The 288,358-nt window shown below is 40.4% G+C and overlaps 2 protein-coding genes across 2 annotated transcripts in view; one reads left to right on the plus strand and one right to left on the minus strand.

Annotated features, from left to right (window-relative positions):
• Positions 1 to 17,037, minus strand: part of EXPH5 (exophilin 5) — a 62,722-nt gene extending 45,685 nt beyond the window's left edge. Inside the window, exon 1 of the mRNA XM_032219388.1 lies at positions 16,746 to 17,037. Within this exon, the coding sequence (XP_032075279.1) occupies positions 16,746 to 16,864 (119 nt within the window). The 5' untranslated portion in view covers positions 16,865 to 17,037. The remainder of the gene's footprint in view (positions 1 to 16,745) is intronic.
• Positions 17,038 to 32,023: 14,986 nt separating this feature from the next.
• DDX10 (DEAD-box helicase 10) lies at positions 32,024 to 209,116 on the plus strand. The gene is made up of 18 exons (XM_032220167.1): positions 32,024 to 32,252; positions 42,350 to 42,410; positions 42,510 to 42,640; positions 44,257 to 44,415; positions 45,926 to 46,046; positions 46,945 to 47,134; positions 50,727 to 50,853; positions 53,284 to 53,446; positions 55,300 to 55,384; positions 65,638 to 65,739; positions 71,737 to 71,824; positions 83,458 to 83,546; positions 88,140 to 88,548; positions 145,057 to 145,170; positions 151,068 to 151,229; positions 158,694 to 158,750; positions 191,681 to 191,805; positions 208,432 to 209,116. Exons 1-18 carry the CDS (start codon positions 32,073 to 32,075, stop codon positions 208,598 to 208,600), a joined length of 2,532 nt encoding a protein of 843 aa, XP_032076058.1. The 5' UTR covers positions 32,024 to 32,072; the 3' UTR covers positions 208,601 to 209,116.
• Positions 209,117 to 288,358: the final 79,242 nt, after the last annotated feature.

Consider the following 288,358-nt stretch of genomic DNA (forward strand, 5'->3'; position numbering starts at 1 on the left):
TAACAACTGTGGCAAGAAGGGTTATAAAATGGGGAACAACTCACTTAACAACTCTCTTGCTTAGCAATAGAAATGTTGGTTCAATTGTGGGTTATAAGTCAAGGATTATCTATACAGGGCTTGAATCTGCTGTACCATGACATCAAAGTCACAGTTTGTTTAACAGCAATCCCACTTTTGTCTCCAGTGTACATTTTTTCAAAAAATTATTGCATTAAATACTTCTGCCATTAGGAAACTATGAAAAAATACATTTCAAATTTGTCAGACCATTTTTCTCATATACTGGGATAATGGGAATTGTATCCTTGTATCTGATGGATAAGGACGGTTCCAATAAGAAGAACAAATCTCTGAGCAAAATGCAAGAATTAACACAGTTATTAATTGTTAAAAACTAAATATAAAATGTGACTGCCATAGAAAGAAGAAGGGAATGAGCCTTTGTTACAGATTATATCTGACTGGTGATTCACCAGGAGTATATATGTTTTTTCTCACTTCATTAACTTTCCAGACAGCATATTATTACTATAATCAATATAATGAGTCTACATTCTTGGCGTGCCTATGAGAAATACATAGACAATATAAACACAGCATATGTTGTAAAAAAATGTTCCTCTTTTTGAAAAAAAAGAACTAAATTTTTCAAACCTTCTTATAAACTTTCTGCCAGGCATGAAATTTTAAGAATAAAATTAGACTCTTTGTTTCATCACCTCTTAACAGAGTCTCCTTCAGCATCACCTCTCCATGATAAATCCCTCAATCAAGAAAAAAAAAAAACTCAAGAAAATATGAGCAAACTGACAAACACTATCTATCACATTTAATTAAAATAAAAGCTAAAAGAGTTTGCTAACCTGGTCACAGCAGGTGGCAGTCCTGAGTTGACTTTGACAGATCTGGGCAAAAACCCGTTGGGGGTCAGATCTTCTCAGCGCTTTAAAGAGCTGAGGAAATTCTAACTTTGGGGGCTAGACCAAGAAGGGGAAAAATGTATTCAGTCCGAAGAATTCTTAGCAATGGGCATTCTGACTGAGCTGTGTAAGATTTGAAACCCAGATCTCTAGGAATTGTCCAAATTAGGGAAGTGTATGGAAACATGAAAATGTGAGTAGATAAATAGGTACCATTTCGGTGGGACGGTAACAGTGTTCTGTGCGCCACCCTGGAGTTGGACACAACTGGGCAGAGAAACCTTTACCTTTATGTTAGCCTCAGATATATGCAAGGTTAAGTACCAAGATCACAAAATGGAAATAATTAATAATCTGCCTCTCCTCCTATACTCTGCTTCTCCTACTGAATCTCCTATGGCAGCTTTCCTCAAATCTATTGCCCACCAAATATATTGGGCTGTCACTGACATGCAAGATAATGGATGAGGCCCCTTGAAGTCCAACATAACTGGTGGAAAAGGTGGCAGAGCCTTTGATTAAAGTGCCAACTGGACCTTTCCAGGGTCGACTTTCATTTGAACTGCTGCGCGCGAGAGAAAGACAAATGCTCCCCCTGTATCTAACAATATAGGTGCTGGTCGCTACCTATAAAGCCCTACATGGCATCGGACCTGGGTACCTGAGAGACCGCCTCCTGACGATTACCTCTCTCAGACCAATTAGATCGCACAGATTGGGTCTCCTCCAGATTCCATCTGCCAGCCAATGTCGGCTGGCGACTCCCCGGGGGAGGGCCTTCTCTGTTGCAGCTCCGGCCCTCTGGAACGAGCTCCCTGTTGAGATCCGGACCCTTACTACCCTCCCAGCCTTCCGCAAAGCCACCAAGTCCTGGCTGCTCCAGCAGGCTGGGCGGAGCTGAGAAGCATCTACCTCCACGGAAATTGTGAATGTTGGTTTTGTTTTTAATATGTTGTCTTTGTCTCATTCCCCCCCTTTCCCTTGTCTTTTGTGAGCCGCCCGGAGTCCTCCGGGAGTGGGCGGCATACAAGACAAATAAATAATAATAATAATAATAATAATAATAATATTCACTTTGATCGCTTTCTACCCACTCAGCTTCCCTCACTCTCCACTATTAGATTGAGTTATTTATTGAATTTATATTGTCACCTATTCGCCCATGGCTTACAGAATATAAAACCACATTTAAAACAATAAAACTAATAAAAAGGAACAAATAAATTAATATAATATAATAAAATCACTCCCCCCACCCCCACCCCAGGGACAGCAGATCAGATGAGTCATTTAATGGGCTCCATCCCTCTCTGGGTTCCCCAGGACTGCTGGCAAAACCAGGTCTTCAGCGCCTTCCGGAAGAGTATTAGAGGGGGGGGCTGTTCTAATCTCGGGGGGAATGATGTTCCAGAGGGAGGGAGCCACCGCGGAGAAGGCCCTTCTTCTGGGTCCCACCAGGTGTATCTCCCTCGGGGATGGGATCTGCAGCATTCACTGCCTCCCTGCTCTGACGGGTCAGGAAGATGCGACCGGCAAAAGACGGTCCTTCAGATAATCTGGTCAGATTTTGACAGAATTTTGGAAGAACGTTTAGTTTCTTCATAAAGGAAACACCATGAATGCTTCCAGCAGGATTCAGCAACATCTTTTAAAAACAGATTTTGACTAATTCAGAATCAGATGAACTAATTTTGGAGCTACAGTACTAGATTTTACTTGGGCTAAATAAAGCTTATATAATAGTTCCTTGTTCCTTGGTTGTTGTTTTTTAAAGAGATCCAGCCAACTGCTTTTTTTTTTTTCCTATATGGAGTTTTTCTTCTTTCAAAACAAGCAAGGAAATCAACTATCAAAAAATAGTTAATTCTTGATGTTTTATTTTTTTAAAAATCTGCTCCTTTGCCTAATCACATTCCTTTTTACGCAGCCCTTCTGTAGAGGAATAAATATAATTCTCTATAAATTTCTCTACTCCCCACCCTGAGGGTGCAGAGCTACAGAAATGCAACTGGAGTTTATGAGAACAAACAATCTCTTAGGTGTGGTTCGTTTTTCAACATACCATCTTTGTTTTAAAAATGCTCACTGGACAAATCACAGTCCATGCACTGAGACTATCCTCATTTGTAAACAGTGATCCTGACCCATGTCTAACCCAAGGAAATTAGTAGCACATTAGTAATTTGTGGATGGAAAGAATGTCGTCCTTTCCTATGTGCAATTAGGATCCATCCACCTATTTAATTGAAACACAGTTGAGTCATAAGTGGCAAAGGACATGTGTGGCCAAAGCTTTCATGCACGCAGACTGGGGAATTCTGGGAACTGAAGTCCACACATCTTCAAATCGCCAAGGATGAGAAACACCGCCTTGGGGCAACTTCACATTTGGTTTTTCTTGATCCTCTCCTCAGTTTTATTTATTTTATTTCATTTATTTATAAGCTGCTGCAATCAAGGTGATTTTGAGTGGTGTAGAATTTTCTACATCCATATGTGGGAAGAAATATCCATCTGGTTCAGTTCCAAGCTGGGAGAAAAACACTGGAAACATGGCGGCTGATTGGAAAGATGGTTTATTGAGGAAACAGAACCACATGTGATTCTGGACAGCTGACAAAATGGAGCTGAGAGCGGGTGGTTTTTATACCTTCTTTGGGCTTTGTAGTTGAGCTTCCTGTTCCTGTGCAAGAACATGTCCTTTAATATTCTATTGGCTGTTTTCAGATCCCTATGGGGGTCATGTAGGGGTTATGTAGGGGTCATAGCTGGCTCTATAGGCAAAAGAGAAAATGCAAATCCTAGGTGTTTGAGCTAATTTTATCAAGCTTGTTTGTTGCTTATCTGAGTTTCTTTCTTGACCCAGTCTTTCTAAATGGATTACCAAATCTGCATTTCTAAAAGCTGGCCCCCTCGGTTTCTGCTTGGGGCAGGGAAACTGGGCCTGGTTTCTGAATAGGCTGAGCCAATCTTTCTTAATGGGCACAAAATATCTGCTGGGGATGAAGAAAAACTCAGTCTGCTTTCTGTCTTTAAGACCGTGTTTTTTTCCCATTTCTCCTTTAGAAAAATATAATATTCTGCCTTTTTAAATATTTCCCCAAATATTTCCTTCTTTTGGGGGTAGGTGCTGACTTTCTACACATAACCTGGGTTAAGAAAATGGAGGAAAGAATATCAAATCCTAAAATCCGTAAAACACAATAGAGCTACCAGAAATCTAATCTTTCAGAATGACCAACAGATCATGCTCCAAGATTCATGGATCTCTATTCCAAGAATCCAAATATGTTTGCTGCTTTTGCTGCTATTATGTTGCTTATGTATGGTAAACTACAATTAAGCAAAAGTTGTCTAGAACTACTTTAGCAAATAAAACTTTAATAAGATGACACTAGAGGATCATATATTTATATTTCATGCATTCCAGCTATAAAAGGGGGGAGGAATTGAACTCATGAATTTGTATTATATGAGTACTTCTTAACTCCCTTTCTAGCTGAAAGTTATTAACAAGGTCATTTTCCAACCCAATGACTGCCTTTGGTGCTTTTAAGCTATTGTCCCTTGTGATTTTTTTAATAGTTGTTTATTGTGTTCATTTACCCTAAAGCTATGGCTCAATTCACTGTCAGATCACTTACGTTTCCCCTTCTCTTTTGGGGAAGGACTGTTATTATCCCCTAACCTGCGATTTTGGATGCATTAAACTCAAAATATTTTATCTTCCCAGTTAACTTTTGCAGATCCACCCCTGGGCAGGAGCAAAGGCTGATTAAATTCTTCTGCCAAGCAGAGTCTGTGAAATGTTTTAACAAGTTGCTAAAGGGTAAGTGTTAGATTTGAGAATGCAGAATTATCCATCAAGTTTCATCGTCCAAATTGCTCCCGCAGTTATGGGATATCAAGAGTTTCCAGACAAAAAGGCAAGAATTCCTAGCGTGAGATTTTTGTCAACTTTTTAATTGATCTACCACTGTTTAGAAACGATCACTGCAGTTGCTCAGAAATCTTTTATTTGTTCACACCTGATCTGCTGATCTTTCTCCTACATAAAGAGGATCTTTACCCCAAAGAAGAAGTGTTTTCATCTGCTTTTCTGAACAAGCAAGATCACATCCTCTACATGTTCAAGTAGTAGCACAAAAATTAAATGGAATGTGATCGTTGATCACTTGCCATTTTTTTGTTCTCATAAGGGCATTGATTTTTTTTTGAAGTTTTTCATTTATTGGAAGGACATTGGATTTTGTCTTTTTTCCCCCCAACAAGGCTCCTGGTGTGTAAGACCCACCAATGCCCAGAAATGGACATCTAAATTTCACATTCCACAAAAAGAGAAAAACCATCAGGGTAAAACAGGGGTGTCAAACTCAAGTACACTTCAAACCCAATGCTTTGCTCAAAATTTTAAAGTAGCTCATTTGATGACGAGTCTGACCTAAAAGGAATCTTGCTGATTTCAGAGGGGCTTTTAACTGAATGGTTGCAATTCCTGGCTAGGGATAAAGCATTATTTGGTTCATCAAAGCTTTTTGAGAAGCCACCACTGGATGGATTCATATCATATGTAAGCATGGCTTACATGCATGGCTTACAAACCCATGGCTAGATTTTATAATAGGCTATGTCAAAATCAAGCAAACCTTATTTATGTGTGAATATGATGTGCGAATCCAGTAACCATCTATCTATTTTAGTAACTTTTTAAAATCCCTAAATTTCATTCCACTAATTACTAATGTGATCAATACTCCCAAGGCAAGGGAGTATTTTACTCAGCAACAATTAATGACTCAATATATACATTATGTTCACTGTAATTAGAATACAATAATAAGGTGCTAAGTATTCACAGATGTTTCTAATTGACCTTCCTTCTCTCTTTAGCTACAGACAAAAAAATAACAATCCCTGTCCAACATAATTATTACACATTTTACCAGCACCTTATTTCTTGACTGTGCTAATGTGCCGTAATGACTGTAGATAGATAATTACTTTGATGGAAAATGGTACCTCTTATCTTCTCCTCTCAAAAATGAGATCCACAGAAAATGGGTTTCAGGAAGTAGAGAACTCTTGTCACTACATATTCAAATTAGATTGTGTGATGCAATTGATTGTCCAATTCATCTGTCTAGGACCAGAGAAATAAGAAAGACTTTATCTAATAAAGGAGAATATTTGTAACTCAGGGTTGAAATGTGGGGTCCTTGGTGCTCTCTGAGCTTGGTTGTTTTCTTGCAAACATTTCATTACCTAAACTAGGTAACATCATCAGTGCTAGTAGACGTTACCCAGTAATGAATGTCTATAAGAAAACAACTAAGCTCAGAGAGCATGAAGGGTTTTCTGTAGCTTAGGAACCATGGCACCAGTCTTAGAACTTCTGGCTCCAATGTCATCATATTTCTTGTTAGTTCTTCTTCAATCTTTTGCAAGTGAAGAAGCAGAAAGAGCAACCAGAAAGAAACAGATAGATCTCAGCTCTCCTTCCTGAGAGAGAGAGAGATATTGGTCAACTAGGGCCAGAAAAATCAACTATTGAATTAACTGCAGAAGTAAGCAGAGAATGGGCACCTTATCACTTTCATTTCATCGGCTTTCCAAAAACTTGAACCATCATTAAAATGGTTGTCAGGGTTCCTAGGCATGCCCTAATTAAATCATGAGCCTCAAGCCAAGCTTCAAAAGAAACCCATTATTTTTAAGAGCTTCATGTTGGCACATTCCCAAGTGAAGCCAGCTATGACCCCACATAATTTATGGCCCCAATCATAACCCTGTTGCCCCCTTCCCCCAGGGTGTGTCAATCACATTCACCAACGGGGCAATTTCACGGTTTGTAGAGATCACTCCTATCTGGCCGGTGTAAGTAACCCTGGGATACAGCCTTGAGAGAGATAAGTCTGGAATGTGCATCTGTCTTTTGCTGCCATGCTGTTTCATCGGTTTCCCATCCCCCCTTTCCTATGGCAACTCGAGAGCAGGCCAAGGATGCTTTGCAAGTTGACACTGGTGGCTACCGCTTGGGGATGCCCAACACATTGCCATGTACCATCTTTAAAGAGGAGATTGATATGTACATCCTATCTGAACTGACCTTATGATGCACATAGAGGGAAAATAAAACATTTGATGTAATGGTTACATTCATGTTACAATCTTAACTATGACTAACTTCTCTGCATATGATTTTTAACCAGGATTTACTCAATTTTTGAGTAAATAGTTAATACTTCCAATTTTTTGGGTTCACAGAAAACTGCGCACTATAAATGAAACACTCTGACAAATAATCTATCTATGCCTCTTCTCTCTCTTTTTTTTTTGAAACTGCAGAAAGAAGATTTGTAGACTTGGAAAATTATTCTTCTTTTCTGAAAAAGGAAAGAAAACTCAAAAGTCAGTTTATGAGAGTAGGGACAGTAGTGCTAATGTGAGGAGCTGCAAATGATTATATATATGGTCAGTTGTTGAGCACTAAAATTATGGTCACGTGACTGCTGGGGACACCAGTCAGAACCTCAAAATTGGACCATAAGTACCTTTTGGGGGGGGGTTCCGTTGTAACTCTGAATGATTACTACGCGATAAGTGGTTAAATCGAGGACTGCTACTGTAAGGTAGAGTAGCCTGTTTTCCCAAAAATAAGACCTCCCCAGATAATAAATCCAATTGGGCTTTTGAGCGCATGCACTAAAACAAGTCCTCCCCCCCAAAATAAGCTCTCCCCCCCAAATATTGCAACACAGCAGCAGCCATGAGGTGATCACACTTGCTGCTTCCTGCACCTCAAAAATCATAAGACCTTCCCGAAAATAAGGCCAAGCGCTCATTTCGGGGGTCAAAAGAAAATAAGACCTGTCTTATTTTCAGGGAACACAAGGAACATATGATTAGGTACAACTTTTATGCCATAATGAGATAATGAAGTGTTAAAGCACCAAAGGAAAGTGATAAAGTTACTGTAAGAAATGAGACCTAGGAAGATAAGAAGATCCTGTTAAGTCTTATAACAAAAGGTAGAGGGCGGGGAATTAGTATGTATTATAAAACCACGGATAAACAAGAAGCATCAGTTGCCTAACTTGTGGGTTCAAATCAAGTTGGACTAATAATACTCTCAAATCCCTGGAGATAATTGCTTCCTAATGCTTGTTTATTGAAACGGTGTAAGTGAGGGAAAGAAAGATAGTTATTATTGTAATACATTTTTTGTTGTCTGCTACTCAGCTTTCTAATGAAATAAAAGTTTATTACAAGGGATGAAAACATTCTCATGTTTTGCCTTCATAGTTGACATTTAATAAATCTTCATTTATGCTTAGGGTTTGTTTCCCCCACACTTATTACATCTGGAGCCCACCCTACTCTTAAGACAACTGTGGGCAGCTTGCAATTAAAAACCAATATATAAAATAACACAATTGACTGGATATTTATAGAACATTTATAGAACATTTCAGTCCTTTTCATGAAACCATTCAATAACTTTAACATAACCAATTTAAGAGAGAGAATAATTGCATCCCATTAGGTTTTTCCTCTATTAAATACTCTATGAAAGCAAAAGTTGGACTTTGAAGAAGCATGATTGGAAAAGTGTTGATGCTTTTGATCTTCGGTGTTCGAGGACAACCTGGGAATATTATGTATAGCCAAGAAACAAACAAATGCAATAACAAAAAAATGAACCCAGATTCCTCAAACGACCATATTTTGGAGAGAAAAACTTTCTGGAAAGAAGTATCTACAGGTAGTCCTTGACTTATGATGACAATTAGTCCCCAAATTTCGGTTGTTAAGGGATACATTTGTTAAGTGAATTTTGCTCCATTTTACGACCTTTCCTGCTACAGTTGTTAAGTGAATCATTACAGTTGATAATTTAGTAATGTGGTTGATAAGTGAATCTGTCTTCCCCATTGATTTTGCTTGTCCAAGGGTTGCAAAGGGTGATCACATGACCCTGGGCCCCAGCAACGGTAATAAGAATGAACCAATTGCCAAGCATCTGAATTTTGATCACATGATCGTAGGAATGTTACAAAGGTTGTAAGTGTGAAAAATGGCCATAAATCACTTTTTTCAGAACCGTTGTAACTTTGAACGGTCACTTTATGAACTGTTGTAAGTCGAGGACTACCTGTAATGCTGGTAGTTTTGTAATATAGGGCAGGAGGGTAATCCCCCCCCCCCGCAAAGTTATACAATTTGTATTGGGCTCAGTGTAAGCCTGGCTTTCTTCCATTAGGAACTCTTGTTTCACTGTTCTGTGCATCCCTAGAGTAGATGAAAAGAAACAATGCAGAGATGATCCAAATGGAGGGAGGCTCTTAATTCTTGTGTTGGAGGCCAGAAGAAAAGATGAACCTTAAATTATATTCTGTTCCAGTTCAGAAGGCACGCTGGCTAAGCTGACCAGACAAGGAATAATGGATGGAAACTGACCAAGGAGAGATTCCACCTAGAAATAAGGAGAAATTTTCTGACAGTGAGAACAATCAACCAATGGAACAGAAGTTGCCTTTGGAAGTTGTGGGGGCTTCATCACTTGAGACTTTCAAGAAGAGACTGGACTGCCATTTGTCAGAAATGGGGTAGGGTCCCCTGCTTGAGTGGGGGTTGGACTAGATGACCTATAAGGCAGGGGTGAAATCCAGCAGGTTCTGACAGGTTCTGGAGAACCAGTAGCAGAAATTTTGAGTAGTTCAGAGAACTGGCAAATGCTACTTCTGGCTAGCCCCCGAGTGGGGTGGGAATGGAGATTTTGCAGTATCCTTGCCCTGGAATGGGGTGGGAATGGAGATTTTGCAGTATCCTTCCCCTGGAATGGGGTGGGAATGGAGATTTTGCAGTATCCTTCCCATGGAATGGGGTGGGAATGGAGATTTTGCAGTATCCTTCCCCTGAAATGGGGTGGGAATAGAGATTTTGCAGTATCCTTCCCCTGGAATGGGGTGGGAATGGAGATTTTGCAGTATCCTTCCCCTGGAATGGGGTAGGAATGGAGATTTTGCAGTATCCTTCCCCTGGAATGGGGTGGGAATGGAGATTTTGCAGTATCCTTCCCCTGGAATGGGGTGGGAATGGAGATTTTGCAGTATCCTTCCCCTGCCATGCCCACCAAGCCACCCCCACCAAGCCACCCCCACCAAGCCATACCACGCCTACCAAGCCACACCCACAGAACCGGTAGTAAAAAAATTGTATTTCACCACTGCTATAAGATCCCTTCCAACTCTGTGAATCTGTTAATCTGATCTGCTCAGAGACTAACTTTAGGTAATTGCAGTTAGTCCTTGCTTAGCAACCGTTTTGACGTTATGATGGACCCAAAAAAGGTACTTACAACCCAAATTTAAAGTTCTCATGGCTACCCCTCCCCTCATGATCACATGGTTGTGTCTTGGGTGGCTGGCTACTGGCCTGCATTTATGGATGTTTATAAGCGTCTTACAGTTACGTGACCACGATTTACTCCCTCCCCCAGAAACTAGCATTTAATTCTGCTTTCTAGAAAAAAACACTCATTGCAACAAGCTCACTTAATGACCACGGCATTTGCTTAATGACTGTGTTTGCTTAACAACTTAAGCAAATTTGCTTAATGTTCATAACGATTTGCTTTAGTTTGTTCACCACAAAAAAATATATCATAAAATCGGATGGGTCACGCGATGACCTGATTAACAGCAACACAATTTACAATTGTAATTCCTATCTTGATTAGGGTCATAAATCAAGGACTCCCTATAAAGTTTAATTTGGGCATGATCCTAATCCAGAAATTCGGTTACAATGGACTAGCTCTTTAACCTGGTTTAAATGAATGTGGTTTAGGCACACTTAAAACTGATTCATCAGGGAGGGAAATTAATAGTACTCTAGAAATGTTCATTGCAAAATGAACTGCGATGTGAAACAATAGTCTACTAATGTACAGTTACATCATCTGTTTCCACCATTGGCTCAGAGAAGTTATAATCAGCCTGAATATCAGGGAGAGGAACTCCACCTTTACACGTAAGTTTAAATAAAAACAAATAGCCTGAAAACACCCTTCTAATACTTCCGTAGACTAGTTGGTACAAAGCAGTATCTGTTCAACTGAAGACTGAATTAATTTCATTACTGTGGTTAACAACTAGTCTCATTAAGCCTAGAGGTTCTTTAAAAAAGGTGGCATAATTGGAATATTTACATGCTTGTGATTAGAGATAAAAGACAATGATCTTCATATGATTATCTGCACACACCACAACACTGCTTAATTTATACCTTACATGTAGTCTAGTTAGGCAACTTATTGTCTCTATTGTAATCTTCCAATCTGGTATCCGCCAGATGAATTTGGCCTACAAATTTATGCAAGGCAGCTTGTAAGTTAGAATTTTAAATGGGCTTTAGGATGTATATCCTTGTTGTACTTGCTTACTAGGGGGGGATAAATGCCATTGAGATACTTTTGAGTAAACACATATTGTTGGGCTGAGAGAGAGTGATTGACCCAAGGCCATTCAGCTGGCTTTTATGGCTAAGGCAGAATTAGAACTCACAGTCTCCTGGTTTCTAGCCCAGTGCCTTAACCACTAGACTGATGTCCCAAAGGTGCTTTTTCAGGAGGCAACTGGATTTTCTTGTTTTTTTTCTTGAAGATGTTTTGCTTCTCATCCAAGAAGCTTCATTGACTCTGGCAGAATGATGGGATGGTAGGGAGGAAGGATTGATTCTGACATGATAGGGGTGGTGGAAGGATCATATTTCTTTGCAGTCATCTGGTCCTTAACACTTATGATCCTTCCATCCCCCCCCACCCCCCAATCCTGGACATGGAAGAGGAGTGGCATAACAGCATTTTTGTGTGTGCAATTTATTTTTTTATGCTAATGGGAAGAAATCAAGGTATAGTCGTACACAAAAAGGCCAATTTCCATTTGCCTTGGGATATTGCTGCTAATTAAATTCCAAGCTAAGCCATTAATTTCCATAAGGATAAGGAGAAAAGTTGAGGTTTGTGAATTAAATGCTTTCAAAAAACTCCCTTTGTTTCAATGATAGATATTAGCAAATTAAATAAGGGCACATTCAAATTAAATGTGTTCAAACATGTGAACTTAATCAGCACTAGCAAATACTTGCTAAATCAAAGCTAGTTTTAATCTGTTATTTTGCTGCCACGCTGACCATTCAAAACTTTGGGCTGCCATGTTGCCTGAGAATTGGGGGACTTAAAATCCAGCATATCTGGAGGCAGTAGATTTGAGAATCTATTTGTTCTCACCTAGGCTTCTCAAGAGCATGAAAGAAACTCCTGGTCCAGGCAAAAACTCCTTTTATTAATTTACGGTGAATTCTTCTCATTCACAGCCGGCAAAGTCTTTCGAAGGAGGATTTATGGTCATAGACCTTATCTGGTTTGAAGAGCTGACAGGAGTCTAATTAGTGAACTAATCGTCTCCTGCAAACTCCACTCCCCTTTTTCTCCTCTTTTATTTCCTCTGGGAGGGGCCATTCATCGTCTGGCCTTACTCCCATGTCAACCCGTTCTTTAGTTGTTCCCTTTGTCTGGTAACACTGTGTATGCACACACTGGGAACAGGCTCCAGCTGTTCGTCTGCCTCACTGATGTCTGACTCTGAAGGTAGCTGATACCTGGCATACCGCTCTGGACCCCTCTCTGCCTCTGCCACAGAGTCCTCATCAGAGCCTTCCCCAGACTCCAGGACTGGTCCATGTTCCTCCCCAACTTCCTCACTGTCCAAATCTGCTGCCAGCTCTGCTGGCCACTGGCGGGCCTTCACACTATTCTATGGGCCAAGCTTATTATAATATATGAGGCAGATGGATTATGGTCTTTAGGCTGTTGAACAGAGATAGAAGGTAGTAGAAGATATACAAGTTGATCTTTTCCAGGATATTGCAGCTACCCAACTGTTCAAAAAATAATATTTTACTGCCACCTAGACTAGACTGTGGAAATGAAAAAAAGCTCAGAAAAACTTAATTTTTTATGGGCTAAGAATTTTTAAGTAGCAGCCTATTCTTTTTTTCTCAATTCTACAATGTATTTTTGTTTTTTGCTCTGGTTCTAGTTAGTGGATTTTGGATTTCTAGCAACCAAAAACAATGATTTGAGAACCAGGAAATTCTGTTCAACTTTAATATATGTTGAGAATGTATATATATATATATATGTGTGTGTGTGTGTGTGTGTGTGTGTGTGTGTGTGTGTGCGTGCGTGTATTCATTTCTCATCAAATCTGTAAGCAGCATTTTTAAAATTAAAAAAAAAAATTACTTTTTAATAAAGAAAGGTAAAATTGTCAAGATTGGCTGATCGGTCTAAATCCCATTTACCTAAATTTCCATGTAGATATCTTGGAGTGCAGAAAAAGGAAGAGGGAATTAATAGCAATATTAATACCTGCAAAGTGAATTTATAAAATCATGCCTGCCCCTCCTTCACAAAAAGCTTGGAACACTTTTCTCCTCCTAAGAAGCCCTCAGGGGGTCAATGCTATGTAAGACCCTTTAGTGAACTCCCTAGGGTAGATATTGACAAGGAGTATTATCAAAAATGAATATGTAAAATCAATATTATCCATGATGAGTTCCATTAGTATTTATGTTCTCTAGTGGATGTCCAATGTTGGCTCCAAGAACACTCCTGTGACCTATGGACTTCAATTCCCAGAATATCCCAGCCAGCCAAATATATTGGGATGACAATTCCCTAAATTACAAGCAGCATAGTTGAATTCTCAGAGATGCAGCTTTAACATATTTGCAAGATGCTACATTGGAAAGGGAAGAACAATACTTCCACAGCACTCAGAAAAACTATGTGGACATAGCACATTCTATGAGAAAGACTATGAAGAGTCAACATAGTATAAAAACAAAATATCTAATGTAAATATCTTAATGTTTAAGTTGGGATAACTCATAATATTCTGTACATGAGATTTAGGATACGAGGGCATGTAACTAAATAATCCCATTCCATTAGCTAATAACCCAACTGAATTCTTTGGAATTTAAATAGGCAAGCTATAGAGCAAAGTCCCCTAAAGAAAGAATTAGAGCGCTTCGGAGGAATTTTAAAAACAAAACGAAGTCCAGAAACAAAGCAGTCTATGTTCAGTCAACAGCTTCACTTTGTCTTGTTAGGAGCCAATACTAAGTTTATTTATATATTTATTCATAACATTTATAAATTGTTTCATCCAGACTCTACATGGTATAGAAAATTAACCTTATGCACCCTTCAAGTGATGATATGATGTCTTTAACATACAAACAGGTACCAGAGACAAAGGAAACATTTTGAAAATTAGCGTCACAAAACTCAGCCTCAAATCTTTCAACTTGCAAGTATATATGTAGTCCTCGACTTACGACCACAATTGACCCCAAACTTTCTGTTGCTAAGGGAGACATTTGTTAAGAGAGTTTTGCCCAATTTTACAACATTTCTTGCTGCAGTTGTTAAGTGAATCACGGCGGTAGTTAAGTTAGTGACATGATTGTAAAGCGAATCTGGCTTTCCCATTGACTTTGCTTTCAGGTCGCAAATAGTGATCACATGACCCTGGGACATGGCAATTGTAATAAATATGAATCAGTTGCCAAGCATCTGAATTTTGTTCACATGAGAGATGTTGCAGTGATCGTAAGTGTGCAAAAAGGTCATAAGTCACTTTTTTTCAGTGTCATTGTAACTTTGAACAGTCATTAAATGAACCGTTGTAAGCCGAGGACTATCTGTACTCAATTTCTCTGTATAGTGTGTATTACAAATGCTAATAGCTAAAAACAAATGAGCGTATTGTAGCGGAAGAAGCTCAAACATGTGTTGGGAGTTTCCTTAGAGGAGGGGTGTCAGACTCGTGTCGTCATGGCGTCGTCACATGACATATTGGGACTTTCCCCCCCTTCGCTAAACCGAGCATGGGCGTGGCCAGCGCGTGATGCATCTGGTCCGCAGGCTGGAAGTTTGACAGCCCTGCCTTATAGATTTAGTTTGAAAAGAAATTCAAACAATGAAACTAGGAGTTGGACACAGGAAGCCTGTGATTTTAATCAAGATACTTGAACTTTTAATCAGATACTTATTTCATATCCTGAAATAAACTGAAATTGACAAGACTCGTTTTCATACGGCGCTATCACAGCTGAGTCTCCTGATCGAAGTGAGAATTATATGGAAAACCTTATTTATGAGGATTTCTATGATACAATTTCAGTAAAACAGTTTTATGATTCCATTCAGCTGACCCAAATTTGACTTTTGATGCTAATAGGTAGGATGTTTTGTAATGCTTATATATGCATGCAGCTGGCTCATGAGATGAATTGCTGGGAGGCAGTGATGTTTTCAATTTCTCCAGTGAAGGGAGCATCAGAATAGACCTTTCCTTGGGAACAAAGCTTAAGGCGCTGTCACAAAGGAAAATGGAAATACTTATTTTCAATGTTTGAAGGCTAGTCGTCTATTATAAACTAGTAGTAAAAGGCCATTTAATACACCATCCTATTATTTTTAATCCAAATATATTCAGCTGGGTTTACTTCAGATAAATTTATCGAAGTGCTCTGTTGAAATATCCAAGATGTACCAAAAAAAAAAAAAAACCCTTTACAGATGAACCAGGATGTAGTCAGTGCCTTCCCTTCCCTTTATCCTGTGTGCTGAAGAGAAAGAAAAAAACCAGTCCAAACATTTTAAAAAGTCTAAGAAAAACAGATATAACTTCATACGAATCAACCAGGAATCTACAAGAGTTGTGGACTGGAAATAATTTGAATTCAACTTTTGGGACTACTGTAGAAAAACGAGCATCTCAGAATACGTCCATCAGAGTACCTGTTCCTGTCCTCACTTCTCTGCTGCTCTGTTTTTTACTCCCAGCAATACTACCAATTTGCCCAGCAGCTGAAATCTGCCTGTATTGCCTCAAGACCAACCGGTTTCTTTTCTAAGTCTTTTCTAATTTTGTCTTTCTTGTAAAGGAAATGTGTGCCACCTGAGAAATCCGGGAACTAAATCTACGCCCAAGTCAGAATGAAGCAACCTACAGCTGTGAAAAAGCACCTGGGGCTCAGGAATATATATATTAAAAAAAACAGATGAACTAATGTTCCAATGCTCAGGAAGGATCAAGGTGAGATCCAAACAGCCGTTACCCCATATCCTAAAAGGAGCATGAAGATTTAGACAGCATCTCTTGCCCAATGCCTCTCGGGAAGGACGTCTCCTTCCAAATGAAATTGACAACAAATTCCAAACTGACAACAGAGTGGTCAATGCTTGGAATGCACTACCCGACTCTGTTGTTACATCCTCAAACCCCCATAACTTTAACCTTAAACTGTCTAGCTTGGACCTCACCCCTTTACTAAGAGGTCTGTAAGGGGGTGTGCATAAGCGCACCAGTGTGCCTACCGTTCCTGTCCTATTGCCCCCATTTACTGGTACCTATTTCCAGTGTTCATGTCCATGTTTATGCTTATACCTGTTATCCCGTACAAGGTTGACAAACTAACTAACTAACTAACTAACTAACTAACTAACTAACTAACTAACTAACTGAGTAAGTGAGTGAGTGAGTGAGTGAGTGAGTGAGTGAGTGAGTGAGTGAGTGAGTGAGTAAGTAAGTAAGTAAGTAAGTAAGTAAGTAAGTAAGTAAGTAAGTAAGTAAGTAAATGTGTTGCCCTCCAGATGGGTAGGATGAAGCTTTCCACATTTCGGGAAACGCAACAGGTTTGCAAAGAATTTAGTTTGGTGCAGAATTGCAAGAGCGGATCTCCTACCTCAGCCTTTCTTTTTCGGCTTTTTTGAGTTGCGAGTCCCGCTCCAACACCTTGAGGATCTGTCGGGCTTCCTCGCCATTTAAGAAACTCAGATCTATGCCGCGGGATGACCGACTCATTCTGGATTTGGCGCTCTGGAGGTCGGCCGGGCTGTTCACCTTTGCCTCTCGCTCTGCGTTACCAGCATCGCCCGCCGCGCCCTGCCTGGAAAGCGCAGCCTCGGATCCGATAAGCGAATAAGGAACTCGACGGGACGACCGGAGTTCGCTCGCTCTTTCACGCGAACCGGGATAGGGCGAACTAAAACCGGTAGTCAGTGCGCCCAGCCGCGACCTGCCCGAGAGAGACACCTGTGCGATTGACAGCTGGCTTGACTTATCCCAGCCATTGGCGCTTGAATCCGAAAGTCGGAACGCGCCAATCGCTGACTCGGAGAGGGGCGGGATCTCCCTTTCTTGAGGTGTCCCTGGGTCGCTGCGTTTCTCCTTCTCAAATATTTGCTTTTTTAAAGGTTTCGGGACAGAATGTTTGCTTTGGCTCCGGCCGACGCATTTGTAAAGCTGTGAGAGATAATATACTGGGAAGATAAGCCAAAGGAGTGAATGTAGCTTCAGATCAGTGGCACAAGTTTTAGAGGCGCTGTTATTTTTTAACATTCAAAGAGACTTATGCAAAAGTCAAATTGATATGGTTGAAACTGAGCCATAATACCCTGAAGTTCTATTTGGCATATCATAGGTGAACTCAATCACCGGCTTGTAAAATATTGTGTCATGGCTTTGTTGAAAGAAATGTCCTTCTGGGTTCAGCTCCAAGTGGGGAAGAAGATACTGGAGACATGGAGGCTGCTTGGAAAGATGGTTTATTGTTGGACAGGGCCACATGGCTTGATCCTTGAACAGAAAAGGTTCATATTTCAATGTTGGGGAGAAGAGAGAAGGGCTGAAGGAGGGGCTTGCTAGGCTTTTTATACCCTGTTTAGTCCCACCTCTTTGTTTCCTGTTCCTGTGTAAGAAATGTATTCTGATTGGTTGTCAGACTCCCATGGTGCCATGCAGGGGGCTACTCTCTAGGCTGTTTTGAATCCAGGTATAGATGAGTTCTCAGATGCCATGTGGAGAGTTGAGTAATATCCCTTCCCCCTACAGCTGCAGTGGGGAAGTCTTTATTATGTAAAGTGGGCTAGTCTGGCCTTCTCAATGGCCTATTGACGAAGTGTGGATGGACAGGAAGCTACAGGCAACTATTCTGTCTTTTAAAGCATGTTTCTTTCTTTTCACATCCAGAGAAATATTCTGCCTTTTCAATATTTCCTAGGATATTTCATTTTTCTGGGAGAGGGCTGGATGATAACTTCCCACAGCTTAACACAATCATCCCAACCTGGGTGCATCAACTCTCAGAACTCTTGAATACAGGTAGTCCTTGACGGCCATTTAGTGACCGTCCAAAGTTAGTGACTTATTTGTTTCTGGTCATGCGATCAACATTCAGACCCTTGACAACCGACTCATATTTATGACAGTGACTGTGCCCTGGGGTCAGGTATCAACTTTTGCAACCTTCTGACAAGCAAAGTCATTATGGAAATGAGATTCATTTAACAATTGTGTTACTAACTTAACATCTGCAGTGATTCACGTAATGACTGTGGCAAGAAAAGTTGTAAAATGGAGTAAAACTCACTTAACAAATGTCTCATTTAGCAACAAAAATTTGGGGCTCAATTGTGATCATAGGTTGAGGACAACCTGTAATAACCATATCGGGGAGGGGGATTGTGGGAGTTGAGAACTACACATGCAATCTATACAGATTAGGAAGAGCTACCTTAACCTGTGTGAATTGAGGCAGTCCTGATTTATTAAAATAAATAAATAAAGCAAACTATCATCTGGGTTTCACCCACTATTGAAGAAGATGGATAAGGAGAAACGTGGGGACCAGTTCAAATTGTGATTGGTGAAGCAGAGATACATATGCAGTGGTGCATCTGGAGTTGAATCTTGAAGGCAAAGTCTGGTCAAAAATGCATCTAAAGATTAACAAGTAATGAAGGCAAAGGTAAACAGATGGATAGCAATAGTTAGAGAGTAAGGTCTAGAAAGTTACACCTGTTCATTTTGATATTGTTACTTTAAAAATATTCTAGGTTTTCATATAAAATGGTTCTAGAAGCAGTATTTTTCAAACTTGGTTACTTTAAAATGCGTGGACTTCAACTCTCAACTTTCAATTCTTCAGCTAGCTTGCAAGTTAGCATTTATTTTGCCCCAAAAAAGATGCAGGATTTTTTTGTCTGTTTATTCCAAGCTGTGGCTGATTAGGAAAAAAATACCTTGTATTAATGTTTTAAGCCATTATTCTACACTGGGACCTCTTTTTTAAAATATTTTTTCAACTTTAATGATCAATATGGCTAGATACATTTTTTCCCAGACATAAAATTACTGCAGACTTTTACAGAATTCATACACTTCAAATTTTTATGTCTAAATTCGAAGTCTATGGGATGGTTTCTGTCAAATGTCTGTAATACTTTTTAAAAATCACATTAAATTACCCTCAACATCTGGATAAAAAACTTAAGAGGATAATTAGCACCACACATATTTAATGTTACTAAAGCAGGTGCCAAGATATATAATATTAATGAATGAACCATATAGTTTTATTCTTAGGCTGTAAATAGAGGGTTTTATAGTCTATAGTGAAAGTTGCAAAAATGGCAATGTTGCAAAAAGAAAAAAAAGCTAGTTGAAATACTAAAAAAAAAAAAAAGCAGAGTATGGAAAAATTGTAAGAAAAGCAAAAAATTGTGATAACCTCATATCAATTAGCCCAGAGGTGTTGAAGAACTGTAGAATCCAGTCTGCTCCTGATTGAATTAATTGCTCTGGGAGATAACTGTGATAATTACAAGATAACGTGCAAGACAAGTTTAATTAAATCAATTAATTAAATTACAGGAAAAGTTACACTATGGAACAAATGCAAATATGTAGTACTCCTTGGTTCTATACTAAAAATAGAAAAGATAAGAAAGCCCTTGATGGAATGTCCAGATCCCTCTCTAACAACCACTGCCCTGTTTTAGCTCTGTAAAGTTTTTTTTCAGTGTCAATAAATTGAAAGTTAAAGTTTAACAATAAACTTTTTGTGCCCCCCAACTTCCAGACTCTGGGCAGTTTAAATCCCTTGGTTTAGTGTTTGTATTATTTAACCACAATAACACATCACTTATTCACAGATTCCTCTATAGCAGAGGTGTCAAACTCAATGCCCAGGTGTCGGATCTGGCATGTGGGGTGCTTAGATCTGGCCTGCGGGGCCACCCTGGAAACAGCGGACTGGCCCACGGTGCCTCTGCCAGTGAAAAGGGAGCTCCGTTTTCGCTGGAAGAGGGTTGCAGGAGGCAGTCACAGTGGAAAATGGAGCTCGGGAGCCCCTTTCACTGGTAGAGTGCTGGGGCCACCACAGGCGCCCCTGACACAAGTGGCGTTGAGCTGGTCACGCCTACCTGGCCACACCTACCTTGGCCACCAAGATCAAACACAACCCTGGTGCGGCCCTCAATAAAATCGAGTTTGACACCCCTGCTCTATAGATATAAGCTTACAAATATTTTATTATATGGCATTCAGTGTGTTTTTCTTGTTTGCGGTGTTAAGAGAAAATTGTCCTTATGTATGGGGGCATTTGCTGCCATTCATGAGAATAAATCTCTAAGGTCTCAAATAAAATTGTGTGGAATTTTAATAGTAAGTGTAATTGACTTCCTTGATCCGTGTGATCTTTGCGTTGTGTGAGAAAGTTCCCATGATAAAACTAATATGATGAACAATGTAGGAAAATAGAATCCACACTGAAAGGCTAAGATGATAATACGGGAAAAAATGAGGACAGTTGTGAAAGTTGTTGACCACTATTTCCAGCAACCAAAAATCTTGAAGCATTTTTGATCCACAAAATGCTGTTCACCTCACTGTTATTCTTATATCAAGAATACTGTATACCCAATTACCCATAGTCCCATATGCTAATCTTAAATGGCATAGGGGTATATCTTGATACGTTTCTGTAGTGAGCAGTTGCTCATGGCCCAATCTTATAATTTACACGTGCCTTCGAGGTGCTGTAGTACTTAGCAGATGGAATCAAGACTACAATTGTAGAGATTAATTATGCTTTTCTGGCTTTCTCACCATAATCCAACTTGTTTTCAACTTTCTAAACTAGTCTGTTGACTGGGAAGTTGTTTTTCCATTCCCTCTTTTAAAGTAAGCTTTAACATGTAAATAAAATAAACTGCCAGCCCCTCCAGCTGCTTTACATGAACTGAGAAGGAAGCGCTACAGTACTTTGGTTTTTACCTCGGGCCAATTTTCTGTTTCATGGGCACCATAACATGCACTATTGTAAGACATTGCAATGAGGAATATTCTAACTAAGAAATTGCTGAGTTGTTGGCTCGATATAGGCAGCACTCAAAAAAGCAACAACTTTCTCATTATTTAAACTTAAATGTATTTTCCTCAGAGATCCATGGCTCTTTAAAAAGTTCTACAACCTCAGGATGACATTGGCAATTGTCAAACTAAGCAAACTAGAAGCAGTTCCATTGTTTCAGTGTAAAATTGCCTTGACTAGATAGAGCAAGAGGGAAACAGTTTTTAAAGAAGGTGATTTGTTGTTGGAAGGAGGGTTACAGGGGTGGGTTCCTGCCAGTTCTAACCACTTCTATAGAAGAGGTTCCACAAATCTACACTGCCGTTTAGAACCGGTTCCAGCTCCCTCCCCTCTGCCCCTCCGCACATCATCAAGATGAAGAGCGAGAGGAGGAATTCTGGGAGTTGAAGCCCACTAGTCTTAAAGCTGTCAAGATAGAACACGCCTGGTTTTTTTTTTAAAGGGTTAGGGGTGCAAGGGTCTTGTAACTTGACAGCTTTAAGACTTGTGTGCTTCAAATGCCAGAGTTTCTGAGTCAACATTTTGGTTGCTAAGCAAGAGTGTTGTTAAGTGAGTTTCACTACATTTTACAAGTAGGCCACGCCCACCCAGTCACATGGCTGGCAAGTCACTCCCACAAAGGAGGCCACACCTACAGAAGAGGTTCTAAAAATTTTTGAAACCCACCACTGGAGGGTTAGGATAATTTTCTTCATCATTTCTGAATTAAAAATGGCAGCTAACTGGGCCAGTTAGAGCAGGGCTGTCATGAGAAGAAATGTGGGATAGGTATGGGAAGAACCATGCATATTATTTTGTGTTCTGTCAGTGGAAAATAAAGATATGCACAAAACAAACAATGTTCTCTGAATCATTTGCCTTTTGGGTAGATCAAAGGTGTTTAATTATTGTTTGATCTTTGCAATGCCACGATCATCTAATATTATATGTATATGTATAGAACTAGATTACTTTTCCCCTCACTTTATTTAAATTGCTGTATATATAAAAATGTATACAAAACTGATCTATAATACTGCAGGACTAAATTAGAATAAATTGTTTGAAGCTGGCAAGCAACGTCCCATCTAAACAAAATAATCCTCATTTTACAGAAAGTCAGAGGATTATCTTTCTGACTATGGGGCCACAATGGAGAAGGACTCCATTTGGGTTTATGTCTTTCTCATGTCAAGAAGCTTGGACTATAAACGTTTCTATCAGGGATGAGGGCACAGAATTGTCAGAATCCATTTGGCGGAGATGTTTCTTACAGGTAATCCAAAACTATGTCATATAAATTCACACTTTCAATTGGTCTCAAATGTATTGATACCCAGGGGAATAATGGCAGTAACAGCATTATGCATCAATAGTGGTCTTCTCTTGCTAGCAATCTAGTCATTATGTTTTTGGATCAATTGTAGTTTCTGAATGGTTTATAATGAAGCAGAAAAAAAGGGTTCACACAGATTTTCTTCAGTGTATGTGTTTTTCATGTAAAAATGTGTGGCTTACAGAATCTTTTATTTTTGAATTTATTAATGCAGTCTTTTTGAGGCGTTTGTATGTCTCTTTGCATGACAGACTGTTGGAAGAAATGTCCTTCTGGGTTCAGTTCCAAGTGGGGAAAAAGACACTGGAAACATGGAGGCTGCTTGGAAAGATGGTTTAATGGTGGACAGGACCACATGGTTTGAGGTCCTGAAAAGAAAAGGTGAATCACATGCTTCCAGATGTTGGGTGAAGAAGAAAAAGAGGGAAAGGGGGCTTGCTGGGTTTTTTATACTCTGTTCGGCCCCACCTCTCTATTTCCTGTTCCTGTGTAGGAAATGTATTCTGATTGGTTACCAGACTCCCATAGAGCCATGCAGAGGCAACTCTCTAGAGTCTAGACTGTGTTTTGAGTCCAACTTTGGTTGAATTCCCAGATGCCATGTGGTGAGTTGGGTAAGGGGCTAAGACTATCATGCCTTAATCCCATCACCCTGGAGCTGAAGGGGAACTCTTTGTTATGTAGAATAGACTGGTTCAGGCATTTTAATGGCCCATTAAGAAAAATGGGGGCTATTAAGAGTGAGTCTGTTTCCTGCCTAAAAACATGTTTCTCCATTTCTGATCCAGGGAAATATAATATTCTGCCTTTTCAATATTTCTTGGGATATTTCGTTTTTCTAGGGGAGGGGGGTGGTTGCTAACTTCCTACAGGACTAAGTCTGTTTATTAGATTAGCTAGTTTCTTTCTAAAGATATAGCTCTTTATCCTTAGTTTCAGCACCATCTCCTATATCTGAAGATTTGGCACAAATTGATAAACACAGCTGGATTGAAAAAGAGCTTCTTCAAGAGAGATTATAGTACTGCCTCCTTCAGGGTTGATGGCACCTCACCCTGTCTCAAATAGGCGTTAATCTCTGCTCAAATCCAGTCGAACATGTCCTTCCCATTGCCTGAAGGAGTCAAGAATCCAGGCATAAATGACAATGCTCTTGCTACATACTTTAGTTTCCATCCATTTCCTCAAATTCTACACAAAGAATCCCAAATAACACTGCAAGACACCACCTTGTTTAACTGTCCCAACTGGTACTTGGCACTAAATGAGAAGTATCAGCAACTTTATTTGTAAAAGGTCTCACAACCATGTCCCAGCAATCTTCCCATCCTTCAGTCAGTGCAACTAAATGAGATTCCACCAATTTGCTAAGAATATAGAAGGATACACATCTCACTGCTGCTACCACTACAGGGGACGCAATGGCTCAGTGGCTAAGACACTAAGCTTGTCGATTGGAAGGTTGGCAGTTCAGCAGTTTGAATCCCCAGTGCCGCGTTAACGGAGTGAGCCCCCGTTACTTGTCCCAGCTTCTGCCAACCTAGCAGTTCGAAAGCATGTAAAAAATGCAAATAGAAAAATAGGGACCACCTTTGGTGGGAAGGTAACAGCATTCCATGTGCTTTCGGCGTTGAGTTATGCTGGCCACATAACCACGGAGACTTCTTCCAACAGTGCTAGTTCTTTGGCTTAGAAACAGATGAGCACCACCCCTAGAACCAGAAACAACTAGCACTTACCACTACAGGACAGGTGCAAATATGAGCATATGCCAGTGGTGGGATTCAATGTTTTTTACTACTGGTTCTGTAAAATCCCCACTCCCTCCCGATCAGCAGAGAATAGATGGGGACGGGGCCAGTCAGAGGTGGTATTTACTGGTTCTCCAAACTACTCAAAATTTCTGCTACCGGTTCTCCAGAACTGGTCGGAACCTGATGAATACCACCTCTGGCATATTCCCATGTTTTATTATATTCTTATTCATAAAATTAAAAGAATGCAAGATTAAGAATGATACTCAGATTGGAATCACTATCCCTAAAAGGATACAGGTGAAAATGTTAAGCAGGTTAGCCGATGTTTCATTTGGAATTTTATATTTTTAGATTAAATTGGGTATTGATTTTAAATGTAAATGGATTATTGTGGATCTTACTTGAAGACTGCTGTGGTTTGTAATGCCTGAAAAAAATGTTAGCAGTGCATCCTGCACTACACAGAAAAACTCCTAATGAAGAGGTTACCACATGTTAGCTGGGACCACATTCCTTTCTTTACACTCATTGGGGATGAGTCAAGGAGAGAATGAGCCAACAAAGCTGCTTTTTTTGTTATTTAAGTGGAGACCAATCTTACTCCAGGGAAAAGATGATGATCTCTCTGCTTATTCAAAGCAGGCAATGTCACAGGAAAAATAAGTCAAAAGCACATATATCATCATGTGGCAATATTGTATGTCGGAAAATTAGCATGTACAAATGTGGAACACCTTAAGGTGCTGTGATAAAGCATTGCATTATTGTACATAATTTATAAGCTGCCAAATCCCAAACAACTATTGTCATGTTCCACAGCTTTGCTTTTGGTCTTCCTATCCTCAATCTGGAACAAAATAAATAAAACACAGTTCTGAAAAAAATATGGTTTGTGAAGGAACACCCCTTCCTATTAAAATCAACAGGAGTGAGTTAACTGCTGAGTTGTTTATTTTTAGTTAGCACTATTTCCATCCAAGTCCCAATGGTCATCAGCTAGAGTAGAGCAATCAGTATAATTTCTATCTGACAAGGTTGATGGAAAGGGCTCAACATAATTTGCTTTATCTAGGAATCTATGACTTACTATGCTGTCTAAAATCTCCACTGAAAAAAACACTGTATATTTGAATACAGGTTTTGTCAGATCAATAGAAAGCTTTTTCAGGAGTGGTTGCACTACCTCTTTCTTTAAGGTAACTACCGGTAGTATAACCCCCTCACTGATCACCCCTTGAAACTATCAAGCTGCATACTGGCTGCCCTAAGGGGATAGAGATAATATTAATCTGGACCACATTCGTGATATTTGAAATCAAATCAAAAAGGGTGTATATGTAATTTCTCCGCTCAATAAGTGGTATCAAGAGTTAGCTGTTTATTTTAGAATTTCTCCTCCTTCCTATCCATAAAATCTTGACACATCTTGCTTGAAGAAGAGAGCTGAAGTTTTAAGAAGCTTTGTGATTGCATGAAATGGATTTCTCTCTCTCTCTAAAAGACTATGCCTCCTTTCTTTTTCCTATACCCCACTCCCAATACTACAGGTTATTTATCTTCCATTGTACATCCTAATTTTTCTAAGTGTCTCAGTATGGCACAATTAGGGAGACACAGCTGCTCAATGCATCATAATTGCATCATATGCCTAAAATGAAACAGAGAGAAAATCAAAAAAGCATAATACGCTGGGTGGGATTCATGCAAAGAATACTGTTAGTCCATATGTTTACCTGGAAATTACAGTGTAATTTTGCTTGTGTCTACCCAAACTTGTCCTTTTGGATAAAGTCAAGTGGAATAGAATATTGGAGCATATTCATTCCAGGGGTGCATGTATCAAGATGTTTGATGTACATAAAAAGGAAGAGCTTTGATTGTGTGATTGCAGGAGCTATCCTGACTATTGATCATAGACACACGGACACAAATATGTCTGAAATCTGGCAGCATGGTTTTCTGATATTTTTTTTAAATAACAAACATATGACCACAATTGAACCCAAAATTTCTGTTGGTAAGTTAAACATTTGTTAAGTGAATTCTGCCCCATTCTACAATCTTTCTTGCCATAGTTATTAAGTGAATCACTGCAGCTGTTAAATTAGTAACACGGTTGTTAAGTGAACCTGGCTTCCCCATTGACTTTGCTTGTAAGGAGGTCACAAAAGGCATCACACAATTCTGGAACACTGCAATCATCATAAATATGAACCAGGTGCCAGCCTTCTGAATTTTGATCAAGTATCTATAGGGATACTGCAATGGTCGTAAGTGTGAAAAACACTCATGCCACTTTTTTCAGTGCCGTTGGAACTTTGAATGGTCACTAAACAAAACTGTTGTAAGCTGAGGACTGCCTGTACCTTCATGCCGTTGCTATATTCCCTGCAGCCATTGAAGAAAGAAAATGCATTTTTTAAAAATGTGGCGAGAAAAAAAATGGCCAAGCTGTGTTTTAAGACTTTGCAGTTGAATAAGCCAGGATAAAACAGCAACCTTGCTCTAGTCTCATTATAGGTCCATTTCTCTATTTTCCACTCAATCGTGTTGGAAAGTATTCCATTACTTGTTGGATGACTAACTCTGCCCTAGGTTTGGCATAACCACACCTATCACTGCATGCCCAGGCTTCCAGGAACTCAGGCTTCAAAAGCTCTTCCTTTTTATTCACCATTCCCTAATTTGAGATAGGCACAAATGGTTCCTCGGAACAACATTTACTGCTCTCTTGCCTTTAGCTTGGGAATTAAATGTTCCTTACTTTCCGATGTTTTCTTTTTCTTTTAGTCACAGCTGAACCATATGCCAGATGGACTATGGCAAAATGTAAGCTACCCTGTTACATATGTAAAAACAAATGCTTCCATATTTATCTAGCACTTACATTCTTTTCATTACTAGCTTTAGAAAAGTCTCCCTCAAATTCAGCTTGACTCATGATGACTACCGTACATTGACAGGTCCAAGTAATTTTCCGGCAGCGTCACCATCTCCATGTTCACCACCATGTCATGTGATGTTTTTATACTGTTTTATTATGTTGTTGTAAACCGCCCAGAGTCAGGTGAGATAGACGGTGTAGAAATTTAATAAACAAGTAAAATAACCTTTTGGGGAGATTTTTTTTTTTTTACTTTGCAATCTCTAGTGTCTAGTCTATTGGTCTAGGACAGGGGTGTCAAACTCAAGGCCCAGGGATCAGATCTGGCCCATGGGGTGCTTAGATCTGCCCTGCGGGGCCACTCTGAAAACAGTGAAGGACTGTCCCCCAGTGCCTCTGCCAGCAAAAATGGAGCTTGAGAGGGCTGTGTGCGGCTCTCCCAAGCTCTTTTTTTGCTGGCAGAGGGATGCAGGAGGCCATCGCAGCAGAAAATGGAGCTCATGAGGGTTGCAGGTGGCACTCCCAACTCAATTTTTGCTGGCAGAGGGTTGTAGGAAGCCGTCACATCCAAAAACAGAGCTCGTGACATGAGGGCTGCGGGCAGTACTCCCAAGCTCCATTTTTACTGGCAGAGTATTGCAGGAGACCGTCGTAGCCGAAACGGAGCTTGGAAGCCAATTTTCACTGGCAGAGCGCTCAGGTCACTATAGGCATCCCGGACATGAGTGACATCGAGCTGTCATGTCCACCCCGGTCCCCCAAGGTCAAACACAATCCTGATGCAGCCCTCAATGAAATCACACCTCTGGTCTAGGATTTCTCCTTGTGTTCTCCCTAGGAATGAAGGCAAATATATATGTTCAAGGACAATGTTGCATATAACTGGGACCAGAGGTTTAGTTTTCTGAGCTTTCAGACTCATGCTGGAGCCCATCCTCAGGGAATTTCTCTCCACCAGAATGGACATTGCGCTCCAGCACAAGTCCAAAAGCTTGGAAAACTAAACCTCTGGTCCTGGTGTAGGAAGTTATCACCCAGCCCTCTCCCAGAAAAATGAAATATCCTAGGAAATATTGAAAAGGCAGAATATTTCTCTGCATGTGAAAAGAAAGAAACATGTTTTAAAAGACAGAATAGCTGCCTGTAGCTTCCTTCCCATCCCCACTTTGTCAATGGGCCATTAAGAAGGCCAAACTAGTCCACTTTACATAATAAAGACTTCTCCACTTCAGCTCCAGGGGGATGGGATTAAAGCATGATAATATTGGCCCTAACTCACCACATGGCATCTAAGAACTCAACCAAACCTGGATTCAAAACGCAGCCTAGAGAGTTGCCCCTGCATGGCCCTATGGGAGTCTGATAACCAATCAGAATACATTTCCTACACAGGAACAGGAAACAGAGAGGTGGGACTGAACAGGTTATAAAAAGCCTAGCAAGCCCCTCCCTCAGCCCTTCTCTTCTTCTCCACCAACATTGAAGCATGTGATCACCTTTTCTGTTCAGAACTCAAGCCATGTGATCCTGTCCACCAATAAACCATCTTTCCAAGCAGCCTCCATGTCTCCAGTGTCTTTTTCCCCACTTGGAGCCGAATCCAGAAGGACATTTATTTCATCGCTGGTGACCGACACAGATTGAATCCTGTTTTCCTTAGCTTTTTCAGGATCAGCCAAAATTGACAAGTTGCTGCCATCTGGGAATTATTAATATTTCTGGATATAGACTGAGGGCCCCTTAAATTATCCCCACCGTAAAAAAAAGAGTCTTATTTTTCTCTGTCTGGCTTTATTAAAGATATTAACATGATCCTTTTTTGTATGAAACCTCAACATTTTGTAACTGCCCTCCTCAAAACAAGCTCCTTTTCCAAAATTACCACTAACCTAAAACCATGAGAGTCAGTTATACCTTAAATTACCTTGTGTTTATATGTTTTCATCCTGGAGTTTTTCCAAAACATCCCAAAATTAAAGTTTGGTGATAAGCCCTGAAATCTCTAGTTGAACTCTCTAGCTCTGCTATCGGAGAATTGTAGTTCTTGTGGGAATTAACAGTTTAAAAGTCTCTAATCCAGATTATCACCATAGAAATTAGCATGACCACTCTAAAAATAAGCATGACAAGGTCTTCCAAACAAGATTTCTAAAGATCGTGAGAGGTTTTTTTTTTTTTTACATAATGAAATACACAATCTAAAAATGTTCACCTAGTTGTCTAATTTAATATCTACCTTAATCTCATTGATCCTCACTGTAGATTGACCAGAACTGAAATTAAAAAGTGAAGGTTAACAGCTGACACTGATACATGTAAATTGCTGTTACAACCAGGCTTGCCACTTCTAGAAATGGGCCACAGTTCCACAGGACAATACATATTTTCTTTCTAGACGGGATCTTAGCAACTTGGAGCTCTCAAACTCTTTTGCAACTTGGAGTCCTTTTCAATTACATTTTTAGTGGTGCAGCAACACGACTGCCATGATTAATATTGATGTTTGCAAGTTACTTTGAACGAGAAAATCCATTGAAAATTTAAAAAGGAGTGCACAACCTTTGCCCCCACAATGCCTAACCTTGATGAAATGCAACCCCAAACAGCTGGCATCATTGACCATTCAGTGTACCTTGGCTAGGGAATTCTGGGAATTGAAGGGCACAAATCATAAGACTAAGGAAGAAAGCCTTGATTGAGATATGTAAGCTCCATTGCCTAGATCTCAACCTCAGCCACATTATGATATGTGGATTTCAGCTCTTAGAATCTTAAAATTGCTGAGGTTGAAAAACTCAAAAAGGATTAAAGCATTTGTTAAGTACATAATAGCTAGGTAACATATGGCAGTGGCTCAGATATTTTCCGAATTCATTGAACTATAAGGAAGAGGTACAGCACAATTAGATTTGCAAGATTCTGTAGGAAGTTACCCCCCACCAAAATGAAATACCCTGGGAAATATTGAAAAAGCAGAATATTATATTTCACTGAATAAGAAATGGAGAAACATGTTTTTAGGCAGGAAGCAGACTCACTCTTAATAGCCCTCACCTTTGTCAATGGGACACTAAAAGGCCTGACCAATCTATTCTATATAACAAAGATCTCCCCCTTCAACTCCCGTCGGATGGGATTAAGGCATGATAGTATTAGCCCTTTGCCCATCTCACCACAGGGCACCTGGGAAGAAGCAATGCTAAACCAAACTTGGACTCAAAGCACAGCCTACAGAGTTGCCCCTACATAGCCCCATGGGAGTCTGACAACCAATCAGAATACAAGATCAAGATCAAAGGCCAGAGAGGGCATAAAACCAGGGACTTTCAGCATCTCTCTATCTCTCTCTTTTCTTCTTCAATCAACATCTGGAAGCACGTGAGCTCCCTTTTCTGTTCAGGAACTCAAGCCATGTGATCCTGTCCACCATTAAACCATCTTTCCAAGCGCTTCCATGTTTTCAATGCCTTTTTCCCCACTTAGAACTGAACCCAGAAGGACATTTCTTCCAACAATTCTTATATTACAGCCTATTGAAATATGATTATAGAATATAGATACCACATGAAATTGATTTCATGGTGTGGTCTACATCGTGGGGCTGATTTTTTTAATTTCTCAGTTCTATTTCTGGCAGCCTGCCATTCAAATGTTATCCAGGTCCAGCCCTTAACTTTTCTGCCCCCCCCCAGCTTATAGGCGGTAACCCTGCTTCAAATTATATACAGGTAGTCTTCAATTTAGAACCACAATTGGGACCAGAATATCCATTGCTAAGCAAGGCACTTGTTAAATGAGTCGTGTCATGTCTTTACTGCTATTGTTAAGCCAATCAATCCAGTTGCTAAGTGAATCACATAGTTGGTAAGTGAATCCAGCTTCCTGCATAGACTTGGCTCATGTTTTTGGTTTAAGCTCCAAGCTTGGCAATTTGGTAAAGGCCAATGGTTGAAAGTACCATTGACTTTGCTTGTTGGAAGTTGTCTCGAAAGGTTTTTATTTATTTAGTCAAACATGTACAAGTTAACAGGTATAAATATAAACATCAACATGAACAAAGGAAATGAGTACAAATAAATGGGGACAGTATGCATGCTATTGCGCTTATGCACGCCCCCTTTACGGCCTGGAACACCACAATCATCATAAATACATGCCGATTACTAAGCCTCCGTGTGGATGCTACAATGGTCGTGTACAGTAAGTGTGAGGTTCAGTGCTGGTATAATTTCAAATGGTTGCTAAATAAATAATGTCAAGGACTATCTGTATTTTGCATTCAGTCTACACCGAAGCATAAAATAGTGCACAAATGCAGTGCTGCCCAAACCTAGATAAATTATCCATATTTGGGTAAAAAAGTAGTTCTTTGGATCATCACACACAAACTCAGTGGGTTTGTGTGTGATGATCCAAAGAACTACTTTGGATAATTTATTCTTGATAATATAAAAGCAGGAACGTTTAAAATGCTTAAAAGTGTTTTATCTACGTTCATAGAGAGGATTTTTTGATTTAAAAAAGTTTCAGTTGGGGAATGAAGCAAACAATGTGTACAATAGTTAGATGCAACACAACAACGAGCACAATAATCAGATCGTACATGGCTGTGGTGCACCATATCAGATGCAACACCATGCAATAGCAAGGACCTGAAACAAACTTTACTCTTGATAATATAAAAAGGCAAGGCGCTCAACCAATGGGGCACGATCCGGCACGGAGCTCGTCGGCTGAACTTTCATCTTGCAGCTCAGAGCAGGAACCGAGACGGATTCCCCGCTCCTCCTCCAGGAGGGAGGAGCTTTGCCCGTGATGTCATATCTATGCGCCCGGCTTTTTTTGCGTCGCGTCCTTTCCCTTGGCAGCGTGTTTCTGATCCTCGATTCCACCGAGAAGGGATGGAAGAGAGCCGGAGCGTCCCGTCGGGATCGGGCGCCGACCCGGTGCGCAGCTTCGAGCGCTGGAAGAACAGATACGCCAAGCGCAAAGATAAGCTGCGGCAGCGGCGTAAGCAAAAGAAACCGGAGTGGGAAGTGGAGAGGGAGACGATCGCCGCCTTGGAAAAGCGCTTCTCGGAGGTGAGAATAAATGCTTATTCTGGTTGGCAGAGATTGCCTTGTTCTTGGATTGCTTTTGTCTCCCAGAATGATTTTAGAAATAAAGAAGACATCAATTAAAAAAAGGATGTCCTAGAGCAGGGGTCTTCCAACCTTGGCAACTTTAAGCCTGGTGGACTTCAACCCCCAGAATTCCCCAGCTAGCGAAGCTTCCCAGAGCTGACTGGGGAATTCTGGGAGTTGAAGTCCGCCAGACTTAAAGTGCCAAGGTTGGAAGACCCCTGTCCTAGAGTATACACCAAGTGCCTCTCTTCAACATATTACTACGGTAAAGGTTCCCCTGCATACATGTGCTAGTCGTTCCGACTCTAAGGGGTGGTGCTCATCTCCGTTTCAAAGCCGAAGTGCCAGTGCTGTCCGAAGTTGTTCTTCGTGGTCATGACTAAATGCCGAAGGCGCACGGAATGCTGTTACCTTCCCAACAAAGGTAGTTCCTATTTTTCTACTTGCATTTTTTACGTGCTTTCGAACTGCTAGGTTGGCAGAAGCTGGGACAAATAATGGGAGCTCACTTTGTTACGCAGCGCTAGGGATTTGAACCGCCGAACTGCCGACCTTTTTGATCAACAAGCTCAGCATCTTAGCCACTGAGCCACCACGTCTCTATTACATATTACTATGTATCACTAATTTGGATATTCCCGGTTGGGGAAAAGCTTAACGATTGTGGCGAGAGAATCACATCATTACTGGTTGCGTAGGGAATAAGGAGGGAATTCCTAACTATCCACCCAAGTAAGTGACCAATTTGCAGTGGTCCCCAACCCCCGGTCCGCGGACCGGTGCCGGGCCGTGGAGTACCTGGCACCGGGCCGCGCAGCGGCCGGGGGCCATGATCGCTGCAGCGGCCGGGGGACATGATCGCTGCAGCGGCCGGGGGACATGATCGCTGCAGCGCAAAGGCTCCTGGGCCGTGCGCAAAAGCTCCTGGGCCGTGCGCAAAGGCTCCAGGGAAGAGAGCCCCGCGCTGGTATGCACGTGATATATAAACAATCAATGTGTCGTCGCGAACAATGCCCCCCCACCCCTGCATGCGCTCAGCGGGCCACGGTAAAATTATCAAAGGCTGATTGGTCCGCGGCGATAAAAAGGTTGGGGACCACTGAATTAAGGGATTCAGCGCTAATAAACTTTGCAGGTTGTCAGTTGTGTGTGTGTGAGAATAGGAACAAAGATTATTATACAAGAAGTCCTCAACTTACGACCGCAATTGACGCCAATTTATGTTGGTAAGTGAGAAATTTGTGAAGTGAGTTTTGCTCCATTTTACCATGTTTCTTTCTAATTTGTTAAGTGAATCACAGCAGTTATTAAATTGATAATACGATTGTTAAATGACTCTGGCTTCTCCATTGACTTTACCCATCAGAAGGTGATCCCATGACCCCAGGACACTGCAACTGTCATAAATATGAACCATTTGCCATGCATCCAAATCTTGGCCATGTACCATGGGGATGCTGCAACAGTGATAAGTGGGGGAAAAGTCATTTTTTTCGGTGATGTAACTTTGAACAGTCATTGAACGAACTGTTGTAAGTCAAGGAATACCTGTATATGCTATTTTAAGCTATATAGATGTCAGATTAGAATTTTAATAAATTGGACTGAAAGTTCATGCCATGTGACACACAGTAAGGTGGCATAGGGTTGCTTTCAGGCAAGGGTATCAAACTCAAGGCCCATGAGCTGGATCTGGCCTGCGGAATGCTTAGATCTGGCCCGCGGGGCCACCCTGGAAACAGCAAAGGATCAGTCTGGGGTACCTCTGCCAGCAAAAATGGAGCTTGGGAGGGCCTCCTGTAGCCTCCCCCCCCCCAGCTCCATTTATTAGGCCTTAATATTAAATGGAAATGATTTGCAATGATGTAGCTTCCTACCTGGAGAGGTGTGGTCGTCCCCCCACCCCCCATGGTTGATTTGAAATGACCTAATGAAAACAGTGGTTCCTCATCCAGGTTTTGGATATGTAGCACATCCTTGGGATTGTTGAGGAGAGAGGGGGATTGCATTGTTTTTTGCTTGTAGATTTGTCAATTATTCCTTAAATAGGCATTTAAACAGGCTTGCCTGTCATAGTCAGATATGACCATTTATGGAATGTGACACGTGGCCTCTTGTTCTAGAAGACGCAGGTTAATAATTAGAACCTTAAAGAATACCTCTACTTTATTCGGAGAGATGAAGGTCGGGGGGGGGGGGATTCAGATGTAATGCTAGACAAGCAGTAATCAAGGTTCTAAGTTTAATTCCTCCTGGTGAAAGGGCACCAAACAAGAGCAATTGGGCAACAGTATATTCGTATGTTGATAAGTCAACTTTGCTGCTTCTTTCTGGTTTGTGTAGATCTCACATATATTGTCAGCACTATACATTTCAGTTTAATTGTAGACTAAAATTGCTGCTTAGGAAAGACTAGTACATCAGAACCAAAGATAGGTTTTGTAGATTTCGTGACCCGTCAAAACCGCGGTCGACAAAAGCGCGCTCGGCAAAAGCGCGTACGTGACATCATCACAGCGCAACGGAAAAAATTAAAAATTGAAATAAAAATAAAATTAAAGCAAGCCGATTCACATAAAGGTAAGGGTTAGGTTTAGGGTTAGGTTAAGGGTTAGGGTTAGGTTTAGGGTAACGTTAAGCGTTAGGGTTACGTTTAGCGTTCGGTTAAGGGTTAGCGTTAGGTTTAGCATTAGGTTAAGGGTTAGGTTTAGGGTTAGGTTAAGGGTTAGGTTTAGGGTTAGGTTTAGGGTTAGGTTTGGGGGGGTTAGGGTAAGGTTTTCGCTTTAATTTTACATTTACTGATCACAGCACGATGTTTTCGTCACGCTGTGATGACGTCACGTACGCGCTTTCGTCGAGCGCGCTTTTGTCGACCGCAGTTTTGTGGTGGAACCGTAGATTTTAGGGGGAAAGGGAATACTATGGTTGGCCGAAGTATTGACATAATAGTGAGATATCAATTTATGACAGCTGTTCTGTACGAGAACTAGGTGGTCGTACTAGTCAGTAGGTCCTAACAGTGGGATTGGCTAAACTGTCAAATTCTCTGCATCAATAGTTGGTGATGACACAATTTTAAAAAGTTAGGCTGATATATGCTCTAGGCCAGGGATCACTAACCACTAATATTATCTGCCTAATGACTGGCTGATAGGCGTGGCTAGGTGGTTACGTGAGTGGTGGGCGTGACCAACTCGATGTCACTCATGTTGAGGGGTGCCTCGCCAGAGGAAATTTTAGTGGTCTGCAGAAAAATTATTTGCATTTTTTATGTTGCACTAAATCAGGAGTCCTCAAACAATGGCCCTGGGTCGGATATGTGCAATGAATGTTTGTGTTGCTGCAGAGTCTCCCCTTCTGGGTCTTTTTGTGTGGGTCAGAGGGGGTCAGAAATTCCGACTTGGGGCTTGCTTCAGCTTCCTGGTGGGGGGCTTTGGGCGAAGGCTGGAGGGAAACGCTGCTGGTGATGAAGAACTGGAGGGCCTTGTTCCAGTGGGACTGCATCATAGCCTGGAACTGGCTGACCATCTCAGCCTGCTGAGCCTCCAGGCGCCAGTACCTGGCCTTGCACTCCCGCAGGTCTTCCCTCTGCTTGGAAAGCCTATGCTCGTAGTCCTCAGTGTGGTGCTTCTGCTGAGCCTCCGTCTCGGTCAGATCCAATTTGAACTGAGCTGTTTTACCAACTCTTTAGGGGTGGCACTTAGCTCCAACAACTGCTTCCTGTTGGCGCCTTAAAGAGGCTGGGCGGGCAGGAGAAGAGTGGCTGGGAGGGGAGGGGTGAGTCGAGGTCGGCGAGCTGCCCCTCGACATGAGTGACATTGAGTTGGCCACGCCCACCCAGTCACATGACCACCTAGCCAAGCCCATCCAGCAAGTCATTAGGCAGATCATATTAGTGGTCCTTGGGATTTGAAATTATGAATTTAGTGGTCCCTGAGGTCCGAAAGGTTGGTGACCTCTGATCAAGTCAACCACATAGATTTTCCTTCATGACGATCTGTCCTGTACCTGGTCTTCCAATAATGCACTCATCACCATAGTAACTGAGTCCATCCTCTTTGCTTTTGGTTGTCCTCTTCTTCTCTTTCCTTCCAGCATTAGAGTTTTCTCCAGAGAATTGGGCCTTCAAATAATGCTTCTGAAATAGGATAATTTGAGCCTTGAGTGAGAAGTGTGAATTGATTTGTTTAATGATCCACTTGTTTATTTTCTTGGCTCTTCATGGTATTTTCAGGAGTGTTTTTTCTTGTTTTCTTTAAAACTCAAGCACCCAGATTGGCATAGAACTGAAAAGGAACCTTCTGGTGTCGGAATTTGGGAAAAGTACACTAACTTTGCAACAATATGAACCACAAGTACTTCAGGAAAAGTGGAAAAAACTATTTGTGTATGTGTATGTGTGTGTGTGTGTGGGTGTTCAAATCTTTATGTAGGATACAGAAACAAGCAATGTATTCAGTATATGTAATATGTCAGAAAGCAACAATAAAACATTGATGAGACATGAGAAAAGACTTATTACACCTTCTCCTTTCCCATCTGGCTTGTTTCTTTATCACTTGCAACTCCCAAGGCCTTCCATGGCCTTGTTATTTAGTTTATAAAAAGGTCAATTTTTTTAAAAAAACAAAGAAATGGCTTTTCCAAAAGGAAAACATTGTTTCCTGAACTTCGAAAGTGGATGCCATGCTAAAATATTGATGTCGCCTTTACTTAAAAGGTAATAATAAAGCTTAAAATTCCAGGTAACTTTTAACACCCGCCAAAAGCATCAATACTTCACTCCTATGGACAAGAGGAACATAATTTCATATTTGTTTAATGTTAATAGATCTTTTTTTTTCTTCAGAGCTTCTCTTTGAAGGCAAAAATTATTTTAAGTGCTTTCAAAATTAAATCTAACTGGCTGTGTGATGAAAGTTAGAGTCAGCAGGAAAATATTTTAAGTTGATAAGCTTATAACAGTGATGGCTAACCTTTTTCTCCTCGTGTACCGACAACGCATGTGTGCGCAACAGCATTCGTGTGCATGCCCACACACATGATGCAATGTGCCCTGTGCTCCCACAGCCCCCCCCCCACGTGCCCGCGGCCTCCCCTTGCTCCCCACGCATGCACGTCATACCCTGCACCCCATTTTGGACCTAGCAGGTCTCCCTTAAGCCTCCTGAAACCAAAAATGGGGCACGCTTCACACCTCTGCTCCCCCCGTGCATGCACATATGTCTCCTGCATGTGCGGCAGAGATCCCAAAACCAGCTGGCCAGTGGGAGGCGGGTGTGCATGTGTGGTGGAGATAAGCTGGGAAACGGCTCATGTGCCCACAGAGGGGGCTCTGCGTGCCAACTCTGGCACACATGCCATTGGTTCGCCATCACAGACCTATAACATGGAATCTTAATTTATATGTATGTTATACAGTATCTGAAGTGGAAATATTTAGATAAATATTTGGTTATATTACAGATACTGTGAAGCCCACCTGTAATCAGTTTGTGTTTCTGCATTTAGGCAAACAAATATTGGACACTAGATACTTATTTGGGAAAAATAGATTGAAATATGTGGAGATGGCATTACTTTCCTTGTTCATAAGTACAGTTATGTTTTTGCATCTCATTTTGGAAAGCTGCACGTTGATTAAAGTGAGTGGGTTGCACCTAATGGGGAAAAGGAGGGCTTTAGAAATGGGAGAAAAATTACAGCTATCAGAAATTCAACTTAGATTTTCTAGCACATACAGCAACAGCGACCAACTCTTTTTCTGTTCCGAATCTATTTCTCAGAGCTTCTCTGTTGGCGCTGATGCTACGGGGAGGAGTAAGAGTAAGGTTCTACATTTAGGCAAGAAAAATGAAATGCACAGGTACAGTATAGGTGGTACCTTCCTCAACAGTAGTAACTGTGAGAGGGATCTTGGAGTCCTAGTGGACAACCATTTAAATATGAGCCAGCAGTGTGCAGCAGCTGCCACAAAAGCCAACACAGTTCTAGGCTGCATAAACAGAGGGATAGAATCAAGATCACATGGTGCTAATACCACTTTATAAGGCCTTGGTAAGGCCACACTTGGAATACTGCATTTAGTTTTGGTCGCCACGATTTAGAAAAGATGTGGAGACTCTAGAAAGAGTTCAGAGAAGAGCAACAAAGATGATTAGGAGACTGGAGGTTAAAACATATGAAGAACGGTTGCAGGAACTGGGTATGTCTAGTTTAATGAAAAGAAGGACTAGGGGAGACATGATAGCAGTGTTCCAATATCTCAGGGTTTGCCACAAAGAAGAGGGAGTCAAACTATTCTCTAAGGCACCTGAAGGTAGAACAAGAAGCAATGGGTGGAAACTAATCAAGGAGAGAAGCACTGAGGAGAAATTTCCTGACAGTTAGGCCAATTAATCAGTGGAACAGCTTGTCTCCAGAAGTTGTAAATGCCCCAACACTGGAAGTCTTTAAGAAGATGTTAGATAGCCATTTGTCTGAAACAGTATAGGGTTTTCTGTCTAGGCAGGGGGTTGGACTAGAAGACCTCCAAGGTCTCTTCCAACTCTGCTATTGTATTAGTCCATTCTCTTCTTTCTTACTTACCTTGTTCCCCTTTCTGTAAATAATTGTAAATCAACATGCTGCTGAGTGCTCTTGTCAGAGGAACCAGCTGGTCCTTGGCATGGAGACTGTGAAATGAGTCCAAGAGTCGCATATGGCCTGAGGATAAGTTGCCCACCTCTTCTCAATAGAATTGGGCAAGCCTGTTTCTCATTCTGTCTTTCTTATCCAGCCAAGCAAGCAAAATCTATCCAAAAATAAGGATCAGTAGGTGTGATGGCCAGTTCAGCACTGCTTTTTGAATAGGCTCCAGTTGTCTTTGGCCATCAATTTTTATCTCTCTGCCCAAGCCATGTGGAAGGTCAGTGATTTTCTACCCTTCCTTGTTGCTATTTCTCTCTTTCTTTTTCTTTCTGCTGGTCTGACCAGATCAATAAGGGAGAATAGTTATAGCTCAGGGTTGAAGTGAGGGGTCCTTTGTGTTTTCTATGCTTTATTGTTTTCCTGCAGTACCCAAACTAGGTAACATCATTAGTGTATCACTTTCATGTCTTCTTTTCATTAAGATGCTGGTGAAGCGTGGATTAGCCCAATATCTCCTGGGATGCTCACTGCCTTTTTAAAAATAACATCAGCCTCTACTTTGCATGCTGGTTATTGGCTGCCATAGTAATGGGGAGGGTGGGGGGGGGGACTCATGGTTTGGGAGGGGAAAAGTGCAAGTGGAGATATCTCAAGAAGGGAGTTTTGTTGTCACCACCTTCTGCACATGCTGATGGCTCATGTTTGGTAAATGTTTGATATGTGCAAGTTCACGCTTTTTTGCTTCCGATCTTGCTTGACTTTTGCTGCTGTTTTCATTTCATGTCCAGTAAAAATATCTTTTCTCTAATTAAATGGAGTTGGGGGTTTTCTTTCTTGGATATTGAGTGAGGCACACCTGACAGCCTGGTTATTTGTTTGTTAGATTTGTGTCCTGCTTTTAATTCAGGAATCCAGTGCAGCTCACATAGACCTTCCTTCTAATTTCCCCTGCTGGAGCTCCAGCGTGGTTTTCTGATGTTTGCTTGCTCTCGACTACCATAGAAACAGGGAGGGCATTTGGGCATTTGGGTTGGGGAAGCAAGCTGGTGTGTAGTAGTTCCATGAGAATTGGAAGGGAGGTTTGCATTCATGAATTACGATGCTGCTGAGTGGAGTTGTTTATACTCCATCAAGGCCAATTGTCTTGAGACTCCAGATGTGAGAAATACCTATAGAGGAGCTTTCCCATAACATCATTCTGGACATAGACTGGCTCTTAGTGCTGAACCCTGGGGGGGGGGGGATTTGGGGTGACTTTCAATGTGTAACTTTTGCGCTGTTTATTCAGATCTTGCCTTGCTTTCACTTCTATCATTTCAAACTTAGTAATGATAGAATCAAGTGGCGTTGGGGTTTTTCTTTCTTGAGTTTTGAACGGAGGCTGGACTGAAAAGAGATGGAATGATCCAGAGTCATCCAGTGAGCTCTTACGACTGAGGGTAGACTAGAATCTGAGCTTTTGCAGTGACAGCCAGTATCTTAACTGCAGCACCATGGTTTTTTTTGTTATAAAGTTTATTATTTTTTCATTTTCATAACATATAATCACACATATACTATTATATAGCCAACATCGTTGTATTATTAAATGTTTACATCAATTCATCTTACCATCAACTCCCAAAAACAATTATTGGCTCTTCTGCTTTCCATACACCATATTTGTATCTTAGAGCCGAGGTGGCGCAGTGGTTAGAGTGCAATACTGCAGGCTACTTCAGCTGACTGCTAGTTCGGCAGTTCGGCTGTTCAAATCTCACCGGCTCAGGGTTGACTCAGCCTTCCATCCTTCAGAGGTGGGTAAAATGAGGACCCGGATTGTTGGGGGCAATAGGCTGACTTTGTAAACCACTTAGAGAGGGCTGAAAGCCCTATGAAGTGGTATATAAGTCTAACTGCTATTGCTATTGCTATTGCTATTATCCATCACTTTCTTCTCCCTCTCTCCTCCCTGTCCCTTCCTCCTTTCTTCCTTCTGTCATCCTTCCCTTCTTGATGTTCCCTTTCCCTCTCCTTCTCCTCTCCCCTTTCTACTCCTCATTTTTCTCCTCCTCTCCCCCCTGCCCTTTCTCCTATCCCTTCTTTTTCCCTTACCTCTCTCCTCTAGTTCCCACTCTTCATCTCATTTACTTGGTGTATTTCAGCTTCTGAGCAAGCTCCCTTTTATGTTGATGGTATTTATAATTCCTTTTCAATATACATATTTAATTGCATCACCATGTTGAGGGAAATGTATGGCAAATAGAAATAATAGGAACTTGCTGTTTGAACTAAAAATGTGATTTAAAAAAACATTAAATATGGTGCTCCTGGTTTTTCTAGTTGACTTCGAGTCCTAGTGGAAATATAAGAATCCACTAATTTCTCTTTTTTTTTACAGGTAGCCTTTGATTTATGACCACAGTTGAGTCCCAGTTTACGACCTTTCTTGCCACAGTTGTTAAGTGAATCACTGCAGTTGTTAAGTTAGTAACACAATTGTTAAGTGAATCTGGCTTCCCCATCAGTTTTGCTTGACAGAAGGTCACAAAAGGTTCGCACGACCCTGGGACACTGAAACCCCCACAAATATGAACCAGTTACCAAGTGTCCAAATTTTGCTGCAATGGTTGTTAGTATGAAAAACGGTCATAAGTCACTTTTTTACAGTGCCATTGTAATTTTGAACAGTCACTAAACGATATGGTTGTATGTCAAGGACTTTCTGTGTAGAAAACGCCAGACTGCAAGTATGTGGAGATGGCTGTAATCTTTTAGAGATTTATTTGGAAGAAAGTCCTATGGGACTCCTATTGGACATTTGCTTTTGAATAAAACACAAGTGTGTTATAAATCTAATGAAATTATACCAGTATTGAACATTGATCATAGTGGCACAGGAGAGGCACACAAATTATAGCTGAAATTTCATCAAAAGCCGTGAAAAATTGTGCTACAGAACAAAACTGAGAGGAAAGTGAATAAAATATTCACTTTTGCAATGGGATACTTATTAGGCTCAGTGGCTAAGACGCTGAGCTTGTCGATGAGAAAGGTCGGCAGTTCGGCGGTTTGAATCCCTAGCGCCGCATAACAGTGTGAGCTCCCATTATTTGTCCCACCTTCTACCAACCTAGCAGTTTGAAAGCATATAAAAGCAAGTAGAAAAATAGGGACCAGCTTTGGTGGGAAGGTAACAGCATTCCGTGCGCCTTTGGTGTTTAGACATGCCGGCCACATGAGCACGGAGACGTCTTTGGACAGTGCTGGCTCTTTGACTTTGAAATGGAGATGAGCACCGCCCACTAGAGTCAGGAACGACTAGCACCTATGTGTGAGGGGACCCTTTACCTTTACCTTACTTATAAATAATGCTAGTTTGCAGAAATGGTCAGGTTCTTTAATATTTTAGAATTTAATGATCTGTTATATTTTTTCCAATGCAGATAAATACAAATGAAGTTACAAGATTTTCTGATTTCCCAATATCCAGGAAAACTTTGAAAGGTAGGAATGGACTCCTTAAGGATAAAAATGTCCTCAAATTGAATACTGTTCTATTTGTTGCATTCTGAAACTGAGGTTTTGCCTTCTGTGTATCATCAGGCTTACAGGAAGCTCAGTATCGCATGGTGACTGAAATCCAGAAGCAGACCATAGGTTTGGCCTTGCAGGGTAAAGATGTTCTGGGAGCTGCCAAGACAGGATCAGGCAAAACTTTGGCTTTCGTTGTACCTGTAAGTAGGGAAATACTTGTTGCATATCATCATATAAGCTACACTGTATTGCCAAAAGTATTTGCTTACCCATCCAAATAATCAGAATCAGGTGTTCCAATCAGTTCCATGGCCACAGGTGTATAAAATCAAATACCTAGGCATGCAGACTGTTTTTACAAACATTTGTGAAAGAATGGGTTGCACTCAGGAGCTCAGTAAATCCCAGCCTGGAACTGTGATAGGATGCCACCTGTGCAACAAATCTATTTGTGAAATTTCCTCGCTCCTAAATATCCCACAGTCAACTGTCAGCTGTATTATAAGAACGCGGAAGTGTTTGGGAACGACAGCAACTCAGTCACAAAGTGGTAGGCCACGTAAACTCATCCAACATCAGCGTGTGACCTCACAAATGCGCTTCTGGAAGAATGGTCAAAAATTCCCATAAACACACTCCTGAACCTTTTGGACAGCCTTCCCAGAAGAGTTGAAGCTGTTATAGCTGCAAAGGGTGGACCAACATCATATTGAACCCTATGGCTTAGGAATGGGATGTCACTTATAGTAAGTTCATATGCGAGTAAAGGCAGGTGAGCGAATACTTTTGGCAATATAGTGTAAGTTACAGTGAGCTTGAACAAAATTATTTAGCACCCGTCCTCGAAGTAATGACTGCTGTCCCACCACCTCGGTCATGTGATGACATTATATCTGCTTGGCAGCCATCTTATGGAAGGGTTGACTCAGCCTTCCATCCTTCCGAGGTGGGTAAAATGAGGACCCAGATTGTTGGGGGCAATATGCTGACTCTCTGTAAACCGCTTAGAGAGGCCTGAAAGGCCTATGAAGCGGTATATAAGTCTACTGCTATTGCTATTGCTATTACATTTATGACCAGTTGCAGCCTCTACCAGGCGCATGACTTTTGCTGTTTTCCAGTAAAAAAAGATGCGCATTGGATAAGATGGATTTTGACTTATGATCATGTGATTTGTTTAAGAAGTTGCATCATTTGCTTAACTGCAGTGACTTGCTTTAATGAGTGTCATAAAAACAGTCATAAAACAAGGTCCGGTCACATGGTGACTCGAACCGCAATGACTTCTGATGAAAATTGTGACCATAAGTCAATTAAAAAAAAATAATAATAATTATTTAATGTTGCCCAGAGTAGCTATTTGTGAGATTTTTGTGAGCCCCTTTGATAAGCAAGCAAATGAAATAAATTGGCAGGCAGGTGCATTTTCCTTCAACAAGAGATTGAACTGGGCAGATGATACCTTCTGCCTTGTCAAGCTGCAGGAGCGATGCCATTTTATTTGATGAGCGTTTTAGTGCACAAGAAGCATGTCTTGAACAACTCTTGGTTAGAAACCGATATCGATGGATGCATAGTACATGTGCTGAAGCTCGTTTTCTCCAGCAAAGTGTTGTGGCTGCAGGACTGTTTAGAAATCACGGGAGTCCTGTTGCTTGCGAAGGGGAGTTTCACCATGGAGATATTTTAAGTGAGTTATTGCGTCAAAGGTTTGCTTTAGAAAGGCATGTTGTAACTGGTTATAGGTTAATATTGAAAAAGTGTATTCCAGAAGAGCATGTGATAGACTTTCTAACTATACATTTTAACTCTTCAGGCTCTAGAAATTTTATACCGACAGCAGTGGACTGCCATGGATGAATTGGGTGTTTTGATAATATCTCCTACCAGAGAATTGGCTTACCAGACATTTGAAGTCCTGCGTAAAGTCGGGAAGAATCATGAATTTTCCGCAGGTCTAATCATTGGTGGGAAGGTAGGCTCTTCTTTTCAACAATAATTGTTTGGGGGCAGTTAGAATATTCAAAGGATATTTGTTGGCACAGTGGATTTAGATGCCTGTTAAGGGTATGTAGGAACCTCCCCTACCCAATTCTAGAACAAACTGTTGAACAAAAGTTCTGCAGAATGATTTCAGGTCAGCCACTAGCTAGTCTGACCTTTAATCTCTCTCTATCTGTTTCTTTTCCTCCCTCAATCATTACTGGCAGGACGTGATCATAGACTCATAGAAATATAGGGCTAGAAAGGACCTTGGAGGTCTTCTAGTCCAACCCTCTGCCTGAGACAGGAATTACTCTTCCTATTAGCTGTCTTTCTTTACTTAGTTACTGGCAATGTACTGCATCTGGCACATTCCTCCAGTCTTCCTGCCCATCCAATTTTTCAGTGCTTTTCCTTCTTTTTGAATAAGTTAAGGAAAGTATTGGCTATGTTCCAGGATTCATTTCAGAATGCAATAAAAAGCAAGATTGGTACGGTGATCACTTCTCTGTTAGTCTACCAGCCGCCTCTAACATAAAAATATCCCCCCCTCAAAAGCTCAACCCAGCTGGCAGAGCTAGGTTTTGTTGCCCTTCTAGAAGGTCAAAAGGATGCAAAGGCTAGAAGCACCAGGTTAGAAACAAGGAGACTATGAATTCTAGTCCTGCTTTAGCTATGAAAACCACTGGGTAACTTTGGGCCAGTCACTCAGCCCAAGTGTTGTTGTGGGGAAAATAGAAGGTGGAAGGTGTTTTGGACATGTTCTCACCTTGAATTATTTGTAAAAATAATAAAGGTATGATACAAACAAGCAAATAAATAAAAATATTCCAAAGAGCAGGGCCACTGCAGAAAAAGCCCACTTCCCCACAGCATAAGAGAACACTGCAAAATCTATTTATTATTAAAATCAGGAATTTGTCCAACCAGCAATGTGCTACTTATCTGTAGATTGAGATCTCAATAAAAGCAGGAACCTTGTACAATATATCTAAACTTCTCCCATTAGCCACGGCCAGCATGGCGAGTTATTAAGTTTGACGTAATTATAATTCACTGATCTGGGATCATTTCAGATTTCTTAAATCACTATACAACCACTTTCTTCTTTAAAATTTTTCTTCCGACAAATAAATAAATAAATAAATAAATAAATAAATAAATAAATAAATAAATAAATAAATAAATACACACACACACACACACACACACAAATACATACATACACATACATATACCGCATTTGTTTGTGCTCTGCCAGTGGTATGTGGACAAATTGAGATGATGTGCCCACAGAAATTACCACAGACTGGAGGTTATTTCATAATTTTGTGTCTATGTGTATAATTTGTGTGTAGATGTTGAGCTCTGTGCTATTGAAGATGTTTGGAGAAAAATATGATCTTTTTTGTGAGTTGATGTGCCATGTTCAAAGTGGCTTTGTGTGAATGCATTTTGCAAAACTACACATCCTAAATTCTCAATCAACCTGCTTTTTTCAGGACTTGAAACAAGAATCAAGCAAAATCCATAATATGAACATCCTCATTTGTACTCCTGGTCGTCTTTTACAACACATGGATGAAACCTCATATTTCCATGCCTCTAATCTTCAAATGCTGAGTAAGTATAAAATATTTGTTGGGAGCCTCTGATCCTGGATCTGTTCAGTGTGAATCAGAGCTTTGCTTGAAGTCATAATAGGGACGCTGCTGCCTTCTAACCTTAAACCTCTTATGGAACTGATGCATATATGTTGCTCTGGGCAATTCACAGCATGCACAGAATATTACTTAAAATGGAAGAAAAGGGAAGTATATACTTGTTTAAACTTCCTATACAAGACTTTTAAATGTCTTAATGTTTTTAAATTAAAAGAATTGTGCAAGTGGTTGCATGGACTTAAGAACAGCAAGAGATATGCATAAGACTGGTGTTATATCCATGTGGGACATATTAGATATCTACAGCCACATCAGCACATTTGGGTTAAATGTAATGGACCCCCGACTTAACTACTGTCAACTCTGAAGTGAACCTGGCTGGGGCCATTTTGGAGTCTTCAGGGTTGCCACAATGCAAAGAAGAGATAGCGGGGTGGGGTGGGGGTGGGTGGGATATAGTTATATGGGGTTTTTGTAGCCAAAGCAAAATAGTTTATTGTGGGAACCAAGGACATTACAACAGGTGTCTAAAGAAAGGAGGAGCACAGTAACCAGGCAACCAGCCAGCACCCTGATTGGACAATGTGACTGATTGTTTGGGGAAAGGGGGAACTTTTCACTTTTTAATCAGGTGAAAACCGTGGGAACTTTCAGAGTAGGTTTTCACCAGTTTGTGCCAATATGATATCTCCAACAAAATTATGCTTTGAGGAATCTGCCTGCCTTGGAGTTCTGCTTTCTATGGAGCTATTACATGGAACTTTGACAACTACATTATGTAAAACATCCAACAGTTTTCATTTAAGTACTAAAACTTTTGAAATCTGATTTTCCCCAATTTGCTTTTCTCATTCCAGTCCTTGATGAAGCTGATAGAATTCTAGACATGGGCTTTGCTGATTCCATGAATGCAATTATAGAGAACCTTCCAAAAAAACGGCAGACCCTGCTTTTCTCCGCTACGCAGACCAAATCTGTGAAGGACCTTGCTCGGCTGAGCTTGAAGGATCCAGAATACATCTGGGTGCATGAAAAAGCAAAGTTCAGGTTGGAATTCAGCTTATGTAGTCTGCAAAGAAATATGTGTGTTTTGGATAATCTCTTGTTTTTCCTCTATTCTGAACCTTCTTGTGGCATGGTATGGTATGAGAGTTTCCAGTCTTGGGCTTAGAATAAAACAGGCCAATAAATTGGAATAGGCACATCCAGGAAAAGAAGAACTAATCTGGATTAATCACAGGGTGTTTGTAGAATTCCTTGTTTCAATACTTGCTTATCATTTCAACAACCGTGTGTACAAGAAATCACTGCAATGTATAACTTTTGGACCTTGAAGCAGAGAGTTGCATGCTAAAGTACGGTATTTTTTTGGAGTATAAGATGCAACAAGGTTTTGAAAAGGCAAATTAAAAATAAAGTAGGGGTAGATAGATAGAGGGATAGAGAAGGAGAGAGAGAGAGAAATATGGTAGGTAGGGAGAGAGAGTAGGTAGGTAGGTAGGGAGGGAGAGAGAGAGTAGGTAGGTAGGTAAAGGGATAGAGAGAAATACAGTAGATAGGTAGGGAGAGAGAAAGAGTAGGTAGGCAGGTAGATGTTTCCAGGTGTATTTATCCATGTGCTGGAGAAGGAAATCACTGACAACCTGCAGCACCTAAGACTTTGTTTCTGTTGGCACAGCACTTGATCAATGTAATTCTCATCAATCACTCTAATTAAAGAGCTTTCCGAAAGGGGAAATTTTTGCACTCTGCAAACCTCCCCCAAGCGACCCATTTTTTGTGAAAACAGGTTAGTTTTTTTTCAAATAAAAGGCATGAATAGCCTTGGGGGGGGGGCTTGCAGAGCGCTCCTGGGGGTGGGGGAAAGAGCAAAAAACCAGGCCGTTTTTTGCGAAAACGGGCTGTTTTTTGTAAAAAAAAATTGCATGCGTAGCCTTATGGAGGCTGCTGGGGGCTGGGGGGCAGGAAAGGCCCATTTTTTTCTCATTTCTGCCCTCCCCAGCCCCCAGGAGTTGTCTGAAAGCCTCCATAAGGCTAGGCATGGCCATTTTGGTGAAGGGGCGGGGCTTTGGGAGGCAAAAAAATGCTGTATTCAATGTATAAGACGCACCCAGATTTTCAGCCTCTTTTGAGGAAAAAAGGTGCATCTTATACTCCAAAAAATACGGTAAGTGTATAAAATAGTGGATTTAAGAGAGACACATCTGGCTAACAGTGTGACTATTGGGATCAGCTCAAGTAATTTTTGATTTGATCTCTTAAATCTCTATTTCTCAAAGGTCTGGGGGTGACCAGACAACTGGTCTGTGACTGATGTTTAGTTACTAGATAGCTTCCAGTAGTTGAATTAAAAATTATTACAACATAATGCAGAATTCCATGCATGTGTTTTTACGATTACAACTTGAGCAAATTTTCTTGCAAGCTTTTTCAAGTTCCACAGGTCTTGTGAATGCTGTCCTTATGGCTTGTCCTGGGAGAGGGACTGATTTCTGGGATGAACTAGTTATCTTTTCATTTTCCTGCTCTGCACTTCTCCTGGATTAGGGAACAGTAATTGCCACTTATTCCTCTTTTTTTGGCTTCAGGTTCTTTGCCGTTTTGAAGCAGAAACCTAGTGAAAACTGTAAAGTATCATTGCTCATGTGATTTATTTATTTATTTTTGCTTAGCAACTGTGGTGCTAAGCAACCCAGTTGCTGGTCCCAGTTGTGGTTGTTAAGCAAGGGTTACCTGGAGTTCAAATAAACAACTCAGAACTTGAGGTGGAAGTTCTCCTTGAGGTGGAAAATAAATTCCCTGATTTTTCAGTTTACATGATTTTCCTTCCGCTCTCAGGCATCATCCTGGCCTGGATTCTCAGTTGCACAACAGTTGTTGACCTACACAATTTATTCAGAAGATAGGGCCAATTCAATGCTTTTGGATGAAATTGGATCTGCTAGTTATGGAGAAGAAGAAGAAGCAAAATGAAATGAATGAAATGAACTTCAGGATAATACAGTGTTTTGGATTGTTTTTGATCTACTATAACAATCATTTTGAGAATTTGCAGCCCCCGTTTTACCCATGATCTCCTTAGAATTAATTTGGAGTAGTTCTGCAAAATAATTTTTAAGGTTCCAGATATGCCTCCAAAAGTCCAAGAACATGATCTAGGATTAGTATGGCAACTGTATATCTTGTACACATAACTGGAGAAAAGTGGTTGAGAGTTTGAATGTCTATATTGTATTTATTTATTTAGCAAATTTACATAGCTGCCCATCAGGGTGGCATACAAATGTAATAACCATTAAAAAACATAAATGCTCAAACATAAATATAAAAGAAACAAGATAGTGGGTGAAGAACATTCGATATCATATACCCACCTTGCAAATTCCACTTGGGATCCTGAAGGTTGATGAACGAACCATGTTTTAAGGCTAACGTTGATGGGGCTAACTTTATCTAAGGGGAAATGATTTTTCAGAGTGGAAATCACAGCAGAAAAGGTACAACATCTGGCTTCTGCTGGATGGAGCTGCGTACTGGACAGGACTTGCATCATGACCCTCCTCGACTTGATGTAATAGGTCGATGTAAGTAGGAAGAGACGGTTCCTAAAATAACCTGGCATCAATGATTTGAAGAACTATATTTAATTTCAGTTACACTTAAATGGTAAATGTAACTAAACAAAGTGACGTTTATATTTTACCTTGGCCCTAGTCCAGTGATGGAGAACCTTTTTGGCACTGAGTGCCAAAAAGGAAGCGAGCGAGCGCGCTTGTTCATCAGGGACGCAATCCAGAAGAGGAGCTAACCTGCTGCGCATGCGCACCAGGCAGTTCCTCTTCCAGGTTCTGGTGTGCATGCTCGTGCAAAGATCAGTTGGCCGCTCTTCCAGTTTCTAACATTGCCACATGTGTGAAGCCGAGCTCATCATTCATGCCAGAAACCCGGAAGATCAATGGGCGTAGCCGCACATGCTGAGCGACATGGCTCTGCATGCCACTTCAGGCATGTATGCCATAGGTCCTGGCCCTAGTCATTAATTTTGATAATATGGTCACTTGCAAATGCCCTGCAAAAATGAAGGATGCCTCCTCGCTTGGACGAAGTTGCGAATCTGGTTTTACTTAAATAATACTTTGAGACACAGTTACTTGAACATAATGTCAGGGTTCCATATAGCATCCAAAAGTGAATCAGAGTCCGAAGCAAAGGATTCCTCAAAGTTCCAATTTATTAAGAGAGCCATGTTGGCACATCTGGGAAAACCTGAATCTTAAAGCTTCCAGGTTTTCCCACCCAGTTGAAAGTTCAAGATCCTGCCTCACACACACAAGTCCATCACATGGTCCAATCGTCCACTGCCATGCTGGCAATTTCCACCCATCGAATTCTGGAGAGAGAAAGGATGGCCTTGGCTTTCTAGAAAGAATGTTATTATGGCTACATATCATCCAACTCCGTATAATCCCCCCTCCCATTTTCCCACAATAGAAAATGAATAGTAGAAAGTGTGGCAGGCCTGAAGTCCAATATAAAAGATGGCTTGCAGACCTGACACATATATTGTTTGTTTTTCAGTTGTTTCTCCCCCAATGATGTTTTTACCTGTTGTCTATTTCTCCTTTTCTGGTACTTTTAGTACTCCAGCAACCTTGGAACAGAACTACATTGTTTGTGAACTGTACCAGAAAGTCAATATGTTATACTCTTTTCTGAGGAGTCACCTGAATAAGAAGAGTATTGTATTTTTTGCAAGCTGTAAAGAGGTATTGTATAATCTCATATCCTACAATTTATAAGTGTTAATTATCTATCTATATAAAAATGACTGTGTGTATGTGTGTGTGTGTGTGTGTGTGTGTGTGTGTTCCAGCATAACTCTGGAATGCCTTGAGCAATTTCAACCAAACTTGGTACACAGATGACTTATTCTCTGGAAAAAAAATACCGTGTTGGTAACACACTCCTAAAACCCCTCGGGGGGTGTGTTCTGTTAAGGTACAGCCTGTTGTGCCTCAAAATGGCTTCTACTGTACTGCCTTAAAATGGCTTCTATTGTACAGCGCAGTAGAGTTGCCATGGTGACGGCTTCACAGTACTCCACAAGTGGGTTCCCTCTGGTAAGGGGGAAAATCCAACATTAGAAAGTACGCTTCTGGGGGCACAGGAATTTTTTTTAAAAAACTAATTTAATTGTTGCCAAAGTCAGGGCTCAGGGAGAAGTTGCTTTTGCCATCGCCTCTTCAGGAATTGGGGCGATGTTTATAGAAGGAGGGAAGACAGCCCATTCTGCACTTATGTTTCCACTTGACCTCGTCATTCCTGTCTAATACAGGATTGGGATAAATAAATACCCATGCAATGTCGGGTTAACAGCTAGTAATTTATAAAAATCAGATGGATAACAGTCATGTAGGGTGTTGCATCATAAATTGTCTACCAATATATTCTACAGTGAAAGTAGTCCTTGACTTACAACATTTCGTTTAGTGACTGTTCAAAGTTAACAATGGCACTGAAAAAAATGATTTACAATTGTTTTCCACGCTTAGGATCATTATCCCCATGGTCATGTTATCAAAATTCAGACGCTTGGCAACTGACTCATATTTATGACTGTTGCCAGTGTCTGGGGTTATGAGATCACCTTCTGATGAGCAAAGTCAATGGGAAAGCCAGATTCACTTAACTACTATGTTATGTTACTAACTTAACAAATGCAGTGATTCACTTAACGACTGTAGCAAGGAAGATCAACAAATGGGGCAAAACTCACTTAACAACTGTCTCTCTTAGCAATGGAAATTTTGGGCTCCATTGTGGTCATAAGTCCAGGACTACCTGTAAGCAGAAAGTTAGAATACTAAAACGAGCAAAGCAGATGAAAGCATGTACATTGTTTTGCTGATGAATCCTGAGGCTGGAGAGCATTCTCAGGATTATATAACACAATCACATTATTTATCAATAACAGTTATTTATCAAGTTAATTAGCCAACAAAGAGAGATTTGGGGTATAGATAGAGGCAAATACTCCAACTGGACTTCTTCAGATATCTTTGTGTTGCAGTCAATGAAATGCATGCTTTGTTTATAAATCGACCAAACAGATAATAGTAAATATTGCCATCCAAACATTTTATTCTTCTGAGAGGAAAGGAAGATTTTTTTCCTGGTTAGATGCCTTGTAAGTATAGCTTTAAATAAGCACTTGGCTTAAGAATGAGATGCCTTTAGATCAAAGGGTGGGGTTCATTTATAAAAAAAGGGCTACTATTTTGGGAATAACTCCCATCTAAATTGTTTAAAACAGCATCAACTCTGTTGGATGTAGCTATAAATCTGTCACTCACTGAAAAGATTATGGTGACAAGAGGCCTGGCAATTGATTACCATGCAAATTGCTGTGAAATTGACGAAAGAAGGTATGTTCGGGGGCAGAAACAGGTAAATTAATTGAATTAAATGAGCACGAGACTTCAGAATGGTAAATTCTAATCATGCTCCTGGGTTTGCCATAGCATTCACTTTTAGAAAAGATAGTGGTTTGGTTTTAACTCCCATGGCAAATTTGCGAAAATTGCTGCAGGATAAAAATGATGTGAAACTTCCAGGAGGAAAGGATATATTTCTGTTTTTTTTCCCCTCGTGGGAGACATGAAACCTTAGCATGCCTTTTCCTCTGATTTTTTCCCCCTCCATTTTGCAAATCTCTTAAGTTTTCCATTTGCAACATTTGTATCCTTGCCTCTAGCTAGCTGAGATAACAAAGGTAGCTCTTCCACCTGTTTTAAACTAGTACTAAAGAGTACTAGAGAAAGCTGCTTCTTCCTAAGCATTCAATTATATGTCGTCTTTTGGGATATCTTTTAATATCCCAATCTAGCCCACCGCCCTGGGTTTTTTCATCCATGGTATTGTCAACCAGGTCTGATCCTGTTTAGCTTTTCTACCTCAGCCAAGACTGGTTAGGCCAGGGCTGTCAAACTCGCGGCCCTGATACGTCACTTGCTGGCCACGCCCACGCCCGGTTTAGCGAAGGGGAAAAAATGTCTTGATATATCACGTGATGCTGCCGTGACGCAGTGTGTTTGACACCCCTGGGTTAGGCAGTGCTAGCCTACAATGTAATACATATGTGCGGTCAACTAGTCTTGCTCATAGAATTTAGTGTTAAAATTATGATTGATTTCTAGGTTCAGTATTTGTTTAGAGTATTTTGTCGCCTGCGTCCGGGTCTCCCTATACTGGCTCTTCATGGGAAACAGCAGCAGATGAAAAGAATGGAAGTTTACCACGATTTTTTGCGCAAGAAATCGGCAGTTCTTTTCGCTACGGATCTTGCAGCTCGTGGGCTAGGTAAACAGTTTTGCATTCCTTCACATCCAGGGGAGTTACCTAATCGGTTTGGCCCAGTTCTTGAAAATCATTTGTTAAATTATGTAATCATTTAAGGAAGAGACTAAGATTGAGTGGGGAATTCATGTTCTCCAGCAGCAGACCTGGGATGCTAGTCTTTATCTTTTCATTGCCTGTTTTCCCCCCCTGCTACTTCCTCCAGAGTCATATCACCATTGCTTCAACTCCTGCTGTAGCTCAGGAATGAGACTAGTCTAATTTCCCTGTTAAGTTAAGATCCAGGTCAGAATCCAGGAAGCCAGCCAAGCGAGAGGAGGGATATGAGGGACTAGGAAAGAACAGAACCACATGTTCCCTAATTCAGATAGCACCTTGTCCACATTTCTATAGGTTTAGGATTTGTATTTATTGGTTTTTTCCAATCATGCATCCCCCAAGTGACAATGGACTTCAGTTTCTATAATCTTTCTATAATCTCTGGTCAGGATGATCAGATTTGTTTAGTGATCTATGAACTATTACTTTGGAACAAGCTCCCCGTGGAGATTCGGACCCTCGCCACCCTTCAGGCCTTCCGGACAGCCGTTAAGACCTGGCTGTCCCAGCAAGCCTGGGGCTGAGTTCCCCCCCCCCCTACTCGAATTTTCTGTGCTTGCTGTGTTTTTTAAATCGTTTGTATCGTTGTTTTGTTTTTGTCTTACTTTTTTGTATTTGTTCCCCTTCCCTTGGCTTTTGTTCAGCCGCCCTGAGTCCCTTCGGGGAATAGGGCGGCTTACAAATCGAATAAATTCCAATTCCAATTCCAAGTATAGTTAATTAGTTTATTGGCCATATCAAGAGACAACAAAGTGTAAACTAACAGAAGGATAAAGGTAGGCATAAAATATAAAATATGGAACAAAGAAAATTCAGATAAGTGCATCACCTTTATTGTATATATGACCTCAATCTATTCTATATAATGAGCTCTCAGCTGAATAGCTTTAATTATAAACTTGGTAATTCTGCTGGCTGGCTATATATTTATTGACATCCTGTTGTTGAGATTCTAATAGGTACTTTAGTCAAGTAAATATTCTAAATACTGGGTCCTTGTTGGGGCAAATAATTGGCATTCAAATAAGATATGTACAATGCCTTTGATATCTGGGGCTAGAGATCAAGTATCGATAAGGGAATCTTCAATTAAATTTTCATTCTCTGGTTCAGCACTTCCTTGAAGCTGTATCTGTTCCAATGTATACTTGTGCCTTTCTTGCATTTTGAATGTAAAAGATCTGATTGATATAAAGTGGGGTTTTATAAAATTGCTGGTCTTCCGTTTAATGGGCTATTATATTAGTTCAGCAGCTTCCAGCATAACTATCATATAGAGAGAGATGGGGGCAGGGGAGGAGAGCATAATAGGAAAGGAAATAAGTGGAAGGAGAAGAATAGAGACTAGACAAAACCTTAAAAGAGAAATACTGCAATAGAAATTTATTTGTATTAAAAAGTTAGCCGAAATACAAAATGGATTATTTCTGAGCTATACATGCATTGCAAACTGCTGGTTTAAAATCATAAATGGCCAGTTCTACTTTTCAATTTGTAAAATGCAAATGATTTCCCTCTCCATATCCAGTTTAAAATTATGCTCCCTTTCATTATTTAGGAAATGAAGCTTCTATTAATTTTAGTTCCATCTGACAGATACATGTAGCTAGAAAATGTGATTAATTGTACTTTGTGAGCAGCCTCTTTCAACACAGTGCCCAGTAAAATAGAGCTGGAGTGCAAATTTCATATGGAATTATACTGCTAACATAGAAAATGTTTGTATGTGACTGGATTTCAAATGGTTTTTTTTACAGACTTCCCTGCTGTGAACTGGGTCATTCAGGTTGACTGTCCAGAAGATGCAAATACATATATTCACAGAGTTGGGAGAACAGCCAGGTATATAGAGTTTTTATGTTCTATGGAGTGTCTTGCCCTAACTTGATGTCCTCTGATTCTGTTGCTCCATCTTCCAGAATTAGCCAGCCAAGTTAGCTAATAGTTGTGGACATTGTATTCCCAATATCTAGAATATATTGAAGAAAGCTTTTCAATGTTAAAATAAAACTATTAAGGTTAGCCCTGTTATTACATTAAAGGTAAAGGTTCCCCTTGTACATATGTGCTAGTCGTTCCCGGCTCTAGGGGGCAGGGCTCATCTCTGTTTCAAAGCCGAAGAGCCAGCGCTGTCCGAAGATGTCTCCGTGGTCATGTGACCGAAATGACTAAAGGCCAAAAGTGCACAGAATGCTGTTACCTTCCCACCAAAAGTGGTTCCTATTTTTCTACTTGCATTTTTACATGCTTTTGAACTGCTAGATTGGCAGAAGCTGGGACAAGTAACGGGAGCTCACTCTGTTACGCGGCAGTAGGGATTTGAACCGCCAAACTGCCGACCTTTCTGATCGACAAGTTCAGTGTTTTAGCCACTGAGCCACCACGTTCCTATTGTTGTTACATTAGATCAGTGTTTCTCAACCTTGGCGACTTTAAGCCCTGTGGACTTCAACTCCCAGAATCCCCCAGCCAGCTATGCTGGCTGGGGGATTCTGGGAGTTGAAGTCCACAGGGCTTAAAGTCACCAAGGTTGAGAAACACTGCATTAGATACAGAGTTTTCCAGGACAATGTGGTGAATAATGTCCGCAAGCAACAGTCACCAGGCTTCAAGAATAGGAAGCAAAAGGCAAAAAGAACATCACACTGTGGGAAGAAGAGGGAAAAATAAGTGGTGGAATTAAATTAAACTGTGTTTCAATGTTTACAGCAAGCAATCAACTGTTTTAGGGGCTCCAACCTAGTGTGAGATAAAAACATTTATCTTGCCTTCAGGAATATGAGTTTTCAGCTGAATTCAGGCTTTAAGCACCTCATCAAACCACGCCAACTTGACAATTTGGGAACTACTGCTGAGTTTTTGTTAGAAAGACGGAGAGAAACCTCCATTATATTATCAAATTGGCCAAATTCTCCTCAAGGCAGTTTAATCTTTTTTTATTATTATTATTTATTATAGTGCATAATACATTATATAATGCCTTATAAATATGTATAGTGAAGCACAGTGGTACCCGAGAGAAAACATGGTTTTAAAATAATGGGTAGTAAGGGAGGCGATATAAATCTATAACCTGCCCAGGCAGAATGTTTGAGTAGGTGAGAAAACAAAACCAAATGTAATGCATCAGAAGATAGACAAGATTTCCCAAGTGAACTTTAATAATCTCTTCTTGGAAAATACAAAAAAATAAAAAAAAAAATAAAAAAAATGTCAGGGCATATCTGTACCATGCACTGTCCAGAGCCAAAATAATAAAATCTTAATTGCTGCGGACAGAGACCTAAACATAAATATATATAAAACAATCAGTCAAACCCATATCTGAATATGGGTTGAATCATGCACAATATTTGACATATCTAGCCTATTTTTCCAGGTCTCTGGAGAATCCATGTTGTCACTCTACACTGTGAGAAACACTGGAAGCTTAATAAATAAATTACAAGATTCCCCAATGTATGCTGCTTATAAATCCACTCTAGCCAACCTGATCTCAGCAACAGGAACCAAAAATAAGGCTTATGTTATGCTTCCACATTTGCAAAAAACAGTGTGAAATGATGAACTAAATTAATAAACGGAACAGATAACCAAGAAAATACACAGCTCAGTGTCCAAACATTATTCCAACCTTCCTGAAGTTAAGCAAGTATAAACTTGCTTAAAGATCTGAACGGGAAATTCAGAGCCTTGTATAGGAACAATATATGCATCAAATAAATATTTTACAATTCACTGCAAATATATTCCTACCTGCTCTTCAGACACTGTACTCAAACTGTGTCCCAGTCCTATGGACATATCTATTTTTCTGTCATGATTGAGGCAGGCTATGAGAGTCCCAAGATTAGGAAATCGAATTGTGTTGGGTTTTCATAAATCGTATTTTTTGGAGTATAAGACGCACCTTCCCCCCCAAAAAGGGTGAAAATCTGGGTGCGTCTTATACAATGAAGACAACATTTTTGGCCTCCTGAAACCCCGCCCCTTGGCAAAAATGGACATGCAGAGGATTTGGGAGTCCTGCAAAGTGTTTCTGGGGGCTGGGGAGGCAATTTTGTGCTCATTTTTGCCCCCCCCAGCCCCCAGGAGCATTTTGCAGGCCTCTCAAACTCTTCATGCCCCATTTTTCACAAAAAAACGAGGCGTGCAGGGGGTTTGGGAGGCCTGCAGAGTGCAAAAACTTTTTTTTAATTTACCTCTTTAAAATCTTGGTGCGTCTTATACTCCGGTGCTTCTTATACTCTGAAAAATACGGTAATTAAACATTTCTCTGTTTCCCTCCTAAATTTAACCAAGGAGGTAAAAGAATCCAAACTTCACACTGAAGTTTGATGGAAACTTCATTAGACTAATATTAAAGGTATTAGTTTACAAGGAATCCCAGTCACCTGACATAAATACCAGGGGAAAGTGGGGGGGGGGAGAGAAACGTGACATTTAAACTACATCTTCTTTTTCTTTCTTTTTTCTTTTTCTTTCTTATTGTTTACTTAATTAATCTATCAAATTTATTTGCTGCCCATTTAGGGTTGACTCTTTCTTAAACTTAAAAGTACCACTCATACTTTTCCTTAATTTTTTTCCAGTATTGGTCATCTTGGCTGTTAAACAAAGTACATGAATCTAGTCACAAATTAACCTAACAACATAATCTAATGCAGTGTTTTCCGAACTTGGCCATTTTTAAGATGTGTGGACTTCAACTCCCAGAATTCCCCAGCTGGCATTTTGAAAAACACAATTCTCAGCTTGATTCCTGTAACATACTTCTCCCCATTTTATTCCCCTTCTCATCGGTGGCAAGATGAATTGCCTTGATTTTGTCAAGGTTAAATTTTGTCTTCTACATACCACAATTGGACAGAATTACATTGAAGACTGAGTAGATTAGCTCCTGATTTAAACATCTGGACATTCCTGAAGCTGTTTTTGTATGACACAAAAGGTACAGGTGGAGGAGAAATCTCCAGTTGAAGACCCAGAAGGATCAAGGCAGAAATTTGTTGAGTAAAATGGCTGGGGGAAAAGATTGAAGCTCTCAGAGAATGTTTAGTTTAGTTTAGTTTACTTTATTGCACATTGTCCAATGAAATTAAATGCCATCTTTAGTATACATTAAAACTATAAAAATAAAAAACACAAAGTCACATCCTTCACATGCTGTATAATTGAAATTGAAAACCTGATATTGCATTAATATTGCACTATACCTTAGAATTCAATATAGTTACTGCCCTGGGATAGAAGCTGTTTTTCAGCCTATTTGTCCTTGGTTTTTTATTATCCTGTACTGTCTGCCCGATGGCAATAGTTGAAAAAAGGGTGCCCAGGATGAGATGTGTTTTTAAGAATATTTTGAACTTTCTTAAGGCAGCGGGAGCTATAAAGCTCTTCCAAAGAGGGGAGAGGGAAACCAATGATCCTCTGGGCAATGACATTAGCCCCTATCTGCCACTGTGCAATTGGCAAACCATACACAGATGCAGTAAGATAAAGTACTCTCTATGGTGCAGCGGTAGAAGGTCATCAGCAGTTTTTCATTCAGTTGTTGTTTCCTGAGAAGTCTCAGGTAGTATAATCTCTGCTGGGCCCTTTTGACCAGTGCTGCAATGTGAGTGTCCTAGGTCAGATCCTCTTTTATGATAACACCCAGAAACTTAAAACTGGCCACTTGCTCCACTTGGTCTCTATTGATAAGCAAGGGCTGGGTGCCTGATCTATTCCTTCTATAGTCCACTATAAGCTTCTTGGTCTTATTGGTGTTAAGGACCAAGTTATTGTCTCCACACCACGAAAGTAACTGGTCCACCTCGTCTTGATAGGCAGACTCACCCCCCTCCGGAGATCAGTCTCACCACTGTTGTATCATCTGCAAATTTAGTTATAGTATTACTAGTGTGAGTGGGGATGCAGTTATGCACATAAAGTGTACAGAGTAATGTTAGTGAAGAACGGAGTAATGTTAGTGAAGAATGGTTGCAGGAAGTGGGTATGTCTAGTTTAATGAAAAGGACTAGGGGAGACATGATAGCAGTGTTCCAATATCTCAGGGGTTGCCACAAAGAAGAGGGAGTCAAACTATTCTCCAAAGCACCTGAGTGTAGAACAAGAAGCAATGGGTGGAAACTAATCAAGAAGAGAAGCAACTTAAGAACTGAAGATAAATTTCCTGACATTTAGAACAATTAATCAATGGAACAGCTTGCCTCCAGAAGTTGTGAATGCCCCAACACTGGAAGTCTTTAAGAAGACTTAGGTATTGGATCTGGGTACTTGAGAGACCGCCTGCTGCCAATTACCTCCACTAGACCGATTAGATCCCACAGATTAGGCCTCCTCCGAATTCCATCCGCCGGCCAGTGTCGACTGGCGACTACCCGGAGGAGAGCCTTCTCTGGGGCTGCTCCGACCCTCTGGAACGAACTCCCCGTGGAGATTCGAACCCTCACCACCCTCCAGGCCTTCCGCAAAGCCCTTAAAACCTGGCTGTTCCGACAGGCCTGGGGCTAAAGAGCTGTTGCCCCCGTCTCGAATGGTATGACTGTTGTGTGTTTTAAATTATGCATTGTTATGTGTTGTTTTTTAATTTTTTGTCTGTATCCCCCTTCCCTGGTTTGAGTTGTGAGCCGCCCTGAGTCCCCTTTGGGGGAAAAGGGCGGCATATAAATATAATAAACAAACAAACAAACAAGATGTTAGATAGCCATTTGTCTGAAATGGTGTAGGGTTTCCTGCCTGGGCAGGGGGTTGGACTAGAAGACCTCCAAGGTCCCTTCCAAGTCTGCTATTGTATTGCATTGCATTGTACAAAGAAGTCAGAATTCAAGAAGCTCAGTAAAGAGTTGTTTTTCCCCCTTTCCATTCTCCCTCCTAGGCTAGAAGTAATCCAGGAAGTGGAAATAGCGAGAAGCATTGCCTGAGTCAGGGAGGGAAACAAGATAGACTCTAAAAAGCTTCATTTGGAATTGTCAGGGTATAGAATTGTATGTATCATTTTGTTAAGCTAAAGGCCACGCTGTCTATTGGAAGCGTACAAATTATCTACCTAAAAGCACTACAAAAATAAACGCTATAATTTTAGAGAAAAACAGTACGTTCATCTGGAAAGTTTATGTCCTTCCTCCTATCCTCTGACAATACCTCATTTGATCTAATTCAGAGTGAAAGGAAAGGAGGACATTTCTCACTGTTACTTGGTTTCGGTGGCAATTAAGAGCTGCTTTCTCTGGGAACACAATGACAGAATGAGGAGCAGTTCCGGCCTCCTCCCTTCAGCCCTCATGTCTAAATGTTGCTTATTGGCTAGAGCTAGCCATTTTCAGGGACGAGGTGGCTCAGTGGCTAAGACGCTGAGCTTGTTCATCAGAAAGGTCGATGCTCCCGTTACTTGACCCAGCTTCTGCCAACCTAGCAGTTCGAAAGCATGTAAAAATGCAAGTAGAAAAATAGGAACCACCTTTGGTGGGAAGGTAACAGCGTTCTATGCGCCTTTGGCGTTTAGTCATGTCAGTCACATGACCACGGAGACATCTTCGGACAGCGCTGGCTCTTCGGCTTTGAAACGGAGATAAGCACCGGCCCCTAGAGTTGGGAACGACTAGCACATATGCACGAGGGGAACTTTTATCTTTAGCCAATTATAGGAATGTCTTCTACAGCATTTTCTGGTGTAGGATCTGAGAGGCAAGAGAGAAGTTTTTTTTTTTCTTTGCACCTCTTTCTTCAGTCATCAAATCCTCCATCTCTTCACCCTGTACCAAGTGTCAGAATCTCTGGCAGCTGCAGAACCTTTATTGGGCAACTGATCAGATTATTTGAGTACTTCAGATGGAAACAGTGAACGAGGCAAGAAATAAGTACATTATTTAACATTTTCAGAAATGTTCCAAGTCTAAGGAAATATACACATGCTTCTCCTCCAGTCTTCTCTAAACTGTAGAGTTTAGATATGGTACACTTCCAGATCCTACATTAAACTGGTTCACCCTCTCCCCCCCGGGGTGAATATTTTCCATAATGGCTGCCAGGTTTCTTGTTCTATCTGATATACTGTATATATTTAATTAACATTCTGAGGGACTAGAGAGGTCGGCGGTGGTTACCAATTTGTCTTCCTCCAGCTAATTAAATAATTAATGAAATTAATGTAATTAAATTTAACAACTAAATTTAATAAAAAAATACTGAGCTAATCAATTTAATTAATTAAATATTGAGCTAATTAATTAAATTAATTAATTAAATACTGAGCCAATACCCTGTTTTCCCCAAAATAAGACTTCCTGGACAATAAGCCCAATCGGGCTTTTGAGCGCATGCGCTAAAATAAGCCCTCCCCAAAAATATTGCAACACCGCAGCAGCCATGAGGTGACCACGCTCGCCACCTCCTGCACCTCAAAAATAATAAGACCTCCCCAAAAATAAGGCCAAGTGCTTATTTTTTGGGGGCGGGGTGTCAAAAGAAAATAAGACCCGGTCTTATTTTCAGGGAAACACAGTAGTAAATCCATTGGATTTCTAACAGTGTTTAGCATGTTTTGGCTCACGAGCAAAGTTTTGGCTCAACGAAATCAATATTTTTGGACCAGTGGGCATATTGGGAAATTTGCAAGCAGGCCATAAGTCTCGCACAATGAAGGGATCTGTCTGTTTCCAAAATGGCACTTAAAATAGAGATTATGGGTACAAAATGGGTAATGATACAACCATTTATTAGAATTCAAGTAATGAGGGTACTCTGTCCATCCCTTAGATTGCTCTTTATCACTCCAACTGATTGATACATTTTCAACTGAAACACCCAGGCTCCACTATTCTAATAAACTCTATGGGCTCTAGAAGTATTCCCCACTCTGCCCATTTTCCATAATTATTTTAACTAGGAGAAATCAGGAAAAAGTTAACACCAAGTGGAGTATGCAACCTTGCAGGTGCTATTGCAAGATTAATAGATACACTGGAGCCCCTGGGCCTACTTTCAGCTTAAGTGCTGAGGTGGTGCAGTGGTTAAATGCAGCACTGCAGGCTACTTCAGCTGACTGCAGTTCTGCAGTTCGGCTGTTCAAATCTCACCAGCTCAGGGTTGACTCAGCCTTCCATCCTTCCGAGGTGGGTAAAATGAGGACCCGGATTGTTGTTGGGGGCAATATGCTGACTCTGTAAAACCACTTAGAGAGGGCTGAAAGCCCTATGAAGCGGTATATAAGTCTAACTGCTATTGCTACTTTTGCTTAAGAAGAACTGTATTAGAAAAACCAGTCCAAACAAAATAGAAAATTAATTTTTTGACAAGTTTAACTTTCATGTGACCTAAATTACACACTGACATGAGAAAAAACTTATTTCCTAGCTTCATTTGTTGTGGAATAATTTTGTTTCTCAAATAGGAGTAAAATATACAGTTAAATTTTGTCCAAGAACATAAGAGGATTGGGGTTCCCAGACAGATAGCAATAGCACTTAGACTTATATACCACTTCATAGTGCTCTTACAGCCCTCTCTAAGCAGTTTACAGAGTCAGCCTATTGCCCCCAACAATCTGGGTCCTCATTATACCCACCTCGGAAGGATGAAAGGCCGAGTCAACCTTGAGCCTGGTGAGATTTGAACTGCCCAACTAGCAGTCAGCTGAAGTAGCCTGCAATGCTTTAAGATCACAAGCTTTATCTCATGGAAGGTTCATTTGATAACATAGATTACAACACCAGCACAGTAGAATTATAGTGTCTGCATGCAGAAATATTTTAGACATCTGTTTAACAATTTTCTTCCACAAGGATTGTTTTGATCAGATTTGATATAAAACAAAATACAGGGCCACTAGAGGACAGCAGTTAGTTTTAATTTTTGGAAAGTCACTTTCATGTATTTTTTTTTGGCCAACAAATGACAACATACTTTAAATGCTTTACACATATAAATAACTAAGTCTCAGTGCCAAGTTTGTACATCTCACTCAACCAGGCTGGCTTGCAACTGATGCAAGCTTTGTTTGCTGAAGTATAACTAGAAAATTTAGCTTAGCATAGCTAAACCTGGTTTTGAACCCAGGAGCAATTAGAGAATGAAGCCATAATTTGTTTCAGTTTTAGTCTCTAGTTTCTTCCAATTAGATTAAACTGGGATGCTGCCTTCAGCCATTATGCCTGGTTTGGTAAACATGAAGGGGCTGTTTGTTTGCCTAAACAACAACAGTAACAAATATGTTTGTTGGTATAGAAGCGAATAGCCTGATAATTTTTTTTAAAATGGCAGGTTCTGAATTTTAAAAGAATCAGAGAGTGATCAGGAATGTAAAATTCTTTCTTACAGTGATAAAAAGGACTACTGGCTACTAAAACAATGAGTAGATAACAGAACAGAATAACAGAGTTGGAAGGGACTTTGGAGGTCTTCTAGTCCAATCCCCTGCTTAGGGAGGAAACCCTATACATTTCAGACAAATGGCTATCCAACATCTTCTTAAAAACTTCCAGTGTTGGAGCATTTACAACTTCTGGAGGCAAGCTTTTCCACTTATTAATTATTCTGTCAGGAAATTTCTCCTCAGTTCTAAGTTGCTTCTCTCCTTGTTTAGTTTCCACCTGTTTCTTCTTGTCCTGCCCTCAGGTGCTTTGGAGAATAGCCAATAGAATAGAATAGAATAGATGCAGATCATCTTTTCACTCCAAGAAAAAAAAATCTGTTTATTTTTTATAATGGAAATGTGGGAGGTAACCAATGAGCTTTGCAGTAATCAACTACCTATATAATGGTGTCTCATTTGAAGTAAAAGTCTGTAAAAAAACCCATTTGGAATTCTCTTATACTTTCTTTAAATAAGGCTATTAATCAAAGCACTTAGATTTATTTTTATTCCTTGGACTTTTGCCAGACATCACTACAAGGAAAGAAATCTGACAGTCAGCAAGATTCCATGACCATTGGTTAGATGTATTCAAGGGTAGTACTCAGACTGATTAAGCCTTTTAGAACATTAATGGATAAACTTTCTATAATGAATATAATGGTGGCCTGAGAGTAACAAATATTAAAGCTGTGTCTCAATCTTGGCAGCTTTAAGATTTGTGGTGTTCAACTTCTAGAATTCCCCAGCCTGCATGCTGGAAGTTGAGGTTCACACAGCTTAAAGTTGTGAAGCTTGAGAAATATTGGATAGGGTTAGATGCATAGTTAATAAGAATTAACTTCCTTAATTCTTAGGATGGGGACCTCTACAGAATAACCTCTACATTGGGTTAGATAGCTAAAAGCAACCTAGTTTAACTTGTCATGTAATAATGTTTGTAAAGTTATTGGAAGCACATGGTTGCCGTTTATTGGATTGAACAATTATCCAGTGATATTTATGTAATATGTTTTATATATTACAAAATAATAAGCACAACTTTTGAGAGATTTTGAACATGAAGCAGAGGATCTTCATTCCTTAAATTCCAAACTTACTGTTCTTTGCTTGTGACCTTCTGATAGGCAAAATCAACCAGGAAGTCAGATTCACTAACAACCATGTTATTAACTTAGCAACTGCAGTGATCAGTGGTGGGATTCAAAAAAATCTAACAACCGGTTCTCTGCAGTAATGACCATCTGGGTAAGCGGGGCTTGCTGGTCATGTGACTGCATGGGCGTGGCCAACTCAATGTCACTCAGGTCAATGGGCCTTCACCTTAGTTGTTAGAATGTAATAAGGGTTAACCGGAGAGACAGTTTCTGTAAGCAGGGCAATAAAATTAGGCTAGAGACAACACCAGAGTATTTCCTTCCTGCCTTCCTTACAGGATTAGCCCTGCAAAGTGGAAAAAAAACAAAAGGAGATTTCCTCCCACAACCAGTTCTCTGAACTGCTTAGAAAGTTAACAACCGGTTCTCCCGAATAGGTGCGAACCAGCTGAATCCCACCACTGGCAGTGATTCACTTAACAACTGTGGCAAGAAAGTTCCTAAAATGAGGTAAAACTCACATAATGACTGTCTCACTTAGCAGGGGAACCTTTGGACTCAGTTGTGGTCACAGGTTGAGGACTGCTTGTAATTACTTTCTGAAAGCTCGGATTTGAAGAAAAAAAATGCTCTCCTTTACCTAGGTACAAAGAAGGTGGTGAAGCTCTCCTCGTTTTGCTTCCTTCAGAGGAAAATGGCATGATTCAGCAGCTGTCACAGAAGAAAGTTCCTGTCAGCAATATCAAGTAAACTCTTTTCCAATTTGTACATAACTTAGTTATGCATTTGAAACCGAAAGCAATTTCTTTTCTATGAGACTGTTTTTCTTCTTCTTCATAAAATAGATTTTTAAAACTTTCATTTAAACCTAAAAATGATGCGGAACATAATGAGAATATCCATTGGCAACACATCCCGTCATTTATTTTTTTTACAAAAAAAAGTAAACATTCCCTATATTTCAAATCATCTTATTTCCTAGGAAAGCAAATAGCCAAAATGCTCTTCCATTATTTCAAATGTTTGGAGAAATGGAAGTCTGTAAATACAATCTGACCTTTCTGTGTTTTTGCACCTCCTGCTAGCAATTTTACCTCTCCTCCCTCCCTCCCGGCTAAATTATGTGATCTGCCAACACTTAATATGTTTAGCAAAGACAGAGCTGAGACAGTGAATTCTTGCCAGTAGCAAAATTACACAAAATGTGGGATGATTTGGATGCTGTATGGAAGGTGTATGTGGTCTGTGTAATAGTAACAACAGTGTTTTTCTTTTAAAAAATTTGTACCATTAGCCAAAGGAATAAAATTGGAGAGGAAAAAAATGGCTACTGCCACTATTAACTCCTGCCAAACACCCACATATGCTTTTAAAATCTATTATTAAAATACAATACTGTTCAAAACAAATATACTCCAGTCTTTGAAGCATTGAACATTTGGCAAAAGTGTCTGTAGTACAGAGTTCCTATACTGCTAAATTAAAATGCTGATCTGAAATAGGGCAGTGTTAAATTTGTAGCATTAATGCTATTTTAGCCTTTTTCCTCCAAGCAAAGCTTAGTTGATACCACCAATAGGCTCCTGCTTTGCTTCCAATGATATCAGTTTTCTACCTTCATGCATACAAAACTAATTGCCATTTGCTACCTAATATCCAGTAGCTCAATATGCAGAAAAAATTAGTTCATATGCTGCACTGAAGTAGCTCTTCGCTTCCGATAATGCTGTTTACAGTGCTTTAAATCATGGATGATAAAGTGCGAGTGCAGTGAAGCTTGCAGATTCGTGTAAATGGCTCCTTTTTGTCTTCTTAAAGGAATTTAATTATTTTCAAAAGCCATTTAAATAACAGAGCTGTAGCTTGCTATGTTCATTTTTGCGGCAGAAATAATAATCCAGGATTTTTGAATACAAAAGAATATTGTACCCTAAGTCAAGGTGAAGCCATTTTCTTTTCAAAGGTTGTAAATGGCTACTGAGAGGAATGGAATGGAAGCGTGTGCATGCCCACACCTATAATGCAATGCTCCCTGCACATGCCTGCACGCCCCCATGGTCCCTTTACCCCTGTGCATGCATGCGATCTGCCTGTGCTCCCCATGCTCCCCACGCATGTGCACAACTCCTCTGCACCCCATTTTGGACGTAGCAGGCCTCCGTGAAGCCTCCTGGGACCAAAAACGGGCCATGTGGGGGGAAGCACTGCACCCCCTTGCGGTCCCCCCACTTTCTGTGCATGTGTGCACGACCCCCCCTGCCCCCACACATGCACATGCGTCTCCTGCATGAGCGGCAGTGACCCCAAAATCAGCTGGCCAGTGGGAGACGTGCGCGCATGTACGGTGGAGCTGAGCTGGGTGACGACTCTCATGTCCTCAGAGAGGGATCCGCGTGCCACTTGTGGCACATGTGCAATAGGTTCGCCATCATGGCCATTTCAGACGAATGGTTGTCCAGTCTCTTCTTAAAAATGTCCACTGTTGGAGCCTTCACAACTTCTGGAGGCAAGTTGTTCCACTGATTAATTGTTTTAACTGTCGGGAAATTTCTTCTTAGTTTTAGGTTGAATGTTCTTGTAAACATTCAGAAGGTATCAGGTCCATTTTTAAAGAAGGTACACTGAGGTTGGGCTGTAGAATTCGGCATATGAAGAATACCTGTTTTCTGATTTTTTTTATAAAGAAGGTTTTTTTTTGAATGTCCAATAAAATGTACTGTCCTTTGCAAAGAGCTATGACTTCCGTGCTTTGTTGTTGGTGTCCTGCGCCAGCAGTTAGTGTGTAACACCAATATTGTTTTCTTTATTTTAATATGATGTAGGGATCGTTATAGGCTAATCATAAGGAGATCTATACTTTGCACAGGTAATCCTCGACTTACACAGTTAATTTAATGACCATTTAAAGTTACAACGGCACAAAATAGTGACTTGTAGCTATTTTTCACACTTAAAACCATTGCACTATCCCCATAGTCACGTGATCAAAATTTAGACACTTTGCAACTGGCATGTATTTATGACGGTTGCAGAGTCCCGGAGTCACGTGATCACCGTTTGCCACCTTTTCACAAGTCAAGTCAGTGAGGAAGCCAGATTCACTTAGCAACCGTGTTACTAGTTTAACAACTGCAGTGATTCACTTAAGAACTGTGGCAAGAAAGATTGTAAAATGGTGCAAAATTCACTTAATAACTGTCTCATTTAGCAACAGAAATTCTGGTTCAATAAGATGAGAACTACCTGTGATCAGTTCATTCTGTTGTCCAATACCTAGATACCAATCTCTTTCTGTGTGATTTTAAAGGAAGGCTCCTTATCCTGTCTGTAAGATGAGTAATTTCCGTCACTGCTTTATTTTCAGTGGTTTTCCAAATACTAAAACAGATATTGAAATCTTCTCTGCTGCTGCATCTATCAGTCAATAATGTTTCCTTGTCTAGGCTAAACAGACCAAATTTTTAAAAACAGCTTTGCCCTTTGCTGTCCCTACATTGCAGTCTTTCCTTTAAATATTTTCCACTTGCCAATATTTTCTGAGACATCGTGTGCCCCAAATTTCTAGCAAATTTTAATCAGGTTACGCTAATGTTGAGTAAAATGGCATTATTATTTCCCATGGCTTGACAACCACTACTCAGCCATATGACCTAAAAATGGTTTTGGCTTCTTTAATTAGTACATCACTTGGGTGACTCATTTTTCAATATTTTTGTGCACCATAGCTTCTGACTTCAGCTTTGATTAGCTAGTTCTTGGGATTCAATTGTCATTTCCTATATTTAATTTAGTAACTTTTAGTCATGTTGGATTCATCGTGGCCCCAGTTTCTCTCCGGATCTACCATGTTTCCCCAAAAAGAAGACAGGGTCTTATTTTCTTTTGACCCCCGAAATAAGCACTTGGCCTTATTTTCAGGGAGGTCTTATTATTTTTGAGGTGCAGGAGGCGGCGAGCAAGGTTACCTCATGGCTGCTGCTGTGTTGCAATATTTTTGGGGAGGGCTTATTTTAGCCCATGCGCTCAAAAGCCCGATTAGGCTTATTATCCGGGGAGGGCTTATTTTCAGGGAAAGGGGTACACCTTAACGTATGAGAATAAAGAAGAGTGGCCTGAAATGTTGTCTTTACATAATGTATCCTGAGGGAGAACTTATTGTTATATTTTATTTGTTGATCTTGATTTGTAAAATAAATCATTTATTATTATTGTAACCCTATATAACCCTACAGGGCACTGCACACCAGAACAACTAGACGCAAGGATAGTTTCCCCCCCGAATGCAAGCATATGCACCAAATTCTATTCTATTCTATTCCATTCCATTCCATTCCATTCCATCCCATTAATATTCATATTCTAAAAGTGGCAGAAGAGAAAGACAAGGGAATTGCATGGCTTCTTTCTGAGGTGAATTGTTAAGGTTGGGGAGCTGGCTGATGCTGATGCTAGTTGGTTAGATCCTGTTTTATTTTATTTTTTATTTTTTTTATTACATAGACAACATCACATGACAATAGAAAAAAAACAATGGGAAAAGGAGAAGAAAAAAAAAAGGGGGGGAACCCCATCATCACATACAATATGTCATTTGATCACAGGTGCATCCCTATTAAGTTTATACATCCCATATCTCTCTGTTGTATATTTAATAAACACCACAATAAGCTAGGGGTTTTAAAAAATAAAAAAGGGGGGGGAAGGAGGGGGAAGCCAAAAAAGACAAAAAAGACCAAAAAAACCCCCCCAAAAAACCCAAAAAAACCATCATCACATGCAGCATGTCGTTTGGTTACAGTTGTTTTAACCTCTGCATCTTCAAATGATATTTACCATCTCAAATATTTCATCTAATATAACTAAAGGCCTTATTTTCATTCTACAATATATATTTGGTTAACATTAGCATTATTTTTCCCCAGAAAGTATACTTATATTCATTGTTATCCTTACATTTCATACTAGTTGGTTAGATCCTTATGTTAAGACTTTTTACATTAAGGTTGGGGAGCTGGCTTTTATAAAACTTGATGTGTCCATCTTGGCCTTGGTGATCAGTTGTTGGTTGCATTGGATTTGGGTTTTAGACCTTTGATTATGGAGGTGAGATAGAAAAATGTTTAGGGAATTACATAGTGGAGTATATGGGGAGAATATTTACAATGCAAGAATGTGGGGACCGAGGGAGGAATTGCGGGTGAGACAAGAGGCTTACATTCTCCAGCTACTTACGGTAGATACATTTCTGAGGTTAAAAAGTAAGGAATCAGATACTTCTATTTGTGGTCTAAGTTGCTTGCTTGTCTTGGATTTTTAAAATACAATAAACCAAACAAATCAAACCTTTTTGGTGTATCTGCTTAAAACTTTACTTTTTAAAAGGTGAATAATCCCAAATGCTGATGCTAGTTGGTTAGATCCTTATGTTAAGATTTTTTACATTGTTCCTGAAGGATTTCTGTCTGACCTCTTAGAAACTAGAAAGAGGCTGGTTACTCAAAATAATTGCAAGTAGGTCTCATGTTATAACAGTTTGTTTAGCAACCATTCGAAATTACAATGGCACTGGAAAAAGTGGCCGATGGCCATTTCTCACACTTATGACCACTGCAGCATCCCTGTGGTCATGTGATTTACATTCAAATGCTTGACAACTGACTCATATTTATGACGGTGGCAGTGTCCTGGGGTCATGATCACCTTTTGCGACCTTCTGAAAGGCAAAGTCAATGGGAAAGCCAGATTCACTTAACAAAATGGCAAGAAAAGTTGTAAAATGGGGCAAAACTCACTGAACAACTTTCTCACTTAGCAACATAAATTTTGGTCTCAATGGTGGTCGTAAGTCAAGGATTACCTGTAATATTAAAAAAACAAGGTGGCTGGTTCCTCTTTTTAGAAATCTTCATTCCTTATTCTTTGGTGCTCTATACACAGATAAAGAGTTCGCATTCCACTGATTTATTACGTTTATTTTTAAGTCTTTTGACCAGTATAGTGTGAGAAGATACCTTTTGGCACTGACTCTATAAAGTCTTTTAGAACCAGTTTTTTGTTTGCAAGTGAATGTTTGCTTTGGGTCACTGACATGGTAAAAGCCGGTTTAACCTGGAATAGCCTGCCAGCCAGAGCATCTGTTGAAGCAAATATTATTTATAAGGCTATAGTAGAGCATCCCCTGATTCTTTGATGGAGAACCCCTTCGCATTTGTGTGTGCACAGTTGTGTTTGTGAATTTGGCGTTCTGTTGAGATTTCTCAGGTTTGGAAACTTTCTAGTGAAAATATTTTTAACCACTTAAAAGACAATTTATCTTATGAAAAAGCTCCGTATGAAAAATTGCTGCTAAATATTCAGCTCTTTCCTTCAGAGGAGCTCAGTTTTCTATCTTTTTATAAGTCGAAGGAGATGGATAATGCTAATTCTGTAATTTTATCTTGGAAGAATGATTTTCTCTTCCAGTTCAAATTGTTTTCTGGGTAAAAGGCTGGAGCTGCAGCTTTTGTTGCTTCCATTATTAATTTTAAGAGAACACTCTGCATACCTGATATGATTTCAGCTGTATATTCACAGTAGTTTTTCCTCCATTTTAAAATAATGGGTAGGAGAGATGATGAAGGATTCCTCAGATGAAGAAGCAGTTTTTCTATGAACAGGAGACAGACCTTTGCAGGCCTTTAAGAGAAAATATGAGAATGTTTCTGTGGTTTACCTGTGTTCTCTATGACTCTCTGCTCTTCCAGAATCAATCCTGAGAAACTTTTAGATGTCCAGAAGAAACTGCAGTCCTTATTGGCTCAGGATCAAGATTTGAAAGAACGTGCACAACGGGTAAGGGCACAATGGCTAGTCCACTGATGTGTAAATGCCATGATTGTAGAATCTCATTTTTTAGGTATATAAGAAATATTAATCTTGAAGAAGGTTTTTGGTTTTATGGGTTATAGGAGATCTGAAAATATATGCTTATGTTCTTTGACTAAAGTAAAGACATGTTAGAAATTAATTAATTGAAATTAATCAGCAGTTCATTTATCAAATTTATTTATTAAGGAAATTTATATACTGGCCCAAGCTCCCACATTGGAGATTCCAGACAGCTTATAACAGGGATGTCAAACTCAAGGCCCATGGGCCGGATCCAACCCATCAGATGCTTAGATCTGACCTGCAGAGCTGCCCTGGAAACAGTGAAGGACCAGCCTGTGGTGCCTCTGCCAGCGAAAACGGAGTGTGGGTGGGTTGCGTGCGCCCTCCCACACACTTCTTTTCGCTGGCAGAGGGTTGCAGGAGGCTGTCCCAGCTGAAAACGGAGCTTGGGAACCAGTTTTCGCTGGCAGAGTGCTCGGGCAACAGGTGCCCCCAACACAAGAGACATCAAATTGGCCAACCTACCCTGGCCATGCCCACCCCAGCGCCTTGAGGTCAAACACAATCCTGGTGCATCCCTCAATGAAATTGAATTTGACACTCCTGGCTTATAACATTGAAAATCATTGTCAAACCTTGTTTGGAACTCTGGCAATCACATCATAAACATAAATCCTTTAAAAAACCAACTCCCACTATTCTTAGACAGTTATTATCCTCAGTACTCTGAAAGGCACTATGTAGGGAAAGGATCTGAAGAGGGAAGCTAGTAGGAAACAAGATGATGGTAGTTAGTTCAACTGGATGAAAATGTACACACCTTTCAGTTTGTTACTGTATGCAATCTTTGTTTGAGATGTCTCTTTCTTCTCTCCCTTCTGGTCTCCTGCTGTGTTCTTCAGGGTTTGAAGAACAGAAGGAGCATGGATGTTCAGGAGTAACAGCTCAACAAGTTATTTAGGTTTTTTTCCTCCTTTCCCTCTGGGCAAGATGTTTTCTTAGGAGGCCTTCATGTACCGTATTTTTTGGACTATAAGATGCACTGGAGTATAAGACACAACAAGGTTTCGAAAAGGAAAACAAGAAAAAATAGTTTTTGCCCTCTCCGGCCCCCAGGAGTACTCTGCAGGCCTCCCAAACCCCCCATGCATCCTGTTTTTGCCTTCCCCAGCCCCCAGGAGCACTCTGTAGGCCTCCCAAGCCCTCTGCATGCCCTGTTTTTGTGAAAAACGGGGTCGTTTTTGCAAAAAAAAAAAAAAAAAAGGTCTATTTTTTGTCTTCCAAACCCCCAAGACATCCCATTGTTGCTTTCCCCAGCCCCCAGGAGCACTCTGCTGGCCTCCCAAACCCTCTGCGCACCCCATTTTTGTGAAAAATGGGCCCATTTTTGGCAAAAACGGGACGCATGGGGCGGAGTTTCGAGAGGCCAAAAATAGCAGTATTCGGTGTATAAGAAGCGCCAACATTTCCACCCTTTTGGGAGGAAAGTGCGTCTTATACTCCGAAAAGTATGGTGATTCGAGCATATACAGCTTCTTATGAAAGTAACAGAAACGTGGTACTGTAGACTTACGGTAGCATCATGCTTGAGAGTTCTGAGCATTGAGCCTGGCAACAGTGAGACAGTTGCTTCTTTCCATACTGGCCAGGGAGGCAGATGGCTGTCTGCCAGACAATAATTGTCTGCTGACCATAGTGCTCTTTTATTTAAATTTTTATAAATTTGTTTTCAAACTGATCTCTCAAGCTGTTACATTATTATGGCAGGCATTTAAAACAAAAACAGGGTGATATTTAATCTCAGCAATGGGCCATTAGTGAAACAACAATGCAACTGCTAATGTGTGTTGCTTAAATAATATGCATGGCACGGGACGGTCTCTCTCCAGTTATATCTACCCATTGTATGAGATCCAACAGGAGAGGTATGCTCTGGGTCCCATCTGCTAGGTTAGAGAATGTCACCTGGCAGGTAGTCAGGGGACAACATTTTCTTGTAGGGGCATCGTCTGGGACCGTGATGGTGATCTTATGGCAAACGTGCCAGAGGTAGCATGCAGCTCCCTCTCTGATGGCATGTGAGCCATCGCCCCAGTTCAGCTCATGCAGGGAGGGGCGGGTGTGTGTGCACATGTGTGTGGGGGTCATGCATGCATGCATGGGGGTGCGTGGGGTAGGGTCGCACACACATGTGTGGGGCAGGGCACATGCATAGGGGAGACATTGTACTTTGAGGGTTCGGGTGCGCGCATGTGCACTTTGGGCACTTGGTCCGGAAAAGGTTAGCCATCATTGGTCTGGGGCATCATTTCCCTGAAGAATAGGTCAGACTCTACTAGCTTTCAAAATGTGGCTTGTTGTTGGGATCATGGGATTAGATCATGCTATTGAACCTGAATCTTGGTTTTATTGATGATGTTGGTTAGTTTTTTCCCTTAGCTTCTACATTTATTATTTATAATGGTTTGTGATTATTTTATTTTTTATTACCTCCCACAGTCAAATGTTTGAGATGACTGGCCAAATAAATTGAATATATAAAACAAATAAATCATTTGTTTAAAATAAACATAATTTTCATTGAGGAGGTATAATGGCAATTGGAAATGGTAAAGAGATGTAGCCAATGATGAAACACAACTTAGCCCACAGCAGGATTGTGGATGAGGTGAGCAGTTCAGAAGAGACCTTCCCTAGTTTCTTGAGCTGCAAGAAGGGACAGGAGGAGATACTTTCGGACTTGTTTGATTCTCTTAATGTAACCTTACAATAAAGTAGAATTAGTTCATCAGGGACTCAGTGGCTAAGACACTGAGCTTGTCGATCAGAAAGTCGGCAGTTCGACGGTTCGAATCCCTTACGTCTCGTAATGGAGTGAGCTCCCGTTACTTGTCCCAGCTTCTGCCAACCTAGCAATTTTAAAGCATGTAAAAAATGCAAGCAGAAAAATAGGAACCACCTATGGTTGGAAGATAACAGCATTCCGCGCGCCTTCGGCATTTAGTCATGCCGGTCACAGGACCACGGATACTTCTTCGGACAGTACTGGCTCTTTGGCTTTGAAATGGAGATGAGCACCGCCCCCTAGAGTCAGGAACGACTAGCACATATGTGTGAGGGGAACCTTTATCTCTACCTTTAGTCCATCAGGCTATGTTTTCTGTTGGGTCTTTCTTACAAGGCTGACAGGAAGTGAACTGTGCCTTCCTTGGGATCACTAAGAAGCAGACTTTGTTTCTGCTTGCTGCAATACCAGATGTTCTGTTGCTCTCAACTTGAATTTGAACATAAATGTGAGGATGAAGGATTGATCAGATTCATGATGAAGGGAAGGACTGCATTGCATTCACTGGCTATGCCACCCCCCACCCCTCTGAAAAAAGCCTTTATGCATGAAGAGAGGAGGAAGTAGCATAGAACTCTTATATTTTTGCACAATATAGCAACAGCAGCAATCATTTTCGTGACCTTGCTCTCCCTATTGTGCTTTTCTCATTGAGTTGCTGAGTTGGCTTATTCAAATCTTTTAACTCAGGTTGTTAGTTGCCATAAAAACTTTATAGAGCAGCTGGTAGTGCTGAAATAATTGTTACCCCTGTAAATAGTCTGGCGTCCACCTGAATTTCCTGTTGATTTGGCTATCTCATATAAAGAGAACATTTTTTTTTTACATATCTAGGGACATTTTCATATACAACATTTTTAAAATTAAAAGCAAAAAATATTTTTGTCCCTTGAAAAGAATGTATGAACTGATTGAAAAGAAAGTGCAGTAGGTGTCCAGAGGTGATTACATAGAGGAAAAATTGGTCTTCTTGAGCTCGGGAGCTTAGAAAAAAATTATTAAGTTTTGGAAAATGTATGTTACAAGATTTAAAAAAAAAACACTTCCTGAGATACGTAGAATTATTTAAGAATTAAAAGGACAACATTTTTTTTCTTTTTCTTTTCACTCATTCTACCTTTTACCAATAAATATTCACATTTAGGCATAGCATGTGACAACTTAAGACCTTATGCATACAGAGATAAAGGAAGCTACTTTATTGGACCCATTTCCCACAGAAAACAAAACACAGGGAGTCACAAAACCTGGCTGGGCGTGGCCAACTCAATGTTACTTCCATCCAGTCACATGACACCCCCCCCAGCCACACCTACCTAGGTTTTGTGGCTCCAGGTGTTTTCTGTGGAAAATGGGTCTCCCTCCCTCTCTCTCTTGTTTTTCTCTTTCCTCTTGCTCCTTCCCTCTTTTTTTCTTTCCTTTCTGTCTCGTTTCCCTCTCCCTCCAGCTCTTTCATTTCTGTGTCCCTCTCTCCCCATTCTCTCTCTCTCATTAGTTTCTCTTTTTCCTCTCTCTCTCATTCTATCCCTCCATCTCTCTCTCTTTTTCTCCCCCCATCTCTCTCTCTCTCTCTCTCTCTCTCTCTCTCTCTCTCTCTCTCTCTCTCTCTCTCTCTCTCTCTCTCTCTCTCTCTCTCTCTCTCTCTCTCTCTCTCTCGTGTCTTCCCTCTTGAACCATTTCCACAAACAAGTGAGGGTTGGTTTTTATTTTTATTTTGCTGATGTTCTTCTTCTTTGGGTGCTTTTTACCATATGATTTAAATCAAGAGCCATTTCACGTTCCCAGATAAATTAAGCTCTTTCGGCCCCTTGCTGTGGCCCTCTGTTGGTTGGCTGACCACGCCCTTCGTCCTTCCCTCCCAGTCACTCCTCGGTTGGCCTGAGAAGGTAATGGCGACAGCAGGAATGGAGACTCGTTGCTGACACCCAGTCTAGGGAAAGGAGTAGAAGACCTTTAATTTCTTCCTCCTGAAACTCATGCTGTGGTAAGAACAGGTTTCCTTGAGTCAGTCTAGGCTCCTGATGATTGCATGGACATGTTCTAGTTGCTTTCATGGAAGAGGTTTCCCACTCTCTTTTTCCCGGTTTGTTGTTTGTTTGTTTTGACTTTCTAGTTTACTTTACCATCCCAGAATTTCCTGCTGATCTCCATCTAACTAGGACAAATTGCATTTAACTGCCATTTAACAGGATCAAAGAAAGCTAGCCTAGGACTGCCATCTGCTGTGACCTTTGTGTGGTTCAATTTTGAGCTACAAGTGAGGATCATATAGCTTGCACGGCACAGTTCCTAACAGACCATGGACTGGTACAGGTACATAGTCCGGTAGTTGGGAACCCCGATCTATGGTTTCTGAAAACCTCTTTTTTCCCCTCTCAATTTTAGATAGAAACAAATTTTCCTCTCCTTCAGCAATCTGGCACTTCATACCTTGAAGATTTCTCACAGATAATATATAAATCTTTGGTCAATCGATCTGCTAGTTTCTGCAATATCCTAGGCTGCAATTTATCTTGTCTGAAGATTTAAACTCACTCAGGCTAAGCAGATATTCCTGTGTCATATTTCTGTCAGTCTCAAACATCAAGCTCTTCATTCTGCCCCTCACATTTTTTTTCTGATTTTGTTTTGTTTTGTTGGAAGAGACTAAATCAAAATAAGTGAATAGCTTTGCCTTTCTTTGTCACTACTTAGGATTATTCAGTGTTCATTGATCAACAAATATACTGATTCTTTTTTGTTGTTGAACATACCTGAAGATTCTGCATTTGTTTTTAAAATCCTTAATCACTGTTACCTAATTCTGAATTTTGTTTTGTTTTCCCCACATTAAGTTCCTTTGCATTTCTTGGTAATTTACTACACCTTATTTTCAGATTTTCATGTGACTTTTTGTCTAGTTGTGTTACTTTGTATCTACCATATTTTTCGGAGTAAAAGCCACACAAGAAACACCAAGATTTTGAAGAGGCAATTTAAAAAAAAAAGTTTTTGCACTCTGCAGACCTCGCAAAAACAGCCTGTTTTGTTTTTTTTTGCAAAAATTGGCCTTTTTTTTAAATAAAAAAGGGGGGGTACATAGCCTTTAGGAGGCTTATAGAGTGCTCCTGGGGGCTGGGAGGGGGGCAAAAAAGGTCCTTTTTTTGCTCATTTCTGCTCTTTCCAGCTCCCAAGAGCACTCTGGAAGCCTCCTAAAGGCTATGCACATCCACTTTGCAAAGTGGGTGAGGTTTCAGGAGGCCAAAAATGCTGTATTCAGTATATAAGACACACCCAGATTTTCACCTTTTTTTGAGGGGAAAAATGGTGCATCTTATAAGATGAAAAATACGGTGTTTTTTTTTAACTTGGACCCTTATTGGAGTTGTTTGCAGTAATTCCTACTTATTCTAGTTTATAATCTTTTTATATTTTCCATCATTAACTCTGTGACAAAAGGGAAGCATCTATGTGATCAATTATTCCGCAAAACTTAATCACACAGGACTTGCATTTTTACAGGAAGCAATCAAAACTAAAAACAGACCCCTTTGTAGATGATTTTTAGTGCCTCTGGAAGGAATTTAGGGATTTTTAATTTGGCACAGTTTATTGAAAGGCCTTACAATTACTGCCCTTGGTTTGCAAGACGTGTCAAATTTTATGACAACTCTGAAAGCTGGGGGGGGGGGGGGAAACCCCATATTTACAGCCATGCTTGTAAAATCTATTTATTACTCCATTTTTAATCACACCTTTCTTCCATTTGCTCAAGGCAAAACATGTGCTTCTTTCCTTCCTTCATTTTACTTTCCAAATTACAATGTAAAGAATGAAAAGTGAAATATGATGCTCACACCAATGAATTATTCAATAATTTTCTTGGCCGAATGGAATTGGCTTGTCCAGTCTTAGCCCGCATACTTTCCTAATGTGCCTGGGCAACAATAGCAACACTCCTTGGAAGAAATGCTGCAAGTCACTTCCTCTTGCAAGTTTCTTTTGCAAGATCAAGGCTGCAGGACCCAAAAGCTTTCAAGTGGAGCCTATCTGGAAGGAGATTATCTGATCATTAGGTGTGAAAACATTGCTCTCTTGAGGTTGTAAGGCTGTCTCTTAGGGAGCATCTCCTGTTTGTGAACAACAACAAGAAGGGAGATGCTGCCATAGATTTCTGATCTGATTAAATTATAGCTTAGTATTGATGAAATGAGTCATGGAAATGGAGTGATGAAAAAGAATGGTCTGCAAACAAATACTGGATTAATAACTAACCAGAACAGGTATAATGGTAGGTTATAACCTGGCTGCTACAGGGGGGAAAAATTAATCAATAGTTGTAAACAAAACCAGTTGGATTCATCTCAATCTGGACCCCAACATTGGGACAGTCAACAAGGAAGTATATTTATATGGATTATTTTCAACTTGTAGATCTCCATGATAAGCAGATGTTGTGCAGAGATGAGGGCCACAATCTGTTTGCTTGACCTAAATCTTTCCTGGCAGGATTAAATTGACTAGGTCAGACGGGTCCTGTGATTATAAGAGGTGATTAATGCCTTCTTGGCTGATGGATGTTTCTCGATTGCTTAAAGGAAGCAGTCATATGAGTCTTGTTGGGGAAAAAAAAATCTCCCTGAACATGAAAGAACCTTGTAATTAAAGGGAGTCTTTAATCTTCCAAGTCTAGGAAAGTGATCGAAGAAGCAGCTTTGTACCTGCAGATTTGGACCCACTTTAATTGGGGATTCACTCAGGATGTAGGACTGAGATTACGTTAGTTTTCTTGGTAGAGATCCTGCTAGTTTCGCTGGACGTCTTGGCACGTACAAATGATACATTTTATAATTTAAATTTTAATTGCTGTAAGCTGTTTCATGAACAGGAAAAAAAAGGAACATAAACAAAGTCTAGACTATCGATCCCACTTTCAGACTTTCCAAGTAGTCCAGCCAAGAAGCACACTCGGAAGTACTGTCTCTAATTTTATTGTCAGGTTGCATGAACAATATCTTGCAAGTGTGGAAAACGCATTCATCCCCCATTACCTGTACAGCCCAAGGGACTAGGGAACATCCATTCTGAAGCGTTTGTACATCCCCATTTCTTCTACAGCAGGGGTGTCAAACTCGATTTCATTGAGGAATGCATCAGGGTTGTGTTTGACCTTGGGGCTGGGAGACGACAGGGGGCGTGGCCAGCTTGACGTCACTCGTGCTGGCCCGAGTGCTCTGTCAGCGAAAACAGGCTCCCAAGCTCCATTTTTGGCTGAGATGGCCTCCTGCAACCCTCTGCCAGTGAAAACGGCGCTTGGGAGGGTCACATGTGGCCCTCCTGATCTCTGTTTTTGCTGGCAGAAGCACTGCGGGCTGGTCCTTCACTGTTTCCAGGGCGGCCCCATGGGCCACGTCTAAGCACCCGATGGGTCGGATGCGGCCAGCAGGCCTTGAATTTGACACCCCTGCTCTACAGGCTAAGCTGCCACTTAATTAACCAGTGTACTATCTGCAGCTATTCCCGCATCTCCCATTTCTACATACCATAACATTAAGCACAGCCAAAGGTGAGACAGTACCAGTGGACTTGATTTCACCATATTTGAAAGGCTTCATGTTGGAGAAGGTGGCAAACAGCACTGTTCTCCAATGATGCGATAATCTGCCTTCAGGTATAATGATAGCGAACTGGGAAAACGAATTGATAATGGTAGTTTAGATACAGAAACATTAAACAGTGTTTTGGACATGTAAAATACTAATATCATTGGAAACAGTTTTGCCTTTTGGAATAGTCAGAATGCTCCCTGGATTAGAAGCCCTATTTTTATGGCTTTATTGTAATTGAATAAGAGAAGCAGGTGCTTTCTTTGTAAGAGTCTTTCTGAGCCCAATTTTCAAGCTTGTATAGTTTGTATTACTTGGCAATAAAATATTGTTGATTTAGTACCTGACTTAGAATTACCTTGCCAGAAAGAGATAGACAAGACTTACTGGGTGAAACAAAATGGAATAAACTTCTTCCTTCTCTGTCATTGCTTTCTAAAGCAGCCTTTTAAAAGAAGAATAAAAGTGGAGCGGAGTGGAATAATTTTGAAACTTCAGGATATTGAGGAAACAAGTGGAAACAAGGGGTTTTGTTGTAGCTGACAGATGTAGTGATAGGCCTGCCCGGTAAATCCAGTTTTATTGCTATATTTAAAGCCATTCTTTTATTGCTCTGTGATACTGAAGTTACAGTCTGTTCTTCCTTTTTGTTGAATAAGACGGCAGCATCTTTTTGAAAATGTGAATAGAAGCTAAATAACTTTTGACAGTCTTCACCTACCTAGAATTTCCATGGGTTTCCAGGATCTTTTAGGATAATAACTGCTTGACTGTAACTTTGTTGCTTGTATACTTATGATTTATATTGATGTTGATTGTTTCCTGATTGCTTATTTGTACCCTATGACTATCATTAAGTGCTGTACCTTATGATTCTTGACGAATGTATCTTGTTGTTTTATGTACAGTGAGAGCATATGCACCAAAGACGAATTCCTCCTTCCCTTCCCTTCCCTTCCCTTCCATTCCATTCTATTCTATTCTATTTTTTACTTTGCCCCATCTGAATGGAACTTCAAATCCCATAATAGCCCTAGTTTGCACGTCAGTTTCCTATATGCTTTTAGACTGACATCATCTGCACGTTAACTAGTCAACTAGATCTTTTTGGTTAATTAGAGTTTAGAATTGGGTAAAAAGATTCTCTAATTTAAATATTGGTGTGAAAATTCTCATAACTAATAGGTTAAAAGATTGTAAGAGGAAGAGAACTCAATCCATAATTTTCTCTCCATTTTTTTAACTGATTAAAAGAGAGTTGATCCATTACATCTGCAGCACTCTACGGAGTATTATTTTCACTTCATATAGTTCTGTATTTGAATAGTTTGTTATATTTAGTGCCTCTTCCAAACAATTGTGCCTTTGACATTAAAGTATACTCATATATCCATCCTTTTGGCATCAAACCCTGCAGCTCTGTAAGAGATATTGCAGTGGAATAGATAAAATGGATGTTGAATTCAATCAAGCTTTATCGCTGCAACTTTTAATTTTAGCAAGCACATTAAACAACTGTATTATTGGGTAACTGTACTTCTGTTTCAAAAAGTGTTAAATTACCCATACTAGCAACTATAAAGTTTACTTTTTTAAAAATGGTTATGTAGAATGTAGTTTACATTTTTTACTCAACAGAATTAAAGTTTAAAAACAGCAATAGTGATAGTATATTACTATACAGATAGTCCTCAACTTACGACCACAATTGAGACCAGAATTTCCAAAGCCAGAGAAGGTGGTTTTTCAGTGAGTTATGCCTGATTTAGGGCTGAAGATTTCTAATAGCCCTTTTAACTGAAATATATAACTTTTCAGTGTCTGAATTTTATTCTGTCAGAGATTGAATAGGAGGCCATCTGCCCAACCATGTTCCTAAGATCTCATGATAATGACTAGAGGGAATCATCAAACTATTTTATTGTAGTCATCTGGTGTAAGGTGTGTATGACGGACCAAAAAAATGCAAAAGACAGTGAGGTACAGCAGATGGGTCTGTTCAGTCTTTTGGGTGATAATGAAAAATGTAATGACTGATAATAAGTCTTCATTTAAGGTTTGCAGCTAGCAGAAGAATGAATGGGAATTTTCTATGCGGGCCAGTAAATATATCTACAAAAATATTTTTCCTTTGTTTTCCCAATAAAAATTACTGAATAGTGTTGCGGAAACATAAAACAGAATGGTTAGAATTATACACTTGAGTTACCAGCCAAATGAAAGGGAATGCTGATAGCAGCAGGTAATTCAGTTTTATAGAAGTGATTTTCCAGTGTTTTATTGCAACCTGGATATTGTGAAACCACAAGCAAAACCTTTACTATTTTGTTGTTGTCGTTGATGATGCTTCTTTTGAGGGCAAAAATATTGTGTATTGTAGCTTCTCTTAGTAGCTCAAGATGAGCTCAAGGACAGACAAATTTCAATTTTAAGAAATAATAAAAAAGAATGAATGTTATTTTGAAAGTCAAGTGAAAAACACTAAAAAAAATATCCATTGGATGGAATTGGGCAGAGATGCCACCAAAAATGTGAATATACACTTAATATAAGCACTACCAAAATATTAAAAATGCATATACAATGGTAACCTATTCGTGCATAAAATTTAATCATAAGAACTTAGTGATACTGAAGAAGGAAGACACTGCTATTTTTTTCAGGCTGTGAATTATACTTGGTTTTTGAACAATGTGCTGGGAGTTATACTTCAATTATTATCTACAACAAATACGAAACAAGATAATTCTCACTAAAGGATGCTAATTTGGACCAGAATTTCCATCACTAAGCAATACAGTGGTAAAGCACAACATCATATGGCCACATTGCTTATTGATGGCAGTTCCAGCAATTCCTGGTTACTGTCATTAAGGAAAACACAGGTTGTTAATTGAGGATCTCCTGTGAGGGCGACTCTGACTTTCTGCTGCCTTCCCTCTTTGACTTTGCTTGTGGGAAACTAGCAGGGACGGTAGCAAATTACGATGAATGAAAAATGAAATGAAAAAGGATATCTTGATTTTCAGTGTCATAATATCAAAGAGGACTTTATAAGCTACTGTACTTTAAAAAGTAATTATCTTAAACTCTGTATCTGTTTCTGTTGAGTCTCCTTTTATTCTGTGACTTGAGCAAGTTTTTTAAATCTTTTTTTCCCTTAGTGTTTTGTTTCTTACCTGCGATCCGTCTACCTAATGAAGAACAAAGAAGTATTTGATGTATTAAAGTTACCCATTGCTGAATATGCCCTGTAAGTGCCATTGATCTTTAGTAATTGTAGATGCCGTACAAAAACTATACATCCTTTTTTTTATAGGTTTCTTTTGAACTTGGAAATTTTAATCAGTGAGCCAAGCCAACATTGGCTCACTGATTAAAATTAGCAATGAAAATCAGTTTGTTAAAAATGGAGATTAGTCAAACAGAGCTAATGGAAATGAGGAGAAAAAGCAATAAATGAATTCTTAATCATTTTGTGCTGCCTGTTGAAACTCAATAACATGGGTGCCAATTTTTAATTTTTTTAAAGGTGTCTTAGAAGTCCTCATTAGTTAGTCGTCACCATGGGAGAGTTCCTTCTGTTCGTGTCTTAAGATTTTAGATTTGGTCCTTTAGTTCTTGGAAAACCCTTCCCTAAAGTTTTAAGAGCTATTGCCATTCAGTGATGATAATCCTGAACTATTTTATTTATTTATTTGCTTTTTATCTTGACATCATTTGCAATCACCTCAAGATAGCACAGATACACACTGCACCATTCATTTATAGCTTTTGTCTTTCCTAATTTGTTCTTATTTTCTAAGAGATCCCTCTCTGATACCCTGACTTCTTTTGCACCATCTCCCCCAAAAGCCTTCTTCCAAAAAATCATAAATTGACACTAGGATCAATAGCAAATTTGCCATGTCTGTCTGTTGTGTGTGTCTACCAGATGTCTCCTTACAAATCGTCCTCCATATTTTATGATCAGTCATTTTACAATGACATTGGAAGTTAAGACGGCCATGGAATGATGCTTTAAAGAATATTCTCCCTTCCATCTCACTAGGGGCTCACAACCATGGGGCTGGTTAATGATGTGAAAGTCCTTCCTCCATTTTTAATTGACACTTGATGTTTGTCTGTATTTTAAATTTTAGATTTGGTTTTTATGTTTTTAACATTTTATTTGTGCACTGCCCAGAATCCCTCTGTGAGGGAGATCTTTAAAGAATGATATGGAAACCTTTCTAAGAAAGAAGTCATCCTTCAAAGCCAGACATGCATTCAGTGTATAAAGGTACCTACTGTATACCGGAAGTAGAGACTAATAAATTTTGCCCTACAAACCAGTATCGCATGGGGCATTTTATTAAAACGTCACAATCATACACTGACTGCATGTGTGTGTTCAGGTTTTTTCATATTGTGCTTTAGAATATAGCTGAACCTGCTTTTAAGAAGAAAAAAAAGACAAAGCTAAATCTTTTTTTCATTCTACCCTTACTGAATATTAGATTCAATAGCCATTAAAAAACCCTTCCTTCCTCTAGACAAAGGATTACATAAATAGCCACAAATTGTACCACCTTTTAGAACGGCATTTAGTTATTTTGTTTGGTATGAATGGGATGGAAATCAGTAAGAATATCACAAGTCAAACGAAAAGCAAAATTGGGACCTTACAGTTCACTTCTCAAACGAATTATTGTAGATCTGTACTTTAATACATTGTCCACAATTTATTTTGGGGAGAGGAAAAATAAAGAGAAGACATGGATGACCAAAGTCAATACTTTTTAGCAAATTGAGCCAAGGGGAGATGAGCTTGGAATCGTTTTCATATCTTTTTATTCCTCTGGAGCGGAGATCTAGGGATGCCCTGGTCTTTAACCCATCCCTAATTAAGATGTATGTAAATCAAAGGATTTGTACTCTCAGCATCCCTGAGAAACCAATCCTAGAAAATAATGGTGAAAAGAATTAAAACATCTTATGGGCAATGCAAGCATCATACACCTGACAACGATGGAACAATAAAAAGCAGAGGAACATTTCATTCATAATTAAATAGCCAAGCTTATTAATCTTTGGCATAAGAAATGCACAGGGCTGGCAGAATTCCACAGCAGTTTTCTTTGAAGTGAACATAATATAATGTGACCTTGCCTGACATCCATTATGTTGAAAATTCTTAACAGAGGGATGGCATAGTGATCAAAGGAACATGCAGAAAGCCCAGTGTTCAATTATCTGATATCTCTAAATAGCATAGGGACAGGTGTCTTCCTCAATGAGCCACTGAAAATCAGTGCAGATTCAAACCTTCAATCTCTCAGGCCTTAATCAAGTGGGCAACAAATCACTCTGCCATTAGCAATATGGCTCAAACTAATTATTATTCCCACAGAAGTATAATCTGGTTTTTTTTGGAGAAAATATAATATTACTGCTGTACCAGTGGTGAGATTCAGCCAGTTCGCACCTGTTCGGGAGAACCAGTTGTTAACTTTCTAAATAGTTCGGAGAACCGATTGTTTGAAGAAATCTCATTTTGTTTTTTCCCCTTTACAGGGCTAATCTGTAAGGAAGGCAGGAAGGAAACATTCTGGTGTTGTTTATAGCCTAATCTTTGTTGCCCTGCTTACAGAAACTGCCTCTCCGGTTAACCCTTATTACATTGTACCAGCTAAGGCGAAGCGCCCATCAACATGACTGACGTTGAGTTGGTCACGCCCACCCAGTCACATGACCACTGAGCCCCACCTACCCAGCTGGTCATTAGGGCAGAGAACCAGTTGTTAAATTATTTGAATTCCACCACTGTGCTGTACTATTACATTATCAAGGTTTTAGTTCTTTCCAATTCTTCTACACAAGCCTATATATTGCAACAACTTCTATATAAGCCAATACCCTGAAAAACACTGGCGGTTGTTAGTTTTTGGACTAGAAGGATAATTGATCTGACTCAGCACCGAGGAACTTTTTAATGTTCTCAAATGTCAAACCCATCTGAACAGCAAAAGCCACCTAAGGTTTGACATTCCCAGAGGGGGAATCTGAAATACTTCCAGAAAAACCTAATGTTGAGGTCTAATGATATTTCTTTTCTTAGGCAAGACACATTAGTTATTGGTGTAGTGATTATGTGTGATTGGTGAAACCCAGATTCAAGACTTCATTCATTATTATGAATATACACCTGTCTGGGCCAGTCTCTCTCTTTCTGTTTCACCTATTTACAAGGCTGTGGGTAGAATCAAAGGAGGAGATCACCTCATATGTTATACTTGATTATCCCAGAGAAAGGATAGGAAACACAGATCGATTGATCTGTCTGTCTGTCTACCAGTGGTGAATTCTGGATCCCGTTGCAACCGGTACAGTGCAATGGGGCTGGATGTCTGCCCGCAATGCTCCGTGATGCCTCTGTGATGCTCCAGCTGCTCAGCAGAGCATTGCGCAGGCTCTGTACACTCCATGTGTGTGCGCGGAAGCCCCGAAAACAAATACCGGTAAGGAGGGCGGGCCCTGATGCTCCAGGCAGGCACTGGTATGCCCGTACCGGGGCGTACCGGTTGTAACCACCACTGCTGTCTACTATGTTTCCCTGAAAATAAGACAAGGTCTTATATTAATTTTTGCTCCAAAAGACACATTTTATTTTCCAGTTAGGTCTTATTTTCGGGGAAGTACAGTACTAAATTCATCCGTCTGCCTGGCGATCTTAACTGGGGCTTATTTTTGGGTACAGCTTATATTTGGGCATCCTGAAAAATCATGCTAGGGCTTATTTTCCAGTTAGCCTTTATTTTTGGGGAAACACGGTATCTATCTATTACATTTAGGAACCACCCTTTTCTTTTTTATACTCCTTTCTTCAGAAATCAGGTGGTAGGAGAGAGAGAGACAGAGATACACAGAGAGAGAGAGACACACACATGCACACACCAAGACAAACCGAAGTTTAGAAGACTTCCCCAGAAAGAATGATCTCATGTCAGTTCTTTTGTCTCTTTAACAAGCTGGGAAGACTTTTTTCATTTCTAGTCTTTACTTTGATTTAAACCCTGCAAGATTTTGGAGTCTCACCAAATCTTCCTACCAAATTACAGCAGCAATGACAGCGCTGAATAATTAAATATGGAAAGAAAATTCATGTTTAATTAATTTAGTTATAATTATCTACACGTTCAGCCCTTCCTTCCATTTGTCGTCATCTCTTTGGAGTACCACCCGTGCAAATCACTTCAAAACTATTACGCATCCCTTTTATAAATGGACTCCTATTTTTCATTGTTGAGAATGGTTTGTTTGATTGCACTTAGCTTTAATTATATTTCAGCTGTGTCAGCCATTCAGGAAGCAGCATTGCCAAAAAGCTGGGCTAATGATAAATAAAGAATTACATATTGAAAAACCATTATAAGATAACGATAATGGAAAGTTAAGGATTGAAGAAATATATAAAAAGTAGCTTGCAAAAGATTCAGAAGTTTAGTCGGCCAGAATTAATTTTGTTTGCCAGATGTATGAAAAGTCCTCACTATTAAGATAATGCCCTTAATAATCTTATCATGGTTTTTCTTTGGTTTTTAAAGTATAGTATAAATTCAGCAATTATAATTTGTATGCCATCTTTTATGCCTTATTGAGTGTAAGTCATACATAAGTTATAAGTTATTACTCTGCGTGTTGTGTCTGGCTTACACAAATGTTAAGAATTGCTTCCAGCCAGTAGAAATTTTCTGTCTTACAAAATAACACCATGCAAAACAGATTTTGATGAACTTTTAATGGTTAGCCTTTAATATTAAACCAGAGATCCTGTTCTGATGCTTGATACTTTTCTATTTTGTAGCTCTCTTGGGCTTGCAGTGGCCCCTCGTGTACGATTTCTCCAGAAAGTCCAGAAGAAACTGCATACAACAGAGCCTGAAAAAGAGGGGACGGAGCAGGCTGAGGACACACAGTTTTCTTTAAGTGACGAGGACTTAGAGAAATGCAGGAGAATTTTCTCTAGAGCAGGCATGTTGGAACAAAAAGAGACAGAGGGCCTCTCTGGGCAAAACAGCCCCATTGAAGAAGCATTGCAGAGTCTTTCTGAGCCAGAAGAGCCTGCAACAGTCCATGAATCAAAGCCTGAAAGTCTAAATTTTTTCGAAGATGATGATGGAGATGATGATGATGATGATGATGCCTCCAAGGACGTGCTGATTGTAAAACGGCGAAATGTATTTGGCTTAGAACCAGAAGAGAAAGCACCATTGGTAAGGATCTTTTTTTTAAAATGCTAAGAGCCAGCCTTCTTTTTCTTCTGGAAGAGGGTTATGATTGTCATTGTCTGGCTTTCCGAATATAGTTTGCTATTGCATTACACAAATACCAGACTATTAAGCCAGGGGTGTCAAACTCAAGCCTGCTGACTGGATCCAGCTCACGGGGTGCTTAGATCTGGCCCATGGGGCCGCCCTAGAAACAGTGAAGGACTGGCCCGCAGCGCCTCTGCCAACGAGAACGGGCTCCCGAGCTCCGTTTTCAGCTGCTGCAGCCTCCTGCAACCCTCTGCCAGTGAAAATGGAGCTAAGGAGGGCCGTTTTCGCTGGCAGAGCACTCGGGCCACCGCAGGCACCAACACGAATGACGTCAAGCTTGCCATGCCCACCCCGGTCCCCCAAGGTCAAACACAACCCTGATGCGGCCCTCAATGAAATCAAGTTTTGACAACCCTGTAGTAAGCCTATGCCTTGATCTAACAGAGCTTTTCCATTGCAACCATAGTAAATACATGTTGGTTGCCAAGTGCCCAATTTTGATGACATGACAGATGGGATACTATGATGGTCATGTGAGGATTGGTCACAAGTGACTTTTTTCAGTGCCTTTACTTTGAACGGTCGCTAAATCTTGGTTGTAAGCCGAGGACTGCCTGTAGACTCTGTTTTTTTTTAATTGGTTGATATCTAAGTTACACAGATTGAATTACTTGCATTGTGTGTATTAATGCAACCTTTCCCAATTTATCACTCTGCAGATGTGACCCTATTACTCACACAACATATCGGGGAATTATGTGGCTTGCTATCAGGGTAATTGGAACCTATCAGATTGGGGAACTTATTAATATTTTCTTTTGTTGCCGACTAACAGTTTAGTGCTTGAATTTTGTGAACTTCCCAATAGTTCTTCTACATGAATGTTAGGGCTACATCATAGATTTTATTTTTATAAGACTTTAAGAAATATTAGTAACTTGAACATGTATAATTTGATAATTTGGATGTTAAACTCTTATTATTCCTTTGTAGTGCTCATTAACATTGGATTGTGGATTAGTTAAAATAGAATAATTGGCTTTTCCTTTTATTGCCTTACAAAGCAAAAGGAAATGTAGAATTACTCTATTGCAGAATATTATGACAAGGGCCCTGGAAAAAGCCCTGACATTTCTTGGAGAAGTACATTATTTTATTACGTATCAACACTAGTTCAATCAAAAACTTCTAATTTTAGACTTAATACACACATTGGCATACTCACATTTTCATCAGTAAATATATTTTCTAATGTTGACAACTCATTTAATAAGTTGCCATGGTGAGAACAAGTTGCTTAATTAATTTTGAGAGTTTTAAAAGCGCAGTGTATTTTAAATAACCAGGGTGAGTTGACCTTGAAAGGAACACTGTTCAAATACTACCTACCTACAATTTGCTGAAAAGAGTTTTCAGTTTATTTTAAATCCAGACTGTCAAGATTCACTCAATTGTTTTTAGACATGCAGCCTATATTCGTATGACTTTTATGTTTGTCACATAAAGGATGATCAGTGCTGAGAGTTGTAGAAACGTGTATATCAATACTTTGATTGTGACCAAGTATGTCACCGAGGAACTAGAGGAAGTTAACAATTTGAAATGGAAGTCCAGTCATAATTATATCAAGGAACATATATCAAATGAAAACATCTATCCATGTACAGTATATTCTTCATGCTTTTTCTCTTCATGGGTAAACACACTTTCCTTGAGGAGCAGATGGCAACTGTGGCTGGGGGAGCCTTTGCACAGGTTCATCTTGCACACTAATTTTATCATTTATTCACTGGGAAACCTTACCATTCCGCACACCTTAGTTATGTCTTGACTAAATTATTGTAATGTGCTTTATGTGGTGCCTGCATTTGAAGACTACCCAAAAGTTACAACTAGATCAGCATGCCGTGATACATACAGCTTTAAACACTTTGCCTTTTGCCCATGTTACACCACGTGTGAGAACTGCACTGGCTTCCAGTTGCTTTCTGGATGCAATCCAGGGTGTTGGTTACTACCTTTAAAGCCCTACATGCCATGAAGCCTGGTTATTTGCAGGACTGCACCTCTCTCAGTATATGTGCCAGTCCCTCCAGCTCAGATATGGTGGCTGCGCTCCGCCTTTCCTTAACTCTTGCCACCTGGTGGAAGTTTGGAGATTTGAAGGGCTTCCACCTCTCACCAACGGACCCAGCTCTTCACTAGGCATTGGATTAGAAGGGAAGTGAACCAAGCAAATGTAAAAGTAAAGTCAATAAGGAGATTTCTAGGTGAGGTATGGGGCTCACAAAAGTGACTGTGATAACCATGGCAGTGCCCAAGGAAGAGCTGTTTCCTGGAAACTTTCCAGATAAGGAGAGGATGGGATATTGCTCACATGTGCTCTGGATAGTTGCTCCTCATGAGGCCACGGTACAGTGGTGGATTGCAGATCCCGTTGCAACCGGTATGCTGCAACGGGGCCAAGCGTCTACCACGTATGGGTACTTTCCGCCCGCAACGCTCCAGCTGCTCAGTGGAGTGTCGCATAGGCGCCCTATGCTCCGTGCGTGTGCACGAAAGCCCCGATCGGCTCAAATGCAGATAAGGAGGGCGGGTGTACGGATGGGCCCTTTGGAGCACCGTACCGGAACAGTACCTGGTGCTCCCAGCAGGCACCGGTATGCCCGTAGTGGGGTGTACCGGTGTACCGGTCGTATCCCACCACTGCCACGGTAGGGCAATAATTTTCCACAGGTATAAGAGCCAGGAGATGAAGAGATGAGATGAATAACAACTGTGAAAGAGTCTTTTAAAATTTGTTGTGAAATACAGTACAAGCCTTGCTTTCGGAAATTGCCCATTGACCAGGGAAACCAAGCAGCACACTTGGAAATTATGGTACTACAAAGAAATGTAGTAATGACCTCTTGGGGAAGGAAAGAAGATAGAGGACTCCAGTGGACTTAAGTGGTTTTTAAAGGAGACTAGACAGCTCATGGAAAATTGGGCTGTCATTGATTACAAATCCTAATGGTGGCTTGCTACTTCCAAAATAGCAGGCAGCATACTTTAAATGTCAGTTGCTAGAGACCAATAATGAAATATAGGTGTAACCCTCTTGTACTCTTACATACTTGGATCCTGATTTCAAGGGCACGGTTTGGCTATTGCAAGACTTAAAAACTGGGGAAGGTTTTTCTAAAACAGATACAAATCTTAGTGGATTTTGGTTGTCATTTTTCTTACTGTTTTTTTCAATTTGGAAATGGTTAATATATCTTGTTTCTGAGATAAATCTTCCCAATACAAAGGTGGCAGAAATATGTTTGAAATTGGTACAATTAAAGAGACAATTTCATCTTCTCTCCAGTTCCAAGCTGTTTCCCCCCCTCCTCCTCCCGAGATCATCATGATCTTTCTGGTAATATTTACTCATTAGCAATTGGCAGTTATTTTTGGTTTTGGAAATCTAGCTAAAAACATTTCTCCAAATTATTGATGTTAGTATCATCCCCGCATTTAAAAAGGAGAGAATATCTTGGATATTTCGCTGATAGGTTGCAGTGATTGACTTTATTTTTCTATAATAAGGGAAATGTGGTGATTTAAATAATCCTTCCGAATCTATCACAATACTGAGTTTGTGAAAGTTACAAGGCAAAATCTCAGCAGTCTTTCGTATTTCTCTGAAACCTTATTCTTTCTTATTTTTATATTTTCCTTTTTTAAAAAAAATAACAGAACACTAAAAGATTTTGATTTTGCATTTGAGGGGAGTAAAATAAAGCTTAAGTTTCACATAGGAGGAAGAGATTTAGGTTCATTGGTTCTTCTGATGGTGGTTTTATAATACATATGTGAGATTGTTGATAGACAATTATGCATGCTGTCATTGAAAATGAGATGATAAAAATAGAGTGGTCTGGGTGGATACATATGATGCTTATAATTTATTAATTATTATTCAAGGATTGTTAAGGCTGTTCTATTATTCCCCTTATAAAAATTCTACAAGGATATGGAAATTTTACAGCTGGGGTGATTTATTATTTGAACAGTTGAAAGTATAATTCTGCCATTTTTCCCACCGAACTGAAACACATATTGTTAGTGACTATGTCCCCCCCCCCCAATTAAAATGCAGTAGCTTATATCTACAGAATTGGAACAGAGTATTAGTATAAATTATACCTTGAGAAATTTAAATGTGAATAATAGTGTCTTTCTGCCAGTGCCCTCTGCCAATGAAAATGGAGCTCAGGAGCTCTGTTTTCACTGGCAGGGGGTTGCCGGAGGCCTCACAGCCTCCTGAGCTCCTTTTTTGCTGGCAGAGCACTTGGGCCACCACAGGAGCCCCCGACACGAGGGATATCGAGCTGGCCATGCCCACCCTGGCCACACCCACCAGGCCGGTCAAATAGAACCCTGGTGCGGCCCTCAGTGAAATCGAGTTTCCTCTATACAATACTGTTTATTATTCTGCTTTCTTTTTTCATTGTGAGGCTGCCCAGAATAATTCTCTATAACTTGCCAAGTAATTCTGCCAGAATTGGGCCACCTAGAAATTCAATGAATGAATGAATGAATTCAAATGCTTGAAGACAAAGTCATATAGAAATTCAAGACCCATTTCCTCTTGTTCCAGAGTACAGTATATGGAATTACACTGTAGATATAAATTAGATGAATTCTGACTGAATGTTATAAAAATATTCAGTAAGAGCAATAATGGTGGAACCCAGTGGGTTTCCCTTCATTGGATTTTCCCAAGAGAGATTACTCAGCCATCTGTCTGATATATTTTAATTTTAATTTCAACACTAAGCAATTGGACTTTGGATGGCCTAAATGGTCCTTCTAATTTTATGTTTCTGTTATATATATATATATATTTTTAGAAAATGCAAGGGAAATTATTAGAAATACTATAAATAATAACAGTAATGCTAGTCTCTAGCCTTTGCATTATGCATTAAGTGGGGCAAGATGGAATGTGCCCCACTTAATGGGGGAGCAATATGTAGGAGGACTACATAGGAAATGATTTAGGTGAAAACTTAATTGAAATGTTAACTGGAAAAAAAGCCCAACAAAGGCAGGGTTAAGATTAGCATAAAACATGAATACCCGATGAAAAAAAGTTTCTTGGACAATGACAAGAAAAGGAAAAAAAAGTATAGTTGATGTTGTATTTTATGGAAGAAATGAATTATTGGCTCATGTGTTGGACATGCAGCCTGATAAAAATAATTTTTAAATGTTACAAAACAGAAATAAACCTAATTCAATGCAGCAGCAGCCAGCTTTTAAACTTCCGATAGTAAATCAACTGTAATTGCTGAGAACGTTTGCAGAATGTACATCATTTTGACCAATAGTTTTGCTGGTTCATTTTTTTTAGAGATTTCAGAAAATCTTGTTTCAAGCCCCATATGCTGTTCTGATTCTAAAATAGCTGTTCTGACATTATTGGAAGCATTCCCTTGCAGTTCTGACTACTCCAGAATTGTTCTAAGTTCAAAAAGGCTTGAATTTATATCAGGGCTATTTATAGGTCGGAAAAATTCAGGAATAATGGGAATATCGTTTGACATGTTTTTGGTAAAGTCCGAATAAACCATTTCAGTTCCCCCCCAAATTTTATTGACTACTAGCTGATAACCCGGGGTAGTCTGGGTATGTTCTCAATCCTGTATTAGAGGAAGCCCCCTTGTGGGGTACTGCAAAGCCGTTACCATGGCAATTGCACTGGGCTGTACAGTAGAAGCTATTTTAAGGCACAACACGCTGTATCTTAACAGAACTTGAATCCAAATGCACACTATCACTATCAAAAGTACTGTGACTTGACACTATGGATATAATTCAGTCCTTTTCATTTCAGCGCCCCAGGCGTTCCAGAGTTATACTGGAACACCCACACACCCACACACACCAAGGGGTGTTAGAGGTGTCTTACCCCCACAGTATTTGTTTCCAGAGAGTAAGTCATCTGTGTACCAAGTTTGATTGAAATTGGTTGAGGCGTTCCAGAGTTATGCTGGAACATACAGCCATTTTTATATAGAGATATCATAATATAAAATACAATGAAAATAAAGATAATAGCAAAATGGGAAAGGAAAAGGGAAAGAAAGGTGAAAGTGAGTTGTAAAGGGGGAAAGAAAAAGAAAGCATTGACTTCCAACTTTTTTTCAGTACAGTAAAGTACAAGATAGAATCACAGCCTCAACTTTTTACTTTAGCCAAACAAGTACTAGCCATCAACAAAACAGATTAATCAGAACAAACTCACAATCAAGAGTTTATTTATCTTTGTCTCGAGCAACAAAATCCAGAGGCGGTTTCCAAGTAGAGACAAAACTGGATATATTCTTTTCACTAATTAAAACAATCAATTTTGCCATCTCTGCTAGCTTTCTCATCCATTATGTTGTGGGGATTGATGTATCTTTCAATTTCTCTACATATAGAATTCTTGCTGAAGTCAGAGCAAACAATAATAAAGTTCTTTTTTTCCAACAAAGATCTTTTTTTCCAATTCCTTGTCCAATAATCTTAGGAGAAAAACTTCAGCTTTCCATTTAACATTGGTTTCATGAATCTTCTGAATTATAACATGAATTTGGGCCCAGTATTTCTTTGCTTTTACCAGAAACCCACCAAAAAGTATAAAAACTACCTTCTTTAAAATTAAATTTCCATCATACATTTGAAATATCTTTATAGGTCTTATTAGGTATTAAATACCAGTGATTCATCATTTTATTAAAAAATCCTGTCAAACTACAATGCATATATTTCCTTTGCTCAAGCATTATATTGTATATAAAATTCCTTGCCAGCTTAGCTGTTTCATGTATTCATTTTCCAAATTCAGTTTCAACAATATGGTGTAAACCGTAGCAATAACATGTTCACCATGAGCAATACAATTTAATTTTTTTCCCCAAATTCAGACTCATAACTTTTCTTGTCTAAATTAAATTTTTCCTTAAGTTGTATGTGGATCAGTGGCAAAATGTCATTCTGATTCCAATTTTTCTTTTCATATGAGAATATTTTCACTTTGCCTAAAAAATATCTAATCAAAAGTCCACTGGTCTGGCTGATTAACCCATTTCAGACTTGCTCGTTCTGTCTATCTCACTAAAAAATGTTTGGTTGTTAGTTAATTGAAATAATCAGCTTGTCTATCTCACTAAAAAAATGTTTGGTTGTTAGTTAATTGAAATAATCAGCTTGGTATTTTTTTTTACTTCTGATAAAAGTAAAAAAAATATATTATATTTTAACTTTTTAAAAATGTTTTCTGAAGCTGTGTAGGAACATTTAGTTCCTACAATGGAACAGCAGTTCTTTTGAGAATGTTATTTGTAAGCTGATGAAGGCAGAATATGTGCAAAAATAGGGAGAGAAATAAGATTGAACTTGAGTTAAAAATATTACAGGACTAAGCTTTTTTAACAAGGGAGGTTGGAAAATGCTGTGAAATGATAATTTTGCTTAAATATAATAAGTCATTTATTAGTAAACTATTATTACTATATGTTGAATTGAAAAATAAGCCTATCCAAATTGCCATGGTGAAGTGATCTAATATCTAGCTAGTTCAACATTAATTTTCCACTTTGTAATTTTCCATTAATTTTGATCTTGACATGAAAGAATTTTCCATTTTTGACTGTATGTTTTTTCAAAAACTTAAATAGAAGCAATGTTCCCCATTAAATGGATCCAACATTTTGGTAGAAAAATGGCAATGTAGTAAGGGTAAATATGTTAAGGAGTTAGGATACAGAAAAGATTTGAAACATTCTTTTACCGTATGTAGTTGTCTAAATAATTCCAAATTTTAATGTTAGGGGCCTAATACCCTGTTTCCCCTAAAATAAGACCTCCGCGGATAATAAGCCCAATTGGGCTTTTAAGCGCATGCGTTAATATAAGCCCTCCCCAAAAATAGGCCCTCCCTGAAAATATTGCAACACAGCAGCAGCCATGAGGTGACCCCGCTCGCTGCCTCCTGCATCTCAAAAATAATAAGACCTCCCCAAAAATAAAGCCAAGTGCTTATTTTGGAGGGCAAAAGAAAATAAGACCCTGCCTTATTTTGGGGAAAACATGATATTGAGAGAGGAGAAATTAAAGATAGGAAACAGAATACTAGATTTTACTAAATGAAGATTAGAGAAAAGTAACTGATTCCTTGTGTCTCCTTGAATGTTTCTATTAAGTTTTCTTGATAGCTGTCAGGGTTCTGACAGATGCCCTAATTAAATCATGAGCCTTGAGCCAAGCTTCAAAAGATATCCAGTCATTTATTAGGAGCTTCATGTTGTGACGTACCCAAGTGAAGCCTGCTCTGACCCTACGTAATTTACTGCTCCAATCATGACCCTGTTTCCCCTCAAACCCCAGGGTGTCATCAATCACATTCACAATTTTGCGGGTTGTAGAGATCACTCCCCTCCGGCTGCTGTAAGTAACATCGTGGTAGTGATTTAGCACTGCCTTCTTATGGCTATTTTTTTCCAATTTCTAGCTTAATCTAATCTAATGTATTAAGCACACAGAAATATAATTCTGTAACTAAATTTGTTTTTATTGATATAAAATATCCTGAATTTTAGAACTTTACATCCACAGTGATATTTATTTTCCTTCAACTGTTGTTTTTATTATTAGCTCATTATGGGGACCCAGATTGCTGGGGGGCAATATGCTGACTCTGTAAACCACTTAGAGGGCTGTAAAGAGGTATGAAGTGGTATATAAGTCTAAGTCCTATTGCTAAACGTTATTGCTAGTCTTACTGTTGGCTTTATTTTCTTTAAGTGCCGTGCTATAGTTGACAAATAGTGACTGCTTCTATAGCCCCTTTTAATATTTCCAAATCCAAATGACTTCTATTTTCCTTTTTGTGTTTTTCCTTAAAAAACATCGGCTATAAAGGACAGTTATCTCTAAAATGTCATCTAATATGAAACTAAGAACTTTGTAGAAATGTCTTCCTTAGAAAAGCACTTAGAAAATACAGTTCAGGATTCAGAGCACGGGTATCCTGTTGACAGCATTTGGTAAGATTAAAAGAGTAAAGTGCCATTGTTGGAGTTTATTATAGACGCCCTCGGGTAGGCAGATGAGGTTTTTTTTTCCTGCATCAGATGACCAGTTTTTCAAAGAGGCATGCAATAGTGATAATGGGAGATTTCAATTATCCTGACAATTGCTGGGAATCTAATTCTGCCAAGAGTCAGAAGTCCAGCAAATTCCTGTCCTTTCTTGCTAACAACTTCATTTGTCAGGAAGTAGAAGAAAGAAGGTTGGGGAGGAATTGGTTGAAGATTGAAGAACTGAAGGTGATCATATTATCCTTGGTTTTAGTATGATAGGCAAAGGAAGAGGATCCCAAAAGAGATAGAACTGCATATGGGACTACAGTAGATTTTGATGAACTCGAAAGAGAGTGCAGTTCTAGGAGCTTGAAATTCTGAAGGAGAGAAGTATTCAAAAAATCTACGGCATGAGATATTAATTTGCTAAACTTTATTTATTATGTACAACTCAGTTATTCTTAGTTGTTCAAATAGTGTTCTAATCTAGGATTCCTGATACAGTAAAAAGCACACGCTTAGTCCCAAAACCCCTCTTTTTATTTCAAAGGCTGTGAATTATGTTCATTCACAGCCCCTAATGAGTCCCAAATAGTTGTAAAGAGACCTACAGTAGGCTGCCAAAGTCTTTCGGGGTAAGGCTGATAAGCATCCACCTTTATCTTCCTTGAAACGCTGTTGAAGACTTAATTGGCAATTAGCTTGGCAATGCCACACAGAGCAAAGAGTCAAAACGGAGCTTCAGAAGGTAAATTTAGCAGCATGAACCAAGTTGCTTCCTGCAAAGACTCATGTGCTTTTGCTCCTCCTTTATGTTCTATAGGAGGGGCCAATCACCTCCAAGCCTTACTCTTGAGTTGTCACTTCTGTCTTAACTGTTCTTGCCTTCTGGCAGCTTTGCGCATGCACACCCTGGGAACAGGGGGAGCTTGTTCCTCTGCCTCGCTGCTATCTGACTCTGGAGGCAGCACGTAACTCCCAGATGGCCCTGGCCCCCTCTCTGCCTCCGGCACAGAGTCCTCATCCGAGCCTTTCCCAGACTCCTGGACTGGTCCATGTTCTTCCCCAATCTCCTCGCTGTCCATCTCTGCCAGCTTCGCAGACTGCTGGCAGACCACAACAAATTGATACTTCTACATTGGGAACACAGTCAATACCTCTTTTTTGAGACGATTATCTGTTGAAAAGAACTTTGCTATGAAAAACATAATTGAACCTCCCTTTTAGAAAAAGCATCCTGATTCACCCTGATCAGAAGAATCTGAAATGCATACAGACTTTCCAGAAACTTACATAATATCAGATCAGATTGGCACAGTTTTTTTTCTTTCATTTTGATTCTCACATATATCGCTACTTGACAGAAAAAGTTGGGTGAGAATATTTTTCTTAAACCTGATTTTTTTTCCTCCTTATGATTCACCTTCTGTCTCAAAGTTGAGTCATGGCAACTGGACTTGTTTTCTTGTTAGATTGAGATGTTGACTGCTGATATAAACGACTCTTCAGTCTCATCACTGAAGGTTTTTTAAGAAGAGATTGGACATTTTGTTTTGTCTCAAATGGTGTAAAGTCTCCTGCTTGAGCAGGGGGTTGGACTAGGAGACCTCCAAAATCCCTTCCAACTCTTACTCTGCTATGTTGTTATATTGGAGGCCCAAGTAGAAACAGTCTTGATGAGAAGAAAAAAAAGGAAGAAATCAAAAGAGGAGGACAATATAGAGGCAGAACTCTCTTAAATGATGAAGAGAAAAAGAGGCGTATGTAGGAAGTGAAAAGGGGGAGGATAGGTCCATTTCCAGACATAGAAATTCTTTTAGGAAGGTGAAAGCTAAAAATGAGCTGGCGCTTGTAAGAGATACCAAGGACACAATGGTGGGTTCTGGATCCCGGTGCAACCGGTACGGTGCAATGGGGCCAGGCACATGAACGTGTGCAGCACATGCACAGCGCATGCATTCGTACTTACCACCCGCGACGCTCCAGCTACTCAGTGGAGTGTCGCTCAGGCGCATAATTAGCAATGAAGTCCATTAACAAATGTGGCACTGAAGCCTCTTTCTTTTCTTCGTAGGCAAAATTTCAGTGTCCCTTTTTGGATAAAATAGCATTTTTCTCTTAAACGGGAATGCTAACTGCACTGTTTGTTCTCTCGGTATAGGAGCTATGGCGCTATGATATTCTAGATAAAAGTATTCCAATTATAAGTTAATAGAAACTGAAAGAGAATAAAAGATAACATTGGAGCTTATTGAATTCAGTATTCTAGAAGAAAATCTTTCACAAAAGGTTGTTCTTTTTAACTTGTTCCCCTTTTAGGCTAATTTATAGAACAGTGACATTTCTAGGAGTTTTTCCAATCTATTGTATAAATTAAACTCAATTGTATTCATTTACAAACAGAAGTAAGTCTTAATATATTGTAAAACTCCAAACCAATATATTGTTCTCAAATGAGACAGGTGAATAAACTTTTTAAAGAGCTTTCCCAGAATTTGTAGACGGGATTTAGGCAGTTGAAGCCTCAAGACATCTGGTGGCCATAGCCAGGAACATGTTATTCAACTCAGCATAAATCTGGTGTACAGAAACCATTAGCAAAATGCTTTGGTTAAAAGCCAATTATAATAATGGGTTTTCAGAGCAAAATCTCGTGCTGAAGGTGGAAGGTGTCTCAGTCCTTGAAGGTTGAATCTAGCACGGCTGTGGAGAACTATATCTTTGGATATGCAGGGATGTACCCAAACAAATATCGGTTAAATATATTATTGCTTCTTTGTAAAATGCTAGTTGCCCCTTAATGAAGCTTCTAAAATGGCTTCCCTTACTGTAACTTCACTTCCTGACTTTTACTGGCAGCTTAGCGTGAACAATATTAGGGACAACTTTAATATGCAGTCAAACTTGAGGTTACAGTATGTTATTAGCCAACCTTGGATGCTGTAGGACCGTGATGGCGAACCTATGGCATGCGGAACCATTTGTTACAAGGTGTTGCCCTGTCAACTCCAGCGCGCATGCACAAACCGGAAGTCACTTCCCAAACTTCCAGGTTGCAAATAGGGCCTTTTTTCGCCCTCCAGAGGCTTCAGGAGCTTCTGGGGGGGGGGGAGGCAGAGGAGGCTGCTTTCACGCTCCCCAGTCTCCTAGAAAACCTCTGGAGCCTGGGGAGAGCAAAAAAAGCATATCAAAAGCAGGGGTGGGGTGTCACGCACGCACGCATACTGGGGTTGTGCATGCATGCACGCTGAGGTCACATGCATAGCATTATGGGTGTGGGCATGCCTGCACACGACCCCCCTGTGCTCTCCCCGCTTTTGGCACGCGATCCAAAAAAGGTTAGCCATCCCTGCTGTAGGAGAAGGAGTAGCAGAATCTGGGGAGGGAGTTAAAAGAGGAATCAGCATAGAACCCTTACATAGCCACAAGTAGACTAAGGCCAATCCTCTTTGAATTCTGTGGCCCCTTATCTAACTCCTAGCAGGCAGTAATCATTAGTTAAGAATATCCCTGAATATCTGCTAAACCAGCAATGGGCATGGCCAGTGCATGACGCATCCGGCTCATGGGCCACGAGTTTGACTAACTTAAATAATCTAAGGGGAAGGTCTTCTCTGGAAAGCCCACAAGTCTGGAAAACGTGAGGCTTCTTCACCTACTTGATAAAGAAGTGCTTTATACATATTTTAGATTTAATAAATAACTGTGAGGGGATGTGGTTTTGTAAGGATTTTAAAATATTTTGAGATGCTTAATTCAATTACTGGTCAGTGATAGTATTAAATAACCTCTTATCCTTACCTTGTGATGCTGCTTTAGAAAATTTAATTGGTAAAGGGCCATCAGAAAAAGAGGTTTTCCGCATCTTTTGGAGCTTGGAAGGGAAAAGCTCCTTCTGCATTCAGATTTTTTAAAAATCACGAGCAGTAGTTTGTTTAAGCCATTTGTTAAACAGATTAGAAACAAGACTGTCTTGTAAATGAGCAAAGTATTCTTGGCTTGTTTGTTCATTTCTGGCTTCCTTTCCTTCCTCCTTCAACTGCCCTTACTCTTCACTTCTGTGAATTTATTAAAAGCTTGGGCAAAGCACCAACATAGAACAGGACTAAGCAAGGAAACTATAAGCAAATCACGAACCCTGATAGATACATCGTGCTACTCTGCAGTTGTATTCAGTAAGCAAGCAACTAATTATATTTTTCATATGGTGGTGTTGGAAGAAATGTTCTTCTGGGTTCAGTTCCAAATGGGGAAAAAGACACTGGAAACATGGCAGCTGTATGGAAAGATGGTTTTTAATGGTGGAGAGGACCACATGGTTTGAGGTCCTGGGGGAAAAGGGGATCACGTGCCTTGAAGATCTTGAAGAAAAAAGGGAAGAGATGCTGAGAGTGCCCTGGTTTTATGCCCTCTCTGGGTCTCGCCCCAGAGCTTCCCGTTCCTGTGCAAGAAATGTACTCTGATTGGTGGTCAGACTCCCAGGGGGCGGGAATCTTAGCTAACTTTGTAGGCTGTCTGTCTTCCCAAGCTTGGTTGAGCTGCTGCTGAGTGATGATGTAATGAAAGGGCTTTGGGATTCTTGTTATGACTCTGCCTGAAGTAGGTAGATCTTTGTTATGTAGAATAGACTGGCTCAGGTCTTAATGGCCCATTGACAAAGTGGGGGGTAGGATGCTGCAGAGAGCTGCTTTGTTTTTAAAACATTTTTCTCCTTTTCTCATCCAGGGAAATATACTATTCTGCCTTTTTAATGTTTCCTAAAACATTTCATTTTTCTAGGAGGGGACTGGGTGCTAACTTCCTACACTGGTTTCCTGCTTAAAACAACCTAAAATGTGTTCCCTGTTTCTGACTTGCATATCATGTTAAACAAAAATTATCACATGTTATGATTAATGCTGTCTTGAGAAAGTTTTGCAGTAACAAGTGGGAAGGTCTTCTCTGGAAAGCCCACAAGTCTGGAAAACATGAGGCTTCTTTACCTACTTGATAAAGAAGTGCTTTATACATATTTCTTTGCATTGGAGAACACCCTTTTGAAAGGATTTTTCACAGACCTAATTCTTAAAAATCAGTCTTGGAACTCCATTTTACAATGATAAATGTTGTGGCCCAGCAGGAGCCGTTGGAGCTGCCACCAGACTCCGACAGCAAGGGGCTCTATGAATCGGCTATGGAGGATGTGGAGGACCCTGGACAGGGTTCCGACTCCGAGCAGGGCACAGAGAGGCTAGTTGACCACCAGAAGGCACCTGAGCCTTGGACCAGTGGGGAGGAGACAAGGGAGAGTGAGCCGGAAGCCAGTAGTGAGTTGTTCCTGGATGCACGGTATCGAAGAGCTAATAGGCCTCAGGAACAGTTGCGCAGTTACAGGAGGTAATTGCACTCAGTTGGTGGTCATTAGGCTCCTCTCCAGACTATAAAAAGACTACTTGTGCACACGCCCCTCTTGCAGAAGGCAACACAAGATCGAATGTCGGAGAACATTGTTAGAAGCTTGGCAGGCTGGATTGCTGCCAAGTCTTATCTGTGTTTATTGCTGCCCAAGCTTGTCTGTGCTGGTTTGCTGCCAAGGACCTGTCTGTCTGTTAATTAAATGCTGTAACTTATCTTTGGCTCTGAGTGTGCTTGGGTGTGGAACGAGGGGGGTCAGAACAGATAAATAAAGAAGAAAAGAAAGCAGAACAGAATCTTATAGTTTTCCCCGCATTAAGTCTAATTTAGCAGGATAACTGTTGGAAGGGACCTTGGAGGTCTTCTAATCCAACTCACTGCTCAGGCATGAAACCTTATATCATTTTAGACAAGCAATGGCAGCTTTTTATGTTTTGGATTGCTGTCTTGATGAGATAGTCTTCTTTTAAGATTCAGTGTGTTTATTGATTGTGGGTCATTAGTTTGAAGACCCCACCCACCCTGCAAAAAAAAATCTAGAACTTTTCGAAAAGTGATCGTATTTGCAAAACAGAAGCAAAAATCATCGGAAACAATCTGCTAAAATAATCATTAATTGTACAATATGACTTGCCTTATGCAACAGTGATCTGCTGAGTATGTGTGCGGAAATCTCAAACATGTAGTGCATGGAAGGAAATCAAATAATATTTATGAGCTACAATAAACCTAAAAGGAAGAGTAGGAAAGAATACAAGAGTAGAAGGATTCTTACCTGGCTATAGGAAATTTTTGGAAGCTGATATTTCTGCCAAAGAGGTGTTATAAAATAATTGTAAGCAGTGCAGAGTTGCTTTATAGAATGAGATGAGGGAGGGAGGGAGGGAAGGAAGGAAGGAAGGAAAGAAAAGAAAGAAAGAACTGACTCTTAAGATTGCCCGAATACAGCATCTGATATATTCATTGTTTTCTCAATTCAGAAAATTGCATAAACAGTTGCATGTAAAATAAGCATTTGCATTTGCAAAATGTGTATTTAGCTTTTTACCATGCATGAACAGAAGTGTTAGCTTCTGTTCATTTAGGGATTCATGAAAGGTAACAATTGGAACAGATTGCCTAAATTTTTGCAAGCGGTAATCGTGAAAAAAAAAATCTCTTATTTCTGTTCTGCGCCCTCACTTCTTCTCCAGGCTTGTTCTGAGAATCAGTACATGCCTAAGATTCCAAGTTTGACAGTAAGCTTCACTCTATCTCTGCTGGTTAACTGTTTGGAGTTCCTGTGTGTTTTTGTTAAGATATTTTGGTAGCTTTGAGCTAATGTTAGAGCTCGCCAGCTGAGCTCCAATTTTTCAGTTTGCAACTTTAGTGCTGCTGGCTTTTTTTTTTTGCCACCTGTAGAGCTTTTCCAACCATTTTCCATTCAACACTGAAGATATTATTTGTGTTACAAATTACATAATCAATTACCATGTTTTTATAGTAATTATGATAATTATAATTATTGGAACTACAATAGTAGTGTTACAGTAATTGGTCTTTTGATTTTGCGCCTTCCAGTTGGTGTTGACTCTCAGTAACCACACAAATAGATTTTCTGAGTTACAGCAATTACGATTAATTAATACATAAAGGTGACATGCAAATATTAACATATCATTGTCTACATAATTCACCACAACACCTCTCTGGAAGCCCATTAATTCCCTTGCCTTACCTATATTTTAATAGATCCTGTTAAATAAAAAATATAAAACACACAAATTTTGATAGATGCTGCTAAATTTAAAAAAAGTTAAGTCAAGAGGCAATGCTCTATTTTGTGGGAAGGTAGTTCTGTTAAAGTTATCACGGGTCTCTCATGTCAGATCCTAAGGAGTCACATAAGTAAATTATGTGTTTCAGATAGGTTTAGATAGACTAAGTTTAGGTTAGTTTAGATAGACAATTCCATTTTATTGTGGTTTCACAACTGAAGTCCTCTCCACATGTGTATCTGAATGTTTTTGAATTGTTCATGTCCTAGTAGATATGAAAACCTAATAAATATTGAGGGAAGTAGTATTGATTTTATGGCTTCATGCAGAACTGTGTTCTCATACTGTTTGCCTGTGCTTGTATCATTTTACTTATTAATCAAATTTGTAGAGCCACCCATCTCATAAAATACAATTCTGGACGTTGTAGGTTTTATAGGTTTTGCACTTAATTTTATGGCATGCTATATTTTGGGGATGTGCATGTGTCAAAAATTTGAAAAATGTGCTTCAGTCCTTGTATGAGCACAAAATCATTTTGGTAGTCATCCCAAATGCTACTCAAAAGGCAACTGGACTATCTAGTTTTGTTCCTGGAAAATGTTTCGCTTCTTTTTCAGACTTCTGTCTGAGCTTGAATAAAGGTGATGCTGCTTTAAACAGCTGACTGATAAAAGTTTGTAGGATTCTTTAAAGTAGCTGCAAATTGCCCTTAAAGTCTTGTATAAGGAATCTGGAGGCTGTTGGGGTCTGGATAGGATGAAACACTGAAATTGAACCTTTGCAAGATGGAATTACTGTTTGTTTACTTTGCTTCTCTTCAGCTCCGGTGTTGTCCCTCAACAGAACGGTCCTGACCTTGAGAGTGCAGTTCTGGAACTAAGGGGTATTCCTAGAGCAAGGGTATCAAACTCGATTTCATTGAGGGCCATATCAGGGTTGTATTTGACCTTGGGGGGGGGAGGGTGGCGTGGTCATGGTGGCGTGGCCAGCTCAATGTCACTTGTGTCTGGGGCATCTGTGGTGGCCCGAGTGCTCTGCCAGCGAAAACTGGCTCCTGAGCTCTGTTTTCGGCCAATATGGCTTCCTGCAACCCTCTGCCAGCAAAAATAGAGCTTGGGAGTGCCACCCACGGCCCTCGCAAGCTCCATTTTAGGCTGTGACAGCCTCTGCACACAGCCCTCTCGAGCTCCATTTTCACTGCCACCATGGGCCGGTCCTTCACTCTTTCCGGGGTGGTTAGGCACCCCGTGCGCTGGATCCGCCCTCCCAGGCCTTGACTTTGACATCCCTGTCCTAGACTAACAGTTGACTAACAGTTGATGAGCAGGTGCAGACTGTGGCCATTAGGGTTGTGTACAGCTCTGGCTGGTGATCAATTGTAGATCTTCATGTGGATATGGCTACGGTGCCTTGTGCCATTGCCATCATGTGATCGTGAGTCAGTGAGATTACCTAAAACATCCATAGGCCTCCTTCACCTTTTTGAATGTCACTTAATATTCTACTTGCATAACTACTTTATTTTCTGAATTGGGAAATGCACATGTTATGAGCTGATAAAAGTTTTTTGAATGCTTATTCTAACAAATCAAAGCAGGGTTCATTTTTGGTTTCTGACTTGAAATATGCTAGAAGGCCCAGCTGTGTATTAAAGTGGAACTTTAACAGCTGTCCTAAAATTGAGTTTGACAGTTGCTTTGCTAAGGGCCTGTTGATAACATAAGGAGTAAGCAAGCAGAGAAGGAATGGCTGCTTGAAAAGCTCAGTGCATTATTCTCCGAGGTCATTTCGAAGAGATTGGCAGAAAAAACAGAAATACTATTTTGCATCAGATGTTCTTGATCAAATAGAATAATATAACTTTATTACAGTTGTTATTAATGGTGCATGTCACGTATTTTAAAACATCTTTGAAACATGAGTGAAAATAATACCAGAAATCACTTTAAATATTTCTTTGCTTTACTTTTTCTTTCTTTCCTTGAGCTGTTTATTTTTTCTCTTTCTCTAGGTTTAGTTTTTATTTGCTTGTACTACTGTAATTATTTAAAAAAATATGAATGAAAAGACAGTCTTGGGGATATGAATTTAACATTCATCTCCCTTAAACTGTAACACTTTATTTTTATAATGTCTGTTTTTTTCCAAGCATCTTTTATGCTGGATTCTTTTTTAACTTTTGCTTGTGTCTCGCAGCTGAAGGTAACTCAATGCCTATTCAGACCTAATGCAAATTGTATTGAAGTGAAAAAATATGATTTATGATATATAGTAAAAAAATTTAGACATCCTTATGATACTGGACTGGTGTAGAAAACCAAGTAAAATCATAATATCTAATATGACATAATTAGTGCATATGAAGATCATTGCCATATGATAACTTCTGTCAAAAAACGTGTGTAATATTCACGACCCATAGTTATCCTGAGTAATAGTCTCTGTATGGTTGAAATACATGGTAAAAAAGATCTGTGACCAGTGCTCCTGGTTACTGCTCCCGATTTCTGCTATAGAAGGCCAGCCAGTGAAACATGAGAAGGAAGATTTCATATGAGATGATCCATTGTTGATAGAGAGTCTGCAAAGTTAAGGCAATGGAGAGAGATACAAGGAAGTTTTAAAACTGGTATAGAAGACAGATTTGAAGGAGGAACAGAGGAATGACTCATAAGGAGAAGTGGCAATTGAAGATTCAGGAGTTGACATAACAGAATGCAGGACATAATGGAAGAAAAGAAATGTTGGATAAGTGAAAATGTACCAGATGGGATATGGTACCAGTTCCCCTGAAAAAGTAAAGAGAATGCTTTTGAATTTAGTCCTGCTGTCTTCCACAGATAAGTCCATGCAGGTCTCCTGGCAAAAGTAGAAAAGTGATTGCCATTCTTGTAGTGTTTTCTGGTGATCTGGGATGCTTATGTCAGTTGGTTATCCCTGGTAGTCTATTTACTAGGTTAATCCTGCTTGGGTGCTGAGCTGCAAAGGTTTTTTTTTTTTTTTGTAAATAATTATCCTATTTTTTGGGCCTAGTAGTTTGGAGCTAGTACTGACAAATTACTTTGGCCACCTAATGAGAAAGAAGGACTTACTGGAGAAGAGCCTAATGTTGGGAAAGACTGAGGACAAAAGAAGGGGATGACAGAGAATGAGGTGGTTGGATGGAGACACCATAGGCGTGAGCTTAAATGGACTCTGGAGGATGGTAGAGGACAGAAAGGCCTGGAGGAACGTTGTCCATGGGATCGCGATGGGTCGGACACGACTTCATAACTAACAACAAGTTGTTTAGAGGTGGCTCAGTGGTTAGAGTGCAGCACTGCAGGCTACTTCAGCTGACTGCAGTTCTGCAGTTCGGCTGTTCAAATCTCACCGGCTCAAGGTTGACTCAGCCTTCCATCCTTCCGAGGTGGGTAAAATGAGGACCCAGATTGTGGGGGCAATATTGAATATTCATAGGTTCATTAATATGTATAAGCCATGCAAATGGCCTCACTGTTTCTTGTACTTCAGCACCATTGTGCTGGCCAGCAACAGCCTCCTCCGTTGGGATTGGTTAGGACGCGAGGGAGGCTGTTGCCGGCTGAAAGTCTGGTTCCTATTGGTTGAAGCCCGAGTATATAAGGTTTGGCGGGCTAGTTTACGAACTGAATCGCTGTCATACTTATCTTAGGAATAAAGCCTGTTCGTTGTTCACCCTGTGGTCGCGTCCCTCCTTTCGAACCTCAAAACTGGCGACGAAGGTGGGATCAGCGATTCCGCGACACTAGGGTGAAAAGAGAGAGACAGGCAGTTAGCTGCCGCCATCCAGACCGGCAACGAACGCTGCCTGAAGAGGGAAAAAATTTTTTTTGTGGCCTCTCGGTGTCTCTCCCCTCACGACCGTCAGGATGACATCTGCTCTACCTCCTTTTGCCCCCTTTGGTTCGGCCGGAGAATCATGGGAGGGGTTTATGGAGAGGTTTGAGTGTTACCTGATCGCTTCCAAAAATCAGGCTCAAACCGAAGAGGAAAAATGCAGCTTTTTTCTCTCATGCTGCGAGCCATCTATGTTCGCCTCAGCAAGAGCTTTGGCAGCCCCACGGCCAGCATACAAGCTTGGGTGGGACGAACTCATGGCCAGATTGAAGAATCACTACGCACCCACCCCGTCAGTCATAGCTCGCCGTTTTGCCTTCCGCAGACGAGTCCAAAAACAGAATGAATCAATCAGCCAATTTTTGGAGGCCCTGCGGATGGTGGCGGCCCAGTGCGAGTTCTCCAACCTTGAGGAAAATTTGGTGGAACAGTTTGTGTGCGGGGTCCGCGATGTCAACCTGCGGAGCCGCATGTTCAGAAATCACCGAATTACACTACTGCAGGCCGTGGAAACTGCCCGAGCCGCTGAACTGTCTGAGCAGTCCACGGCCGATATTGAGCGGTTGCAGATTGCCACACCGGAGCGATCACCGCCTGAAGCATCGCCACAAGCCCACATGGTCGAGGACGACCTGGCTTATGAGGATCCAGAAGAAGAAGTGGTGGCCCAGATGAGGACTGTGCCTAAGAGGAAGCCAAAACCGCAACCTGCAGCGCAACAGGCGTCCGCAGTGCCCTGCCGGGGTTGCGGAGGCCGTCATAAACGCCAGGCTTGCCCATTTTTAAATGCCATCTGTAACCGGTGCAAGGGCGAAGGCCACCTGGCTAAGGTCTGCAGGGCCCTATTGCCAGCACCCTCGTTCCTTCAATCTCCCAGCCGTTCCCAGGCGCAACCGCGCCGCCAGCAGCAGCGGCCACCGAAGAGGGCGGAAGATTGCTACCAGTCCACCAGTCAACCATCTAACTTTGACAGTACGGCGAGCCAAGCCGTTGCAGGGGCCCGGAAGGTCTCGACCTCCGTCCAGCTGGAAGGTCAGCCGTGCCGGATGGAGGTGGACTCTGGCTCCTCTCGGTCCCTCCTGCCCTGGTCTCTCTTCGCCAAGCTATGCCCTAAAGTGCCCCAGAAACGCCTAAGGCAATCTGAGGTTTCCCTAAGGGATTACCAAGGGAGGTTGATCCCTACGCTGGGATCCTTCCCTATCTCAGTATCTTATGGCCAATTCCAGGGGAAGCTACCCATCCTTATAGTCAGGGATGACCTGCCGGCCCTTCTGGGCCTGGACTGGTTCCCAGCCCTGGGATTATCTATTGGGGGGGTCCACCGGGTGGTTCCTAGCACCCTCGAAGACACATTAAGGGAATTTTCGGACGTTTTCGACGGCCAGTTGGGCTGTTATAAGGGGACCCCCATATCTTTAAGTTTAGACCCTCAGGTTGCTCCCATTAGGCTGAAAGCCCGTAGGGTGCCTTTTGCCTTAAGGGCCAAGGTTGACGCCGAACTGGATAAGTTGTTGGCGCAGGGAGTCATCGAGCCCGTAGATCATTCCCCTTGGGAGACCCCCATTGTTCTCCCAATTAAACCAGACGGGTCGGTGAGGATCTGCGCCGACTACAAGTCGATGATCAACTTGGCCCTTCAGGCAAACCCCTATCCAGTCCCTGTAGTGCAACACCTGCTCCATTCCCTGGGGCAGGGTTGCACATTCGCCAAACTGGATATGGCGCAGGCCTATCAACAGCTCCCGGTGGATGACGATGCGGCGGCTGCCCAGACCATCGTCACCCATCGTGGGGCTTTCCGTTGTCGCCGCCTGCAATTTGGTGTTTCCGTGGCCCCGGGGATCTTCCAAAGCCTGATGGAGCGGCTGCTCCATGGGCTGCCGGGCGTAGTTCCGTATTTCGATGATGTCCTGATCGCTGCTTCCAGCCGCTCAGAACTCATCGAAGTACTGCGGAAGGTCCTCAGTCGTTTCAGGGGCGCGGGCTTAAAACTGAAACGCAGCAAATGTTCATTTGCTGTTCCGAGGGTGGAATTCTTGGGCTTCATGATTGACGCCCAAGGCATCCACCCCACACCTTCTAAGGTCGCTGCCATTAGGAACGCCCCTGCACCCACCTCCAAGGCGGAGCTGCAGGCGTTCCTAGGGCTCCTGAACTTTTACGCCCCTTTTATACCGCACAAGGCGTCACTAGCCGAGCCGCTGCATCGGTTGCTCGACCGATCTGCGGCCTGGCGCTGGGGGAGCCGCGAAGCGCATGCGTTCGCGGCTGTCAAAGAAGCTCTGACGTCAGCAGCAGTCCTGGTCCAGTACAATGACAGGATGCCACTGACGTTAGCTTGTGACGCCTCCCCCTATGGAGTCGGGGCCGTCCTAAGCCATGTCCTCCCAAATGGCTTAGAGGCCCCTGTGGCCTATTACTCCCGGACACTCTCCTCGGCGGAGCGTAATTACAGCCAGATAGACAAGGAGGCTCTGGCTGCAGTGTCCGGGATTAAGAGGTTCCATGACTACCTCTATGGTCGGCCTTTCACCCTTGTCACTGACCACAAGCCACTCCTTGGGCTTTTGGCAGGTGACAAGCCGACCCCCCCCATCCTCTCCCCCCGAATGACTAGATGGACGGAGTTCCTTGCAGCGTATTCTTATACGCTGCAGTACCGTCCGGGCAAGCAGCTGGGGCATGCCGATGCCTTAAGCCGCTGCCCGTTACCGGAGACCGACACCGCCCTAGTGCCCTGTCTCTCAGTCCTGTCCATCGCGTCTTCCGGTTTCCCGATTTCGGCCGCGGATGTCGCGGCCTGCACCAAGGCCGATCCGATCCTCTCCCAGGTCGCTTCCTGGGTCTCGAGGGGATGGCCTTTGGACAAAGTGGCAGAGGGCTTCAAGCCCTTTAAAATCCGGCAGGCGGAGCTCTCCCTCCACGGGGGGTGCCTCATTTGGGGGGATCGAGTGGTGATCCCCACCGCGCTGCGGCCACAAGTCCTGTCCCTGCTCCATAAGGATCATCCGGGCATAGCACGAATGAAGGCATTAGCCCGTAGCTATGTTTGGTGGCCCTTACTGGACTCAGAGATAGCGGCCTATGTTGGCCGCTGCAACCCCTGTCAACAATCTAGGCCTAATCCCCCAGCCGGGCCGGCTCGTGAGTGGGAGGCTCCGAGAGGCCCATGGTCACGCCTCCACCTAGATTTTGCCGGTCCCTTTCACGGCCAGAATTTCTTGGTAGTGGTGGACGCTTACTCCCGCTGGGTGGAGCTGGTCCTGATGGGCTCCACCACAGCTGAGAGTACGGTCCGGGCCTTGAGAAGGCTGTTCGCGACCCATGGGTTGCCGGACCTGATTGTTTCTGATAATGGGCCCCAATTTATGTCCACTACGTTCCAGGAGTTTCTGGCCATGCAAGGGATTCGACATGCGCCCATAGCCCCGTACCACCCGGCCAGCAATGGCCGGGCGGAGCGGGCGGTCCGCTCAGCGAAAGAGGCACTGGGCCGCATGGACCGGGGCGACTGGCAGGAGAAAGTGGCGGCTTACCTGCTAAGCCAACATTCCACTCCCTGCCCAACGACCAACCGAAGCCCCTCGGAGCTCTTGATGGGCAGGCGTCTGCGGACTCCCCTGGACCGGCTACATCCGTTGTATTCAGGGGATCAGCCGAGCAACCTGGGGGTTATCCCTTCCCGTTCATTTAAATTAGGGGACGCGGTATGGGCCCGGGCATTTTCGGGGCCTACTAGGTGGGTGCCAGCCACTGTGACTGCCCTGACAGGCCCGTGTTCTTTTAGAGTCGGATTGGCTGACGGATCCCAATGGAGGCGTCACCTGGATCAATTGAGGAGACGCCTCCCACCGCCAGCCAGCAGCCCGGACCCAACCGATGCCGGCACCTCCTGCCCGGGAAAGCAGCTTGAGGCCTTCGCCACTCCAGGCCTCTCCTGTCAACAACCGAGAACTCAATCCGGAGAAACCACGCCGGGGGCCTTCGCCACACCAGGCCCAACCTGCCCGCGCGGCCCCTGCCGGGAACTTCCACAAACATCTCAAGCCGCCGCAGAACAGTCCCCACCTAGGCCAAGGTTCCTCCCTCCCGACACGCCTTCCAAACATGACACTATCGCAGTTGACACGCCACCCCGCCCCTACGCACCAGTACAGTTGAGCCCTCCTTCTGGGCCATCCCAAGAAGGCGTGCCTTGGAGCTACACCCCCTTCCGGGAGGAGCTACCACAAGGAGGTCCTCCTCCGCCGACGACTAGTGGAGAACTGCGTAGATCAGGGCGGGTCCGGCACCGCCCCGCCTACTTACAGGACTACGCATGCTCCACCCGCGGAGCATGCGCGGAACTGGGGGGAAGGGGTATTGAATATTCATAGGTTCATTAATATGTATAAGCCATGCAAATGGCCTCACTGTTTCTTGTACTTCAGCACCATTGTGCTGGCCAGCAACAGCCTCCTCCGTCGGGATTGGTTAGGACGCGAGGGAGGCTGTTGCCGGCTGAAAGTCTGGTTCCTATTGGTTGAAGCCCGAGTATATAAGGTTTGGCGGGCTAGTTTACGAACTGAATCGCTGTCATACTTATCTTAGGAATAAAGCCTGTTCGTTGTTCACCCTGTGGTCGCGTCCCTCCTTTCGAACCTCAAAAGGCAATATGCTGACTCTGTAAACCGCTTAGAGAGGGCTGAAAGCCCTATGAAGCGGTATATAAGTCTAACTGCTATTGCTATTGCTATTGTTTAGGGCAGGCAAAATGAAAAATTGGCAAATTAACTTTGTTTAGCAATGGCCGCATATAGCAACTGTTCACAGTTACGATGGTGATGAAAAATAACTTAGAGACCAGTCTTGCCTTTATGACCTTTGCTGGTCTGTGAAGTAACAGAAAGCTTAAGTAATACCCCAAAACTATGATTTCACTTAATGACTGCCTCACTTAATGATCAAGTTGTCAGTTCCAGATGTAGTTCTTAAACGAGACTGCCTGGACCAGTATTTGATGATGATCATGGGAATTCTTAAATGTGTTCTTTTTTTACTTTTTTGAGTCGTTGTGGACAACACTGCTTGGACAATTTTTGGTGTTTTTGCAGATAATTAAGCTCTAGCATGTTTAGAGATTCAAAGGTTAATACCAAGCTTAGCCTGGTATGTCAGGGCCCCTGATTTAGTGCAATATAAAAAATGCAAATAATTTTTCTCTGAACCACCAAAATTTTGTTACGGACCTCTGGTGGTCCACGGACCACCAGTTGGTGACCGCTGCTCTAGATTTTAGCGAGTAGTTATCTTTACTCTCTTCCTCTACCTCTTATCCAGAGGTGTGGTGGTGCAGTGGTTAGAATGCAGTATTGCAGGCTAAGTCACTGCTCACTGGCAGGAGGGACTGGCTCAAGGTTGATTAAGCCTTCCATCCTTCCAAGGTCAGTAAAATGAGGACCCATTTGGGGGCATCTGAGTAAACCACTTAGAGTGGGCTGTGAAGTGGTATATAAATTTAAGTGCTGTTGCTATTAGCTATTGAAAGTCACTATAGCATTGGGCTGCCTCAAAATTGAAAGAGTAAATACAATTGTCTATGCATCTTTATTTGGATAAAGTGTTCTGCCAGAGAGTTTGTGATTTATAGCTGTTCAGAGTGATGTCAAAATTCAACGTTAGCCTGTATGAAAATTTTAAGTTTAAAAATCTAAGCACAATTTGAGAATAGGAATGCTATTTAAAATTATGTTCATTTAATCCAGTAATTTAGAAAGCAAACTCTTAAAAATAAGAGTGATGCATTATCAGTTTATTTGGCTAATAATATTTTCAAAATAATGATGATACTGATGATGCAAAAAGGATTGAACAGCTAATAGAAGTGCTGGAAGTGACAAGAAGGAAATGGAATTGTGGTTTTATATGGCGTTCACATTATTACTTTTAACTCAAGTGTGTACATTAGGATAACTTAGATCTTCCAGTACTGACATTTCAGATTAAAATTTATGTAGCTGTAAGCTTCCTGTTGTTAGATTAGATTAAGGTTTCTCCACTTTGGCACCTGGAAGATTTGTAAACTTTATTTCCCAGAATTTCCCAATCAACATGGATTGGATCATTGCCCCGGATTCCCAGGCATGAGTTGCTGCTTAGGGATTTTATTTATTGGCTCTGCATTCTCTGTATCTTGAGACAGTTGAATGTTACTGGCATAATATTCATACATAAACCAAACTTACGAACTTCTCTACAGATTTCGATAACCATTTTTAATACTGGGAGTTTTTAACTTGGGAGTCTCATTTAGGTTTTAGTTAAGCTAAGGAGCTGAATTTGTATTAAGTAACAAATTGGAATGAACAAGAATTCAATTCAGAAGTGTTTCAAGTTTATTTCTTTCATGCATACTCACATGCGGACATAGTATGAAGTAAACATTTTACATAAAAGAGAAAATAGGCTTGGTTTATGTGGCCTCCATTTTCCACTAATTAAAATTCCCACAAAATATATCAAATAATTTTGTCCATGGTAATGCTGCAAGGATATTGTACGCTTCCTGTTGGAAAGTATACACAGCTCTTTCTGCAGCAGAATTACTAATGAAATTCTAAGTTTCTCCTTCAGTGTCTAAAATAATTCTGTGCTTTAAAAGAAAAATCTGACACAGAAATTAATCTAACTCGGAAACAATTTTCGGGTGATAATTCTGCATACATCTTAACACAAATTCATTCATAGATAGAAACTAATGCAATACCATTTTCTTATTTATACCATATTGAATATTGCTAATATTCATATATTACTTTAAAATATATTACATAGACTAACAATGATTGTATATTCTTTAAGACAATATAGTATATTCAGTTATTTAAAATCATTTTTATTTTCCTAAAAATGTAAAATATAACAATGGGGGGACTTCCATTGGAGACATAGAAAAACTAGAAAAGGCAGAGATATTATTAATCATAGATAGATAGATAGATAGATAGATAGATAGATAGATAGATAGATAGATAGATAGATAGATAGATAGATAGATGGGTGGGTGGGTGGGTGGGTGGGTGGGTGGGTGGGTGGGTGGGTGGGTGGGTGGATAGATAGATAGATAATATAGATATAGATATAGATATAGATATAGATATAGATATAGATATAGATATAGATATAGATATAGATATAGATATAGATATAGATAGATATAGATACGTATGTTCCAGAGCCTGGAGCAATTTCAACCAAACTTGGTACACAGAGGGGAAGACACACCTGGGGTGTGTGTGTCTGTGTTCCAGCATAATTCTGGAACGCCTGGCCTGTTAAGGAGAGTGAGTACGGCAATTGTTTGTGATGTCATCAGAGGGAGAAGGGAGAGCCTGGCCAGGATCGTAGACAGAGCAGGAAGGGGGAGCACATAAGTGGGTGAAGGGAGAGGGCAGGGATGATGGGCATGGGAGTAGGGGGAAGAAAGGCCCCTCTCAATGGTTCCCTGTCAGATAAACACTTCGACATCTATAAATACCAGGACAGCGCCTTGTTGTCAGCTGTGTGTGTGTGTGTGTGTGTGTGTGTGTGTGTGTAAAGGAAATGCCAGTCAAAGAGCAATGTTGGATTATGATTATTATAAAAAGGAATCGTTTTAGGCTAAATTATTTCAAGAATCCAAACTTTGCACCCCAACAGGTTTGAAATGTAAAGGGGAGGACCGAAAGAAAAGGGTGATGAATTAAGAAAGACACATTTTTGGTATGGAGAAATTTAGACTTATACGCCAATAAATTCCAAATGACTGCAGATAGAGAATTATTTAGCATATCTTGCATTTGCTATCATTGGTACTGGCTCGGAGAACTTCAGCTTGTCAGTAGCAGATAAATGGGCCCGAGCCTTGCTTTGATTCATTATCTCTCCTGCTGTACTTCATCTCCTCAATTGCTAGCAGCAGAAAGAAAGATCAGGCTTTCATTTTCTGTTCCACATTGATTTTTATATTTCCTTTATGTTAGATGCCCTGAGCAGAAAGAAATATGAATGTGATACATTCGCTGGACTAAACAGCTTTAAAGGACTTTTTTTTTTATTCATGATTTTTCGGGCAATAAGGCACATGATGGAGATGCAGAATAGCTGCTTCTATATTTAATTTCCCTAATTTCCATTAATTTAAAGATTCACTCGAGCTGAAATAATCAGTGGCTTGTTTTATGTATGTGCCCTTTGCTATATTACCCAAGTGGTTTGCCCTTGTTTTCTTCCAGTTTTTTTTCCCCCCAACTTCCTTGTCTAGTTTTTAATCCTTTAATTTTCTGTCATTTTTCCATCCAGACGCTAAGTACTTAAAGACTTGGTTTTGCCAGTTACCTTATGGCTCCGATGGGAGAGCATCACAGGGGTAGTGATTGATGGATTAACAACTGATCCCAGCACTCCCTTCCTCCTGCTCCCACCTCCATCTTTAATTGAGCCACAGTATTAGGGTTTTCCCCATAAAATACTTATTTATTTTAGTTTATACAGGTTTTTAAAAATCTTTTTTGATTGCAAGCCACCCAGAGTTTCCCTAAGGTAAAATAGGTGGTTAGTAGATTTTACAAATAAATAAAATAGATACTACAAAGAAACATCATTTTTGCCAGTCAGTGATGAACTGAAGTTTCGTGCCTTCCATGATTTATCTAGTCAAACTGGTGACCTATGGGCTGGATGCGTCATGCGCAGGCCATGCCCACCCCAGCTCTGCAAAGGGAAAAAAGTCACGATATGTCATGTGACAGCAACGTGACGCCACAAGTTTGACACCCGTGATCTAGTAGATAAAAGAATATATGTGAACTTAATTAAGGGTGGAATATTGTGGAATATTGAAATATCAGTGTGGAATATTGAAATATCCAGTCCTCTTATACAGCCTTTTCTTCTTCTGGAATGTTCTATTGCATTCTGTTCTTATTAGTCCCTCTCTCAGACAACATGTTCTTTCTTCACTAGGATGTTTTAGACCTCTTCTCCAAGCCTTTTTTCTTTCCTTCTCTTTCCCCTTCCCCCCCTCCTCCAATTGTACTTATGCAATATTTTGCTGTCCTTTCAGTTCACTAATATCATTTCTTTGAGTGAGGATAATCTTTTCATTATGTGGGAATAAATATTCAAAGCACAAGTTCTTGTACAGGTAGTTCTTGATTTATGACTAACGGAGCCTGGAATTTCCATCTATATACCATGACTATCACAAGTTGAGGCACCCACATAATTGATCTAATTTTATGACAATTTTTGCAGTGGTTGTAAATGTGGGTTTCTGGAAAAGAAAAAATAATGGTCCCATGACTACAAGATCCTGCAAATGGCTATAAGGTCTATTGCTGAATGCCCAATATGGAAGCACTTAATTGCAAGGGGGTGGGCTGGCCTTGGTCATTTTGAATGGACACTAAGTGACCGGTCGTGAGTCGAGGACCACGTGGAATTTTTAGAAGTTAAAAACGATATCTGAAGGATGTTTGTTGTGGTGAAAGTTTGCAATTTGAAAATTTGTAAGCGGAGGACTGTTTATAATGGAGTCCAGCAACTCAAGCAGGGATTCTGAGAAAGGAAGTCAGATTCCTTCAAGTATTTGCAGTGACAGAATAAATAGGTTTCCAAGTTTTTAAAACTTCATTGTGAGCTATATTACATATACATCTTCCAGAACCTCAATTCAATAGTGAACGGAGATGACCAAATGATAATCTTCTATTTTATACTTTATGTTTTGCAACGTTAACATGTATGCCTCAAATATTTAGGAGCAATAGTTTAAAAACTAGAATAAGTTAACTCATATGGACAGTTTTCTGGTGCTTAAGTTGTATTAAGTGCCTGCATTCCATGTCCTCAGATTTTGAGAAGCTCTGCACATAATAAATCTTTATCAAATAATTGAATTTATAATTCTGTTGGTTTAAGAGATTCATGAGCATAATTAATTTATTTGTGTGCCTCAAGAGACACTTCAGTTATGTCTGAGTGAATATAAATCGTCTCAATATTCTTCATAGTTATGCCGACTAAATGCTTTGTTTTCAGATGCAACAGCTTGCTCTGTTTTTCTTCTTCTTTCCTTTCCTTTCCTTTGTTTAGAGTGGTAAATAAAAGTTGCTTAACTCACTTAAGTCCATTAAGTAGTTATCTTTAAAGAGGGATATTTAAGTAATTCAAAGTGCTGATTGCTTTGTTTTGACAGTTTTATCCATTTACAGCTTAGATTGCTGAGAAAATTAGAGATGGATCTGGGTTGTGGGTATTCAAATGATTCTTGGAAGTCAGTTGTTGCCAAAGTAGACAGTCTTGAAGAATTGTATTAATTCTTAAACACTTTCCTCCATACTTAAATATTTTGTCCTTATTTAAGCAGAGAGGAGGCTTCCTCTCTTCTCTGTAGAAAATAGGCAAGCTGACAGGAAAAATCGGCGAAGTTTGTGATTGTCTGCCCTTGCTGTTGCTTTCAGTGTCAGCAGCTGAAAATGTAAACTGTCCTAAGGATACAGCTGTACACTTTGTATTTGTGAACGTAAGGCCACTGCAGTGATGGCTAACCTTTTCTGGACTGCGTTCCCAAAGCGTACACTTGTGCAAATGCATGCACGCACACCCAAACTCCCAAAATGCAATGTGTGTATGCCCCCCCTGTGCATGCGCATCACGCCCTGCACATGCACTCCTGCACACACACACCGCACATGTGTGCTGCCCCATGCACACACACCACCCCCTGTGCATGGGCACATGGCTCCCAGGCAAGTGCCCTGCCTCCCTTGCATGCATGGCAGAGACCCGAAGATGAGCTGGCCAGTGGGAGGGACGAGCGCATGCGCAGCAGAGCTGAACTGGGGCAACGGCTCGTGTGCCATCAGAGAGGGAACTGCATGCTGCCTCTGGCACGCATGCCATTGGTTCGCTATCACAGGCCTACTGTGAACATTTACAAAGGAGTTAGCATTCTACCAAGATGATGGAACCTTGTCATGAAAGAGTTAATTGTTACCCACTCACTCCCAAATTCTTGCCTCTACTTTCTTGAGAAAAATAGTGATCCTTTGATAGCTTTGGCCTCCCAAAAAAACATCCCTTTCAAGTTTTAATCATCCAGGAATGTTGTTCAACTTAATGTGAAATATTATTTTGATCATTGGGCCAGTGGGTCAGTGAACAGTCTAACTCTGGACCAATGTTCCCTCTAATTTTTTTTCAGTGTGAGCGGGAAAGTATAGTGTTTGAGCGGCACAGTTTCATGCCTGAGCACCTAAGAGAGCAACAGTTTGAACTGCTGTCACGTCTGCTGGACATTTGCGCAACATTCCAAGCGTCAAGAGCCGATTGCGAGCGAGGTTTCAGCCTGATGAATGCCAGGCATGAAAAGTGCCACTCAAACACTATACTTTTCCGCTCACCCTGAAAAAAAAAAGACTTCTGCTCAGCTTTTAGATCATTAGACTGGCTAGAGAGAGACATGGCACCAACAGGGTCCTGGGTCCTGGCATTTTGCAGGCAACCTGCCCTCTCACATTCCTTTGGAATGCAACCCATCACATGTGAATTAGATTTTGCCAATTATCCTATTAAAAGATAATCCTATTATTCTAAAATACGACTAATTCAATATTAAAAACTGTAAATATTTAATGCTGATAAATAATAGCAGTAATTGTTATTTAGTATGAGTAAAATCAGTATTGATATATCAATATAATATCTATCAAAATTGACAATAAACACTAAAATAACAATACAAATATATAATGTGAAATATAAATGTAATAAATATAATATATAAATGCAACATAAATGTAATAAAATAATTTATCATGAAACTCTCCCCCTTTAAAGTAGTAAGATCAATTAAATAGTCTAGCAAGTTTGGACTATATGCTATATGTTATGTTACTTAAGAATATATATACCTCAGAATCAGATACAGCATCCACATCTTTCCCAACTGAGTCAATAAAATCATACGCCATGCCAAAACTATTTTAAATAAAGATATGAAATTAATCAAGTCTTGCATTTATTTTTCAAAATGAATGTACTATTTTTTTGTTATTTAAGTTTGTACCCCATCTTTTCATCTCCAAGGTATTCAAAGCAGCTAAAAGATTTTTTTTAAAAAATTTGAAATCTACTTAAAAACTGGTGTTAACATCACCATAATCTAATTCAAAAAGCCTGGCTAAAAGGGGAATTATCCTTTTCTAAAACCAAAAAAGAAAGAACTGCTTGTATTCTGTAGTATTTAATCAATGCATAGCTTTCAAATGTAATCCAAATTATATATCTAAACAACATTATAAATCATTTAAATATCAGAAGATTCGAGCATTGTTTTTTCTGATCTCTTGGCAGAAAGGATGTGTACTGGCATTTTATGGAATTTAAAATGATTAAGTCCATGACACAAATTGCACAATAGGAAATCCAGCCCAGAATGCATTTAACTCATTGTATCACCAGGGACCAGAATTTAGCAGGCCCAGGGAAAAAAAAGTAGGTAAGGCCACTTTATAGCTAAATTTGATACCATTAAAAATTAAATAGGATTAAAATCTGTGGTTTATAATTTACCCAGTTGTGCAATGTCGCCCACCCCACTCCTTTCGCAGTAGCCCGCTGCACCAAGGGGGCATGTAAGAGGGAGGGGGAAAACAGGAGGAGAGGTTCAAATCCAGATTTCCACCCGGATGCCTCCCAGATGGGCCCGAAGATTCCGGGCAGGGTGACCACTCTGGCGCTGCCTATCATTCCTGCCGCTCCCCGGGGAGGTGGGGCAGCTGCGTGGAGATGCATCTGCCTTTTGCGCCCACCGACAAGATACGGATCCCAGCCCCGGGCGTAATTTGATTCCCCTCTTCCCTGAGCTCACAATAACACCCTGTCTCACAAACCAAGAGCCCATCAGGCCGAGTTCGACGGAGAGGCTTCAAAGAAACAAGCCAGCATATATTTTTTTCAAAAAAAAAAAAAACCCAGTCCGGAGCTCAGCTGAGCTGAGGCTGTTGGATGAAGCCGTCACCAATGCGTTTCCCCCTCCTCCCCCTCCCCCGTTCCTTCAAGACAGGAAAGGAAATTAGGTCCGTGGGCCACATCCAGCCCAGCCAATCAGGCGGGAGCAGCCGGCGAGGCCCGATCCTGCCTTCGCTGGCAAAGCGAGTCCAGGCAGCAATTATTAGACAGAGGCGGGTAGAGAAAGACGGACGAGCAGAAGCCCAAATGAACGGAGACAGGCCAACTCAGGCATTGACGATTGGGAGGGAAGGGGGGGGGAGAAACAAGGTGAAACGAGAGCGTCAACCACTTCCCCACCCACCCACTCACTCTCCACTGCCGCTCTCCGCATTTTCTGGGCGGGGTCTCGCAGTCGCAGGAAGGAATCCCCTCTCCAAGGGATCCCCCGAACATGGACTTGAAGAGCCGCGCTCTTCAAAACAAGTCTGGGGAGGTCCTTTGCAGGCGGCCAGTTCTAGCCGCCTGCAAAGGACTTCCCCACGTTTGCTTTACAGAAAACTCTGTGCGGCAGATAGAAACTGCTGCGCGGGCTTTTCTTGCGACGTGCGCGGCCGCGCACGCGCGCACCTTAGAGGGAACAGTGCTTGGTACATGTGACATTTGTTTTAGCTCTCCTTGAAACAAGTCAATTAACTCAGAGAAATACCATCACTCTTCTTTATTTTATTTTGTTTAAAGAATGTACAAATATTTTGAGATAACACAACTTCTCTAGAGGAAGAATGCAGCCAGTTTAAATCTCTTATGATTATGATTCGTCCTTTATGAATGATCTTTACCAACATATACTTTACTCAGTCAACTTTATGAAACTATTCTGAAGTCTGGGTATGGGTGAATTTGGTAGACCAATTAGTCTTCTCTGCCATTGCTCACATCTTGTCCCTTGGTTTGAGATTGTTCATCATTCTGTTGTCTTTCCAGAAGAGTTTAAGACTTGGTTCTGCCAACTAGTGTGGGGATCCAAGAGCAGTACACAACGTTGCAAGGTGGTTGGTGCCTTGTGGGTGCTCTGTCGTTTTTAACTTTATCTTTTATATTGATTCTATGTTTTTTTTACCCATCCAGAGTCACCTAGAAGTGAGATGTTGTGTGTGTGTGTGTGTGTGTGTGTGTGTGTGTAAATAGCATTAGATTAGGACTGGGGTTTCCCATTTTCAAATCCCTGCTTACCATGAAACATTAAAGGTAAAGATATATGCTAGTCGTTCCCAACTCTAGGGGGCTCATCTCCATTTGAAAGCCAAAGAGCCAGTGCTGTCCAAAGACGTCTCCATGGTCATGTGGCCGGCATGATTAAATGCTGAAGGCACACGGAACACTGTTACCTTCCCACCAAAGGTGGTTCCTATTTTTCTACTTGCATTTTTACATGATTTCAAACTGCTAGGTTGGTAGAAGCTGGGACAAGTAACAGGAGCTCACTCCGTTATGCGGCGCTAGGGATTCGAACCGCTGAACTGCCGACCTTTCTGTTTGACAAGCTCTGTGTCTTAGCCATTGAACCACCACATCCCCAACAACCATGAAACATTACCAGGTGATTTTTCCCATTCAATATTTTGTGCAAGGCTGCTTTGGGAATAAAACTAGAAGAGGCAAAATGCTACCCTAAATTCCTGAAGGAAAAGTTTAATAAAAATGTGAACAAAGAAGTATTTTTTCCCCCTTGCAATTGCTGACTGCCAGACAGCTTTCTGGCATAATGGTTTTGTCTTTTTTTACAGCCTGATATAAAATTAGCATTTTTATAAGGATTTTAAAAACTGTTATACAGGGATCACAGACTGTAAGTTTGTGGGATATATTCTGCTTATTTTATTAGAGTCCAAGTAGCAAAGCAGTAGCAGTGGGATACTGAATGCATATTGTAGCAAGGCAATATTCAGTACAGGAATTTGTTCTAATATTCAAAATTGAAGTCACAGATTTTCCACATGAAATCCACTACCAGGTGTTACTACTAATTTTGTTTCATGCAAATGTAAACCCCAACTTATAATAACATATACTGTTAGAATAAAAGGATGGAGAAGGTTTTATAAATACCATGGTTGAGTAACTAAAAATTAGAAACTCCTATAGTATAAATAAAACAAAATGAAATTTTAATGCTATTATACCCAAGTTATTTATAAAAATCCTGATCAACTTAAAACGGATGAATTAATTTTAGACTATTTAAGAATAGCCAAATGTCTGTCTCACAAAGCAAAAAAAATTAATGATAGACTTATTTGCAATGTTCTTCTACAACATTATAAAAAAGGTGCCTGAAATCCCTGCACTTGTGTTCAGGGAAGGAGCAAAACATGCCTCATGTCCTCAAGATGTAAACCTCTGAGGTCACAATGTCATGATGTCATTGCCTGCATTTCTTTGACAAAATCTTAAGTCTGCAGCAAATACCATGTTTCTCCAAAAGGACGACCCACCTTGAAAAGAAAACACATTTTTGAGTGCCTGCGATCAAATTAAGCACCACCCAAAAAATTAGAGCTAATTAACCCACCCTGGGGTACAGGGGATGGGGCGAAGCACACAGGTAAAAAAATGCTAGGGAGGGGGTGGGGTTGGAGCAGCCCTACTTACCATGCCTTGTACACCCCAACACCTGCCTCGCCTTCTTCTGCAGCTGCTTTCCGCCACTCTCGCGCATTGCCCCGGCTTCTATTTCGCCTTCAGATGCCTGCGAGAAGGCATCTAAAGGCGAAACAGAGACCGGGGCGATGTGTGTGAGTGGTGGCAAGCGGCTGCAGAAGAAGTGGGCCATCAGCGGACTCCTGCTGGGCGGGGCTGTCAGTGCCATTGTTGCAAGGTGAGTCAATAATAAAACCCTCCAAAAAGAAGGTCTAGCCTTTTTTTCAGGGATCAAAAAAAAATAAGGCCTGGCCTTCTTTTTGGAGAAAGACGGTACCTACAGGTTGGAGTTTAAATCAGAAACATTATGGATAGGTCATGATTAATGAAAGATTCAGTAATGCAAATTAGTGTTAACTGTAAAGTGATATCAGGTTGTGCTTAATGCAACTGGAAATTCAGTTAATGCCGGGCTAATTCAGTATGCGCAGTTCAGGCTAGTTGTGGTTTTAGATGAGAGTATTCATGGGTACAATATGGAAAGAAGAAAGATTCCATCAGAAGAAAACAAAAAAGAAGAGGCTCATTACTGCATTAGAGCAAAGATTTGATGTAATTGAACAACATTAATGTGCTCAAGGGAACACTAAATAGGCGTTGTTGGAACGCCTGAACCTGCATAGAATATTTTTTTTTCATTTTTGCTTTCTATACCTACTCTTACATTTAATTATATTGTAAGTATATCCTTTTTATCCTGTACTCTAAAATTTTAATAAACATTTTTGAAAATCTATTTTTTTAATGCCTATTTCCATTGCGCTGGAACCAATTGCCCTATTTTCCATAGCAATATCACTTCAAATAATGCAACCATTTCATGGGACTCATTAACTGCACTAATGGAGACCTCAAAAATACCCTGAAGCAATACTGAGAATATTTAAGAAATTTAGGAAAAAAATGAGAGGGGAGGGAGAGGGAATACTGTATAATATTTTGAAACCTACAAATATGTGAAATGGGTAATAGCACATTTTGAAACCTACAAATATGCAAAATAGTAATAGCACATTTATGCCCAAAAAGTTTATGATCTACCTTACATTAAATCCATCATGTATCCAAATGTTCATCTACTTATGGCAAAATATAGGAAAAACTGTGTAATTAAAATTTCAGCAACTAAATGAATATGACACATGTTGCGCTTAACACACATTTGCATCGTATACTGATTGATTTCTACTTCAACAGCTTATAACTGCAGTCCAAAACCAATTACAGCAGGACTATTTAATGTATGATCCTCAAATATAACAAAATCCAGATTTTGGTATCTATCTATCTATCCATCCATCCATCCATCCATCCATCTATATCTATATCTATATCTATATCTATACACACACACACACACACACACACACACACACACATCGTGACCTGACAAAAGCGCGAACGTCATAAGCGCGCCGACAACACCGCGGCGCTAAAACCGCGATGTCAAAAGTGCGCCGACAACAGCACGCCGACAGAAGCGCGATTTAATTTAAGGTAAGATTTACATTTAGGTTTAGGTTTAGGGTTAGGGTTAGGGTTAGGGTTAGGTTTAGGGTTACGTTACAGCGCGCTTCTGTCGGCGCGCTTTTGTCGGTGCGCTTTAGGGCTAATTAGTCGCTCATTCGTCGCGCGGTTTTGTCACCGCGCTTTAGACACCGCGGTTTAGTCAGGCGCGCTTTTGTTGTGCGCGCATTTGTGGTAGAACCTTATATATACACACACACACATATATATATATACACACAAGCAAATTCAATCCAGAGAATTATCCACCTCTAGCTGGGCTACAATAAGTACTAGGCTATTTGAGGCATGGTGGATGAAGATTACAATAGGCTAGAGGGCTAACTTAGCATTTCCTTTGGACATATAGCTAGTTCTCAACTTACAACAACAACTGGGATGGGAATTTACGTTGTCAAGTGATGCGGTAATAAGATGCTACTTCATTTAGAGATGGCAATCCCTACTGTTCCAATTGCAGTCATTAACTGAATCCCATGGTTGTTAGGCGAGGCAATTTTCTCCCCACTTCGCACAATTAAAGTCAGTGGGAAGGCTGGCAGGAAGTCCAGTTTGGAGGCAGGAGACAATTGGGGAGAGAATGTGAAAAGGATGCCGTTTGGGTCAGGAACAGTGCAGCGAAGGTGTATGAAAAGTGTTGCATGGGTCGGGGAGGGTGCACAAGAGGGTGTGTGAATGGTGCCATGCAGGTCTCACAGAGATTGTGTGAGGGTGTGCAAGAAGCACCATGAAGGTTGGGGAGGATGCGCTAGAGAGTAAGGAGGTGCACAAAAGTTGCCATCTGGGCGTACAGGAACAGCTGGAACCTTTGAATGGTCACTGAATGAACAGCCATAGATTGAGGACTACTTGTATACACTAACTATGAATAAATTCACAGTTTTATGATGCTGCCTTTTTAATGTATAAAGCAGTACAAAATATATTATGTTCATATTTTTTTCTGAGTCCAGATTCATAACTCAGTTTGTAACCATTCTCAGAACATAAATTATTGGGTGTAAATCATTGTTCTTCCTGTTTGCTCTTTATGAAATCAATATCTTTTTGCTTTTAGCATATCCTATCCAGATAACCTATAGAAATATCCATGAAGGAGGAACAGTACCATTAACATGAAGTGATAAATAACGTATCTCTAAGGCAGTATTGGCACGCATAAGATCAAATCAACTAGAATGGGGAAGCTTGAAATTAGCATTCTAATTTTGCAAAGAGTTCCTGGATGGGGGTGGAGCTGGCTTTGGGCTGGGAAGAAGAAGAAAAAGAGCGAAGGGAAAGGCTGGGTTTTTTTTGGCTTTGATTCCTTTTTTTTGCAGGGCAAAGACAGCCCCCTATAGCCCAGGAGTACAGCTCAAAGGGCATTTTGGCACACTGTGGCCCTTCTTTAAGCTGCTTTGTGGGTTGTTGGTTTTTTCAGCATACGAGTTGAACTGCAATGGCATAGTGGTTAGAATGCAGTACTGCAGGCTACTTCGGCTAGCTGCCGGCTGCCTGCAATTTGGCAGTTCGAATCTCTCCAGGCTCAAGGTTGACTCAGCCTTCCATCTTTCTGAGGGTCAGTAAAATGAAGGCCCAAATTGTTGGGGGCAACATGCTGACTTCGTGAACCGCTTAGGGAGAGATATAAAGCACTACAAAGCAGTATATAAGTCTAAGCGCTATTGCTATTGATATAGAAAGGAGCACCATAAGCCCAGGAGCTGTACTCCTGGGCTATATGGGGCTGTCTTTGCCCTGCAAAAAATCCCAGGAGCCAGGCAGGACATATCTTATTAGCAGTGGGCACATGACAGTGGTGGGTTCCTACCAGTTCGGCGAAACTGATAATGGTTTGCCAGTCTGGGTCGCTGGAACCGGCAGTGACCCTGGTCTGCCACTCCCCCAAACTGGTTCTTTGGTTTTTTGCTTCTGCAGTGCCAAAACAACATAGGTGGAGAGAGAAGGGCCGACGGGGAAGTGAAAGTGCCCCTGAGGTCAAAATTCCAGCACTTGCCAATTAACATACATTTATGATAGTTGCGTGTCTAAATGTAACATGATCACTATTTCCTACCCTCCCAGGGCGCTTCCGAAAACAAAGCTGGGTTATTTAACAATTACATGATTCACTTAATGACCACAGCAAGAAAGGTTACAAAATTGGATGTGTCTCAGTTAGCAGCTGCATCCCTTAGTCCCAACTGTGGTCATAAATCAAGGACTACTTATATTCAGTATCTTTTACATATATTCACATATATTCACATACATATTAATTCAAAGGTAGAATTAATTACATTGGGAAAGCTCTGACTGCAGTCAATTTGTATAAGAGCTCTATGCAGCTATTTCTACTAATCAGGAAACAAACTATGCTGAGCTGTTCAGCCTTCAGTTTATGGCTATTATCCAGGAATCAGGAACCATTTATATAAAGCCCGTATATGAAGATCATTACATACACATATTATTTGTAAACAGTGATATACAGATAGTCCTTGGTAAGGAAATAGCTAATTAGCCTATTAAGAAAAACATGTGAGAAGTGAAACAAGGATTGGGATAAAAATTACTTGATGGGGATCTTCTCACCCCCAACCCTTCTGTTCAAACACCCCTACAGTTTTCTTGGCAAGGTTTTTCAAAAATGATTTGCCATTGCCTCTTTCCTAGGGCTGAGAGAATGTAACTGCCTGTTCTGACCCCCCCCCCCCCCGCTCTTCACACACCAAAGCACGTCGAGACAAAGATACTTCAAGGATTTATTAACACACAGACTAGCCCTTGGCAGCAATCCAGCATAAACCAGACCTTGGCAGCAATCCAGCACAGACTAACCTTGGCAGCAATCCAGCCTGCCAAGCTAGTCACGAGAGTTCTCCAGCTCTAGTAAATACATCGACTCCTGCAACGAGCGTGTGGACAATCATTCCTTTTATAGTCTTAGAGGAGCCTAATTACCACCAACTGAGTGCAATTATCTCCTGTAACTGCGTAACTGTTCTTTACGCCTATTAGCTCTCCATTGCCAGGCATCCAGGACCAAGTCTCTTGTCTCCTCCCCACTGCTCCAATGCATGATGTCAGGATCACACTCCCTTGTCTCCTCCCCACTGCTCCAATACATGACATCAGGCTCACACTCCCTTGTCTCCTCCCCACTGGTCCAAGACTCAGGCGCCTCCTGGTGGCCAACTAGCCTCTCTGCGCCCTGCTCGGAGTCAGAACCCTGTCCAGGGTCCTCCACATCCTCCAGAGCCGACTCATAGGGCCCCTCGCTGTCGGAGTCTGGTGGCAGCTCCAACGGCTCCTGCTGGGCCACAACACTGCCCAGGGGTTGCCCAGATGCCTTTAAGCCTAAGTTGGGACTAGAACCCAGTCTCTAGGTTTCTGGCCTGATGTCTTAACCACTACACCAAAAAGGCTCTAAAAAGCATACTAGGAAATGCTAGTTCTTTATGTCCATTTTTCAACATGTTTTAATTCCTTTGTTGATCATTAAATCATGGCATTGTCAGGGATCCAAGGATCATCTAATTCAACCCTCTGCAATGTGCAGGAAAGCCAATGAAATCAGTCTTGAAAAATGACAGATCAGCCTATCCATAGAAACTTCCGGCAATGAAGAACCCACAAATTCAATTAACTATAAAATTTATTACAGGTAGTCCTTGACTTATGACCCATTTGCCGCCACTAGTTCTAGAACAGCTGATCAACGCTGCACCAACCCCCCTTCTCCCCGCTGCAATATTCGCTGTATAAGACGTTTTCACCCACTTTGGGGGAGGGGGTAAAGTGCGTCTTATACTCAGAAAAATATGGCACTTTCTGACAAAAATATCAAATATTGTGACCAAAAGCCTCTGCAAACGGCCATAAATGTGCCTGGCTGCAAATACCCAAACTGCTGTCACTTGACCATAAGGGGGCTCAGATGTTAAAGTCCCCTTTTGGAGTCCATTGTTATTTGAATGGACTCTAAGCAACCAGTCAAACGTTGAGGACCATCTGTACTGTTCAAATCTTTCCTCAAAATGATGTCCTTAGATATAAACAAAATCTAAGCAACTGTAAAGTATAATAATTATTTCTGGTCCTAATTTCTAAGGCAATATAAAATCAATCCTGACCATATAGTACCCTTTTAATGTACTTGAACACAGACATCGTATGTCTCCCCTCAGTCTCTTTTCTCTAGACTCAATGTGCCAAGTTCCTTCAGCATGTCCCCAAAGTTCCTCTATCTAGTATTATCATACTGTACTCCTCTAAAGACTTTCCACTCTGTTAATATTCTGAAATACGGTCCCTATATTTCACAATACACTATAAGTGTCATCTCGCCAGTGCAGAGTAAAGGGAAATAAAGGTGTCATGTATCTGTCAACTCTGAAGCAAACCTGGCTGTGCCTCATAGTTGCCACGAAGCCTGAGAGGGGGAAGTAGATGGTTTGGCTAACTGCCAAGATAAAAAGTTTTTCTGTGGGAACCAAGGTCATCGTAAGAGGTGGATATTGAAGGAGAGGAGTGACCAAGAAGCCTGCCAGCTAATGTATATTTACTGGGCAATATGACCGGTGACATCTGGGAGGGGGGGGGACTTTTGCTCTTTTAATTAGGTGAAAACCGTAGGAACTTTTAGAGTTGATTTTCCCCGGCTGTGCCAATATGATGTATTCAATAAACATGTTCTTTGAGGAATCTATCTGCCTCAGAGTTCTGCTTTCAGTGGGTGCGATACTCAGAACACTGACAGTATGATTTCTACTGTGCTTCTTCTAATGTAACCCATAACTATGTTAGCCTTTCTAGTACTTGATTCCGATTGCTGGCTAATTTCAGCTTGTTCTTAATGTCCACAGCTTAGTCTTGGAGAAAGCAGTAAGATACTGTGCCTCTAAGCCATGGATCTTCTATCTTAATTCATCTTTGTAAACTGCTCCGAACTAAGAAAGGAGGAACAAGATTTCCCAAACATCCTCAGCAGTATTCACTTCTTATAATGCTACGTCAGGAATTTTGGATCAATAACTGACTTTCTATTAGAGCAGTCCTGTTTTGCCCTGTCTTTTGTAAAAATAGATACAGGAATTTTTTAAAAAGCTTGGTGTAATATAAGTGAAATAGACAAAAGGTTTCACAGAATTTGTTACAAATTTAGGTCTACACATTTCTATATATGTGGAAATCAATATGCTAAAATTTTTTAAAAGATCATGCTGGATATTAATAGATACGTTTGGTAGGGCAACATTAATGTTATTAAAATAAATATAGCTCTTAAATTGATTTATGTTTTATGAAGTACTACAGTGCAGTGGTGGGATCCTGCCAGTTTAACAACCAGTTTGGTGACCGTGTGCTTCCTCTGCGGAAGTTTTAACAAAACTTCTCTTCCCTGTTACTCCTGGGGAGTAACACAGATGAGGCGCCGCAATCCGCTTTGCTGCGCGAATCAACTGAGAGGATATAGATAAGTGAAGCGCAGAGGCAGTGGGGTGCAAACCAGTTCACTCCCCAGATGATCATTTGAGTTACCGGTTTGCCAAATCGGCTGAATCCCACCCCTGCTTCAGTGTTAATTCCCAGTAGGTGTTTTCCTCAGATAAACAAATTATTGAGATAATTGTAAAGGTTTGTGAGAGTGACTTAGATGGATGAGGAGAAGGGATGCTGCCAAGGGACTGATTATATAAGAGCCCTTAGTGACCTAAAAGTCAAAGGAAGAAACTTGGAAGAAACTGGTTGGTTAAAAGTGGCTGCAGGAGATTTTACAAGAGACTGTTATTTAGTCTACAATAAAGTACAATTAATCAAATTTTCTATTCAATTTACTTGGGAGGGCTGGCAAGATTTATTTGGGAAAAGAGTCCACCAAGGATTTCGCTGGCTAAACTGCAATTATCTTTTTACGATGATCATTTTAATTTAACAGATTGCTAAAATATCATTGAACTGTTTTAATGTTCGGTTTTAGGGTATTTTAGGGTATTTTTTCCAGCTTTTTACTATGATCTTCTAAAGAAAGAAATTGCTATGCTGTGCCTAAATATATCATTTATCTAAAATCCTTCCATTTGCTTTAATTGATTTCAACTCAATTAATGGAGGTTCAAGTGTTCCTTCCCCAGCCAAAGATGTCTAATAGAATGGATTATCTATTATTAAGTGGTCTGAAATCCAGATGAAGCTTCTATTTTTAAAAAATGAGCAAAAAAGAACTGCTTTATATGTTAGATTGCTTCCTGGAATTCCTTTCTTCAGTGAGTGTAAATATAGAAATTTTCTAACAAACCCAAACATCTCAAGATGTTTAATAATTTATATCCCCATAACTGCTTCTGAAAATTTACATAGGCCAAACTGAAGCTGAAGTTCAGAGGCATAAAGCAGCCAAAAATTTAAGAGATTGGGATCTTCAGCTACTTGACAACTGCCTTGCTCAAAATATTAATTTAATTTTTCAATTTTTACCACCTCCAGTTCCTCTGTTCAATCATCCATGTCACTATACTACATTAAAAAAAACCTACTCTGTAAACAAAAACAAGGAAAATTCACCATTCTGGGGAAAGAACATTCTAGAGAACACTGGAACATTCCATCTTTCAGCTTTCGTTTCTTTTTTGCACTACACTACTACTAAGAATCTCATGACCAATATAGTCTTTACCTGTCACAGATGTAATCAATTAATGTGATACATAAAGTTGTCAACTGTTGATCAATAACTTAGTCCAGAGCACTGTTCCCTCTAAGGTGCGCGCGTGCGCGGCCGCGCACGTCGCAAGAAAAGCCCGCGCAGCAGTTTCTATCTGCCGCACAGAGTTTTCTGTAAAGCAAACGTGGGGAAGTCCTTTGCAGGCGGCTAGAACTGGCCGCCTGCAAAGGACCTCCCCAGACTTGTTTTGAAGAGCGCGGCTCTTCAAGTCCATGTTCGGGGGATCCCTTGGAGAGGGGATTCCTTCCTGCGACTGCGAGACCCCGCCCAGAAAATGCGGAGAGCGGCAGTGGAGAGTGAGTGGGTGGGTGGGGAAGTGGTTGACGCTCTCGTTTCACCTTGTTTCTCCCCCCCCCTTCCCTCCCAATCGTCAATGCCTGAGTTGGCCTGTCTCCGTTCATTTGGGCTTCTGCTCGTCCGTCTTTCTCTACCCGCCTCTGTCTAATAATTGCTGCCTGGACTCGCTTTGCCAGCGAAGGCAGGATCGGGCCTCGCCGGCTGCTCCCGCCTGATTGGCTGGGCTGGATGTGGCCCACGGACCTAATTTCCTTTCCTGTCTTGAAGGAACGGGGGAGGGGGAGGAGGGGGAAACGCATTGGTGACGGCTTCATCCAACAGCCTCAGCTCAGCTGAGCTCCGGACTGGTTTTTTTTTTTTTTTGAAAAAAATATATGCTGGCTTGTTTCTTTGAAGCCTCTCCGTCGAACTCGGCCTGATGGGCTCTTGGTTTGTGAGACAGGGTGTTATTGTGAGCTCAGGGAAGAGGGGAATCAAATTACGCCCGGGGCTGGGATCCGTATCTTGTCGGTGGGCGCAAAAGGCAGATGCATCTCCACGCAGCTGCCCCACCTCCCCGGGGAGCGGCAGGAATGATAGGCAGCGCCAGAGTGGTCACCCTGCCCGGAATCTTCGGGCCCATCTGGGAGGCATCCGGGTGGAAATCTGGATTTGAACCTCTCCTCCTGTTTTCCCCCTCCCTCTTACATGCCCCCTTGGTGCAGCGGGCTACTGCGAAAGGAGTGGGGTGGGCGACATTGCACAACTGGGTAAATTATAAACCACAGATTTTAATCCTATTTAATTTTTAATGGTATCAAATTTAGCTATAAAGTGGCCTTACCTACTTTTTTTTCCCTGGGCCTGCTAAATTCTGGTCCCTGGTGATACAATGAGTTAAATGCATTCTGGGCTGGATTTCCTATTGTGCAATTTGTGTCATGGACTTAATCATTTTAAATTCCATAAAATGCCAGTACACATCCTTTCTGCCAAGAGATCAGAAAAAACAATGCTCGAATCTTCTGCTATTTAAATGATTTATAATGTTGTTTAGATATATAATTTGGATTACATTTGAAAGCTATGCATTGATTAAATACTACAGAATACAAGCAGTTCTTTCTTTTTTGGTTTTAGAAAAGGATAATTCCCCTTTTAGCCAGGCTTTTTGAATTAGATTATGGTGATGTTAACACCAGTTTTTAAGTAGATTTCAAATTTTTTAAAAAAAATCTTTTAGCTGCTTTGAATACCTTGGAGATGAAAAGATGGGGTACAAACTTAAATAACAAAAAATAGTACATTCATTTTGAAAAATAAATGCAAGACTTGATTAATTTCATATCTTTATTTAAAATAGTTTTGGCATGGCGTATGATTTTATTGACTCAGTTGGGAAAGATGTGGATGCTGTATCTGATTCTGAGGTATATATATTCTTAAGTAACATAACATATAGCATATAGTCCAAACTTGCTAGACTATTTAATTGATCTTACTACTTTAAAGGGGGAGAGTTTCATGATAAATTATTTTATTACATTTATGTTGCATTTATATATTATATTTATTACATTTATATTTCACATTATATATTTGTATTGTTATTTTAGTGTTTATTGTCAATTTTGATAGATATTATATTGATATATCAATACTGATTTTACTCATACTAAATAACAATTACTGCTATTATTTATCAGCATTAAATATTTACAGTTTTTAATATTGAATTAGTCGTATTTTAGAATAATAGGATTATCTTTTAATAGGATAATTGGCAAAATCTAATTCACATGTGATGGGTTGCATTCCAAAGGAATGTGAGAGGGCAGGTTGCCTGCAAAATGCCAGGACCCAGGACCCTGTTGGTGCCATGTCTCTCTCTAGCCAGTCTAATGATCTAAAAGCTGAGCAGAAGTCTTTTTTTTTTCAGGGTGAGCGGAAAAGTATAGTGTTTGAGTGGCACTTTTCATGCCTGGCATTCATCAGGCTGAAACCTCGCTCGCAATCGGCTCTTGACGCTTGGAATGTTGCGCAAATGTCCAGCAGACGTGACAGCAGTTCAAACTGTTGCTCTCTTAGGTGCTCAGGCATGAAACTGTGCCGCTCAAACACTATACTTTCCCGCTCACACTGAAAAAAAATTAGAGGGAACATTGGTACCAAGACAAAAACATTATCTCATCTGCATGCTCAAAATAGCTTTATTTCTCAGATACACCACTGTGTTTTAGTCTACATAAATAAATAAATTTTAATATCCACTACTTTTTATAGCTCACACATTTTATTTATTGCATCCAGGGCTCACTAAACTGTAAAATCTGAGCCAGAATTTATGGAAAAGGAAACTCTGCCTATTTTTTCTTCTTAATTGTATTGAAGGACGAAAGTGGTGAAAGCAGTGAATTACCTTTGTTCAGACTTGCTCCGATTCTTCTTTTTCACGTGATGCAGCTCAAGAACAGCTTAAAGCAGAATCACAGCTGCATTGCAGAAGACATTGGGGACACAAACCTGTTCACAGAATTTTGGATGTTAAAGGAAGCCAAATACATACAAGAGGCTGGCAATGAGAGAAAATAAGTTTAGAAGGTTTTGCATGCATGCAGTGGATATCAAAAGTCTACACATCCCTGTTAAAATGCTAGGTTTATGAGATGTAAAAAAAAAACACCAGACCAAGATAAACCACTTCAGAATTTTTTACACCTTTAATATAACATATACACTGTAAAAATTCAGTTGGGGAAAAAAACCTGAAATTTTTTAGGAGGAAAAATAACAATAAAATCATATGTTAACGTACCTTCTAAGACCTACTGGTTGAAGACATACCATATTTTTCGGACTATAAGACACATTGGTGTATAAGACTCACCATGATTTAGAAGTGGTAAGTAAAAAAAAAAAGTTTTTGCCTTCCCTCAGCCCCCAGTAGCCCTCTGCAGGCTTCAGCAGGGCCGGGGCAAAGTAAAAATGCCTCCATTTTTGTGAAAAACAGGTGAAAAATGGGCTGTTTTTCACAAAAATTGAGGCTTTTTTGCCTTCCCTCAGCCCCCAGCAGCACTCTGCAGGCTTCAGCAAGGCTGGGGCAAGACAAAAAACCCTCCATTTTTATGAAAAACAGATTGGAGTGGGGCTTCAGGAGGCCAAAAATGGCTGTATTCGATGTATAAGATGCACTAACATTTCCACGCTCTTTTGGGGGAGGGAAAGGTGAGTCTTATACTCCGAAAAATAGGGTAGTCTTGCCAACAAACAGCAAAGATGGAGCAGAGGACCTGCATATGAAATTTCTCTAGTTGTTTCATGTGCCTTTGGTACAGATTCTAGGTCTCACATCCATATAGGAGGGAAGGGATAACCATAGCTCTGTAGACTTTTAGCTATGGGGAGTTATGGATATTGTGTGGATTGGCCACCCAGTACCCGTTTGGTATGCTGAGCCTAGAGGCAATTTCTTTGTCTAAAGATAGTTCTTCTCAAGTATTTGAACTGAAACATTTGCCAGCTGGGTGTCTTTTGTTCTACGGGCTTGTAAAGAACTTCAGTCTAGTTCAAGGTGGTAGTCAGGCTAAGGACCATAGCAGCATCTGAACATGTATTCAGCATTAACACTACATTGCTGTCTTTGTGTGCCATGAGTGCACAGTCAGCCAAGAGGTTTCGTGAATGACTGTATGGAGGCTCTTCATCCATGTATTCAAGCAGAAAAGTCAAAGAGAGAACTACCTAGTCAGTACTTGATGTACACTCTTCCTTCTGACCCTGGACAACATATGACAATGCAAGTGAAAGACAGAGTAAATGGGAATAGGAACACAACCCTGGTTTTCTCCCATTGGAAATGGCATATGCAGCTGAAGGATCACCATTGTAAAGAATCTTCTGTCATTTTTTCCCCCCATTGAGCAGTAGAATCAACTCCACACATTTCCTTGGGGAGCCACGATGTCTCAGGATGATCCAGAGAGCTTCTTTCTTTACAGTGTCAAATGCCTTTGTCAGGTCAATGAAGACAGAGTAGAGAGGATTGTTCTGCTTGATACACTTTCTCTAGTTTTGCCTCCTGGCAAATACCATGTCTGCTGTACTGAAAACCGCACTGTGCCTCTGGGAGGTTCCTTTCGAAGACAGCTACTGGTTTGTTCAGCAGAATGCAGGCAAAGATCTTGTCTGCAATAGACAGTAGGGAAATAACTTTGTAGTTTCTGCAGTCTAATTTGCTTCCCTTATTTTTATGGGGGGCCACAATGTGGGGATCACAAAACTCATCAGGCATCTCCTCTGTAGACCAAATGTCTAATGTCTTGGAATGTAGGTGCCACATTGAGTGTAGAATAGCAGAGTTGAAAGGGAGGTCTTCTAGTCCAACCCCCTGCTTAGGCAGGAAACCCTACACCACTTCAGACAAATGGTTATCCAACATCTTCTTAAAAACCTCTAGTGTTGGAGCGTTCACAACTTCTGGAGGCAAGTTGTTCCACTGATTAATTGTTCTAAGTGTTAGGAAATTTCTCCTTAGTTCCAAGTTGCTTCTCTCCTTGATTAGTTTCCACCCATTGCTTCTTGTCCTACCCTCAGGTGCTTTTGAGAATAACTTGATGCCCTCTTCTTTGTGGCATACCTTGAGATATTGGAACACTGCTATCATGTCTCCTCCTAGTCCTTCTTTTCATTAAACTAGACATACTCAGTTCCTGCAACCGTTCTTCTTAAGTTTTGGTCTCCGGTCCCCTAATCATTCTTGTTGCTCTTCTCTGTACTCTTTTTAGAGTCTCAAAATACTTTTGGTGTGTATGAGGGGATTGTCATATTGGGCTGGTAAGGGCCATGAGCAGGTTTTAGGAAGTGTAGGCAGGTCAGTAAGGAGTGCTACAAAATATGAGATCCCAAGATTTGTTGTAGGTTTTGGGGGAGAAAAAGGGGGCAGTGGTGACTTATAGTAGTAATGCAACCTTCCCTGTTGACTTCCCCCCTGACTGTGCTTGTGGGAAGTTAGCACGGAAGGTCACAAATGGCAATCATGTGACTCCAGCTAGCAGTGACTTTGTAACCACAAGCCAGGCACCCAAATATCTGAATTGTTATCATATGATTGTGGGGATGCTATGATGGCTGCAACTTCAGCACGATTGTAACTTTGAATGGTCGCTGACCAAGGGGTCATAATTCAAGGACTATCTCTGCAACTGGTAGACTGTTTTATTTGAAAAAATTGGATGATCTTTCGTTTCGAGGATGGTCCTCAAAAACATATATTTTAATAATTGTAGTGCTGACTTTCTAAGAGGATAAATTCTCTTTGCAACCAAAATCTTGTCTTTGTTATAATCTGTCAAGTTTACCCACTGTTTGGGCACAGCACTGACCCTGTTCTTGCTTGATTTCAAGGTGTTCCAGTTTTTAAAGAATTTAATTGTCTCACCTGGTAGCTCTAATTAATATCCCACCTGCACAACTCATGGATTTTAATTATTATCCAAAGCAGTGAGCTAAGCTTTGAAGTTTAGCCAACATTTTTTTTTTACTTTTCTAAAGGAAATTGTTATAGATCTTAAATGCATACTATGCTACAATGTGATAAATGTATAGACCAAAACTAGTAACTAATGTTCAGTGGTTGTTATAGTCAAAATGACAAAAATACAGTCTGAAATATAATAATACAGTCAATACAATTTTAAAAGGAACACATTTCCCTCCTATAGTTTAAGATATAATAAAATATTTTTAAAGCATCATGAAGGCAGCATATTAAGAAAAGTATAAATCAGTCTCTGATTATTCCCTTTCTCTGCGGCAAAATATAAAATCAAATCTGTATTCCAGAACAAAACTGACAGGTGAATTTATAGTTTCACAAGAGCCCTCTTGATTGAATAACTAGTTTAAATGTATTTGAACTTTGATTGACTTTGATTTGTTTGATTAATTTGCTCAGGCAGGCAGAAATTTTATAATTCCAAATTTGCTTAACTATTTCAACTTCAAGCATATTAGATGAAAAAAACCTTGCTTGAATCTCAGTCCGTCATAACAGGGCTGTATTGTTTGACAGAACTAATAAGGAGTTTTCTTTAAGCAGGATGGAAACATAAGGAATACTCTCCAAAAATAATAAGTTCCATATCAGGATTTTCCAATCTGGATGATAGTTCTCCCATTGTGACAATGGCTCTCCGTTGCCTGAAAAATAAGGAAACTAAAAATACATTTGGCAAAGCCAAGTGTCTCAAGGGAGCTTATAAGGCATCACTGGTCAGTGGTCTACAGATAGGAGATAATGATTGAGCTTCCTTCTCCACCTTGACCTAATCAGATGGACTATGAATTCTATAAATTGCAGTACTTTCAGCCCCCAGCACCTGTATTTACTTCTGTGTATGTAGGAGAGCTGGAAACAACTAGCACATATGTGCGGGGGAACCTTTACATTTACCTTTATGTAGGAGAAGGAGCAGGCATGAAATCTAGCAGGTTCTGACAGGTTCTGGAGAACCAGTAGCGGAAATTTTGAGTAGTTCGGAGAACCGGCAAATGCCACTTCCGGCTGGTCCCAGATTGGGATGGGAATACAGATTTTGCAGTATCCTTTCCCTGCCACACCCACCAAGTCACACCCACCAAGCCACGCCACATCCACCACGCCACACCCACAGAACTGGTAGTAGAAAAAATTGAATTTCACCACTGAGAAGGAGCTGCAGAACCTGGGTGTGATGGAGTTAAAAGAGGAATCAGCCTAGAATCCCTACATAACCAGAAGCGAACTAAGTTTACTCTCCCTTAATTCCATTGACGCTGACTGTTAGTTGTGAAAGATTCTTGTGCAAAGGCATGATTAGCAATAAATCAGTTTAATTGGACCTTCACGGTAGACTTGAACTTTCATGCCTGACAATGTCTGATATATCTGGAGATTACCAAGTTACATCTACTGATGGCTTGTGTTTTATCATAGAGTTTAAATGTATGCATCAGGGGTGGATTCCGGCTTCTGCTACTGCAAATTCACTCAGGTTCACACTTCGGGGGCACACACGCTTGATGTGCGCTATGCGTGCATGCACATGCTTCTGAGCATGTAAAAAAAATGATGGCGGTGCTTACGGCACCACTGATAGAACCGGTTCGGGGGCGTGGCAGGACAAGTTACTACCTACTCGGCCGAACCGGTAGGAACCCACCTTTGGTATGCATATAAAATAAGTTCTCAGAATTGAATAATGCAACAGTCTTTTTTTTTTTTTAAAATCAATTAATAGCAATAATATTAATTCAATTTTGTCTGCTTTTTTGCTCATTGGTGTCCTACTGTTATGATTTTTAAAAATAATAAGTTTAACAATTACTTTTTGAGTATTATTTGAATAATAGCAAAAAATAATAATTATCAACACCATAATGCTTGTAGTAAATTACCAATGTTCATATCTTTAATTGGAGGTACTTTTTTGAAAAGAAATAATGATTAAATTAAACTTTTACAATACTATTTTCATATTTTTCTCTTTTCTATTTCATTTAAGAGTTAATTTAATTTAATTCTACTTTTAAAATTTTGTCCTGGAAAAATGTGTTTTAGAAGGTAGTAAACACTTTTTAAAAACAAATGTATTTTTTCACATATTGGAAATTGAGTTCTGGAATCTGAGACTATTTTCTTTAATATGACTTGTAACTGAATTGTATTTAGAATTAGTTGGAGGATTTAGCATCTTGGTTTGCTTTTCTTGGACTGTTTTTGAAATGGCTAGACCAGGGGTGTCAAACTCAAGGCCCAGGGACCGGATCCGGCTCATGAAGTACTTAGATCTGGCCCGCAGGGCCATCCTGGAAACAGCAAAAGACTGGCCCGTGGTGCCCCTGCCAGCGGAAATGAAGCTCATGTGGCTGCAACAACCTGCAATCTTCTGTCAGTGAAAATGGGGCTTGGGAGGGCCCTCCCAGGCTCCATTTTCATTGGCAGAGGGTTATAGGAAGTTATTGCAACAAAAAACGGAGCTCAGGAGCGCTCAGACCACCACAAGCGCCACCGACATGAATGATGGCGAGCTGGCCACACACCCCTGGCCACGCCCCCCTACCAGGTCAAATACAACCCCGATGCACCCCTCAATGAAATCGAGTGTGACACCTCTGGGCTAGACTAACTTTATATCCTATCTTTATATCCTGTCATATTTTTATCTGATTTCCTCAGATGTGCAAATAATTCTAAGATTTGTATGTGGACTTTTGTGCCAATGAATAGAGCTGGTAATTATTTTTTTTTGTCAAATAGAAATAAACCATTGTACTTGTCTCTTTTTAATATTACATCGATTATAGCATGTATTTTGAGATTATTTAAACAGCCCACTGCCTCTTTCAAGTGACTTAATTTTAATCAATTTGGTTTTTTTATAGTTTGCTTCCCACCAGACTAAGGATCTCATTAATTTACATCTCTGAGTTGTATCCACCTGTTGTTGCCTTTCCCTTTTCATTACTCCCTCCAAACTTGGGGATACAGAGAATGGTGTAGAGCAGAGGAACCTACCAGGGTGGGATGAAAAAGTGAAGATGGCAATAGTGGTTGTGTAATCGAAACCCCCTTCATTACATATGTTGTGATGCCAGGGATTTCATTATGCAGTTGTGGTTACTATCACAAGTTCTTTCATGACATACACATAGACACACCCCTATGATATTGAACTCCGATCTTTTTATCTCTAGTTTTCCTTCCATTTTAAAATTGTAATATTTCTAAGGAAACTAAGTCCCTTTTCCAAACTGTAGAATAGTTGCCAAAAATTCATCGTTAATGATGTGACATGTTATGAAGAAAATCGGGTTCAGGATTTCCCCCCCCCTCACACTTGCCTGCAGCTGCTTTTATTCCCAATGTTAAAAACAGTTATTGAAACTGGCAGGTTAAAAATTGGATTCCAGAGGGCAAAATAAATTGATTATGTCATTTTCATTAAAGTCCACAAAGAAATGTATTTTTATGCCTTCATTTCTCTCCTCTTATTTTCTTTTTCTTTTTTTTTAATGCAAATCATTTTGCAGAGCATGCAACCAATATCCATTTCTCACTTTTGCGATGGATGCAGTGACATGGGAAATAAGAAATATTTTCTTCGCTTGTTTGATTGAATTGTCCTTGGCTTGTGGGAATGAAAGATACTGTTCTTTCCAGTGATTTCAACAAAAGCATTTTACATGGTTTTTTAAAAAATATTATTATTATTTTTGCATCTTCAGAGGATGATGCCCTTGCTTTTTCTCTCTTTACTGTCTCACATTTTACATAGACACACAGGTAGTCCTGGACTTACAACCACAATTAAGCCCAAAATTTCTGTTGCTAAGTGAATCATTTGTGAAGTGAGTTTATCCCATTTTATGACCTTTCTTGCCAAAGTTGTTAAATGAATCACATCCATTGTTACGTTCAAGGTGCTAGTCGTCACTTATAAAGCCCTTCATGGTATTGGACCTAGGTACTTGAGAGACCGCCTGCTGCCAATTACCCCCCAAAGACCCATTAGATCACACAGATTAGGCCTCCTCCGGGTTCCGTCTACTAGCCAATGTCATCTGGCCACTAGCAGGGGGAGGGCCTTCTCTGTGGTGGCTCCGGCCCTTTGGAACGAGCTCCCCGCAGAGATTCGGACCCTCACCTCTCTCCAGGCCTTCCAAAAAGCCGTTAAAACCTGGCTGTGTCGGCAGGCCTGGGGTTGATGAGTTCCCTTCCTCTCTTGAATCGTGTGGCTGTTGGTTGTTTTAAATGCCCTGTACTTTTTGTTGTAGTTTGTGTTTCCCTTCCCCTCCTTGGGTTTGTGCGCCACCCTGAGTCCCGCCGGGAATATGGCGGCATATAAATAAAATGAACCTTGAACCTTGAATGAACCTTGTTAGTTACACAGTTGTCATAAATATGAGTCAGTTGCCAGGCATCTGAGTTTTGATCATGTGACCATAGGTCATAAGTGTAAGAAACAGTCATGTAGCTTTTTCCATTTGTCAATGTATAAGAAATTATGAGCTGGCATAGTCATAACAACAAGTCAGCCAATGGGAACTGTTTTGTGACTAAGAAATAGGATCTATTGTGAGCCATGGGAGACGGCTCGGGGCCTGGGTGTGGCTTTGCTTGACTGATCTGTATATATGAGTTGATTTGTCCTTGCATTATTCCTTCTTGATTCTGTGATTCTATTGCTTTTTTATATATTATATATTATTATATTATATTATATTTTAAATATCTGTATGTTAAAATATGTGAAAAAGTTAAAAAAATATCAATGGGCTATATTTTTTAAACATAGTTGTGCGATCCATCCCTGGATGGACTATCTGAGCCAAAATCGTTGGCTCAGATAGTCTGATCTAGCAGGGCTAATTCTGTATTTTATGATCAAATAATTTTCACAAACCACTTCACGTGACCTTGATTTTATCCCTCTGTTAATGCAACCTAGGTTTGCATTGGCTATATTGGCTATTGCCTCGCTTCTGGCTCATATTTAAGTGATTGTCCACTGGGGCTGCAAGGTCCCTCTCACAGTTACTGTTGTTGAGCTAGGTTTGATCTAATCTGTACCTGTGCATTTGGTACAAATTTAATTTAATGAATTCTCTTTTAACATTTGAAGAGGATTTGCATGATCTGAATACATGGGAAGGTAAAGGTTTCCCTGTCCAGTTATGTCCGACTCTGGAGCGTGATGGTCAGCTCCCTTTCTTGGCCAAGGGAGCCAGTATTATCCAAAGACATTTTCCATAGTCATATGGCCACTATGGCTATATGCCAAAGGCACAGAGATCACTGTTATCTTTCCACAGTGGTACCTATTAATCTACTTGCATTTGCATGCTTTCAAACTACTAGGATAGCAGAAGCTGGGGCAAGGAATGGAAAATTACCCCATTGTGTGTCACTTGAGTCTCAATCCTGGGCTGTTAGCTTTTTAGGGGACAAGCTCAGTGACTTTAACCACTGAGCCATGACACCCCTTCAAACACATTGGAAGCTATGTTTAATTGTGGAAAATCCACACATTCAGTTTAAGATGGCATTACATGCCAGTGAAACATTCTCTCCCTGGGAGAGACTGCCTCAGAGCATTTTCTGAAAATAACAGAGAATCCCTCAACTCACACATAAACATGGACATACATAAAGAAGTAGATATTAAAGGAGAAAATACAGGACATTTTAAGTTTGACTTTCCATTTTTAATTTCCATTTCAGCAATCTAAACTTTTGTTTCCACTTTTAACTGGCCTGAATAGGAACGAGTTATAAATTTAAAACTGATATTGATGAGCTTGTACTACAAATTGAAAGGCATTGTGAGTTTAATAAAAAGTCATTCATTATGATTTATTAATTTGGATGTTTTGCCAGTTATTAATTTAGATATTTATTATGTTGCCCCTAAGATATTTCTGTTGTATATCTTCTTAGCTATTAAGTAACCTGTATTAATCATTGTAGTTTGAATAGTATTAATTATGTATGGAACAAACTAGCGATTATAAATACTCTTGGGAAAAGCTAATGTGGTTGGAACTAGCAAAAACATATTGGAAAATTGTGGATTAGAAAAATAATGTTTACTTGCAAGCCTTATAATACTCAATATACTGTATATTTTATAGGGTGTTATATGTAAAATGTTTAAATGCTTTGCTGAAAATTAAATCTTACCAAGCAAAAGAGATCTAGACCAGGAGTGAAATTCACATCGTCATGGCGGCATCACATGACGTATCGGGAGTTCCCCCCCTTTGCTAAACCGGGCTTGGGCTTGGCCAGCACGTGACACCTCCAGCCCGTGGGCCACAAGATTGACAGATCTGATCTAGACTATTAGATTTTCTCTGGCTCAGTTAAGAGTGTAAGACTGCAAATGTAATGAGATAGTATCGTCTCATAACAGTCTGATGTATTAATGACTTGAGAAATTTTCCCATTATCTTTTCTTTTTGGAGACATTACATCACACTTTAACATGTATTTCTAAAATTTGCAGGATTAGAAATGTATCTATTTTAAAAATGCTGAAAGGTAGGATTTTTTTGGATGCTGCTGATTGAATAATGCTCATTTCAGAATCGTTTATGATAACGGCTATCTTCCCTTTTCCATATTTTTCAGGTAACCCAGAATGTAAAACCAAAGAAGAAAATAACCAAAACAAAAGAAGCTAAAAAGGTTTTGAAGAGAAATTTTAAAGTAAATACAAAAATTGTATTTACCGATGACGGAGAGGTAAGATCAAACACAAATAATTTGATTATACTGCTAAGGTTTCCTACATTAATACTTTTTTGAGTGTAAACCAAGGGAATATGACAAGTTCTCCGAGACCACTTGCAAATACTTGTAATCACTGACTATAATTATCTTCATGGATCACCTAGCAGAGTTGGGCTTAGGAGGTACAGTTTTTGCAGTAATTCTGGTTTTTTTGTTGAAGCATATTTAAAAGGTGGAAGCTGTTGTTCTAAATTTAAGTCATTGATTGACCCGTGGTATCCCATAGTATTTTATTTTGGCTATAGAAGTGATAGTGAAGCTTTTTGGCACGGAGTGCTGAAAAATTCATGTGGAAACGTTGCGCTCATCGGGGCTGCATTTCAGAAAAGCTGAACTTCCGCTGACAATCAGCTGGCCAATGCACATGTGCTGGCCAGTTCTTGGCACTGCTGCATGGGCAAAGGGATCATGCTTTGAAAAAGCCGAATTTCCGGGTTCTAGCACGCATGCACATCCAACAATCAACTGGCTGGCGCACATGCATACACCGGTTTTTGGCACTGCTGCGTGCGCAAAGGAAAGCTGATCGTCATGTGCACATGCACACCAGAAACCTGCAAGACGAACAGGCTAGGCCATGCGTGCCAGGTGATATGGCTTCATCTGCCACTTTGGGCATGCGTGCCATAGGTTCGCCATCACGGGTCTATAGTACTCAACCCGGAGAAGACCGAGTGGCTGTTGTGTTTCCCTCCCAATAATTCGATCAGTGTTCCATCGCTCAGGCTGGGGGGGGTCAAATTTTATACCCCTCAGAGAGGGTTCGCAACTTGGGAGTCCTCCTGGACCCACAGCTGACTTTCGACCACCACCTGACGGCTGTGACCAGGGGGGCATTTGCCCAGGTTCGCCTGGTGCGCCAGTTGCGACCCTACCTGAACCGGGAGGCCCTCACAACAAGTCACTCGGGCCCTTGTGACCTCTAGGCTGGAATACTGCAATGTGCTCTACATGGGGCTGCCCTTGAAGAGCATCCGGCGACTTCAGCTAGTCCAGAACGCGGCCGCGCGAGTGATTGTGGGTGCACCTCGGTTCGCCCACATAACACCTATCCTCTGCGAGCTGCGCTGGCTACCTGTTGATCTCCGGGTGCGCTTCAAGGTGCTACTTGTCACTCATAAAGCCCTCCATGGTAGTGGATCTGCGTACTTGAGAGACCGCCTCCTGCCAATCACCTCCCTGCGACCAATTAGATCGCATAGATTAGGCCTCCTCCGAGTTCCAACTGCCAGTCAGTGTCGACTGGCAACCACACGGAGGAGAGCCTTTTCAGTAGTAGCTCCGACCCTTTGGAACGATCTCCCCGTGGAGATTCGTACCCTCACCACCGTCCAGACCTTCCGCACAGCCCTTAAGACCTGGCTAGCCCGTCAGGCCTGGGGATAAAGATAATATGTCCCCACCCGAATGATGAATGAATGTTGTTTACTATTTTACTTTTATGTATTTTTTGCGTTTACTGTCTCGTACCCCCCCTTCCTTATTTTATGTAAGCCGCCCTGAGTCCCCTCAGGGAAAAGGGCGGCCTATAAATTCTAATAAAATGAAAAAATGAAATGAAAAATAGTGACAAAATCTATTTCAAAATTACTATTGGAGGTCATTTGTAGGAAAAGACAAGGCAGAGCCTGGGGACGGAGTCAATAGAGGAATCAGCCTTGAATCATTACATCCTCACAAGTGATCCAAAACTAGCCCACCTTGCATTCCATTAGCTCTGGAAAAGCACAAATTTAGTATTGACCATTAGTTGATTAAATTCTTATGTATAGGCATGAACAACAAATCAGCTTAACTGGAATTTAAAGTTTGGTCCTGATTCTTCCCATCTGACATCATTTGAATCTTTGGAGTGGCATGTTGCCACTATGCTAATGATACACCGAGGACCTTGAAGTTTGGCAGCTAAACATTTGAGTAAATAAAGTAAAAAAAAATACTGTTCCTTAACATCTAACTCCAAGGAAGTAATCCCCTAATCAAACTCCAAGGAAGTAATATCCTAATCTCCGTAATGGACTACATGAGACAGACCAAACTAAAATTAAATACAGGCAAAACGCAAGTACTGTTAGTAAGGAGAAAGTTGGACTCTAGAGCTGAGGTGAAGCCTGGGTGAATGCCATTGTAGACTTTGGGAGTGCTCCCTGTTCATTATTATTGATTATTTCTAATTAAATACTATTTAAAAGTTTTCAAGGAGAATTGATAGGTCACTTAAATACAATTTAAAAAGGTTTCCAGTCATGCATGTATGTCAGACTTTGTTGCATAAATTCAAATCCAGAAGCCCACACAGATAACTGATGCAGCAGGATTCATTAACTTCTTTATATACATAAGAGGAGATGAATCAATGTACAATACTAACAGATGGTTCTTCCAAGTAAACACAAGGCAGGAGAATTACAGGCAATCACAAGCAGTTAGAGATTCATTTCAGCAGACAAGCCCAGACAGACTGCTAGTTTACTTCTCAGAGCAGCAGACTGCTAGTTCCAATTCTCAGCTAAGCCAGACTTCTTACTTAAGTTTCTGTTTCAATTCTCTGCACAGATCTGTTTAAGATCCCATTGGCTGACTTAGTTGCTATGCCTATTCATTGGCTGACCTTGTTCCCATGTCTCTCCAGTCACAAATATTTTAACAATGTATACATGAGAGAGAGAGAGTGGGAGAGGGAGGGAGGGAGAGGGAGAGGGAGGGGGGATAGGTATAGGATTGACGCTGTGTGAAATATTTCACTCTGAACATTCTGCTTTTCAGTTCAGAACAGTTTTGTTTTTCCAAGCAGAAGGTTTTCAATCAAGCTGGTGGTGGTTTGAAGTAAAATTGGAAATGTTTTGCATGTCCCTAGTTTGGAATAAATCTGAACTATACTGTATCTGAAATCCAAAAGTGCCTTTCCTAGTTTTCATATATTTAATCAGTAGTTCTGATGAATTAACTGTCATAAGCGTAGTCTGCAATCCCATGCCAAACTTATAGCAAGTGTATTACTGTTCCTTTTCTGTGGGAATTGGGAACAGTTTTAAAAACCCATTTTGGCATGCTCATTTACTGGATTGAATGGACTACATAAGTTAATGTTTCCGGGTGGCAGAGAATCAAACTGCATGGCAGAGGGATCTGAATCGCAACGATGGTTCGTAGGTGCTTTTTATCCATATATAACCTTCATTTGTCATGTCTCTGTTTTCAACAGAACTCAGCTTGATTCTTCCTTGGATTTCCCTTCCCTTCTTTTGATCCGCTTCAGCCTTGTCAAGAGAGTAATGAGCCCAATACCGTTTCAGTAGCTCTGCAAGCAGTACATTACCACTGGGTGCAGGGAAATTAGAATTTGCAATGAAGCATTTATGTTGGTTTGCAGAAGGCTAAGATGAATGCCCCTGCTCAAGACACAGTCTTACTGCTTTGCCTCTTAGTTCATTGCAATTGTAAAAGCTAATTTGAAAGGGAGAGCAATGGAGAGCGAGGAGGCAAGCTTGACGGAAAGTCGCAACCATTTGTTTCCTGCCTGTTCTTCTTTTTTTTCTAGGAACCACTATAATGTGTGTTTCCCTCACAACCATTGCCGACTTCTATAATGAGGTCAATGAATTAAAGCTTGTTCTTATGAATATCTGATATGGAGTCTAGCAATGTTGTGTATGGTCCCATGGAGAGGATGTGTGTCAAAAAGTCTGATCTTTTCAGCCATTTGTGCTTATGACTTATGCCGTTGTATATAAACAGAGGCTTAAACATTGGTGAACAGGTTTGTGGATTTGGTAGCTATCATATGGAAATGATTCTATTAATTGTATTAGTGCACAGTGTTTTCTGTACCCGAGGCTCATAACTTTTTTTCTTTCTTTTTTAACAAGCAGTGTTTTCCATTGGTTGCCTCCAGATTCAGTGAATCCCTTTTCCTTGGGATTGTGAGAATTCGTTGTTCTTGTCCCATCACTTTTTTTGTTTCCCCTTTCAGAGGCGTAGCTTGAATTCTGAAGATCGTGATGTTTCCCACCCCTACCCACCCACCCCTGATTTCCAGTATATGCCTGATAGCTTGGAATGATTACCTTTGATTAAACTAACTGATTGGAGATATACATACATACATACATACATACATACATACATACAAATACACTCTTTGGATTTGAACATTTGAGCTGTGTTAGCTGATTTTCCCCTGCTGCTATTGGCTTCTGTATTCTCTTGAATTTTTATGATCGTTTTCTCTGGATTGAACTTTTAGACATTAGCACCCTAATTGCACACAAGGAGAAGAGAGTGTTAAAAGCTGTTGCTGTACAATTATCGGGTGATGAAACAGCCTTTTGATATCCTCCTGGTTCTGAAATGTTGACCTGACTCTTGAATTTGGATGGCTTGTTGCTCTGGCATAGACCAGACTAAGATGCAACTATCTTTGGTATGCCTTGTTACATTTGGATAGTCACAGTTCTGACTCTGAATGGTTGCAGGAATTGGGTATATTTAGTTAAATAAAAATAATGACTAGGAGTGACATGATCGCAGTTCCACTATCTAAGGGGCTGCCACAAAGAAGAGGGGGGGGGGAAATCAACCTATTCTCCAAAGCACCTGAAAGCAGGACAAGAAGCAATGAATGGAAACTAATCAAGGGGAGAAGCAACCTAGAACTAAGGAGAAATTTCCTGACAGTTAGAACAATCAACCAGTGGAACACCTTCCCTCCAGAAGTTGTAGGCACTGCAACACTGGAGATTTTAAAGAAGAGATTGGACAACCATTTGTCTGAAATGGTATAGAATTTCCTGCTTGAGCAGGGGGTTGGACTAGAAGGCCTCCAAATCCCTTCCAACTCTGTTATTGTGTTATTTAAGGAATGTGTGCAATCTGCGCATCTTCTTAGACGTACCGTATTTTTCAGAATGTAAGACACGCTGGAGTATAAGAATGCACCATGATTTTGAAGAGGTAAATTTTTTAAAAAAGGTTTTGCACTCTGCAGGCCTCCCAAACCCTCTGAAAGCCTTGTTTTTGGCAAAAAAAAAAGGGGGGGGGCATGCAGAGCTTTGCAAGACTTGTAGAGTGCTCCTGGGGGCTGGGGGAGGCAAAAGCGAGCACAAACGGCCCGTTTTTCACTCGTTTCTGCCCTCCCCAGGAGCACTTTGCAAGTCTCCCAAAGCCTTGCAAAGGGGGCAGGATTTCAGTAGGCCAAAAATTCTGTATTTAGTGTATAAGACGCATAAGACGCACCCAGATTTTCACCCTCTTTTTTGGGGGGGGAGAAAGGTGCGTTTTATACTCCGAAAAATACAGTACATCTCCTTTTGAGAGCAGGTGGCAGTTATGGCCAAGAGGACCTTCATCTGTTGTACCTTTTAATGAATTGGAAGACTCTTTGGACAGTTAATCTTCTAATCACCTCATGATTCAGTTACGTCAATGCATTGTATTTGGGCTGTCCTTAAAGTCCCCTTTGGTATGTTCATTTGATATCCCTGGTCAGTGAGCTGCACTGGTTGCCAGTTTGCTTCTGGCTATGATCCCAGGTGATGGTTATGACCTATAAACCTTCTGTGGTACAAGGCCCAGTTATTTGGAACTGCCTACTTCTTGTGGAGTCTGCACACCTCATACAAACTGACCTTTGAACCACCCTCTTTAATTAAACAATATCATGTTTCAGAGCCTCGCTTCAGTTTTTATTTCCTCTATTAGCTTCTCTGCCTGAAAATTATATTTCTGTAACTATTCCCTGTTGCGCAGGTCTGATGTCTTTTGGTCTTCATAGCAATCCAGAGCTCCTTTTAAATGGTAGAATAGAAACAGCAGTCCTAAAATGTTTTTCTTCTTCTTCTGTGATTCAGTTAATTCAGCAGTGGCCACCAGCACAAAAGTCTATCCTGGACAAAGAGGAAGATGGCGATGATTGCAATGGGATCAATCTAGACAAAGCAAAAGAAAGACTTCAGGAAGAGGATAAATTTGACAAAGAGGAATACAGGAAGAAAATTAAAGAAAAACACAGGGTAAGTAGAACCTCATTCCATTTGTCAAAATGCCAAATGGAAATACTGTGAAATGTTGGCATGTTCATTGGGGATGAAGGATTGTACTGGAAAAAATAATTATCTACTGTATATACTCGAGTATAAGCCTAGTTTTTCAGCCCACTTTTTGGGCTGAAAAAAGCCGCCTCGGCTTATACTCGAGTCAGTGAAAAATTTGCCCGAAATGGAGGAGAAAAAGGGGCGGGGCCATGCCGCTGGGTGACACTCGTGAATGGCGCAGTGCCCCTGTGAGTTTCCCCTCCCTCTGTGTCAGTTTGCTGCGCAGCGCGCACCGCACCATCCCCCCTCCTCACGTTCTAATGTAATGCAGGGCTGTCTTACGATTCCCCTTCCTCCCCCTCCTGCCGCTCTGCAACGATGTCCCACCTCCTCCTTGTTATGGCAAGCAGCCACATAGCGATGTCCCACCTCCTCTGGTACAGTGATCCAATGATAGGAATCACTGTGCCGTGTGTCATAGGAGGCGGGACATCGCTCCCGCGGCTGCACGGGACATCATCATCACAGCGGGACATCAGCATCATGAGGTGAGTGAAGTATTTCATTGAATACACCGCTAGTTTACTGTTTTTCTTTGAAATAAATATTCAAAAACATTATTGGTATCTATTTTTATTTTTGAAATTTACCGGTAGCTGCTGCATTTCCCACCCTAGGCTTATACTCGAGTCAATAACTTTTCCAGTTTTTTGTGGTAAAATTAGGTGCCTCGGCTTATATTCGGGTCGGCCTATACTCGAGTATATACGGTATTCAGTATTACTTCTTGTTCTGGTCTGATGCATGAATTTAGGTAACACGAGAATGATGTGGATCCTTGGTTTTATTTCACTGGTATTGCTATTCTCCCCCATGAACATTGCCATTCTTGTTAGTAAGCAATTTACAACACTCCAGTATGATGTTCTATTTTTAAATCAATATGTACAAACAGTAACCGAATCATATGGATGGATGGATGGTCATAGACTTGCGGTGCTGTGGACTAATATTAAATTTATTTATATGATAGGCTGTTTGTAGATAAAAGGGTAAAAATTTAAGTAGCATAATAACAAGACTGTACTTCATCAAGAATGATGAGGACTAGAAAGCTCTGTACTAATGAGATTTTAGGATGATGTTTTATTTAAATAGCTATGCTTTGTGTAGAGGTGATTGAGAGTTACCAATGAATTATTCAAGAAATGTCATTGCAGCAAGATGATTGATTTCACTTATAATGTAAAGCTTTAATAGCAATAGTTTAAGCTCCTTTTTGGCATTTAAAAGAAATTAAATTACAGGACATAAAAATACAAAGATTGTTGCTGGGACATTTATTTGTCATAAAACAGAGCCGAAAGTTTGAGAACTTGACAGCAGAGAATAGTTATAAATGTTACTCTTTCCCTTTAATGCCCTTCTCTTTCTTCTCATTATTCTTATTTATAGCATATCTGTAGATGCAGCACATAAAAAAACCTGTAACAAGACCAACCCCTTTCAATGTGTGGAAGAAGAAATAATAATCTGTATTTCATAGAACAGATTATTAAATTTACTGTGGACATGGTCTAAAAGGACAGCCAGTTACATGTTTTTGTTTTGGAGGAGATGAAATAATGTATTTTTGAGCCTGGTTTAAAGTGAGAGTTTTGCATAATGTGTGAAATTTGAACTGAAGATTTATTGTTGAACATGAAAGCCTTTTTAGGAAAAGATTGGCCATGAGTGGTTATAACAGAGGATTATGTGCACATCTGTGTACATTTGCTATAGGTAATCTATAGCAAATGTGCATAGATTTGTGCACATTTCCTGCCAAAGGGCATTCTGTAGTATAATAAGGGAGTGGTATCACCACTGTGCCTCATGGAAAGATTCTGCCTTGGTTAGTAGTAGAACGGGAGATTTATATGTAAAAGATTCCGAGTTCCCCCTAAACATAGAAGTTTTCTCTTTTTAAAGATCCAGGAAACTAAGTACAAAGAGCCGAGATGGCGCAGTGGTTAGGGTGCAGTACTGCAGGCCACTTTAGCTGACTGTGATCTGCAGTTCAGCGGTTCAAATCTCACCGGCTCAAGGTCGACTCAGCCTTCCATCCTTCCGAGGTGGGTGAAATGAGGACCCAGACTGTGGGGGCAAGTTGCTGACTCAATTTGCTAAAAAAAAATGTGTAAACCGCTTAGAGAGGGCTGAAAGCCCTATGAAGCGGTATATAAGTCTAATAAATAAATAAATAAATAAATAAATAAATAAAATAAGTAATAATCAGCCAAGTTGCTTCTATGTATTATGCATCAGTTTTCTCTATCCCTATCTTATTTACAGAAGGGTAGACAGTTAAAGCAGCCTAAGGCAATCGATGCTGTAGATAATACATTCATAATCCTATAAAGCATCATAAATGCTCTGAAAGCATTGGGCTATGCAAAGGTTTGAATAGTTGCTTGAATATTGATTTGAAGTTTCTTGGGCTAGCAAGAAGTCTTCTGCTCGTTATTCTGGCATCAAGAAAACTTAGAAATGATATTATGCAGATCAAGTATATTTCCAGGAAAAATCAATCTGTTTCCTTTTATTAAAAAGGTTACCAAGATGCATATGGATAATCAAGATGTACATCTATATGTATTTTAGGATTTGTACCTAAGCTACTAAATTTCAGTATGGTGGAAAATAAGCAAAAGCATAAGATCACACGAAGCTATAACTCTTGTTGCACATTCTTTTACCTAAACTATAAAAGATGATTAATCTTACAATTAAACAATGCCATTTATGGGGACCTAGAACTCTGCATTCTCTGTCTTAGTGCCTGCCCTCTAGAACGAGGTTATCCCTGAAATGGGAAGAGCCCCCACCCTACAGGTGTTTTAAAGGGCTATGAAGACTTGCTCTTTGCCAGGACTCTGGTGAGCATGATTCAATCCCCTCTTTCTCTTTGTTCCTGTCTGATTTAATCATTTCTGCTATCTTTCTGCTTTTTCTACTCCCCCCTTGTTTTTAAATCATTTTAACAATTTATAAACTGCTCAGAGTTGCTGAGTACAGACTTATATAGGGCTTTACGGTGCTTTACAGCCCTCTCTCAGCGGGTTTCAGAGTCAGCATATTGCCCCCAACAATCTGGGTCCTTATTTTACCAACCTTGGAAGGAGGGAAGATTGAGTCAACCTTGAGCCTGATGAGATTCGAACCACCAAATTGCAGTCAACTGGCAGTCAGCAGAAATAGCCTGCAGTACTCCATTCTAACCACTGCGGCTCTTGGTGATGATTAGAATAACTATTGGGCTCTAATAGTTATGCTAACAATAGTGTTATTATAAGTAGAATAACTTCCCATAAAATTGTCAAGATGTTCTTTTTCTGAATATAAAGAACACAATCTCCCACTCCTCATACACTTGTAATTTTTCCCCGTAATATACTCCTTGATCCATTTGGGTATTTTTTGTCACTTAAAATGAGGTTTTTTGTTCTTTATTTTTTTAAATCCCAAGTTGTGACATGTTGGCAGGCGTATTAAAATACTTCGGAAGTATACAGTCTGTATGTCTTCAAGCTATCGATTGCCAAAAATCTGGATGTTTGTTGGAATGTCACTTCCAGAGTTTTGACATTATGATAAATGTCCCAACATGTTGTATGTAATCTTTCTGTGAATAAATCTAATAACTTTTGTTTAGAAAGAGAATTTAGCTATCTCCACTCCACCTTTTTGTTCTGATTTTTTTGCATATAAAATAATTTTATGTTGTCCCTTACCTTACTACAAATAGTTCTGCCCCCTTTAATGCTCTTCATCATCCTCGTTTAACGACTTGCGGGATGGAATCTGGGCAACCAAATGGACCTAGCAGAGTGTTTAATGGCCAGATGTCCTTCCTGTCACCAATGCGGAGTTTTGTTCAGCAGATCTATTCTCAATGTGCCCTGCTTTTTAGTTAGTGGATATGGATTAATAGATATCCTCATGCAAATAGTACACTTATTGTATTAATTGTAATTATAAAATTGATGTGTATGTTCTTTGGGCATGGAAAATGACAGTTTTAAAAATGCACTGGATGTGTATTTCCACTGTTTTTCGATGAAACGGGATGCCTCCATATACTTTCTCTCTCAATGGGCAAAACTGATCAAGTACCTCTGTTCTGCAATCTCCAGTTTATAGAGATTTGTCTCTTGTTCCCATGCAAGTCTTTGCAGAAGAATTTGCACAATTGTAGCACTGATGATTTTGCCCTCTTGCCTTTCTTGTTTTTCTGTGTTGTGCTTAATTTATACAAGGGTGATAGATGAATGTCACCAAAATAGAACAGTGTAGCAATGTCTCCCTATGCTTGGAATAGTCTCTGATGAATTTTTAATACCCCCCTCCCCGAAATCTATTTTCATCTTCTGATTTGGCAATTGTCTGAACTTGCCCCATGCCCTTTCTTTGTTTCATCTCCACACCTCTTTCTTTCTCCCAGGTCGTTATTAATAGAGTGTTGCAGCTCCTTTTCAGCAGTAGTGTTTTAAGCAAGGAAACTGGGTTTTGAGAGAAATGGGCAAGTGACATAGGTTGACAGGGTACAGCATAGAAGGTCACAACAAAGTAGCTTGGAAATTGGGCTGGAGGCGGTAGAAAATTGAGTACTGACTTACAGAGTCAAGGTATTTACACTGAATATACAAGAATTGAACAAGTCACAGTTGGGTTACTGACATGTCTAAAGATGGCAAAAAAAGAGAAGAACAATGTCACTGATGTTTAATCTGGAGTAGTTTGTGACCCATATCTCCCATTCCGACTTAGTCATTAATTACCCTGACAGTAATTGAAATAAACGGAGTCTTTATAAAATAAATTATACTGATGCTCATTGATCTGTATGAGTGCATCCATATGTTCAAGTAAATATTGGGAACACAAGCTGCTGCTATGGCAAAGAGAGCCAGGAATACCATATTTTTCAGACTGTAAGACGCTCCGGACTATAAGACACACCTAGCTTTTGGGGAGGAAAACAAGAAAAAAAAATCTGCCTCTGCCTCCCAGCATCCACCCAGTATTCATCTGTCCCATTCCTGTGGCCCATTCGCTGTGGCCACCCATTTGCCACCACCCATTCATCACCGCTGCCTGTTTGCCATGGCCTGTTCACCGCCGCTGCGGCCTGTTCACTGCAACTCGTTCGCCGTGACCCATTCGCCTCTGCAGCCCGTTCTAGAACAGCTGATTGGTGACTCACCAACCCCCTCCCCACCCCACCACAATATTTGCTGTATAAAACGCACAGACATTTCCACTCACTTTTTTGGTGGTGGTGGGGAGTGCGTCTTATACTCCAAAAAAGTTAAAATTTTGTGCAAAAAATTAATGGGTACAGTTTTAACTTTAGAACCCCTACAACTATACATTCTGTGGTATAATAAGGGAGTGGTATCACCACTGTGCCTCATGGAGAGATTCTGCATTGGTTAGTAGTAGAGCGGGGGATTTATATATTAAAGATTCCTAGTTCCTCCTAAACATAGAAGTTTTCTCTTTTTAAAGATCCAGGAAACTAAGTAATAATCAGCCAAGTTGCTTCTATGTATTATGCATCAGTTTTCTCTATCCCTAACTTATTACAGAAGGGTAGCCCATTCTAGAACAGCTGATCGCCTCACCCCCCCCCCCGCCCCACCACAATATTTGCTGTATAAGACTCACAGACATTTCCACTCACTTTTTTGGGGGGGGGAGATATGGTAACTCTTTACAGTTGCCTTCTTTGTGTTCCATAACACAAGGATGGAGAAATTATCTTGTACCCAGAATTGTGGGCATCCTGTTTAGCCTACTCTTTCCCAAATCTGGTACCTGTCAAACAGGAGTTAACAAAGGTCCATACAGTCAAAGCTATGGTCGTCCCAATAGTAATGTATGGGTGTGAGAATTAGACCATAAAGAAGGCTGAGTGTCAATTGATGCTTGTAAATTGTGGTATTGGAAAAGATTCTTAAGAGGCCCTTGGATTGCAAAGAGTTCAAATCAGTCAATAACAAGGGAAATCAACCTTGATTGTCCTTTGAAGGGACAGATACTTTGGAAGGACAGAAGCTCAAATACCTTGGCCATCAAATGAGAAGAGAGGACTCATTGGAAAAGACTGATATTGGGAAAGATGAAGGCAAAAGGAGAAGGGAATGGCCAAGGATGAGATGATTAGATAGTGTCATCGACACAGTGAACATGAGTTTGGGTAGAATCAGGGAGTCAGTGGAAGATAGTGTTCTGACGTAGGCTTCCCAAGAGCATGAAGCAAACTCCTGGTCCCGACAAAAACTCCTTTTATTAATTTACTGTGAATTCGGCTCATTCACATCCAGCAAAGTCTTTCAAGGGAGGATTTACAGTCACAGACCTTATCTGGCTTGGAGAGCTGCCAGGTTTGGCAAGGAGTCTTGGAGAGTAACAAACCAATTAAGCCAACTAATTGTCTTCTGCAAACCCCACTCCCCTTTCGCTCCTCTTTTATTTCCTCTGGGAGGGGCCACTTGTGGCCTTACTCCCAAGTCGACTTCTGTTCTTTAGCTGTTCCCTTCACCTGGCAACTCTGCACATGTGCAGATTGGGAATAGGCTCCAGCTGTTGGACTCTGAAGGCATCTGATAACTGGCATACGGCTCTGGCCTCCTCTCTGCCTCCAACACAGAGTCCACATCAGAACCATCTCCAGACTCCAGGATTGGCCCATGTTCCTCCACAACTTCCTCACTGTGGGAATCTGCTGCCAGTTCTGCTGGCGGGCCACAACAGAAGTGGGGGGGAAAGGACTGGTGTGCTATGGTCCATGGGGTTGTGAAGAGACTTGGTGACTAAATAACAAGTGCAGCGTATCACAGAGTCCATGGTTTTTCTGTGTGGACCATAGAAAAAGAGACCTAAGCTCTAAAATGAATAATGGAAACCTTAAGGGTTCATTAATGGAGTTGAGAGTTCACTGCTGTCACTTACATGGTTGGAAAAGATGAAAGTTACTAACAGAAGACTTACACATTGGTGTCCTATTCTGTGGTTCAGTCATCCTGTGGTTGGTTCACGGTCCTATACATCAGAAAGAAAATCTGCCACAGCCTGAGAGACAAACGTTGGTCCGTATATTTATCTCTCTACTTATCTCTAAATTAAAAATAGATAGAGCATTTAGAAACACTGTAGTCTACATTTATGTTAAGCCAATATTACAGAATGCATAAATGCACAGGCAATCGCTTGTTTAAAAATAAGGCTAAATGGGAACTCTTTCTGATCGCGTATTCATTATTATGCCTACAAAAACTAATTGGGGGTGATATGTAGCATGTCCAAAAAAAGGTTCTTCATAAAGCCCCATTTTTGGTTCAAGTTGCTGCTTTGTTCTACACTGCTTTATGTTCTTACGTTTAATTTTGTTCTTTACAGGAAAAAAGGCTTAAAGAAAAGGCAGCTAGAAGGGAAGCCAGGAAGATGAATGCAAAGGTAAGGAGGAGGACGGAAATAATAAAGGATAACAAATAAAACAGATAAAAATAAGATAAAATAAATTATAGGATATTCAGAGAAAAATTTCCATTACTGTACTGCAGTCTTTTGTAATAGAGAAAAAGGGAGGAGGAAGAGAACGATTAGAAAGGGGTTTAAAATAAAATACGTAGCTGCAATTTGCTATTTAAGATGAACTGGTAATGCTTCCAGGGTCTTAACTATTAGTAAGTAAAAGGGGTCAGGTCTGGATCATGTCACCCCTTTTTAGCCAGACAATTTTTTTTCTTTTTGAAGGACATGTTCTAGAGTCAAAGCCATTGGGGCAAATGACTTTAAATCTGAAGAAACACATTGAGAATTTGTAGAGCATGCTGTTAGTGCCTTTGCAACATGACTTAAAAGAGAGGGTTGTTTTACTAAAAGACTGTCGTGGAAACCATTGTTGCTATTATCCATAGATTGCTGAATAAGTCTAATTTACAGTAGCCAAGATCTTAGCATCTAGGTTGATATGTCCCATTAATACAAAAGTAAACAAAGCTCATTAAGTCAGCATGTATGAGAAAACAAGTTTAATGATAGTTTATTCTTGAACTGCTTTGCGTGTGCACACCTTAAGAGTGTTGAACCATCACAGTGTATCATAGAAAGAAAGCCTTGTGTGCAAGTTTTTAGTCTTCCCTTTGTCTTATCTTTACTCCTTTTTCATATTTTTTAAATCCTTGCATATTCCTTTTCCTTTCTTCCTCCAAAATTATTTTTCCATGTCTCCTGGTTTCATCATATGCATGTGTAATTTGAACATTGCAACAACTAATGCATGCAGTAAATGTTATAGATGCAGAATTGTGGAAGAGGTTTTCTTTTAAACCCAATACTTATAAACCCAGAAACAAGCATTCTGATATGAATGCAAATCACACGTTAAGCTGTAATTTTGATCTGGTATATATGTATTGCAGCAAAAAAGTTCAGCTCATTCAAGAGATACTGATTGGAAATGAATTTCCAGGATGAAGTTCTGATTGTGCACATCATTTGCCTTACTGTCTTATTATATTGCATCAAAATGACCATGGTTTTTATCTGGCTATTAGCAAAGATTGGTCTCCTTTGATGCCATCCTTCTCTCTGTGTTCTCTGTGCCATCAGTGAAAGTCAGATAGCTGGTCTTGGAAAATGAAATTCATTGTAGACCAATAGAAGGCAAGTAATTGGTCTATCAAAAAAGAGGGAGGGGGGAGGGAGGGAGGGAGGGAGGGAGGGAGAGAGAGAGAGAGAGAGAGAGAGAGAGAGAGAGAGAGAGAGAGAGAGAGAGAGAGAGAGAGAGAGACTGTACCTAGCAGTAATGATAGTAAAAAATGAATTTCAGAAAAAAACATGTTTCAAAATAATATTCAAATATTGGCATGGCTGAAATACTGGACAGCAGTGGTAATAACAGTCTTAACATTGTATGATACTCAGCCCCAGATTTGAATCAGAAAATGTGACTTGAAATATGATAGTCAAGAGATTCTTTCCTGCTGATCAAAAAAATGTGACATTTTTTTCTTTGGTTGTGCACAATGAAATCATTAAGGAGTCAGTTCAGTGGAACATACTAAATCTGCGCTAAAAGGATCAGAGCAGAATGTCAGAATAATATATAATAGGCTTTGTCCATGACACCCAGAGAGCTCATGCTAATTATTACAGGCCAGCCTTCACAGATAATATACCGTGTTCACTAGCATCGTAGACTAGCTGCCCGTAAGCAATTCTGGTCCATTTCAAGATGTTGGCTATGTTTTCAATTATCAGAATGACAACATCTTAACATATCTTTGGAGATGTTTCCTATATGGCCTATATTTCTGTTCTCAGAAATAAGATAAAGAGTTATATAAGGTTCAGCTTTTGGGGCCTGAAGGTCATTGACTTTCTTGAGACCTTTTGAGATAGACTGAAACCTATAGATATATGTGATTTTGAGCTAAAATTTTATGCAAAAAATTAATGGGTACAGTTTTAACATTAGAGCCCTTGCAAGGACCAAGTAATATCACAGTATTTCAAGGTCTGCAGATTTCAAAGTGAGCATCTTGGAAAACATCGCGCAAAATGCTCTCTCAGCGAACCGGTAGTAAAGCGGTTAGGAACCCACCACTGCTTCTACTGTGCTGCCGTAAAATGGCTTCTCCTGTACAGTGCAGTAGAGTTGCCATGGTAACGGCTTCATAGTACTCCACTAGGGGTTTCCCTCTGGTAAGGAGGAAAATCCAACATTAGAAAATATGTTTGGTCCGGACATTTCTCCCCTATAAATAAATACCCTGGCTACGTCGGGTTATTGGCTAGTATAAAATATATTTAAAAATACTTTACGTTTATGAAATCCTTGTTTAAGCGTAAACAGAGATTTAAGATGCAGATATGTTAAATATTTTTTAAAATATTTTTATATATGGTATTTATTGGCAAGCCATCTAGAGTCGCTTTTTTATAGTGAGATGGGTGACAGACCAATCAATTAAGCAAATAAATATAGGAAAAATGTTCTTGTTCATTGGAGTTGGCAAAAAACCCAAAACAAAATAACTGGTTCTGCCTGGTTGCTCATTAAAAAAAAACACGTCAAATTATTTTGGCAGTGTGAAATATTAAATTACCAGAGGACTGCCATTTTTGTAATAACCTCATTTATACATACTTGCATAAATTACATAATTTAAACTTTTTTTTTTTTTTTTGCAATTTCAGTTTCATAGCTTAACTGAAGGTCAAGCCTATTCTATTAAAATAGGTCCCATCTTCCATTCCTTTTCTTTGTCACCCTGTCAGACTAGAGTCATCTTTGCAACCAGGAATTCTTATCTAGGTAGAAACATATTTAGATATTCTTATCTACATAGAAACATAACCCACCCTGCCATTATAGGATGGTTCATATGACAATTTGAATAAATAGCTAACGCTGTAGGGCAGCACTGTACCACCTGGTGATTTGTGAAAAGCATCTGCAGTTTTACAAGAATCCACCCATATCTAATAAACTTCTTTCTAAAGCTTTGCACATCACAGAAGATAATTTTGCCCACAGAAGAATACACCTTAGCAATCTTTATTAGTGTTGTTAGGATAATAAAAAGAAAGAGATGATCTTGTCTCAGTGTGAAATGATTGATTATAGAATGTAGAATTGGATAAAGAGACATAGGATCTCAAAGTCTATTTATATCACATTGAGTATTAAAATGGAAGCTTAACTTGCACTAACTTTATAAAAATCACAGCACCTCTAATTGGAGTATCCAAACTAAATTATTTTAAGTCTGGCCTTTAAATTTTCTTTGCTTTTTAGTTTTTCCAGTATTATAATCTAGTTAGTGTTGTGTAGCTAGATCTTGCAGGTATGTTTATAATTTATGAAAATAACTTATTATTCTGTTTAGGAAATTTGCAGACAGGGTAAAATGCAATTTTAAATTCCAAAATTGGGAGAAGTGAAATGATTGCATCTCTTTTTACTTTGCTATGCCCTTCCCTCCAAGCCTACCGATACTGCTTTTTATACATTACTTTAAATTAATAAAATATAGATAGTCTTCACTTACTGATTGCAATTGTGACCGACAACTCTGTTGCTAAGCGTTGCAAATAGCAAGTGAAACATCGTGCTGACTTACAACCTCATCCCCACTGCAGTTGTTCAATGAATCACTGTGGCTCATTAAGCACAATGTCACATGGCCACAACTTGTGACATCCTTCTGGTTTTCCCATTGATGTTTACTTTTTGGAAGCTGACTATGAAGATCGCAAATGGCAATCACATGACCATGGGTTACAGCGAGGGCCACGATTTTAAGGGCTGATCATAAGACTCCTTTTTCAGCCCTGTCGTAACTTCCAGTGGTTGCTGAACAAGTGATTGGTAAGCCAGGACTACCTGTAAAGAAACAAAGGGAAGGAAATTATAGAAACATTGAAAAAAGGATCAGGAAGAGAATTGCTAGTCAGGAAGTTGAGCAATTAGCAGTGATTAAGACTGGCAGAGGACTCAGTTACCTACCGAGAATTCCCATTGCTCCATGTGTCCAAGAAGGGATTAGACTGTTATTTATTGAAGATGTTTTAATTTGAATTCCAGGACTGAGTACGAAATAGGACTGATGAGGAGTCCTTGGTGCTTTTTGAGCATGGCTGTTTTCTTGCATATATTTTATTATCCAAACTAGGTAACATCATCAGTGCTAGTCCATTATGATGACACTAGCACTGATAATGTTACCTAGTTTGGGTAATGAAACGTCTGCAAGAAAAGAGTCAAGCTCAGAGAGCATCAAGGAACCCTCATTTCTAACCCTGAGCTACAAATATTCTCCTTTATAGGAAATAGGACCGATTGGCCAATATGGCTCCTTCTATATCTGAGATCCCAGGGACATCTATGGAAATTAAATTACAGTATCTTAAAAATACTTCTCTCTGTCAACATTTTGGGGCCACTGACACTCAATAACACAAGAGTTCATATTAGAGAATACTCTGCTGTTGAGTGCTTCAGACTAGGGGAAAAAAATGACTCCTTGTCACTTTTAAAATACACATGAACAATTTTGGGGGTGCAATCTCCAGTTTGGGGAGCACTGATTAATATATTTTATTTATGTAACAAGTGTATTATATAAAACAAAACAAAACTATGAAGCAGAGAGCACAATGTGGTGGTCATTGTAGGCACCAGTAAGGGGGCATTTCACCTAATTCCTTCATTCTTAAGTCCAGATAGATTGACCCAGGCCATTTTTGCAACTACACATAACTTCTTGTAACTGAACAATGTCTCTTACTGATACATTTACGTATTCATGTGTGTATACATGTGTACATACACACACACACAATACACACACACACACACACACACACACACACACACACACACACAGGTATGCCCAAATATGGGAGGAAGTTCATTACTTCCATTCTCTGTCCATCGGCTCGTCACAAGAGACCACCCAGACAGAAACCCAATATTTTTACTGTTGCCTTTTTGTTACATATGTGTTGTATTTGTGTATATCGTATATGGTATATTGTATATTGTATATTATATATAGAGAGAGAGATTTTACAACCCCCGGTATGCCCAAATATGGGAGGAAGATCACTACTTCCATTCTCTGTCGTTCGGCTCATCACAAGAGATTTGTCAGCACAAATATAACACACATACACACACAAACACACACACACACATACATACATACATATATATATATATATATATACATACATACATACATACACATACACATATACGTGTGTCTGTGTGTGTGTCTGTCTGTCTGTGTGTGTTTTATGTATGTATATATATATGTGCATGTATGCATGTATGCATGCATGTATGTATGTATGTATGTATGTATGTATGTATGTATTTGCATCAAGAACTTCTAGCAAGCACTGATTAATTCTCATATTACTGCAATTGCTGAAATGTTTAGGCTTTGTATATCATTTTCCAAAAATTCAAAACTCTTTGTACTCATATCTTCTTGCAATCAGCTAGATCCCATAATACTATGTTGCAAAGTGAAGGTGAAGGAGTAGGCAGGAACTGAATTTGAGAAAGACTTGACTTGCTTAGGGCTGCTTAGAACATTTTGACAGATGTAATTTTTCATACCCTGAATTTTTATATCTCAGTTTCATAGCCTACTCCTACACCTCTGAGTTCCTAGGGCTAGTTGGCTTTCTTTTCAATTCCTTCTCTTGTGATTCATCTTTTGCATGAGAAAAATAAACCCTCATTTAGAACAATATATGGTTCCTGATTTATCAGTCCTCCCCACTCTATTCATTAAAAAAAGCAATGAAAACTAAATAACTATTTGTAATGGATCAAAATGTCTATCCCCAATTTGTCACTTGAATCTTATTTTTTTTTCAGAATACCCTCCTTAAGTCAGTCAGCCACAGTGGATGAAGGCTATTTGTAATATATATCATTCAAGAAAATTTACCAAGCCAAACAGAATATTATATTTACAAATCATTTGCAATTAATCTAAAAGTAGGAATCACAAATAATTCAAAATGAGTTTAATTCAGGAGTGGCAATTGCAATTACTGATATAGATAGCAGTCCTGTATTACTAGTAACTTACCTCCAAACAGCCAAGAATAATGCTGATGGCTGAATCAAGAAGAAAGGAAGTTGCTATACAACCAAAAAGTCAAAATTAGAAGAAGAATGTAAGCAAAGAAGGTCACCCATATGTCTCTCTTTCCATTCAGCATTCTGGATTTATCCAACATATATTGAGAGCCAGTTTGGTGTAGCAGTTAAGGCATCAGGCTAGAAATCAGGGGACTGTGAGTTCTAATCCTGCCTTGAGCATGAAGCAGCTGGGTGATATTGGGCCAGTTTCTCTCACAAACACATTCAGGAATGGCAAACGATTTTTGAAATCTTGTCAAGAAAATAGCAAGGATGTGTCCAGGCAGTTGCCAAGAGTCCAAAATCTATATATTAAAAAATGGCTGTGTGTGTGTGTGTGTGTGTGTGTGTGTGTGTGTGTGTGTGTGTGTTCCAGCATAACTCTGGAATGCCTCAAGAAATTTCATCCAAACTTGGTACATAGATCACTCTCTGGAGAAAAATACTGTGGGGGTAAGATACTCCTAACATCCTTTGGGTGTGTGTTCGGATAAGATACAGCCTTTTGGGCCTTAAAATGACTTCTACTGTACTGCTGTAAAATGGTTTCTACTGTACAGCACAGTGGAGTTTCCATGGTAATGGCTTCACAGTACTCCACAAGGGGGTTCCATCTAGTAAGGAGGAAAATCCAACATTAGAAATTATGTTTGGTCTGGATATTTTTCTCCTATAAATAAATACCCGGGCAATGCTGGGTTATCGGCTAGTAAATAAATAAAAATAAACACTGATTTGAAGGCACATGTACTCAACATGTAACGCCCCCCCCCCCCAACCATTCACAAATTCTCTTGGAGCAACTTGAAACAAGTCCTAATTGAGTTAAGCAATTTGACTCTAGACTTAAAGCATTAGGGGGTGGGGTGGAGAGATGGCAGCATCACAGCAGTAGGTGTTCCCAATGGCACGTATTTAGTAAACTGCCTGAATTGATCTCTGCCTCTCTTTACATGTTTAATCAGTTCATTACGGTATGTAGATTATGTGTGGGGCCTAATGCAATTATCTCTCCCTCTCAAAAAAAAAAATCTCCAAATTTTAAATTAGAGTTCTTCACCTGCTGTTCTTCTCCCAGTTTGTAATGGCTTCCATTTCTACTGACATGCTCCTCACACTATAATTAGTAGCTCCCCTCCCTTCAAGTTATAATCAGCAATCAGAAAAATATTGTCTCTGTGCTGGTTAATTATTTTAAGAGTGATTATTCAAACTAATTGCCATGCTATCATTAATATTCCAGTTGCTCAAGAAGCCTAGTGCATAGTTAAACTTCTTGTTTTGAAATCTGGATCGTTTAAAAAAAAATACTGAAAATGTTTATGTTACCCTGAAAGAACTTTCACTGTTTTGCATTATCTCTAAGCTTGGAAGTTTTAATGCTTCTTGTCTCAACTAGGATTTAAAAATGGGTATTTGCATAAGGTTATTTGAAGTTGTGTCAGTACCAAATTTCTCAGATTATAAGACACACCGGAATATAAGATGCAGAAAGGTTTTAAAGAGGTAATTTTTTTAAAAAATGGCCCGTTTTTTGCGAAAACAGGTTCGTTGTTTTTTAAAAAAAGGCATGAATAGCCTTTAGGAGGCTTGAAGAGTGCTTCTGGGGGCGGGGGGGGGGGGAATTGAGCAAAAAATGGCTTATTTATGCCCTCCCCAGCCCCCAGGAGCACTCTGAGAGCCTCCTACACGCTTTGCACAGCCATTTTGGCGAAGGGGGCGGGATTTCAGGAGGCAAAAAATGCTGTATTCAGTGTATAAAATGCACCCAGATTTTCAACCTCTTTTTTGAGGGGAAAAGTTGCATCTTATACTCCGAAAAATATGGAAAATCATATAGTGAGCCAGTATTAATGATCATTAATTTGCCATTTAGTTCTTCTTTGAGGTGAAAATCATTAGAAAAGCATTAGACCTTTTCTAAAGAGGGAAGAAAGTATGTCAAGCGACAGGGAAGATAAACAGGGACCCCATCAGTTAGAGAATTTTGACTGAGGTGGTTTAGGAAGAAAGGTTTTTCTGCCGTTGTCTCTGCACTTTTTAAATATTCTTCGCTAAAAAGTGGTGTGAGCCCCCACTTTTCTGGCCTTTCAGAAGAGTTTGAAAATCTAGTTCTGCCTACTTGTTTGGGACTCACAGGGATTGAGTCCTAACATTGGAGTTGGCTAGTACTTTGGAGGCTGTTCCCTCATCTTAACTTTAATTGGTCTTTTCTTATTTTTAGCCACCTCCTACATTCATACATACCTATAGTCAGTCAGTCAGTCAGTGGTAAAAGTAAAAGTTTTCCCTACTCAGTCGTGTCCAGCTCATTTCCGTTTCTTAGCTGAGGGAGCCAGCATTATCCGAAGACGTTTCCACAGTCATGTGGCCAGCATGACATTATGCTGCAGCACAGATCATGCAGCAAAACACAAATGCTGTTATCTTCCACCGAAGTGGTACCTATTTATCTACTCAGATTTTCATGCTTTTGAACTGTTGGTTGGATAGGAGCTAGGGCAAGAACGGGAGCTTGCCCCATCCCTCGATGCTCAGGTCTTGAACCTGCTCTGTCAGCTTTCCAGCTGGCAAGCTCAGCTTCTTAACCACTAAGCCGTGTGTGTGTCTGTGTGTGTGGTTTTTAATTGTATACCACCCACTGTAAATGAGATGGAGAGTCTCTAAATTTAATAGATAAACTAATAAATAAAAAACCAGTGCATAATGGTTGCAGTGCATAATATTGTATGCTGATTGACAGAAAAACGTCTACAATTCTAATCTAATCTAAAATGTGTAATTTACTATGTGAATCTTGCAATAGTTATTTATTTATTAAATTTATATGCCATTCATCTCTTTGTCAAGGGACTCTTGGCTTTTGCAAAAGGTTCTAGCATCACATACTTCACCTTTCTGTATTTTAATGTGCAAATATGGGGCAGAGTTCACTGCTGTTCTTCTTGGTTTTTTTTTGACAGAAATGCAGCATCTGCTTCTTTGAAAATGTACCACCCTTAGTGGTATGGTTTCCTTCAAATACATTTCTGTACAGCTAAAATGCTTTGAGTCACAACTTCTTTTGTTTTTGATTAAACAGCCATATGCTTTAGAATTAAACAGTCTCAGTTGTTATATTAAATTTGTAGATGACTTGCTACCTTAGAAAACTCAATTACTTCATATCCCCATCAGCCTTTTTAGAATGAACAGATGGAACACTTCTGCTGTGCCATCATGTTTCCTTGACTTATGATTAGGATTTGTAAAGATACTGTGTCTCTCGCATGTTTTGTATTTCTTCTGGCTGAATATCTGGTTTTGATTGCTCCCTTTCTTAGGCTGCAGACTTTATGCAGCTGGGTCCCCCCTTCTGGCTTATAAAACATAACTGAAACCAACAGCAGTTCAGGATGGAAGAAATGGCCTTTTGATTTCATTCTTTCTGTGATAGATCACCTCACAGATAATTACCTATCCCTCTTGCCCAATTTGTAGTTCACCTGGCAGATTTGCACTTATCTCTAGAATGAAGGAAAACATTTGAAATTATTTTATTGTAACAAACCGACAGGGGGGAAAATACTACCTTGTTACAGATTTTTTTTTAAGTTTTGGGGAGACTAGGGAAAAAATAATTGGAAAATAATACCACAAGCAAAACCACTCTGATCTGTGTTGTCAAATTGCTTTTTGTGACCAGTGACTGTTTCTTTAAAAAGACTAATTCAGATGTTGACAAAGAACAAATAATACCGTTACCCCCAAAATAAGACCTCCCTGGATAATAAGCCCAATCGGGCTTTTGAGCGCATGTGCTAAAATAAACCCTCCCCCCAAAATAAGACCTCCCCGAAAATATTGCATCGCAGCAGCAGCCCCCTCTGCACTTCAAAAATAATAAGACCTCTCCGAAAATAAGACCAAGTGCTTATTTCAGGGGTCAAAAGAAAATAAGACACTGTCTTATTTTCGGGGAAACACGGTACATATCAACAATTGCTACTTTTAACCTTTCAAAGTTGTATATATATTTTTTTAGGCATGAGTCTAAAATACTATGATAAAAGCCAAGAAGACCATGTTTATCCTTGCACATTGATTAATTTAAAATCATATTAATAGTCTGTTGCATTCAGTCCAAATGTGAACGGCATTGTATGAATTAATGCTCCAATTACCTGATTACATCTCCAAAGTGATTAAAATGAAGAACATGCTATACAAACATAAAACAAAATGTTCTTTTGTATTAATCTAATTTTAAGACAATTGACTAGTTTTAAATTAATTAAAACCATGTTCCACTATTTTTTTTTAAAAGGACATTCACTTTCACTCTAAAGGTTATGTAAATAGATCATATCAATTTTATCAACATTCCTTCTGATTTTTGTGAAAATAGATTACTGGCTTTGATTGTTTTCTCTGAAGCATATATAGATGTATCAGATGTGTAGCTATATCATTAGGATTAGGGCCAAAAAGTTAAAGTAATAAATGTTTAAGTTAAATAAACTACAGAGAAACACTCCAAGGCGAACCAATCTGATTTGTGCAAAGAAAGAAACAATAAAAAAGAAAGGAAAAGAAAGATGAAATAAAGAAAAGAAACAAAAAATTGGCATTTTCCAATCTTTTTGTGTAGTTTGCTTTGTTAGCAAAATTATGAAGATATTGAGGCAGCTTCTTTATGGAAAAAGGCAAAAGTAGAGAAACCCCAAATTAAGATTTCTCCCCTCTCATTTATCTAGAACTTTGAACCGTAAAATGAAATCAATGGATAATAAAGCTAGGACAAAAAAGTATGAATTTGTTATCACCACAAATTATTTTCTCTGCTACCTGAGTCTTTTTAAAAAAAGGATTTAGACAAAATCATAGAGAAATTACATTCTTTAGAGGTAGCATAACAGCCTGTTTCAATATTTGAACTTAATTGCCTTGAGTGCTGGAATGGTGTGATAAAAGGAAAAGATAATAGGACCTTCAGACTTCATCTGGAAGTCTTTTAAGGATTTTTTTCTTTGAAGTTTCAATCTGGCAATATATCATTATTCAATGGAACATTTGTTTACGGTGGGAAATTGAATTTATCCCAAATCGATTTTAAAAGTCTCCTAAACCTTGTGAACCAGCTCACAAAAAGCATTGTTGAAACTTAATTTGAAAAGTACCACATTAAAGAGATGCAGCAGAATTTGGAGGTTCATTTCAATACACACATTCACACACACACACACACACACACACACACACGTACGTGTATATGTACATACACATATATAACACACACACACACACACACACATATAATACAGGAAGAAAAACTAAAAAAAACTATATTTGAGGTGCTCAGGACAATATCCTTTAAATGCATTCTAAATATTACTTTGCTTTTCCAAATACAATTCAATTATTCTTTTCCTTTGCATTTTAACAGATTAATAATTGCATTCCATTGGAAATATTTTTGGTGAATTTAGTTGTTATGGTAGGAACATAAAGAAAATTAAAATTATCAGACTTGCCTGTAGAAATAATCATCTCTATTAGGAATATAAGACAATAGTCTGTAAAGTATGAAAATGTTTTAAATGTTTAGTAAATAGGGTATCTTCAGATGGATAAAGATGATGATGATGATCTTATAATAGTTCAAAACACAAATGAATTCTATTTTAGTCTATAACATATTTCACCAGTTTCATGCTATCTAAAGTTTTTGTTCACTTTTTCTGATACAATGGTGAATATTTTTTTTCCTCTTAAGTGCTATCATTTTATGCTGCAGGATGGTGTTTTCATATTTAAGTAATTAAAAAGAGAGAGCTTCTTTTGGAATACTAAAACTAACATTTTGGGCTGAAGACTAAATTGAATCTGTTGGCTGACATGGTGGCTTCTCTACATGAAGAAGGACGATTGTTGTTTCTGGAGTTATTACCCATTCATGATGGGGCTATTTTCACACAAAGAAATCAAAGCATTATGGAGGGGGGAATCATCTAGTCATCCTTCCACAGTGTGCAGGGGAATCATCCTCAGGAGATTTTGTGAAACTGCTACCTTCCACAATCTCCATAGGACCCAGCACCATTATTGAACAGATTATTGCTTGGCAAGTTTCCATTGGAAATATTTTGTTGGTCCTGTATGCAAATCAAAGACTTGTGGGTTGTAGTTTTGTCTATGGAGATGCTCAATCATTCAGATCATGGTTGTCTTAAAGGTACTTTATTTTTCGGAGTATAAGATGTACCTCCCCCACCCTAAAAGAGGGTGAAAATTTGTGTGTGTCTTATACACTGAATGTAGCCCCACCTTTCTTCCCATCTTCCCCCACCCTTTGGCCTTTGCCTCTCAGCAATTTACCTCCTTGTAGCAAACGGGGGAAATGGGGCTTGCAGTGGCAATAGGCTATAGCATTTCTGCAGCCTGAAACAGCTGATGATTGGGAGGAGCCCTTAAACTGAAAATGAAACTTGCTTTTTGCTTCAGGAGGCAAATTGCTGGGAGGCAGAAGCAGATTCTTTTCCTTGTGCTAATCAGGCTGTTTGCTGCAAGAAGATAAGTCAATAACTATAAATGCCTATATAGAATGTTCAAATTATTAGACATGTTTTAAAAACTGCTTTATTATTGTTCTAGACAGCTTAACAAAATGAAGAAGCTTTTTAAAATAAACGCTTGATCTGAAGAGACCCAGGGCTATTGTATCTTCTTTTAAATAGCAGAGAATAACTATACTTCCAGAAAGCACATCAATTTTAACAGCATCTGTACAAGTATAGTCTGAAATGTACAAACAGTGTATATTGTCTGTATTGTTTGCTGTTTGTTGCAAGGAGGCAAATTGCTGGGAGGCAGAAGCAGATTCCCCCCCCCCCCCCCCCGTTTTCCTCCCCAAAAGCTTCTTATACTTCGGAGCGTCTCATACTCCGAAAAATACGGTACTTTTCCCAAAAAGCAACTGGACTTTCTTGATTTTTTTGCCTTTGAAAACATTTTGCTTTTCATTCAAGGAGCTCCTTCAGTTTATTCTCTTTTCCCCCTCTTCTGTTTACTTTTGTTACGTCTGGCAACAGATCATGTGGTAGGACAAAGAACCTTCTCCACCTCAGGCTTTCAGATTTTTTGTCTTAGCCCAGGGAAAGATATAGCCAAAAAGCATCACCGTGTTTGCTATTGCAATTCTGTATTGTTGTTCATAAAATATATCATACATAATCTTGCCTGATCATTAAGATCTAAAAATAAAATAAAGTGTGATTGAGTCATAAGGCTCCATTCATATTGAAATCCAAATGTTGGTTGCTTGCCAGGCATTGTTGCTACTTAGCTGATGACTACATTGTATGTGTTCTTTTAAACTATGCAGCAAAAACTGAGTCAGCCTAATTAAAAGGATTGTGAAAACGTGGAGTATTTAGCTTTGAAATTTGCTCTTGATGGAGGAAAAAAAATACAGATCATGTCACAAGTTACTTTACATTTAAGCATGTTGCAAGTTTGAGTTGAATTTTGAGGTATCGTCTGATGCCTATCTGAGGCAATAAGTTTCTTTTTCATCAGTACCATTTATGAAAGAATTATTCCAAAATAAATTAATCAGGTAATCATTTTTTTTATTTTCTTAAAAGGTTATAGTAGTTGTGTTGTCCTTGAAAATTGCAAAACTTACAGAGATCATATTTTTGGGAAGGATAGCTGACGTTTTATAACAGTTTCAAAGATTAGAGTTTCTTAGTATTTTCATCAGGCAATATATAGTATAGTCTTTATTATCATTGTACAAAATAAATACAATGAAATTGGTTGAGAATATGTTATGGTTAAGAATCAGAAAAGAAAATAAGTACGTAGCAATTCATATTGTTAGAAAACCTCCGTGAACACAAACTGGATCTGATCAGGAACCAGAATCATAGATAATGTAGATACCAGAATCATAGATAAGTAGCCAATAACCTCCCTGCTCAGTGCATAATCAAATTTAAAAGCATGTCTTTTTATAATTCATTCCCTACTGATGAACTGTCCTTACCACGAGGAAGTCTTTATTTGTAAGAGACATTTAAGACTGGTATTGTGGCTTTTATTGAGAAATTTAGGGCAGTGTTCAAGGGGCTCCATCCTCCTGTTTTTCCTACAACAACATTATTCTGAAGTAGGCTGAGAGATAGTGACTGCCCCAAAGTCATCCATTGAGTTTTTCTGGCTAAAAGTATATTTGAACCTGGATTTCAATGGTACCAGCTGACTATTTCACCATATACGGTCATTTTGCAAACCCATAACTTGCTGTTTCTGAAACACTTATTTTGTCCTTCAGCTTGAACTTACTACAACCTTGGACTGTTACATAGGATTGTTAAAAAGTCAGCATCTTTGAATCTGGGAGTAAGAATCTTAGTTTGCAAAATATTTCAGGGGTATAGCATCCTCTTCTCTGTGTAACGGTGGGGTCCCATTACAAATTTTAGATCATAGCATGACTGGCTGAAAACTGGAGGCGTATGCTAGCCCAGCATCTGACTTTTTTCAGATAAATTATGCTGTACTTTAAAGATTCAGTGCCCTAGACATTGGTATCTGAATATAGATATTTTTAACATTCATGTTTCACTGTGTTTTTAATTTAAATGAACTATTAATATATGTTGTAAGACCATGTGTATTATGCCGTATGCTAAATAAATAAATTTCAGGGAAGGAACCATCTGCTTGTGAATAGCTGGTCCCATAAGTTGAATCAAATAAATATAATTATATAATCAAATGCATATTCTTTAGTCAAACAGATATTTCTCCTTAGGTCAAGGAGAGAAGCAACCTAGAACTAAGGACAAATTTCCTAACAGTGTGAACAATTAACCAGTGGCTTGGCTTCAGAAGTTCTGCTTGCTCCATTGTTGGAGGCTTTTAAGAAGAGTTTGAACAGCCACTTGTGTGAAATGGTATAAGTTCTCCTGCTTGATCAGGGGATTGGATTAGAAGACCTCCAAGGGCTCTTTGTTATTCTGTTAAATTCCATCTTTATTAGGCAGGCAAATAAACATTTTCACTGTATCAAGATACAGTTAGCAAAAGGATCAGAAATGTCTTCTCTTTATCCTATTTAATCACTTATTTAATGTAATTGGATACAAACACACATCCAATTGCTAGGATTCTCTAACTAACTCCTTTTCTTTTCAATAAACCTAAATAAACTCTATCTATGATAACCTAGCTTTAATGGTTGTTGAATGTTTGTTAGAGACTTCGTACAATGGTGCGATGGAAGTTAATGTTGACTGATTCTAGATTCTCTAGATCAGTGGTGGGTTCCAGCCTGGTACAGCCATACCGGTAGTAGCTGGGAGCAGCTGACAGCGTACTGGTATGGTGGCTCATTTGACCCACCCGCCCACCCACATTCTATACCGGTTTTTAAAGCAACCAGCTAATTGCGCATGTGTGCACAGCGTGTGGCATCTGCGTGAGCTCCAACAAGCAGCTGGGTGTTGCAGGGGCAGTGGAGTGCACATGCATGCACAGCACGTGTGCATGAAAGGACATGCGGCCCTGTGAGCACCGTACCAGTAGCGATGGGGAAAGGAACCCACTGCTGCTCTAGATGTCAGAATAAAGCATTTTATGTGACTGGCAAAATAGTAGAAGGAAGGAAGGAAGGAAGGAAGGAAGGAAGGAAGGAAGGAAGGAAGGAAGGAAGGAAGGAAGGAAGGAAGGAAGGAAGGAAGGAAGGAAGGAAGGAAGGAAGGAAGGAAGGAAGGAAAGAAAGAAATGATTATAAGCACTTGGCTTTACTAAGATTCTCGCTATTACTGGCAAAGGTGTTTCTACTGTATGTGAGATATATAATTCCCTACAGTAAAAAACAGAAATAAGTGGAGTGTGAAACCACTACTAATGCTTCTCTTCCCTTCCGTTTCTGTCCTTCTCCTGCTCCATTGCCTTTCTTTGCCCTCCGTCTTTTCTCAGCCCAACAGACTGCCTAAAAAATGACAAACTGCTCTTGTCAAAGCCTGAATATACTGGAGTTGCCTCATTTAGCCCCGAGGCCCAGGTTTTGTTCACCATTGTTAGACTGAGAAAACACAGCGAGCTCTTACGAGATACAAAATGTGGGGCCTGTACATTTCCGCCAGGGGTTTATAGAGGAAAGAGAGTGAGTTTATTGCTTTATCCCTTTTTCTCTTCAGCAAAAATACTTGGTCCCGGATATCTTGGGAGCTTTCTGCCCAGAAAATAGGATAAAGCTTGCCATGAATAAATCGTAACTTAAAAGTTTAAAGCAAAATTCAGGGAATTTTCTTGCAGATTGTCAATTAGGATTAACTGAGGTTTATGCACACCTTTCTTATAATGCTGAATTAATTTAATACAAAAAAGAATTTGGGACAGACATACCAATGGGAAAGCCTCCGTTCCACTTATTCATTCATTTACAACATGTATTTTATGATATTTGATCATGGGAATTCAAGGTGGTAGTCTGTTAATTGTCTCCTAATGTCCTTGGAAAGTTGGACCATAAGAAAGGCTGAGCGCCAAAGAATGGAGGCCTTTGAACTCTGGTGCTGGAGAAGACTCCTGCGAGTCCCTTGGACTGAAAGGCGGTCAAACCACTCAGTCGTAGAGTAGATCAACCCGTACTGCTCTTTAGAAGGCCAGATCCTGAAGATGAAACTTTGGTTACCTAATGAGAAGGAAGGACTCACTGGAGAAGAGCCTAATGCTGGGAATGTTTGAGGGCAAAAAAAGAATGGAATGACAGAGAATGAGGTGGCTGGATGAAGTCACTGAAGCAGTAGGTGTGAGATTAAATGGATTCCAGGGGATGGTAGAGGACAGGAAGGCTGGAGGAACATTGTCCATGTGGTTGTGATGGGTCGGACATGACTTCACAACTAACAATAACAATGTCCTTTGAGCCATACTATTTTTAAAAAATGGTTGCCTAATGTTCCTTAGATTTGATCCCTGGGCTTAAAATGTTAGGGTTTTCAAAGATAATTTTTGTAAATTACATTTTTCTTGATATAGCAAATTTAATCCTTAAATTGTAGTTGGGTTTGTTGCATCCTTGCAGAAACTGAAAACTAATTCTCAAATATACATAGCTCGCAGTAGATTAATATTTTGCAGGTGAGGCTGTACTATCTCACCCTAAGGGCTCTGCTTTCATGCTGAATAATTATTTTCATGCTGATTAATTATTTGAAATTGGAACAATTGTTCCATATGAAAGTGGCAATAAATGGTTGCTTCGATGCTTAAAAACTACCATCTGAGTGTTGCATCTAGCATTACAATGCAATTAAACAAAATTGTAAGTTGCAGCAAGATTACTTTGCTCAGGGATATGCTTGGCTGCTTTCCCAGAAGTTATATTTGACATAACTCTACAGGGACCTTTTCCCTCCGTTGTTATATTATAAAGTCTAACTGTGCAAAACAAAAATCTTAAAATTTCAAACCACAATTATCTCTGCAAATCTTTTCTCCCTATTTTATATGTAAGAGAGATTTCTGTAGACTATTAGTTTAGTGATCTTTATAGAAGAACCATGGACCGCACAATTTGTATACTATTTTTTTTTGTGCCAATTATATAAGATTTGTGCTGTGCAAATTTGTATATATTGCCAGGAGCCTTCGTTCAAGGACAGTAGTAATGACTTTAGATCACTGTTTTTCAAACTTTTCCTGAGGATTCTGAAAGTTGAAGTCTTCACATCTTACAGTTGCAAAGTTTGAAAATACTGCTGTAGATACGTTACATTAAGAGTAATTACACTAAGACGAAAACTTACATTTTCCTTTTGCTTTTCAGTATGTCCACTATAGCTGGACATGGAGTATTGAGGCTCAAAATTGTCAGGCAGTAAAGTAAGATAATATTTAACATTGAGCTAGTATAATGCTGCTTCTTTCCATGCCATGCATGTAATTAAGGGGACGGGGTTTTGCTCATGTGGTCATGCCTTCCATCTTGTCTTTTTTTGACACGATGCTCCTAGAAAAAGCAAAGAAATACACGGTCAAAAACAATTTATGTGTAGGAGAGATATTAAAACCAGAGAGCATATAAGTAAACAAATAGACTTAAGAAGTACCTGCCCAAAGCAGAGCATGGAAGGACCATGTCAGCCTCTGCTTTGCTGCTGCTTCGGCTGCCATGAAACGGGGAGGGAGGGCATGGTATTTGGGAGGGGTTACTAATTGTGCTGGAGGAAGATTCTGGAGTTCTGCTGCCTGTCGGACTACGCATGCGGAGGAGGTTCCCGCCAAGGCTAACGGCACCGACATTCCATCTTGGTGATGCCTTTCGAAGTTATCTCACACCTGACACTTAGGAGAATTATGATTGGACTGTAACTGGGATGCCAAGGGGTGGGGAATGGGTTATTTTATATATCAATCACTTTTGCGCCTAAATAATCAGTCTTCGCTTTGCTACTCTTCTAATCATTTATAATTAGTAAAAGTACACTTGATTTCTACCTATGGAGTCTCGTGGTCTTCTTTCCTAATTACTCAATGAAGAGGTGCTGACAGACGAATATCCTTCTCCTCTTGAAAGATATTTCACTATTGATGTGCTATTCCTGAGTGACCCCAAATTGCTTATTATCTGTGTGTTTTCAGGAGGTGGATTGTTCCTGAGGGTATTGCAACTTATGGATAAATTATACATTTGTGAGAAGTTTTTTTCAAATACCTTAGTCCCAGATTAATGTTAAACCAAAAGTTCTGATAAAAACCATTTGATTACCTGTTTGTATGTGATTGAATCAAATCTAGTTAGTGCTAATATAAAAATTATCCAGCTCTATTGCTAAGGGGACACGGTGGCTCAGGCTAAGATGCTGAGCTTGTTCGTCAGAAAGGTTGGCAGTTCGGCAGTTCGAATCCCTAGCACCGCGTAATGGAGTAAGCTCCTGTTACTTGTCCCAGCTTCGAAAGCATGTAAAAATGCAAGTAGAAAAACAGGAACCACCTTTGGTGGAAAGGGAACAGCGTTCCGTGCTCCTTTGGTATTTAGTCATGCCGGCCACATGACCACGGAAACATCTTCAGACAGCGGTGGCCCTTTGGCTTTGAAACGGATATGAGCACTGCCCCCTAGAGTCGGGAACAACTAGTACATATGTGTGAGGGGAACCTTTACCTTTATTGCATTCTATAAATTGTATATACTATAGATGCATGTTGGCCTTTTAAGCCCATTTATCAAAATCAATGAGTTTGAGATGTCTCCTTTTAAAATTTCTAATCTAGAGTAGCTATAGGACTTGGGTATCCCTAGAATTCCTTCCATCTGTCCAGGAAGATCTATAAGAGTTCCACTATTGAGGAAATACCATCTGTAAGCATCACATAGTTAAAATGGCTCCCTTGCTTTGGAACAGCCCACTTCTGGATATTCACACCATTGCCTCCTTGTTATATGTTAGAAAAATTAACTTAATTTTTAATTAATTTTCAGTTAAAAAACAACTTAATTTTTCTTTTAACAAGGCAGATTGAATTATGTTACCCTTGAATATTGACTTATTAATTTTTGTTGTTGAATGTTTGTCTTTAGTCTATATATCTTCTGTGCTGCTCAGAGTCTTTGCAAATGAGGCTTTATTTACTTATTCATTAAATAATAAATAAATAAATTATTCTGTCTCTTTTGGGGCAAGGTGCTCTATTATAAATTAATTATAATCTTTGGTACTGTGTTTCCCCCCAAAATAAGACTGGGTCTTATATTAATTTTTGCTCCAAAAGATACATTAGGGATTATTTTCTGGTTAGGTCTTATTTTCAGGAAAATATGGTACTAAATGCATCCATCTGGCTGACAATTTTAACTGGTGCTTATTTTGGGGGTAGGGCTTATATTACAAGCATCCTGAAAATCATGCTTCATTTTCTGGTTAGGTCTTATTTTCAGGGAAACGATAATAATTGTATTGCATGTCCATGTTCTAAAAAAATGGCAAAATAGGGCTGTTTAAAATGGACCAGAAATGCCTTTCAGGAGAAGCTGGACTATGCAATGTTTGCTAATGATATGCTGTTATTACAGTAATAGTGGTGATAAAATATTCTTTTTTATACCTGATTTTATCCACGTCTTTTAAAAAATGGCAACTTGGAATTTTATGGCAGTGCTGGTTAGTTTTGGTTTTTAGTCATAGAATCACAGAATACATAAATACATGAATATATTATTGTCCTATATAGATCTTTGCATCTGTTGATTCAACAGAACATACAAGTAGAATAAAAAAATGTATGTGTAATATGTATACATTTGCGAAATCATTTCCCATATATTAAATTATACTTTAATAGCATATTTGATAGTTATTATCACTATTTTTTCATAAGAGTTGGTGTAGCATACATGATGGTAATTTAATTTACTGCAACTATTTTTGGTTTCCTGAGTGCTTAAAAACATTATTTAAAATAGATTAAGTAAAAAAAGTAATTACGTTTATTCTTAAGTATTCCATTTTGAATAATTCAGATTGTAATATCACAGCTTGGAAATACCTTCTTTAAATTATTTTCTCAACTTTATTGCAGGCATTAGAATTACTAAATTACTAAAATACAAGTGGAATTCTTTCAGGGCTTTATTATTATTTTTAACCCTGAATTCAAGCCTTATTTATGCTTACTAGCTGTCCCTAAAATGCAGAGAAGCTATTCCATTTCAATTCTCAATTATTTCCAAAAGGTACAGTCTGCAATTCAGAAACATTGGCACCCAATAAAATATTCTTTGACAAAAGGAAATTGGTTTTGCTCTTTCATATGCAAACAAATGCAAGGTTGAAAATGGCTGGGGGAATAGAAAGGAATCAGAATAATTGGGCAGAATGATTATCTGGGAAAAAGAGCAATGCAGATTTTTGAAATATAAATGTAGCACATTTTAATATGTTAGAAAAAGACAAGGCTGAAAAATAATTCAGATCATTTGTGCAGATCTGTTTCTTTATGAAGTTCGCTAAAATATGGAGGTCAGCAACTCAATCCCACTGATGCTTTGGGGTCCATGATGCCACAAGATGGCACTTAAGAATCTCTTATTTTTAAAACCAATATTAAAAAAACCACTACTAATCTTAGAAAGTATGGGAAATTATCTAGAGGGCATGTATTTTTTTAATTTATTTTTTATTTTAAAAAAGTATATAGCCACTTCTTGCTTGCTTTGCTTGTTTACTATTCTTCCTTTATTTTATAAATAACTCAAAGTGATGAACATATCCAATACCTCTTCCTTTTGTTCCCCTCCCCAACAACAACCCTGTGAGGTGGGTTAACTAACCTAAGAGAGACTGACTAGCCCAATGTCACCCAGCTGGCTTTCATGGTTAAGGTGAGACATGAACTCAAAGTTTTTTTTGTTTTCTAGTCTATTGTCACTGGACCAAACTGGTCCATTATTATCAATCTTTCGGCAGCTCCCAATTAACAACTAAAACAATATGAATAATAAATCAACATAGTGCCATAACAGAATGACAGAATTGGAAGGGACGTTGGAGATCATCTAATCCAACCCCCAGCTCAGGTAGGAAACCCTATGCCATTTCAGACAAATGGTTGTCTAAACTCTTCTTAAAAACTTCCAGTGTTAGAGCATTCACAACTTCTGAAGGCAAGCTGTTCCACTGATTAATTGTTCTAACTGTCAGGAAATTTCTCCTTAGTTCTAGGTTCTTTCTCTCCTTGATTAGTTGTCATCCATTTCTTCTTGTCCTGCCCTCAGCTGCTTTGGAGAATAGCTTGACTTCCTCTTCTTTGTGGCAACCCCTAAGATATTGGAACACTGCTATCATGTCTCCCCTAGTCCTTCTTTTCATTAAACATATTACATCTATTAAAATCAGAAAAGTTAAAAACCTGGCACCACTTTCTCTGTTCAGTTCCAGATTTGATTAAGCCATCCAAGAAACTGTTTGAAAGCCTCCTATGAGGGGGATCTAACAATATTATTTTATCTCTTAAAAGCTCAAAGATTCAGAAGTTTTCACATTGATTCTCCTATCTTTTAATTTCTGTCAAATGGTCCTATCTGCTCTCACTGTCAACTGAGAAAAAAACCTACCCTTCTTTGTATCTTTCAGCCTTTTAGAAATGTATAGTATTATATCTCTCCTAGGACTTCTCTTTTGCTATCTAAACATGTTGAACTCCTTCAACCATTCCAGACAGGACCTAACTAACGCTTAGATTACAATTCAGTTATCTGTAAGGTTTATTCTTCTGAATTTTGTCCTGAATTTCCAAGATTACAAAATATACTTATGTGTGTGTGTGTGCGTGTGTATGCATGCTTGAGAGAAGCATGTTGGAAGATATCCAAATTTTGTGAATTGATCTTTTCACAAGCATGCTTAATAACAAACTTTCATGAAATTTTAAAGAGAAATTGAAAGATAAATATAGACAGCTCAGCAGTTCGATTCTCACCAGGCTCAAGGTGGACTCAGCCTTCCATCTTTCCGAGGAGGGTAAAATGAGGACCAAAATTGCTGGGGGCAATATGCTGACTCTGTAAACCCCTTTAGAGAGGGCTGCAAATCACTGTGAAGCGGTATATAAGTCTAAGTGCTATTGCTATTATGGAACCCATTTTCTCCTGCCTACTCACCTTAACTCGCCTCCCATATCTCGGTTTAAATTGTACGTCAAACTATTCCTTGCATCTGACGAAATGAGCTGCAACTCATCCTGATGCACTTTAATAAAATTTGCTAGTTAAAAAAATGTATTGCCAGACACCTGATTTTATGGGATTTCAGCGATCCATCCCTTGCTTCTAAGGTATTCAGACATTGTATTGTATTTTAGAATAAATAGGATCTGAATGGATATTTACTATTCCACCCACTAGAACTTTTAGAAGCAAGCCAGGCTTCTCCTGTTGTAAATATTTGGAATGTTTGCCATTATTGGAAGAACAAGTTTTGTACTTGTTTTAACATTTGCTGACTTTATATAGTTTGATAACTTTTTCGTGATCGTTTCAACCCACACTCGAGAAAGCCATCTGTCATTTAGTTCCATTTTTGGCATCTTGTTTTATGACAACCCTGCTGCACCTACCCACACATACCTTTCTCATGCATGTGCCTGAGATGAAATGAACACACTGCAGTTAAACTGTGAATAGTCCCCAACTGACTTTGTCTTGTGAAAATTAAACCTCTGACACTTGCATTAAATTCCTCTATTTTCATCTGTTACTGAAACTCTACACCGGTGTTTTTCAGCCGTGGCAATTTTATATATGTGGACCTCAACTCCTGAAATTCCCCAGTTAGTAACAAAACTAGATATTGGAGGTAGACCTTTATTTTAATTTTGCTCTGCTATAGCTGCTTTTTAGTTGTATTATTTATTTGATTTGTATGACTTAACAGATATTTTTAAAAAGTCTAAGACTACTGTATTTTTTGGAGTATAAGACGCAGCTTTTTCCCTCAAAAAAGAGGGTGAAAATCGGGGTGCGTCTTATACACTGAATACAGCATTTTTGGCTTCCCACCCCCCCACCCTTTGCAAAAATGGCTGTGCACAGCCTATAGGAAGCGTCCAGAGTGCTCCTGGGGCTGGGGAGGGCAAAAATGAGTGAAAAGTGGGACATTTTTTGCTCATTTTTGTCCCCCCCCCCAGCTCCCAGGAGCACTCTACAAGCCTCCTAAAGGCTATACATGCCCTTTCTTTGGACAAAAAATGTGCTGGTTTTTGCAAAAAAAAATGGACCGTTTTTGGGAGGTCTGCAAAGTGCAAAAACTTTTTTTTTATTTGCCTCTTCAAAATCTTGGTGCATCTTATACTCTGGTGTGTCTTATATTCCGAAAAATACAGTAATTGATTGACTATGTGCCACCAAGTCATTGTCAACTCTTGGCGACTGCATAGATTTTTCCCAGAAAATGTTAAAACATACATTTAAACAGCGGTGTGATCCACTTACCTTCCCTATCGGTTTGCAAATGTGAGCACCCACTTGCTTCACTCGCACACACTGTGTCTGTGCATGCGCAAAATGTTGAGCATTACGTCGGGGCGGGTGGCTGGAGCTGCTGATGCTACCAATTTTCTCGAACTGGAAAGAACCGGTTGAATACCACTTCTGCATTTAAATTAATATTAAAACTGAGTAGCAAAAGTGTTCTGGAAGAGAGGCCTCTTTAAAAACACTGAGGAAGGTTTTGTGAAATGCATCTTCTGTAATGAGTAATCGTTTTTGGCTTTTCTTAAATCTCCTTTTCTCTTTTTTTAGAAGAGAAATGGTGTTTCACTGAGCAGAAATGCTTGGCAATAAGGGGACATTCTTAAGTAGAATAGTAAATTTATTGCAGGGATTATACTGATGATAAAGCAATTTTTAATTAATCCTATTGGTTGTGATGGTGTAAAGAAAAATTGATTTATGAGATATCAAGAGTGTAAGATATATGGCAGCGTTCACCAAAGGTGATGAATCTTATTTCATCCCATGTTATTTGGTGTCAATGTTAAATGGGGAATTCTGCAGCTTCTGTCCAGAAGGGAAGAATGGGTATGAGACAGTCAGCGCAAGAAATTATGCCTGGAAATGTCAAGGATTCTGTTGGAGCCACTAGCGTTTCATCTGCAGAGGAAGTGAGTTGTGTGACCCGTGTCATGATGTCATTGTGGTTCTAATTAACCCTTATATTGCTTAATATTCCCTAAGATCAGCCTATCCAACAGTAGCAGAAATCTGGAACAGATTAGTTTGTATTCTTTTCTATTCTCCTCCCCCCCTCCAATAGTTGTTTCTTTCCCTTCTGTGAGACAAGATAATGTTGTTGATCAGGGGTGTCAAACTTGCAGGCTGCAAGTCGGATGCATCATGCACTAGCCACCCCCATGCCCGGTTTAGAAGGGGGGAAAAGTCACGATACGTCACGTGATGACTCCATGACACGTTTAACACCTCTGTTGTTGATGGATATTAGCAAGGAGAGCATCTGAGCAATAAAACAGTCTTAGTTCAGATGACATTATTCCCACTAAATTAATTTACGATATTTCAGCTGTAAATACTGAATCCAGAGCACTATCAGGTGCAGTCTCAGCTGGTCCTTGGTCACTCTTTTTTTTTCTTCATTATTTCCAAATGCAATCCTCCTGGAGATAAGAAACCTTATTTTCTATTTTTATGAAAGCTACACGCAAGTCATCAATCACCAAATGTATTTCATTTTGCTTACCATAAATTAAGTTACACTCTTTGCACCGTATAAGGATTTGTCAGGTGTTCCTGAAATAAAAAGACAAATGAATCAGCAGCTTGGTGCCATAATCTATTTGTAGATGAAAAAAATGGCATTTTGTAAACCATAGCACAATCTGGAGAAAGAGCTTTAATATCTGCATGAAAAGAAAGGAGTTTGACCTTTAATGTGAGTATGGGCTTCACATTTTGTTACCACTGGTTCGCCCCACACCCGCCTGCTTGCTTCGCATGCACTCCTTCCACGCATGCTCCCAGCCTTCGGTGCATGCACTTTGTTAATGCGTGTGCCTTCCGCACATGCACCTGGCCTCAAAAACATACCTAAATAGGACGGCATAGAGCTGGGGTGGGTGGACAGGCCCACCCACGATTTCTACTACCAGTTCAGGCGAACCGATCGGAACTGGCTGAATACCACCTCTGGGTCACATCTTATAAGATGGTTTCATGATGCTGTTCCAGTTTCCCTAAGAATTGTATATTTGAGCGGATCCTTCAAAAAATAAGACACATCTCATTTAGTGACTGCTTCTTTTAGTGATCACTTGCATTTACAAAAGTGATGAAAAAAATAACTTGATAACCAGTCCACATCTACAACCTTTGCAGGTTCTTAAAGTGAAAGAAAGCTGAAGTAGAACTATAAAGTGTAGTTGCAGCTTCACTAGTGGTGGGTTGCAGGAGGTATACCCCGGTACGGGCGTACTGGAGCCTGCCCGCCTGAGCACCTTACCTGTCCTTTAAGCCTTTGGCGCTTCCGCACATGTGCATGGCATGTATAGCACTTGTGTGATGCTCCGCCGAGCAGCTGGAGCATTGCGGAGGCTTGCGGAAGCGTCACAGGCAAGTATGATGCATGCGTGTGCGCCGTGCACATCCATGTGGGTGACGCTGGGGCCGTTCTGTCCAGTTGGGATGGAATCTGGAACCCACCACTGAGCTTCACGTAGTGGCCACTTTGCTTAACAATTGAAGTTTTGATCCCAATTATGATTGCTAAACTAGGACTACCTTGTTATGGCAAGATTCAGGTGATATATCTTTCCTATAGCAGCATACGCTGTTCTGGAATCAGTGTAATATAATTGTTAATGTAGTGGCATTATGGTAAGATGTGATATGATAGTCAGCCTTGGAAACTCAATGGATAATTGAGCCAGCTACTCTCTTGGCATAGCCTTCATCATTAGGTTATTATTATGAGTGGTCGCTAGGTGTACATCTCAAGGTCTAGGAAGAAAGGTGGGACATTAATTATAATTTCTTCCTTGAACTTCCTATTCCTTATTATACAAACTCAAACTATTTTCAAAGAGGCAAAAATAATTTTCCTTTGTCTTGGTAATATTACAGCATCACCAAGTTTTCCTTGGCAATCTTATGGAAGACTGATTGTGGTCCCCAGCTAATCATAACAATGTACACAAAAACAACTGCCAATTCTTTAGCTGATGTTGGCCTTCTTATTCAGGTATTTGAAGAGACCGCCTTCTGCCGATTACCTCCCTAAATCGACCAATCAGATCGCACAGACTGGGCCTCCTCCGAATTCCATCTGCCAGTCAATGTCGACTGGCGACCACACGGAGGAGGGCCTTTTCTGTTGCTGCCCCGACCCTATGGAACGAGCTCCCCATGGAGATCCGCACCCTCACCACGATCCAGACCTTCCGCGCAGCCCTCAAGATCTGGCTCTCCCAACAGGCCTGGGGATAGGCTTCCAATTACCCGCCCGAGTGTTTGATTGCTGAATGAAAGTTGTGTTTTATTATTTTTCTTTTGTTCACAAAGTGTTTTGTTTTGACCTTGCACTTCCCCTCCCCTGTGGTTGTAAGCCGCCCTGAGTCCCCTCAGGGAAAAGGGCGGCATATAAATCCCAATAAAACCAAACCAAAACCAAACCAATTTGTAGTGACCTGTCAGGCACAGGAAACCAGGAGCCAGGATAGAGTTCAAAAGCATTGTGAGCTTATTCCATAAACAATAATTTGATCTACTAATGGCCAAATTGGTGGCAGAACGGACTTCAAGTGGGACTGGACAACTCTTTGGAACTCCAGACTAATGAGGCATTTGACCCTGTCCTCAGGCTCAGCTTGGTCCTCTCCTACAGATCTTCTTCATCCAGATTCTTTATTATTATTATTTTTGGTTGCACAGTCAGCCACATGTTCAGACTAGATTTGGCATTTTTATCTACTAGCTGATAACCCGGCATTGCCCGGGTATTTATTTATAGTGGGAAAATGTCCGGATCAAACGTAATTTCTAATGTTGGATATTTCCCCTTACCAGAGGGAGCCATAACAACTCCACTGCGCTGTACAGTGGAAGGCAATATGGCCCAACAGGCTGTATCTTAACAGAACACACACCCCGAGAGTGTTAGGGATGTCTTACCCCCACAGTATTTTTCTCCAGAGATTAAGTCATCTGTGACTTACGTTTGGTTGAAATTGCTGAAGGCGTTCCAGAATTATGGTGGAACACACAAACAAACACACACACACACACACACATCAGGTCTGATAAATTTATTATTTCCAGATATCAAGGAAGTCCTTTAGTCATGTTGTTATACTCATGACTGGTATAACAACATATTTAGTCTACTTCTTCAGCTAAGACCTGTCTGATACGATTGGACCTGTGATTTTGTGATTTTTTTTCTTGCTTTTTATCTTCAATTCGTGCATGGAGATGCAATGGAGATGCAAGGTATTGCAATGTCAATGAACCATACTTTTTTTCTTTTCAACTATTGTTATGTCAGGTGTGTTGTGGGCCAAGTGCCTGTCAGTCTGAATTCTGAAGTCCCACAAGAGCTTGACTTTCTCATTCTCTAAAACCTTCTGAACCTGATGTTCCCAGTGGTTTTTGCTGTACTCAAATCCAAACTTTTGGCACAATTTCCAATGAATGATCTCAGCAACGCGGTCATGGCGTTGTAGGTAGTCAGTTTGTGAAATTTTGCTGCACCCACTGATCAAGTGGTCGACTGTCTCGTCCTTCTCAGTACAGAGCCGACATTTGCTGTTGGTGGTAAAACGTTGAATTTTTGCCTTTATGCAGTTTGTGGCTAAGGCTTGTTCTTGAGCTGCCAAAATAAAGCCTTCTGTTTCTTTTTTCAGTGCTCCTGATCTTAACCAGTTCCAAGTTAGCTTTTGTTAGCTTTCAATTCCAACTGCATACCAATGTCTTGGCTAAATTCTTTTGTGCTTTCAATTAATAAATTCAGTTCAGCTTTTGTTTTACCAAACAGCTTCAAATCATCCATGTACACCAAGTACAAAATTTTCAGTCCTTTCTTTGCAAGTTCGTATCCACAGTTCATCTTCTTCAAAATGATTGTCAGTGATAGCATTGAGAGTATAAAAAGTAGGGGTGAAAGGGAATCGCCCTGGAAAATGCCTTGTTTAATTTCAACTTCACCCAGTACTTCTTCATTAGCTATAAGCATTGTTTTCCAGAGGTTCATTGAAGTTTCCATGAATTTTTGTATGTTGCTGCTGATGCCAAAGATTTTCAGGCATTTCTTGATTCAGCTATGGGGAACTGAATCAAATGCTTTCTTATAGTCTATCCAAGCCATGAACAGGTTGGTTCGTCTTTTCTTTGAATTCTTTAGGATTAGTTTGTCAATCAGCAGTTGGTCCTTTGTTCCTCTTGAATTTTTGCAGCATCCTTTCTGTTCTACAGGAAGCAAGTTATTTCTTTCCAAGTATCCATAAATTTGGTTTGCAATGATACCAGTAAGGAGCTTGTATGTTGTTGGCAAACAGATGATTGGCCTATAGTTTCCTGGATCCTTTCCTTTTTCTTTATCTTTTTGGATCAAAAACGTCCTTCCAGTTGTCATCCATTCATCATTTTCAGGTGTTTTTAAGATCTGGTTCATTTGGGCTGCCAATCTTTTGTGCACACTTGTAAGTGCCTTTAACCAGAAGCCATGTAACTCATCTGGTCCAGGGGCACTCCAGTTCTTCACTTTTCTTGACTGTCTTTGCACCATTTCTTTTGTTATTTTCACATCTTCCATTTTATGCACTTTAATAGAATCCTCAATCTGTTTGATCCATTTTGCATTTCTGTTGTGCTTCTTGTTGTTTTCCCACAAATTCTTCCAGAATTTCAGAGCTTTCTCTTCATGAGGCTTTTCATTTGTTGTTACTCCATTTTCACTTTCTAAGCTCTTATAAAACTGGTGCTGATTTGCTCTGAACTGTGAGTTTTCCTTGAGTTGAGTTACTCAGTTTTCATATCTTTTAATCTTTTCAGCAACGGCAACAACCCTCTGCTTCAGCTCTTCAATTACTATCGCAATTTCTTTATTCTCCAAATCGTATCTTGCTTCCAGGCTGCTTTTGACCTGCTTGTTCTTTAGCTGACCTTGCCTTAGGTTCTTCAAGTTGCTCAAGTCTCCATGAAATTTTTTGATCTTCAATTCCAACCAACTTTTCCATTTAGGCTTCCTCTTCTTGTCTCTTTGGTTCTTTTGTATTTTCAAACCCAATTCTTTGGTGGTTATGGAGGCTGCTGCATACATCAGCTGGTCTGTTTCAGCTAATGAAGTGGCTGGTTAGTTGTTGTTGTTGTTGTTATTATTATTATTATCACAATTGTATCACAGCAGCCAGTTGTTTCACCAGATTTGGTATTGATTACTAGTCGGGCCCCACCCAGGGGCCTAGGATGTCGTAACATATTTTCATAATATGCGTGCGGATCCAAGCAGTGCGGCTTTTTGCATTTTACTGATGGTGATTTTGTCAATTTTTAACTGTTTTAAATGTAATTCCAGTGCTTTGGAATAATAATAATAATAATAATAATAATAATAATAATAATAATAATAATAATAATAATAATTCTCTTCATCATCGCAATGATCCCACTATCAGTAATCTTAAAAAAAATGAAATTAGGCTACCAAACAGCCAAAAAAGCTGAAAAAATTTTGCATTTACTATATATGGATGATTTGAAACTCTATGGAAAGTCAGAAATAGAAATCCAATCATTGACAAATACAGTCCGAGTATTCAGCACCGATATTTCAATGCAGTTTGGCATGGAAAAATGTGCCACTGTATCCATAAAAAGGGGCAAAATCACTGCATCTGAGGGAATTGAAATGCCCAATGGCCAACTAATTAAATGCAAAGAAAATGAAGCCTACAAATACTTAGGCATTCTGCAGTTGGATAACATCAAGCATGGAGAAGTAAAAACTATTGTCAGACGAGAGTACACCAACAGAGTTAGGAAAATTTTGAAATCTAAATTGAATGGTGGAAATACAATCAAGGCCATAAATACCTGGGCAATACCAGTTATAAGATACACAGCTGGCATAGTTAACTGGACACAAACTGATTTGGACCTTTTGGACCGAAAAACCAGGAAACTAATGACAATGCACTACAGTTTACATCCACGTGGTGATACTGATAGACTATACCTGCCCCGAAAATCAGGTGGCAGAGGATTATTACAAGTGAAGCAAACAGTTGAAGAAGAAAAACATGCACTGGCTGATTATTTAAAAGAAAGTCAAGAACATCTATTAATCGAAGTAAAGAACAAAAATCTACTGAAGGCCCAACAGACAAAACAAGAATACAGAAAAGATGTGATAAAATCAAGAATGGAGAGTTGGCAGAACAAAGCACTGCATGGTCAATTTCTGGAAAAAATAAAAGATAAAGTGGACAGGGAACAAACTTGGTTATGGTTAAAAACAGGTACATTAAAGAAAGAAACAGAGTCACTAATCCTGGCTGCGCAAGAACAAGCTATCCGCACAAATGCCATTAAGGCCAAAATCGAAAAATCCTCTGATGATGCCAAATGCAGACTTTGCAAAGAAGCTGACGAAACTGTTGATCACATTCTCAGCTGCTGTAAAAAAAATCGCGCAGACTGATTATAAATTGCGGCACAATTCAGTAGCACAAATGATCCATTGGAATTTGTGCAAAAATTATAATATTAAAACAGCAACAAACTGGTGGGAACATCAGCCTGAAAAAGTCACAGAAAATCAGATGGTCAAGATCTTGTGGGATTTCCGTATACAAACGGACAAAATACTGGCGCATAATACACCAGACATCACACTGGTTGAGAAAAATAAGGTCACAATCATAGACATCGCAATACCAGGTGATAGCAGGGTCGCCGAGAAGGAACATGAAAAAATCGCAAGATACCAGGACTTAAAAATCGAAATTCAACGACTATGGCACAAACCAGCAGTGGTAATTCCAATGGTAATTGGCACACTGGGTGCTATTCCAAAAGCACTGGAATTACATTTAAAACAGTTAAAAATTGACAAAATCAAAAAGTCAAATGCAAAAAGCCGCACTGCTTGGATCTGCACGCATATTACGAAAATATGTTACGACGTCCTAGGCCCCTGGGTGGGGCCCGACTAGTAACCAATGCCAAATCCGGCGAAACAACTGGCCGCTGTGATACAATTGTACAATAATAATAATAATAATAATAATAATAATAATAATAATAATAATAATAATGCAACTACCTTAGATCCCTCTAAAACAGTTACTATTTTCTTCTTCATATTCTTAAATGTTTTTTTTTTCAGTATTAAAAGAGGATTAAAAAATAGTGGTGTAGACAAAGTTATAGAAAAATTCCATGCTGTTACATAGCCGGTTTCTTCTTGTGCTCATTTCCCTAGCAGATAATTGCTGAATTGTTTGATCACAGAAATCTACTTTTAAGGGTTATTTTGTGAAACAGGATTGGTGTAAAAGCATAATATATGTGTAATATAAAACAATATAGCCACATTAAGTGTGTGTTTAATGCGGAAGTCAAAAAATATCATTTTCTTTTCTCTTACAAGAGAAAATCTATAATCTCTTTATGTCTGTTCCCATGTTGTATTCAATCTTCCTGAAGTCTCTTTGTATTGCCTTTTTACATGTATTTCTGGTGCAGGCGTGCTGATTAAAGGCAAACATACAAACACATGATTCAAGTTTTTGCTTCCAATTTACACAGAGGAGTCCCCTCCCCTCCTGTTTTCTACTGGCATTATACCCTGAAGTGTGACTATAATAGTAATGCTGTGAGACCTTTCACTATGGCACATCACTATGCTCTGGTGTGTGCATGGGACATCTGTCCGCAACTCTTAAGCCAAATGTACCTTTTCCTAGGACCAGACAGCAACTGTGGTTAGCAATTGCACGGTCTCCGAAAAAAATGCAGCTGTGTGGTGAAATCGCAGATCCTTACATGCATAGCTGTGGTGGTACGAGAGAAAGAATATAAGGGCAGTTTCTTAAGAACTTGATTAGATTCTTTCCTATGTGTACCTCAAAAGATATTGAATGGATTTTTCTTGGAACTGACTGAGGTATTAATAATGCATGAAGTTATCTAATTCTGCAAATCTTTTTGTAGATTGAAGAGGACACTGTAGCTTTTCTGGATCACAGTGACAGCGACGAGGACTTTGATCCAAGTACACTTCCAGATCCAGATGGATTCAAAGATGACGAACAAGAAATTCTTCCAAAAAGCCACAGGTATTTTGCTACATTGACATTTTAATTTACTTTCCTTCTTTGTGTGTCTCTGTGTGCGTTTGTCTTCTTCTCTAGCTTACCAGATTCTAAACCATCAGTCAAACTTACCTTCATTCTGCTGCAGTTAGATCAACCAGTTACCTTAGAACTGTGATGGCAAACCAGTGGTGAGTTCCGGATTCCGTTCCAACAGGTACGGTTGGAATGGCCCGGCGTCACCCACAGGAACGCGCGTGGCATGTGTGCACACATGTGTGCCGTGCGCATGCATCATACTTGCCTGATACAGGTAACGAGGACGGGCCGCCGGTGGGCCCTCCAGAGCACCGTACCAGAACGGTACCCAGTGCTCCCGGCAAGCACCGTTACTCCTGTACCGGGGTGTACCGCCTGCAACCCACCACTGACCTGTACAGGCATTGCCATAGCAGGATAACATCCCCTTCCCTTTTGCTTCCCTTATTTTGTTGTGACCTCTTTTGGGACCCCTGGAAACACGTGACAAAGAAATTCCAGGACTTCCTATGTGGATTAAGAAAAGCAATGCATGCCCAACTTTTATAAAAAAAGATTTGTGGATTAGTTATACTTTCTGAATTTTTCACTGCCCCACAGTTATCCCCTGGGTCTGCCAGGGGATGGCCAAAGGTGTCCACTCACCCGATTTGTTTACACTTGCTTTGAATATAGTGAAGTAAGTTAAATGTATGGGTTTTTAAAGAAAATATTTAATTATTACCATATTTTTCAGAGTATAAGATTCACCTTTCCCCCCCAAAAAAGAGGGTGAAAATCTGTGATCTTTATTCTATCCCTATGTTTATGCAGCCTAGATCTATGTTGGCTTTTTTGGCAGCTGCTGCACACTCCTGCCTCATGTTTAAATGATCCTGCTTAAATGGTTGTCCACTAGGACTCCAAGATCCCTCTCACAGTTACTATTATTGAGGAAGGTACCACCTATACTGTACCTGTGCATTTCATTTTTGTTGCCTAAATGTAGAACCTTACTCTTTTCACCATTGAATTTCATTTTATTAGATAGTGCCAATGTTCAAGTTTGCCAAGATCCTTCTGTATCTTTAGCCTATCTTCTAGAGTGTTGGCTATTCCTGCCAGCTTGGTGTCATCTGCAAATTTTATGAGTTCCCCATTTATTCCCTCATCCAAATCATTGATGAAGATGTTGAAGAGTACTGGGCCCAAAACAGAGCCTTGGGGTACTCCACTGCATACTTCCCTCCATGAAGATGCAGTTCCATTGAGGACTACACGTTGAGTGCGGTTGGTTAGCCAGTTACAAATCATCTGGTGGTGATGCTGTCTAACCCACATTCTTCTACTTTATCTAAGAGTAGGTTATGGTCTACTTTATCAAATGCCTTACTGAAGTCCAAGTATCAATGGCATTCCTCTGGTCCACTAATTTTGTCACATTATCAAAGAATGCAATACGATTAGTCTGGCACGATCTGTTTTTGACAAACCCTGTTTTGTTGGCTTTTGGCTATTACTTTGTTTGCTTCTAGGTGTTCGCTAATTCATTGCTTGATTATTTTTTCCAGAATCTTTCCTAGTATTGAGGTCAGGCTGATAGGTCTGTAGTTTCCTGGATCTGTTTTTTTCCCTTTTTTGAAGATGGGAACCACATCAGCTCTTTTCCAGTCCTCTGGTAGTTCCCCAGTGCTCCAAGATCTCTGAAAGATATAGTTCAGTGGTTCTGAGATCTCGCCTGCCAGTTTCTTCAGGACCCTGGGTGTAATCCATCCGGTCCTGGTGATTTGAACTCATCTAGGGTAGACAGGTGCTCACTTACCATTTTCTTCCCTATTTCAATTTGTGTTCCTAATCTGATTTTTGTGGTGCTATTTTTGATAGGTTGGACTGTTTTATCCCTTTGTGTAAAGACAGATGCACAACATGAGTTAAATAGTTCTACTTTCTCCCTGTTGCTTGTCACCTTCTTGCCACTTTCTCCCAGCAATGGACCAATTGTTTCCTTAACTTTTTTCTTGTTTTTAACATGTTAGAAGAAGCTTTTTTTGTTATTTTGTACTTTTGTGGCAAGCCTTTCTTCATTGTGAGCCTTAGCTTTCCTCACTTCATCTTTACATGCTCAGGCTATTTGCTGATATTCTGCCTTAGTTATGTCCCCCTCTTTCCACTTTTTATACTTATCTTTTTTGTATTTCAATTTGTCAGAGAGTTCTTTATGCAGCCATGCTGGTTTCTTTTGGGAGCTGTTACTTTTCTTCTTCATTGGTATTGTGCTAGTCTGGGCTTTTGTAATCTCATTTTTCAAAATTTCCCAAGCTCCTTGAGTTGTTTTCCTTGAGGATTCTCATCCATGGAATTTTTCCCAAGCTCTCTCTACGTTTATTGAAATTAGCTCTCTTAAAGTCCAAGACTCTAGTTTCACTTTGTTCTACTACTTATGTTTGCATAATGTTGAATTCCAATATTGCATGGTCACTTGCCCCCAGGGTTCCTGTGGCTTCAACACCTTCTATCATTTCCTCTCTGTTAGTGAGAATTAAGTCCAATATGGCTGATCCCATTGTTCCCTTCTCTACCTTTTGGGAAACAAAGTTGTCTGCTAAGTTTGTTAGGAACCTGTTGGATCTTCCACTGGTGCAGAGTTTGTTTCCCAGTTTATGTCAGGGTAGTTAAAATCCCTCACTATTATTGTGGTGTGCTTCCTACATACCTTAGTTAGCTGACTAGCAAAAAGTTCATCTACTTCCTCTGCTTGGTTGGGTGGCCTATAGTATAGATCTATGGCAATGTCATTTCCTCTCCAACCTTTAATATCTTAGTTTACACATGATTAACAAGACAATCTTTAAAAAAGTAACGGTTCCATTTGCTTACCGTATATACTCGAGTATAGGCCGACCCGAATATAAGCCGAGGCACCTAATTTTACCACAAAAAAACTGGAAAAGTTATTGACTCGAGTATAAGCCTAGGGTGGGAAATGCAGCAGCTACCGGTAAATTTCAAAAATAAAAATAGATACCAATAATGTTTTTGAATATTTATTTCAAAGAAAAACAGTAAACTAGCGGTGTATTCAATGAAATACTTCACTCACCTCATGATGCTGATGTCCCGCTGTGATGATGATGTCCCATGCAGCCGCGGGAGCGATGTCCCACCTCCTATGACACACGGCACAGTGATTCCTATCATTGGATCACTGTACCAGAGGAGGTGGGACATCGCTATGTGGCTGCTTGCCATAACAAGGAGGAGGTGGGACATTGTTGCAGAGCGGCAGGAGGGGGAGGAAGGGGAATCGTAAGACAGCCCTGCATTACATTAGAACGTGAGGAGGGGGGATGGTGCGGTGCGCGCTGCGCGGCAAACTGACACAGAGGGAGGGGAAACTCACAGGGGCACTGGGCCATTCACGAGTGTCACCCAGCGGCATGGCCCTGCCCCTTTTTCTCCTCCATTTCGGGCAAATTTTTCACTGACTCGAGTATAAGCCGAGGCGGCTTTTTTCAGCCCAAAAAGTGGGCTGAAAAACTAGGCTTATACTCGAGTATATACAGTATATCTTTAATGACAATCTTTAATGTTAGTGAAAAAGTAAATAAAAAATACAAATACAAACCAAGAAAAAGCAGAAACAATTTTTTTTTTCTTTAGGATATTTGTAATGAAAGGAAGAAAATTCAACTTTGTACTAATGATGTTGAGGAAAGGTTGACACTTTCATCTTGGTTAGAGGAAGCTTTAGAAAAAGTCTTTTCAACCACAGGTGGCAGATTTTTTTCCTTATCTCATCCCTTAAGGAATGAAAGATATGTATAATCCACTATTTTATATCTGCTATTTAACAAATCACCTTTAAGCCACATCCCTCCACAAGCTTAGTGAAATGAATTTTTCATGTATCTGGTGTCATTCATTGTATCGCTTGTTTAAGGCAATCATAATGTTAAATAAGAAGGCGGGGAGAGGCAGTGGGGACAGTAGCAGCAGAGCTAAATATTCATCAGGCAACTTAAATTGAATTTTTAATATCTCTAGTACCTCAACTGTGTTGAAAAGGAATGTCGATTTGGAAGAAAGCTCTGATCAGTCTTTTCATTACTTCAATTAATCTCTTACATACTTGGCTGTTCTTCTTAGTTCTCACTTCTAAATGGAATATGCAGTTCAGCGGTTTCAAGATGTCGTATTTTTTTTCCAGGCTGAATTCCTAACCATAACTTTTGCTAAGTAGATATTTTTTAATTATAGTCAGTAATTGAATTTATCGTTTAATGGATGTTTGGGAAAAACATTGTGATTTGAAGGTTGATGCTAACCATTTCCACTGATGAAATGGTTTAAAAATGCCTTCAGTCTCTCGTTTAAGATGAGCCATGTTTGATATTCAAAGGCTCCTACAGCCTTCTAAGCCTTTTATCCTCACTGTGTAGTTAACTGTAGTGTAAAGGTAAAGATAAAAGTTCCCTTCACACATAAGTGGTAGTTGTTCCTGACTCTAGGGCGCAGTGCTCATCTCCGTTTCAAAGCCGAATAGCCAGCACTTTCCGAAGATGTCTCCATGATCATGTGGTTGGCATGACTAAACTCCAAAGGCGCACGGAGCGTTGTTACCTTCCCACCAAAGGTGGTTCCTATTTTTCTACTTGCATTTTTACATGCTTTTGAACTGCTAGGTTGGCAGAAGCTGGGACAAGTAACAGGAGCTCACTCCGTTACGCGGCACTAGGGATTTGAACCACCAAACTGCCAACCTTTCTGGTCAACAAGCTCAGCGTCTTAGCCACTGAGCCACCACGGCCCTTTAACTGTAGTGTACCTATAGTTAAAGAGAGAAGAATTAGGAGAGGATTTTAGCCAACCAGATACTCAATTCGCTGTACAACTTGCAGTGGGATTCAAGGTGGCATAGAATAAAAACTAAAGCTGCATCACGTCCCAAGACTGTTTATATATCCTCACAATTAAAACCATATCTTGTGGATAGTTAGTTCTATAGGGAAGGGGTGACATAGAAGGCATGTTTCTTGGGTGCTAAGATGACATTGTTTAAAAGAAGTGACTTAGAACATGTCCACACTATTGTGTCTTGGAGAGAGATGATCTCATAAACAATCCAGACTTATACATGGAGATCAAGGTACACTCAGAGCCAGTTGCCCATGCCATTGCATTCTGGATCAGTTATAACTTCTGAGAACTTTTCAAGGTAGCCCTATTCAAAACTAGTTATGTGAGACCCTCTAATCTACTCCTCCTCATCTTCCGGACACTTGATGGCAAAACTTGATGGCATCACTTGATCATGTAAGAATAGAGGTGTATTATTGGATATTATCAATCTATTAATATCTAACCCCAAGCCAATAAATAAACTTTGACCAGTGTCTTTGTGTAGATGTTAAATAGGAGTGAAATGAATGTTGACCCCAGAACCCCCACATAAAACTCAGAGCTATGATTAGACCTCTCTTTCCCTCTGATTGATCTAGAAGGATACCACAATTAAAATGATCTTCTATCAAGCCAATATTATTAGTTGCTCTGATTTTCTTAGATGCAAATTAGTAGCCCAATGGACAACAGATTTAACACCTACACACACCCACACCCACACACTCGAACTAGGATAAAAAAATATTTTTATGTTCAACTAGTTACTCCAACCTTCAGTTCAAAGTTGGTCACTTTCAGGTGCATTAAGAGCTCAGATTCACAATCCCTAAACCAGTGGTGGCGAACCTATGGCACACATGCCATAGGTAACATCCAGAGCCCTCATTGTGGGCATGCGCGCCATCACCCCAGCTCTGTTTCGGGTCTCTGCTGTGCATGTGTGCTCCCTCCCGCCAGCCAACTGGTCTTCAGGTGTCTCCCACGCATGAACGGAGTGCATTTGTGCATGCACCCAGACCTTGCAGTTTGGCTGGGGTGTGGGTGTATGTGTGCATGCGCCCGTGCCTTAAGATTGGGCGCACGCACACACTTTGGACACTCAGTGTCTAAAAGGTTTGCTGCTCTAAACAATATATGTTGTTTCTCACAGACCATTATAAAAGGTTTGTAATCTAACCCATTTGGATGGCATCTGGTTGGGAAGACTCTTTTCTTTGTATAACCAGCTCTCATTTAGTTTCAACTCTGGCTCTTAATGTTGACCTGATTATTTTTGTTGGTGGATTCCTAAGTTCTTCTGCTTTTAAATGCTTGAATTATTGTTGTTTTTAAATAATGTCCTGCATTTGCACCGAGACTAGTATGTGAGGATAAATAGATATTGGTAAAACCATAAACCTTAATATATCTAATTAAAAGAGCCGTGGTGGCGCAGTGGTTAGAGTGCAGTATTGCAGGCTAATTCTGCCAACTGCCAGCAGTTCATCCTCTCAAGGTTGACTCAGCCTTCCATCCTTCCAAGGTCGGTAAAATGAGGACCCAGATTGTTGGAGGCAATATGCTGACTCTATAGAACTGCTTGGAGAGGGCTGTAAAGTGCTATGAAGCAGTATGTAAGTCTTAAGTGCTATTGCTGTTGCTATCTTTAATTAACTTTGGAAAAAAACATACTGAATGCAAAATGAGTCCTTTGTTTGGGCATAGTATTCCAGATTCATTTAGAGCTCTAGTTGGTTCCTAAGTTCTTTGGAAGGATGTTTAACTCAGAAATATACAACAAACAAAACAATCTCCTTAAACTATCCAGTTTTGCATTCTAAATTTAATATTGCCAAACATTAGAAAGGCATAAAGATGGCATTGGATTTATCTGAGAGTCTTTCTTTTTTGGGCAAGGTTTGATCTTCACAAGATGTCACATTTCTGCTGTTGCACATAACTGACCTTAGTATTTTGTTTTAACAGGGTTAGTTGCTCTTTTATGCTGGCTTGATCTCTTGATATACAACATATGTATAAATCAGTCATTGCTCTCGGGTTCTGTAGCAGAAAAAAACAGAACAGAGTGTACTAGCAAAAGTGGAAAGAGGAGGGAAAAAATAGAAAGAACTAGCAGTGGCTTAAAGGCTGAACAGTATCAGCTGTTGAAGGACATTTTAATTTCATTTGCCATAAAGGAGGGAGGGTGTGTGTTGTGTAGAGGTGAATGATGACAATGAGGACAACTTTGACAGTGGCAGTTCCAATAGACCAAAGAGAAAAAAGAAAAAGAAAAGGAAGATGAAGTTGAGTGCCTGAAGCAATGAGAAAATAATGCTTTGCTGACTGAGCCTAGGATTAGAGAGTTGCTGCCTTATGAATGTAGGTTTTATTTGATTTAGGTTGAGTATTTTCACTTTTAACCACAAACAAAAAAGTGTTTGGCTGCCTCCTTTTCAAGCATCAGTTAGTGCTATATATGACCTAGTTCTGTTATGGCAAACCTATGGCACATGGGCCAGAGGTGGTGCACAATGCCCTCTCTGTGGGCACGTGAGCCATCGCCCCAGTTGAGCTTTGCTGCGCATGTGCATGTGTTTCCCGCTGGCCAGCTGGCCTTCGGGTCTCTACCGTGCATGAGCAAGGGGTGGGACATGTGTGGGGGGCTGCACACATGCAGGAGGTGAGTGCAAGTGCAGAGGGTGGGGGCATGCACAGTGCACATGCACGGGGGGCAGGACAGATGCAGGGGGGTTGCGCACGCATTGCATTTGGGGGTTTGAGTGCACATGTGTGCTTTCGGCACCCAATCCGGAAAAGGTTAGCCATCACTGACCTAGTTGATTTAAAAGTTTTTTTTTTTTAAAAAAAGGATTATTTTCTTTGCCTTCAAAATTAAGCACTCAAGAGAAATAAATAAATTAGAATATACAAAATATACAATATACAAAAATATGGATTAGCCACATTAAGACCTAGCCAGCTCCTGTATATATAAATTGTTCCTATAATCTTGTCTTGGCAAGCTTTCAAAAACAGGTACTCTTTGACTTATGACCACACTGGAGCCCAGAATTACTGTCGTTAAATGAGACCTTTAAGTGATTCCCCAATTTTACGACATTTCTTACCACAGTTCTTAAGTGAACCACTGCAGTTGTTAGCAATAGCACTAAGACTTATATACCGCTTCATGGTGCTTTTACAGCCCTCTCTAAGCGGTTTACAGAGTCAGCCTGTTGCCCCCAACAATCTGGGTCCTCATTTACCCACTTCAGAAGGATGGAAGGTTCAGTCAACCTTCAGCCAATGAGATTTGAACTGCCGAACTGCAGCTACCAGTCAGCTAAAGTAGCTGCAGTACTGCACTCTAACCACTGCTCCACCACACGGCTTTTAACAATACCGTTGTAAAGTAAATTTGGTTTCCCCATTCCGCGTCAGAAGGTCGCACAAGGCGATCACATGACCTTGGGACACAGCAAAGGTCATAAATATGAATCAATTGCCAAGCATCTAAATTTTGATAAAAAGGTTAGTGGAATACCAAACTGTTAACCCATTTTGCATGAAAAAAGAATAGATAAACTATAGTCAGTTAAAAATGGGTTACTAGTGTATAATTAATTAAACCAAGGAAAAATAAGCAATGCATAACATATAAAAGATAAAAAGATCTGACCGAAAGATACAAATCCCTGAATAGAACAATACCCCTATTCCTTAGTGTTAAACTTCAAAAATAAAAAGTAAAATAGAGAAGATGTAATTGGCATATGAATGAACCCTATCAAAGCTTTACAGTGTCCTTAAATGTGCGTTCTATAGGATCAAGAATACAATTGAATTGGAACACAATTAATTTATTAATTTCTTTTGTGGCCATTCATTGGTGTGTGTGTCTGAAAGAGAGAGAGGGAGAGAGGTGGGGAGGGAGCGCAGGGGGCGTAGTTTTTCCTTGGTTAGTCTAAGATAGCTTTGTCCACATTTTCTTTGCTTTTAGTTCTTAGGGCATTTAGCTTCCTGGCTGTAGAAACCTGAGCAGAGAACATTTTCAGAGTGCAAATCACTGGGGGAAAAAGAGACATGTAATGTATTCTCATTATTCCCACGGCGTGCAGTCAATGTTCTGACACTGAGTGAGGAGGAAGTCGTTCTGAGGCTCCACAGAAGGTTCTGTATTAATTAATCTTCATTAGAAATCTTTCTTTGGCCTTGGAAATTAAAATGTACCAATGTGGCTTGCCACCCAGAGACTTTGATTAGCAACATACCAATTCTCAAGAGGTTGTTTGTAAATTTTGCATTCTTCTGGCAGATCTTAAGAAATCAGTATTTATGCTGCATGAAGTTAGATAACTGCTTAGAAAAGGGCATTGGTTTTAAATTGAGAGCAACAGGATTAACCAGAGTGACATTTATTTCCCCCCTCCCCATAAATGGCAGAGATTTCTGTCTATTGAAGAGATGTACCATCTGTCATATAGGTTCTTCTCTCTTATTATGTGGAGGGAGGGATGCCGTGGCTCAGTGGCTAAGACGCTGAGCTTGTCGATCAGAAAGGTCGGCAATTCAACGGTTCGAATTCCTAGTGCTGCATAATGGAGTGAGTTCCCGATACTTGTCCCAGCTTCTGCCAACCTAGAAGTTCAAAAGCATGTAAAAAATGCAAGTAGAAAAATAAGAACCACCCTTGGTGGAAAGGTAACAGCTTTCGGTGCACCTTCGGCATTTAGTCATCCCGGCCACATGCTGTCTTTGGACAGTGCTGGCTCTTCGGCTTTGAAACAGAGATGAGCACTGTTCCCTAGAGTCGGGAACGACTAGCATGCAAGGGGAACCTTTATCTTTTTAGATCGATAGAGCTAAAAGAGGCCATTTAAGGCTATCAAGTCCAATCCTCTTCTCAATATAGGAATCAAATCAAAGCAATTTAAATAGATGGCTGTCCATTTCAACATATCCAATAAAAGGCATCCTACCACTTTTGTGGTTAATTGATTCTATTATAAAACTGCTTTTATTGTTAAGCTGTTTCCTTTCTGATGGAGTCTGCTTTCCTGTAACTTAGCTGCATTGTTCTGTATCCTATATTCTGAAATGAGAGTCATCAGCTATTGACCTTGTTTTAAGTGATGTATTTTCCATTACTTAAAGTATGCTATTCATTCATAAAGTAGCATACTTGAAGTATGCTATTCATTCTTCACTCTTGCCAGTCATTCTCTTTAACTGATCATCTATCTTACAAGGCACCTGTTGTGGAGAGAGAGAACAATAAAGGAAGCCTACTACTTTAAGAAGGTAGAATATAAATCTAAATGCACAGCACATTAGCACACAACAGAGAAATGTTCTCAGTCTATTTCTGCTGACAAATAACAACTAGCTCCCAAGATGAACCACTTTGTGGATCCTGTAAGTAAAGCTCATGTTCAGTGTATAAACAGTCCAGTGGAATATATGAAACTGCCTTTTTCTAAGTAAGTTTTGAATTATAAACTCAGTGAGATATCTGTGAGAGTTACTTCTACATCTGTCTGGAAATCGTTATATTCTTTTAGTACAGGGGTGTCAAACTGAAGGCCCAGGGGCCGGATCCAGCCCACAGGCTATTTAGATCTAGCCCGATGGGCCACCCTGGAAACAGTGAAGGACTGGTTCGCACGGGGCCCTCCTGACCTCTGTTTTCACTGGCAGAGGGTTGCAGGAGGCCGTCATAGCCATAAACAGATCTCGGGAACCTGTTTTCGCTGGCAGAGTGCTCGGGCCACCACAGGCGCCAACACGAGTGATATTGAGCTGGCCACACCCACCTTGGCCACACACACACCGCCCCTCCGAGGTCAAACACAACCCTAATGCGGCCCTCAATGAAATCAAGTTTGACACCTCTGACTTAGTGTAAAACCATTGGGAGAGGTTCATTCCTGACCTCTCCAGTTTAAGAAATACTTTAGTAGTTGTATGTAAGATTTTTCTATCCTGTTGTCTACATGAAACCATGTTAATTGAGAGGGGAGTAAAAATGTAACTATGTCACAGTGCATGCAACCAGGGGCAGTTGGATCTTCTTCAGGGGTTCTCTCACTGCTACACCTGCCTTATTTAGGTGATTATTCTGTGACTTCATTGGTCAAAATATTTTTTTTAAATGTTACCTCCTATAAACCTGTCTAATAGTCCTCAACTTACAACAGTTCCTTTAGTGACTCTTCAAAAGTTGCAAACATTACTGAAAAAAGTGACTTATGATCATTTTTCACACTTAAGACCATTGTAGCATCCCCCTGGTCACATGATCAAAATTCAGATGCTTGGCATCTGACTCATATTTACGACAGTTGCAGTGTCCTGGGGCCAGGTGATCACATTTTGTGACATTCTGACAAGCAACGTCAATACTAACTTAACAACTGCAGTGATTCACTGAACAACTGTGGCAAGAAAGGTTGTAAAATGGGGCAAAATTCACTTTATAACTGTCTCGCTTAGCAGCGGAAATTTTGAGCTCAATTATGGTTGTAAGTCAAGGACTATCTATACACTCTTGGCCTCAGGCGTAAACACACATTCCTGCCCATCCCCAATGGATGTTTAGTTCTTCTTTCCAGTTTATATACGCTGGTCTTGTTGTATTCGGGACTTTTCCCATGTAAGATTGAGATTGTCTTGGCAATGTTTTGGCAAGATCTCACTCACCATCTTCAGGCTGGGTTTGGGGCTTAAAGTGTGGTCGGAGCTGCCGTCTTTCTATAAATCTTGGTGGGATTGTGTGGAGTGCTGGCTTTGTTTCAGTAAATGGAATGATTGGTTGTGTGGTTATAGCATGATTGGTAGATTGGTGCTGATTGGTGTTGGCTGTGTGTCCGTTGTTTCGTGTTGTAACGGCCTGGGTGGTGGGTGGGGCTCATTTGTTAATTTGGGCTGGTTTCCAGATGTCTGGTAGGCGGGAAGTATCGTTACATTTATTCATGTTGTGGGGGTGTTTCTCTATTTTGATAGCTTCCATAATTATTCTCTTGTTGAAGTGCTCAGTTTTGAAGATTAACCTGGTTCCTTCAAAATTAATTTCCTGTAGCTTTAAGGTGCTGGAAAAGGGAGGAAGTTTTTTCTTTTTTTCTAACTGCGTTCTTGTGTTCTTCTGAAAACTGAATTACACACTCTCACAAATGTATTAATCTCTAACGGATTCCTAAGAAAAACAATTACCAACCTAATCCAAAGGGAGACTCTCCCCAAAAACCGAAACAGAGAACAGGACAACGGTATCGCCCTCCTCCCTTACATCAGAGGCACCACAGATAAAATCAGCAAAATTCTCCACAAACACAATATCAAGACAGCCTTCAACACTGACCACAAAATAGCCACCATCTTAAGAAACCTCAAAGACAAAATACAGCTAGAAAACCAAAGAGTTTACGAAATACCATGCAAAATCTGCTCTGCAACATACCTAGGACAAATGAACAAGAGAATAAATGCACGCATCGCAGAACACAAGAACTCTGTAAGAAAAAAAGAAAAAACTTCTTCCCATGAAAAGCTACGAAAAGACACACACACACACACACACACATATCTATCTATCTATCTATCTATCTATCTATCTATCTATCTATCTATCTATCTATCTATCTATCTATCTATCTATCTATCTATCTATCATCTATCTATGAATGATTGCTCATTGTAAAGATACTTGCAATGACTCCGGCATCAGCTTTTAAATGCGGCCTATTTTATATACTGAATCTGTTATGCTTTCTTATTAGTGTTTTAATCACTAATCTTATTATGAACAGATGCCCTATTTTGCAATTTCAATCAACTGAAATTTTCCTTGGTTTAAAAACCATTCACGTGATAGAAATAATGGGCTGAATTGCAAATTGGATAAGAAATTGTATTTTAATTAACCTGATTAAAATATCCTAATACATAAATATACATGTAGGTAAAGGTAAAGGTTCCCTTTGCACATATATGCTAGTCATTCCCGACTCTAGGTGGCGGTGCTCATCTCCGTTTCAAAGCCGAAGTGCCAGCGTTGTCCGAAGACGTCTCTGTGGTCTTGTGTCTGGCATCACTAAACACCAAAGGTGCACGGAACACTGTTACTTTCCCACCAAAGGTGGTTCCTATTTCTCTACTTGCATTTTTACATGCTTTTGAACTGCTAGGTTGGCAGAAGCTGGGACAAGTAATGGGAGCTCACTCCATTACTAGGGATTCGAACTGCCGACCTTTCTGATCAACAAGCTCAGCGTCTTATCCACTGAGCTATCATGTCCCTACATATACGTATATATAAAACACACACACTCACACACACCATCCGTCCATCTGAGGAGAGGGGTGGGTAGGTGTTGCTTCAAAAATATTTTTGTCTTATATCAAAATCCAGAGCAAAATTTTATTCTAATTCTGTAGTTAACAATGGTATGTGGGTTTTTTAAATCCATCTTTTTATCAGAAATCAAGATAATAAATTTAGAGTTTACTTCAGCTAGATGATGGTGATGATAATTATTTTATCCATTCAGTTGTGTCCGACTCTTGGCGATTCTATGGTCCAGGTCTCTCCACCTCTTCCAATCTTGCAGTAAAGTTCATATTAATGGTGATTGAATTGAATGTTGTGAGACTGAACAAGCTGCCCAAGATCAGTAAATGAAATTGACTGGCCCAAAGCTGTTCGTACTTGATGCCTTCTGGTTGCTTTGGATTACCGTATTTTTCGGAGTATAAGACCCACTGGAGTATAAGATGCACCAAGATTTTGAGGAGGGAAATTTTAAAAGAAATTTTTGCACTCTGCAGATCAAAAATGCCCCCCTCCTTTTTTTAAAGGGCATGAATAGCCTTTAGGAGGCTTATAGAGTGCTCCTGGCGGGGAGGGCAAAATTGAACAAAAAATGGCCTGTTTTTCGTTCATTTCTGCCCTCCCCAGCCTCCAGAAGCACTCTGAAAGCCTCCTAAAGGCCATGCACGACCATTTTGGTGAAGGGGGCAGAATTTCAGGAGGCAAAAAATGCTGTATTCAGTGTATAAGACGCACCCAGATTTTCAGCCTCTTTTTTGAGGAAAAAAGGTGCATCTTATATTCCGAAAAATACGGTACATTCTGGAATATTCTGTCACTCCAGACTGTTCGCTAAGTAGGTATGATGGGCATTGACATCCAAGACAGTGGAGAGAAGACTGTTCTAGCCTGGGCAACACATACGAAAAGAAAACTTAAGAGTTAGCAAAGACAAAAAGTCTGTTTATGTGCTTATTCTGTGCAGACTTTGCTTGCTTGTTTATTTACCAACACATTTAAATAACTGATATGGCCTTCTATCTCATGCAGTGATCTTAGGTGGTTCACCAAAAACCAATTAGGTTGGGTTGTTGTATGTTGCCCAGAATCTCTTTTTCTTTTTACAAATTTTATTAATAATTAAATAAATAAAAAGCAATGGAATTAAAAAAAAAGAACAAGTCCCCCCACTAGACCCCAGACTCAGCCCCATCTTAACCCAATGCTTAGGAGCAGACAAGGGCACCTAGTTTTATGGGCAGATACTGTGCGGGAGAGGTCATCTCACATATACTGTGCGGGAATGGCATATCCAGAAACTATACTGATAAGACCATTACGACAGAATGCAGAATCTTATCCCAAATTCAAACAGCCAAAAGTAGTGTATGGCCAAGTTTTCATTCATCTTGTGTTGAGATAGTCAAATTCGTATTTTGATCTCATGTTGAAGACAAAGTAGCCATTCGTAAGGGCTTCCTTTCACATGTCATTTGCTTGATTGTTTGATTGCATAACATTTAAAGCGTTGCAAGTAGCTGGGGAGGTCTATCATAACTTCAAATGTTTACTAAGCAACTGGTCATTAAGCGAGGACTACCTATATTATGTGAATCCACTCCCTGATATTTATAAACAATTTTAGATGCTTGGATAGAAGTGGGAAGATCCACAGTCCAGGCCTGAAGATGTGTAAAGTAATAAACCAATTCAGTAACACAACACTAATATTTAACCATGGTAACTCACTACCATGTCGCGATGGATCAGACACAACTTTGCAACTAACAACAGAAACTTACTACAAAAAAATTGGACTATAAATCTAGCCACCTATGGTTTGTTAAACAAACCATGGCTTCATGCAATATATAAATTACACAATTGTGTTTGACCTCATATGAGTTCCATCAGTCTACTTAAAATATGATTAGGCTTAGAAAAGGTAAGGGACAGGGTTGCTATCAGTTACCTCCAATTCAAGAGTCAGGATACTTTTCAGTGCATTTGATAGAGATCATTGGCAGGGAGGCACAGTTGCATTGTCTGCTTATTAGTTTCTTGGAGATACTTATCTCATACTCTGAGAATAGATTTCTCAATTAGATAAACCATAGGTTATTCCAGCGTGTCTCTCCTTTAATTTTGGCAATGTCCTGCGTGTCCTCCTGTCCTGCCCATTCATTGGCACTGTTTGATAGAAACTGATTTATGTTTTCCAATGACTTGCTACCAGAATAAAATTTTCTTCCAGCTGGACCTATGCGTATTTTATCATTTCATCCATAAGCAGTTTACTCAAGCATAGTTTAGTAATTGCTTGAGAACCTCTTAAGAAGACATCAGTACAGAACAATAAAATAAAATCTGTGAATTGGATCTAGGTTTACCCATGTTGAAATCAGGGTAACGCAATCTAATTCTTGATGTAGCTAAAGATCTGTTGGCTATTCTTTCAGATCCTGCTGATTGGTTACCAAGGTCCTGGATCAAATGTGTCACAGGGTTGATCTACTTTTGTGTTTCTCAACTTCAGCAATTTTAAGTAGTGTGGAATTCAATTCCCAGAATTCTATACTATATAGTATAGATCCATTCCCAGCCAGGGAATGGATCTATACTATATGAGTATAATTGTTAGAAGAGATTACCGTATTTCTTGGAGTATAAGATCACCCTTTTCCCCCAAAAAAGAGGGTGAAAATCTGGGTCTGTCTTATACCCTGAATATAGCATTTTTGTCTCCTGAAACCCCGCCCCCTTTGCAAAAATGGATGTGCAGAGGGTTTGGGAGGCTTGCAAAATGCTCCTGGGGGCTGGGGCGAGCAAAAATGAGCAAAAAACAGGCCATTTTTCCTTGTTTCCCCACCCAGCCTTCAGGAACACTCTACAAGCCTCCCAAAGCTCTGCATGCCCCCCTTTTTTTTGCAAAAAACAAGGCGTGCAGAGGGTTTGGGAGGCCTGCAGAGTGCAAACACTTTAAAAAAAAAAACCTCTTCAAAATCATGGTGCGTCTTATACTCGGGTGCATCTTATAGTCCAAAAATACGGTAAATGGCTAAATATACAATGGCATTTCCCATTAATTATGTAAATCACACAATTTCTGTGTAATATACGTGTTGATTGTCGTCAATCAATAACTGGGGATATTGAACTCACCAGGGATGGTTGATAAATGACATATTTTCCTGGATCAATTTCATTTTCTCCCTGCTCTATTTCTGAGCACATATTTGTTATTTTAAAACCTTATTACCGCAGCCTGAGACCATTTCCTAATTTAGGTTTTGAATTCTCCAAGCTTAATTTCTCTTTGCACATCATTACCATGTTTGTCTCTAATTTGTAATTAAACATTTTCTCATTTAAATCCAGTCACTTTCGTAGATGGGTTTGATTGGCCTAAATTCCAACAGTAAAAGAATGATTTATTTCTACAGCAAACGTGGAACGGATAAGCGGCGTTTGGATGGAAGCAAATCAGCAGTGGAAACACCACAGAAGAGGAAGAAGATGAAAGTTAACCAAGAGGACTCTTTTCTACCATTAGATACAGGTCTTTCCCTCGCAGAAGATGAAGCATTAGTATTACAGTTGCTCAACAATTAAACCTCTTGTTTCCCCCTTGGCAATGTTATTCCAGTTATTTTTGTCTTTATTAAACAAAGACAAGGATAGATGAATGCCAAAAAATATTCATGTATTAACATCTGAAAGTATAGATTCTCTGATGGGTACCTCATGGCTACTTTAGTTCATAGGTGTACTCTGTTATGAAAGTTGTAAATGTCTTTATCTGTCAGATCTTTCAGTAGTTATTTTTTTCTAAGATGCCAGAAGTTTTTAAAAATATATATATATAATAATTCTTTGTACAGAAAGCTTTGAGTAATCCAGAAAGATAAATCCTTCCCATCTTGGGGTACGTTTTATGAGGTAAAATGACCAAAATTGAGTGGATACCCATAAAATATTTTAAATATTTATATAACAATACTTTTTTTCTCCAAAATAAGAAAAGGTTTGACTTCCAACTTTCCTTAAAGCATTTACTTGATATTCTCAATGTTGATATAAATTCTCCATGCTTTAGCTTTCTAGTCCAGTATCAATAAATCAAAATACTAATAATTCTGTATATCATTTCTTCTTATGGGGTATTTCAAGATTTTTATCTTTCAAGCACTCGGTTTCAATCACTAAATAACCTTCCAACTGCATACATTTTTCACCATTGTTAGCAGGAAAAAATACGCAGGTTGAGATGTGTTCCACAGGCGAGTAGAGTTCAGCTTCTGCTTCAGACTTTTTGAAATACAGGTAGTTATCAAGTTATGAGCCTAATTGGAACCAAAATTTCTGTCACTAAGTGAAGCAGTCATTAGGCAAAACACCATTTATCAATGGCAGTTCCAATAGTCCCGGTTGTTGAGCCAGGTATACACCAGTGGTGGGATTCAAAATTTTTTACTACCGGTTCTATGGGCGTTGTTTGGTGGGCATGGCATGGCTTGGTGGGCGTGGCAGGGGAAGGCTACCGTAAAATCTCCAATCCCTCCCAATCAACTGGGATTCAGGAGGCAGAGAATAGATGGGGTGGGGCCAGTCAGAGGTGGTATTTACCGGTTCTCCGAACTACTCAAAATTTCTGCTAGAACTGTTCAGAACCTGCTGAATACCACCTCTGGTCTACACCATCATCATGCTTCTTCTGCCTGCCACACTCACTTCTGCTATAACTCCTCCCTCCCTTTCTCAGATCTTATGGCCACCCTGCACTCTGCTGCCCCCTGCCAACTGACCTGCGTTCCTCCCACTGTTGATGAGGCATTGCCAATATGGCCTTTTGCGAGGCAGCTGTTCGATACATGTGGCTGCACAGAGGCTTTTTGTCTCTTGCACAAAAGGCCAGCAATTACCTTAGCACACACTAAGCACATGTGCTTCCCCGCTCCACCCCCCCTCGCACAGCAAGAGTTCTACAGGTGTTTAATCGACCCCCCCCCCCAAAAAAAAAGGTCCCCGGAAAACACCGCAGTTGCATAGGTCCAGATTCCAAGCTCAGCATGGCAAGAGTCACTGGGTAACCAAGTTCTACGGGCACACAAAAAGTTCAGGAAAGCAGTCCACCATTCGAACGGGTCAGGATACATGGCACGAGCACACAAGGCATGGAACTGGGCATGTTGCTCCAGCAATGCTCAAGTCTTCAGGGTGGGATTAAGTAGGCAACGTTGGTGCAGCCTTTCATGAAGGCGAGGTTGTCTCCTCATGAGTAGTCTAGCTGGCCATCATTGTGTCTGTCTCCACTCTGCTCTACATGTTCTTGGATCAGGAGGAGGTGTGGACTCCAACTTCTCCTCAACGCTAACAGGCAGCGGCTGATTCCAGTCCTTGTCTGGAGCCTCCTGGCCAACTTGCTGCAGCTGTGGCTCACTTCCCTCAGCCTGTCACTCCTCTGATCAACCCAGCTGAGGCTGCTCCGTCAGGATCCGCACTTTTCTCTGCGGATTCAAACTCACCCTCCTCCTCAACTCATGTCTGGAGAGGGGTCGGGGGATAGATCCACGATAGCACACTTTGTCAGCAACAGGAGAAACAAGATGGAGAAAGTTAGCTGTGGTGGCAGCAGGCAGGTTGCCAAGGGGGCAGGGTGGAGGACAGGGCAGCCAAAAAGACAGAGATGAGGAAAGACAGGCAGGTGGAGAATATATATTATATTTTATATGGCATAACAGAGTACAAGAGTCACTGGGTAACAGCAGTAGTGCATAAAAATTCTCAAAACATGAGCAAAATACTAAACACCCAATTATTTTAAAAGTACACAGTATGAGTGATGAATACAATTATGAATAAAATTAAATTACATATGAGCAGTTAATAAAGTACTAAAGGAGTGACTAAACCTATGGCCGAGATATCTAGATCATTTAGCCGTTGGACAGCAGGGCCCTCAAAATGATGTATTTCATGCAGAGATCCAGGGAATCTTCTGAGGGGACATTCTGAGGTAAAGTTGGTGGGACATTTCCATAGTCAAAAGTTAGGATTATCAACCAGCCCCCATTTATATTTCCAATATTAGCAACTGCCATGGTTAGTTCGAATTCAATTGAGGACCTTGTCCAGATTTTCCTTGGGAGATCAAAGCCAAAGGGGCTTTGAACTGAATCAGACACTAAATTAAACATCTGTGTTAGAAGGTGCCCACTTCTGGCACCATGTTATCTCAATGTAAAAGCCTCTTCTGATTAATTGCTCTCCAAGTTTCCATAGAGGGTTCCGAGAATTGAGACTTAAGAATTTGATTGTGACACTTCTGGTGTGCAGGTGGTTTGCTTCACATTTTGGCCACTCCCTTTTTAAAGCTGATTATCTTCTAAGATCTGCAGATGACATGTTAAATAATACCAGTAGCCATAGTTGGGGGAGGTGAAGCACATCCTGCAGTTGTAAATGTGAATGGGTTACCAACATTTTTTTTAATTAGATTATTACATTATGGGACCCACTCAACATTTGCAATGGTCCTAAATTTGAGGTCGTATGTACCATTTGTTTTAATACCATCATAATTTCAAATAGTTCCTGAATAATTGTGAAGGACTACCTGTATACCAAAAAGTAAGAAATCTCATAAAAGAAGGCCACACGTGTTTTTAAAATAAATATCTATGCCATGTGGATAGGAAGTTGCAAGCCTTTTGCTTGGTATTCAATTTATTTTATTTATTTAAATACATTTTATATTAAACATTACATAAGAGGGATTATTACATATTTGGTCAGTATACATTTCCTTCCTTCCTTCCTTCCTTCCTTCCTTCCTTCCTTCCTTCCTTCCTTCCTTCCTACCTACCTACCTACCTACCTACCTACCTACCTACTTGAGGTGGTATTCAGCAGGTTCTGGCCAGTTCTGGATAATTGGTAGTGGAAATTTTGAGTAGTTTGGAGAACTGGTAAATACCACCTCTGATAGCCCTGCTTCCATCTATTCTCTGCCTCCCGACTCCCAGCTAATTGGGAAGAAATGGGGATTTTTGCAGTAACCTCCCGCTGGAGTGGGGAGGGAATGGAGATTTTACAGTATCCTTCCCCTGCCATATCCTCCAATCCATTCCCACCAAGCTATGCCACGCCCACAGAAATGGTAGTAATTTTTTTTGAATCCCACCACTGCTACCTACCTACCTATTAAAAGAAGCCAGTTTTGGAAATTTGAAGCCAAGGCTTGGGAAAGATTGGCATTGAACCGTTAGAAGCAAATCCATGGATTTTCTACCTTAGTTGTGGGAGAGAAATAATAAAAATCAAGAGGCACGTATGAAATTCACTAGGAATTGGCGTGTGAGTCAGGATTTACATCCCCCATTATAAACCCATTTTTTTTAAAAAAAAGAAATAGGATTGCAATCAGCTTGTCCACATCTTAGATCTGCCGTATTGTAACATGGTTATTTCCACTATCAGTCATTTCAAGTTGTGCTCCTGGAAATTTTGGCATTCTGAAATGAGATCACAAACCATAGAAATGCAGAGTTCTTTGTAGGCTGTCTTGACTAACCCCCTGGTCAACAGAGAAAATGCAGAGCTTAGAGAAGCCACAAAAGTTGATTTTTCATTATCCGAGCAGAGACTAAGAGCAAGGAAAGCAGATAATGCCTCTAAATAATTAGTCCCAATGCTGTTGGTAAGATTAGCCGAATGTTCAATTAAATTGGATCTCCCTGTCATTCAAAGCCATTGAACCACTCATACTTTGCAAGGCAGTCAAGAAAATATTTTTTCCTTTTCTTCATCAAATGTTTTGAAGAGATTTCTGTCATGTGATTCATCCCATGCTAAACATATCCATTCAAACCAAATTCTTTTGTTTTTATATATGATAACTGCAAGATTCTTAGATGCTCAAATGTGAAAAGTTTCAAATTACCCATAATAAAGGGTCATTCAATTGGTGAAGATGATGAAAGTTGCAGAGATGGCTAAATAGACTTCCTTGATTAGAGAAAATGCCATTTTTTTTGCATTTACTGCTGACTGGAAACACCTTACACAATTTTATTTTTGCATGAAACCAAAAGAAATAATGTTTGCTTTTGATGATTAAGTGAAAAAAAATTAGATAATTACAAAGAGCTTTTCTTTTGTAATCATGGAGTGAGAGATAATTTTGTAATCGCACTATTTGCTGCAAAGAATTGCAGCAGTTGCTTTATTTTTCCTTTGTATTTCTTTTCTTTTTGTACTTTTCTCTTTCTTTTGTCTTTGCCTTTCTTCCTTTCCTTTAGATTAGTTTTGATAGCTTTGATCTTCTTTAAAAAAATGTTTAATGACATGTCTACAAAAAAACAAAACCAGCGTACTTATATTGCTGTTGCGAATTTATGAATTTATATATAGATCCATCTTAAAGCATGGCATCCAGGATGGCAAAGCAGGGTACTCTAGAAAGCCAAAATACCCTGAAATATGAATGCATTAGCTTTTCAGGGGTGAAATATGGGACAAGGACTGAAATTCTTAGGGCCTTCAGCCACATATAGCAGTATCATCATCGGATGGATTTGTGTTTGTCTGACCAACCACACTCAGTATATAGTCCTCAATGGAACGACATCTATATGGAGGGAAAGAGGCAGTGGGGTATCACCAGATTATGTCTTGGACCCAGTGCTCTTCATCATTTTCAGAAATGACGTACGTACATGAGGGGATTGAAGATGCACTCCAGAGGTACATTCTACTGGTGCGGATTGGTTCGCCCAAATCGGTAGCAGAAATCTTTTGTAGCCCCACCCACCCTCTCCAGCTCTCTGGCATCCCATTTAGGCCAAAAGTACATGCGCGGAAGGCTGTGCACATGCGCGGAGGTGGAACCTGTAGGGAAGGTAGGTGAATACCACCCCTGGTGCACTCATCAAAATTGTGGATGACACTAAGCTGAGGAGAATTGGTAACACTTTGGAAGATAGATGCAGAGCAAACCCACCTCAAAATTGCCACAAATTGATAATACTTTGTAGGAGATTGACTTAGGTTGAACCAGAGGGTGGGGTCAAATGCACCATCGGTCTGGAGTCCCTACACCCCCAAAAGAGACCTAGGTCCAACTCGCCTTGAAGTAAGTTGACTATTATCTAGTGCCAATTTGCCTTGACTATTAGTAGATCAGATTCTTGTGTATAGGTTGCATAGAATAAATTTGCAGAGCTTTTTGAATTCTATTCTGGCTCTTGGTTTCTTGCACCTGATATATTGAATGTCACAGAAGAGAGAAAATCCTGTTGAAAATCCGAAGAAAAGATATTTAAATGCTGTGTCCAGTCCGGGGGTGGGGGGAATCTCAGATAAATGTTTTTACCCTGGAACCTTTTACTCTAGGAACAAGAATAAAATCACAGTACAAGAACTGAATATTTGCACTGATTATTGCCCAAAAATATTTTGTTTCCCACTTGCACAGACAAATTGAAATAAAAAGAATTATTTGGGTATAGGAAATTCTAAACGTTGTGTGATCCCCAGCTCTATCTGGCATTCAAAGATGTTCAGAAGTACAGTATTCCTAAATTTGTGTTGCTCATATATGGAATCACCTTTGCATTCGAAATCTCAGTTGACATTCTGGAACAAATCCAATTTATTGAAAAAACATCACAGACTTCCATTTGCACAGTTAAAAGTTGAAATATTTACTTCTTTAAGCTTTGCATAGCTCAAGACCCATATCTTTGTACAGTTCCAGACCTATATCGATGGAGGCCATCATCCAGATACTCCATCATCTAAGACCGTGATGGTGAACTATGGCACGTATGCCAGAGGTGGCACGCAGTGCCCTCTCTGTGAGGATATGAGCCGTCACCCCAGTTCAGCTCTGCCACGCATGCGAATGCGCCTCCACCAGCCAGCTGGTCTTCGGGTCTCTGTTGTGCATGCGGTATGTGCGTGCGGGGGGCCGCATGTGCACATGTGGGGGGTGGGGACATGGGGGGGCATGCAGGGGTGGGGTGTGTACAAGCCACACCTGCATGTGCAGGGGGCGCATGCGTGGGGCCCATGTGTTCATTGCATTTTGCGGGTTTGGGCGCGTGCACAGGCGCACGCTGTGGGCACTTGGTCTGGAAAAGGTTAGCCATCACTGATCTAAGATGATGAAAGGGAGCCCTATATTTCTATATTTTATTTATATGTGTTATCTTGTTCTTGCACATGCATACTGAAAAATGGTATACAATATTATTTAATAATATTTATTGTTAAAATCAATGCAAGACAGGCTGCTTTAGCCATCTCAGCAGCAAGTGACCAATTATTGCTTTGAAAGAGGTCACTAGATCCAGCAAGACTGTTTCATGTTCTCTAGAATTTATCTTTGCCAATTAGAGCTTAGAACATAAAGGCACATAGCCCTAACCTTGGTTTTCACAGCTCCCAGAAAGTGCTGTAATATGAAATGAAAAATGAACTGTTAAGACTTAAAATAAATTTAATTGTTTTTTTTTTAAATCCAAAGATTCCCCCAATTTCCTCCAACCCAAAGAGGGAGGGAGAGAAAATTCTAGTTTTGCCTATATGTGTACCTCTTCTATTTTGCATTATTTCCCTTCCTTGCCAGCTTCCCAAATCATAAAAGATAATTCCTAAAGACCAAAAGTTTGCTAATCCTCGATTTAAAGTATTTGTATGGAGAGCTCTAGTAAAAGCTCCAACTGATTATTTCTCAAAACAGACTTGCTGGTTACATAAAGTGTAGGTTTGGTTTTTTCACAGTACATTACAAAAATAACTGGATTGCACTGAAAAACTCCATCACGTACAAAAATAATGTGTTTTCTGGACACATGTTGACACGCTCAAGGTTGATAACAGTGAAATTTGGCAACAGGTTGAATTGAGAAATGATGCCTGCACTGAACCATGATATCAACTTTGCACAGAACTGAAATTCTTGGGATTGAAGCCATCACTGACATATTACATGGGCCCTTCCATTTGGTTTGCTGATGAAATATGGAGAGAATTCACTGAACACATTTTATTTCAATCCCACATCGTGTCGGCGTGGCAAGAAGAGGTCCAGCAACACAACCACATTTTCATGGTTTTCTTCTGTTTGTTTGTTTTTAAAAGCTATACATAACTTTTGACAGAGTTGAAAAATAAAAAACAACACCTCTGATGTACTGTACATGATGAGTATAATTTTAAACTGATTCGGAATGCTTGCAAATGAGTACATTAAATTTAACTCCAAAGCAGCTATCAGTTTTGAAGTTCCATCTCAGCTTGACATTTCGATCTCTTATGATTATTGTGTGCAATAGCAATCAAAAGGCGCTCAGATTTCAAGGTGGTTGCATTACCTTTCAAAAATAGCAGCGCTGTTCCTAATTTAATGGTAGGGATAATTTGGTCTCAGCCAGAAATGTTTGTATAATTCTGCTGAAGTGCTGTTGCATCCCCCATCCCCCACTTGCTTTAAAGCAACACTTAAGACAGTCCTACTCATCTCTATTGCAAAGATCTTAGAATGGTTCAGATCCTTTCTTGATGAAACAATAAAGCTTTAGGTTCTAGCCAATAGGAAGAAATGGCTGAATTGGCAGATAATACAGAGTTACAAACCTTGTGAAAATAAATTGCTGGATTAGGCCAAAGGCCTAACATTCTGTGTCACACAGTGGCCAACCTGGTGCATTCAAAATGCCTACAATGTCAAAGAAGACAATTTCCCTCGCCACAACTAGTAGTGAAGGTTTATTGCTTTCAGTTCTGTAAAAATGTTACCAAGATTAGCAGAATAATAGGGCTGGAAGGGACCTTGAAGGTCTTCTAGTCCAACCTCCTACCCAAGGTAGGCATGCTTATACCACCCTGGACAGATGATTGTTCATTCTTTGCTTGGAAAGGACCAGAACTGTTTTAAACCTTCTTTCCAATAGCATTCTTAGCATTTTTCCCAGAAGAAAAAGGGTAGCAATAGAAATAACACTTAAACTTACATACTGCTTTACAGTGCTTTACAGCCCTCTCTACATATTGCCCCCGACAATCTGGGTCCTCATTTTACTGACCTCAGAAGGATGGAAGGCTGAGTCAACCTTGAGCCGGTGAGATTCAAACTGTTGGCAGCGGCAGTCATCAAAATTAGCCTGCAGTACTGCATTCTAACCACTGCGCCACCACAGTTCAAACCTTCTCATTCAGGTAGTGAGTTCACTCTTCCTCAGCTTAGCTCCCCCCCCCAAATATAATGTTATTAGAGATTATGATAAAAATAATACAAACCAGAACTAAAAAGTTTCCCCCTGTCCAGTGATGTCTGAGGATGCAGTGTTTATTTCCATTTTCCAGCCAAGGGAGCCAGCATTATCCGAAGATGCCAAAGGTGCACAGAATGCTGTTCCTTTCCCACCAAAGTAGTACCTATTTATCTACTTGCATTTGCATGCTTTTGAACTGCTAAGTGGGCAGGAGCTGGGGAAAGTAATGGGAGGTCACCCTGTCACATGGTACTTGGGTCTTGAACTGCCAACCTTCTGGCACACACAATTTTAATAAATTGTCCATCTCTTAAATTACAATATATACTCCTCTCACTCTCTATATCCTCTCTTTTTAAAAACTGACTATTTTTTAAAAATAATTTTAAAAAATTGCAGGAAGGAAAAAAAAGTTTTAAAAAAGTTAAAAAGTGACAAAGAAAGTGTGTGTGTTTGACTTTCTTTGGTACAGCTACATCCACTTCTTAACTAAAAACAAAAGCCAAAATCCTTGTCACCAACATCAACATCAGCAAAGCAACAAGTTCAGTAAGATTTGTCAGACAACTAAATGATCAATCTTAACCTTGATTGAAGAAGCCAATCTATTCTTTTCCTATCTTTTTTTTAACAAATCTTAATTCTCAGCCCATTCAAATAGAGTCTCACAGCTTGATTCTTTTATCATCTGTTTTATCCTATTCCAAAAGATCTTTCAGAACTTTAGAAAGTCGGTTGTGTAAATCTAGTAAGATAAAGTTCTCCTTTTTTGTCACTCCTTAGAAAGTCCTTCAAAGCTTTAACAGATCTCTTTTGTATATCCAGTAAAAAGAAATTCCATCTCTTTTTTCCTGGTCTAATATAACTCCTTTCAGCATTGAAGTTTCCTTTGAAAGTCCAATAGATCTTCTGCATCCTTCTCATTTTTTTCCACACCAATATCACATCCTGATTAACTTCAACCTTATCCAGGTCACCTTGCTCTTTTTCCATTGTATCCTTAACCTTGGTAGATCCTTGTATCTATCCCTAATTTCTGAGTCTCAAAGACCATTTCTCATAAATTCACATAATTTTTCATTCATAGTTTTCCATCAAACAGCTTATAGTTTCCTTCCTTCCTCCCTCCCTCCCTCCCTCCCTCCTTCCCTCCCTTTCTTTCTGTAGAAAGTTAGCACCCACCCCTCACCTGGAAGAATGAAATATTTTGAGAAATATTAAAAAGGCAGAATATTATATTTCCCTAGAAACATGTTTCTTTTTACAGGCAGGAAGCAGAATCACTCTTAATATCTCCCACCTTTCTTAATAGCCCTCAGCACATGTCAGCACTTAAGAGATAAAGAGATAGTTAGCACTATTCATAAGCAAATTCCCTGCAGCCAGGTCTGAACAAAGGTAGAATTAGCCCTCAGCCATAATAGAAATTACCCAATACTCTTTCAGAACACAAGCTCCTTCATTGCATTATCTCACTTACACCACATCCTCCAAATTTCAACCAAACCCGGGACAACCTACAGAGCCAGCTATGACCCCTACAACAGCCAATAGAATACATGCTCTTGCACAGGAACAGGAAACTCAAGTTCAAAGCCCAAGAGAAGGTATAAATACCCATCACTCTCAACTCCATGTGGTCAGCTGCCCAGAACCCATGTGCTTGGTGGTTCTACTTCACCATTAAACTATCTTTCCAATCAGCCTCCATGTTTCCAGTGTCTTTCTCCCTGGCTTGGAACTGAACCAGATGGATATTTCTCCCAACACTTCCTTTAGCTCCCTCTAGGACAGTGAGTCTCAACCTTCCTAATGTCGCGACCCTTTAATACAGTTCCTCATGTTGTGCTGAACCCCAACCATAAAATTATTTTATGTTTCTGTATTTTTTTTTGAAAATATGTGTTTTCCAATAGTCTTAGGTGACCCCTGTGAAAGGGTCATTCAACCCCCAAAGGGGTCCCGACCCACAGGTTGAGAACCACTGCTCTAGGGTCTAACTTTTATAGTCTCATTATCTTCTTATGGCTAGTAAAAGAGTAAACAATGCCACTTTCTTATGAGAGGAATTCTTCAAATAAAATTAAAATTATAATTCCAAATCCATCTGAGCCTATAATGTACTATTATTAAACTTTCTAAAAATCAGTACCCTTTGCTGTTTAATCCAGAAAGTTACATTTTCAAAAACATTTGTATTTAAAAATCTTTCTCTCAGGAGAAGGTAACCCACCTACCAAACACAGTATAACCTGTCATTTAGCGTGACCCGACAAATGCGCGCCGACAAAACCGTCATCAACGCGACGTCATCAACGTGGCGACAACAGCATGCTGACAGAAGCACGATTTAATTTAAGGTAAGGGTTAGGTTTAGGTTTAGGTTTAGGGTTAGGGTTAGGGTTAGGCTTAGGCTTAGGCTTAGGCTTAGGCTTAGGCTTAGGGTTAGGCTTAGGCTTAGGCTTAGGCTTAGGGTTAGGTTTACAGCATGCTTCTGTCGCCGCACTGTTGTCGCCGTGCTTCAGCGCTCATTCGTCCGCATGCTTTAGAACTCGCGGTTTTGTCACCGCAGTTTAGTCGGGCATGCTTTTGTCGTTTGCCCTTTTCTCGGTGAGCCGTCATTTAGAAAGGTCTTAATCCCTCCAAAGCAACTGGGAAGGTGGGAAGGGGGGGTGCTGCAAATCCTAAGTGATTAAGAATTGAGGTTGAGTCATGCTTAATTTCCTTTAAAAAGGCTTTGTTAACAACTGTGAGCAAAGATGATTACTCCCTCAACTCCTAGCTGCTCAACCCAGAAGCAAATCGCTAACAGCGATTTCTGTGGTTTACTAGTGAAGAGTGGCTATAAGGAGTCACGTGGGCTATTTCAACGATCTCTCTTTAATCCGAAGAAGATTGGGCAGGTAGGATCTTAAACCCACACCGATCTCTGTCACAACACTACCCCATTGCAAGTGACATCTAGCACACCATAGCTTTCACTTTTCCGCATCTTAGCTTGATATCTTGTTGACTGAAGGGAGATCATGAGCTTATCTCTGGCTTGGCGTAACTTAACAAGCATATTAGAGGTGATGATCCAAATAGCTGCTATCTTGCTGAATCAAGCTACAATCTGCCACACTGTGCCAAGAACACACGACAGAAAGAAAAGAAAGCTAATAAAAGGGAGCCAAAGTGGCACAGTGGTTAGAGTGCAGTACTGCAGGCCACTTCAGCTGACTGCTATCTGCAGTTCAGTAGTTCAAATCTCACCAGCTCAAGGTTGACTCAGCCTTCCATCCTTCCGAGGTGGGTAAAATGAGGACCCAGACTGTGGCGGCAATCAGTAAACCACTTAGAGAGGGCTGAAAGCCCTATGAAGCGGTATATAAGTCTTTAGGATTGCAAAAATCCAGGTGTCTAATAAATGCTATTTTGTGATTCCTTGGATTTTGCAACTTGGACATAATAGCCCTATTCCTGTTCCCCCTGATACCCAATCAGATGTAGAATGTAAATATGAGGCCATCTTGTGGCAGATCAACATGCTTTTGTAGTGTATCTTGAGTAGCAATAATAAAAAAGTATGGTTCCAGTAAAGATAAGGTAAAAGTTTCCTTGTCCAGTCATGTCCAACTCTAAGACTTGGTTTTTTTGACCAAGGGAGCCAACATTGTCCAAAGATATTTTCCATGGCCATGTGGCCAGCATGGCAATACACCAAAGGTTCACAGAATTGCATCATCTTCCCACTGTAATGGTACCTATTAATCTACTAGCATTTGCATGCTTTCAAACTACTAGGTGGGCAGGAGCTGGGACAAGGAATGGGAGCTCATCCCATTGAGCAACGCTCAGGTCTTGAACCCGGACTGTCAGCTGACAAGCTCAGCGTCTTTAACCGCTGAGCTACTAATGGTTGCTGAAAAATAATACTTGACCGTAGATCAGACAGGAATTATTTTATCTATTTATTGAGTTGATTTGGCACTGGGTCGAACTCCAGAACAACCTTGGGCAATTCACAATACAATAAACAGAATAAAACCAATACAACAAGAACAAAAATATATCAAACAAGAGCTACTCTATAAAAGAAGTGGAAAAACAAGATGATGAATCTGGCAAAGCACACAGAAGTATATTCCTAATACCCAGTAAGGGACTCCCATCTATTGAAGCTCCAGTCCTGGGAGAAGAGTTGGGTTTTTAAGACCCTCCTGAATGAAATGGAAGTGCCATGGAAGTCTCATGGATCTCAGGGTGAAGGTCATTCCAGGGGCAGATGCCATGATGGAGAACATGCACTTCCTGGATCCTGATTGAAGATGCTTTTTGATTAAAGGAACTTGGAGCATGCCAAGCTTGTCCGCTCATAATTTACATAGCACTACAGAGAATATTATGATATTGATCAGAAAACTTTGGGCTAACCTTGTATTAGCTCTTTGAGGTAGGCTAAAGAAGGAAACCAAAGTTATGGTTACTAAAACTAGTTTTATAATAGGTTACAGTCACAGAATCTTGCATGTCTGAAAGCATCTCTCTCTTCCCCCTATCAACAAGGGAACTTGAAAGGGCCAAGACTGAAATATTTTCTCAATTTACACTTCTGCTTTGGATTCAGATTTCTTTTTTCCAATCGTTGCCTTTATTGTAGTTCATCCTCTTGTTCCCCAAGCCATTACATCTTGTTTTTAAAGATATCCTTTTCATTAAGTCTTTGCTGGCTCTCAGCATGCTTGCTAGATTTCAGAATTCTAGAAAAGATAAACTTTACTGCATGAGAATACACAGTCATGTAAGAAGAGACTTGGGGTATTAGCTGTTTAGTTGAATATGTCAACTTTAGAATAGAATAGAATATAATTTTTTACTGGCCAAGTGTGATTGGACACACAAGGGATTTGTCTTTGGTGCATATGCTCTCAGTGTACATAAAGAAAAATAAAATAGAATACATTCATCAAGAATCATAAGATACAACACTTAGTGATAGTCATAGGTTAGGTTTCCAATGATCATTGAAATTAATTGATATTAATTGTGTCTGGTATCTTTGCTTGAGGCAGCTCAGAAGTTAGTAATCAGCCATGAAAAATAGTTAGCATTGATAGCAATATTTACCATGAATTCTTCTGATAGCCATCATCACCACTTCAGATGGCAGCAAATCCTTCAAGTTTACACCTTCTGTAAAGTACTTTTTATTTGTCCTGGATCTTCCCATATTTAGTTTCAGTGATTTCACAGGCATATTAACATTATGTAACACCCCAGCTGTTAAATAAACATAAAAAAATAAGGAATTGAAAATAAGAATTCATATGCATATGCACGGGGTTAATAGTCTCTGATAAATGTGGTGCAGGATTTGTTTTTGTTACCTTAGTGCAAAAATGTATTACAGGAATCAATCCTAAACTGACCTGTAAAAAATAAATCTTAAAGATTGTACACATGCACACGCATTTAAAAATATTTTTCATAATGTCAGGCCATAAAGTTTAATAAGCCCAATTAAATTTGTATATTAGTGGGGAAAATCTCTGAGCTCCAATTTCTTTCATTTTGCCCTCCTTGAATCAAGAAGACCTAGATTCATCTATCTAACTACATGGAAGGGCAGAAGAAGCTTTTTCCCATTAATATAAAGTATTTGGTGATCAGTTTGATGATCACAGCGAGTTGTCCAGTGGTGACTTGGTCGTGGTGAGTCGTCCCACAATGAAAAAAAGAGAAGAAGTCCAAAAAGTCATATATTTATGCTTTATTGACTATACATAGGTCTCTGAGCAGACAATAGTAGTTTTAAATATGTGGGACCATCATCTTATCTGTCTACTGAAGAACTTGTATGATGTTTTACAAGCAACAATTCATATGGAATATAGAGTAACAAAATGATTCAAATTCAGGAAATAAAAAGTTGTATACCATTACCATGCTTATTTAATTTATATGTGCAATACATTTTGAGAAATGGGGAACTAGAAGTAATATAAATGGAAGACAAAAATGCTGGGGGGATTTTAATAACCTCAGATACAGTATACTGTCACTTTGGTGACTGGAAATGAAGAAGATCTAAGGAATATCTTTTTGAGGGTTAAAAGAAGACAAAAAACTGATCTAATGATCAATGTAATCAATCAATCAATTAACAGGAAAAGCCAACCCAATGCAAATAAGCAGAAAAGAAGATGAAGTAGTTACAGAGTTTATCTTCCTAAACTTAAGTATTCAGGATGGTGCATGTAACCATGAAATAATGGCATCTGCTACAGTGGTGGGATTCAATTTTTTTCTTACTACTGGTTCTGTGGGCGTGGCTTGATGGGCATGGCATGGTGGGGGTGGCAGGGGAAGGAGACTGTAAAATCTTCATTCCCAGCCCACTCCAGGGAAAGGTTACTCCAAAATCCCCATTCCCTCCTATTCAGATGGAACTTGGGAGGCAGAGAATAGAGGGGGGCAGGGCCAGTCAGAGGTGGTATTTACCAGTTCTCCAGACTATTCAAAATTTCTGCTACCGGATACCGAAGGCAAGAGATATTCAAGTAGATCCTGGTCCTTGGAAAAATTGAAGGCAGTATAAAAAAAGACTGCTAGTTACATGCACAGACACTTGCTCCCTCACACACAGTGTTGAATATAAACCAGGGGTGAAATTCAGCAGGTTCTGGAAAACGGGTAGTGGAAATTTTGAGTAGTTTGAAGAACCAGTAAATTCCACCTCTGGCTGGCCCCAGAGTGGGGTGAGAATGGAGATTTTGCAGTATCCTTCCCCTGGTGTGGGGAGGGAATGGGGATTTTTTTCTACTTACTTCACTCAATTGACTGCTTTCTGCCACTAATACTTGCTTTTAGTTTTATGACTCAACAATCCCTTCATGTTTACTAATTTCGGATATCAAGAAATCAGTGGTGGGATACAACTGGTACGCCCTGCTATGGGCGTACCAGTGCCTGCTGGGAACACCAGATACTGTTCCGGTACAGTGCTCTGGAGAGCCCATTCTCCCACCCACCCTCCTTACCTGCATTTGAGCCGATTGGGGCTTACGTGCCTGGAGCGTATGACACCTGCATGACGCTCCGCTGAGCAGCTGGAGTGTTGCAGAGCATCGCAGGCGGTAAGTACGCATGCACACGCTGTATGCATGCATGTGGTGGACACCCGGCCTCATTCCACTGTACCAGTTGCAATGTGAACCGGAACCCACCACTACAAGAAATGCTGTGCAATTGACTAATACCTTTCAGTTTTTTGTTTGAGTTTGATTTCAATATATGTATATAACTTCTTCCAAACTCACAAAAGAGATCTGCACACAAGAGCCACTAGCTATACTGTATGTATACAGTAGACTTGGATAACAACTGAATTGGAGGGAAATGCTGAGTCTGGGGTACCAGTTGTTCAAATGTGTGCAGCCCAGATTGGGTGACTTTAATGCACACAAGCTATCATTTAGCTATCCTTGTCCTACATTTAATGCATCGTCCCTACCAAAGAGTGATTGACAGATGACAACAAACTGCAGGAAAATCATTGGAGGAGAAAAAAGAACCGGTGTGCTGCCTGGTCAATTTTAAAGTGTTTACATCTCTTTAAACTGAGGAGCCTGCCAGAATGATGAAAAGAGCATTCTAATTTTTGAAGACATCAGCAAGAAGTAGCCAAAGGCAGAAATAATCTATCCATTAGCTTTACAGTCATTGACTACTCCTCACACCCCATCCTCGGAAGTAGTGATAAAATTAGGGGGAACTGTCTATTCTGGGGAAGAAAAAGCCTTTCACACATAAAATAAATGTTGCCTTTTAAGCAAGAATACATTTATATTCAAAGCCAATAGAAGTGTCCTCAAGCACAACCAGTTCCTATTCCGAGCCACGTATTTAAAGCAGCATGCTTTGTTCTATCTGGATTCTGTAGTTCACAAAGAACTATGCAAATTCAATATACCATGTCCTTTAATTATCTTTAAAGGTTGTCCTAGCTAATTTAAATCAATGTCTTAAAGCTCAGCATTTCCCAGCTCTGGGTCTATAAAAACCCTGCAAACTCTCCAATGTACCTTTCTCTAGATGCAGTTCAGGGGTGGGTTCCGGACAGGGGTGGGTTTCTCGCCCCGTTCCAACCGGTTCGGTTGGAACGGGGCCAGCGGCATCCTCGTGCACGCGCGCGGTGCACGCATGCATACTAGCGTCTGTGCGATGCTCCAGCTGCTCCTGGAGGATCGCGCAGGTGCTGTTTGCGTCCTGCGCATGCGTGGAAGCGCAGAACTCATCAAAACCGGGTAAGGAGCGCGGGCGCGCGGGTGGGCCCTTTGCCGTTCCCGGAAGTTACTTACTTCCGGGTTCGCCAACCAACCGGTTCGCAGGGACCGCTGCGAACCGGTTGAAACCCACCCCTGGTTCCGGATCCCATTGCAAATGGTATGGTGCAATGGGGCCTGGCGTACCCCACATGCATGAGCGCGCATACGTCCTTACCTCCGTGATGCTCCAGCTGCTTGATGGAGCATTGCGCAGGTACCATATGCTCTGTGCGCATGCGCCAAAGAGCTCAAATACAGGTAAGGAGCTGGGGCGGGCAGGCGGGCAGGCCTTCTGGAGCACCATACCGGAACGGTACCCGTTGCTCCCAGCAGGCACCAGTACACCCGTACTGGGGCATACCGCTTGCAACCCACCACTGATGCAGTTATAAGTCCATAGCAGTGGTCTTCCCCATCATCCCCAATCTGTTGTTCACTGCTTGTTCAAACATGTCCATAAGCCAGAATCAGGACTCTTTAGCTAAGGAGCCTCTCTCTTTATGGCTGAATTCACAGTTTGTATCTGCTTACTTATTTGGTTTATGATTCAGTATATACCAGAGATAGCTAACCTTTTTGGTGCTGAGTGCTCATAGCGTGTGCACACGAAACCCCAAAATGAAATGCGAGTGCCCCTGCACATGCTCCTGTGCATGCCCCCCACGCATGCCTATGCATCCCCACACACCCCGTTTTGGCTTCCAGGTGGGTGCAGGAGACTTTCCAGCTCCAAATTGGGGCCCGAGTGGGGCATGCACAAACATCCGCGTTCTGTTTTGGCTTCCAGGTTAGTGCTGGAGGCCTTCCAGGCCCAAAACAGGGCATGGAGAGGTGTGCGCACATGTGCAACCCCCCCAAATGCAATGCAAGTTGCCCTTGCACATGCCCCCTGCCCCCACGCATGATCATGCACATCCCCCCGCATGCACCCCATCCTCTACGCATGTGCGGCAGAGATTGGAAGACTAACTGCCTAGAGGGGGGCACATGCACATGCGCAGTGGAGCTGCACTGAGGCGATGACTAGAGAGGGCTCTGCATGACACGGGTTCGCCCTCAGGGGTATATGCTGTCGTGCAAATCAAGGAAATGGGTGGATTTGCTTGCAGCACATATTGTGAGCTATTCTAGGCACTGCCATTGGGAACATAGCTGAAGTGCTTGGTTTGGTTAGTTCCTATCTAGAGCTTGGTTCACAGCATATGCATTGATCCAGTGAAATTACCCCCTAGAGATATTTTGTTGTGTCCGGTATCCCATATTTTGAATGGCAAACAATGGCCTGTATTTATTATTTCTTTACATTTTCAGATATAAGCTGGTGAGGAGAAGAGTCAATTTTTTTTCAGGTAGTGGGAGAATCTAGCGGTTAAGGCACCAAGCTAAGAAACCAGGAGATTGTGAATTCTAGGCTCCCTTAGCCATGAAAGTTGGCTGGGTGAGTTTGGACTTTGACCTCTCTGAACCCATGATGTCAAGTTCAACTGACAAGCCAGTCAGTTCAATAGAGTACGTGCTGGCTGGCCACACCCATGCCCGGTTTAGCGAAGGGGAAAAAAGTCCCGAGAAGTCCTGTGACACCCCTGATCTAGGCATAAGGAAAATAAATTAGACAATGTGTTCCTGATCTAGACTTGTGTTGGTTCCAGGAACATTGGTGAGATGGATGCTTTTGTCCTCAGATAGATTACTTAATTTTAAGTAATGTAACCTGTATTTTAATGATGGACCTGTGGGGGGTTGTTGGAAGGGACTAAATTTTTGTTTTAGTTTTTCATGAGAGCCCCAAAGTATAAAGCCTGTATACCTGTGAATAATTCAAACTTGGCAAAAAGAAGAAACCTGTGTATTTAATGAGCTGTCAGGCTTGTCTGTTCTTCATTAAAAACTACTCAGCAGCAAGATATAACACCTGAAAATTCACCACGGCTGCTTCTAAGAGAAGAGAACTTCTTACATTCCACTTCCTGGTTTCTATAAGGTTTATCAAAGCAAAAGAAGAGAGCTTCTTACATTCCATTTCCTTATCTCTAGAAAGTTTATCAAAGCATCCTTCCAAAGGACTCTGAGCACATGGCTCCTTTAGATCGAAGTCCTTTTGAAAAGTCCACGGAAACCTCAGTTTTCCTTCTAACAACCAATTCAGGAGATGAATGCCAATAGGATTGGCACCCAAGTGAGACCACAGAGGAAGAGAAAGGCATTTTTGCACCCACTTGCCAAATATTCTCAAAACACAGCAATGAGGACCAAGCCTGTTCAGTAGCTATTGAATGTAGGATGAAAACAGAGGAAAAAAACGGAATAAGGAGGAGGATCTCTGTGTGCGATTTGCTAACTACAATCCTTAGAAAGAGGTTTTGCATAATCCTTTCTGTGTTTTTGCAAACAATTACTTTTGTTGATACTGTCATGAATCTGTTCCCTTTGGAGTTCTTTTTAACCTAAAGTTTTAGGCAGTTTCCCAAAGCTGCTGCTGATGTCAAAGAGGACCTTGACATCTAACAATACAATACAATACAATACAATACAATACAATACAATACAATACAATACAAACAGAGTTGGAAGGGACCTTGGAGGTCTTCTAGTCCAACCCCCTCCTAGGCAGGAAACCTTATACCATTCCAGACAAATGGCTATCCAACATCTTCTTAAAGACTTTCAGTGTTGGGGCATTCACAACTTCTGGAGGCAAGCTGTTCCACTGATTAATTATTCTAACTGTCAGGAAATTTCTCCTCAGTTCTAAGTTGCTTCTCTCCTTGATTAGTTTCCACCCATTGCTTCTTGTCTTACCCTCAGGTACCTTGGAGAATATTTTGACTCCCTCTTCTTTGTGGCAACCCCTGAGATATTGAAACACTGCTATCATGTCTCCCTTAGTCCTTCTTTTCATTAAACTAGACATACCCAGTTCCTGCAACCGTTCTTCATATGTTTTAGTCTCCAGTCCCCTAATCCTCTTGGTTGCTCTTCTCTGCACTCTTTCTAGAGTCTCCACATCTTTTCTACATCGTGGTGACCAAAACTGAATGCAGTATTCCAAGTGTGGCCTTACCAAGGCATTATAAGAACACTTCACGTGATCTTGATGCTATCCCTTTGTTTATGCAGTCTAGAACTGTGTTGGCTTTTTTGGCAGCTGCTGCACACAGCTGGCTCATATTTAAATGGTTGTCCACTAGGACCCCAAGATCCCTCTGACAGTTACTACTATTGAGGAAGGTGCCACCTATACTGTATCTGTGCATTTCATTTTTCTTGCCTAAATGTAGAACCTTACTCTTTTCACCATTGAATTTCATTTTATTAGATAGTGCCCAATGTTCAAGTTTGTGGGCTGTCCACGATGATTGTAGGCTGATTGTGGGCTGCCAGCCATGTGTGCGTAGGTGGCTGGTAAGGCCTATAGGCCAAGAAATGTTCTGCCCCATGTCGGGCAGACATCTGTGGACACCATTGTTTCACCATTTGCAGCTCTGGCTTTGCGGAGTGCTCTCTTCTCTTGTGCTATGGTTGTTCTTCTGTCCTCAGATGTCTGTCAGCCTTGTTCGATCAGCCTACACCATGTCGATCTTTGACAAGGACCATGTGATTGAAGCCCTGTTCCTGATTAAGGCAATCACTTCCCTATCTGAATTCCCTTCATCCATTCTCAACTTATCCTATCTCAACAGGATTAGTTTATTTATTAAAATTCATCTTCAACCACAAGCCACAAAAACTGGCTGCAGATTGCAAAGTCCACTTTAGTGCAGATATCCTTTTGGGAGGTCTCAAATCTAGGCTCTGTTGCTTTTAAACGGAATTAAAAGTGTATTTAATTAATGAAATGCAATATTACTGCCCAGCAACAGAACTCATATACTTAATGATATCCTTCAGATAAAAATAATAATAATAATTTGGCAGCCAAGGAAAGGCCACCCTATTCCAGTTCCAAATTGTAGGATAATCCTCTCTATTTGTGTTGGTGTCCTTGGCCTTTGATCACATCTCTCTGATTTATGTTTTTAAGCATTGCAGGCCAAAGTCTCACTCCAAGCGCATTCTCTCCACCTTTTCTTGGCCTTGGAACTTTTATTTAATAGTTTCATAAACCCACTTGGATCTCAAACAGATGATAAATTTGGTTGAACCTGTTGACTTATACAGTAAGTTGCATCAGGTCTGATTAATCCTTGGATCTAAGTTGAAAAACATCTTAAAAAGAAATACTACAGAATGTCTTCTGTGTGTTTTAAAAAAAGGGATCCCCATGGATACACTCATAGAATTACCAGGAATTGAATGATTTGAATTTTTGAGTGTGTCTCTGGAGAAGCTCTCAAGATATGGTAAGTTGATAAATATGATTTCTCCAGAGCTTGAGAAACAAAGCAAAATAATATATTATTTTCATCTTTTGCATTCTCACGCCTCCCCCCCACCCCTTTAACAAAAGCCATTCTTTGGGGTGGGAGGAAACAAATGGAACTCATATATATGTATACCTTTAAAAGGAAAAAAGTATGTAACATTAGTAATATGAAAAAAAGTTTTTTGGAATATAATTATTAATGCCACTGAATGGGGCTTTCACAAACGCTGAAATATACTATGCAAAATAGAGACTGGAAGGGAGAAAAAGAGAGGGAAAGAGAGAGAGAGGAGATAGAGGAGATGGAAGCATAAGGGAGGAAGGAGAGAGGGAAGGTGTGGAAAGAGGGAGAGGAGAGGAAGGGGGCAAGGGGAAGTAGAGAAGAGAGAGATGGCAGGGGAAAAAAAGGAGGTAGGGAGGAAGAGAGAGGGAGAGGAGAAGGGTTGAAGATGAAATAGACTATAATATGTTGTACAGAAAGCAGAAGAGCAAACAAAAATTGATGGGGCTTGATGGCAAGAGGAATTGATATATCATTGAATATTTAAAAAAATGTTTATTAAGATGTAATGGTCTACTTTGGATTATATGTATGTTCAAAAATAAAAATAAAAAACTTTTCAGAAAAAAAACCCCAAAAGCCATTTCTTCCCTATTGCCAGTGTTGGAAGAAATATCTATCTGGTTCAGTTCCAAGTGGGGAGAAAGACACTGGAAACATGGAGGCTGATTGGAAAGATGGTTTATTGATGGACAGGACCACATGGGTTTGAGATCCTGGATCACATGGAGTGGAGAGTGAAGGTTATTTATACCCTCCCTTGTGTCTTGCCCTTGAGCTTCCTGTTCCTGTGGCAAGAGCATGTATTCTATTGGCTGTAGTCAGACTCTCATGGGACCATGTGGATCATGTTTGTCTGAATCAAGTTTGGTTGAACCTTGGGCTGATGCAATGTCCCTCAGGTGATTTTGTAATGCAGTGAGCCCTGCTGCTAGATAATCCTATTAAAGATCATCCAGGACATTAAGACATGTCTTGGAGGGTCATGTCTTAATCCCATCACCCTGGAGTTGAAGGTTTTTTGTTTTGTAGATGATGGGCCCAGTCCTTCTTAATGGGTACCAACTATCTCTGGGGGCAGGGAGCTGAAGCTCTGAGTTTCTGTCTCCCTTAAGATGTCTATTTCTCTTTTATTATATTCTGCAGTTTCCTAAAATATTTCATTCTTCTAGGAGAGAGGTGGGTGCTAACTTTCTACACCAGGATACTAAACATTTGGCAAGCATTTTAAAACTCTGCTGTACATTATCTTGGCTGCAAATGACAGTCTTTAATCCTAATGAAACTTTTAACCTTTCCCAAATTCTTTCACTGGTGGCAGGGCCAATTCACTTGAGTCCGTGGTAATTGATTCCTGCAGTAATCTTTGTCTTGGATTCAGCTTTTACAATTGAGCTGGTCCTGCAATAGGCCAGGTTCCAATGCATTTCAATGTACTTTTTAATGTCTATTTCCATAGCAGCTAATGCCTCCTGTGGTTTTCCGCTTTCCTGTAGAAATTGGGATGGTGGGGGGGGGGGATATGTTGTTTGATTGAAATGTAACTTGGTTTTGTTTTCATTCCATTTTTCATCTTTTGTTGGCAACTATTGTAAAACCATTTCAAGATTCTAAAAGAAGTGAAGCATAAATCTTTCCATTAATTAAGGGGGGGGGGGGAAGAAATGACCACAAATAAAGGCTGCTTGCAGTTATTGTGTTGCGAGAGCACAAACTTTGCGCAGAACAGTGAGTCTAGATTGTAGATCTTTTTTGAATTTATGGAAAGCTGCTTTCATAACTTTACTTTGGGAGAAAGGATCATGTCATATGCTTTGGGGAAATGCATCATCATTTCATTTTATGCTTGGCAAAAGCCGTGTTTGGACCTTGGTTTTTTGCAACAATTAATATAGCAATCTAGGAGTCCTATGTAAGTACTCAGCCTGATGACACGAAGGGCAAAAAAATGTACTCTATACCAGGGGTCTCCAACCTTGGCAACTTTAAGCCTGGAGGACTTCAATTCCCAGAATTCCCCAGCCAACTTTGCTTTGCTGGGAGTTGAAGTTCATCAGGCTTAAAATTGCCAAGGTTGGAGACCCCTGCTCTACACTATGGGAATGTGGGATATATTACAGTGGTGGGTTCCTATCAGTTCGGACCGGTTTAGCTGAACCGGTAGTGGTTTGGTAGCCTGGGTCTCTGGAACCAGCAGCGACCCAGGCCTGCCACGCCCCCCCCCAACCAGTTCTCCAGGTGGCGCCATAGGCACCACCAACTTGGTGCTGCAGGCACTCCCATCTGTGCGCATGCACAGAACAATTTTTATTGCACCGCGCATGGGCGCACAGTGTGCACATGAGCCAACCAGCAGTAGTGCCTTCTGGAACCCACCCCTGGTGTATTAGGGCCAAAAGATTTGGATTTCAACATTTCAGACAAGCACTAAAGAGCAGCAAAGAGTTTTCTGTAAAAATTTGGCTTTTTTTCTAGTGGTCATTTATTTATTTATTTATTTATTTATTATTAGACACATTTATATGCCGCCCAATCCCGAAGGACTCATCCAAGTTTTTGCAGCCCAACAATGGTAGTCCGAGTCGCACTGAAAGCCCGCGTGGCCAATTCCTCCCTAGGTTTTATTTTTAATACTGTAATTTACATCTGTGACATATTTTATGGGATTTAAATGCATATACTGGTAATTACAAGGTGTGACTTACATTTGGTGACTGGGGAATCATTTAAAAAGATTGCAACATAGCATTCAGTGGAAGCATGCTGAATGAAATTATCTCCAGCCTTATCAAGCACTGTGCTATCAGTTTCTTGATTAAAGTAAATTGGAGATTACTTTCAGTCACTCAGTTTATATGCTTCCTTAAGATACTTGCATAATATATCCAGTGGTGGGTTTCAATTTATTTTACTACCAGTTCACCTGTGTGTGTGTGCGTGCGCATGCGCAGAAGCATCCAGGTGGGTGGGTGGAGCCTCTCGCCGCTGCCACTACCAGTTTCCCCAATCCAGGGTGAACTGTCAGAAACCCACCTCTGGATATATCCCATTATAAATTCTAGTTTTGGGATTCATTATTAGACACTTTATATCCAGGTGCCTGTAAGTGGCTTTGAGTAGAATCTATCATCCCTTTGAGTTATGAATGGTAATACAACTTTTATTATAAGATCACAGTAATCCGGAATCTTGCAAATTTGAATGCATCTCTTCCAGTGATGGGTTTCAAAATTTTTTAGAACCTCTTCTGTAGATGTGGCCTGTTTTGTGGGAGTGGCTTGCTGACCATGAGGCCGGGTAGGAGTGGCTTGCCAGCCATGTGACTGGGTGGGCATGGGCAACTTGTAAAATGTGATGAAACTCACTTAACAACGCTCTTGCTTAGCAACCAAAATGTTGGCTCAGGAACTCTGGCATTGAAGTGTGCAAGTCTTAAAGCTATCAAGTTACAAGACCCTTGCACCCCTAACCCTTTAGAAAGAAAAACCCCAGGGGTGTTCAAACTTGACAGCTTTAAGACTTGTGGACTTCAACTCCCAGAATTCCTCCTCTCGCTCTTCATCTTGATGATGTGCGGACGTGCGGCGGAAGGGAGCTGGAACCGGTTCTAAATGGCGCTGTAGATTTGTGGAACCTCTTCTATAGAAGAGGTTAGAACTGGCAGGAACCCACCCCTGATCTCTTCCCTCCCTGCCTTTACATTCAAGACAACTAAACAGGTTTGTGTTGGAGACACTTTCTCAAGTTACGTTCTTGCTTTGGACTTAAGATTTCTCTTATCTGATTATTGCTTTGGTTATGGCTCTTCGTCTTCTCAAGGTTATTCTCGCATCCCATTAATTACATCAGCATTTACGTGGATTCTTGATGCTCAGAGTTTGGTTCTTTGCTTACAGCATGGATGTCAGAGGTCACTTACCTTCCCTACCGGTTGCAAATGTGAGTGTGGGGTTCTGAGCAAGGATGGACTCTAGATTTCTTGGATACAAAAGAGATGATTTTATTTTTTATTTTTTTAAATAGTTTTTATTGAACTTTTTCAGGTTTAAAAACCACAAGCAAGAAAACAAACAAAGAAAAAGGGAAAGAAAGAAAAACAGGACAAATATAAAAACAAATACAAAACAGATAAAAACACAAAGAAACAACATAACCATATACGTAATATACTTTTACAGCGTCCTGTATCAGCATGTATAATCTGCTTTTGTAGTTTACTATTTAATTATTGCCTTCTTGTAGTTTTAACAATTATAATAGTAAAGTAGTAATTATATTATAATATAATAATATCGTGCATATAACCAAATTTTACATCTATACATTTTTCTTCATAGTATAATGAATAGTTTTAAAAACTTTTATTTCTTGTTTCGGCTTCTATTCTGTAGCCTACATTGGAGTACAGTCTACTCCAAATAGTCCGACTCTTCTCACTCTCTTAATTCCATGGTCATCCTGTCCATTTCTGCACATTCGAGTATCTTTCTAATTATTATATCGTCAGTAGTTTCTTGTTTCCAATTTTGCGCAAAGATGATCTTAGTAGCAGTTAGTATGTGTAGTGTTATATATTGATATTTCTTATCCATTTCTGGGTCTAGTATACCCAGTAAACATAATTCTGGTTTCAATGCTATCTTCTGTTCTGTGATTCCATCCAGCCAATCCTTAATTTTAAGCCAATATTTCCTGGCGTGGAGACATGATTTTAAAACTAGGAAGGGAACAGTGGTGGGATTCAGCCAGTCCGCACCTATTCGGGAGAACCAGTTGTTAACTTTCTAGGTAGTTGGGAGAACCAGTTGTTGGAAGATATCTCATTTTGTGTTTTTTCCCACTTTACAGGGCTAATCCTGTAAGGAAGACAGGAAGGAAACATTCTGGTGTTATTTCTAACCGAATCTTTATTGCCCTGTTTACAGAAACTGCCCCTCCGGTTAACCCTTATTACATTGTAACAGCTAAGGTGAAGCGCCCACCGATGTGACTGATGTTGAGTTGGCCATGCCCACCCAGTCACATGACTACCGAGCCACGTCTACCCAGCTGGTCATTAGGGCAGAGAACTGGTTGCTACATTATTTGAATCCCATCACTGCAAGGCAACAAAATGACTAGATCCTATTCCCAATCCCCAGCACCCAACACTCATGTAAAATAGGGATCAACACAAAACAAACCGGCTGAAAACAGTCTAATAAAGAAACTAACAAGGATGAATCCATACCTTCCAAAACTGGCAGGACAAACTTCTACTTATAAACAGGCCATTTAACCCTTGAGCTACAGATATTCTTTTCTATTCGAGAACCATTTGTGTTCTGGGGAAACAAGTGCTGGCTACAGCGAAGCCTTTGGGGTGAACTTGTCTACAAATTCTGGCCAATGAATCATTCCCCACCTCTCACCCTTATTTTTTTAGGATATTCCATGCTGCTTCTTTTTCTTTAAATCAACCTTCTGAGCTCACTTGGCCTGTGCTTCTGCTATTAACCAAACCCCATTCCCGAATGCCTTGTCCCCTTGCTAAAAATGTATGTTGCAGTTTGTTTTTTGCAAACTGCCTGCTAATACAAGGGGTATATTTCTTGCTTGTCATTTAATAATGAAGAAAGCCAGAAAACCATTGCAGTGTGGTGGATAACTTATGGACTGGAAGGAGGATGATCAATGTCCAGGGCCGTATTGTCACAAAAGCTCATTGGGTGCCTCTGAGCTGATAGTATCTCTTAGCCCAACTTACAGTTCAGAATTTCTATTTTTTTTCCCTGAGGGACTGCATTACATTATAAAAGTAATAGAACATAAAAACGACGTCTCAGGCGTATTTCCCGCAAAGGGCTCTGTGATCTAAGGTTAATGCAGCTGTCATTTGCTTATGGGAGATTTCAAAGCCTGCAGCCATAATAACTTAGACTTTGCTGCTAAAGAGACTGTGATGCCACGGTCTCGTCTCCAAGGTGCCTCTGACCTAGCAGCCTAGGAGTACTCCCTCTGCCTGGTTTAAAAATATACTTTTTTCTCACAGAGCAGTTAAAAATGGAATCTCTAGCCAAATGAGCATCTGGTCTTTAGCAGCTTCCAGAGATCCTAGTGCCGTGATGGAGAAACTATGGCATGCATGCCAGAGGTGGCATATGGAGCCCTTTCTGCGGGCACGCAAGCTGTCGCCCAGCTCAGCTCCACGCACATGCGCACACACCTCCTGACATCCAGCTGATTTTTGAGTCTCTGATGTGCATGTAGGAGATGCACACACATGCATGACTGTGACCGTCACCCTGACCTGGACTCTGACCCTGACCCGGACCCTGACCCGGACCCGGTGGTTGCGTGTGCATATGCAGGGAGGGTCGCACATGTACGTTTGGGGTGGAGGAGCTCAGAGGGTGCAGTGCTCCCCCGTGCCCTGTTTTTTTGTTTCAGGGGGCTTCAGGGAGGCCTGCTAGGCCCAAAATGGGCCATAGGGAGGAGCGGCGCCCCTCCCTGCGGTCCATTTTGGTCCCAGGAGACTTCACGGACGCCTACTAGGCACAAAATGGGGTATGGAGTGTGCATACATGCATGGGGGGAATGCAGGGGGGTTGTGTGCATGGGCAGAAGGAGCATGGGGACATGCGTGCATGCGCATTATGGGTGTGGGCATGCCCGCGCACGATTTTGGCACACGAGGACAAAAAGGCTAGCCATCACTACCCTAGTGTGATGCAGGCAGGAGAGAGAGAGAGATTCAGACCTTAAACCCCAGCAGGGTATGAAAAGTTTATACAAAAAAAATTCTTGTTCCCCATTGGGTTGACTTCAGTTAGATTATACATTGGAATACCAAGGTGGCATAAGGAAACAGACGCTAGATCCAGAAATAAACTCAGTGAATCAAAGAGAACCTGATCTAGGTTGCCAGAATTTATTTTGATTTCCCTCATCTGTGTTGCCTCTATTGATTTTCAACGCAGGATTTTTCTAATAAATGTTGAGATAGTGAACAAAATCCCCCCACATCCCTAGTACATAGTGGATAAATCTGGCTTACATTATCATTGAAGAAGTGCATGTCCTGGAAGGTCAAGGGGTGATGAAGCAATATAAGACAGCACCACAATATTGACAATATCCCAGAAGGCACCCATAAGAGCCTCAAATTACACAGAAGTTCTTTCCCTTCTTTTAATAAATGGCAGCATCTTGTGAGATTTCAGTGGTCTTATTTATAATCTTGTGTAGAGTTGAGTCAAGATGCCAACATCTCATAAGATTTGTTTGTCATCTTTCAGATGTTTACAGTTGTATTTGTTGGTTTCCCCTGCACTATTTCATGAAATGCCCTGGACATTCATTCTTACCTTGCTTTACCTCCCAAGTGAATTACTGCAATATGCTCCACATGGGAGATCCCTTGAAGAACATCTGGAAGCTGCACCTGATCCAGAACACAGTGTTATGGGCAGTGTGTCATTGGTTCCGACCAATGAACCCAATTGAATCAGGACTCAGAAGCTCCATTTAGGCTTGGAGGACCTTTTATTGAGTACATCATATTGGCACTATGATATTCAGCTAGCTCTGGCTAATTCCAAGGCTTTGGAGTAATAAAAAGATTAGAAACTTTCCACCCTCCTCATGTGTCCTGGATCACGTTAATGTTGTGGCCTGCCAGCAGCCGGCAGAGCTGGCAGCAGATTTGGACAGTGAGGAGGTTGAGGAGGAGCATGGGTCAGTCCTGGAGTCTGGGGAAGGCTCTGATGAGGGCTCTGTATTGGAGACAGAGAGGGGGACAGAGCTATATACCAGTCATCAGCTGCCTTCAGAGTCAGAGAGGCAGACGAACAGCTGGAGCCTGTCCCCAGTGTGCACATGCACACAGTTGCCAGATGAAGGGTACAGCTAAAGAACAGGGATCGACTTGGGAGCAAAGCCACAGATGGACAATGAATGGCCCCTCCCAGAGGAAATAAAAGAGGAGCGAAAGGGAAGTGGAGTTTGCAGGAGACAATCAGCTCGCTTAATTGGTTTGTGACTCTCTGAGACTTCTTGCCAAGTTTTGTAGATATCGGCCTGTCAGCTCTCCATGCCAGATGAGGTCTGTGACTGTAAATCCTCCCTTGAAAGACTTTGCTGGATGTGAATGAGCAAAATTCACAGTAAATTGATAAAAGGGCTTTTTGTCAGGACAAAGAGTTTACTTCATGCTCTTGGGAAGCCTCGGTCAGAACAGTTAAGCAGTCAGTCCAGCGGGATCCTTCCCCCTTGGTCTTAGCAGATGTTCATTGCCACGACCTTGGTTCCCTTGCTGCCTCTGATGTTTTGTCTAGTGCACTCAGGCACCACATTCCAGTTCTTTCTAACTCCTCCACCCCTCAGACAGTGGCAACTAAGAAACAAAGCAAAATAAATATGGCAACAGCCGTGGCTGTTTCGAAGTTGACAGGATGGTGTACCTCAATATGCCTATGTATCTTTACTCTTTGAGCTTCAGTACAGTGGCCTCCAGTTTGCTTCTGGGTACAATTCAAAATGCTAAAGGTAAAGGCTCCCCTCGCACATATGTGCTAATCCCAACTCTAGGGGGCATTGCTCATCTCTGTTTCAAAGCCGAAGAGTCAGCACTAAGACATCTCCGTGGTCATGTGGCCGGCATGGCTAAAATCTGAAGGCGCACAGAACGCCTTCCCCCAAAGGTGGTTCCTATTTTTCTACTTGCATTTTTCATGTGCTTTCAAACTGCTAGGTTGGCAGAAGCTGGGACAAGTAACGGGAGCTCACTCCGTTACGCAGCACTCGGGATTTGAACCGCCGAACTGCCAACCTTTCTGATCGACAAGCTCAGCATCTTAGGCACTGAGCCACCATGTCCCTCAGTCAAAATGCTAGTTAATATTGAGCCTTTAGAAGGAATGGGTTATTTCTAGGGTGAACTCTGATTATTTCTACCCATCCAACTAGATTTGACTAGAAGAGACTCATCCATTAATGAATGTCATCAGATGGGACCAAACCAATGGTCTTTTGCTGTTATAATATCGGCCCTTTGGAACACACCTCCATGATTAAATTGTCTTGACCTTGCTGACTTCTTGGAAAGTTTTATAGACTTGGATGTTTCCCCAGAGTGAGGGTTTGGAGGTTAGTTGGAACCCTTGAGATCATTCATTATAAAAAGTAGCACTGAGGTTGTTACCTAGTTGGTAATGAAATGTCGACAAGAAAACAACCAAGCGCAGAGACCCCAAGGACTCCTCATGTCATTAATTTATTGTTGATTGGGTTTTGCCCTTGGTTGGCATTAGGCATTTTTTATACTGTTGTTTATCTGTGTTTGAAGTTTTTATCTGGTCTTAGCCTCCCAGTCTCAATGTCAAGATGGGCAACCAGGTGAATCAAACAAATAAATAATGCATTATTATTATTATTTTTTAAAAGTGCATTCTCTGAAAAGGTTGGTGACACCTGAGATAAGTCTACCAAATATATTTTGCTGGAGCAGAAATATGTTTAATAATAATAACATCTAGTATGGTTTTCCAAAAAAATCAATCTTCAACTCAGATAATATTAATCACTCAACATGAAAAAGTTCTGGCTGATATTAACAAAATAAATCTAACATTTCTTACGTACGTCTAGCTTACTATTTCACATGTACATAATTGACCCTGAGGAATAGGTTTAAAAACGAGACTGCAATACTATATCGCTCTATATTACAAGATTTCAGTTTCCAGGGACAAATGTTTAATGACCTAGAAAGTGACAATTTTGTTGTTTTATTGAAAAGTAAGACAGGTTGCAATTGTTTTTCAGTGTTGCTGATAGTATAAGTGAATAAAGTGACTGTCTGATGATCTGCCTGAATAGAATGGGACAACCCACCATGGACAATTCGCCACGGCCAACTTGCCACAGTCATCTTGCCACGGGACACTTCAACACATACAAAGGTTAAATTGATTTCAACGGAACTGTGGCCAATAATAAATAAAATAATAAAATAAAAAACCTCAATCCAGAAATACAAGTCTTACAATAATTTTGACAGACACATGGTCATCCATAATAAAATTAACCAAATGAAAAAATATTGTGTTCCACTGTTCTGTGGCGAGTTGGCCCTCACAAGTAGCCATGGTGAATTGTCCTAGACCCCTGTCCGAATGTCAAAAGGTAGTCTTAATGAAGATCATATTTTTCTTCTTTGGTCTTGTTGGAAGAAATGTCCATCTGGGTTCACTACCAAGTGGGGAAAAAGACACTGGGAACATGGTGGCTGTTTGGAAAGATGGCTTTTAATGGTGGACAGGACCACAAGCTTCAAGATCTTGGATGAAGAAAAAAGGGAAAAGATGCTGAGAGTGCTTGAATTTTATACCCTCTCTTGGCTTTTGAATTTGAGCTTTTATTCTGATTGTTGTCAGACTCCCATAGGGCCATGCAGGGGCAACTCTGTGGGCTGTCCTGAGTCCCAGGCCTGGTTGAGCCTTGCTGGGTAATGATGTAATGAAAGGGCTTTGGGTAATTCCTTCATAGCTGTGCCAGCAGATAGAACTTTGTTATGTAGAATAGACTGGCTCAGGCCTTAATGTCCCATTGACAAAGGTGGAGGGGATGAGTTTCTGCCTACCTTTTAGGAAGAATATTCTGCCCTTTTTAATATTTCCTAAAATATCTCATTTTCCTAGGAGAGGGGTGGGTGCTAACTTCCTACAGCATCTTTTGGTATTACTGCAAAGTTCCTTCCTTCCTTCCTTCCTTCCTTCCTTCCTTCCTTCCTTCCTTCCTTCCTTCCCTCCCTCCCTCCCTCCCTCCCTCCCTCCTGGAGGAAAAAATATATCATAATGTTTTGATTATATATCAAAAAAATTTGGTCTGATCCAGCGGGATTTTTCTTCAGATCAGCAATGGGGTGGGGTGGGAATCTCATTTTGGAACTGGGACACATTTATCAGTTGAAAGCATAGGAGTTCTTGTAGTGCAACATGATAACATAAGATCTAGTCTCTTTTCTTGCATAAGATCAACTGTTTTAATTGAGAACTGTCTATTGAAGATTTATGGGAGAATAAAGAGCGCATTCACCACAAAACGGTATCAAATTAAGCATAGCATGCTATTTTTAGGGTTTCTCTTCTCCACCTGTAACCTCAGCCCATCAAGACTATTCCGTGTAACCAGGGGTGGGATCCTACCGGTTTAACAATTGGTTCTCTGAGCATGTGTTTTGTGCGTGTGTGCGCATTTTACAGAAAACTCATCTTCCACATTACTGCTGGCGATTAAAACAGCTGAGGCCTGGCAATCCATTCTACCGCGCCGATCAGCTGCACTTCAGAAAAGAAAATATAGGTGAGTAAAGTGCAGGGGTGGACGGGCGGGCCCACTTTAAAGTCAGAATGAACCAGTTCACACCGAGCTGAGAGTCGTAGCTACCGGTTTGCCCGAACCGGTCCGAACCGCTAAAATCCCAGTCCTGCGTAAATCGAATGTAAAGTCTTGAGAGTGTTAGGTAGCCATTTAGTATCAAACTTGGAGCCAATGAATCAGTTCCCCAGGCAGCTGGCTGGAGGCATGGATGCTTCAAAACAGAACTATTCATTTTCTGCTGCTTTGTACAGCAAAAAAAAATATGCCCTGTGGTTCCTGTTAGCTTGATAAGGATGCTTTTTAGGGAAGACAAAATGATTGGCGAAAATTAGTCTCTACCCTTTAATTCTAGCTCACTGCAGGGATATGATTTAATGTTTTCATTATCTTCTGAATATTTTCAGGAAGCACCATTGTAATTTAGATTTTAAAATAATTTGTCAGGATTGAATGGGTTTTAGAAGTCAGAGATATATCAATGATCTCCCGTTCTATTACATTTTCATGCCAAGGAAGATAATTATTCTACAATGCTCTTTTTAAAAATTATTTTAGCCTTTTCTGAATTACTGAAGTCACTGACTTTTAAGAGAAACAATTTTGTAAATAACTGGAGGCCAATTCGATGCTGTTGTACAGAAAAAAGAGAGAGAACAACTGATTTAATTGTGATGATTTATAAGGCAATATCTAATTCATCCTTAGCATATGAATTAATGTTATATGTTTTTATCTTTATCATAAATTTGAAAGGCCCATACATTACCACCGACATGTGGAATCTTTAGCTTAGAGGAGTTTTCTTAACTAGAAGGAAAACTTTGGTACAGTCATTCACACTTTTTCTCAAGTTGCAATATAATTGTTTTAATCAACACATTTGAAATAGGCCCATGTATTATTTGCATTTATTTGGAAGAAAGACTTTCAAAAAAAGATGTCTATGAGCAGAGCACACCTCTGGTTGTTTAGAAAAGTAGCTTATCATTTAAGCTTGGTTTGGTTTGGTTTTATTAGTTTTGTATGCCGCTCACTCCCGAAGGACTCCGGACGGCTTACAATAAAAAGGGAAAGGGGATAAATAAGACAATACAAAATTTAAAATACAACAACATTCACAATCAAAGTGGGGCTGGATACTTCAACAGGCCCAGGCCTGCCGGAACAGCCAGGACTTAGTAGCTTTACGGAAGGCCGGGAGGGTAGTAAGGGTCCAGATCTCAGCGGGGAGGTCCAGAGGGCCGGAGCTGCAACAGAGAAGGCCCTCCCCCGGGGGGTCATCAGCTGACCCTGAAAAGAAAGTTGTAGCTTGCTTTGTTTGCTCTATCTCTGTCTCTGTTTCTCTGTCTCTCTTCCCCTCTCCCCAAAGGTGATATTCAGCCGGTTTAGACCGGTTTGCTTGAACTGGAAGTGGAAATCCCTAACCTGCCAACCCACCCTGGCTCTATGCCGTCTTATTTAAGCATATTTTCAAGCCAAAGTGCATGTGCAGAAGTTCGAGCACATGCATGGGCAGGGGTGCTCACATTTGCAAACCAGTGGGGAAAGTAAGTGGATACCACCTATCTATCATCTATCTATCTATCTATCTATCTATCTATCTATCTATCTATCTATCTATCTATCTATCTATCTATCTATCTATCTATCATCTATCTATCATCTCTCTCTCTCTCTCCCTCCCTCTCATCTATCTATCTATCTATCTATCTATCTATCTATCTATCTATCTATCTATCTATCTATCTATCTATCTATCTATCTCCCTCTCTCCCTCTCTCTCCATCTATTTCTCATTATATTTCTCATAGCAGTCTACTCCAGCAGATTCTGTGTGGCTTATAAAATCTAATACCAAGTTAAAAACAGATAAAATGAAACAGCCCAAACTAAAAGCCGCTACTGAAATTGTATGACAATTTCCCCTCTGATATATTAATTCCAAGCCTGGGACCAAAGCCAGATTTTAAGGCTTTTTTTTTTTTTGAAACTCCAGGATCATTCACATCTATTAAATCTGCATTAATTTTGATGAGTCAGCTCCATAAAGTGGCATCCTTCTCCAGACATGCTAGCCAGGGAATTCTGGGAATTGAAGTCCACCCATTGTAAAGTTGCCAACTTTGAAAAATACTGCTGTAGAACAAATTCTGGACATACCATAACAGGCTGCAAAAATCTGGTGATCAAACAATGGCAGCAGTGAGATAATGAAAATTCTAATTCTTGGCTTTCATCTAATAGTGCTTTCCCACTCAGCTATAGGGTACCTAGTATGTGTGTGTGTGTGTGTGTGTGTGTGTGTACATACATACATACATACATACGTATATACGTATATACGTGTGTATACGTGTATACGTGTATACGTGTATACGTGTATACGTGTATACGTGTATATGTGTATATATGTATATATGTATATATGTATATATGTATATATGTATATATGTATATATGTATATATGTAACAAAGGCAACAGTAAAAATAATGGCTTTCTGTCTGGATGGTCTCTTGGGATGAGCCGATAGACAGAGAAAGGAAGCAGTATGCTTCCTCCCATATTTGGGCATACCAGGGGTTGTGACACAAAATACATACATACATACATACATACATACATACATACATACATACATACATACATACATATATGGCACATTCTTAAATTCTAATGGAATTTATGCCTAATTTCTACATGGTCTATAACAGTGAAGGCTCACCTTTTTGGTGCCGGGTACCCAAAGAACGCATGCACGAATCCCAAAATGCAATGTGAGTGCGCCCCCCCCCCGTTTATGTGCACTGCCCCTGTGCATTCCCCCCTTGCCCAGGTTGGTACAGGAGGCTTTCCGGACCCAAAATGGGATGCGGGGGAGGGGCACGTGCGGCACCTGCCGCCTCTGAAGGTAATTATGATCCCTTTTCAATGGAAAATTACGTAAATGTCTGCATCTAATTTAACTTTTTTTTAAAAAAAATCACATCTACACAACTAAAACACTTTTGTTATAAAAAGGAATGGTATATGCCACTTATGCCATGTGTCCAAAGTGTTTAAACAATACAGTGCTTAGCAAAGTATAAAATGGGGTGCGGGGTAGGCCCGCACACATTCCCCAAACTTCCAAAATACAATGTGAGTGCCCCCGCACATAAACATAAACCCCCATACACATGCATGCACATGTCCCCCACATGTGCCCCTTCCCCGCACATGTGCCCCTCCCCCCGCACCGACCAGGTGGCCGCTGGGAGGCGTGGACTCATGCGGGATTGAGCTGGGCTGGGGCGACGGCGGGTGTGCCCGCAGAGAGGTCTCTAACCATTGTTTGCATGCCAGAGTTCCCTTGTTCCCTCTCTAATCATTCTAATTTGAAAAAAAGATCAGGGAGGAGCAGGTGATAGAAAAGACCTTGGAGGACCACCGTGAGAACAGTTATTGTATGACATGAGAACGTAGGTTCAAATAAATGTAGGTAACTTCCCAACAGTTAAAAAAAAAAACCAACTCACTCTTATTCTTCTTTCACCTTCGTATCCCCTGAAAGACAAGATTGGTTCTATATGTTAGGGCACATTTGGAATATCGAGGACACACAAGTGCAATTGCTGGGAGATTTATCACTCACAAAATAGCTGACTGGGAAAGCTAACCAAGTACAAAGTATTGATTTAGTAGAATGATCTTTATATCCTTCGTTGCAGTTTAGGCTCCCTACTACTTCTTTTGGCCTTTTTTTTCCCCCTGGCAGGTGTGCAAATTGCCAGGCAAACACAGGAGTGCAGCTGTAATTTCTATTTGCAATCTGACAATCTCTCACTTTTAATTGCATGGTTTTTGAAAGGTAAAACATCAAGTGGGACTGGATGCCCGTGAAATCTTTCGGCCTTGGGGATTCCAGCTAAACGTTTATTCTTTATTATCTTCTCTCTTCTAGTGAAGAGGAGAGATTGAGAAATGTGTGCTTACATGCTTCAAAATGCAGCAGCAGCAGCAACTGTACTATTATAGGAATATTGCAGAGATCATGCTGCATAATTCAAATGCTGGTCATAGTTCATCACATTTGGAATACGGCATTCAGTTTTGGTCACCATGATGTAAAAAAGATGTGGAGACTCTAGAAAGAGTGCAGAGAAGAGCAACGAAGATGATTAGGGGACTGGAGGCCAAAACATATGGTGAACGGTTGCAGGAACTGGGTATGTCTAGTTTAATGAAAAGAAGGACCAGGGGAGACATGATAGCAGTGTTCCAATATATCAGGGGCTGCCACAAAGAAGAGGGAGTCAAGCTATTCTCCAAAGCAAATGATGGTAGAACAAGAAGCAATATATGGAAACTAATCAAGGAGAGAAGCAACTTAGAACTAAGGAGAAATTTCCTGACAGTTACTGAAAGTTTTTGAGAAGATGTTGGATAACCATTTGTCTGTAGTGGTGTAGGGCTTCCTGCCTAAGGAACTAGAAGACCTCCAACTCTGTTCCTTCCAACTCTGTTATTCTGTTCTGTTCTATTTTCACATTTTATTTTGACTGCTTTATTATTCAGTAAATTTTGCTCTTCTTTATCTTAAAAATGGCAAATGGTCACTATGAAAGATGAAGCAAGAAGAATTTATCACAGCTGTGTGATTGTGGATGGAAAGAGAGAGAGGCAGAGAGGCAGAGAAACAGAGAGAAACAGAGAGACAGAAAGAGACAGAGAGACACAGAGACACACACAGAGAGACAGAGAGAGATAACAAGAGAGACAGAGACAGAAAGAGGCAGAGAAAGACAAAGACACACACACACACACACACACACACACACACAAACAGGGACTTTCATCTCATCTCTCAAGGATGTGTTAATTATATCTTTCTTTTTTCAAGGTGTGTTGTTAAAGTCAGGACTTTAGAGCTATAGAACGTTCTCTCTTGAAATTCCTCTTTAGAGCTATAATTTTAGAAATCCATTCAGATGCTTGCTTTCCTATTTTACGGCATTAATGGTGCTAATTATTGCTTTGTTCACTCAATGGTACACAGACAAAAAAAATCCTGGCATGTATCGCATGCCTTGGCGACAACCCAGGCTACTCAATCAGAATTAATTTACTCTCTTCTCCATTAGATATAATAAGCCATAATTTTAGTATTAAGTATTTAATAATGTAAAAGACACAGAATCAAGAATGTTTCCCCAAATTAAATTAATTATGGAGAACTATACTTGGGTGGATTTGTCCAAGTACAGAAGACAAAAGAGATGCAATCCATAATCTGTAGGATTTCATAGATACAGATCCAATGAAATCTCTACAGGAAAGCTAATTAACACTTGGTGTCAAATGTTGCAGGTAGAGTGTACAACAATAATAAGGTTTTGGATACAGGTGATAGAGAAATGTGAAAAAATAAATAATCCAAATGAGTTATTCAAGATTTTATATTTACTTCTTAATCTCAACCACATATCTCTGACGTGTTTGTCCTTGCAGGGATTAGAGGAGAAGAAACTGGGGTTATAAGTGTCTATGGAGATTCTCAGTCATCCAGGTCATGGTTGTCCCAAAAGTGTTTATTCAAAAGGCAACTGGAGTGCCTTTGTTTTTCCTGAATAATAAAGCAGTTAAAATAACATGTGAAAATAGAACAGAATAGAATAACAGAGTTGGAAGGGACCTTGGAGGTCTTCTAGTCCAACCTCCTGCTTAGGCAAGAAACCCTTCACCACTTCAGATGAATGATTATCCAACATCTTCTTAAAAACTTCCTGTGTTGGAGCATTCACAATTTCTGGAGGCAAATTGTTCCACTGATTAATTGTTCTAACTGTCAGGAAATTTCTCCTTAGTTCTAAGTTGCTTCCCTCCTTGATTAGTTTCCATACATTGCTTCTTCTTCTGCCCTCAGGTGCTTTGGAGAATAGCTTGACTCCCTTCTTTGTAGCAGCTCCTGAGATCTTGGAACACTGTTACCATGTCACTCTAATCCTTCTTTTCATTAAACTAGACATACCCAGTTCCTGCAACCGTTCTTCATATGTTTTGGCCTCCAGTCCCCTAATCATGTTCGTTGCTCTTCTCTGCACTTTTTCTAGAGTCTCCACATCTTTTCTACATCGTGGCAACCAAAACGGAATGCAGGATTCCAAGTGTGGCTTTACCAAGGCATTAGAAAGAGGTATTAACACGTCATTCACAAATCATTTGTATTAACACAAATGACTTGTGCATGAATCAGAGTGGAGTTACTTTTAAGTTTAAGTGAATGAATCAGAGTGGAGTTACTTTTAAGTTCAGTTAACCTCTTACCTGTGGGCTTGTCTTAGTATGAGAAATATTTCATATACCTGCTTGAATAATTTGCTCTCTTTTGGTATCTTAACTTCTCTCCTACATCCTTCAAACTACCCACCCAGCTGTTCAACTGTCACCTGAATGTTTTTCTTTTTTTTTTTTCTTGTGAAACAACAAAACTGGGTGTTATTTTCTACAGGGCTTACCAACATTTCAAAGATAAAAGAAGCAGTCTAGAATATACTGTAGGAACCTCTTTCCAGACAATTCATGTGAAGTTGCTATGGGCTATGACATGAGAAATGGTGATGGAAAAAAATGATTTATGGTTTTTAAGAGAGACATTATTGGATCAAACCTGGTGAAACATTTGTGTCAAAAAGAGGTTTCTTGAATTTGTGAGGGTATTTTATATTCCTACCAGCCTTCTGATGATGTAAACTCACCATTGAATGTGATCATCAACCTATCTGTTACACAGAAAGAAAATCTCAGGTATGCTGTGGCAGCCAAATGTTTTGTGTTTGAATTTTAGCTCTGTTGCTCTGCATAGTTCCAAAGTTCCTTTTGAAAAAGCCTCAGGAGATGGATAAAGTAAGAGACAAAACTTTAAATGAAAGTATAAAGAGATATGGCTATCCTCCACCCAGGCATTTCATAGTTTCCTATTTCTCTCATATAAATTAGGATTTGGAAAAAAAAAATTCTTTACCTCTGGGGGCCAAAATTTTTCCCCACTTCCCATTTCCCATATTACCCATAGGCTAAATAAGCCTTCCTGACTTTTCAACTGCTATTGAATTCATCTTCATCTATCCATGCAAGTTGAGGTTATTTCTGATATGGGAAGGTGAATTCAAGTACTTTGGAAGAGCAACATATGTGTCCTTTGATGACTGTAATAGAATAAGGCAAGCAAGGGCAATGGAATAAAGTTAGGAAGCTTATTAGCTTCCCAGCTTCAGGGAAATTCTCTACTCCAGATGGACCTTGACAGAGTTCTATCAAATTTTCATAGATGCAATTAGTTTACTCCATTTAGAGACATTCAATTAGAGGCTTCCAATTAAGTTGCAATCCCCATCATTAAATCATCATTAACCCTCCCAAACTTTACAAGTTTCCTGAAAAATGTGCATAGCAGGAATGTTGAACACATTTGTTTCTTTAAAGTGAAAGCCTTTTTCTTAAAGTCAAGCTCACTTACTGAAGGGACACTGATCTAACCTCTGTTGCAATATCTGTGGTAGGGGCCCATTGGATACTTCTGATGGCAGCTTTTAGCAAACTGAAGATAGCTTTGATCTTTGTAGCAATATGACTTCATGAGCAAGAGCCACGTGCAAAAAAATGCGTGTGGTTTTAAATAAGAATAATTTTAGGATTCTCCTCAAGGATGATAGTGGAGACAGGACTTTCAACAGATACATCTTATGCCCCAATGGTGCCATCCCAGCATTTGGAGTCCTTGGTTATGGTGACTTATATCACAGTTACTTCCTAGTTAGATAATTGCAATGCATGCTATACAGGCTGCCATGAAAACCACCTTGAAATTACTGTGTGGCAACTCATCCAGTGCCAGGCATTGTTTGCCCATGTTACACTCTGAGTTGCCTTCCAGTTACTTTCTGGATGCAATTCAAGGTGATGGTTATTATGAATTAGATTTAGAATAACAGAGTTGGAAGAGATCTTGGAGATCTTCCACTGCAGCCCCCTGCTTAGATAGGAAACCCTACACCGCTACAGACAAATGGCTATCCAACGTCTTCTTAAAAACTTCCAGTGTTGGGGCATTCACAACTTCTGGAGACAAGCACTGATTAATTGTTCTAACTGTCAGGAAACTTCTCCTTAGTTCTAAGTTGCTTCTCTCCTTGATTAGTTTCCACCCATTGCTTCTTGTCCTATCCTCAGGTGCTTTGGAAAATAGGTTGATCCCCTCTTCTTTGTGGCACAGATATTGGAAGACTGCTATCATGTCTCCCCTAGTCCTTCTTTTCATTAAACTAAACATACCCAGTTCCTGCAACCGTTCTTCATGTTTTAGCCTCCAGTCCCCTAATCCTCTTTGTTGCTCTTCTCTGCACTCTTTCTAGAGTCTCCACATCTTTTCTACATCATGGCAACCAAAACTGGATGCGTATAAGTGTGGCCTTACCAAGGCATTATAAAGTGGTATTATGTTTAAACACCTCCATGGTATGAGACCAAGTTATTTGCGGAACCATTTCTCCTAGAGGGCATCTGCCCACATTATCAGGGTAAATAGGGTGGACACTATAGGTTCCATCTCTGAAATGATACCATTTAATTGAAACATGGAAGCTTATCTTTTTTTTAGTAGCCTTTGTCTGGTGGACCATGCTTCCTCAGGATTATGCAGGTTCTCACTCCTTTATCCTTCCAAAAACTGCAAAGTGTTGGCTTTTCTCCTAGGCACTGGGATAGGGTGAGGTTGTAGCCCAAGTACTGTATGGTTTGATAAACTGGAGATTGTGATCATGTTTTCTTGGCTTTTTTTTGTTTTTATTATTACTGTGGACCAGCCAAATTATGTTTTTACAAGATTTTTTTTGGAAAAAATAAATAAATAAAACTGGCCACACTGGATCTTATCAACATTCCTTTTAGACCACCATTCTCTTCCTAAAGTAGCTAAATAGTTACTCATATCAGGAGTGGAGAGCCTTTCTCTGTATTTAGAGAATTATAGCTTTTAACAGTTCCAGCTAGGATCTATAGTTCAACAGCATTTACACTTAAAAATTAATGGTCTGGAAGATCAGCATTCCCCAATTGCTCTTTTAAGTTATGAGCTCAATAATATCTCATTTGCATGTCTCATCAACTGATAATGAAACATACATGGTTTCCAGGAATGATACAGAATGAGTGCATGCCACGCATGAGTGCGTGGGATTCACTTACCTTTGCTTATGCGCATGCACAGAAGGTCACACATTACGTTGGGATGGGTGGGTGGAGCCTCCAGAAGCCACTGCTATTGGTTCACCCAAACCAGTAAGAACCGACTGAATACCACCTCTGATGCATGTGTGTGTCAAAGTAAGGAAGTAGATGGAAGCAGCACAGAAACACAAGACCTGCACATAAGGAATGGTACCTGTATCATCATGTATCTTTTGCCATCTTACCTGGATGATCCCCACCTCCATTTTCCTCCTGCCCAACTCCATCCCCCATGGATGACTTTGGCAATTTGAAAAGGATTCAGAAAAAGTATTTTGGTTCTAGCATGAGTATATCTCTTCCTTTTTATTCATTCGGGATAACTTTTCTATGTTCGGGGTTCTGTGTAAGCATGAACAGAAGTTGCATTTGCATTAACCAAATCAACTCTTTCAAGAGCAATAGCAATGTTTTCATTTTTGCATGGAACACTGAAAAGAGATGGACTCCTTTAATCATTGCAAACAGGAACTATGTTCACTTGATGGCATTTTTCTCAAGCCCTTCAAATCTGTCTCCATATTTTTAATGTTGATTTTGGTGTAACCTTCTAATTCAGATATCCTACAAAAGACTTCCCAATCCAACTCCTCTTCACCTACAACACAGATGTCAAACTTGTGATGTTACGTTGTTGTCATGTGACATATCGTGACTTCCTCCCCTTCGCTAAATCAGGGGTGGGCATGGCCAACATGTGATGCATCCAGCCTATGGGCCATGGGTTTGACACCCTGACTTACAATATTAGTGATGCTATCTGGAAAATCTGACATATACTTCCTACATTTCAGACATCCAATTGAGAGTGGATCCTGGACTGCAATTCCCTTTGCAAGTAATCCTAAACAGGGTATATCTCCAGAAAAACCATTGAAATAGAGTGATTTTGGAACAAGGATCTGAGAGACTCATGTTCAGATCTGCTTTCAGCTACCAGTGGACAAATCATTGTCTCTTACCGCAACCTACTTTATAGCTCTTTTGGAGTTAGAGTTGGAGGAGGAAATAGAATGTATTCAGTTCTGATTCCTTGAAGGAAAGGCAAAATAAAGATCTAATAAATAAAGCAAGAATAAGTAAATATTTAATATGCTTCTTCTCTTGTAGGGTGCCAAAGGACTTATGTTTTGTTTTGGAATGATGATATGACTTCTTTGTTTTTGTTTTTTTTTACTTATGAAAATTAAGGGCACTTGGCTAATTCCTCAGCTATTCCATAATTTATTTGCAAGAATTGGGTATGTCTAGTTTAATGAAAAGAAGGAGTAGGGTGACATGGTAGCAGTGTTCCAATATGTAAGGAGCTGCCACAAAGAAGAGGGAGTCAACCTATTCTCCAAATCACCTGAGCGCAGGACAAGGAGCAATAGAAACTAATCAAGGAGAGAGCCAACCTGGAACCAAGGAGAAATTTCTTGACAGAACACTTAATCAGTGGAATGACTTGGCTTCAGAAATTGTGGCTACTCCAACACTGAAGGTCTTTAAGAAGAAATTGGGCAACCATTATCTGAAATGCATGAGGCTTCCTGCTTGAGCAGGGGGTTAGACTAGAAGACCTCCAAGATCCCTTCCAACTGTTATTCTGTTATGTTCTAGTGGGCACAAGGAAGGCAGTGGGCTTCTAGTGACCTCTTCTAACCATCAGAATCCACTTTGGAAGACCTAATACCTTCCTCTTTCTACCTTTTATAGATTATAATTTTAATCTCATTTCCCTTTTTATTTCAGTCTAAAATAACATAAATAATTAATTTCACTAAGAAAAATGAAATACAGGAAACATCAAAATCCTGAAAAGGTACTACCAGCACTATAATGCTGATTAAAACACTAAGAGTACTATGCAAATACTCTTTACATAGGTATTATTAATATTAAAGTAATGGAAACAGAATAGTCAGGTTTAAACAATTTTTATAACAGTGAAATGAATAAAATTAAGCTTCCACTATATGATTGCATTAAAAAGTAAGAAAAGAGCTTATTCTCTCTCTCTCTCTCTCTCTCCCTCCCTCCCTCCCTCCCTTGCTCCCCCTCTCTCTTGTGTGTATACACCCTAAAACATTTATAGGTTCTGCCCAAGGAGTATATAGTATATAGTACATAGTACAAATAGAGCCGCCGAGAGGATTATAAAGCGCTGGAACAAGACTAATATGGGCCCCCTTGCCTACACATGGACACATGTTTTTGTTTTTCCTTGCATTTTTGAGCTCCAGATTTTTGAGATGACATTTCATAACCCTTCATAAACTGAAATGAAATATAAAATATATTCATCAACGAAATGAAACTAAACTTGCCAACTTAAATGAATAAGTAATGAAATTAAAATTCAATACATTACATAAATAACTGTCCACTGAGTTTCAGATTAATAAAGGTTATGTCAAGCAAGGCTGCAAGGCGGTTTTACTATACACACAAAGTATAGAGTATGAAGTATATATCCAATGTTGTTTGTCTTTTTCAATAATTTGGTTTTTGAAAAAAAAAAATCCCCTTCATGGGCTCCGTGGGCCCCGGAACAATTTACTGGCTGCACCCTGCTCTCCTCAGGCCTGGTACAGGAAACCAATGCACGCAAAGCTGTTTTCTAATACATACAATTATTTCTTTTTTAGAGGCCCTCAACTGGACATTTTTCTGCTATTGCCTCCTTTTTAAGCCTGAAGCAGATTAACTGGCTCAAAATCACTCAGCTGGCTTTGTCCCTAAGGTGGGACAGACTCATAGTATCCTATTTACTAGTTGATGCCTTCCTCTACCGCACCAAATTGATTCTCAGCATTATATGTCAGAGGACAACATATTGGAGACATAGCCCAATATGTTGTCTGAATGAATATGTTGGTTAACTAACGTTCCAACCTTTGTAGAAAATTCAGAAGTACAGAGCACAATACTGAGGAGTAGAACCATATTGATTGCTATGATTGTTTGATGCCTGCTTGACAAGAAAGAGAAATCAAAAAATTGTTGTAGAAGTTGGGGACTACAAGCAGGAAATCCTAGATATTGAACATGCTTGCTCAAAACTAAGCAGTTCCTTGTCCATGTACTGAAGCGGGTTTTTTCCGTCTTCTTCTATTTTTAGGCAAAACAGACTTTTCACAAGGACTGCAGAGTTGGAGAAGTCCATTGCGAAGGAGATGGAATCAGGTGTGGGATTCAGCTGATTTGGACTGGTTCGGGCGAACCTGTAGTTCGTGTGAGCATTTGTCCCCACTCACCGGCCCCTGGGGTTTCCTCTCCTATATTTCCCTCTTTATTAGCTCAGCTGATTCGTGCAGCACAGTGGATTGCCTGTGTCAGCTGTTTTACTCACAGGCTGACATAGAAGGTAAATTTTGAAGCTTAAAAAGGTCATTTTTAAAATTTTGCATGTGCATGCAAAGTGCGCACTCACCAAACCGATTGTTAAACCGGTTGCATCCGACCACATGTGAGGTCATTAAGTTGATGGAGAATGAATGGTTGGAGTTTCTCCAGGTTGCAATTTCCTTATAAGGGCCATTGTTGGGTGGACTGTGAACTGGTAAGGAGACTTCTATTCTTTGGTTTGGTTCACCGACAAATGCGTACTCGACAAAAGCGCACCGACAAAACCACAGGGAGAAAAGCGCGAGTTCAAAATCGCGCCGACGAATGAGCACAGAAGCACGCCGACAACAGCACACCGACAACAGCGCACCGACAGAAGTGCGCTCTAACCCTAACCCTAAAGGTAACCCTAAATGTAACCCTAAACGTAACCCTGAACCTAACCCTAAACCTAACCCTAACCCTAACCCTAACCCTAAACCTAACCCTGAACCTAACCCTGAACCTAACCCTAAACCTAACCCTAACCTTACCCCTACCCCTACCCCTAACCCTAATCCTAAACGTAACCCTAACCCTAACCCTAACCCTAACCCTTACCTTAACCGTAATGGCGCTTCTGTCGGCGCTCTTTTGTCGGCGCTCCTTTGTGGGCACGCTGTCGACATCGTGGTTTTATCGCCGCGGTTTTGTCAGCGCACTGTTGTCGGGTGTGCATTTGTTGGGTCACGCTTTGGTTTAGATGGGATATAAAAGACTTTAGAGCAGTGGTGAAATTTAATTTTCTTTTACTACCAGTTCTGTGGATGTGGCTTGGTGAGCGTGGCAGGGGAAGGATACTGCAAAATCTCCATTCCCTTCCCACTCTGGGTGGGATGGGAATGGAGATTTTGCAGTATCCTTCCGGGAATGGAGATTTTTCAGTATCCTTCCCCTGCCATGCCCACCAAGCCACGCCCACAAAACTGGTAGTAAAAAAAAAATTGAATTTCACTACTGCTCTAAAGCCTCTTATACCCCATCTACACCAAAGTATAGAACCGGTATTTGCTGGTTCTCCGAACTCCTCAAAATTTCCGCTATCGGTTCTCCAGAACCTGTCAGAACCTGCTGGATTTCACCCCTGCTTTAGAGACAGGAAGGGTCCATTTGGATTTGGCAGGATTAGGCAAAGAGAGAAGCTGGTTTTGATCCTGGTCGCTTCTAAGAGACAGGGAGAAAAAGGATGCAGACTTTTATTTGCTACAATTTTTCCCCCCACCAACCACCATAATTCTACTTAAGTGATTAAAAGAGGAGCTCATGTTTTATGGTAACAGAGGGTTCAAACTCCCAAAGGATTCCAATTCCTAAACCTAATAGAATCTAATCAAATACAGAATGACAACTTAGGGGCATGGTAATTTCTCCTTAGATTGGTGGGTTTTTGTTTTGTTTTTGCTTTTTTCCCACCCCCTCCTGGAATGATGTTTCTGTGGAAATAGCTATTTTATCTCCATGCTAATTAAAAAAAAGAAGCTTGGAAAGAAGCATTTGTTAAAACTAGTTCTCAAGGGGATGGAGGAAAGAACTGTGCATGCTCTGAATTTTAAATACAGTGAAAAATAATTATTTGAAATACGTGATGGGCAAGAGTTACTTGGAGTGGGAGAGGGGCTGTTAATGCAGATCAGACTAAATATTTGGAAGGTACATTGAGATTGTGATGTTCAGTTCAAAGACTAGTTTAATTTGGTGATACCCTGTTACTGTTCCTTCTTTTTAATGTTAACTCCAACCCTTGAATTACTCTTATTTTCCCCCCAAATATCTTCAGCTTTAGATATTTTTACATTGGTTGAAATGCAGTCTATAATTTTCCCTATTAATTTGTTTGTCAAACATTATTACTTTATTCCATCAATAATGAAGCTGGAATGATGCAAAAATGATCACATCCAATTACTTTTAATATCAGTACAAGACTTCAAGTGCCCACACATATGTAGCCAAAGCAGAACATCTCACATTAAGAGGAAGCGTCAGTTGACAAGGTGGTTCAAAGAACTTTTAAAAATCTTTTCAGAAAAAACAGTGTAGGTTGTTATAAAACATCTAAAAATGGAGTAGAGAAAAGAAGGCAGAAGCCTGCAATTAACTACTGTAGATAATAAGCTTCTTTGCCCATTCATGTGTTTAATGTTGACAAGGTGGTTTGTTGGTGCTCTCTGAGCTTGGTTGTTTTCTTGCAGATATGTTGTGGCCCACCAATGGCCAGCAGAGTTGGCAGCAGATTTGGACAGTGAGGAGATTGGGGAGGAACCTGGGCCTGTCCTGGAGTCTGGAGAAGCCTGTGATGAGGACTCTGTGATAGCGGCAGAAAGGGGGCCAAAGCCATATGCCAGTTATCAGCTTCCTTCAGAGTCAGACATCAGTGAGACAGATGAACAGCTGGAGCCTGTTCCCAGTATGCGCATGTGCAGAGTTGCCAGATGAAGGGAACATCTAAAGAACAGGGGTCGACTTGGGAGTAAGGCCAGATGATGAATGGCCCCTCCCAGAGGAAATAAAAGAGGAGCAAAAGGGGAGTGGAGTTGAAAGAGGTAATTAATTTGCTTAATTGGTTCGTGACTCTCTGAGACTCCTTGCCACGTTTTGCAGATATCAGCCTGGCAGCTCTCCAAGCCAGATAAGGTCTGTGACTGTAAATCCTCCCTTGGAAGAATTTGTTGGATGTGAAGGAGCAGAATTCACAATAAATTAATAAAAGGGTTTTTTGTCAGGACAAGGAGTTTGCTTCATGCTCTTGGGAAGCCTAGGTCAGAACAGATATTTTCCCAAGCTAGGTAAGATCATCAGTGTTGATGTTACCTACCTTGAAAACAATCAGAGAGCACAAGGATCCCTTAGGTCCTGAGATGCCATAGTCCAGATGGAGCATCAACCAGATGGAGAATTACGAACCACTCTAATTCTGGCAGGAATGTGCTAAGATGACTTCAGGAACATCTGAGAGCATCACAAAGAAGAAGCAGCTTAGGATGCAAAATTACCCTATGGCTCAAGTTATGAACTCACATGCAAAAGATTTGGGCGCATGGTTCTGCCAACTACCACTGGAAATAAAGACCTACCCATAAAAATTAATAACAAAATTAAAGAATTTAATATATTAAAGTTAAAAGGTTCTATTTCAGTTCTTACTGTGTTCCCTGAAAATAAAACTTGGTCTTATATTAATTTTTGCTCCCAAAGATACATTAGGCCTTATTTTCCAGTCAGGTCTTATTTTGGGGAAAATACTGTACAAAATACATCTATCTGCCCGATGATATTAACTGGGGCTTATTTGGGGGCTACGGCTTATATTATGAGCATCCTGAGAAATCATGCTGTTAGGCGTGCCTCCTTTAGTAACCAAGAAAGAAAACTCCCAACTCCATTGTTTGTGGAATTAAAAAGTACTTTTACTGGTTATGAAAAGATAGCTGCAAAGTAAAGCAAGATCTGAGCCAGAAAGGTGCGAACACATACATATCTGTTGTGGCCCAGCAGGAGCCGTTGGAGCTGCCACCAGACTCCGACAGCAAGAGGCCCTATGAGTCAGCTTTGGAGGATGTGGAGGACCCTGGACAGGGTTCCGACTCCGAGCAGGGTGCAGAGAGGCTGGTTGGCCACCAGGAAGCGCCTGAGCCTTGGACCAGTGGGGAGGAGACAAGGGAGTGTGATCCAGACGTCAGCAGTGGGAAGGAGCCAAGGGAGTTGTTCCTAGATGTCCGGCACCAGACAGCTAATAGGCGTAAGGAACAATTACACAATTACAGGAGGTAATTGCACTCAGCTGGTGGTCATTAGGCTCCTCTCCAGACTATAAAAGGAATGCTTGTGCACACACCCTCTTTGCAGAAGTCAACACAGGAACTAATGTTGGAGAACATTATTGTGATCTTGGCAGGCTGGATTGCTGCTACGGCTTATCTGTGCTGGATTGCTGCCCAAGCTTGTCTGTGCCGGTTTGCTGCCAAGGACCTGTCTGTCTGTTAATTAAATGCTGTAACTTATCTTTGGCTCAGAGTGTGTGTTGGTGTGGGACGAGGGAGGTCAGAACACATATCAAAAAATTACCCAACCCCCTCCCTCTAATGACCCCCACCCCAGTGTCCAATCTGCAACACCCTAAGATGTCATGTGGGTTGCATTTCCAGACAGCAACATTACGTTGGTATGCAGGATGGTTGGCCTTGACCAAGTCCAAATACCGGCCATAAGCATGCGCAGAAGATGGTGAAAAGAAAACTCCCTTTGCCATATCACCTCCAGTACCATGTATTCCCATCCCAAATACCATGCCCCTACCCTCCCTGTTTCTATGGCAGCCAGTTGGGTCTTATTTTCGGAGAAACAAGGAACTCAGGCAAAATCCATAACTGATGGATTGATAGTTATTCTCAGTGCAGGTTGGAAGGGGCTGTGACTCTTTATTTGTTTCTATTTAAATATCTACATGGTAATTTTCTGAAATGCTCATGATGGGCTTGCATCATAATTCATGCTAAATATGGGCAAGTAGCCAACAGCTTTGCAGTGCTACTCAGAAATGGTTTTGGGTTTCCTAAGAAGATTGAGAAATGGACTAAAGCTACAATTTATCTGTGATGTCATTGCTCAGCGTAAATCTGCAATTTAGTCCATTCATTTCAGGGTGCAAGAAACAGAATCATTTGCAATATACCACATTTTTAATATTGTGGGTCAGGATTGAAGGAGAAGTTAATTTTAGACCTTACAGTGAAAAACATTGTTCCCCAAGCCAAATAAAATACTACATTGCTTGCAGAAATCTCATGCTTCACTGACTAACATTCAGACTGACTGACCTTTTATTTTGTCAATTACTTAAGGAAAGAATGAAAAATATGCATGAGATAAACTTCAGTTTAGCGCAGGGGGATTTGTGTCTGATTGACATATATCCTTATTTGTCCCAAGGCAACTGAATACAACAGACTAAACATTTAAACTACTCTGCAGTTGTGTTGACATATATATTAACCTTTTCTTTTTTTAAAAAAAGAAAGTATATTTGTCTATCTTATAGGTAGATTCATAGACTGCACTAAGCCAGAAATGAAGGTTTTTATCCCACAAATATTCCGTTTATACACAGTAAACCATCATGAAAGAACCTTTAATGCAATGTTGGCCACTTTAACATGTATGGACTTCATTTCCTATGATTCCCTAGCCAGCATGGTAATGGCTGGGGAATTCTGTTAATTACCACTCATCTTTAAATGGTCAGTGTTGGGAAACACTGCTTTAATGGTACAGAATGAATGACTAGCACATAATGATGTTACCTGTTCCTGAGTTTGGATCATTGTAGCATCGGAACAACAAGGGGATAAAAGGTCATGGAGTGAGGCAGTGGTGGATTGCAGGTAATATGCCCCGGTACGGGTGTACCGGAGCCTGCCTGGAGCACTGGGTACCATTTCAGTACCGTGCTCCGGAGGGCCTACCTGCCCGCCCGATCTTCTTACCTGTCTTTAAAGCTTTCGGTGCTTCCGCGCATGAGCATGGCGCATACAACCTCTGAGCAGCTGGAGCATCTCGGAGGCTTATGGACGTGTCCCTGGAAGATAAGACGCATGCGTGCACTGATATAATACAGAATTCTAGCTTTTCAAAATAAAAATAAAAATAATTATCTTGAATCAGTTAACCTTCTTGAAGAAGGTTTTTTTATAATTAAGAATAAGAAAATGACTTTCAATGAAACAAATGAAGAAACTAACACACGTTAGAAATAATAGAAAAAGAAAAGACAACAACATAAATATTAAAATAGAATATCATACTTCTATTTTATTGTACTCTTCCCAATGCAAATTATCATATAATACCTAACATAATATTGTAATTACATCTAGTTGGGCCATGCGCAGAAGCAAAAAACAAGATGGAGGTGACTATGGGACCGCCGAGAGAACTGGTTCGGGGCCGTGGCAGGTCAAGTTACTACCTATTTGGCCGAACTGGTCCGAACCAGTAGGAACCCACCTCTGGTACAAACATCCGATGAAGGAAGAATGCCTATCTCATTTATTTCTTTATTAGATTTATATTCATTGTTTCTTCAGGTACTTAAGATACATACATAGCATTATCTTCCCACAACAAGCTTACCCAGTAAGCTTCCAATGATGGAGAATGAGCCTGAGTGTCTAGGCTTCTACCGGTATTTAACTGGTTAACATAAAACTGAATAATGCAGCCTGCTGAGAAGGAAGAATGACTCTTGCCACTTTAAATTACTGTGTGTGTGTGTGAGAGAGAGAGGGGGAGAGAGAAAGAGAGGAGAAAGAGAGAAAGAGAAAGAGAAAGAGAAAGAGAGAGAGAGAGAGAGAGAGAGAGAGAGAGAGAGAGAGAGAATCTTGCAGACTATCCAATAATCTTTAAAAAGCAGCCTCAACACAGAATTCTCAGTTTGTGGGAAATTATATGTCAAGGTTGATTCTTAGGTCTGTCCTATCCAAGCAGTTCTTTTCAGACTTTCAGCCATTTCCCAGAACTCATTTGTTACCATTTGTAGTCTTCTCTGCTGCAAGGCTTAATTCCATTAAAGAATGTCACAAAATGGATTTAGCGTTGAGATGATTCTCCTTTCCTGTCTGTTCATTGTTCCATCAGGTATCTGATCTTCCTTCCAAGAAAATCTCCTATAGATACCCTGTTTAGATCATGAACATTTTCATTCAATGATAAAAGCTGTAAAATCTCATCTTACAAGTCACTCTTTTCAGTTGACATGATTCAATTTCTTTTCCGGTATATATTTCTAATATTTTCCTTCTCTTCATAGGGCAACCAAAGCCACTTCCCCCAAGCACAATGGTCAAGGTAAGTTCTCATTGGAAGAGGGCAGGAAGGGAGGTCATATTACCTATTATGAATTATTATGGTTATTGCTGACTATTGTTTTATTTGGATAGTTTGGGTACTCCACCCAGAGTCTTATTGTTTGAGTTAGATGACCATAGGTATAATTAAAAAAAATAACTAAATAAAACTGAGTTGTTGGATCTGGCTGATCATGGTCACTTTCTGTTGTACGTCCTATGTATCATATTTTTATATTGTAGGAAGTTATCACCCAGCCCTCTCCCAGAAAAAAATGAAATATCCTAGGAAATATTAAAAAGGCAGAATATTTCTCTGGATGTGAAAAAGGAAGAAACATGTTTTAAAAAACAGAATACCTGCCTGTAGCTTCCTGCCCTTCCCCCTTTGTCAATGAACCATTAAAGCCTGAGCTAGTCCACTTTAGATAATAAAGAGTTCTCCCCTTCAGCTCCAGAGTGAGAGCTCCAACATATAATTCTTACTTTACTCAAGAAGTGAACTCTACTCACGTGGAGGAAGCCTAAATGGCCATTAACTTGGTTTAAATAAATTGCCCCCATTAAAAATTAAATTGCCCCCCTGTGGGGAGTGGGCCCCATGTTTGGGATTACTGGGATAGACTGTCATGGGGGGAAAATCTATGTGGTTGCTAAGAGCCAACAATTACTTGACAACACATAATCAAATCAAATCAATATCCCCATCTATTTAAAATCAGATTCAAATGACCATTTTGAACTTTGGAGGCTATCCATATATTTCTGCTTCTAGAACCCCCACCGAAATGGATCAGTCTTTATAACGATCAGAAGAGGGCTGAACCCGAATATCTTACAAAAACAGCTCCAGCAAATAAAACATCATCCCGCTATTCACCACTATTATCCAGCTACTTGTAAAAGTAGCAGCTCAACCATAGAGTTTTTCCTGTGTTTTTTTCCTTAAAACCAAAACAGGGCAGAAAGAGATGGATGGGACCCGAGGGCTTTTTTCTTTCTCCTGGAGATGTTTGTTCCTGTGTGGAAAACATTACAGAGCCTGCATACTTCCTTCAGCACAAACAACAGCACTGAGGACCCAGATACAAAGGCTACCCAAACATTTTCAAATTGCATTTTCTATCCTGCTCTACGGAGTAGAGAGTTGGTCTCTGACAGAAAGCCACTTGAAGAGACTAGAAGTGTTATGTATTGAATATATATATATAGTTGTGTTAAGCCCTGCTAAAGGGAAACTAACTCAGTGATAGTGAACCTTTTTCGCCTCGGGTGCCAAAAGCATGGGCATGTGTGCTATCGCTCACATTTGCTTGTCCATGCCCATAATTTAATGCCCCCCATGCTGTGCCTCCTGCGCATGTGCGCATGGACTCCCCCACTGCCCCGTGCATGCGTGCACAGCTTTCTTGGAGCCTGAGGAGGGTGAAAACAGCCTCCCTTGCCACCCTAGAGGCTCTCCGGAGGCCAGAAATGGCTCGTTTTTCAACTTCTGGTGGGCCTGGTACAGTGTTGGGATTCAGCCGGTTTGCACCTACTTGGGAGAACCGGTTGTTAACTTTCTAAGCGTTTCGGAGAACCAGTTGGAAGAAATCTCCTTTTGTTTCTTTCCACTTTACAGGGCTAATCCTGTGAGGAAGGCAGGAAGGAAACATTATGGTGTTGTTTCTAGCTAATCTTTGTTGCCCTGCTTACAGAAACTGTCTCTCTGGTTAACCCTTATGACATTGCAACTGCTAAGGCGAAGCGCCCTTCGACCTTAGTGACGTTGAGTTGGCCACACCCACACAGTCACATGATCACCAAGCCACACCTACCCAGCTGGTCATTAAGGAAGAGAACCGGTTGTTAAATTATTTGAATCCCACCATTGGCCTGGTAGGTCCGTTTTTCACCCTCCCCAGGCTCCAGAAGCTTTCTAGGTGTTCCTTGCACCTTCCGCATTTAATCATGCCAGCCCATGACCACGGAGACATCTTTGGACAGCATTGGCTCTTGGGCTTTGAAACGGAGATGAGCACCACCCCCTAGAGTCGGGAACGACTAGTACAAATGTGCAAGGGGAACCTTTATCTTACAAACTTAATTCTGCTATGGATCTTGACCTTAATTGTTAGGATGCCATTCTGAAAAACAAAAACATATCCAGACTGGAAAGCACAGTATTATAGAGTGTAATTCAATAGCTTGATGGCACTGCTATACAGTCTCATTATATAATGTAATCTCTAAGCAGAAGTGGTTTTAGGAACAGTTAGATGAGCCTGTCTGGTTCTTGTTTTGTTCTCGGTGGGGAAAGACAGGAGATATTTATTTAGCTTTCTGTAAAGACCATTCCTGCATTATTTTTTTAAAACCTCCCTCCGCGATGAGGTTCAGCTATAGGAAGTCTCAGCCAGCACGGTTCCCCATGTAACACATATTTATTTGCATCACCTGTCTACCTTGCAGCAATTCAATTAAACTTTGGTTTATCAGCCAAGCAACTGAAATCTAAGCATTTTCTGTTGTAAGCTCTTTTCAAAGGGCTGAAACCCCTTTTGTGCTGGGGTTTCTTTTCAAAGGCCAAAAGCATCAGCGATGCACATAATTCTTTCAGCTCTCTGCAGACCTTGCCTTCGTGTTGAGCAGTGCTTTCTGCTGCTACCGATCTATTCCTCCAGTTGACCCAGATTGTTATATTCTTATGTCCCACTGAGCCCGTGCTTTCTTAGCAGCCTAGCTTGGAACACTTTCAATGTTTCAGTGGTATCAGCTAGAATCTAAGGAGCTGCTTTCGCCACAGGACGTTGCTTCCATCCAAAGTGTTAAGGTGTATGTAAAAAAAAAAGCCCAGTGAATAGACCTTCTCTCTATCTGTGTAGGTCCTGCATTGTAAGAGGCAAGAGCAAGCTGGATTTCTGTGGTTAACTCAAGGATAAAATGCAATTATATCTGGGTACATCACGATAAATGCCTCAGTCCACTGTTGCTGTTTAAAAATTCCAGAATATCTCACTGTGGCTACACTGCTAATCACTCTCCCTAGGTGGTAAGTTGCAAACAGTTGGAGTTACTGCGGCAAAGGTTTAAGCTGTCAGTTATGCATTTTTCACTATATTTTTTTAAAATAGAGGGACATCTGTGTAATTCTATTTTCGAAGTTGTCCAATATATGGGTGATTATAATTTTGTTTGCCTGTTACTTACATGCTATAAAGATGAAGGGAGAAGACACAGATTTCTAGCATCCTATCGTTGATGCCTGAGTATTCAGCATAGACTTCAGCCCAAAAAAACCAGCACAGTTTACTGATATGCCAGGTCTCTTTTGCAGGATGTCATGCTGGTGTCCAAGCAAGACTTGGAAGGGTTTGTAGTGAAGAAAAGAAGGAAAGTTGGTGTCGTGCACAGGGGTCAAACTCATGGCATCACGTTGCCATCACATGATGTATCACAACATTTCCCCCCTTCATGGAGATGGGATGGCTGTGGCCTGCACATGATGCAACTGGCCCGTGGGCTGTCAGTTTGACACCTCTGGTGTAGTTGGTTAAGGCACAAGTCTAGAAACTAGGAAACCAGGAGTTCTAATCCTACCTTAAGCACAAAGCCAGCTGGGTAACCTTGGGCCTTTCACTTTCGGCCCTAGGAATAAAGCGGCAATGGCAAACCACTTCTGAAATTTTGACAAGGAAAACCCAGGGGCTCATCCAGGTGGTTGACAGGAGTCTTGATGGCATGAATATCCATGGCACCCATTTTAGTGCACAGCTGTTTGCAAGAGACACTGTGTGTCAAAACTGCCACCTCACTGTTAGTCTGCCGTGAACCATGGGGGGAAGGCAGAGTGGGTTGCTCCCAGTTTGGCTCGGATCAGATGAACCAGTAGTAGCATCGTCGGGAGGCTCTGCCCACCCACCCGGATGCTTCTGTGCACGCGTGAGCGTGACCGAATCGGTACTAAAAAAATTGGCAACCCACCACTGGGGAAAGCTGGAAGGGAGAGTGAGGGCCTGGGGGGGGGGAGAATAAAAGTGAATTGTGAAAGTGAACTGTGAGAAAATTTCTCTATGAGAACCTAGGAAGTCTTCAAGGTCATTTCCCTGGAAGAAGAATGGCAACACATAGAGTGTCTGTTTCCAAAACATCTTGTTTAAACCTGATTGGACAATGAGAGATAAACAATGGAAAGGGATCAAGGGAAAAAAAATAACTGGCAAAAACCTGTTGTGAACTCTCAGTTCTGTCTTTACACTGTCTGCAATTCATTTGACTTCTAGAAAATTATACTTTTCACAACAAATGGAATTAAAGATCGGTTTCATTTAGAACCCCAAGGTCTGACACTGAGCTTTATTTAATGCAATCCAGTTATTTCCTTCTCCATTTTAACATGTACTTTTTATTTGGTCATGCCCTTTTCTTAAATCTGTGTTATCAAGAAGCAAGCACTTTGAAATGTAACCTATGGCATCTTTGAGGTAGTCCTGCTTCATGTGATGTAGTGCTGGACTAAATAATTGAGTATGATGGGCGAGGCTGAATAATTGCAACCCTCCTGCAAAGAAAACACAAATGTATTGACTTTTCCAAAACACTAGCCAGTACTATTCATGAACAGAAGCCATAAATGCTGCTTATTCATACAGCAAAAGTTGGATTTTCCCCCTCTATTCTCTTTCCCTCAAGCATGAAAGTAAGACTTAATGCAAGTCACTTAGCACTCAAACTTTGTCCTAACAAATTCTAAGTGTTCTATTGTTTGCAATCTGTAGATGGATAGTCATACTTCTAAGCTTTAGAATTTAATATATTTCAGCAGATGCCTGCACTGTAGCTGTTCCCCCCATCCTAATTTATGAATTTAAACAATAAGCAGCTAAATAATTGGTAACACATTAGTATGGACATTCATTATGTTTCTGAAATTGCATCCTGGTAAATCTGCCCCAAATGCCTTTTATTTATACCACACAATGCTATAAACATGTTTGGTGACTAAAACAACATGGTAGAGTTTAAGTTGTAAACAATAAAAATCGTCTTGGGTGTTTTAAAAAGAGGGTATAAGAAGAAGCATTGAAAGTATCAACAATTGCTTAGGCACCAAACTAAGAATGAGTGTCACTTTGTGTTCAAGAAAAAAAAATGTGGTAGCCTACTGGATTACAAAAGAGAATTGCAATTTAATTTAAGATGAGGTTGAATTGGGCAAATAAGTGGATTTGGCAGTAGTGTTAAGGACTGATTTAATAGTCCTGGTAAAGTAATGGAAACTGCAGGTAAATAGCCAATAAGAGCAGTTGGTAATATGGTACCCACAGTTTAAGCCATGGCTGAATGTTGATTCAAACACCATCTTCCTCATTCTACTCTGCTCTGATGCCAAATGTCTTGCAGGTTAATTTGTGTATATAATTGCCCAGTAAAAAAAAATAGGGCCAATTTTGTTTGTTTGTTTAAACAAGCATACTATCTCTGGGTTATAAAACTCTAGACTCCCATGAAGACTTGGAAGTTTTGAATCTCTAGTGAACTCTTGGTATTTTCGCAGCTCAAAAACGGGTATGCCTAATTTAAACTGACTGTCATAATGAGTGCTTTTTTAATTCCTGTCCAATTTTCATCTTTGATTTACATTCTCTGATTAGGACTGAAATCTCATCTATATTTACTAGAGGGTAAATTAACAGAGAGCAACTGTGAGTTGTACTGTAAGCTTTTAAATAAATGTTGAATATGTTAAACGCATGGCTCCATTATCTGTAAGCGATATGAATTTGATAATTTGTCAAGTCCTTTGAACACTTCACTCAGTCATTCCATATTTTATGAGTTCTCCAAGATTTTCTTTCACTGATGCAGCCCAAGAGTAAAAGCTGCAAGAGTAAAAATTAAGAAGGAAGAAACTGAATACTTTTAAACATGAGATTTTTTTTATCAATGGTTAACTAGCAGAAACAGAAGTTAGAAACTTACTTGTATGTATGTATGTATGTATGTATGTATGTATGTATGTATTTATTTATTTATTTATTTGTCTTGTATGCCGCCCACTCCCGGAGGACTCCGGGCGGTTCACAAAAAACAAGGGAAAGGGGGGAAACGAGACAAAGACGACATATTAAAAACAAAACCAACCATGTATAAGGTAATGATTAATTACATAAGGAAGGTTCACTAAAGTGGATAAGCAAATATTATTATTAATATGTGACCATTATTGTTATGAATAATATTGTTATTATTATGATTATTACTTCTTAACACTAATTGTAACCAGGCAACATACTATTTATGTAAAACATTGAATTTTTTTATGTTTAATAAAAAAAAATTTAAAACTTAAAAAGAAAAAGCTGCAAGAAGTAAATTTTCAGTTCTTGTTTAGTTATGCTATCCAGAGGCTGATAAATGTAAGATCCCAGAAAGGGATCTTTATCATAGAAGGGAGCTTTTATCAACATAGTGTTGATAAAAGCTCCAAACAATTGCATTGCACAGTAAAAAAATATTCATCTTGTAATCTGGATTACTGGATCATTTTTCACTCCCTGACATTGTATTGTACAACTTTTCTTTCTCTTATTGGATCCAGTCAGATGCAAATTTTTATGGCTCTGTTCTGTTCCGTTTCCATGGGAAAGAGGTTTATATGCCAACAGAAGTGAATATATGTAACACAAGGTTGAATGTGGAATTTTTGGTGCTCTCTGAACTTGGTTGTTTTTGCGCAGACATTTTATTACCAAGCTAGGTATCGTCTTCAGTGCCGGAAGGGAAGAGGGTTTACTCTTTTTATAGTAGCTTGCCCAGTCAGTTTGATGGGAGTGATGTTTTTACCAGTATTGGTAGTTCTTTGATTGGGCTGCTGTTTGCTGTTTGATTGACTGGTGTTAATCCTGGTGTTAATTTCAGTTTATCTGGGTGATGTTTGCTGACCCAAACAACTATTCTGCCAGTTTGTTCTACATAGTATCCCCATCCAAGGGTGGTGATTTGTGATGGGTACATTAATTGGAACCTGACATTGTAGCTCTTACAGTCTTTATACCGTATGTTGTATCAGGGGTATCAAACTTGCGGCCTGCCAGCCAGTTGCATCACATACTGGCCATGCCCACCTCAGCTCCGCAAAGGGAAAAAAACGCCATGAAATGTCACGTGATGGCAACATGATGCCGCCAGTTTGACCCCCTGTTCAGATGATTCCTGTTTTTTCTTCTTGGGATGCTTAAGATGTTTTGCTAAAGATATTTGGTTTACTTAAGATGTTTTAGAATCAGAAATATGCCAAACATATTATTAGAACATGATGCCTGACTGATTTGACTTTCATTTTTAAGAGATATTTTTAATTTCGCTGTCCTTCACATTCACTCCATATGAGTTTTGAAAAAATAGAAATGTTGTGAAGTTGTAGTCTAACTCACTTTCTAGAAATAGGAGTCTTGTGACTGGTTGCGTCCATTGTGACAAGCATATTGTGAGGCTACCTACAATATATTCTCAAATATCCCAAGATTGCTTTATTCCTGTGATAGAGGTTCATCTTTTTTGTAAACGCAGTGGAATAGAATGGGTATAGTTCTTTTGTTTTTAAGATGAATTTTTTTTCAAGAAAGAGAGATTTATTTCTCATTTTCAGAATTAGCACTACTGTTGACTTCCCACTTACATTACAGAATAATTTTGGCCACTTAGTATTTTCTTTCACCATACAAAACCTCAAGAGGTTTTTTCTCATTTACTTTGCAAATGCAAACACTTTCTGTTTGCTCTGAGGCACTGAGAAAACCGTCAATCATTTGGTCCTTCAGTTCATCAGTTTGTCCACTTATTAATTATACATTTCTGGTTGCTTATTAGTGGTTTATTGTTGTTGTTGTTGTTGTGAAGTTGCTATGCATACACGCCTGCACTCTCAAACACATAATTATTCATTTCATTGGCATGTGATAACATAGAACTGGATTCCCCCGCCCACAACTGAAACTAATAACACTGATATTTCAGATATCATCAGAGATCATTAAATGATTATTCAAATACATCTTGTTCTAATCAATATTGGCACTCACTTAAACCCAGAAAAATCCTTTTTTATTAGTCCTTAAGCAGAATTTCTCTATCTTCTTGTTTACTGTGTGCTCAGACTGACAACTAACTTTGATTGAAACATTAAACCACGCAGAAGCAAAAGATGGACAAAAAAAATTATGTTTTTTCCTCTCTGTTTAGACATATCAGTCATAAGTTGTTTTAGTCCATCCTCTAATTCAGAATTTTATAATCTTGCTCCTATCTTTGATTATGTATTTTGTTGTTATGCTGATTTTTAAGAAACATAATATTTATATTGAACTCTACCATCTGTACTTGGTACAAAAAAAGATAGTATTGTATTTCCATATAACTATGTGGAATAGTGTAATTTTGCATGGAATTGCACAACCATTTCCATACCACTAAACATGCATTTAAAAATCTGAAAATTGCATTTACCTTTGAATGGCAACATCCTGAGATACTACTGTATGCACATCTTAGCTTAAAAGTGATAATCTGAGGTTTTTGTTTTACACTTTTTCTGCATCATCTCATAAATTTGATATACGATGTGTATGGATAATTTATTCCTGTTATAAAAATGATGAATTTGCATTGATGGATTTTTATCCACAGTCATAAAAACCACTTTGTTTCAGATCAGCTGTTTTGGAAGATACGTCCATCTCTCTCCACCCCAAAATAACAAAACAATTTTAATAAATAAAACAAATTTAAGAAAAAAAATATGGATGAGTGTGGCAGGTGAGTTGAAAAGTTATGGCTTGTTTTTATTTTCTATTGTTTTGATTTTTTTGATATGGATGGATGGATGGATGAATTGTGTTAAGTATATCTCCTTTTGGAGACTAGAGTTGAGTAGCAGAAGGTAGCAAGGAATGTGCCGCTGAATAGTCACACTATCAATCACAGCCGCCAAAATTAAAACAAGGGTAACTTTACTTGCATTAACAAAATAAAGTTGGATAAACATTATCCAAAACAAGCGATAAGTAGTCTTGAATTATATACACAGTCTATGATACAACACATTGGTTTACAGATGCTCAACTCACGATTCACCATGTAGACAGGTAACTAACATACAGAGTAGCCACCATCCAGTATTCAACTCCAATAACAAGCACGGAGAATATACAGGAACAACCAGGAACAAACAGTAGTAGTTTCTACTCCCTCTTATGGATGATTAAAGCAACAGCATCCAATCACATCTCACTTGAGCATTTAAAGTGACAGATACATTATATATATATGTGTTGCATTTGTGCTGATAAATAAATAAATATGCTTCCTCCCATATTTGGGCATACCAGGGGTTGTGACACAATATATATAATCTGTTAGGGATGTAATCCTAGTCTTGGGTTGGTGTATATATAATAATACGCATACATACATACATACATACATACATACATACATACATACATATATATATATATATATATATATATATATATATATATATATATATATAAAGTCACAACCCCTGGGAAGGTCACACTTCCATTCTCTGTCCTTCGGCTCGTTTGGGCATACCAGGGGTTGTGACTTTAAATATATACCTTTCACCCTGGCCTGGCTGATAAGGAGTCGAGCCCTGTAGCTCAATGGTTAACACATCTGCCTAAGAGGCAATAGAGCACAGGTTCGATTCCCAGCAAGGGTATGGCTAGCTGATGAGAGCTAAATAGCTTGAAATAGATCTATACTAGTCTCCCTTTATTTATTTATCAGCATAAATATAACATATAGATAGATAGATAGATAGATAGATAGATAGATAGATAGATAGCCAACCCAAAACTAGGATTACATCCCTAACAGATTGTTTGTGCCATCAAATCAATGTTGACTCTTACCATACATCTGGATATATTTTCTTCATCATCATCTGTCCCTGACCTGGTCCTTCAGGTCTTCCGATGTTGAACATCATCACTTAACTGAGTCCACCCATGTTGCTGATGGTTGTCATCTTTTTCTCTTTCCTTCCATCTTTCCTAATAGGTCTTTACATAATGTGTGCGAGGTATAGTCATTTGAAGTCCACATATACAAAGCTGACATAATTTGAGGGTCAAGGGGCAGCATGTAGAGTGATCATGCAAAGTGAACAGTGTCGTGTCAATCACTTTTATTCACTTGTCAAATTGGTAAGACTTCTCAATTCATAAAAACAATGGACAGTGGTCCTGATTATTTCTTCATTGAATCTGGCTCATTCAAGCTGAGGATAATTTTGGAGAGTTGATTTCTTTTTTTATTTTTAAAAGAATCCATACTCCACAGTTGTTGTGTGTTAAAAAATATAAAAAATATAACTCCCTTAGTCCAGGAGCGGGCTGCTACGGGTTCGCCAAATCCCACCCCTGGCTGGCCCCTCCCACCCCCTTCCACCCCTCCCCTCCCAGGAGTCTTCACGGGGCCCATTTTGGATGCGAGGTAAGTGCAGGGCACCCGGAGGCTTGGGGAGGAGGAAAAACAGGCCTTCCGGAAATTCTAGAAGCCCGGAAATGGCCCATTTCCAGCCTCTGGAGGGCCTCCAGAACCTGGGACAGGAAGTTTTTGCCCTGCCAGAGGCTTGAGGAAAGCCTCCCAAGCCTGGGGAAGACAAAAACCGAAGAAGAGCTGAGGTGGCACAGTGGTTAGAGTGCAGTACTGCAGGCCACTTCAGCTGACTGTTATCTGCAGTTCGGCGGTTCAAATCTCACCGGCTCAGGGTCGACTCAGCCTTCCATCTTTCCGAGGTGGGTAAAATGAGGACCCAGACTGTGGGGGCGATATGCTGACTCTGTAAACCGCTTAGAGAGGGCTGAAAGCCCTGTGAACCGGTATATAAGTCTGACTGCTATTACTATTGCTATTGCTAAAAACGACCCCTCTCGGCAGAAGGCTGACTAGGCCACGCCCACCCTGGCCATGCCCACCCAGCAACCGGGCAGAGAATTTGTGAAGCCCATCCCTGCCTTAGTCATTGGAGGAGCCCCTGAGGCCTTTACAAAAAGGGGTTTTAAAAGCCCATACGCTTGGATTCTATTTCTATGTTAAGGTAATAGTTTCACACCATTTATCAACTTTTTACTGATTTTCTGAGGACTTTAATTTGGAATAAATTTCACAATTGTCTCCTGCTGATACCTGAATTCTTCTGTAGGCCATATTCTCTTCTTATAGGGTTGTTTGTTTGCTTATCAAATAGCCCAACTCAAATATAATATTAATGTATGTAATGATTAATATGTTATGAATATTCCATCATGATATTTCTGGTTCCAAATGAAGTATAGGGCTGTTCACTAGCTAAAATTAATATTTCAAAAGATTACTCAGTTGCCCTGTAGTGAGGTTCAGAATGCATTATGTTACAGTTCCATAGAAGAGAACTTCCTTTCTCTTCCCTTAATTCCTGCAGGGTATAATTTCTCAAATATGTGTGGAACAAGGAAGAATACTGATATTCATACTGAAGATATAGTTAGAAAAACATGTCCTTAAAGAAAAAGAACATGTGGATCAGGGGTGGGTTCCTGCCAGTTCTAACCTCTTCTATAGAAGAGGTTCCACAAATCTACACTGCTGTTTAGAACCGGTTCCAGCTCCCTCCCCTCCGCCAGTTCGCACATCATCAAGATGAAGAGCGAGAGGAGGAATTCTGGGAGTTGAAGTCCACAAGTCTTAAAGCTGTCAAGTTTGAACACCACATTTTACAAGTTGGCCACACCCACCCAGTCACATGACTGCCAAGCCACTCCCACAAAGCAGGCCACATCTACAGAAGAGCTTCTAAAAACTTTTAAAACCCATCACTGATAGCAATAGCAACAGCAGTTAGACTTATATACCGCTTCATAGGGCATTCAGCCCTCTCTAAGCTGTTTACAGAGTCAGCATATCGCCCCCACAGTCTGGGTCCTCATTTTACCCACCTCAGAAGGATGGAAGGCTGAGTCAACCCTGAGCCGGTGAGATTTGAACCGCTGAACTGCAGATAACAGTCAGCTGAAGTGGCTGCAGTACAGCACTCTAACCACTGCGCCACCTCGGCTCTCTATTGCACATTGAATATTGCACACTGAAAGAATGTTGGAAAACAATACATGACAAGAAAACAGACTGGCAGCATCACTGATGCCATTGAGTGTAACTTTGAACATATATGATGTGGAATTTATTAGGAGCCTTATGCACTGAACAGGTTTGGTCGTAGGATGTAGAGATCCAGACCCTTCCCTTGCTATTGCTATTGCTATTCCCACTCTCTCGGCCTTCCGAAAAGCCACTAAAACCTGGCTGTTCCGGCAGGCCTGGGGCTGTTGACCCCATAAAAGAGGTCCAGCCCCATCTAGGTTTCAGTGCATGGTGTGTTGTTTTTAAATCTGTTTTCTTTCTTCTTTCCCTATATTTTAGTTGTTTATGTTATTAGGTTTAGGTTTAGGTTTTATTTGCATTTGTAGGCCGCCCTTTTCCCTGAGGGGACTCAGGGCGGCTCACAGAAAACCAGGGAAGGGGGAAATACAACATTGAGACAACAACACATAATAAAATAATGAGCAACATGCATACAACATTCGGGCGGGGTAGGAATCCTTATCCCCAGGCCTGACGGGCGAGCCAGTTCTTCAAGGCTGTGCGGAAGGCTTGGACGGTGGAGAGGGTACGAATCTCTACGGGGAGCTCGTTCCAAAGGGTCGGGGCCACTGCTGAGAAGGCCCTCCTCCTTGTGGTTGCCAGCCGACACTGGCTGGCCGATGGAATGCGGAGGAGGCCTAATCTATGGGATCTTATAGGTCGTAGGGAGGTAATTGGCAGAAGGCGGTCTCTCAAGTATCCAGATCCACTGCCATGTAGGGCTTTATGGGTGATCAATAGCACCTTGAAGCGCATCCGGAGATCGACAGGTAGCCAGCGCAGCTCGCGGAGGATAGGTGTAATGCGGGTGAATCGGGGTGCACCCGCAATCACTCGCGCGGCTGCGTTCTGTACTAGCTGAAGTCGCCGGATGCTCCTCAAGGGCAGCCCCATGTAGAGCACATTGCAGTATTCCAGCCTAGAGGTCTATTTGTAAGCTGGAGTCCTACGGGATTGGGCGGCATATAAATTTATTAAATTACAATTAAATTACAATTAGACTTGATTATCCTGCCAAAATTTTGATTTATTTCCATTAATATTCTATTTATGGATGTCCTTTTTGCCCATTCTTTTCCCTTCCAGGGCTGATTTTCTTAGATGGTAGATGAGAAATAATGTCAGCACTCAAAGACCGGTGTTAACACTGGTGAGCTGAGCTGTTTTTAGCTGAGCTGAGGCGAATCAGCTGAGCTAAAAAAAACCAAGGGAATATAAAACTGTGGCACGACAAAACCGCGCTCGACTAAAGCGCGCCCGATTAAACCGCGTCGCTGACATCATCAACAGGGCGACAACAGTGAGCGCGGAGAAAAAAGGGCGCTTTAAATAGCGCTTTAAAAGCAAGCCGATTCAAGTTAAGGTAAGGGTTAGGTTTAGGGGTAGCTTTAGGGTTAGGGTTAGGGTTAGGTTAAGGGTTAGGGTTAGGTTTAGGGTTAGGTTAAGGGTTAGGATTAGGATTAGGTTTAGGGTTAGGTTAAGGGTTAGGTTTAGGGTTAGGTTTAGGGTTAGGTTAAGGGTTAGGTTTAGGGTTAGGTTAAGGGTTAGGTTTAGGGTTAGGTTTAGGGGGGTTAGGTTTAGGTTTAGGGGTTAATTTTAGGTTCAGCGTTTACAGCGTGCTTCTGTCTCTGCGCTGTTGTTGCCCTGTGATGACGTCAGCTACGTGGTTTCGTCGAGCGTGCTTTAGTCGAACGCGGTTTTGTGGTGGAACCATATAAAACAGGGAATGGTGGGGGGATGGGAAGGCAGGGCCAACCAGAGGTGGTATTTTCCGGTTCTCTAAACTACTCAAAATTTCTGCTAGTGGTTCACCCGAACTGGTCCAAACTGGCTGCATACTACCTCTGATTACGCCAGAGTGAGACATAATGAGGGAAATGTCTGGTGGTTATTTTCCTCACAATATCATTCACCGAGGAACTACCAAAACATAGTTTTTAGGGACTGAACTGAGATAAAAGTAAGACTACTAACCCAAAAGAAACAATAATTATTGTTGGACAAGCCCGTGAATTTTTATTTAAAAAATTGTTTATATTACCTGGCATTTTTTGCAAAACAACTCTGAAGACAGAAAAAGCAAACCAGTTGGATATATGATACTTAAATGTTACTATGATTTTCTGTTTTTGAAAGAGAGTCAATATAGCACAGTGAAGGAAAAATATAGGGAGACCCAGTTCTGGTTCTACCTTAGATACAGAAGGTAGCTTGGCCAAGGAGTCCCTCTCACACCAAATCTATGTCAAGTATCACAAGCTTGTTGAGAAACAAAACTTCTTGTTACTCAGTGGTGGGTTATGACCGGTACGCCCCAGTATGGGTGTACCGGTGCCTGCTGGGAGCATCAGGTACCATTCCAGTATGGTGCTCTAGAGAGCCTACCCGCTCGCCCACTCTCCTTACCTACATTTGACGCAACCGGGCCATTTGCACGCATGCGTGATACTCCGCCGAGCAGCTGACACGTCACAGGTGGTGGGTATGTAAGTATGTAAGCCCGAGCTGTGCGTGTGCACATAGTGGACACCCGGCCCCATTGCAGCGTACCGGTTGCAACGGGATCCGCAACCCACCACTGTTGTTTCTTCATATATTTTGAGCTTTTGCTATAAGAATAAAGCAAGTGCAGTGCAAAATAAGTGGACCCTGCAACTAAGAAGGACTAGTGGTAAGAAAATTTGGTTTTATTTTATTGTTTTTTGTTTGATTTTGTATTCTGGATGATATTTAACAGAGATTAAACAGAGAGCTGTATGCAACGAAATTTTGTTTTAATGTATGCTGATTAATGTACATTCAAAGTGACAATACAGTTATTCAAAGTCTAAGTCAGGGGTGTCAAACTCAAGGCCCAGGGGATGGATCCAGTCAACTGGGTGCTTAGACCTGGCCTGCAGGGCTGCCCTGGAAACAGCAAAGGACTAATCTGTGATGCCTCTGCCAGTGAAAATGAAACTCGAGGAGGGGGGCACTGGCAGAGGGCTGCACAAGGCCATTGCGGCTGATAATAGGGCCCAGGAGGGCTGCTTCCGCCCTCCCCCCCCCCCCGAGCTCCATATTTTGCTGGCAGAGGATTGCAGGAGGCCGTTGCAGCTGAAAACAGAGCTTAGGAGCCCATTTTCACTGGCAGAGCACTCGGGCCATCACAGGCACTCCCCGAGTGATATCAAGCTGCCCATGCCCATCCTGACCACACCCACCCCAGATTCTTGAGGTCAAACACAACCCTGATGTGGCCCTCAATGAGTTTGACACCCTGGTCTAAGATTAACCACTCCTCTTCCCATTGGTGAATTCCCATTCTTATGTTTGAATCATGGATTGCAGTAAAGATGGTGTATACCATCTTTCCCTCACACAAAAATATAGGCCTGGAGGTTTTTAAGAATACCATCTGAAAGAAAACAAAATAGATTCAGACTTGGAGAAGAAAGGCAAACTGCCTTGGCTCCCGTGTGCTAAATGCAAGAGCTATATTAGAAAGTGGAGTCCCTCACGCTAGAGGGTTTAATAACTACTAATTGTTCCAAATCAAATGGCAATGAAAAGACAACTATCAAATTTAGTAATAGCTCCAAATAGTGGAATTTTTTAAATAGGAGGAGTGTGGCTCTTCCTCTATCTTGCTTCACCCCCCCCCACATGTCCTCAAGAGCATTTGTTCTAAAATAAGAGTTTTATTTTCACAAAGCCCAATATTATTATTATTTTTAAAAAAAGAATCTGCCATAAGATTTGCATGGATTTGTGTTTTCTTCTTTCTTCCTGTATTGTACTGAGGGGTATTAATACTTTATGACCATTCATAAGGAGATTTGCTTCCCCTCTTTGCCTCCTAACAGATGTTTCTTATCGCCTGCATGACAAATGAGTTGCTAGAATGGTTTCCCTTCTCCATTCATGCGGATTATGAATTCCTTTTCAGAATCCTTGTGATTATCAATTCCCTTACAGTTTTCTAGATGAATGGCATGGGCTCTCAAATTCCTTCGTGGCTTCTCCACCTTCTCACAAGCATTTAACATTTCCTTGTGTTTAGAATGAAAATGCTGGCATCCTCTCTTCAAGGATGGCTGTTTCTTAAAATAAAATAAAAAATGGATTGCAGTTTTTTTTTTAAAAAAATATTTGTTTTGTGGAAGAATAACAAGTGGTCCCGTGACAGACAAGAATGAAAGATGGCAGGATAAGAAAGCTCTACATTTGTTGACTTTCTACAATTTTCACAACTGCTGCAGATGTACAACACCACACAGAAATATAGCATTTGGGAAAGTAGTATAGATATAGATACCCTGTTTTCCTGAAAATAAGACCTCCCCGGATAATAAGCCCAATTGGGCTTTTGAGTGCATGTGCTAAAATAAGCCCTCCCCTGAAAAATATTTCAACACAGCAGCAGCCATGAGGTGACCATGATCGCCCCCTCCAAAATAGCCATGAAGGTAAGGGGTGGGCTGCCTTTCAGCTAACATTATGGCTGGTTTGGAGAACCTCCAAATCCCATCTCTGGCTGGCCCCAACCACCCCATCCCTCTCAGGAATCTCCACGTGGCCTGTTTTGGATGTGAGGTAAGTGCAGGGCCCCTGTGGAGGGTCAGGGAGGGGGAAAATTCCAGAAGGCCGAAACAGGCTTGTTTCTGGCCTCCAGAGGGCCTCCGGAGTGTGGGGAGGTAGTTTTTGCCCTGCCTGAAGCTCGAGGAAAGCCTCCGGAATCGGGGGAAGACGAAAATGCCCCCCTCCCACGCCGTGGTGCAGGAGGTCGATTAGGCCACGCCCACCATGGCCACACCCACCCAGCAACCGGGCAGAGAACCCGTTGCTGAAATTTTTGAAGCCCACCCCTGCATGAAGGGCACTGACTCAAGGGAAGGTAGCCAGTATGAAAGAGCCTAACATGACCAATGCGAGCTGGGCAAATCCTGATTTGAGACAACTTCATCACCAGTACTGCCAACAAGGTATTTGCTGTTTAAGGCAAGACTTTTGTCAGAAGAAGATGGAAAAAGCTGTTTTAAAGCTAGAACGGTGAAATATGGTTTTCAACTGCCTTGCTGGTGGGCTGGGGCAGGGGTGGGTTCCTGCCAGTTCTAACCTCTTCTATAGAAGAGGTTCCACAAATCTACCATGCTGTTTAGAACCAGTTCCAGCTCCCTCCCCCCCACCCATCCGCACCACGCTTGCCCCGCCCACGGCTCACTGATTGGCTGGCTCAACAAACACCCCTACCTCTAAGAGTCCTATCTAAACCTTAAAGTCTTAAAGCTGTCAAGTTTGAACACCCCTGGTTTTTTTTTCTAAAGTGTTAGTGGTGCAAGGGTCTTGTAACTTGACAGATTTAAGACTTGCGTGCGTCAAATGCCAGAGTTTCTGAGCCAACATTTTGGTTGCTAAGCAAGAGCGTTGTTAAGTGAGTTTCACCACATTTTACAAGTTGGCCACGCCCACCCAGTCACATGACTTCCAAGTCACTCCCACTCAGTCACATGGCTAGCAAGCCACTCCCACCCGGTCACATGGCCAGCAAGCCACTCCCACAAAGCACGCGACACCTGCAGAAGAGGTTCTAAAAAAATTTGAAACCCACCACTGGGCTGGGGCTAAGTTGAAGGTGATGTCATGAGGATATATCCTCCAAAATTGGGTAGTGTGGCATCTCAGTGGGATGTGAGAATGTGCTCTTAATGTGAATCCATCCATTCAGAACACCCAAGACTAAAATACCACAAGCAGCCAAATATATTTAAAGCTGGCTGCTTTGAATTATAATGATTTAAGATAATATCTAGAAGACCATTTTCCATTATGCCAGGGGCTTTGGACTCATTAGCTTAAATATTGATAATCTAAAGCATACATCTGAGCATTTGGATAGATTTCTCTCTGTATGTTTTGCCTCTGTATGCACATTTAGCTGCAATTTTATATTTTCTTGCTTCAGAATAAATCCTACTGAATTAGTGGAGTGTATTTCTATGTAAGTAGACATGTATAAGATTGTTTGAAAGCTGAAATTGATAGAAGTCGCCTAGAATAAGCCAGAAAACTCTCCTGCCTAACTCTTTGCTCTGGTTACATAGCCTTATTTATTTATTTATTTAATTATTTATTTATTTATTTATTTATTTATTTAATTAATTAATTAATTAATTAATTAATTTGTATGCTGCCCACTCTCAAGGAGACTCAGGGCGGCTTACAAGTAAAAAAGGGGAAGGGAAGGACATACAAAAACAAGACAACATTAAAAGATCACAACATTCACAACTTAGGATGGGGCTGGACAAATTCAACAGCCCCAGGCCTGTCGGAACAGCCAGGTCTTGGTCGCTTTGCGGAAGGCCGGAAGGGTAGTAAGGGTCCGGATCTCCACGGGGAGATCGTTCCATAGGGCCGGAGCAGCAACAGAGAAGGCCCTCCCCCGGGGGGGGGGTCGCCAGCCGACATTGACCGGCAGATGGAATCCGGAGGAGGCCTAATCTGTGTGATCTTATAGGCCTACTTACCTTCCTTTGCTTTTCTCCTCAAAGTTAGCTCACTAGTTAGAGAGAATTAAGATTTGTCAGTGCATGAGAGTTCATGACTTGGAAGACATGGTAACAAGGTCAGCCAATGAATAGGCATAGCAACTGGGTCAGCCAATGGGGGCTGTTTGGAAACTGAAACAGTATTTGCTCTGTGTGCAACAAGGAGACAGCAAGGAGCCTGGGTGTGGCTTAGCTTAACTTCTGTACTAAGGCTGAGTCTGTGCTGAGCTCTAAATCTAGTCTGCTGCTCTGAACTGAAACTGTTCTGCCTGTGTTTATACCTACTTACAATTTCGATTTGCTACCACGTTGGAAAATTCAGCTTTGGTATTATATATTTACTTCATGTGTTATATTATATATAAAGAGAAGTTAATGAATCCTGCTGAATCAGTTACATGTGGGTGCTTTCTGGATGTGATTGCTGCAACAAGCTCTGACAAGTTTGTTCCCATATTGTTTTATATTAAGTCTGCTCTCCAATTCCTTCGCAATGTGTCTGCTTGTCTTTTTCACCAAGATGGCCTGTCTGAGATTTCAAACAGGGAGAGGAGAGAACAACACTTTTTAATCACATTTTTGCCAAAGCAATCCAAAGAAAAAAAATGCAACCCTGGGACACTCCAGCATCAGAAAATTGGCTCTTAAAATTTCCTGATTTGCATATTTTCCCCACTCTGCAATTATTTTTATGTTGTCTGACGCAGCTCTTAGTGATGATAAAGCTATTTGTTTCAATGAAATCACTCAAAGCAGTTCTAAATTTTTTTACAGGGCAAAAACTGACAGTAGCCCTCAATGGATTTATTATGACTATTTCTTTGCCGGAGCAGTGGTTCTCAATAAAATACATTACTTTGAAGTTCATATAGAACAAAGCTGCTAATAGAATTGAAAGGATCCATTTAGGTCATCACATCCAACATGCTGTTCCATTTAATTAAAGCATTTTCTGCAGAAGACTGAAGACATCCAGAAAAAGAGAGACTATCACTTTCTAATTGGTTCTATAACTGAATTGCCCTTACAGCTACCATTTTTCTATCATTCATTCAACAGGCACCCATCTTTCTGCAGCTTCTTGAAATGTGCTATCTTATCTCCCTTAATCTCAAAGCTAAAAATTCTTAATCCCTTCCATCTTCTTTCATGGGACTTTAATTCCTTGCCCATTCCTCTTCTACTTCTTGAATCCCCCCCCCCCCACTTTCTCTAATTTCTTCTGAAAGTGTGGTGCCCAGAAATAGATAGATAGGGTATTAAGGACAGGACTCTGACCACTTCAAAATAAAGTAGAAGTATTGATCCCTGTGAGATGGAGATGATGCTTTTTTTGATAGAATTCAAAACTGTGTTTGTCTTTTTATTTTTTGCCGTTACAGCAGATTGCTGACTCTCTATGCTACTATTCTGCTTAGGAGACCATTGAAATCTGTACTGCTGCTTTTCACTGTTCTGTTTCATATAACAGAGCAGAAAATATGATAAAGCTTTGCTTGAATTATACTGTATTTTGTAAGCATGCAGGAAGGAGATGGATCCTATCAGGGTCTTCGTTGTGGGAAGCAGAGGCTGTTCTCCTAGTTTAGTCAGTATTTCTTGGCTGCTATCAAAAAGCTAAACAAGGGTGGCCCATTTTAAAGCATAGATGGAAAACTACCAGAAATACTTGGACTGTAGATTAGACTGGGAAGTAAATGGAAAAATAAGACCAAGAAAAGGCAGTGGCAAACATCTTCTGAACTGTTGTCCAGAAAACAGTATGGATGTCTACATGAACTTAGTAGGAATCATACTCAACTTGAAGAAGACTTTACTCATCTTAAGGTACAACTGGACATATTTAGGGAAAATAGTTCTTTAAATAGCTTTCTCCTAAGACACAAATGCCTTCAAGATTAATATAAATTGCACCTATCAGCTGCCAACCCTTAGCCGTCCTGAGTCTTCCGGGAATAGGGCAGCATACAAACCAAAGAAAACCAAACCAAACCAAACCAAACCAAACCAAACCAATGTCTGTTCCTCAGAGATTCTGGAATCCAACATGATTCCAGCCAACATAGTCAATGGAAGGATTTTGGGAAATTGTGGTTTAGAATAGTAGCCCCCAACCTTTTTTTGGTGCCAGAGATGGGTTCCATGGAGGATGATTTTTCTGGGGACCAGCGGATGAATGGTTTCATGTGCTGCCTGGACCCCTAATGGGCTGTGGACCAGTGATGGTCCATTGACTGGTTAAGAACATCAGGAGGGCAGAAGCTTTCATATCCTTCAACTACTTGAAATAGTTCAAAATAATTTGAATTGTAAAATGGATTTTGAAATATGTAAAAACCAGTGCCTTATAAACTGCTGCTATAGTGCCTTTTTCAGCTATTATGCATACTTTTCTTCTTTTCGAGTCTGTATAGAATAATTTGCTTAAAGTTAAAAGATTCTTGTTTTCTCTTCCATAACCTACCAAAATGGTTAATGTTGCTGTTAATCATTCCGGGCAAAAGACTAAGAGAATAATGAGGAGAATGATCTTCCATGATTGATAGCAGATTAGAAGTCAATAAATATTTCCCAGTTGCTATCAATAATTTGGTTCAATTTAGCACCTGGCTTGTTGGTGCTGTGCTTCATGTCTCAAAGCCTGACATAGTTTATTCTCTACTCCCTCTGAAAGTGAAAGCAGGATTTGCATATTCTGGCTTATCTAATGTATCTGGTTTATGAATAGGGTTGGATGAAGAACTGTGTGTGCAGGGCATCTTAAGTGAACGAAGCTTAATTTGCAATTCCTGGACTAACCAAATGTAATGCTCCTTTGGACTATTGTGTTCTAAATTTCGTGATGCAGTTTTTGGCTCAAACAGTCCATCGGAAAGTGCATTTAGTACAGGCCACCGTGTCCAAGAAATAGACAACCATAATGAGAATAAACGTGAATTTTGGACCAGTTAATAAACAAAACAAAAAGGGAAACTGTTACAAAAATGAGATGGAACAGATTTATGGTTACATACCCTTGAATGTGAAATTAATTGCAAATCAACCCTCTCACCCATTTCTAATTATAATTACCTTGAGTTTATGATGTTATTGACATAATAAACTTACGGAAATGGAAACAATGGAAATTGACATAACTCCCATTGGTTCTTTCATTATTTCCAACTTAATATTTATTTAATTTCTCTACATTTCTTGATTTATATAACTATGGATTTGAAAACACGAATACCTCCTTCATTCAGTATATTTAAGACTTTTATGAGTGCTGTAGATTTTTCATTCTCTTTGGATGGGGAATGAGGAGCAATGCAAAGTCATAGAAAGAAGAAGAGGGTGGCTGTGTTCAGTGTACTGGTAGTGATGTCATAGATGAGTCAAATAATTAATATCTATGGTATTTTTCGGAGTATAAGGCGCACCTTTTTCCTTCAAAAAGAGGCTGAAAATATGGGTGCATCTTATACACTGAATACAGCATTTTTGGCCTCCCAAAACTTCACCTTCTTTGCAAAAATGTCCATCCATAGCCTTTAGGAGGCTTCCAGAGGGCTCCTGGGGGCTGGGGAAAGCAAAAATGGATGAAAAATGGGCCATTTTTGCTTGTTTTTGCCCCCCAGCCCCCAGGATCACTTTATAAGCCTCCTAAAGGACCAAAAACAGGCCTGTTTTCACAAAAAACAGGCTGTGTTTGAGAAGTCTGTCGAGTACAAAAAGTTTTTTTTTAAAATGTGCCTCTTCAAAATCTTGGTGCTTCTTATACTCCGGTTTGTCTTATACTTCGAAAAATACGGCAATTGTTTGTCCTTTGTCCTTTATTTATAAGGTTTATGAACTGCCTCTAAAAGCTCTGGACCAGAGGTGTCAAACTTGATTTCATTGAGGGCCACATCAGGGTTGTGTTTGACCTGGAGGGGGGGATGGAGCATGGCCAGGGTGGGCATGGTCAGCTTGACATCACTGGTGTTGGGGTGTGGTGGCCCGAGGGCTGTACCATCGAAAATGTTTTCACTGGCAGAGGGTTGCAGGAGGCCATTGCAGGCAAAAATGGAGCTCGGGAGGGCCGCATGTGGCCCTCTTGAGTTCCGTTTTCACTGGCAGAGGCAACACGAGCTGGTGCTTCGCTGTTTCCAGGATGGTCCCGGAGGCCAGATCTAAGCACCCCGTGGGCAGGATTCGGCCTGCGGGCCTTGAGTTTGACACCCCTGCTCTAGACAGTTTACAAATACAATAAAAATCAGATTGGAATAGAAATAATTATAAAATAAGAAATAAGGAATCATAACTGTAAGAAAGCAAGGTCTGGTGAAGATCTTATTCTAGTATCTTAATTTCCAAAGATCTTACAGGAAACTAGGTTTTAATCATTCTGCAGAAAGCCAGAACAGTAAGGTTCATTGTTAATACTTAGAAGGCACAGGAATTGCCATGTTTGGATATTCAGCCTTTTTATTCTGTTTGTATCTAATAGTACCTGTCTGACTGTGAGTTTTTACTAATCAAATCATGATACCCACTGGACCAGAATTTGAGATTGCCACTTGTTTTATACCTCACAGGTTTTGCATATATATTTTTTCTGCCCCCCAAGACATATATCTTGCTAGCTTATGCCAGCTAAAAGAAAACATACATGATATTCTCAATTGCTTCTCCATTGCAAAATTGGAATTCCAAAACCTAATCCTCTTGCACAAATAATTTATTACCAATCACTCAAAACCATGCACCCTGGGGAAGCTAAAAATCAAGCATTTATAAAGCACATTTATTAACAAACATTTTTTTTTTAAAAAACACACATTTTAGTCAGAAATCTAGCTATGTTGCTGACAGTATATAACATCAGTATCTACGAACTAAAGCAACAACAGAAATTCAAACTCTTAAAAATGTATGCTAGAACATAAATCTATCCGTGAACATATGTCTAATAGACCTCATCATCCAAATACAATGTTCATTGCACAAACTCAGAATGGGAAGGGATGAGTGTCAAGGGAAATTAGATGTGTGCATGTGTGCCATATATCATACCGATGGCATGTATCATTGTACCTCTGTCATACTGTGTGTGTTAGGTAGATGTTCCCCTTGAGCAACATTTCTACAAAATCGGGAAACTAGATTTAGCAACTGTCTGCATAGGAGAGGGTAACTAAACCCTTCTAAATATGTTCTCTAGATGGTAGAAATGAGAATGGAAGATGATTGGCTAGACAAACCTTAACCCTTTGTTCTTGAGTAGAGGCCCATGGAATGAATCTTTCATACTCAGAAAATCCAAGATGTGAGCTGTCATTCTTCATTCTTCATCAAGACACGGAAGCGTGGAGAAGGTAATGCCCTTATAATGTCCTTGCATTGGGAGAAGAAGAATAAATGCAATGTGACACTGGTACAAAGTGGCAATGTGATAGAAATAATGATGAAAATGCATAGTGCTTGAGTCAGCAGTCATTTATTTATTTAGCCAATTTTCAAATGGCCTTAGAGTGATAGGAAGTGAAAAGCAAAATAAATTATTCCATAATATTTCATAAATTTATTATGTCTGGTAGACGCCTAACTTACATATTTGATCTATGAGGAGAACCTAGGACTCCAACATAAGGCCCTTACAGAACTGTAACTTCCCAAATTGCTCCTTCCAAAGACACTAGGACTCTAACTCTCTAGAGATTGTTGTCCAATGACTCTAGGTTAATGAAAGCTGCTTTAACTGTAAGTTAAGTGAATATGGATGGACACACACACACACTGCTCTGTAGGTCAATATTCAGCCTTAAAAAAGTACCAAAGTGACATAGGATGTGATATGGAATGCTTCAGTGCTATTGGCACAGTATTTCCCAAAAAGTATGACACTGAGAGGGAATTTTGCTTCACTTCTTAAAATAGTCCTAATCAATGGTGGGTTTCAAATTTTTTTAGAACCTCTTCTATAAGTGTAGCCTGCTTTGTGGGAGTGGCTTGCCAGCCATGTGACCAGGTGGGAGTGGCTTAGCAGTCAAGTGACTCACTTAACAACGCTCTTGCTTAGCAACCAAAATGTTGGCTCAGAAACTGGCATTTGAAGCACACAAGTCTTAAAGCTGTCAAGTTACAAGACCTTTGCACCCCTAACCCTTTAGAAAAAACCCCCAGGGATGTTCAAACTTGACAGCTTTAAGGTTTAGATAGGACTCTTAGAGGCAGGCGGGGCGATTGGTGAGCCAGCCAATCAGTGAGCGGTGAGCGTGGCAAGCGTGGTGCGGACGGGCGGGGGAAGGGAGCTGGAACCGGTTCTAAACGGCACAGTAGATTTGTGGAACCTCTTCTATAGAAGAGGTTAGAACTGGCAGAAACCCACCCCGGTCCTAATCTAGGACTAACTTGTACTTTGTGAACCAATGTAAGTATTGAAACAAACTTATTCTATTATGATTATATTTTTACAAATGTTTTAATGTAGTCTGAAGAGTTTTAAAATGTGTATAAAGTAATGTGGTATACTAGGGGATGCCCATTTGGTTTACAATTTCACATGTTATAAGGGGCAAAGATATGTTGAAAGTCTCCTTCAAGTCCCTGGAAATTGACACCCCCTCCTGGGAAACCCTGGCACAAGATCAATCCATGTGGCGCATGCTGAGCCACCAAGGCTGCCAGACATCTGAGGACAGAAGAACAACCATAGGACAAGAGAAGCGAGCACTCCACAAAGCCAGAGCTGCAAATGCTGCAACAAGGGTGCCCACACATGTATGAACATTTCATGCCTGTGTAGGCCTTACCAGCCACCTGTGGACACATCGTGGACAGCCCACAACCGGTTAGATGTCAAGGTCCTCTTCGAACATGATGGACAAACATAATTTCAGGCTTCAGTGATTCCAAGAGCTATGCCATCATGGCAGGCTCTCCAAAGGTAAACAGATCGCTGTTGAAGAGTAGCAACAGATAAATCACCCATCTGGGCAATGGGATAGTGCTGGCAGAGGAGAATCACATTTCTGTGAATACAGCTACAATGCTGGAATTGCCTGAACAGATGAAAGACTGGCAATCTACTTTGATCTCTTGCCATGAAAATCCCATACATAGTCACAACAAATTGAATTGGCTTTCAGGTCAGGAGGGACTCAACAAACTATTTTGGGGAGGGATGAAGATCTTCAAAATAATTTATGCCATTTATGATGTGGCTGGAGCAAAGGCTTTCAAGAGTGCTGATGTAACTGTGCATGAAATGAGGATCAGAAGCAGTCAAACTCTCTTATGTACTCCAACTCGTAGGGTATGAAGCATGAACCAAGGAAAACTGGAAGTGGTTGAGAATCAAATAGAACACCCATAAGTTGATTTGTTGCATGTTAATGACCTCAAATGAAGTGGCATTGGACACTTTGAATCCGAGTGAATCACATAGGATACTCTGCTGGAAATGAAAGGCAAAGAAGAAATGTTGTTGCATTTATAATAATGAAATAATTTGCAAGGTGTTGCAACCAGCACAAATGAGAGCCTGTTGCCAAGTGCCCGCATCATACTCATGTGACGATAGGGATGCTGTGACAGTCATTAAGTGTGAGTGAGGTTGTAAGTTCCTTTTCTGAGCACTGTTATAACTTTGAAAGATTGCTAAACATATGGTTGTAAGTCAAGGTCTACCCTTAGGTGACAACTTCAATTTACTTGGATCAATAAACAATAATTAAATTACAAGTATCCAAGAAATTAAAAAAAAAGATTGCCTGGAAAATCGGCCATGAAATACTTAGAGAATATTTTTAGATATATTTATGTACAAATCAGTGGTGGGTTGTAGGCGGTACACCCTGGTATGGGCGTACTGGAGCCTGCCTGGAGCACCGTATACTGTTCTGGTACGGTGCTCCGGAGGGCCCACCCGTCCACCCGAGCTTCTTACCAGTCTTTTAAGTCTTCTGCGCTTCTGCGCATGCGCACAGTAAGTACAGCACCTGTGCGATGCTCCGCTGGGCAGCTGGAGTGTTGTGGAGGCTTGCGCAGGGGCTAAGACACATGCACATGCGCTGCACACATGCATGTGGAACGTCACCAGGCCCGTTCCAACCGAACCAATTGGAATGGGATCTGGAACCCACCACTGGTACAAATGTCTGATTTGTTTCATGGTATTTTCAATATTGTTCTACAGCATTTCTGTGTTTGATGATGAAGAAACAAGAGAGGAATAGACTAGATAGTTTTGAATTATGGTGCTGGAAAATAATATTGTAGGTACCATGGACTGTATAGACACCTCAATTGACATTAACTGCCTAAGCTTTCTTAGAAGGTAAAATGACAAGACTGTGATTTTCATATTTTATACACATCACGAAAGGCAAACATCATTAGAGAGAGAGAGATCATGCTTGACCAAGTTGAAGAAAAATGCAAAAGAGGAAAGACCAGCGACATGATGGATTGATATAATAACAACAGCTGTGGTTGTCACTCTGACAATAATTAGTTGCCTAATTGTAGACTGACACAGTTCAGGACAGCTGTATACAAGGTCACCACGAGGCAACAATATTGACTTGATGGCAATGAACATTATAAGAAAGTGTACACAAAAATGTGAATTGAAGAAGCATCTTGAATGAGAACGATCCATTTTCAAGGAGAAAAAAAACCCAAGAAAGTCCAGTTGACTTTTGAAAAGTACCTTTGGATACAATCATGAATTGGATAATTTAGAATCTCCATAGATGCCCCAAAATCCATATAATGATGAGATGATTATAGTGTTTGCATTGATGCTTTTAGCTGAGGTTTCTTCAGACTGCAGTCTCC

Source organism: Thamnophis elegans, chromosome 6 (genome assembly GCF_009769535.1).
Source record: "Thamnophis elegans isolate rThaEle1 chromosome 6, rThaEle1.pri, whole genome shotgun sequence".
NCBI lineage: Eukaryota > Metazoa > Chordata > Lepidosauria > Squamata > Colubridae > Thamnophis > Thamnophis elegans.

Coding starts and splice junctions, on each gene's coding strand:
- DDX10 (XM_032220167.1), top strand. CDS start 32,073: ATGGAAGAGAGCCGGAGCGTCCCGTCGGGATCGGGCGCCGACCCGGTG. Junction 42,641..44,256: donor CTTTGGCTTTCGTTGTACCT/GTAAGTAGGGAA, acceptor TTAACTCTTCAG/GCTCTAGAAATTTTATACCG. Junction 53,447..55,299: donor TCTTGCAGCTCGTGGGCTAG/GTAAACAGTTTT, acceptor TTTTTTTTACAG/ACTTCCCTGCTGTGAACTGG.